General features: G+C 41.8%; 2 protein-coding genes and 1 long non-coding RNA gene across 6 annotated transcripts in view; 2 read left to right on the top strand and 1 right to left on the bottom strand.

Moving 5' to 3' along the window:
- The window catches only part of FHIP1A (FHF complex subunit HOOK interacting protein 1A), a 394,460-nt gene extending 289,811 nt beyond the window's left edge, over positions 1-104,649 (top strand). The window contains 9 exon segments of the mRNA XM_043970067.1: positions 50,387-50,554; positions 59,696-59,775; positions 72,100-72,290; positions 78,074-78,492; positions 78,494-78,685; positions 78,688-79,207; positions 84,891-85,069; positions 86,966-87,104; positions 103,556-104,649. Of these exon segments, the coding sequence (XP_043826002.1) occupies positions 50,387-50,554; positions 59,696-59,775; positions 72,100-72,290; positions 78,074-78,492; positions 78,494-78,685; positions 78,688-79,207; positions 84,891-85,069; positions 86,966-87,104; positions 103,556-103,809 (2,142 nt within the window). The 3' untranslated portion in view covers positions 103,810-104,649.
- A 10,838-nt stretch (positions 104,650-115,487) lies between these two features.
- Positions 115,488-223,425, bottom strand: GATB (glutamyl-tRNA amidotransferase subunit B). Of its 3 annotated transcripts, XM_043970068.1 has the most exons (13): positions 223,119-223,425; positions 218,939-219,089; positions 197,775-197,888; positions 192,748-192,946; positions 192,181-192,303; positions 176,682-176,795; positions 172,736-172,820; positions 171,725-171,769; positions 169,339-169,528; positions 151,406-151,539; positions 127,251-127,329; positions 117,490-117,624; positions 115,488-115,949 (listed from the first exon to the last, which is right to left on the bottom strand). In XM_043970068.1, exons 1-13 carry the CDS (start codon positions 223,265-223,267, stop codon positions 115,824-115,826), a joined length of 1,644 nt encoding a protein of 547 aa, XP_043826003.1. In that variant the 5' UTR covers positions 223,268-223,425; the 3' UTR covers positions 115,488-115,823. The 3 variants fall into 3 exon arrangements, with proteins under 3 accessions (XP_043826003.1, XP_043826005.1, XP_043826006.1); XM_043970070.1 differs by lacking the exon at positions 218,939-219,089 and having other exon boundaries at positions 197,775-197,877; XM_043970071.1 differs by lacking the exons at positions 218,939-219,089; positions 223,119-223,425 and adding an exon at positions 213,420-213,546.
- LOC122730745 lies at positions 222,930-232,948 on the top strand. 2 transcript variants are annotated; one of them, XR_006353543.1, is made up of 2 exons: positions 222,930-222,965; positions 232,709-232,948. It is a non-coding gene; the product is annotated as an uncharacterized LOC122730745 (long non-coding RNA). The 2 variants fall into 2 exon arrangements; XR_006353542.1 differs by lacking the exon at positions 222,930-222,965 and adding an exon at positions 224,234-224,348.
- Positions 232,949-283,276: the final 50,328 nt, after the last annotated feature.

A 283,276-nucleotide genomic window follows, 5' to 3' on the forward strand; every position in this document is an offset into this window, starting at 1 on the left:
AGAAAGATGCATTTCTTAATTTAAATAGTCAGATAATGTGACCAGTATAATTGGTTGAAGACTAATTCTGAGAATAATATAATTATAAAAAGTTTATCTGTAATTAGGAGCAGGCAACTTTTGTAAATGCTGTTTCACAGGGATTGGGACTGGATTTAGAATTTCATTTGCATTGGGAATTCCCAGATGAGAAAACTCTCTACAAATGCAGGTGGTCACCTTCTCTGAAACTTAGAGAGAGCTGCCTAGAGCATGGAGATGTTAAGCTGTTTGCCCAGGGCCACACAGCTAGTAAGTGTCAAGTATCTGAGGCTGTATTTGAACTCAGGTCTTCCTGAATCCAGGTCTGATGCTTTATCCACGGCGCCACCTAGCTGCCCCTGTACAGATTATTCTGGAGCACTTTTTTTTTTTTCAAAGTGAGGCAATTGGGGTTAAGTGACTTGCCCAGGGTCTCACAGCTAGTAAGTGTTAAGTGTCTGAGGCTGGATTTGAACTCAGGTCCTCCTGATTCCAGGGCCAGTGCTCTGTCCACTGCATCACCTAGCTGCCCCCTATTTGGAGCACTTTTTCTGGATCTTTCCTTTCACCTGTCATATCCTGCCTAGTGTTCAGTTGTTTCACTTGTGTCTGACTCTTTGTGACCCCATTTGGGGTTTTCTTGTCAAAGATACTGGAGCAGTTTGCCATTTCCTTTTCCAGCTCATTTTACAGAGGAGGAAACTGAGGCCAGTAGGGTTAAGTGACTTGTCCAGGGTCAACACAGCTAGTGTCTGAAGTTGGATTTGCAGGGAGGTGTCTTCCTGACTCTGAGTTTGGTGCTCTATCCACCTAGCTGTCCTTCTTACCTTGCTGTACTTACCTATAAATAGAAAAGTAAGATGGTCTTTTGCTCTGAAGGAGCTCATATCCCAAGGCTGAAGACAGGGAAGGAAGGAAATAAGCCTTTATTAAGCACCTAACTGTGCTCCAGCCACTGTTAAACACTTAAAAATATTTTCTTATTTTATCCTTGGGGGGGTAGAGATTATTTTCCCAGTTTTATATTTGAGGAAACTGAGGCAAACAGAGGTTAAGTGACTTGCTCAGGGTCACACAGCTAGTAAGTATCTGAGACTGGATTTGAACTTGGGACTTCCTGATTCTAGGCCCGGCATTCTGTCTGTTTAGCTTGGTGTTATATGGAAGACTTCAGCTACCAGTCAATTTGAAGATCTAATAGTCCTTAGGGTACAGAAGCAAAGCAAATATTAATGTCTCTTCTTTGGTATCATTTTCACTCATAAAATCATATAAACTTATGATAGTGAGCCCTGACCTGGCCAAGTAAGAATTTAGATGACAAAAAAGTATTTACAGTCCAGGAACCATATGCACATATAAATAAGGATGTAAATCATTCTAATCTAAGACAAAATTTGAAAAATGTTGTGAGGTAAAATTAAAATTCTTTGTGGATTCAGGGGAGCAGGTGGGGGGGATCTGAAGGCCACATGTGATGATTTGGGTCAAAATGAAGAGTGTTGGGGATAAAAAATATTGCATAAGCAGAGACTTAGAGATGCAGCCTCTTGGAATCTGGCTTCTATCTCAACCACTCTACTGAAACTGCATTTTTGTGGGTCACTAATGTCCTCCTCCTTGCCCCAATTCATTGGCCTTGTCTCAGGTCTCTTCCTCATTGACCCCTGAAGCATTTATTCCACTTGATTACCCCCTCCTTATGGATGGTCTCTCATCTTTACCATCTATGACTTGGAACTCATGGTTCGCGATGACATGTCATTTTTCCTGACTCTTACCAATTGGATTTTCTCCTGTAATTATTGGCAAAATTCACCAAGCCATCTCAATTTTAAGTGCTGTAAACAGTTATATTAAAAACTCCGGATTTATAAATGCCAGGGATACTCAGCTATCCTTGTATTTCTTTCTTTGATGATACAATTCAGCTTGCCTGTCAGGAGAATTTAAGAACTCCAAATTTAGAAATTTTAGCAAACCCTTTGGGACATTTTCAGGTGCATTTTTCTTTCTGTTTGAAGTTCATTCATGTATTCAACATTTATTGGACTCTTACTATGTGCAAGATATCATGCTGGCTGCTGTTGGTGTTTGGAAGTGGGTTATGACAGGATCTCTGCCATCTACCAAGCCTACCCACCATTGGTCCTGCCCCAGGTTCAAACTGCCCTGATGAGGGGAGTGAGTGAGTGACTCACACAGCCCATCATATTTACTTGTCCACAGACCAGACATGGTGTTTCACATCTCCTCCTGGCTCTCTTCTTGCCATCCACATTGCCTCCAAACTTCTGCTCCCCAATTCTCTTTTCTACCTTTGTGGAAGGGCAGTGTGAATCGTTACCCCTTGGCTCTACTCACTTATCACTTCCCAAACGAAACTGATCCTTCTATGGTGACCAGTCTCCTGTAAGTATTGCCCCTCTCTTATAGAATCTCTACTCTTCAAAGACTATTAAAATTTTCTATTTTATCCTAATGCTTAGCACAATTCTTGACACGTAATAAGTACTTTAATAAATTTATTAAGGAGTTTTTGGTATGGTTAAGAGATGAATATATATACACACAAATAATTTTTCTTGCCAAGGCTTTCTAACATGATTTAGTGGTGTGCCTAGGAAATCAGGTAAGTGACACAGATTCATAGAATTTAGCATCTGAAAGGCTATGTTAAAAGGGGCATTAGCTTCTTGGAATCACACAATTTTCTACCTTAGACCAGTTCTGGAGTGTTGTGTTCAGGTCTGGGTCCTCATTTTAGGAAGAGAATTGGTAAAGGAAAGGTTAACCAGAATGGTTGAGTCCATATCATATGAGGAATCAATCAATTGAACATATTCGGGATGTTGAGCCTGAAGAAGGAAAGACTTGGTTGGGGGTGGGGGGTAGTGGGAGAGAAATGTGCCAGCTATCCTCAAGTACTTAAACATTATTCAAATTTCTGTTTTTGACCCCATAGGGCTTATCCAGGAATAGTGGGTAGAAGATATAGGTAAAAGTAAATATTGGCTTGATGGTAGAAAAGAATTCCTAGTCATTAGGACTTTCTTAAGTTAGAAAGGGCAGCCTTGAGAGCAGGGATTGTTTGCTGGGTTCTTTTTAAGTGGAAGGAGGGTTTCTCTGTAATCCTTTACACATAGTAGGTACTTACTAAATGCTTGTGAGTTGATGGATTGTTTTGGGAGACAGTGAATTCCATCTCATATAAGGTCTTCCATCAAACTTACCATATGTATGCTTAGTAGGGATTCTTTTTTGTGTGGGTTGGGCTAAGTAACCTCTGGGGTCCCTTCCAATACTGAAAAATTATGTGATTCTGTGATTATAAGTGACTTAGTTTAGCCACTTCCTTTAAAAAAAAATCTTAATAGTATTTAATTTTTTCCAGTTACATGTAAAGATAGTTTTCAACATCTGTTTTTATAAGATTTTGAGTTCCAAATTTATCTCCCTCCTTCCCTTTCCTCCTCCTTCCCCAAAACAGAAAGCAATTTGATAAAGGTTATATATGTACAGTCACATTAAACATATTTCCACGTTAGTTGTGAAATATGAAAGAAGAATCAGAATAAAAGGGAAAAACCTCAAAAAAGAAAAAATAACAGGAAAAAAAGTAAAACAATATGGTTCAATCTGCATTCAAATTCTACACTTCTTTATTTCTGGATGTGGAGAGCATTTTCCATCATGAGTCCTTTGGAATTGTCTTGGATCATTGTATTGCTAAGAAGAGTTAAGTCTATTACAGTTGATCATCACACAATGTTGCTGTTACTGAGTACAGTGTACTGGTTCTGCCCACTTCACTCAACATCAGTGTACTTAAGACTTTCTAGGTTTTTCTGAGATCTGCCTGCTCATTATTTTTTATAGCACAATAGTATTCCATTACATTCATATAGTACAGCTTGCTTAGCCATTCTCCAATTGTTGGGTATTCCCTTGATTTCCAATTCTTTGCCACCACAGAGAGCTGCTATAAATATTTTTGTACATATGGGTCCTTTTCCCTTTTTTATGATCTCCTTTAAGCATTTCCTTTTTAAAAATTATTATTATTTTTTTAGTGATTAAACTTTCCCCCCCTCCCATCTCCCCACTCCCTACTGAGGGGGCATGGTAGGAAACCTTTTGAAACAAATATGCATTTTCAAACAAAATTAATTCCCGGATTGGTCATTTCCAAACATGTGTTTCATTCTATAGATATAGTACATTCTGCCAGGAACTATGTAGCATGCTTCATCACTGGTTCTGTGGAATCCTGGTTAATCATTCATTGGCCTGGGACTGCTAGGTGGCACAGTGGATAAAGCACTGGCCCTGGATTCAGGAGGACCTGAGTTCAAATCTGGCTTCAGACATTTGATACTGCCTAGTTGTGTGACCCTGGGCAAGTCACTTAACCCTCTTTGCCCTGCCAAATGAACAAACAGACAAATAAATAAAATATAAATCATTCATTGGCTTTATCAGAATTATTAAATCTTTCGAAATTGTTTATTTTTATATTATTATTATTATTGTATAAATTGGTCTCTTGAATCTGCTCATTTCTCTCTGCATCAGTTCATACAAGTCTTCCCAGGCTTTCTTAAAACAATCTCTTTCCTAATTTCTCATAACACAATATTATTTCATTACATTCATATACCATACTTTTTCAGTCATTATCCATTTGGTAGGTACCCCTTTAATTTTCAGTTGATTACCTCTACAAAAAGAGCTGCCATAAATATTTTTATATTTATATTGGTCCTTTTCCTCTTTCTTTAATCTCTTTGTGACATTGACCTATTAGAATCACCTTCTTTTTCAGATGATGAAGCTGAAGGCCAGAAATATCTTACCCAAGGTTACTTAACTTATAAGTGACAGACCAGAGACTGTATTCCAAATTTTCAGCTTCCCAGTCTAATATTTTTTCCATTAGAACATCATGAAACCAGAGTTATGGTTCCTTGTCATTTACATTCTGGCTTCCCAAGTCAAATTCTGGAAGTGACTCGCAGAATGTCATTGGTGGAAGCCATAGAAACCAACTAGACCAGTCTCTACCTAAGTTCTTTCTACCAAGTCTCCAGCGAGTTCATTGAGTCATTATTCAAAGAATGATAATCAGAGAAGACCCACTCTCTTTTGCGGCAATCCATTCCAATTTGGGGTAACTCTAGTTGTTAGGAAGGTTTTTTTGTTTTTCATTAGGTTGAAATCTGCTAACTCATACCTTCTAACTCTTTCCTTCCAGTTCTGTTCTCTGGGGCCCAGTTGCACACATTTAATGCCATTTGCCGAGGGCAGCCTCTCAGATACTTGATCACAGTCTCCATGGCTGTCTCCAAAACTTTCTTTCTTCAAGCTAAACCTTTCTTCTCTCATCAGTTGAACCTCCGATGCCATAATTTGGAGACCCTTTTTGCCATCCACTGGTGGCCTTCTTCAGAACTCTCTCCATCTCTTCTGCTTTTCCAGAAATGTGGCGCGTAGAATAAAAACCTTGCTCCAGAAGAGCTCTCACGGGGACGAAATACAGCAGAACTCTTACCTCCTTTGTTCTTGATCCTATTATTCCTCTTTTAATGAAATATTATAAGGAATAGCTTTTTTGGTGACTATTTTGCTCTACTGAACTCTCCCTCTCCCCTCAACAGACACACTCTCATCCTTGGCTAATTGTATTGCAAACAGATCTCTAACAGAGCAAGACCCTCTGCTCCCTGGAGCTGCCCCATAGGGGTGGCTTGGGCAGTATTTGACCTTCTTGTTCTGTTTACTTTGAGTTTCTTCTCCCTCTGTGCCTGACTGAGAAGGTGAGATTGCACCACCTAGTGGATTTTGCAAGAGGCTAAAAAATACATATTTTTGGGGTGGCCCTCCCTAAGGAAAGAATAAACAACTTTGCTTTCTTTAATATTTCTTAATTCCATTATTGGAATTCTATCATTGTGTTGTATCACAGTCAGACTTCTCAGAGAAGAGGAGTTGAAAAGAAGTAAAATTATATTTTCTATTTCTGAGAATTCCATTGTTTCTCCTTTGGTTTTTTTAAATTTAAAAATTTTTATTTTTTGCAGGGCAATGAGGGTTAAGTGACTTGCCCAGGGTCATACAGTTAGTAAGTGTCAAGTATCTGAGGCCAGATTTGAACTCAGGTCCTCCTGAATCCAGGGCTGGTGCTTTATCCACTGTGTCACCTAGTTGCCCCCTACTGTTTCTCCTTTGTACAGCTAAGCCTTCAACAATGTAGTACAATTGGTAAACTTCTTGTATCTATGTAATTTTTGAATATTCCAAAATACATATTTCAGAAGATTGTTTTTCATAGCCAAGGATTTCTTTTGGGGGGGGGGACAGGTCAATGAGGGTTAAGTGACTTGCCCAGGGTCACACAGCTAGTAAGTATCAAGTGGTTGAGGCTGGATTTGAACTCAGGTCCTCCTGAATCCAGGGCCATTGCTCTATCCACTGCACCACCTAGCTGCCCCCATAGCCAAGGATTTCTAATCAACATTTCTAGCTTCCATCTGCCCTCCACATACATCTGCGACAATCCTAGTTAAGGTTCTTATCACCTCTACCCCAGACTAAATGTCATAATCTCCTTACTGGACTCCCTGTCTCCATCCTCTGCTATGTCCAGTCCTATCCCTGACCCAGCTGCCAAAATTATCTTCCTAAAGGCACAGGTTTGAGTGTGTCACTCTATTCCTCAAAAGCCTTCTCTAGCTTCCTATTGTCAGTAGGATAAAATACAAACTTCTTGGCCAGGCTTGAAGGCCATCCACAGTCTATTTTTTAAAAATTTCCTAACTTATCTTTACATATCAAATTATTATAAATATTATATAAAATGAATTAAAATAATGTATAAGATATAATATAATTAAATATATATAAAATGTGAAATATATTAAATTATCTAGCTTTCCCCCCCCAGTTTTACTACTTTATGTTACTCTCCTATCCATACTGTACATACCAACCCAAACAGAACGTGTAGATGCTCCCTGATCTCAGTCTGCAGACTCCCATCTTCGCATTTGATAAAGGTATTCCCAATGCTTAGAATTTATTTTTTCTTTTCTTCTTTGAGGGCGGAGACCTTGCTATCCTTCACTTTTGTATCCCCAGTACCACAAACAGTGGCAAACCTCTATTAGGTACTCAACAAATGGTGGCAGTTCCTTCAGAAGGAGTCTTCCTCTTTTCCCCCCATCCTAATGATGGCTTGGTTGTATAGTGACAAGCTCTAGAAGGCCTTTTTATCGTTTATTAGGTGGCATGAGATAATTGCATTGAGGGGCTGGTTCAACGTGGTGTTGTAAAAAAAACACAAGATTAGGGATCAGAAGCCTGATGCTTGATTCCCAGATCTGTAATTTGCCAGATCAGGGGCCTTGATTAAGTCAGTTTCTCATTTGTAAAATAGGAATTAAATAATACCTAAACCACCTACCTCATCGGATTATTGTGAAGATCAAGATGGTAGTACTTGGGAGGTGAAAGGAACTGTAGGTTAACCAGCTAGTCCAAGTCCCTTTTTTTTTTTTTTTTTTTTTTTTTTTTAGGCAATGGGGGTTAAGTGACTTGCCCACGGTCACACATCTAGTAAGTGTCAAGTGTCTGAGGCCGGACCTGAACTCAGGTACTCCTGAGTCCAGGGCCAGTGCTTTAACCACTGCGAGTCCAAGTCCCTTTTTAAAAAAATATTTTTATTTTTATTTTTTTTGAGGGGCAATGAGGGATAAGTGACTTGCCCAGGGTCACACAGCTAGTAAGTGTGACGTGTCCGAGGCTGGATTTGAACTCGGGTCCTCCTGAATCCAGGACCAGTGCTTTATCCACTGCGCCACTTGACTTCTCCCCAAGTCCCTTATTTTTAAAATTAAGAGGGGTTGTAAAAGGCTTCCTGTAGAAGATGAAATTTTAATTGGGACTTAAAAGAAATGGGAGAGAGCATGGCCTCTGCCTTGAAGGAGCTTATAAAGACGTGTTGTTTAGTCATTTTTCAGTCATGCCCCAACTTCTCATGAGACCCCATTTTGGGGGTTTTCTTGGCAGAGACACTGGAGTGTTTGGCCATTTCCTTCTCCAGCTCATTTGACAGAGGAGGAAACCGAGGCAAGCAGGGTGAAATGACTTGCCCAGGGTCACACAGCTAGTAAGTGCCCGAGGCCAGATTTGAACTCACAAAGATGAATCTTCCTGACCTCTATCCACTGGGTCACCTGGCTGCCCTATAAAGAAGTAGAGAGCCGCTGTTGATAACCACAACACAAAATAGAACATTCTAAGTGCATAAAAGAAATATATCCTGCTGCATCACCAGGAAACAGAGGTGGCCCTCAGTAATGGCATATTCCCTGGGCTTTATCACTGACTTGAGGCAGTCTATTAACCTCTTTTTGCCTCAGTTTCCTCTGCAAATAACATCATTTATCATCCTCATGATCTTTCATTGCAAAGCTACCCCTCCAAGCTGTAACTATAATAAAACGACAAGACTTTTTCCCAGCCCTCTGTTGCCTAAAAATCCCTCTTCCCTGACTCCTTGGTACATCTGGAGCACAGATTTTTATAAAGGCCCTGAGGTATCACAAGAACCTGAAAAGTACCTTCTCAGACACCAAAGGAAGAATAAAATTATGTTCACTGTAGCTCTGGTGTTATATGCTTTTTTTAAAAGGTCTTCAATTTGACCACTAAATTCAAAAGATACTTTTTTTTATTTTGAGAAAAAAAATTTAAGAGCAGTAACATAGTGTGGTGAATAGAGTGTTGGACTTAGAGTTAGAAAGACCTGGTAATAAAATCTCACCTCTTCTGTTTATTCAGTTACATTAGACAAGTACCTGAAGCTCCCTGAGCCTTAGGCAGCTTTATAAGTTAAAGATGGGTTATGATGTATTTTGCTGCTAGGATTTCCCATGCCAGTGTAATCAAAGGTCCTTGATCTATGATTCTTTGTGGCATTCTAATTCTTTGACAAGTCGTCAGCCATGCAGAATAAGGAGGGTGATGCCTTTGCTGAGAATTTCTATTCCCCCATATCCACAGGTGCCAAGAGCTTACTGTACTGTGACCATAGTCAGAAGATTGTTTTTGTATTGAAATTACTCTTTCCTCATATCCTGAGCAGGTGGGAGTGGTGATCATGGGAGGAATTTTGGTAGAATGGGATGAGTTTCTATAAAATACCAATATGCTTTCAGTTATGGGCAGTAACTGTGAGAGTCAGGAGTTAATACTTTTGTAGTGTCAGCTTAATGTATGAGTCTCATCATCTTCATCTGAGAGCATTGATTCTCTATTGTTGGCAGTTGTCCCAGGGATCAGTAGGAAAACTGGTGTCTAAGTTATAGCACTTTTTCTTCCATTGGCTAGATGATGGATTTCATGGTTTCTCCCTTGCCTTTATTTGGTTTCTGAAGCATACGATGCTTAATGTGTCCCTTAGAGAAGCTGTTTTCGAGAGTAGTTGAACTTAGAGTCGCACCATCCATTTTGCACTCATTAAATGCATAACTTTTGTATTGATGATAATATGAATAACTCAGAATCTCAGAGATGGAAGAGACCCAGGGGCCACCTAGTCCAACCATTTATATGAGCAAGAATCACCTTTGTTGTTGTTTGGTCATTTTTTCAGTTGTGTCTGACTCTTCATGACCCCATTTGGGGGTTTTCTTGGCAAAGATACTAGTCGTTTGCCGTTTCTTTCTCCAGTTCATTTTACAGATGAGGAAACTGAGGCAAACAGGATGGAGTCACTTGCCCAAGGTGACAGTCTAGTAAATGTCTAAGGCTGGATTTTCATTCAGGAATACAAGTTTTCTTGACTCCAGGCCCAGCACTTTGGTATCACCTAGCTGCCCCCATCCCTTTTCTAATATCCCCAATAAGTAGTCAGTCAACAACAGCTTGAACACCTTCAAAAGGAGGGGATCCTGCTAGCTTGATGGTAACCTCTTCCATTTTTGGATAGCCCTAATTCTTACGAAAGTTTTCCTGACACGAAGCCTGAATTTTTCTCTTTTCCTATATAACCCATTATTCCTGGCTCTGCCTTCTGCCACCAAACACAAAAAAGATACTAATCCCTCTTATGTGGGACACCGTTTCAAATCCTGGAAAACCATTATCATGTTCCCCCTAAGTCTTTCTTCTTCAGGCTAAACATCACTGGTTCCTTGAAATAAATCTTAGATGTTATGATCAAAAGGCCCTTTGCAATCCTGGTTGACTTATTCCAAATCTTTTTGTGTGTGTGTGTGTGTGTGTGTGTGTGTGTGTGTGTGTGGCAATTGGGGTTAAGTAACTTGCCCAGGGTCACACAGCTAGTAAGTGTTAAGTGTCTGAGGCTGGATTTGAACTCAGGTACTCCTGACTCCAGGGCCGGTGCTCTATCCACTGCGCCACCTAGCTGCCCTGACTTATTCCAAATCTTAAGATCATAGATTTGAATCTAGATGAGATTCTTGAGGCCGACAGGTCCAACTCCTCTCATTTTACAAATGAGGAAACTGAGGTATAAGGTGATCAAATGACTTATCGTCATGCAGTTAAATCACTGTCTGAGACAGGATTTGAACTCAGGTCTTCCTGATTCCCAAGCCCCCTATTCCACTATTCTATGTTTCCTCCTCTGGATGATATTCCAATTTATCAGTATTTTTCTTAAAAATACCATGCCCAGGGGGCAGCTAGGTGGTACAGGAGATAAAGCACAGGCCCTGGATTCAGGAGGACCTGAGTTCAAATCCGGCCTCAGACTTATTAGCTGTGTGACCCTGAGCATGCCACTTAACCCTCATTGCCCTCCCCCAAAATACTATGCCCAAAACTGAACAAAGTCATGTATAGGATAAAATACAGTAAGACTATCACCCTATTCAAACCCTCCTGTCCTGGAAGCTATGCTTCTCTTAACACATTCTCTTCAAGATTGCGTCTTCTCTTTTTAGCTGCTGTATCATAGTGACATATTGAGCTTGTAGTCCACCAAAATCCTGAAATCTTGAGACAAATTACTATCTCACCAGGCCTTCCTCATCTTGTACTTAAAGACTTAAAATTTTTCACTACTAAATTTTATCTTATTAGATTCATCCCAGTGTTATCAATCCTGACTATTCCTTTGGATTAGCTGTCTCTCCCGGCTTTGTGTCATCTACATATTTAATGAGTGTGTCTTCCATCCTCATAAGAGGATAACCAAGTCTGTAATCAAATTGTTCAGTAGCGTAAGGCCTCACGAAATCCGGCATTGGGTGGGGGAGAATTCCTTCCAAGTTGACATCGAACCATTAACAGTTAATTTGGGTCTGGCCATTTCACCAGCTCTGAATAATATCGTCTAGTGAACATCTCTCCCAGAGTTTCCACAAGAATCGCATGAGAGATTTTATCAGATGCTTTCCTAAAATCTGGGTAAATTGGATTTATAGGATTCCCTTGACCTGCCAGTTTAGTAATTGTTAAAAAAAAAAAAAGAAAAGTAAATTGTTAGTCTGGCATGACTTGTTTTTGATGAAGATGTATAACAACTGCTTCCTTTCCTAGACATTCCCTAACCATCTCTTTAAGAATAGGTCCTGGGGCAGCCAGGTGGCACAGTGGATAGAGCCCTGAAGTCAGGAGCACCTGAGTTCCAATGTGACCTCAGAAACTTACTAACTGTATGATCCTGAGCAAATCACTTAACTCCGATTGTATCAAAAAAAAAAAAAAAGATCCTCTAACTTTCTGGTAATAAAAGCCAAGTTTTCTGATTTAGACTCGGCTGGTCCTCCCTTCCCCTCCCTTTCCTTCCCCTATCTGTATTTGCCAAACTCCAATCCTGTACTACTTCTCCTGTTTCCCATGGTGTTTCAGATACTCCTGACAATAGCTCAGTAATAATCTGTTATTTATTTTAGCATCTAAGAATGCAGAAGCCAGGTGACTTGAACTCATCAAAAGCATCATGGGATTTCTCTTACTCTTTCCTTACTTAGCTTGGCTATCCACTCCCTATTTGCCACTTTTGTTCTGTCCTTTCTAGCCCATTCACCTTACAAGAGAAAACAGAAGCAAAAAAGAAATTAAACAATTCTGCCTTTTCTTCAAATAAGACCTCATTTGAATCTCACAACAACTCAGGGAGATCCGTGCTCTTATTAGCCCCATTATAGTTGAAGGAGTTGAAACAGACAGATGTTAAATGACTTGTCCAGGAACACACAGCTAGCAAGTGTTGAAGGCTGGATTTGAACTCAGGTTTTCCTGATGCTAGGCCCACTGTTCTATCCACTATCATATCCACTATTATTGACCTCAATAAAAACACTAAGCAGAGTACCTGGTACATAGTAGGTGCTTAATAAATGCTTGTTCTCTCTCCCTTCCCTTATCCCCTTCCCTTTTCTCTGTCCTCTTTTATCTTTCTCTTGTCCACCCTGAACAATTGTCCTATCTTTTCTTTGGGTCTCATAGTACCTGGTACATAGTAGGTGCTTAATAAATGCTTGTTCTCTTTCCCTTCCCTTATCCCCTTCCCTTTTCTCTGTCCTCTTTTATCTTTCTCTTGTCCACCCTGAACAATTGTCCTATCTTTTCTTTGGGTCTTTTCCCTAATAAAAAAGTTTAAAAATGTCACCCTTCTTTGTTGTTCTAAGCTTTCCTCCATGGCCTCAGCTCATTCTGAACTTTAGAATTCCAGACACTATCCCTGTAGTACTTCTGTATTCATCCCATTACCTGGCTTTGCTTTCATTTTCTCTCCTTTTCTTTAAAAAAATCTAAGTTGGTGGGGCAGTTATGTGGCTCAGTGGATAAAGTGCTGGCTCTGGATTCAGAAGTGCCTGAGTTCAAATCTGGCCTCAGGCACTTGATACTTACTAGCTATGTGACCCTGGGCAAGTCACTTAACCCACATTCCCCCCACCCCGCCCAAATCTAAGTTGGTGATGAGTTCCCATTATATCCACATTGATCTCTTCAGACAGTTCCCCCTGTCCTCCTCTTGCTGTTTCCTTTCCTGTCAACAGAATTTTATTCTTCAGAGCCTCCCATTCCTTTGGGGGCTGACAACTGTTGAATTCTAATCCATGGACTCCCAGCCATCTTTTCTGTGAATCCTCTGAAATCTATTCTTTTGTACCTGGGACACATGGCAGACCATGCCCAGCTTTTGTCATCATTTCAACCCTGGCAACCAGTTCTTCCTTATTGGTGGGAATCAGGTATTAAGTAGAATTTGCCTTTGTTTCTTATTTCATGGCAGATAAAATTATTATTAAAACAAGTCAAGAAAATATAAACTGCTCTGCTCTTGATAGAGAGGGGGAACTCCAGAAGATAGCTAGTTAATTCCATTGCTACTCTGTCACGCCCCCTGTGCCAAGCTTGTAATTTGTTTCCTGAATTCCTCTTCTATTTATGGCATTTTAAGGTATATAGAATACTTTCTGCCCAGCACTCTATGAGCTAGGTAGCGCAAGAGAATATTCCCATTTTAGAGATGAGAAAACTGGGGTATAAAGGTGTGAAGCTGATTGTCCATGGTTATATAGCTAGTAAGTGTCAGGGTTGCCTTTTTTTTTTTAATTAATAAAGTATTTTATTTTTTTTTCCATTACATGTAAAGATAGTTCTCAACCTTTGTTTATACAAGCTTTACAATTTCAGATTTTTCTCCCTCCCTCCCCACTCCCCTAGACAGCAGGTAATCTGATACAGGTTTTACATATATATATATATATATATATATATATATGTGTGTGTGTGTGTGTGTGTGTGTGTGTATATATATATATACACACACACACACACACACACATAATAACATTAATCCTATTTCTGCATTAGTCATGCTATAAGAGAAAAAAAAATCAGAGCAATGATGGAAAACCTCAAAATAGAAAAAAAAAACCAACAGCATCAAAAACAAAAGAAATAGTATGGTTCATTTAGCATCTATACTCTACAGTTCTTTTTTTTTTTTTTTTTTGCCTGGATTTGGAGATCCTCTTCCATCACGAGTTCCCTGGAACTCTTCTGTACCATAGCACTGGTGAGAAGAATATAGTCCATCACAGTAGATCAACACTCAATGTTGATTGTTACTGTGTACAATGTTCTTCTAGTTTTGCTCATCTCATTCATCATCAGCCCACGCAAGACCCTCCAGGTTTCTCTGAACTCCTTCTGCTCATCATTTCTTATAGCACAATAGTATTCCATTGCATTCATATACCACAACTTGTCCAGCCATTCCCCAATTGATAGGCATCCCGTCAACTTCCAATTCTTTGCCACCACAAAAAGAGCTCCTATAAATATTTTTGTACATGGGGGTCCCTTTCCCCCTTCCATGATCTCTTTGGGAAAAAGACCCAAAAGTGGTATTGCTGGGTCAAAGGGTATGCACAGCTTTATCGCCCTTTGTGCATAATTCCAAATTGCTCTCCAGAATGGTTGGATCAGTTGACAGCTCCACCAACAATGGATTAGTGTTCCAATTTTCCCACAGCTTCTCCAACATTTATTATTTTCCTTTTTTGTCATTTTAGCCAATCTGATAGGTGTCAGGTGGTACCTCAGAGTTGTTTTAATTTGCATCTCTCTAATCATTAGAGATTTAGAGCATTTTTTCATATGGGAATAGATAGTTTTGGTTTCTTCATCAGAAAACTGCCTTTTCATATCCTTTGACCATTTCTCAATTGGGGAATGACTTGGGTTCTTATAAATTTGATTTAGTTCCCTATATATTTTAGAGATGAGGCCTTTATCAGAAGTACTGGCCTCAAAAATTGTTTCCCAGCTTTCTGCCTCCCTTCTAATTTTGGATGCATTGCTTCTGTTTGTACAAAAATTTTTTAATTTAATGTAATCAAAATCATCCACTTTGCATTTTATAATATACTCTATCTCTTGTTTGGTCATAAACTGTTTTCCTTTCCAAAGATCTGATAGGTAGACTATTCCTTTCTCTCCTAATTTACCTATGGTATCACCTCTTATGTCTAAATCATGTATCCATTTTGACCTTATTTTAGTATAAGGTGTCAGATGTTGGTCTATGCCTAATTTCTGCCATACTATCTTCCAGTTTTCCCAACAGTTTTTGTCAAATACTGAGTTCCTATCCCAGAAGCTGCAGTCTTTGGGTTTATCAAACACTACATTACTAGTGTCATTTACTACTGCATTTCCTGAGCCAAGCCTATTCCATTGATCTACCACTCTATTTTTTAGCCAGTACCAGATAGTTTTGATGACTGCTGCTTTATAGTAGAGCTCCAGGTTTGGTACCGCTAACCCACCTTCCTGTGAATTTTTTTTCATTATTTCCCTGGATATTCTTGATTTTTTGTTTTTCCAGATGAATTTTGTTATTATTCTTTCTAGCTCTATAAAATAATTTTTAGGTAGTCTGATTGGTATGGCACTGAATAAGTAAATTAATTTAGGCAGTATTGTCATTTTTACTATATTAGCTCTGCCTATCCATGAGCAATTGATATCTTTCCAATTATTTAGATCTGATTTGATTTGTGTGAAGAGTGTTTGGTAGTTGTGTTCATAGAGTTCCTGGGTTTGTCTTGGCAAGTAGACTCCCAAGTATTTTATATTATCTACTGTTACTTTAAATGGAATTTTTCTTTCTATCTCTTGCTGCTGGACTTTGTTGGTCATGTATAGAAATGCTGATGATTTATGTGGATTTATTTTATATCCTGCTACTTTGCTAAAGTTGTTAATTGTTTCAAGTAATTTTTGAGTTGATTCTTGAGGATTCCTTAAGTATACCATCATATCATCTGCAAAGAGTGATAGTTTTGTTTCCTCCTTGCCTATTCTAATTCCTTTAATTCCTTTCTCTTCTCTGATTGCTAAAGCTAACATTTCTAGTACAATATTAAATAATAGGGGTGATAATGGACATCCCTGTTTCACCCCTGATCTTATTGGGAAGGCCTCTAATTTATCTCCATTGCATATAATACTTGCTGATGGCTTTAGGTAGATACTGTTTATTATTTTAAGGAAAGCTCCCCCTATTCCTAAACTCTCCAGTGTTTTTATTAGGAATGGGTGTTGTATTTTGTCAAAAGCTTTCTCTGCATCTATTGAGATAATCATATGATTTTGGTTGGTTTTCTTATTGATGTGATTGATTATGTTAATAGTTTTCCTAATGTTGAACCAGCCCTGCATTCCTGGTATAAATCCCACCTGGTCATAGTGTATTATCCTGGTGATCACTTGCTGTAACCTCCTTGCTAATATCTTATTTAAGATTTTAGCATCAATATTCATTAGGGAGATTGGTCTATAATTTTCTTTCTCTGTTTTTGCTTTGCCTGGTTTTGGTATCACCACCATATTTGTGTCATAAAATGAATTTGGTAGAACTCCTTCTTCACCTATTTTTCCAAATAATTTGTACAATATTGGAATTAATTGTTCTTTAAATGTTTGGTAAAATTCACCCGTAAACCCATCTGGCCCTGGGGATTTTTTCTTAGGGAGTTCATTAATGGCTTGTTCAATTTCTTTTTCTAATGGGTTTATTTAAGGATTTTATTTCTTCTTCAGTTAACCTGGGCAGTTTGTATATTTGTAAATATTCATCCATTTCATTTAGATTGTCAAATTTATTGGCATACAGTTGGGCAAAATAATTCCTAATTATTGATTTAATTTCCACTTCATTGGTGGTAACATCCCCTTTTTCATTTTTGATACTGGTAATTTGGTTTTCCTCTTTCTTTTTTTTTAATCAAATTAACCAATATTTTATCTATTTTATTGGCTTTTTCATAAAACCAGCTCTTAGTTTTATTGATTAATTCTATAGTTTTTTTGCTTTCAATCTTATTAATTTCTCCTTTGATTTTCAGGATCTCTAATTTAGTGTCTAATTGGGGATTTCTAATTTGTTCTTTTTCTAGCTTTTTAATTTGTATGCCCAATTCATTAATCTCCTCTTTCTCTTTTTTATTCATGTAAGCATTTAGAGCTATAAATTTTCCCCTAAGCACTGCTTTGGCTGCATCCCATAGATTTTGGTATGTTGTCTCATTGTTGTCATTCTCTTGGATATAGTTATTGATTGTTTCTATGATTTCTTGTTTGGCCCATTCATTCTTTAGAATGAAATTATTTAGTTTCCAATTGATTTTCATTCTACTTTTCCCTGGCTCTTTCTTACATGTAATTTTTATTGCATCATGATCTGAAAAGGATGCATTTACTATTTCTGTCTTTCTACATTTAACTATGATGTTTTTGTGCCCTAATACATGGTCAATTTTGGAAAATGTGCCATGTACTGCTGAGAAAAAGGTATATTCCTTTCTATCCCCATTCAATTTTCTCCAGACATCTATCATGTCTAACTTTTCTAGTAATCTATTGACCTCTTTCGCTTCTTTCTTATTTATTTTTTGGCTAGATTTATCTAATTCTGAGAGGGGGAGATTCAGATCCCCCACTAGTATAATATTACTGTCTAATTCCTCTTGTAACTCCTTTAACTTCTCCTTTAAGAACTTGGATGCTATACCACTTGGCGCATACATATTCAATATTGATATTACTTCATTATCTATAGTACCTTTAAGTAAGATGTAATTTCCTTCCTTATCTCTTTTAATGAGATCTATTTTTGCCTGCACTTTGTCTGAGATAAGGATTGCTACCCCTGCCTTTTTTACTTTAGCCAAGGCATAATATATTCTGCTCCAGCCTTTTACCTTTACTCTGTGTGTATCTCTCTGCTTCAAATGTGTTTCTTGTAAACAGCATATTGTAGGGTTCTGGTTTTTAATCCACTCTGCAATTCGCTTCCGTTTTATAGCAGAGTTCATCCCATTCACATTTACAGTTATTATTACTGACTGTCTATTCCCCTCCATTCTATTTACCCCCTTTGTACTTTTCCCCCCTTCTTTCACCCTATTCCTCCTCACCGACGTTTTACTTCTTACCCCTGCCTCCCCCGATCAGCCCTCCCTTTTTATCACCCCCCTCTCTTTTCTTTACCCTTTTCTCCCTTGCTTTTGTCCTCCCTTCTATCAGTCCCCCCCTTTCCCTTCCCCTTTTGATTCCCTAAAGAATGAATTAAGTTTCTTTATCCCAATGAACGTATATGTTATTCCCTCTTTGAGTCAAATCTAATGAGAATAGGGTTGAAGCCATGTTCCCCCCTCCTTTCTTTCCCTCTATTGTAATAGGTTTTTTCTTCACCTCTTCATATGATATAATTCATCCCCTTCCACCTCCCCTTTCCTCTCCTCCCCATAGACTCCCTTTTTATCCCCTTAATTCTTTTGTATCATCACATCTAAGACAATTTATATTTATACCCTCTATATAAAGTCCTTCTCTCTGCCCAAATACATTTACAGTTCTTAAGAGTTATGAGTATTATCTTCCCATGTAGGGATATAAACAGTTTAACCTAATAGGATAACCTTTTTTTTTTTTTTCTCCCCCTCTGTTTACCTTTTTAAACTTCTCTTGAGTCTTGTATGTCGAGATCAAATTTTCTATTCAATTCTGGTCTTTTCACCAGGAAAGATTGAAAGTCCCCAATGTTATTAAATGTCCATCTTTTCCCCTGAAAGAAAATGCACATTTTTGCTGGGTAATAGATTCTTGGCTGCAATCCAAGCTCCTTTGCCTTCCGGAATATCATATTCCAAGCCTTGCGGTCCTTTAATGTTGAAGCTGCCAGGTCCTGAGCAATCCTGACTGTGGCTCCATGATATTTAAATTGCTTCTTTCTGGCTGCTTGGAGTATTTTCTCCTTCACCTGATAATTCTGGAATTTGGCTACAATATTCCTTGGAGTTTTCCTTTTGGGATCTCTTTCAGGAGGTGATCAGTGGATTCTTTCAATGATGATTTTATCCTCTGATTCTATGATATCAGGGCAGTTCTCCTTAATAATTTCCTGGAATATGGTATCTAGACTCTTTTTCTGATCATGGCTTTCAGGCAGTCTAGTGATTCTCAAATTGTCTCTCCTGGATCTGTTTTCCAGATCAGTTGTCTTTCCAATGAGGTATTTCACATTTTCTTCTATTTTTTCATTCTTTTGATTCTACTTGACTGATTCCTGGTGTCTCATGGATTCCTTATCTTCCAACTGTCCAATTTTAATTTTTAAAGCATTGTTTTCTTCAGTAAGATTATGCACCTTTTTTTCCATTTGGCCAACTGAATTTTTTAAGGCATTGTTTTCTTCAGTGAAATTATGCACTTTTTTTTCCATTTGGCCAGTCAATCTTTGTGCTTCCTTTTCCAAGCTGCTGATTCTTTTTTCATAGTTTTCTTGTTCTGCTTTCATTTCTCTCCCCATTTTTGTTCTACCTCTCTCAATTGATTTTTAAAATCCTTTTTGAGCTCTTCCAGGAAGGCTTTTTGTTTCTGAGACCAATTCACCTTCCCTCTTGAGGCTTCACATGTAGGCAATTTGAGGGTATTGTCCTCATCTGAGTTTGCGTTGGCTTCTTCCCTATTGATACAGAAGCTCTCAATGGAGAGGGCTCTTTTTTGCTTCTTACTCATTATTGCAGCTTATGTATTTATTTTTTAAGTTGAGGTCTGCTTTCGGGGCACCAGAGTCCCTGTTTTGGGCTTCTTGTGCAGGGGTATAGGTGCTGTGTGGTCGGCTTTTTACTCTGAGGCCTTTATGGTGTGTGGAGATCCCCCGCCTTGCACTTCCTGTCTGGGTGCGCTCGGCCAGCCAGGCGCCCGCTCCTGGCGTCCGTTCCCGCCTCTGACCCGTTCGTGGCCCTCTTGGCCAGTGCAGGTAGGTTTTTCCACTGTCCTTGGCCACCAGATTTTTGAACCAGGTTCCAGGGGCCTCAGTTGTTCGGCTGTGGCCCGCAGCTCCTGCTGACTTGCCCCGATCCCCTCAGCACTGGGTTGCTGCTGTGCGCTGGGCCTCCCTTTTGCCCAAGTCAGACCAACCTTTTCCTGAAGTCTTCTAAATTATCTCTGGTTGGAGGACTGTGTCTCTCTGTCCCTTTGCAGGTTCTGTAGTTTCAGAATCCGTCCAGAGGCTTGATTTAATGTTCTTTTTGAGGGAACAGAGGGAGAGCTCAGGAAGTTTGCTGCTTCCTCTCCGCCATCTTGGCTCCGCCCCCAGGGTTACCTTTTGAGCCCAGGTCACCTCACCCCCATATCCAATGTCTTCAGAAAATATAATCGACTTCAAGTTCCCTGTGGGGGATATATACATTCCTGAAAAAGACCATATAAATGGATCAAGTATCATCAAATGTAAGATTATTATATTCACGAAGAGTACATGTATCACTGCTGGGTATCTGTGGGCAGAGAAAAGGATAGTCTGTGAAAGTACAAGAAGAAGAATGGAGAAGGTCTAGGGTTGGGCCCGACCTTATCTCTCTTCCCCGATCTTAAAGTACCCTTCCATTCTATGGTTATTGTTTTTCCTTCATTTCCTGTTATGTCTTTTTGTTCCTGAGGTAGCTGATAACACGCTACAAGAAGCAGATTTGTTTGCTATGGGACTGAACTTAAATGATGCTGCCTGCATAATTATTGGGCAGTGCTGATGACTGATGAGAATACATTGATACTTCTCTGTGTCATCAATTATTTTCTGGAGTTCTGATAATAGAGGACAGCATGGCAGAGTAGATAGAGATCTGACCAAAGAGCCAGGATGAACCGGCTTCAAGTCCTGACTTTGGCACTTACTGGTTGTAGGACCCAGGCTAAGTCCCTTGACTTCTCAGTAATCCAAGAAACTCATCAACACTAAATTGAAGAGAAAATGCCAACCTGCCTTGGTAGAGGAAGTTTCTTCTAGTAAAATCACATGCCCCGGGGCAGCTAGGTGGCACAGTAGATAGAGCACCAGCCCTGGATTCAGGAGTACCTGAGTTCAAATCCGGCCTCAGACACTTAACACTTACTAGCTGTGTGACCCTGGGCAAGTCACTTAACCCCAATTGCCTCACCAAAAAAAAAAAAATTACATACCCATTGTCATTCTCTGTCCTTAATTCTAATAATAATATAGGGTTTCCAGGATCCATCTTTGTAGGGTGGGAGTGGAAAGACTGAGAAGTAATTTTGGCATAACCGTTGCAGAGAACTTTTTTAGGAATCTGTAAGATAGATAAAAGACTTTCTTTGATTTTTATTGATCTAAAGAAGATCAATAAAAACCACTCACCAGTGGCAAGGGTGGCTGAAGTTTTAGATATAAACTCTGATGGATTCTGCATCTCTCTCTAGCATAGGATTCTTAACCTTGTGAAGAATTTTTTAAAAAATGGCTAGCTATATGTCAGTATAATTGTTTTCCTTTGTAATCCTGTATATTTTATTTTATGCATTTAGGAATATTATTCTGAGAATGGGACCAGAGTCTTCCTCAGATTGCCCAAGGGGTCCATGCTAGAAAACAAGTTTAAGAACAACTTTTATAGGGGCAGCTAGGTGGCGCAGTGGATAAAGCACCGACCCTGGATTCAGGAGGACCTGAGTCCAAATTTGGCATCAGACATGTGACACTTACTAGCCTTGTGATCCTGGGAAAGTCACTTAATCCTCATTGCCCTGCAAAAAAAAAAAAACCCCAAACCCCCAAAAAACCCAAAACAAAACAAAACAATACATACTTGGGGAAGCTAGGTAGTGCAGTGAATAAAGCACTGTCCCTGGATTGGGGAGGACCTGAGTTCAAATCCAGCCTCAGACACTTGACACTGACTAGCTGTGTGACCCTGGGAAAGTCACTTAACCCTCATTGCCCCCCACTCCCCCCAAAAGAACAACTAATATAGCAGACCTCCGTGGTGGGGGCAGAGGGTCAGAGGCAGCAGTACATATCAGGGAGGGGAGGCAGGGATGAGTGTGAAAAAGGAGGTGGGGGGCAAGATACTAGAGAGAACTACACTTGACCAGAGGAAGGGGTAGAGTGTGACCCTTAGGCTCTGAGAATACAAACAGAAAAACTAGACCACTTCTGCTCTCAAGGGGCTTATATCCTATTGGGGAAGAGCCTTTAATCTATTTCATTGATTCCCCAATAAATTCTGTATAACGGTCATGCCAAAATTTCTTCTCACTCCTTCAATTCCCAATCCAAATTCCTTTGTTGGTGCCTCCCCCCCTTACCATCACTCTCACCACAGAGCCTTCATTTATCTTTTACTAAGAATACTTTTACATATTACTTTAAAGTTTACTTTAAACTTTAAGCAAGAACTTTCTCTTTCCTATTTAATTTTATTTTCTCAATTATAAAACAAAAAATTTCAACACTTAAAAAAATTGAGTTCTGTATTTTTTCTCCCTCCAAATCATCTTCCTTGGGAAGGCAAGCAGTTTGATCTAAATTATACATGTGCAGTCATGCAAAACATTTCCATATTAGCCACACTGCAAAAGAAAACACAGACCCAAAAAAACCCAACAAACCAAGAATAAAGAAAGTTTGAAAAAATATGCTTCAATCTGCTTTTAGACTCCATCAGTTCTTAAAAAGAACCTTCCTTAAAATAACCCTATGATCAAGTAAGTAGTCAAAGAGGCGGCCTGACTTAGTGATGAAAGAGCCAGTAAGACTGAAGTTTAAGTTTTTCTTCTGATGCATGATAACTAGTATTTGTAGAGTGCTTTAAGGTTTGTAATGTTGTTCATTCTTTGTTTTTCAAGAGGACTGATGACATCACAGGGATACCTTATATGTATTATCCATTTTTATATTCACAAAGCCCCCATTTTACAGATGAGGAAACAAAGACTAGAGAATGTCTCCAGTCTTCCTGACTCAAAATCCAGGGTTGGGCTCATTATGTCACCCAGCTATCTACACAAAGGACCATGTGACTCTGGGCAAGCCACCTCATTTCTCAATGTCCTCCACAACTCTCTACAAGAGAGTATCTTCACTTGGGGTTCATGAACTCATTTTTAAAAACTGTACCTGGGACTATCTGCTAAGGCCCTCTATTTAGTCTATTTAGTCCTCTGTTCTCATCTTTGCTTGGCTATCTTCTTGTCTTTCTTTCTTTCTTTCTTTCTTTTTTTTACTGGGCAATGGGGGTTAAGTGACTTGCCCAGGGTCACACAGCTAGTAAATGTCAAGTGTCTGAGGCCAGATTTGAACTCAGGTACTCCTGAATCCAGGCCAGTGCTTTATCCACTGTGCCACCTAGCTGCCCCCTGCTTGGCTATCTTCAAGCTCATTTCTTCTGATTATTACTTAAACTATCACTTGGTGATATTAAGTGTCACTTCAATGCTGATGCCTTTGAAACCTATATGTCTGGTTAGCCCTGACCTCTTACTAATGCTCCAGACCCATTTTTTTCAGATGCTTATAGAACACATCTGTTTGGATGTCTTACTGTTGCCACAGACTCAACATGTACAACTAAGAATTCATTGTCTTCAGATCCTTCAGACAAGCTCATGTTCCCACCAAAAAAATTCTCCTTTCTGTAGTAGTGCCACTATTCTTAACAGTCAGAATTCTGACTGTAAAAGAAGAATTGGAAGTCTTCTCCCCCTCATTCAGGTCAGGTAATCCAGAAAGCTTCTTTAAAACAAAATAATTCTCTACCTTATAGAGAAAGTTGTCAGCAAGGCTAAGAGAAAGTATGGTTCAGCTTTGATTAGTGCTGACAAGTGGTCCCACCCATTGGCGAGGATGTTGGCCAACCCACTAGCCCTTACTGAGTCACATTGTTACATGTAGTTTCATGATTCTTTTTGGGAGGGTTGTGAATTCCCAGAACAATAGGCACACACCCTTATATGTGGGTAAATGCAAAAATGCATTCTAAAGCCAAATTAAAGTTGTCGATTAATTTCTGAATTTGCATGAAGTGATCATGATCTTCTTTGTTAAGAATAGTGCTTGGCACATAGTAGGTGCTCAATAAATCTTCTTGACTTCACTAATAGAAAATTGAGTCCTTATAGATATCACTGTCCGCATTGAGTTATATACTTTCTTCAGGGAAAGTCTTCATGTTATGTTGGGGTGTGGCTTGAATTACATGACCTGTAAGGTACTGTTCAGGTCTGAGGTTCTTTAGTTCTATGAGTCAGGAGTTGATTATTCACCCTTCAAATAATCAAAGGACACCATTTGCATATGTTTTAAAGTTCCAGTAAATAGGTGTTTGATGGAATCAGTCTTTATCTTATGATTAAAAAAATATATGTGTATACATATATATATACATATACATATATATATATATATATTTTATACACACACACAGAAAGACACAAGGATAAGGAAGTAGCAGTTGCTATGAGCAAGAACATTAGCCTTAGGGACAGAGACAGAGGATACAAGTTCTAGTCCTGGTTCTTTTACTACCTGCGTGACCTTGGACAAGTCATTGAGGTAGCACTGTGGGTAGAGTTCTGGACTTTAAGTCTAGAAGACCTGAGTTTGAATCTTGCCTCAGACATTCCCTAGCTGTTTCACCCTGGGCAATTCACTTAGCCTCTCTTTGCCTCAGTTTCCTTATCTGCAAAATGTGGATAAGAATAGCGCCTGTCCTCAGGGTTACTGTGAGGATGAAATATTATGTATGTAATACACTTTGCAAATATTAAAGCTCTCTCTATATGTCAGCAGTTATTTATTCTCTCTGAGTCTGGGTTTCCTTATCAATAAAATGGAGAGATAGGTCTAGAAAGGGTACCTCTAAGGTCTCTTCCAAATTGAAACCGATTCTTCAGGGATACTGGCACATAAAAATAAGGGTGTTGGTGCTTGACTGTCACCATCACACTCCCTCTCTCCTCCAAAATGCCCAGACATGTCTTTTGGCACCCTGAGATGATACTGCTCTGGCTCCTAAAAAGAGCATGGGGAAACCTGCATGGACTACAAAACTCCAGCTGATGAGTCTTGGGAAGCTATTTACAAGGCTAAGCTTATGCAGGACCAGCATTACTTTTCACTGATTGTATAATTAGGCTGGCTTTGGGGTAATACTTCCTGCTTCAGCGACTAGTGTGTGGATGCATAAATTTATATGCTCACATGTGGTTAGTGTATTAGATAATGCAGCAAATGAATCCACTGCCCAAAATTTGAATTTGCATGAAGTGAATAATTACAGGGAACATTTCTTCTTTAAAATTAGAGAACTGGAAAATGCAAATGTTCTCGATTCAGGTGTGGGTAGGTGGGAGACTAAGTGCATTTTGGAATTAGAAACAGCCTGAAGCTTGGGAATGGCTTCTTCAGGTCTTAGCCTCCCCCTTGGTAGACCCTCCTCTCGGTAGGAAAAGGAGGCTGGGGAAATAAGACATGAAATTTACCCCCTACTTCTGATTTAAAATAGTGAAGTGTTTTGTTTCTTATTTCAACAAGTGTATGAGGGAGATAACTTTGTACCAAAAGATTTATTTTGAAAAAGGTTATGAAATGTACCTATAGTACAGACCTGAAATATCTAGGGCAGCCACGTGGTCTTGGAAACAGATATTTCCCAGAGTAGAGAACAGGGATTAGACTCATACTATGTCTCCCCCACCTCCCCTACCTCCCCCAAACCCTTTCTCAAGGCACAACTAGGAGGAACCCTGGGTGGAGGTGGCAAAGAAGCCAGCTCGGTCTAGGTATCAGGAAAATCTTCTTAACGTTTTGCGCTAACCCAAAGAGAAATGGCTTTGCCTTGGAAGAGAGTGGGCTCCCTCCCCCTCATTGGGGGACCTTCAAGCAGAGGCCAGATGATCACTTGTCAATTGTATTGTTGTGGGCATTCCTTTTTTTCCCCCCTAGGTAGAGGTTGAATAAGGTAAGTAGCAAAATCTTTTCCATTTCTAAAATTCTGTGAAATGGAGACGGTAGGAGAAAGTACCTTGTCTGTAATCTACACCCCTATTCAATCACTTCTATTGCTTTCTGATGCTAAGTTAAGAGAACAGAAGCATTTACCTGTAGCAAATACCTTTAAGATCTTCCCAAATAAAATATTTAAGAAAAAGCCTTGTAGGCAGGGAGGAAGGTACAACAAAATCCATCCTGTTTCTCTTAGCTGTTTGGTTTTTGTTTTGTTTTTTTTTAACAAAGATCTTGGATACATGCTTCTTTTTATGAATAGTATGAATATGCAAAGCCTCATAGCCTAGACATCCTGAACAGAATGATGAGAATCTATAGTCCATATGTCCAAGTTGAGGTCCTAAGTCAACACGAGACTCAAGTTCTTCTGTCCAGTAATTATTATTGTAATGATTCCTATTATTATCTTTCTATAAGCCCTCTATATGGAAACCAATCCAATGGGTGGTAGGGATATAAAAACCTTCCCTTCTTACCTCCCCAGAACTGCTGTGAGGGTCAAAGATGGTAATAATACATACTAGGCCCTGTAACCTGTAAAATGCTATATAAATACCTGTTATGAGAATGATTAGTTTACTTGGGGTCAAAGAGAGTTCAATAACCCTATCCTATGTAAGCAAAAGAGAGAGGAAGACATATGCTTAAAAGTAAATACGACAGGAAAAAATACCTCTTCCTTCACCATCCCTCAGTGGCTACTTATTTGGGTTTTAGGAAGTCCACACAGAGGCCTAAAACACTGCCTATTTCTCAATGACACACTTTATTGTGTGGAAAATATCCTTCCCCACCCTCCACACTCAGCACTTCCATATCTCATGAAATGAATTTTGCCACCTCATTCATGGCCAAATATTGAACATTGAACTGTGCAAACTGAGGGAAATTAATATTATGCTTTATTATTTAATATCCAGTATTGCACTGTAACCTGGCCTATTCTCCATTTTGTCAAACCCCATTTCTCAGCCTAGCTCAAAAGATCTCTCCCAGTACCAAGTAAAGGCATGGTTGAGGAATGTGATCACTCCTAGCCCCCATGCCATTTGCTTGCTAACCAGTTTAAAGTGGGACCCTTAATCTGTTTGCCACATAAACAGAGAAACAGCTTGGGCTGGGCCCTTCCCCAGGGGAGAATTCTCCTGTCCTCTTCTCTCCTTGTCAAAGTTAGGGGTGATTGGGTCTCAAAGTGGGGGAGGGGCTTGATTAGGGTGGTTTTAATTTTCTAGCCAAGAGAGCTGAGTCTTATAAAGCAATGAGCTTTCCTTAGTTTCTCAGAGAGGGTGTGATCAGCTACACCTGAGGGCCAGTCCACTTTCCCTAGCAGCAGCTAATCATAAGGCTTTTCTACTGAGCTGACCCTTCCTCCTTTGGGGTCTTAGTAAATATGATCTTTTCAATCCCTTTCAGATGGTGGAAGCAACGAGGGAGGAACAGTCTGACCCATTTTATTTTATTTTATTTTTTTGGTTTTTGGTTTTTTGCAGGGCAATGAGGGTTAAGTGACTTGCCCAGGGTCACACAGCTAGTAAGTGTCAAGTGTCTGAGGCCGGATTTGAACTCAGGTACTCCTGAATCCAGGGCCGGTGCTTTACCACTGCGCTATCTAACTGCCCCCCTGACCCATTTTATTAACAGTTATACTCATCACTGTTCATAAATTTTTATCCTGCTTGGAAAACTTGCCTCAGTTTACCTTTGTTGCATTTTCACTTTTCACAAAACAGAGGTAACTTTGTTAGCTTCTGGGTTTCTAGTTGCAACATCAACTTTTATTGTTCACCTTCATCAGTTCATTAGTTTGTTTGTTTTTTGGGACAATGAGGGTTAAGTGACTTGCCCAGGATCACACAGCTAGTAAATGTCAGTTGTCTAAGACTGTATTTGAACTCAGGTCCTCCTGAATCCAGGGCCTGTTCTTTATCCACTGTGTCACCTAGCTGCCACCCAGTTCATTAGTTTGAACCCTCTTTAGTTTAAGTGTTGTGAGATTCCTGGACATGTCAGAGGTGGTCCCTATCCTCAAGGAACTTGACAATCAGAGGAAGAAAAGAGAATCTATAATAATCTTCTTGTGAGCATCAGGAACCTAATTGACTCAACCTAGGAAGCTGCAGAGACAAGTTTAAGCTTGATGTCAGGAGAATTTTCCTCACAATTAAAGCCAACCGAAAGTGGAGTGGCCTCCTTCCTTGGAGGGTGAAAGAGGAGTGTTGGACCATAGACTTAGAGCATGAAGGATCCTCTGAGACTGTCCAGACCAAATTCTTCATTTTACAGAATAAGAAACTGAGGTTCTGGGAGGCTAAGATTCACCAAAGGTCTTACTGGTAGTAAGCAAAAGGTCTAGTATTTGAACACAGGTCTCCTAACCCACAAGCCAGTGATTCTTCCACTGTTCCATTGTTCCCTGAAGGGCCTATGTTTCTTTTCATTGGAGGTCTCTGTGTTTCCAAAGGCTGAATGACCACTTGTCTGGTGTGCTGTTGAAGGGATCTTTCTTCACATGCAAGCTAGTCTGGTTGGTTTAGGAGATCCCATTGAATCTGGGATTTTATGACTGTCCATGACAGAGCATCTTTGACAAATGGTTGTATAGGTTTTGATTGAATTCAGAAGAAGCTGAGAGATTCAGTAAATATTTGGGTATAGGAAGGAAAAGTGTGTTTCAGTAAACAGTTTGTATCTGTTGCCATGGTGTTGTAGTGATCATAAGACAAAAGTCAAACACTTAAAGTGAAGCAGGTGAAAATTCAGGTTTGCCCTTAGGAAGAACTTTTAAAGAATTAGGAAACACTAAGAAGTATTACTACCCAAGCCAGATGTGGAGTTCCCATTTGGAAATTACAAATGAAGAGGTAGACTTGTTGCTGGAATTGTTTGAGCTGAGTCAAATGGATGGATCAGCGGATCATGGGATTACCTTCCCACCCTTTATCTCTGAGTTATAAATAACCTTTGCTTGAAGGTAATGCTGACCTTGAGGTTATGAGACTGCCTCACAATGTGACTCTTGGTATTTCAAAAGGACTTTGGACAGCATCCACAAAAGTTGAGTTATAATTCCTTCAGTGAATCTGTGCTGTTATTATTATTATTGGGTCTTACCTGCAAGAGACCACAGTGCAGCCAAGTCTTGCACCCTGCTTGAAGAACCAGATTTAAGTCCTGCCTCAGGCTTACTAGCTTTGAGACCTCTCTCTGAGCCTTTTTCCTTATCTGTAAAGTGGGGACCATAACAACTGGGGTTGTTTTCAGGATCAAATAAAATGTTTGTAAAGTGCTTAATACACTTTAAGTCCTTTGTAAATGAATCATTGTCATTATCACCATTACCATCACGACCACCCCCACCATCATCATTTCTCGCCACCCTACCCCCAGCTCACACTCACAGTTTGGGGTCCCTCGAGGGGTGGCTCTTAAGGCTAACCCATGTCAGTGGCTATACCCCTAACATGGTCCTGTACTTAATTTCCCCCATTTCTTATACACAAGCCATTTTTGGTAATAGGATGTTACCTACTATTCATCTTCCCTGTGTCCTGGGGGCCCCAACAGTAGATTCTTTCAGGATCATAATGATCCATGACTTGAAGCCGTAGAGCATAACTGGGAAAATATTGGTGTTAAAATGAGCTTTTTTGGAGAAAATTTTCTTTTGTTTTGTTTCTGTGTTTGCATTGCTCCCATTTCCCACCTCAATAGAAATCTCTCCTGTAACAAAGAAGCAGCACACTAGCTGGTCTGACGAGTAGGCCACATCCTGAACCTATTGTCCTCCAGTTCTGCTGCCAACAGGAGAAAGGTAGACTTCATTGTTAGTTCTTTGAAGCCTTTATTGGTCCATTTTATTGACTGGAATTCTCATGTCTTTAAAATGTTGGGCTTGGGGCAGCTAGGTGGCACAGTGGATAGAGCACCAGCCCTGGATTCAGGAAGACCTGAGTTCAAATCCAGCCTCAGACACTTAAGACTTACTAGCTGTGTGACCCTGGGCAAATCACTTAACTCCAATTGCCTCACCAAAAAAAACCCCAACAACAACAAAAACCCCAAATAAATAAATAAAATTTAACAACATAACAAATGATATAATTAAACCCCAGAGTGTAAACATGCATACACATATTAGTTTATATGTGGGAGGGGTTGGTTATACTTTCTGAGTTGCCTAAGGAAAATTAGATTATCTTGATGGGCAAGAAGAAAAGAACATCTCTTCATTTGACCACCTATGTTGGAAACAAACACTCCTCCACCCCCCCCCCAAAAAAAAGAAACAGTTACACCAAAATGACGAGTTGGGGTGCATGTAGGCTTTCTGGGAAAATGTTGTTGTTAAAACTAGGGTCTTGACAGGGAGCGCCGTGGCATCTAAGGGGCTGTACATTTTTCTAAATGTTCTCCAGCCCATCATTTTGTCCAGTTTAGGGCCCAGCTCACTGCCCGTCTGCAGTGACAGCACAACTGATGGATTAACTGAGCCTCAGGGAATTGGACTAGCTGGCCTCCCTGGTCTTTTCCAACCCAGATTCCGTGATCTTATGATCCTGTGTGTGCAGAACAGCGCTGGTAAAACCTGGCACGTTGGTCTCATGGGGGCTGCGCTTTTCCCTGGAGTGTGTGATCACTCAGCTGGGCCAGGCTTCTTGGCATCAGAGGTGTTTCTCTGTTGTCCCTGCAGGGAGCGTGAAGCCTCCTGCATGTGTGCGTCTGAATCATACGGCCAAGACTCCTCCAACTGGGCAGATTGGCACCCGCCCTGCTGTCAGATAAGCAGGAGAGGAAAGTTACAGCTTTCTGACTGGGACCTTGAGAGGTCATCGATTCCATCCCACTTCTACCTCTTAGGATGACACTCAACAACCATTTCAGGCAGTTGAAAAAAGTCTGCTTTTAGAGGCTGCCTGAAGGGCTTTCACGGCCTCACTTGGTTCTCTTTTCTACTGTTTGCCAGGCTCATTGGGAGAATTCTGCCTTCAACATAACCTAAATCCCCCATGCTGTCTTTAAAGACCATTTTAGAATTGTTTAGCTCTCACTGTAAAATCAGGGGAGCCTTGAATAGACTTCAAGGGGTCTGTGAACTTGGATGGGGGAAAAGTGACATCTTTATTTTCACGAACCTCTAACTAAAATTTAGCATTTTTCTTCTATTATTTAAAAACATCATTCTGAGAACAAGATCCATAAGGCTTCACTGGACTGCCGAAAGGGGTCCATGACACACAAAAAAGGGTTAAGAACCCCTGCTGTAGATAGAGAAAGTCGTCATTTTTTCTATTTTTTTGCCTTCTCAGCACAATCCATTTTCCTCTAAGATTTTAGAATTGAAAGAGGTCTTGGAGACCATCTGACCCAACTCCCTCATTTTATAGGTAAGGAAAGTGAAGTCCAGGGATAGGATGTGGTAAAGAAGAGGCAGTGTGGGGTAGTGGATAGAGTGATGGATTTAGAGTCAGAAGATCTGAGCATGAATTCTGGCTCTGCCACTCACACTATGTGTGTGACCTTGGGTGTCACATCACTCTAGAACATCTCCTGGATGTGTCCTCCTTAGCTTGTGGTTTTCCCCTGGATGTGGTGTTTCTGTAGCACTTGAAGCTTTATAAAGCACTTTCCTCCCATTGACCCCGTGAGGTCGGTAGGCTAAGCATTATTACCCCCTGTTTTCTAGATGAGGAAGCCAAAAGAAATGAAGCTGCTTGCCCAGGGTCCCACACTTAGCAAATGTCCGGAGCTGGGACTCGCCTCTGAATTCACTGCACAGCCTCGGAAGCAAAGAGAAGAGACAGAGAAGCCAGATGGAGTCTTGAGGAGATGTACTAGGCTTTCTATTATCAGCACAAATCCAGTAGTTAAAAAAACAAACAAAACTATTAATACTTTTTTGTTTTTGTTTTTTTCTGGGGTAACGAGGGTTAAGTGACTTGTCCAAGGTCACGCAGCTAATAAGTGTCAAGTGTCAGGTTCTCCTGAATCCAAGGCCAGTGCTTTATCCACTGTGCCACCTAGCTGCCCAAAACTATTAATACTTTAAAAAAATACTCTTCCTAATGATACCCAGAGTCCCCTCTTATGCCCACAAATATATACAGCATGTCCCCAACCCTCAGTTTGTTTTATAATTAAAAAGTAGATGTAAACTTGGGCTCTGTCTGACAGTGTAGGCTTCATTCCATGCCTGTGTCCAATGATACTGGCCTCCTGGATGTTCCTCATACAAGACATGTTGTCCATCTCTCGGTTCTAGACATTTTCCTTGGCTGTCCTAGCCTGGAATGCTCTGCCTCTTCAACTCTGCTGTTAGCTTCCCTTAAAATCCCATCATGTGGGGCAGCTAGGTGGTACAGTGGATAGAGCACCGGCCCTGGAGTCAGGAGTACCTGAGTTCAAATCCGGCCTCAGACACTTAAAACTTACTAGCTGTGTGACCTTGGGCAAGTCACTTAACCCCAATTGCCTCACCAAAAAAAAAAAATCCCATCATGTACAGGAAGCATTCTCCAACCTCTCTTAATTCCATTGTCTTCCCTGTCCTATAGATAGCTTGTTTTGTACATATATTTGTTTGCTTTTTGACTCCGCCATTAGACTGTGAGTTCCTTGCAGGCAGGGACTGTCTTTTGTGTCTTTTTGTATCCCCAAAGCTTAGCACAGTGCCTCAGACAGACTAGGTGCTTGATAAGTGTTTACTGATTGATGTTTCATTACCTCTCTGTTGATAAACAAGAGATGCACTTCACTGGTCGGGGTTGATCATTTCATTGATCAAAGTTCTAATTTCTCTGGGTGTTCCCCCACCCCCACCCCATTATATTATTATCTAACTTCTTTTCTTGGTCCTGCTCACTTCACTCCACATCAGCCTGTACAAACTTTCCTTAAGTGTTTCTGAATTTTCCATTTCTTAGGGCACAATATTCCCTGATCTTCCTATACCAAGACTTGTTCACCCATTCTCTACTCTGTTCCTAATTATTGGCTACCACCCAAAGAGGACAGCTAGGTGCTAGAATGGATAGAGCACTGGGCCTGCAGTCAGGAAGACCTGAATTCAAATCTGGCCTCAGACCCGTAGTAGCTGTGTGACTCTGAGCAAGTGACTTAACCCAGTTTGTCTTAGTTTCCTCATCTGTGAAATGAGCTAGAGAAAGAAATGGCAACCCACTCTAGTATCCTTGCAAAATGGGATCAGGAAGAATTGGACATGACTGAACCACCCAAAGGGCTGCTATAACTATTTTTGTACACATGCCTTTAGCCCATCTTTTATCTGCTTTGGATATATTTCCAGTAGTGGTATCATTCGGTCAAAGTGTGTGTGTGTGTGTGTGTGCACACGCACGCGTGTGCACATGTGTGCATACATGTATGCATATATGTATGCAAACACACAGTATGATCATGATCTCTTTCTCCCTCCCTCCCTCCCCATCACCTCCTCTTCCCTATCTCCTCCTCCTCTTTATATTAAGTATCTTTAATAATTTCTCAAACCTGCCCTAAGACTTTGGGGACACCCTGTATGGTTTAGTGAGTTCAATTTCCCTCTTCCTCACCTTTTCCCAGAGGCCACTACTACTAACCTAATCTTTGTGATCTTAAGCGAGTCATTTCCTTTTCTCTAGTTATGTTTTTTCATCTAAGACATGAGCAACCTAAACTCAGTGCTTTTAGATCCAAGTCCTACAATGCTGTAATCCTGTGGCTATCTAATTAACAAACTTGACTGACTTTGAATTTCACCCTGCTTACCCTCCTTGGCTGTCCCTCAGTGGTTGTGCTTGCTAATGAGATGGGTATTGCCCTAAGGACTAGAAACAGGAAGGAGAAATGAGATGGGAACTTGAGTAATTTAATGTCAGCTATTTTCAGGCCTAGAATAATTGAAAGTTTTCCGTCCTAAATTTGGTGGCGGCACAGTAAAGGGCAGTATCCTTTGAAGATCAGAGGATTATAGGATTAGAGATTTAGAGCTGGGAGGGACCTTACAGGTCATTTTTGTCTAATTCCCATATTTTACAAACATGGAAACTGAGGCTCAGAGAGAGGCTCGTGGTCACACAGGAAGAAAGCAGCACAGTGACAATTTCAGAGCAATAGCTCAGATTCCAAACACATGCGCTGTGCACTGTACTACACTCTCCTTGCCTGGTGGATGCCCTTCTAGGCCCTTTGTACCCTTAGTGGAAAGGAGTCTCCTCGTCATTGCCCATCCAGCTGCAGTCACCGTGTTGAGCTCTTGGGTGAAGTATTTTTGTGTCCTGCCCTTTTTTTTGTGCCGTGGCAGCAGCAAATCGGGAACTTACCCGGTGTCTTGTGTCGGAAGCACCCTCTCGTTCCTCTGATTTCACATGATACAGAAATCCCATTTCTGTTCTCCACTGTTTGCTCCTCCTCCAGGGGATCTGGCCCATCAGGGCCGGCCGTCTCTCCTCTCTCCAGAGCTGGCAGCCTCTGGGGCTAAAGTGCTCTCAGGTGATGAGGATGGAGCCAGAGCTCAACAAAGGCCTTTATCATCAAAAGCAAGTGGCACGGAAGGCTAGCTTATGCCGCAGAGAGCGTGCCGGCACTCACCCGACCTCATTGCCTGCCACCTGCCTGAGTGACAGAAGGCAGGACCCATCTGTCTGTACCGGTGTGGCTGGAGCATAGAAAACAATTAGCAGGTGGGAAATTTGTTTTGAGTGGGGGGGCTCCCATAAACCTGTCATTGCAGAGATGATTCCTGTGCTAATTTAGATGCAAATGGAATTTTCCAACTAGAGCTGATTGCAAAAAGAAAAAAAAAGGTCAGACAGTCTATGTGCTCAATTTCACTTTTAGTTGCCCCCCACCCCCCCCATGCTCTGAGCTACCTCAGTGGTGATGTTGTGGGACTGGTGATTCTACTTAGTTCCAGGTGTTGCTCCCCTTCCCCCTTTTTGTCCTGTATGGGACAGGTGGATGGGGATGGTGACACCTGGGGTCACTTCTTTTTTCTTCAAAAAACCACTTGTCATCCCCTCTTCCCCTCTACCCATTTCTGAGCCTGAATGGTTTGACAGGAGTCACAAAGGCAGGGTTTAAGCTTTCAAGCTTTTTCAGGGAGGAGCTGATAGTGGGGAAGGGAAGCCTGGCTTTTCTGTTGATATCTATTCTAAGAATTTATCTCAAGTGCTGCCTACCCTCCTTCCTGGCAGGCTCTGTCATGCTGTGCAGTGGCCTAGAATATGTGGAAGGGGTGAACAGAGAGTGTGTGAAAATAAAACAAATTGAGCTTTGATTGTATCAGTAATAAATAGCTTTGGGACCGGGAGAAGGGCAGAACAACATAAGAGGGTTCAAGGGACTTGGTTTCCTTATTTTTGTAATGAGGGAATTGGAGTAGAAGGCTTTACGATTATCAATTCAGATTTGGAAGGAAGCTCAGGGGCCATTAACCCCTCTGAGGTGCAGAGGAAACTGAGGTCCAGAGAGTTTCAACAAACTACCCAAGGTCCTACAGGCCTAGATGGGGCCTGAACCCAGATCTTCTGACCCTAAATTTAATTGACTTTCCACTAGGTCACACTGTTTTAGACTTATTCACGAAAAGGTCAAGCTCATTTCAGCCTTGGCTAGAGAGCAGAACTTGGGCAGGTGGACAATTAGAGAAGTAAATTCATTAGTTGGAGTCATAGTTAGGGGTCATTTTATGGTAACCGGGTGCTCTTTTTTCGCTTATTACAGTCATTGTGCCCTAGCAGTAAGAGATAATATGCTTGAGTTCCAATGGATAGTCAACAAGTCAACATTGTAAAGCAACCCTTATCTATCATGGGCTACCTTAGTTGCTGAAGAAGAGTCTAAGGTAAATGGGACCCCCACCCTCTAGGAGTTTACAGTCCAGCAAGGGAGATAACACACATGGTTGTGTTATTTCACCTCTCTTGGGCCTTAATACCCTCATTTATAAAATGAGGGGGTTAGGCTAGATTAAAAGGAGTGTTATGTGAAAAATACTTTGCAAGCTTCAAAGTGTTTTATAAATATCAGGTCTTGTTGTTATCAGTAGCAGTAACATTTTTTCCTTAACATTTTTTTTGATGGGGTTCAGATAGAAACAGTTGGGCCAAGTCAGTATTCTGCTATTGTTTTAAACATATATTTAATGTTCTGTGGGCTATTGCAAATGTGCATAACTTAACTGCTTTTTTATTGATAAATAAAAAATATTAAGTTAGTAGGTTGAATAAGCATTTATTAAGTGCCTACTATTTGCCAGGCACTATGCTAAGTTATGGTGATACAAAGAAAGGCAAAAGACAGTCCCTGCCCTCAAGTAGCTTCTGATTTTATAGGGAAAGATGAGAGTGCCCGGCATGGGGGCATGATGAAGTTCAGAGGAATGGGTCTGGGAAGTGATGGAGATAGAATGGCTCCCCTGGGTACTCTCCTTTAATGGAGAATCTAGGAGCTCTCCATTCCCCCCCCCCAGTAATAGGGAGAGGAAGGACCCCAGGGCCAGGGAGTATAGAGGAGGTAGAAGTTTCAGGGTTTATGTGATTTTGTAGAATGATGTGATTCTGCAGAGTTTGATGAAATCCAGAAGAGTGCAGCCAGGTGGGAAATGATGAATAAAAATATTAAGCTGTAAACTCATCCTCTAGTCTCACCAAAAGCACCATCCATTACTTCAGCTCTAGAACAACAGAAATGATATGTACCTCATTTTGTTTCCACATGATTTTGATCTCCTCTGCTAAATCTCTGTATTTGGAGAGCTTTTCCTTGCATTTAGCTCAAAGATTATGAGTTTGGGGTATAGTAACATCTATTGAAACATGCTTCTTAAGTCCTTATGGGTCCGTGTTAAGTTTGGGTGATTCTGTGTAATAGTTGTTTATGTGATAATGGTCTGGTTTGAAAACAGGTTTGGTTGACTTCTCCAGGATATTTTGAGGTCTGTATTTGTAGTATGAGGATTTGTTGTCTGTCAGTTCCTGAAAGATAGTGAGCTTCTGAAATATAATTCTAGCCACCAGGTCATGCCTTATTAGACAGGTATTAAATTTGTGCAAATTCCAATGGTGTGTTGCACAGTTCTTTCTTTCTTTCTTTCTTTCTTTCTTTCTTTCTTTCTTTCTTTCTTTCTTTCTTTCTTTCTTTCTTTCTTTCTTTCTTTCTCTTTCTTTTGTTCTCTCCCCTCCTTCCTTCCTTCCTTCCTTCCTTCCTTCCTTCCTTCCTTCCTTCCTTCCTTCCTTCCTTCCTTCCTTCCTTCCTTCCTTCCTTCCTTCCTTCCTTTGTCCCTCCCTTCATTCTTTCCCTCCTTCCTCTCTCTCTCCCTCCCTCCCTTTCATTCCTCTCTCTTTCTTTCTCTCCTCCCCTTCTCCCCTCTCCCTCCTTATTGATTGCTAAGTCCAGTCTCCCTAAGGATAGCCCTCCTGTTGTTGTGGTTGTTCTTGTTATGTAGTTTCTGAGGTGTCTATCACCTCTAAGTCCTAGGCTTCACATAGCTGTCATACAAAATAGAGTGCGGTAAGTACGTAAGAGAGATACAAACAAAGCTCTTTGAAAGAGATCAGTTCTGCCTTGGGAGATCAGGGAGCATTTGCACTGAGCCTTAAAGAGCAGCCATGATTTATGAAGGTAGAGAAGGGAGCAGGCAGGCTGTTCCACACAGAGGGAAGAAATAATATGAGTAAAGGCAAGGAGATAGGACAGCATGGGAACTTGTTCATGAAATGGTGCATAGTCTAGTTGGGTTGGAACACAGGATGTGTGAAGGGGGACTGATGTCAGCTAAGCTGGGAAAAGACTCTTGGTGCCCGATCATGGAAAGCCTGGCATGGTAGACTTGGGCATTTGGGCCATGTTTACAGGGCAATGGAGAGGTATTGAAGGTTCTCAGGCAGTGGAACGACGCATTTAGAGCCATGGGGCAGGATGCTCCAGCCGGTGTCCATCTTCACATGGTATTTTCACAAGAAGAATTTGTTAAGGCACAATATTTTGATGATTATAGTTGGTACTAGCAGCCATATCACCTATGTTGGTGCTCTTTCCTTTGCACTGGTTATCCTTTATACCTACAACGTACTCCCTCCTCACTGAATCTCTCTCTTCCTTCAGGGTGAAGTTCAAGCATCACCTTCTATATGATGTCTTTCCTGATCCTTCCAACTGCTGGTGCCCTCCCTCCCAAGCTACCTTGTACTTAACTACTTAAAAAAGTCTCTCTACATATATTCTGTCAATATTCATTCATATACCTGTTGCCCCACTTCTTTGGCCATAAGCTCTTCTCAAGTAGAAGTTGTTCCATTTAATTGTCTTTATATCCTCAGCTATTGACATAGTGCCTGGCAGAGGTAGGCATTTAATGAGTCTATTGATTGATTGATTGATCGATCATTTTCTTAAGGTCCTAGTGCAGTGGTTTATCCTGGTATGGGGGTTACCCTGGATTCTTGAGCTTTATCAGCTTTGGCTAAGCCCTGATAAGACTTACCACACTAGAAAGGCTTTGAGTATGGGCCCAGTGATATTGTGTGCCCATTGATCAGGGAATCAGCCCAGCTAAGTTCAAAAAGACTCATCACTGGAAAGTTGACCTCCAGAGATTGATTTTCAACCATGCTAAGTCATGACCTCTGGAGAGATTCTGACCTGTGTTGGAAGAAGGGAGTGCTCACACAAATTAAATCAGATCTTTCCGAGCATTTTAATTATTATTTGTCCGGTCACCAGGGCTCTGATCTACAGAGGTGGCCACGTGAGGGAAAAGGAAAGGATGGGGGCAGCTAGATGGTGCAGTGGTTAAAGCACTGGCCCTGGATTCAGGAGTACCTGAGTTCATATCCGGCCTCAGACACTTGACACTTACTAGCTGTGTGACCCTGGGCAAGTCACTTACCCCCATTGCCTGCAAAAACAAACAAACAAACCGAAAGGAAAGGATGAAAGTGATTGATCCTCAAGCATGTCTGACAATGTTACCTGCCTTCTCTCATTCAATAAACTCTAATGGTTCCCTATTGCCTTTAGGAGGCGGGTGTCGATGGTGATGATGACGACAAAAAGAACAACAGTAATAACAGCCACCACTGATATAGCTCTTTATTGCAAAGTGTTTTATAAAACATTTTCTCACTTTATCCTCACAACAACCCTGGAAGGGTTGTTATTATTATGCCCATTTTTCTTTTTTAAAAATTTTTCTTTTATTATTTTCTAGTTACATATTACATATAAAGATAGTTTTCAACATTTGTTTACACTGGATTTTTAGTTCCAAATTTTTCTTTTCTTCCCCCTCCCTTCCCTCCCTCCTCCCCAAGATGGAAAGCAATCTGATATAGGTTTTATATGTACAGTCACATCAAACATATGTCTACATTAGTCATCTTGTGAAAGAAGAATCAGAGCACAAAGGAAAAACCTCAAATTAAAAAAAAAAACAGTCCCAAAGTAGACACAGTATTATTCAATCTGCATTCATAATCCACAGTTCTTTTTTTTTTTTTTTTTTGGGCTGTTGAGAATATTTTCTATCATGAGTTGTTTTGGATTGTTGCACTGCTGAGAAGAGCCAAGTCTGTCCCCATTGTTCATCACACAATGTTGCTGTTACTGTGTACAATGTTCTCCTGGTTCTGCTCCTCTCAGTCAGCATCAGTTCATATAAGTCCTTCCAGGTTTCTCTGAACTCCTGCTCATCATTTCTTACAGCACAATAGTATTCCATTACATTCATGTACCATAACTTGTTTAGCCATTCCCCTATTGATGGACATTTCCTCGATTTCCAATTCTTTGCCACCACAAAGAGAGCGGCTATAAATATTTTTGTACATGTGGGTCCTTTTCCCTTTTCTATGGTCTCTTTGGGATACAGACCTAGCAGTGGTACCACTGGGTCAAAGGGTATGAACAGTCCCATAGCCCTTTGGGCATAGTTCCAAATTGGTCTCCAGAATGGTTGGATCACTTCACAGCTCCACCAACAATGCATTAGTGTTCCAATTTTTCCACAGCTTCTCCAACATTTATTATTTTCCTTTTTTGTCATATTAGTCAATCTGATAGGTGTGAGGTGATACCTCACAGTTGTTTTAATTTGCATTTCTCTCATCAATAGTGATTTAGAGCATTTTTTCATATGTATGCCCATTTTTTCAGATGAGGAAACTGAGATAGCAGTTAAGTGACTTACTCAGGTTCATACAGTATTTCTTAAGACAGGATTTGTACTTGGGTCTTCCTGACTCCTGGTCCAGCACTCTGTCCGCTGTGCCACCTGGTTGCCCGCATAGACTGGTTGGCATTTAAAACCCTTAAGGAACTTATCCCTTTCTATCTTTTCATTCATCTCATATATAACTCCCCTCTACCAACCATAGTCGAGCCATACTGGCCTATATGCTATTCTTCATTCATTCGTCTCCTCTGTATGACTATTGCACTGGCCATCTCTCTTACCTGAAATGCCCTCCCTCACTCCTAACCTCTGCAGCCTGAGACTCCTGCTTGGCTTTAAGACTAAGCTTATCTTCAGCATGAAGCCTTTCAAGGTCCTCTGGTTCCTCGTGTCCCTTCCCCCAAAATATCTTGTATTGGGGCAGCTAGGTGGCGCAGTGGATAGAGCACAGGCCCTGGATTCAGGATGACCTAAGCTCAAATCTGACCTCAGACACTTGACACTTACTAGCTGTGTGACCCTGGGCAAGTCACTTAACCCCAATTGACTCACCAATATCTATCTATCTATCTTGTATTCATTTTGCATGCACATTCACAGACATACATAGAGACAGACAGACACACACACACACACACATACATACACACCACTTGCCCCTACACCTGTTGTCTCTTCAGTTAGAATGTAAGATTCTCCAGGGTGAGCACTGCTCCACCTTTGTCTTTGTCACCTGGACTTCTCAGTGTCTTGCATATGGCGGGTGCTTGTTGGTTGGTTGAGTGAGTGAGGGAAATGGAATAGAAAAGACTTAGTGTGTGATACACTAGAGGGGTGAGAGACAGGGAAAAGCCACAGAAGATGCTTTTACTCTGAAGTCACTGGCCTCTGAGATGAATGGGGGTGCCCTCAGCAGAAATAGGCAAATTGACAGAAATCCTGGGGTTGGAGGTTGGGGAAGATTTTTGTCTTGAGACTTGTCAGATAGGAGATGCCTGAAGGAGATCTAGGTGGAGGTGTCAGGCTCTAAGTCTGGATCTGTGTGCATTTAAGTGGCATCTTCATAGAGATGACAATTCAACCTATGAGGACTGATGAGTTCCTCAAAAGAGACAGTTTGTAGAGAAAGGAGAGGATATGGTGTCGTGGAAAGTCCTAGAATGAGAGTCAGAAGACTTGGAGGTGAAGTCTGGATTGGCCTCTTATAATTGGGCAACAAACATCGCTCCATTCTTGCAGCTTCCTTACCTGTAAAATGAAGGGGTCTGACTCTTCCAGATCTAAATATATGATTATCTTTGACTCTTGCATTTATTTATGTTGCACTTTGTAATTTGCAAAGTACTGTCCTCCCAAGAGCCCTGTTCAGGAATGGCACAAAGACTGCACTTTCTTTCTTACCTAGATAGCAGCTGAGGCTTGGGGAGATGAAGTCAGCTGCCAAGGGTACAATCAAATAAGAGGCAGAAACAGGATTTGAACCTTGGCATGTTGTATCACATGATGTCCAAGGGTTTTTCTCGGTCAATTGCAGTGCCTTCATCCACACTCACAATGGATTCTTCTTTGCAATAAACAAGACCTTGATTCACGAATTTCCTAATACATATTTCTTTCTTGTATACATTAGTCCAAGTCCCAGCTTTAATCATGGTAGAATTGAATACTCTTTCTGGTGTGAGTTTGGAGAAGCAGTTTAATAAAGGCAGGGCAAGGCAACAGACATTTATTAAGTACTTCTTATATGCCAGGCAGGCATTGTGCTAAATGCTAGAGATACAAATAGAAGCACAAATAAAGACATTGCTTGCCCACAAGAAACTTACATTTTAGTGGAAGACAACACACAATGTCAGGGGGAGATGGAGAAGGATGAAAGTTCCACCTGGAGCATGGTGTCAAAATTCAGAAAGCCAATAGCAGAGTCTGGAGGGAAATGAAGTTTGGCTGGCCTGGACCCCTCCCCAAAATGGAAGCCCCCAGGAGGAGCTCACTAGAGGGAGAAGGGGACCAGGATGGCAGAAGGAAGTCCATGGTGAGATGGTAGCTGAAGCATAGTGACGAATGGGATTCAGAAGCAATGTAAAGAACGTTGGCTGTGGAGTGAGTTGACCTGAGTTCCAGTCCCATCTCTGATGTTTACTGCTTGTGTGTTCTTGGGCAAATCATTTAACTTCCCTTGGCTTTTGGGGTTGGACTCCACAGCCTCTGAGGCCCTTTGCAGCTCCAGATGGAGGACTGGTGGATTTTATTTTTGAATGTTGGGTGTTGAGTAGGTGATGTACTGGGGGAGAAGAGACCATTAGAGTTGGATGCTGGTGCTCACTGAGTGTCTTCTGGAATAAAAGCCTTCTAAGGGTTATGAAAACATAGAGAGGAAGGATAAGGAGAGAAGAAGGAACCAGATTTCCCTGGTTTGGGTATTAGTTTAGAGGTGAGTATGACCTCAATTTATAAAGAGAGGCTGCAACATGAGGGCTGCTTGTGCAGCTAACATTGGGCTTAATGGAATTGGGGTTTTAATATTTATAGCACGTTATGTAAATGCTGCCCCTCCAAGTGCTTTCTTAAATCCTCTTAGCTTATAAATGACAGCTTTTATTTTTTTAAAGAAATAAAATCTTTTCATTTATCCAGTCTAAGAGCAGTAAACAATAGTTGGTTAATGCCCTCCTTTCATGTCAGCCCCCATAGGCTGAATCCTATATTTTAAAGAGTTTATCACTGACTGTGCTTTTGAGCTTATTAAGGTCATGTGTAACTTAAGGGGGGGAAAAAAAGGCTGACTTTGCATTATGGTGCCAAGGCAACTTCTGGAATCGTGCCTGGCTTGTCAGCTCAGCAGTGCTCAGTGGCGAAGTTAAAAATATAAGATTACAAAAGCAACATGAATGGCCCATTTAGACCCGATCAGTACCATTTTGCCCAGAGATCAAGAAGGTGAGAAAAGTAAGAGATTTTTTTTTGGTCCTAGTTCTTTGGGATCTGGGTGCTTAAGGCACCCTGAGGTTGCAGGAGTAAAAGTAGAACAAGGTAGATTGAATTCAGGTAAGAACATTGAACATTTCAGTTTGATCATTTACAACTTGGAAATTGGCGACCGCTACAAATGAGGGCTTGATTTATTGTTTTGTTGATTGTTTAGACTTTAAAAAGTGATGGAGAAAATGTTAATAATCCAGATTAAACATTTCCCTCTGTTTTTCTCAGTTATATGTAAAACAATTTTAACATTTGTTTTAAAATATTTTTGAGTTCCAAATTCTTTCACTCCCTCCATCACCTTCCCCCTCCTTGAGAAGGCAAGCAATTTGATATAGATTATACATGTGCAGTCATGCAAAACATTTCCGTATTAGCCAAAGAAAACACAGACCAAAAAAAGAAAACAAGAAAAAAAGAAAGTAAAAAAGTATGCTTTGATCTGCATTTGGACTCTTTCAGTTCTTTCCCTGGAGGTGCATGGCATTTTTCATCATGAATCCTTCAGAATTGTCTTGGGTTATTGTATTACTGAGAATAGCTAAGTTATTCACAGTTGTTGCTATTCAGTTGTATCTGACTCTTTGTGACCTTATTTGAAGTTTTCTTGGCAAAGATACTGGAGTAGTTTGTCATTTCCTTCTCCAACTCATTTTACAGATGAGGAGGAAGCTGAGGCAGACAGGTTTAAGTGACTTGTCCAGGGTCACACAACTACTAAGTGTCTGAGGCTGGATTTGAACTCAGGAAGATGAATCTTCTTGATTCCAAGCTCAGCACTCTATCCACTGTGCCACCTAGCTGTCTATTCACAGTTGCTCATCATACAATTTTGCTTTTACTGTGTACAGTGTTCTTCTAGTTCTCCTTGCTTCACCAGATTAAACTTAAAAGTGTGTTTTTAATACTTTTTTTTTGAGAGCTGGTTTTTGAACATTTACCAGCACACCTTTCGTTGAAAGCTATACAAAGCATGCCTTCCTTTCCATATTTGTGGGTGAGAGGAATCCCAACCACACTTCCCCTGTCCCACCATACCTGTATCCTGGTCCATTATGTATTTTAATGTTTCATTTTACATAAAGAAGGATATCCCCATTGCTAGTGCCTTTATCATGCAGAGCAATGAGACACCAGTCCTGACAGCAGCTTAGAAAGTAGCCACCTGTATGGGAGCTGTTTGGATGGGGGAATGGAGAGCAGATGGGGTGGGGGTAGCTCACTTTTGAAACAGGGACAGTCCTGAAGCTCGGATCTCTTAAAATGAAGTTATAATGATAAGCAGATGGATTTCAGAAAAGCCTGGAAAGACTTACATGAATTGATGCTGAGTGAAATGAGTAGAACCAAGAGAACATTATACATAGTTATCAACAATACTGTGGGATGATCATCTGTGATAGACTTAACTCTTCTCAGCAATACAATGATCCAAGACAATGCCAAAAGACTCATGGTGGAAAATGCTCTTCACATTCAGAAAAAGAACTATGGAGTCTGGATGCAGACCGAAGAATACTACTTTCACTTCTGTTGTTGCTTTTCTGTTATCGTTCTTGTTTATTCTTTCTTGAAGGTTTTTCCCTTTTGTTCTGATTAATGTGGAAATATATTTAACATAATAGTAATGTATAACCTATATCAAATTGCTTGCTGGCCTCGGGAGTGGGGAGGGAAGGAAAGGTGGGAAAAAATCTGGAACTCAAAAATATCTTTACATGTAATTGAGAAAAATTAAAAATAAAAAAATAAAAAGAAGTTATATTTTTATAATTTTGCTTTGTCACTCTTCCCAATAGGAACCTTCTCTTGTAACCAAAAAAATCTAGTTAAGCAAACAGACCAATACACTGGCCGTGTCTGATGGCTGTGTCTCAATTTCACCAATAGCCCACTAAATTCTGCCAAAAAAAGGGAGGTACGGTTCACTACTGTTCTTCTGATGCCAGCCTGTAATTAGTGTAAATGTGTTCACTCTTTATCTGACTTTTCTATTTGTTGCTTACCCTGTTTCCGTCTGGCGTGAGTCAGGTGAAGATAATGATTTGGTAAAGGCACTACATTACACTCATAGGCTGTGAGAAGGAGAACCAGATTAGAAAATTTGGGGGTCACTGACCCTGTGCTTAGTCTAAAGAGTGTCACACCATGGCCCAATAGCCTCTTTTTCTAATTAAATCCTCTGCTTGGCTTAGCAGAAAGGACACTAGATTTGTATGTTTTCAGAAGACCTGGACGGGAGCCCTGGTTCTGCCAACGATTAGTCATGTGACTGAGCAGATTACAACTCTTCCAGACTCAGTTTTTTCCTCTGTAAATAATCTGTGATAATAAAAGTACCTCCCCACCAAAAAAATAAATGGATGAATGGATGAATGAATGAATGAATGAATGAATGAATAAAAGCACCTCCCACTTCACATAATTGTGAACTGGAAAGCTCTAAGTAAATAAAACAAGACCTAGTATTCATGAGAATGGCTTTTCTAGGTGAAAATTCTCAGGGTAGCTGGGGGTGGAGTGGGGCAACTATTCTTGGAATTCAACCAGATACTTACTAGCTGCATGACCCTGGGCAATTCACTTAACCTCTCAGTACCTCAGGTTCCTCATCTACAAAATGGGGATAGTACTAACTACTACCTCACCACAAATGAGATTTTTATATATGTATATGTATATGTTTATGTGTATATGTGTATGTATGGGTATATGTGTATGTACAGGTGTATGTATATGTGTGTGTGTGTGTGTGTGTGTGTGTGTGTATATATATATATATATATATATATATATATATATATATATATATGTAAACACTTTGCAAAAACAAATTAAAAAAAAACCAACACAAACACTTTGCAGACCTTAAAGCCCAAATAAATTCTAGCTATTACTGTTATTCACTTGCTTTTGGACTGACCCCCATAAGCATCAGTTATTTGTTTTTTGCATAGATAATGAAAACCGATTTTAATATTTGCCTAAGCAAAATATAATTAGGAATGTAATTCTGCTGCTTAAGAAAAAAAAAGAAAATTGTAGAAAGCATTCCAAAGCCAAATGTCAATCATTAGCTATTCTTGAATTTCCTGCACCAATGCTTTTCTTCTCCCTACTTACAAGCTGATGGTGTTCTAAAACTTCATTAATTTGGACAGTTCTGAGAAGAGGAGAAGGGACAGTTTGAACTGATGAAAAAAAATATGAATTGTTAAGTGTTTCTTTTTTCTTTTTTTGTGAGGTAATTGGGGTTAAGTGACTTGCCCAGGGTCACACAGCTAGTAAGTATCAAGTGTCTTAGGCCGGATTTGAACTCAGGTACTCCTGACTCCAGGCCCGGTGCTCTATCCACTGTGCCACCTAGCTGCCCCATTAAGTGTTTCTTAAGAAAAGTCATTTTATTATTTTCTAGTACATAAGCCCTAAATCTCCAGCAGCTTTTGATGCTTGCTTGCTTGACCCTTGTATTCTCTTATCCTCCCCATGCCTCCTATTTTTCCTCTATCACTTCTGACCTCTACTTCTTTGGTCCTTCCCTGCCCATTCTTCTATTTCCCAGACCCGAAATATGGGCCAGCTCAGGACACTATCTTCCAGACCCTTTTTTCTCTTGTGACTCTCTCCCTTGGTCATCTTATGCATTCCTGACATTTCAGTGATCACTGCCATACTAATGGTGCGCCTACAGATCCAGCCCCAACTTCTCCCTTGATCTTCAGTCCTACATTAAATCACCTGTTGCATATTTCTCTTCAGATGCTCTTCTCAAAGCTCCAACTGAAGACTTTCCAAAATAGAACTGATCAGGGCAGCTAGGTGGCGCAGTGGATAGAGCACCGGCCCTGGAGTCAGGAGGACCTGAGTTCAAATGTGACCTCAGACACTTAACACTTACTAGCTGTGTGACCCTGGACAAGTCACTTAACCCCAATTGCCTAAAAAAAAAAATGGAAACAAAAAAATAGAACTGATCATCTCCCCAAAACCTGTACCCCTTCCTTACTGTAACCCTAGGTTTTTGGTTAGCATCAGGATCCTCCAACCTTTTCAGGATAGGAAACCCTGAGTCATCTTTGATTTTCTCCCCTTTCTTCTTTTCCCCTTTCTGATGAATTGCCAGGCTCAGTTGGTTCTGTCTCTGGGGCATCTTTCAGGTACAGCCCCCTTTTCACTCCTACTGAAACTACCGTACTTCAGCCAAGCATGACCTCCTCACTGGGATCCCTATCTCACGTTTCTCCCCATTCTAATCTGTCCTTCACTCTGTTGCTTTTCTTTTGTACACATCTATCTGATCAGTGCCTTCTCACATTCCTTGCTCAAAAAACTTGTGGCAATCTGTGACCTTCCTCCCGAGGAAAATACCAATTACTTAGCCTGGTAGTCAAGATCATGCATTATCTGGGTTCAGCTTTGTATCCCTGTGAGCTATTCTTTTTTATGTCCTTTCTCTTTTAGGAGCTAAGTGGTCCGGTGGACTTGCCTTCAGGAAGATCTGGATTCAGATCCTGCTTAAGATATATTCTAGTTTTGTGCCCCTGGATAGGTCATTTGACCTCTTAACCAGTTTTTCATCTATAAAATGGAAATGGAAGGATAGATATTAGTATCTTTCCAAACCTTAAAATGTTATCTGAATGTTAGCTATTATTGTAGCCAAACTAGACTTTCCCCAGCTCCTCTATTTCACCTTGTTCTTTCCTGCTTTCTACCTACCTGCACCTTGTATCTCCATGACATCTTTGTCTGTTGAAATGACCCCCCCGCCTCCGCTTCCTTTTGAGGCTTCAATTCTGCCAGCTATGGGACTCTGACATCTATATCTTTAAACTGTACCCTCGGTGGGGCTTCATTTATCTTTGGCAAATGCCATTTTCAAACTTGTATTATTGGTGCTTAGCTCGAGATCTTGTACCCATCTATTTAGTAAGTTCTCGCAGAAGTTATGGGGAGGGTGCATAGAAACTGTGACTTGTTTCTCCAATACACCCTACACAGCATCTTGTGCATTTTTTGTTTAAATTTGTGCTTTCATCCACAAGAAAGACTCCTTGTATACAAACTAATTCTACTAAAGCAGATAGGCAAGCCTGGGCCACTTGTCTCTACTTTACAATCTTAGAGTTCCCTCAAGCACTCAGTATTACATGATTCTCCCTTGGTCACACAGGCATTATGTGATGGGCTGAACTGGAACTCAGGGCTTCTTAATGCCAAGACTGGTCTTTTAGCCTCTATACCACACTCTGCCTTGCACATAATATATGCTTAATAAAAATGTCTCCTAATTCACAATAGTGATCCATACTTCTAAGTATAGCTAAGGTTAGTTTGTAGAAGGTCTGTTTTAAGGAAGAGCTAAGAGTGATTTGTATTGTAAATAGCAGAGGCAGACTCTGAAATCAGGCCCTCTAACTATAAATCCATCTATCTCTCCCTCTCTCCCTCTCCCTCTCTCCCTCTCCCTCTCTCCCCTTCCTCCCTCTCTCCTTCTCTCCCCCTCTCCCTCTTCTGTCTCCTCTGTTCTCTTCTCCTCTCTTTTCCCCCCTAGCCTTGTATGCAAATGATGCTTAAAGACTTTTTTTTTCTTTTGTAGTTGAGAAATTACTACCAGTTATTTGGCTTATTAATTGCTTAATAAATTACTTCCTCTTTACTTCCTTCCTATATTGAATGACAGAATCTCAGATTCTGAATTAATGGAGTCTGAATAGTTGTACAGCTGTGCCATGATCTTAAAAACCATCGTTATTATAATACCTCATCTATCTGGAACTCCCTTATACAGAGTGCAGTAGAGTCAAGTACCCAGCTTTTGAGCAAAGTATGGATCACAGAGTCTGTGTATTTTAGTCAGAAAAGCATCCCATGAGCCCTCACTGCAAGACTAATTCCATATACAGGGCAGCTTGGCTTAGTGTGGATAGAGATGGTCCATTCTATGTGACTCTGGACAAGTCTAAGACTTGTTGAGAGTCATTTCTCATTTGTTTTTGGCAGAGGGAGTTTCTTATACCAAAAATAGCATAGGTCTGGTCTCTTTTCTCCCAAATAAAATATATAATATACACATATATATGCACATGTACACGCACATATACAATGTTTATATATGCAAATGACATATACAATGTATGTATAATATATACACAATGTGTTTGCATATATATGCATGTACATATATAATATATAAATGGTTTATACCACATACGTGTAGACACACAAACTTGTCAATGCAATATACACAGAATGTATGTGTTTCTGGGCATGTATTTGTAATATATTTGTTTTACACACAACTTTTCAGAGCTACATGTGAACTCCTGGAGCACTTAGTTATTCGTATCATTCCTTCGACACTTCCCATATGCTTCCTTGAATTGTTTTCGTATTCTTTCTTTTTTCTTCATTTAGTTTGTCAATTCCTTATGGGCTGTGGGTTTTTTTAAAATAAAACCTATGCTATATAAAAAAAGCTGTCTTTACCAGGGGCTGGGTGGTACGGTGGGAAAGAACGGTGGGTGTGGAGTCAGGGCCCAGGGTTGAAATCCAGGCTTTGTCTCTTCTTTCCTGTGTGATATTGGATGAGACATCTATCTCTCATTTATAGCATGAAAGGAGGGGACTGAATGAATTCTGAAGTTTCTTCTGCTTCTAAACCTATGAATTTATGGAGAGGAGGAGTTTTTGATGATGATAGTAACAATAACAATAGTAGCTGGTAGTTACACAGTTTCTACTGTGTGCTAGCCCCTGGGCTACATACTTTAAAAACATCTCATTTGATCCTTACAGCAACCCTGGAAAATAGGGGCTGTCATTATCCCCATTTTACAGATGAGGAAACTGAGGCAAAATGATTTGCCCAAAGTCACACAGTTAGAAAACACTGTGGGGATTAATATGTGTTTATTGAATACTTTATACATCAAGGTACTTATCCTTGATATACCTTTACTTCTTGTGAACCTTTATTTTATTGCTTTTTTTTTTTTAAACAGTAAAGGGGATTAGAGGTGAATGTGTGCGAAGAACACTGCCGCTAAAAACCTTATGATGCTTTAGTAAAAGCTGAAGATGATTAAGGTTGTGGAACTACTTGAATAACTTTTTAAGGCTTTTCCCTTTCTTTTGCTGTATTAAACTGCTATAGCCAGCAGGAGGTACAGAGTGTGGCTAGGTCAAAGGCTTCAAAAGAAACCAGGCCTTGCATTCTCAGAGTGGCCCTGCTCCTGCCTTGATGGGGTCACATCGAGTACATCTGGGAGCTGTTGAGAGAGGCCCCCGATTCCCATTGTCCTGGGATTGTTGTTTGATGGAGGGATTCATACTCACTCTATCTTTGGGCACAGGTGACTGTGGAAGAGGTGATGACTACAACAGCGTACCTGGATCTCTTCCTGCGCAGTGTCTCAGAGCCGGCTCTCCTTGAGATCTTCCTTCGTTTTATTCTCCTGCACCAACATGAAAATGTCCACATCCTAGACACGCTGACAAGTCGGATCAACACCCCATTTAGGGTAAGTGAGGGTCAGAGAAGACACGGCCCTTCCTTTGGAACATTGTTCTGAGAGTCCTTTAACATCAGGAGAGAACTGAGAATGGTCCTTTTCTTCCTTCCCCTTATTCATTGAGTCATGTAGCATTCAGTAGAGCTGAGCATCTAGTCATTTTGTCCTATTCCCTGATTTTCTAGAGTTCTGGAGAAATGAAATGAAATGACTTGTTCAAAGTCATATAGATAGTAAATAGCAGAGTCAGGATATGAACCAAGGCCCTCTCTAATTATAAATCAATTTCATCTTCCCTCCTTTTCTCCCTTTCTTTCCCTTCCCCTCTTCTCTTTCCATCCCTCTCTCCCTCCCTCTCCCTCTTTACTCCTCCCCATCTCCTCCCTCTCTCTCTCCTCTTCCTTTCTCTCTCCCCTTCCCCTTCCTCTCTCTCTCCTTCCTCTTTCTCTCTCCCCCTGTACCCCCTCTCCCTCTTTCTTCCTTCCTTCCCCCTCTCTCTCCCTCCTTCCCTTCTGACCTTTTCTTTTTTTCCTTCTCTTCCTCTCCCTCCCCTTTCCTCCCCTCCCCTTCCCTTCCCGGTTTCCTTATATAACTGTGATGATACACTAGAAAGAGTACTGGAATAAAAATCAGAGGACTTGAACCTGACCCTTGGCTCCATGGGTTTCTCCCTGTGTAGCCTTGGATGAGTCCTCTTGTCCTCAGTTTCTTCATTTGTAAAATGAATAGACTGGGGGGCAGCTAGGTGGTGCAGTAGATAAAACACCAGCCCTGGATTCAGGAGGACCTGAGTTCAAATATGGCTGCAGACACTTGACACTTACTAGCTGTGTGACCCTGGGCAAGTCACTTAACCCTCATTGCCCTGCCAAAAAAAAAAAAAAAGAATAGAATGAGCTGTACCTCTGAGATGAATTCCACTTTTGAATCTAGGGACCTTCTCTTATCTATGGAGAGATGAAATTGATGATGTGCTTTTCTCCCAGGAGTCATTTGGCAGGGAAATGGTACTCGCTGCCTTTCACAAGGACTTTTTCTAAATCTGTTTGGGTTGGCACTTTCTCCTCTGAAACTAACATAATGATAATGTTCTTCTGAGGAGGTAAGATGCAGAAGAACATATGGCCTGGAGTATAAGTCTACAGCAAGGCTTCTTAACCCAGCATCCATGGTGTTTTGTTTTTTTTATTGATAACTGAATTTTATGGTAATTCGTTTCTTTTGTCATCCTAAGTATTTTATTTTATACATTTTAAAACTTTCCTGAGAAGGATCAGGACTACTAGAGGGGGAAAAACACATCGCACAAAAAGGTTAAGAACCCCTGGCCTATAGCCACGGGATTAAGGGGGTATCAGGTGTGGGGGATGGTCAGTTTAGAGATAGAAAGGACTTAGAGGTCTAGTTCATTTTTTTGAGGGGAGGGTAAGGCAATCGGGGTTAAGTGACTTGCTCAGGGTCACATAGCTAGTAAGTGTCAAGTGTCTGAGGCCAGATTTGAACTCAGGTCCTCCTGACTCCAGGGCCGGTACTCTATCCACTGTGCCACCTAGCTGCCCTGGTCTAGTTCATTTTTACCCCCATTTTACAGGTGAGGAAACAGACCTAGAGAGAAGGGGCAAGGGGCAGAGCTAGGATTTGAATCCAGGCCTTCTTACTCCAAATTCAGAACATTTTTCATTGAACCTTGCTGACTTAGTGGTAGAGGCAATACTGGGTTCAGATCCTTCCTCAGATACTTGTAACCCTGAATTGGTCACTTCATTTCTTTGTGCCTTAAGCAGTTCCCTAAGGCTCATCAACTGCATTTATAGATTGGTTGTGGTCTGAGTTGGTAGTGGGAGTTTGGTCATTCAGCAGCTGCTTGTTTGAGACCTTTTATGGACCAGGCATGATACCAAATCCTCCAGGCTACAAAGACTAAGATGAAATAGTCCCTGACCTCAAGAAGCTTACCTTCTGTTGGTGCTGGTGCTGGGGAGCAGATGAATAAATAAATCAATAAAAGGAAAGTAGGGGGCAGCTAGGTGGCGCAGTGGATAGAGCACCGGCCCTGGAGTCAGGAGTACCTGAGTTCAAATCTGGCCTCAGACACTTAACACTTATTAGCTGTGTGACCCTGGGCAAGTCACTTAACCACAATTGCCTCACTAAAAAAAAAAAAAAAAAAAGGAAAGTAGAAAGCGTCCCATATTCAGGTATTAAGTAAGGACCTTGTTAACTGTGCACAAGGCTTTTGACACGGGCACCCAGGCAGTTAGGAATTTAGGTAACCAGTACGTAGCTTAGAGTTCTGATTAATGTCTAAAATCCCCTGTGGCCTTTGTGGCTAAGACACACAGATGCTGTTTCTGCTGACTCAGTCATTGTTCCAGGGGCAAAGGAAATGGGTCCCTTAAGGAAGTCTCCAGGTTCCAGCAGCTTGGGCTCTCTGCCAGAGGCACCTCATGTCACCAGCTGCAGCTTGGCCAAGCCTGCATCTCTTTCGCTGGCTTCCCCGGTGCAGAAGTCCCTCTTGTCACTGCTGAAGAGGCTTCAGAACCATTGGCAGAATTAAATCTGCGGTGTCATTGCTGCCGATTGTTGCCAGATAAAACCTCAGTTCTCCTCAGCGTGATTCAGGGCTTTTCCCAACAATATTTAGAACATGAAAATACGTGAATGTTTCAGAGAGGGTACAACTGATTAGTGCCTTGAAAGATGGGTGCTATTTGTATGGGCAGCAGTCATGGTGAGGGGCACAGCATGGGCAAAATTGTGGAGGAAGGAATGACAGTGACACTTGTAGGGACTGTTAAGGGACTGACCCAAGCAAATGAATGAACCACAGTTGGGGGAAGGGAGAGGGCTAGCGAGAGGGCAGGATAATGATATTGTATAGAAGGGGGCAGCTAGGTGGCGCAGTGGATAAAGCACCGGTCCTGTATTCAGGAGTACCTGAGTTCAAATCCGGCCTCAGATACTTGACACTTACTAGCTGTGTGACCCTGGGCAAGTCACTTAACCCTCACTGCCCTAGAAAAACAAACAAACAACATTATATTGTATAGAAAACCAGGATTGAGAAATTGGCCATGAAAACTAAACAGGAGAAGGATATGATGGAAGGTTAATCTAGTTTTGTAATTTAACTTGCTGTGCGATTTTGGTTTGTTTCTTTCATCTCACTATGCTAAAGTATTTTATAGAGCATTTAGGGTTAGCAATGCCATCCCATAGGGGTTTTTTTTTTTCATCCCATAGGTTTTTTTTTTTTTTTTTTTTTTTTTTTTGCGGGGCAATGGGGGTTAAGTGACTTGCCCAGGGTCACACAGCTAGTAAGTGTCAAGTGTCTGAGGCCGGATTTGAACTCAGGTACTCCTGAATCCAGGGCCAGTGCTTTATCCACTGCGCCACCTAGCTGCCCCATCCCATAGGTTTTTAATGTAGTATAGGTTGCTCTGAGCTTGCAGTCAGAAAGACCTGTGTTCAAATTTGTCCTCAGACTGGCTATGTGACTCTGGGCAAGTCACTTAACCCCATTTTCCTCAATTTTCTCACGTGTAAAATGAGCTGGAGGGGAAAATGGCAAGCCACTCCAGTATCTTTGCCAAGAAAACCCCAAATAGGGTCAGGAAGAGTTGGGCATGACTGAATGACTGAAGAAGAGATTTTAACCCAATATATCAATGGCATAGTATGAAATAGTAATGTAACAGAAGAAATCAACAGAGAAATGTGTGGTCAGGCCATCTCTTAGTTAGGGGAGGTTCAATGATAGTAGGGTTGGTGGATTAATAGAGCAAAAGGCTACCTTCTGCCAACTCCACCAAAGGCCTCTAGGGTTATCTCGAGTCCTTTGCTGTCTCTCTGACTCATGTTCTCTAGTTATAGGATCAAGGTGATAGATACATTTTCTTTGCCATAAGATTTTCATATTTAAGTTTGCTTTGAATTTGATTTGCTGAAAGACGTAAGATAAGATGACTTGGATTCCCTCAGTAGAGATATGGTACTTTGATAAAATGAAACTAATAAAAACTAGCTTAGTTCACTATGTACTTATTGAGTACCCAATACGTATGGGGCCATGTGCTAAGTCTGATGAGAGGGAAAGAAGGCTTAGCCAGTCCCTGCTATTGTCTGGGAGACAGATGTACCTGTATGAAGCAATTAGAGAATAATCCATGATGATCATTGCTAACATGGATATGTCACTTTTAAGCTTGATACTTTATATATGCTTTTAGGCTAGGAGGTGGATGGAACTTTAGCACATCTAGTTCAACTCATTTTACTGACCAGGAAACTGAGGTTCCGTGACTTCCCCAGGGTGTTAGGGACTCTCTATGGATGTTTGGGCATATCTTTTTTCAGTGTGGAGGCACTTCGGTATTCTAGGGCTCAATGTGATTTACTAAAAGTAGCATCTAGAAGACCTTACCATCTCTAGGGAATCTTTCTTATTTTTAATTTGATTCCCACAACCACATGTCATATGAGGATTGAAAGAGAGAACTGGGGGTGTTTTATCCTGGAGGCAGCTAGGTGGTGTAGTGGATAGAGCACTGGTAAGGAAGATCTGAGTTCAAATCCTCAGGATGGATTTGCCTGAGTTTCCTTAACTGGAAATGGAGATAGTAACAGCTCTTACCCTCCCAAGGTGGTTATGAGGATCAAATGAGATAACATTTGCTAAGTACTTAGCACACTGTCTGTCACATAGTAGATGCTTAATCAATGTTTATCTTTTCCTCTCTTCTCTTTGGAGAATGGAAGACTCGGAGGGATTTGGTAGCTATCTTTAAGTATTTGACAGGCAATTATGTGGACAAGAGTAGGCATTCAAAGAGGCAACTTTTGGCCTAATATAAGGCAAGACTTCCTAGTGATTCGGACTAACCCCAGTCAGATGGGTAGCCCTGAGAGCTTGTAGGCTCCCCCCGTCCTGCAAGTTCTTGAGCAAAGACTCAATAACCACTTGCTGGATATATTGTCATGGGGATTTCTCTGGTTGGGTATGGCTTAGACTAAATCAGGCATCTGCAAGACAGGCCTCCTGGCTAAATCTGGCCTGCCTGCTTTTGTAGGGTCAGTGAGCTGATTGGTTTTTTTTTGTTGTTGTTGTTGTTTGTTGTTTTTTGTTTGTTTGTTTGTTTTTTAGCTGATTGGTTTTTACAGTGTAAAATAAAGTTTTACCATATTTAGAAATGAAAAACTCTTTTCAGCTCACAGGCAGTAGAGAAACAGGTGATAGGCTAGGGCCAGAGTTTGCCACTCCCTATACTAGATGGTCACTGAGGTCTCTTCCAATGGACGTTATCATTTTTATTTGATGGCTGAAGAGGCTCCGTCTTGGAGAGGTTGAATTACTTACCTGTGGTCACACAAGGCTGGAATTAAAATCCTGGCCTCTCCATATTCCAGATTCAGTGCTCTACCCACTCGGTAGTATGTGTTTCCCTAAGTAATAGGTAAGTAAGTCCTGGAATGGTATAGACAGTAAGCATAAGAGATCAGAGAACGGAGAGGTCACTGTCAGCTGGAGGAGGTATGGTTTGGCCTGTACTTTGAAGGAAGAATAAGAGTAACCGCAATATTGTTTTAAGAACAACTGTGAGTCAATAAGCTATTTTGACTATTATAAATGCCCAAATTAACTATAAAGGATATATGAAGAAAGATGCTATCTGCATCCAGAGAAAGAACTGATGAATAGAAATCTGTATAGAATAATTTTACAAATATCTGCCTATTACTATCTAATGGTAGCCAGGGCTGGGGCAGGGGAGAAAAAAGAAAATTACATGCTAATTTTGTATATTTGAAAGGAACAGCAAGTTGTGCATGGTAGATTTGCAATTTCATATGCAATCTTTTTTTATCATACTGTGTTAAGGAAATGCTTGTTTTATTCCATAAATAAAAAATAAAATAAAAAAAAGAATAGGATAGACTCTGTATGATCAGCGATAGTTCCTTTTGAGGGATTTAGTATGAACAGATTGTGAAGTCATGCATGAGCATGCCACTTTTAGGATACAGTTATGAGGTTCACCTGAGGAAATGGGAGGTCGTGAGAGAAATGTCTGCCAGTTGACGAAGAAAGCAATGGGGAGGGGGCAGCTAGGTGGCACAGTGGATAAAGCACCGGCCCTGGATTCAGGAGTACCTGAGTTCAAATCCGGCCTCAGACACTTGACACTTACTGGCTGTGTGACCCTGGGCAAGTCACTTAACCCCCCATTGCCCTGCCCCCCCAAAAAAGAAAGCAATGGGGAGCCATTGAAGGCTACAGAGACAGAGAGTAATGTGATGAAAGCGGGATCCAGGAATATTTCTCTAGTGTCATTGTATAATATGGAATGGAGGGGTCAAATACTAGAAGCAGAAGGTGAATTGGCTGTTTCTTGCAATACATTGGGCATATGCTGATGGGGCATCCTCCCTAAGTTGGTAGCCATAGGATTTGAGAGGAAAAGGTGACTGACTGTATAGACCATTTGAAAGAAGTCATGTTTCCTGATGACACTGGATATAGTGGATCAGAGACTCCCAAGAAGTCAGATGACTCCGAAGAAATGGGAATAATTAATGATGTTACTGAAAGAAGTGAGAGAGTTGGGAAAGGAGAGCCAGATAGGGGCATGAAGTGGGATTTGAGGTGAAGGCAAGATGTTCAATTGGAAATGGTGACTGGGCAGTGGACTGGAATTCAGAGGAAAGGTCAAATCGAAGGGACACCTTTGGGAGTCACTCCTTGCCATTCCCACTGCCGTTACCATAGTGAAGTACTTTATTGCCCATTGTTGCCTGGAACACTGCCATGATCCTCCTGAAGGCTTCCATGTCCCCAGCCCCCCCTCCTATAGCGCATCCCATCCAACATTGCCAGCTTCACCTTAGGAGTGTATATGCCTCTCAGTGAAAATTCAGACTTCTCCCATTGGCCTTTCAAGCCTTTCACATAATGCCCTTCGTTATAAAATACTCAACAAAGAATTGTCTCTCCTGCTTAGAGTGAACTGGCTCTGATGTCCATTTCTACACTCATTCCATATCACTCTGCTGTGAACTCGGCATTCCAGCAAAACTGTGCGGCTTGGCGTTTTAAACGGATGATGTTACATTTTCTGCCTACCCTCTCACCCCCTCCATGCCCTTGCCTTGGCTGTCCCCCAAACTTAGAATTCCCACCCGTCTCATCTCTGCCTCAGCTCAGGTGCCATCTCTGACATGAGGCCTTTCTGGCCATCTCTCCTCTTATTTGCCATCTTTCTGTGCCCCATGGGCACCCCCATTAAGCTTGTGGAATGCAGCAAGACATTAATTAGTTTGTTTCATAGCCACGCTAGGTACTGAGTAAGCAGGTTGCCAACAAGATTAAATATTCAGAGTTCTTTTTAAAGAGTGTAAAAAAAATGTCCCTTTAAAAGAGTCTGCAATTGTGGGGTTCTATAGGTCAGGACAGGGCAGTTTAGTATAGTGATTAGAGAGGTAGCCCACCTCTGACCCAGCCTGGATGTGAGACCCTGGGCAAGTCACTTAACCTTTCAATCATCTGAGCAGCTCTTGAAGACTCCAAGTTGCAGAAAAAGTGTGTGTTTGTTTTGGTGGAAGAACTTCCTTCATTTAGGAGTGATAGATAAAATCACAGACTTAGTCCTTATCTCTGCCCTCTCCCTAATTATGGAATCTACTTTCTTATATCTCTTAGCTGTATTTAGGATAGATCAAAGAAGGGAAGAGTCCAGAGGCCCATCCCTGGCTCCAGCCCAAGTTGTGGTGTTGGTCTCCTGGGCAAACATGGCTCTCAGGATTCCTCCAGCCTGCCAGGCCCTGGTCCCATGACCCACGTCTCCATTGCCAGCCCCCGTCTTCCTAAGCTCATTCATCCTTTCCCAGAGATGGACTAGTGCTTATCCTTTTCTGTCAAGAGTATTTGTTCCTCTTTTATTGCCTCATAGATACTTCAGCATTTCAGGAACCATGATTTCTTTCATTTTTGCGGGTCCTCCCTCCATTGGCTCATACCACAACCCCCCCAAAACTTGGTAGATGATCTTAGGCGGATGCTGGGGGCATCACCCTGCAGCCACCCTCTTGACGATCATCTCTGGAATTTAGCTCGATTGTTCCTCCGATGACCGGCATACGGGATGCTGCTGCATCCATCCTTGGAGTCTTTCCAACTTAGAAGGACTTGCCAATGCTTGTGCACAGCAGGCGTTGCCTTCAAGAACGTGTGGCCATGCTGTGATGACACGGCCAAGTGGGGCTTGAGTGTAGAACATAACAGACGTAGCAGATTCAGTGCCGAGGTTTATTCTGAAAAGATCTAATAAGTTATTCCTCATTTGGGTACTCTGCTTCTTTGACCTGTTCACTTTCTTCTTCCTGAATTCAGGGACTGGGATGCTTGATTCAATTAGTAAATCCTCTTTGAAAAAAGATTATGGTTATTACATAATCACAACTGATATTCATATCACTAAAGTTTGCACGTTATTTTATAGACGTCATTTCATTTGACTCTCAGAGCAGCTTCCAGAGGTAGAGACTACAAGGATCATTTCCCTGTATTATGTATGTGAAGCTCAGAGAGACTCTTGGTTAGAGACTGGGGCTCAGAGACTTGCCGGTGGTCACACCGCTAGTATGTGTTGGAAGTAGGAATCAAACCCAGGTCTTCATGACTTCAGTGCCATCCCTACATCTGCCATGCCACACAGGCTTCCTGACTTAATGTTAGCCCCATGTTATTCTGTTTCTATTGTTCACAGTAATATGACTGTATATGGAGAGAGCTCTGGAGAAAAATGTCAGAAATAAGCAGATCATCCTAAATTGAAAAGTACATCCACACACACACAAACACACACACACACACACACACAGGCGGGACCTTCATAAAATAGAGGTATCATCAATCTAAACATTTGTAAGAAGGCTCCCCTATGTAATCATTTAATTCTAGGCATCCTAATCAAATCCTACAGGGGTATTTATAGGCTGCTTGTGCTTTTTTTCTCCAGTGTTCTTGTGGCTCAATCAAAATTGCTCCTCACAGACTGTTTTATATTGTAGTTGTGAACTACCCTTGTAGACTTTGGGGAAGCAGAGCTGTCATTGAAAGATCCAGAATTAAAGGTGGGTTTTATTGCTTTCCAGCTGTGTGTGGTGTCCCTGGCGCTGTTCAGAACCCTTATTGGCTTACATTGTGAAGATGTGATGCTGCAGCTGGTTCTAAGGTAAGACCCCATTTTTGTTCTTTTTTTTCCCTCTGCCTACATTAAGCTGACTTCTTTTGTCTTGTTTCTGTAAGACATGCCAAATAGGAAAAAAAGGAAAAAAGAAAAAAAAAAGACAAGCCAAATAGGGCCCTTGCTAGGGCATGGAAGGATAAAAAAACAACAAAAACCCTCAATATACAAAAGAACCCAAGGAAAAATCCTTTAACTTTTTCCATGTTGTTTCCCAAAGTTAATTTCAGTGTTTCTCTATTAACATTTATAGAGGATCATAGAGAGGTGGCATCGAACAGTAGAAGAAATGATGGGACAGGCAGATCTCAGATCTGACATTTTATTACCTGTATGACCTTGGACAGCTAATTCACTTTATTTTACCTGGCCTCAGTTTGCATATTTGGGAAATGAGGATTAGGTGACCCTTGAAGGCCCTTCCAATTCCATTGATCTTTTGTGATACATTCAGAAGATGACCTGCTGGTCTTCTCTCTGCTTACACAGTCATCCCCAACCTGGTTCAATCCCTTATCACTGATCTTCTGTAATATCACAATAGCTTCCTAATTGGTCTCCATGCCTCAAACCTTCCTCCTCCTCAATCTGTCCATCACCTGGGTGCCTGAGTGATTTTCCGAGACTACAAGGGTGACCATACCCTTAGGGCAGAGTTTCTTTTTTTTTTTATGAGATATTTTATTTTTTCCGTTACATGTAAAGATAGTTCTCAACTTTTGTTTATACAAGCTTTACAATTTCAGATTTTTCTCCCTCCCCCCTCCCCTAGACAGCAGGTAATATGATATAGGTTATATCTATATATCTCTATACATATACATATAGATATATATATACACACACATATATATACACATAATAACATTAATCCTATTTCTGCATTAATCCTGTTACAAGAGAAAGAATCAGAGCAGTGATGCAAAACCTCAAAATAGAAAAAAAAAACCAACAGCACCCAAAACAAAAGAAATAATATGGTTCAATCAGCATCTATACTCCACAGTTCTTTCTTTCTTTTTTTTTCTTGGATTTGGAGATCCTCTTCTATCATGAGTTCCCTGGAACTCTTCTGTACCATTGCATTGGTGAGAAGAATATAGTCCATCACAGTAGGTCAACACTCAATGTTGATGATACTGTGTACAATGTTCTTCTGGTTCTGCTCAGCTCACTCATCATCAGCTCACGTAAGACCCTTCAGGTTTCTCTGAACTCTTCCTGCTCATCATTTCTTACAGCACAATAGTATTCCATTGTATTCATATACCACAACTTGTCCAGCCATTCCCCAATTGATGGGCACCCCCTCAACTTCCAATTCCTTGCTACCACGTAAAGAGCAGCTATAAATATTTTTGTACATGTGGGTCCCTTTCCCCCTTCCATGATTTCTTTGGGCAAAAGACCTAAAAGTGGGATTGCTGGGTCAAAGGGTATGCACAGCTTTATCGCCCTTTGGGCATAATTCCAAATTGCTCTCCAGAATGGCTGGATCAGCTCACAGCTCCACCAACAATGCATTAGTGTTCCAATTTTCCCACAGCCTCTCCAACATTTATTATCTTCCTTTTTTGTCATTTTAGCCAATCTGATAGGTGTCAGGTGGTACCTCAGAGTTGTTTTAATTTGCATCTCTCTAATCAGGGCAGAGTTTCTTAACTTGAAAGTCCACGAACAAATTTTTTTTTAGATAACTATTCAATTGTAATTGGTTTGTTTTAAAATCCTATGTATGTATTTTTTCATTTTACCAGACCTTTATTTTTATTTCAAATTACATGTAAAGATAGTTTTCAACATTCACTTTTGTAAGATTTTGAGTGTTAAATTTTTCTCCTACCCACCCTTTCTTTTCCCCTCCTGAGGCCAGCTAGCAACCTGATATAGGTTATACACTATAGTCATCTTAAACATATTGCCACATTTGTCACGTTGTGAGAGGAGTCAGAACAACAAAAAAAAAGACAAGAAAGAAGAAACAATTACAACAACAAAAGTGAAAATAGTATGTTTCAGTCTGCATTCAGACTCCATACTTCTTTTTCTGGATGTGGAGAGCATTTTCCATCATGAGTCTTTTGGCATTGTCTTAGATCATTGTATTGCTGGGAAGAACTAAGTTGATCATCTCACAATATTGTTGTTTCTGTGTATAATGTTCTCTTGGTTCTGCTCCTTTCACTCAGCATCAATTCATGTAAGTCTTTCCAAGTTTTTCTGAAATCTATCTGCTCATCCTTTCTTACAGCACAGTACTATTCTATTACATTCATATGCCACAACTTGTTTAGCCATTCCCCAATTGATTGCATCCCTTCAATTTCCAATTCTTTGCCACCACAAAAAAAAAAACAGCTATAAATAGTTTTGTACACGTGGGTCCTTTTCCCTTTTTTATGATCTCTTTGAGATATAGACCTAGTAGTGGTATTGCTGGGTCAAAGGGTATGCACAGGTTTTTTTTTTGTTTTGTTTTGGTTTTTTTGTCCATCTTTTGAATTTATTTTTTTTAATGTATAAGGTATTTTATTTTTTTCCGTTACATGTAAAGATAGTTCTCAACTTTTGTTTATACAAGCTTTACAATTTCAGATTTTTCTCCCTCCCTCCCCTCCCTTCCCCCCTCCCCTAGACAGCAGGTAATCTGATATAGGTTATATCTATATATCTCTATACATATAGATATAGATATATACACACACATATATATATACACATAATAACATTAATCCTATTACAAGAGAAAAAATCAGAGCTGTGATGCAAAACCTCAAAATAGAAAAAAAAACACAACAGCACCCAAAACAAAAGAAATAATATGGTTCAATCAGCATCTATACTCCACAGTTCTTTCTTTCTTTTTTTTTCTTGGATTTGGAGATCCTCTTCTATCATGAGTTCCCTGGAACTCTTCTGTACCATTGCATTGGTGAGAAGAATATAGTCCATCACAGTAGGTCAACACTCAATGTTGATGATACTGTGTACAGTGTTCTTCTGGTTCTGCTCATCTCACTCATCATCAGGTATGCACAGTTTTATAGCCTTTTGGGCATGGTTCCAAATTGCTCTCCAGAATGGTTAGATCAGTTCACAACTCCACCAACAGTGCATTAGTGTTCCAATTTTCCCACATCTCCTCCAATATTTATAATTTTCCTTTTTTGTCATATTAGCCAGTTGGGTAGGTGTGAGGTAGTACTTAAAGTAGTTCCAATTTGCATTTCTCTAATCAGTCATGATTGAGACCATTTTTTTTCATATGGATATAGATAGCTTTAATTTCTTCATCTGAGAACTGCCTGTTCATATCCTTTGACCATTTCTCAATTGGGGAATGACTTATATTCTTATATATTTGATTCAGTTCCCTATATATTTTATATATGAGGCCTTTATTAGAGACATTGGCTGTGAAAATTTTTTCTCAGCTTTCTGCTTTCCTTCTAATCTTGTTTGTATTGGTTTTGTTTGTGCAAAACCTTTTTAATTTAGTGTAGTCATAATGATCCATTTTATACTTCATAATGTTCTCTATCTCATCTTTGGTCATAAATTTTTCCCCCTCTCCGTAGATCTGACAAGTAAACTATGCTTTCCTTATCTAATTTGCCTGTGGTATCACCCTTTATGTCTGAATCATGTACCTATTTTGACTTTACTTTGGTGTGTGGTGTAAGATGTTGGTCTCTGTCTAGTTTCTGCCATACTATTTTTCAGTTTTCCCAGCACTTTTTATTAAATGATGAGATCTTATCCCAGAGGCTAGATTCTTTGGGTTTTCAAACAGGAGATTGCTATATTCATTTACTTCTGTGTTTTGTGTGTCTAACCTATTCCACCGATTCACCACTCTGTTTCTTAGCCAGTACCAAACAGTTTTGATGGTCTCTGCTTTATAATATTGTTTTAGATCTGGTACAGCTAGGCCACCTTCCTTTGCATTTTTTTTCATTAATTCCCTTGATGTTTTTGACCTTTTGTTCTTCCAGATGAATTTTGTTATTTTTTCTAGCTCTATGAAATAATTTTTGGTAGTTTGATTGGTATGGCATGGAATAAATAAGTAAAATCCTATGTATTTTTAAAAGCATTATCCTGCAAAGGGTGAAACCCATAGGTTTTCCCAGACTATGCAAGGGGTCCATGACACAGAAAGGGTTAAGAAGCTCTGCTGTCATGTCTAGCACACCCTTCTCTGATGGCATTTAAAGCCTTTCACAGTCCGACTCCAAGCTACCTTTACAACTTCATTATACATTAACCCACTTCACACACTCTATGCTCCAGTTCAATTGCTCTTCTCATTGTTGTTCACACACTGTACTCCATCTTCTGTCTCTGTCTCTTTGCCCCAGCTGTTCCCCATGCCTGGAAGTGCTCCCTTTCCACCCTCTGCTTCTTAGAAGCCTTTGCTGCCTTCAAATTTCTGCTTTATTTACATTTTTAAAAAAATAATTTTTGTTTTGAACATAAACATGAAATAAAATGCTTATAATAAATTTAACATGTAACTTTCTTTTTTTAAAAATAAAAGTACTTTATTATTTTCCAGTTACTAACATGTAACTTTCAAAATTTTACTGTTTATATGTGTTTTCTTCTGGCATGCATTCTATTCTCTTCTGTGCATTTAAAAATAATACTTTGGGGGCAGTTAGGTGGCACAGTGGATAAAGCACTGGCCCTGGATTCAGGAAGACCTGAGTTCAAATCTGGCCTCAGACACTTGACACTTACTAGCTGTGTGACCCTGGGCAAGTCACTTAACCCTCATTGCCCCCCCCCATACTTCAATGGCCCACTTGTCTTTCTTTTTTCTCTCTTTCCCCTCCCTCCTTTCCTCCCTCCCTCCCTTCCTTCCTTTCTCTCCCTTCCTTCCTCCCCCTCCTTCTTCTTCCTTCGTCTTACTCCTTGTCCATCTTCCTCTTCCATTTTCCTCCTCCATCCTCCTCCTCCTCATCCTTCATCTTCCTCCTCCTCCATCCTCCTTCTCCATCTTCCTTCTTCTCCATCATCATTCTCCATCCTCACCCTTCCCTTGCCCTCCCTTCATCTTTTCTCCTTTTCCTTCTTTCCCTCCCTCAATTGTAATTGGGGTTAAGATATAGCTCGAAGAGAAGATGAGGCTCTTTTTCTGATTTTGGGTGCCATCAGGTTTTATTTATATGTTGGATTAATGTATAATCTGCCATTTTTGAGTAAGTCTCCAAGGAGGACAGAAATTGTAGAATCATAGATTCAGAGGTAGAAGAGACCTTTAAGGTCATTTGATCTAACCTCATTTTACAGATGAAAAAACTGAGACCCTGGGAAATTTAACAGCCTCACAAGCTGGTAAATCCTAGAAGTGAGATTTGAACCCATATCTTTCTAATTCTTAAGTCCAGCACACTTTTCATTACAAATCAGTTGCTTTAAAAACATGAGAATAAAATACATCAAATTTCTCAAAGGTATGACAGGAGTTGTCAAGGAGCAATGGGAGCTTTCTGATTCTATCACAAGGTCAGATTTAGTACAGGTTGCCTGTGACTGGAAGTGTTACCTTACTGGCTCTGGAGTGAACTTGGTGACCACAGTAAATGAGGGTATCCATTTGCTTGCTAGGGGAGGAGTAACATCAGAGTTTGAAGCTGGCCTCACAGCTGGTGCTCATTGCTACTTCTGTTGGAGGTCAGAGGTAAAAGGATAAAGATGACATGATGTTGGAGTTGGAACTGGACGGTTTTTAGCCAAGTGTGGAGTAATCTTTTTGGTCTGGAAAGAAAGGAAGAAAGAAAGAGAGAGGGACAGAAAGAAAGAGAAAAAGAAGGGAAGGGAAGGGAAAGGAAGGAAGGCAGGAAGAAAAAAAGGGAATGAGGGGAGGGAAAGGAAAGAAAGAAAACAAATTGGATTTGGACTCAGAAGACCTGGGTTCAAATCATCACTCATCTCTTTGCAACTTTTTCACCATAGGCCAAATCAGTTTGGTTTGTGGTTTGATCTTGTTGAGAGTTGCCTGTAAGAGAATTTCACTTGTCCAGATATGGGTTGATACTGTCTGGTATGGGGATAAATAATGGACAATTTCTATTTACATTTCACAGATTGCAAGTGGTATTAACTTCATAATACTGTTCATATGCTGTAAAGCCATGTTTGAAAATGGTCTAGGGAGGAGAGATGATTAAAAGGGGAAATTTCTAGACAAATTAAAAAAAATTATAATGTCTCTCTTGAGAAATTTGGGTACTCCTAGGCACCAGCTCAAAATAATCTCTTTTCCCCCTTTCTGGTCATCTGACTTTCACCTTCCCCAAATATTTATATGTGTACACACATATATGTATGTACATTTGTGTGTGTATATGTGTGTGTATACACACACACAGGGAATATGTGTTTTATAGGACAGATAACTGATGCTACATCCAGATAACCCATGGGGCTAGTTGAGATCTCTTTGTTACACTTTATGAAGTGATGGCATGATCTGAAGTCAGTGAAGTTCAAAATCCCCTATATAACTTTTAAAACATGAAAAATAAAAATAAAAACCCCAAACCAGTGGTTCTATTCACCCTCATCTTCCATTAGTTCTCTGATGCCTCATTATATAGTAGAGGTGATACTTGAACTCTCAAGGAAAATACTGTTCCTTTCTTTTCTCTGACTTTAAAAAAAATCAGGGCCATTTTAACCTCAGTTTTGGAATTGAGTTCCATCATCATATTGATTTTTGCCTGCTGGGATTGGATGTCCCTGAAGGTGTTGACATCTCATCTCTGTAAAGTACTTCCTATGTCTGCTTCAGGTTTATTCTTCTTTATTTTCTTGTCTTGGCATAGATGCATGCACACGTGTGTGTGTGTGTGTGTGTTTAACATGGCCAGCATGTGATCAGCGTGCTTTCTAGCTACTGACTGATGGGTACTCAAGTTTCGGCTGAATCTGGCGTCTTATCTTAAGGAGGGAAGCCCATGAGAGTAAGGGGCAATGTGTGGGGCTGCGCAGAGAGGAGAGAGGAGGGATGTGCAGTAAGAAGAGGCTAGCAGCATGACCTTGAGATATGCTATTGCTCCTCTCCAATCAGACTCTGCTCATCATCATAACTCACATTTATATGATGCTTTAAGGTTTATTTTTAATAACAACAGCTAACATTGATACAGTGCTGTGAAAGCACTCATTTGACTCTGAAAAGAATAATAATTCCTGGCATTTATATGGTGCCCCAAGGCTTATGGAGTTCTTGAAATGCATCATCTGATTTTATCCTCCAAACAACCATATGCCGAGGTGATTATTCTCATTTTGCAAATGAAGAAACTGAGCCTTATAGAAGTTAAATAGGGGCAGCTAGGTGGTACAGTGGATAAAGCATCGGCCCTGTATTCAGGAGTACTTGAGTTCAAATCCGGCCTCAGACACTTGACACTTACTAGCTGTGTGACCCTGGGCAAGTCACTTAACCCCTCATTGCCTTGCCAAAAAAAAAAAAAGAAGTTAAATAGGTTGTGTGTGGTCTCACAGCTAGTAAAGGTCAGAACTCAGGATTAGAATTCAGGTCTCTCTCGACTCCAAATCCAGAGCTCTCTCCACTATACCACACTGCCTTTCCCAATGTACTCTCCTCACAAAAACTGCAAAGTGAGTAATGTTATTATCCCCATTTGACAGATGAAGAAACTGAGACTTAGAGAAATGAAATGACTTGCCCACAGTAACATGGCTAGTAAGTATTAGCACCAAGATTCAAATCCATCGGCCTTTTCATGCCAAGTTCAGACAGTGTTCTTTCTGTTACATTCTATTTTATTAGCAAACCAGACTAGGGGAGGGTAGAGCTTAGTACAGTTCCTGGCCCTCAGTAGGTGTTTAATCAATGTTTATTGAAAGATATAGTCTGGTCGTCCACAGATCTAAATCTGAGACCATTGACATAGGTCACTTTAACTTCTTGAGGAATAATAACAACAGTTGTTTTAATCTATTTCAAACTGCTGTTGTGAAAAAGTACTTCTGTATGTCTTAAACTAAGGCAGTTCGGTGGAGCAGTGGCTAGAGCACTGCCCCTGGAGTCAGGAAGACCTGAGTTCAAATTTGGCTGCAAGCACTTATGAGCTGGGTGACCCCATGGCAAGTCACTTACCCCTGTCCACCTCAGTTTCCTCATCTGTAAAATGAACTGGAGAAGGAAATGGCAAACCGCTGCAGTTATCTTTGCTGCAAAGACTCCAAATGGGGTCACAGAGAGTCAGACACAACTGAAACAACTGATCAGCAACAGCAAAATCTCTTCAACTGCAGTAAAAGTGTGAGAATCGTTGTGGTTCCACCCAGAGAATTTCCCCCAAAATTTAGACTGGACTCCAGCCTTCTGTTACAATGTGAATTTAATTGAATGAATGAATGATTCAGTGAGAGATTCCGGTAACAAATGCCGGAAACAACCCGAATATCCAAAACCCCACAAAAGAGCCAAATAAATCGTGGTGGGTTAGTGAAGTGGAATGTTAGTTCCCCATAAAAAGTTCAGATATGAAACATAGAAAGAAATACAGCAAGGCTCATAGGAAGTGATCCAGAATGATGAAAGCAAAATTAGGACAACCCGTATGCTGACTCCCACTCTATAAAATATGACTAACAGAATCCTTCAAATCCAGACAGAAGAGAAGTAGGGAGGAAACAGAGGGCAAATAAGATGGCACAGTAGAGTTGGGTCTATTTTTTTTTTGGCTGTTGTCAAAGTTTTTCCCCTTTTCATTTAAAATATAACTAGTTTGGAGTTTGATTTTACATGTGATTTTATTCCTTATTTGGCTCCTTTCTGTGTTTTTTTTTTTCCCCCGGTTCAGGTTGTTTTGAAATTTACATATTTTTTTAACAAAATAAAAAATTCCATCATCGAAGTCAGAGCTGATCCTTCTCCTCCATCATCTGCCAATTTTGCTGATGGCATGTTCATCTTTCCTAATATGACATAGCCTCTCAGCATCTGAGTATCTCTCCATTTACAACTCTTCCCCCAAACAGGTTTTCCTATTCCCTTCTTTCAGACATCATCTTCTCCGCCATGAGGCCTCTCCTCTCCTTCGGTCCTGCGTTCAGCACAAATTCTTGATTTCCACTAAGGCACGTTTTTGCAAGGTTGCAATTGTCACATAGCCCAGGAGTCTAAATGTAATTTCAAGCTACCCACTGGTGATATTTGATGAATAGCTTTATCATGTTTGGTCTAGTGTTTCATTTTTCCTACCTCAAACGAAGAGGGGGAAATCTATGTGTATCAACTTCAATCGTGAAAAATGTTCTATTTGCTTCTAGCCTAAATGAAACTCAGTCATCAGGTTCATTCCGTCTAACAAAACAGTGAATCATTTTATTTTTAAATCATTCATGAACAAAATAAGCATATGTTAAGACCTTGACCGTGGCAAGTGTTTAGGGAATGGGGAATAATAGAGCGTTTTGGTTAGTTTGATACCTTCAACACTTGATAGCTGTGTGACTTTGGTGCCCATTTGACCTCTCTCTATGTATGACCTTTAGATTCCTTATTTACAAAGTGGACAAAATAATACTCATACTGCTAACCTCACAGAGTTGTTCTAAGACTCAAATGAGAATATAAATGGATAAAACATTGGACCTGGAATCAAGAACACCTGAATTCAAATCTGGCCCAGACACTTAATAACTGTGTGACCCTGGGCAAATCACTTCACCCTGTCTGCCTCATTTTCCTCATCTGTAAAATGAGCTGGTGAAAGAAATGGCAAACCACTCCAGTTATCTTTGCCAAGAAAATCCCTAAATGGGGTCATGAAGAGTTGGACATGACTGAAATGGCTCAACAACAAACGTGTGTGTGTGTGTGTGTGTACGTACAAACACATAGTGCTTTGCAAACTTTAAAACACTACATAAATGTCAATTTTCAATTTATTCTTATTATATTCACAATTTAAATCAATACAATAGATTCTCTTCTCCCCTCCCATCCCCCATCTTCTTTTGAAAATGAAACATTTGACTAAACATGATAAATCTGTTTATCAGCTCTCACCAGTGGGGAGCTTGACCTTAATTTGATAGAGTTCAGACAGAAATGGTTCTCAAACTGGTTGCTATCCTGCTATTGTTCAGTTATGTTTAATGTTCTACAGACTTTTTCACGTGTAGATAAAAAATGACTGCCTTTTATAATTACCTTTTGTAGGCTCACTGAAAGCATCTTATTATCTTGTTTTTCTCTTCTATTTCAATGGCATTCAGACAGGAAACATCCTGGTCTAAAGCACTAGCCTGCTATTATTCTTTTGTGTTTAGTGTTCTGTGGTCTTTGTCATGGATGGATAAAATAAAAGATTTTTGTAATTGAATTAAAGTATTAGCATATAAACTTATCTGTGGGCTCCCAGAAAGCAGCTTCAGTACAACTCCAGTAGCCCACAAGGTGAAGGGGATGATACATATGTACTTCATCCTGTTCCCATATGAGGTTTTGATTTTTTTTGCTGGATCTTCATATATTTTGATAGCTTTAAAATGATTATTTCATTCTCATCATTTTTCAGCAAGAGTGAAGAGTTCAGATAGAAATGATTCTGAGACAAGTTGCTATCCTGCTGCTATTATCTTATATTAAATTTTCTTTGTACAGTTACACAGATGGATGCAATTTTTATTGTTCCTAGCACATTGTCTGGAACATATTAAGTGCTTAATAAATGCTTGCTTGTGAATAAAAATAATAAAAAGAGAAGTCTTTGGTTAACTGAAGTTTCATAGGCTGATAGATTTACTAGTGTAAAGAAACTTACAAGAACTTTTTTCCTTTGTTTAAAATCTTTAAAATATATTAAATTATTTTATCTGGCGGTAGAAAGCACCCCAAGGTTCATCTAGAGCCAGCTCCCCTCTTTATACAGCTGAGGAGTTGGACGTTCAGAGAGGGAAGTTCACATAGACAGTCAATAGCAGAGATAGAATTCTTCCATGTCTCCCTGCTTCAATGCAGGACTTTCTCCACAGAGTGATGTTGCCTCTTCCACTTTGCTAACTTAGTAACTGGAGCATAATGAAAGAAACTGGATCTTTTTCAAACACTGAGCTTCTTGCACTGCAGCAAAGGTTTCATTTTGAAGCTCAGGCATGGTCAGTACTGGGTATAAAAAGGTGTCACTCTGCTATCTACACCTGCCCTTCATCTGCTTATGTAGAAGGTCTACAGCTCTCCAGATGTGCCCTTGATGAAATCCTTTGTTTTCTAATGCTCAGTTCCTTTTTCCTAGAAGTAGACTTGAGAATGAAATAATTTCAGTAACTTGAGAGATTTGGTTAAATTAGACTTTCTTGAGTTACATGAAAGTTCAGATTTTTTAAAAATTTGGCCAGTTAGAATTTTGCTGAAACATGCTAAGAACACATATTTCTTCGGCACTTAAGGTTGACAAAGCATTTTCCTCATAACGATGTAAGAGTAGATTTAAGTAGTCATACCCCCATTTTAGAGATGAAGAAACTGAGATTCAGGGATGGTTGGGCACTTGCCTGTGATCACATAGCTTTGTAATTGTCAGAGCTGTCATTTTAATTAAAAGTCAGGAAGGAGAAAGAAGATCGATTTTGAAGGCAGAAGTCTAGAATTCCAGTGTTGGCTCTGCCACTTGTCTCTTGGGTCAGCATTGACAAAACGTTTCCCTTCTCTTGGCTTCTTTCTTTTTTTGTCAAATGAAGGGAAGGTGAATTAATCATTTCAAGAGGCTCTCTTAGCTCTTGAAGTGTGATCATGAGCCTACCCATTTTTTGGTCGGCCCCAACCATCTCTGAATCAGAGTCCCAAGAGGAGAGACTCAGATGCAGATTCCATGCCTCTGGATGCTTAGAACCTGTGCACTATTTACTCTATGTCCTGGCTTAGAGGGTGTGTCATTGCATTTATTATCATTTTGCTCATTAAGGAAGTCAGTCTGCTAAGCAAGTTTGACAGCAGTGGGGCTCAGTGTTCCCTAATTGCATGGACTGTGTTTTAGTAGTGACTACAGCTTGAAATGTCCAGGGTCTAGGCTGGTGAAGATTTTGGAATCATCCTCAAACTCCTTGTGTGATGTAGAAGCATCCAGCGAGGTCTTGGCCCTTGTGCTGCTGTTTTATCAGGAGGAAGCTGATATGGGACATGATGAAGCCCCACCTGCTTTCACCGTCTGCCGACCCTAGGGCTGGAGGATGTCAGCTCCCAGCATCAGTGGGGCCGCAGGCATTCCTTTGATTGAAAAGAACCATTACTTTGAATTAATGGAAATATCCTTATTTTTTCAGGTACCTGATCCCATGCAACCACATGATGATGAGTCAGAGGTGGGCTGTGAAAGAAAGAGATTGCTATTCCGTTTCTGCTGCTAAGCTGCTCGCTCTGACCCCTGTGTGCTGTTCCAGTGGGATTACTCTGACTCTTGGGAACCAGGAACGGGACTACATCCTTTGGTCCAAGTTCATGCACAGTGATTCAGGTGGGAACTTGCTTGGAGTTGTCTTGAAATAGAAAGGAACCACATTCCTTTTCTGCATCTATGGGGTATCTGTATCGGGGTAGACAGAGCATCCATCATGCCATAAATCCAAACAGGTGAAGGCCGCCTCTTCACTTCATAAATGTCTAGTCTGGGGGTGTGGTTCTTTTCCTTTATGAATTACGTACACAGTAATTAATACTGAATTTACAAAAACAACAGCAGAGGCCTTCCCTTATTTATTGCTTCCAAATCTTTCTTTTAAGGAGGATCCCTAATGGTTCCCTACAGTCAGAGATGGAAAGACATATGTCTCCAAAACCAAGTTTGCTTATTAACTAAGCATCCAAATTTGAATTAGACCATACTGAAACGCCTGGCTAGCCTGACTGCATATGGCTGGATTCCTAATATTCAGCTATAAAGGTTTAAGTATAGGAGAAGAAAGATGGCAGCCGGCTGTGTATGGTGCAGGGTGAATGGGAGCAATTAATACATACTGCATTGTCTACAAATACTTAATATAGCAGTTGTGTATTTTGACTGAACAGATTCATAATATACAGATTAAGTATGTGGCATCCTAGATCTGCTCAGGTGGATGGAACAATATATTTGTGTTTTGGTTGGTTGGTTTTAGGAACTGAAAGTGCAACTCTGTGAATTATATCTATATCCATCTCTGTATACCCATATCCATAGCAATATCATCTATATCTATCTCTATCTCTATCTTCTTTCCACCTGTCTTAATATTATCTTAACATTATTAAATTTAGGCAATGCCTCTTTTTTTGTGCATATGTAGGCAGTTGGGGTTAAGTGACTTGCCCAAGGTCACACAGCTAGTAAGTGTTAAGTGTCTGAGGCCGGATTTGAACTCAGGTCCTCCTGACTCCACTGCACCACCTAGCTGCTCCTAGGCAATGCCTCTTAAATGAATTATCTTGGGAAAAATATAGACACAGTAATGCCACTAATTATAAGCTGTACCTAGGTTTCATATGAGCCTCCTTTGAACCAGTATGGATATATTTAATTCAATAAACATTTATTATGCACCTACTGTGTGATCAATAATAAATGTTTAGGACCTGGAATTAGAAATGCACAATTGAAACAGTCCCTCCCTTCAAGAGGCTTATCTTCTTTTGTGGGTTACATAACCATACAGTAAAATAATAAAATGTGGTAAGGAATTGGAGAAAGGAGTTCCATGATCAGTCCATTCGTTGTGTAGATAGGTAAAGAGAAAATATATTCATATATCACTGAAAGGTGACCCTTTCAGTGGTCCTGACTGTGTCCTAATGACCAGGGAAGAATATATACACTGTTGGTACTTACTCTTGTTCCCAAGACCTGGCTTCCAATCCAAGCTTTGTCTTAAAACATAGATTGTGATTAATAACTTTTGGTTTTATGTCACCTAAATTTCCCCCTATAATAGTAGGTGGCAACTATTAGATACAATTGGAATCAGGAAGACCAGAGTTAAAAATCTTGCCTCAGATGCTCTAGACTGAGTCACTTACCTTCTGTCTCCCTTGGTTTCCTCAAATGTAAAATGGGAATAATAGTATCATCTACCTCCCCAGGTTATTGTGAGCATCAAATGAAATAATATTTGTAAAGCTCAGTGCTTGCTACATAGTAGGCACTTAATAAATGCTAACTTTTCTCTCTCCTTCCTTTCCCCCTTCCCCCATTTCTGCCTTTCCTCCTATCCCTCCCTCCTTTCCTTTTTCGCCCTCCTTCCCTCCCTCCCTCCCTCCCTCTTTAGTCTTTCCTTAATACAAAGAATTTCAGCCTTTGATATTTACCACTTATGAGACTTTGGGCAAGTCATTTCAGGTTCCTCATCTGGAGGGTTGGGATATATGACCCTTACAATTTAAAATCTTTGATCCCCATGCATTTTTATAATGTCATTCTGCTATTGAATTGACCTCTAAATAGAACAGGAGTTCATGGATCCCTTAATTTCAGGGGCACCTTGAACATGGGTGGGAGGAAATATATATATATATATTTATATATATATATATATAATATATATAATATATATATATTATATATTTATATATATATGTATATTTATATTTACATGTCTATATACACACATACATATATGTATATGTGTGTGTGTGTATATTCACTAACCTCTAACTGAAATTTAGCATTTCCTTCAATTATTCAAAAACACTACTCTGAGAAGGGATCCGTAGGTTTCACCAGACTGCTAAAGAGGGTCCTTGACAAACAGAGAGGTTAACAACTCCCAGATAGACTATCTTTATGAGTGGGTTCCCCTGCTTGAGAAGGGCATCAATCATGTTTGGCTTTATACATTTTTAGAAATTAATGTTTCCTCGTTAGTGTTGGTGTTTGTGCATTCCCATGGCACAGAGGGCCCCTGTCAGATTGATCGGATCATGGCACGGCGTGCTAGAAGGGTCCAGGTCTGGGAGCTTATCTGGCCCAGCCCTCTCCCTCTCTGGTGATTCTCTGTGCTGGTACAGGAAGATAACTTCCTCTCGCATCGATTTTGCTGGGCAGAGCAGAGAGGATTTCGTGTACCTTGCTGGTTGCTAATTTTTCACATTTACCTCTCAGTGCTACAAAAATGGAGCCCATCTTTTAAAAAAATTTGCTCTAGGTGTTCAGCACTGGTTCAGGACACTTTTGGTGCTTAAAAACAACAGCCTTTGAAGCTGGGAAATGGCTTTTTATTGCAGGAGTTAATTCTTTTTTCCCTCTAATACATTAATTTTATTAGTAAGCGAGCGGCAGATCAGCGAGTTTGCTGTTGTGAGGATACAGCTTAAATTTTGACATTTTACATTATGTCGAATGGGGAACCATTTTGAGTCTGAAAAAAGTTATGGGGCATGACTCCCAAATACCACCTTCCCCTTGGCCCCCAGCAGCAGAGACCCCATGGTGAATTAAATACAGCTGAAGTCATCTGAAAGATGCACCCACCACCTTCAGACATCTGACTTCAAGGGCAGAGAAGGATGTGGATAATAGAAGAAAACAGCCTGAGGAGTCTGGAATCTCTCTGGATGTATTTTTGGGGGGAGTGAGATTATTTCATCTTTGTAACACATTTTCCCCAACTGGTGATCCAACAGTCCAGTCTATGAAGCAAATGCTTCTTAGTCATTATGCTGGATGCTTGGGATCATAATTATAGTAATAGCCACCATTTATCCAGTGCTTTAAGAATTTGCAAAAGGCTTGCATCTTTTATCTCATTTCATCCTTACAGCAACCCTGTGAGGTGCTCTTATTAGCCCCATTTTAGATGAGAGAGCTTAAATGACTTGTCTCAGGTTGTGCCGCGTTATCTACCAGCTGGTGAATATCTGAGTCTAAGGCTTATGTCTAACGCAAGATTTGAACTTAGGTTTTTCGGTGTTCACGTCTACTGCTCTACCCGATTGCTTATTTGACCAGATCATGATTTTACTTAGTGTAGGGAACTCCTAGTGTGGAAACTGCCTCTCTAATTCAGTCCTTATGACCTCTTTTGCAAGGGCAGGTAGTGTTACAGGGGACAGAGCACTGGGCTTAGAGTCAGAAAGACCAGAGTTCAAATTTCACCTCAGACACTTACTAGCTGTGTGACCCTGAGTAAGTCACAATCCCAATTGCCTTAAATATCCAGGGCCATCTCCAGTCTTTCTGATGTATATCTTGCCACTGGATCCAGATGGCTCTGGAGGAGAGAGTGACTTTGCACAGCCCTCCCTTACTTAAATCCAATTCACTGCAAGTCATGACATCACCTCCTGATGCCATGGTCCTTTTCGAGAACACAGGACAAACAACAACAATATGGCCCCTTTGCAATCTTAGATGTTTCAAGGGGGAAATGGACCTTACCCAGAAGGGATCACACAGCCAGAACATGTCCCAGGTGGGATTTGAACTGGGATCCTGCTGACTCCAAGGTTGGCTGTCTTTACACTGTGCCAGGCTTCCTCTAGAAGTTGGAGATGCAAAGATGGAAATGAATAGTCTCTGCTCTCAAGAAGCTGCCATTCTGCTGAGGAAGAGAATGTGGTCATGGGAACTCATGTTTGTAGAATGCCTTAAGGTTTACAAAGCACTTTCCTCATAACAACCTCCTAAGGTAGGTTGTGTAAATGTTTACACATTTTACACAGGATATTTAGAGAATTAATGATATGCCCACAGGCACATAATGAGTAAGTCTCCATACTAGGTCAAGGGGCTGGGTCTACTTGCTCAAATGATTTTTTTGGGTTGGAACTAAGCTTTGAAAGTTAATGTGGGGGCAGCTAGGTGGCGCAGTGGATAAGCACCAGCCCTGGATTCAGGAAAATCTGAGTTCCAATATGGACTCAGACACTTGACACTTACTAGCTATGTGACCCTAGGCAAGTCACTTAACCCTCATTGCCCTGCAAAAAAAAAGAAAAGAAAAGGAAGGAAGGAAGGAAGGAAGGAAGGAAGGAAGGAAGGAAGGAAGGAAGGAAGGAAGGAAGGAAGGAAGGAAGGAAGGAAGAAAGAAAGAAAAAGAAAGAAAAAAGAAAGAAAAGAAAAGAAGGGAGGAAGAAAGAGAGAGAGAGAAAGAAAGAAGGAAGGAAGGTGATTCACATACATTTTTAGTTGGGAGGGGACAGTTTTATTGGTGAAGAACCTGGGAACGGCATATTAATGTGCCACTCTGGGAAAAATGGATAATTGTCAAGATGGAAGAAATCTCTTCTGTGTTAAGAAAAATGTGGGCAAGGAAATACTTTATCTTTGTGTTCCTCCCTTTCAGATCACACGGATTCAATCCCATATGTGTTGCTGGCAGTAGGCTGTTAGGGTGGTCTTTGGTATATTGTGAACATTACTCAGCACAGTGCTCGACACATAGTAGGCTCATTGACTGACTGTGATATTGCAGTGTTAATGAACCTTTCTGAGAACCCCACTCAGGACCACTGAGTGCCTTTGGTGGTTCTGTGGACACTGTGGTTCCCCACAATCTCAGACTGCAACACCATTGCAATCTTATGCTTCTAGGCTCTTCTCCCCTCCCCCTCCCCTTCCTCCATCAGTGTGGAGAGCTTCAGGTGTAGAAACTCCTTCCATCTGTAACTTAAGGTCTTAGCGTTGTCTGGAAGAGTAAGAGCTTCACTTGCCTAGGACCACACAGCTAGTGTCAGAGGGACAGGATTGGAACTCAGGTCTTCTTGACTCCAAGGCCAACCTTCTCTTGACTATTCCATGCTACCTCTTACTTCTTCCTCTTAAACAAACAACGCTTAGTTGTCTTAACATATTCTTATTTCACTGTACAAAATGCTTCTCTCTGCGTCATGTCCCCAAAGCATTCTCATGAGGTAGATAGTGTGAGTCCTTGTTCCCTACTTTTCAGATAAGGAAACTTATTCTTAGAAAAATGAAGCGACTTTACTGAGGTCATAGAGTAAGCAATGGATGCAGAATCTGAACCCAGGACTCCTGATTCTATATCTAGCTAGTGCTCTCACTAAAACATGCTTCCAATAAAACTTTAAAGAAATAGATATTTCCCTGCATATGTTTCTTTCTGAGAGAGCATTTCATTTTTGCAGTGTAAATATTTTTCCATCTGATAACTTATCCTGGAAATGGCTAGATCCAGGCCCTTTGATATCCCCTTCTTGGCTTACATCCTTCGGGTTAGCAAAGAGTTTCTGTTCTTGTTGGGCTTTTTTTTTTTTTAATCGATGAAAAAATCATATTCTGTTTTGAATTGTGCTTGCCTTTCATTTCAGACTCTGGAGAGCAGCCTCCTCCTGAGGAAGTGTCTCCGTCGGCCTGCATTGTGGAGTATGGCAAAGCCTTGGACATTAGCTACCTTCAGTACCTCTGGGAGGCCCATAATAACATCAGCCACTGCATGAAGGACTGCCAAGTCTGGTCTGCTCTTTATGACGGAGAATCCCCTGACCCTGAAACCTTTCTGTCCAACCTGAAGGAGGAGAACAGCACCACCGTGTCCTACCCAGTGCTGAGGACACAGCAGCAGTCAGCCAGCCGTCCTGGTGCTCAGCTCACACACAAGAAGGAGAAGAGCCAGACGGAGCTGGAATGGGATGACAGCTATGATACGGGAATGTCTGCCCAGGCTGGAGGGAGCCCCTCTCAGCCCTGTGAGGATCTGGAGAACCCAGCTCCTCCAGTCCCCATCGACCCCCCCCAAGCACATCCAGGAGATGAAGAAGAACGCCATCATGCTGTTCAAAGGCTCTTACATCGAGGAATCTGACTTTCAGGACGATGTCATGGTTTACAGGCTCTGTGCTGAGAAAGACGCCCAGGACAGCCATGGCGTCAAGGGGGAGCCCCTGAAGTCTCCGGGTTCCCCCCTGAACAACGGGCCCCTCGGCGGTGCCCCAGCACACAGAGAGATTCTGAACAAGAACAAAATAGGATCAATTCAAGCTCGAGTCATGAAGAGCCCGAGGAAGAGTCCCACCAGAGCCCTCCCAGGGTGGCCTCGCCATCCATCTCCGAGTCAGCCCAGGCCGTGCCACTGGAGGCCGACCACAATCCTGGTGTGATGGTCGCCAGCCCGGATGGTGAAGATTTCATTACCCAGTATGAGAAAATCATCAAAGAACTGGACTCTGGCTCTGAGGGGTTGATGGAAGAAAATTTCCCCACACCTGCTCCCTCACCTCCTGTGCTGAAGGAGGAAGGGGAGAAGAAGGAAGAAATGAAAGAAGGAGAGGAAACAAGCGAGGCAGAAGAAAGGAGGGAGGATGAAGAAGAGGAAGAGGAGGAGGACTTTGAGCATTTTGTAGCTGAGGCTCCTTCAGTAGAAAGCTTACCTTCCCCCTTTGGGACCAAAGATCAGAATGTCTTTCCTACTCGTCACACGAGGACACAGCGGGCCCCCTTTACAGGTGACGATTTCAGCAACTTTGCTGCTCTTTTCTGACAGTAATGATGTATATTAGAGGCAGGAAAATCAGGTAGGGGAGAGGAAGAGTGTGCTCTGTTGACTCAATGCAAGGATGAAGGTATTTTATGGTATTATTTAGTAGAATCTTTCTCTTTTTAGGATTAAAAGCTTTCTTTTAATTTCTTCAAGGAAAAACATAAAACCAAATGAAAATTTACATAGACGAAACTTCCTTTCCTATAAGAAAATTGTAAAATTAAATAGTCTTATCTTTAACAATGGCAAATAAAATGAAGCAGCAGGATGTTTGATCTTTAAATAGAAGTAATGACAATAGCCGACATTCATACAGGATCACAGAATTTATGTCTGGAAGGGACTTTAGAATAGCTGGATTATGTTCAAAAAGACATTGGTTCTGGTTTAATAGCATTTCCTGAAGGCTATTCCAGTGAAGTGCAAATTCGCAGACAGGTCCTATTGCCCTGGAAAGGTTTCCAGTACAGTCCTGTACCAGGCAGGAGAAGGATGCCCCTTGCTTCCCATCTGACAAGCTGGCCATAAAGGGATGAACCTTTCAGGCGCAGCAACTGTCCAAGACCATCTGATAAGACCAAGTACTTGGAATTTGCCTTGGTCGTGCAATACCTCCATCAATGATATCACAGCTCCTTGAAGTCTTCAGTAGGATGGAGGGGAATGATTGATCTTGCTGTCTAATTATCTTGGCAAAGTGACGCGTTTAGAGTTGTCTTCTGGGGGATATTTGGACCTGCAATTTTACCTTAGTAGGGACTCCCTGTGAGGAAAACTCCCTCCACCAGTGCAGGTTAACAACTATTCTACAGATTATAGTCTTAGAGAATGGCTTAAATTGCTGAATGGCCAACTAGACTCCAGGGTCACACAGCCAATATGTGTCAGAGGAGGGTCTTGAGCCCAGGCCTTCCTGATTCTGACAGCCTTCTGTCCATTGTACGCATGTGTGTGTGTGTGTGTGTGTGTGTGTGTGTGTGTGTGTGTGCGCGCTCGCCTGCACACTCACGCACACACACACACACACACACACACACACACACACACACACACTCTTTCTCTACAATATGCAGAGACCTATGTGTATCTATATACACCCATATAGGTAGATCTCTCTGTTTCTATCTGAAAATATATATGAAGCTTTGCTCAGTGTATATGTGCTTGTACATAACTTTATAGGTTTTTTTTTAAATCCCCTTTTAACGTCTTCCCCTGGTATTACATATGCTCATTCTCTGTTTCATCTCTCCATCTGCTGACTATGTACTAAAAGAAGGAATGGTTTCCATTAGTCTTAGTGTTTTCTAATGATATCTCCTATTTGCACATCCCTGTTTACTCTGCCAACAGGTGGTGGTGGAGATTCTATTGGGGGGGGGCAGCCTATTTGAGATAAGCCAATTTAACTAGGAATTCATTACTAAAAATAGATCTCTATTGATACCTCTGTTAAAGAGGAGGAGGATACATTCCAGTGATGACTCTGTCAGAAACTTCACAACGGGATGTAGTAATACTATAGTATTACTATACTATACTATACTATACTATACTATACTATACTATACTATACTATACTATACTATACTATACTATACTATACTATACTATACTATACTATACTATAGATGTAAGATTTGTTCCTTGATGGCACAACATGGATTTGAAGGTTAAATACTAAATATCATGAAATGTGACTTAAAACATAAAATCTAGGAGTCTTGGGACAGAGGACTGGGTTTGGACTCCTGGGTATGAACGAGTAGTATTGACCTTTACTTAACCAGGGAATGGGGTAGGGGCAAAAGTTTGGAAGGGAGAGGACCTTTAGAGGGGGAGGTAGATTTATTTTGAGGGTAAGCAGGTGATAGGTAGGTGGTAGGCCAGGCTCATCCTTCCCATGGTAGTAGATAGGGGTTAGGAGTTAGGGAAGCATAGCAGACTCTCTCTTTGAGCCCCTCCAAATTAATCTAAAACAGCTGTTCTTAACCTTTTTTAGTGTCGTGGTCCCCTCTTGGTAGTCTGGGGAAGCCTATGGACCCTCTGCTCAGATTAAGGTTTTTAAATGCATAAAATAAAATACATAGGGTTATAAAGGAAACCAATTATATTCTATTAATGATCAAAGTAATTTATAAAAAAAAGTTCCTGACTCCCCAGAAACCTTTGTTCTAAAAGAAGTAAATGAGCTTAATCTTTGGGACTAAGAAAGTAAGCTCTGAATAAATTTCAGGGGTTCTTCTACCAAGAGCCCTGCTTCTTCTTGCCTATCTCCCTAGATGCTTACTACTTAATTCCTGAGATAACTTAAATTAGGAAAGGCATCTCCCGTTACTTTTGATTCCATGATTGTATGGGCATTTTATTTTTATTTTTATCTTTTTATTTTTAGTAATGAGGGAGAGAGAGGGACTAACAACTGGGAAAACCAGAAGAGACCTGTAGGAATTGGTACTTGAACTGAGTTTTAAAGGGATCTAGATATTTCAGGAGACAGAACATTCCATGCTTGGGGTGGGGGGGACCAGCCTATGCAGAGCAGAGGTGGAAGATGGGTTGTTGTGGATGGGGAACACCAGGGAGGCCAATTTGGCTGGATTCTAGAATTTGTGGGGATTCGAGTGGAATAAGAAAAATAGTCTGGAACCATTTTGTGAAGGGCATTATATGCCAAAGGAGGGCGTTTGTTATTTAATCTTAGAGGTAAGGGAGGGCATCACTGAAACTTCTTGAGCGAGGGAACGGTGTGATAGGGTTGTTTTGAGGAAAGCATTTTGTAAGTTTTTAAGACTGATAGAAATATGAATAATTATTGGATGTCTCCCCTTTGTTTCTAAGATCCAGGTTTTTCCCCCCCTTTTATGTTTTTAGTGTCTAGGAGCAATTCCATGTATCCCTGAAAGGAACAAACATCTCTATCACTCAGTTTCATGCCTTTCTCAGCACAGGCTTTAGGCTACAGTTGTTTTTTAATTTTTTTCCCTTTAAATTTTATGGTGTTTGTTTTTAATAGACTGCTTCTGTTTCATTTGAGGGGTTTTATTAGCTTCTACAGCCCAGTGCTTGCAGACTGAAGCATCTAGTGATGAAATCTGTTTTCATTTTCTTAAACTCATATTAATGTTGGCCCACTCTTCTTAAGACTCTCCCATTCATCAAATCTTATGTGCTTTCATTACAAATAATGCTGCGGTTTAGGGGGTGTCATCAATAGCTAAGCTGAAAAACCAAACCCACAAATCCCCATTACTGTTATTTACTGTGACACTTTGATGGCAAAAATCTAAAACTTCTACAAGTAATTTTGTTGATGTTAAATCTCTTCTTTCATGATTTTCCCTGTCTTGAGTGAACTTGGGCTGCATAAAATGTACTAGTTTTATTCTGATACAAATGAGTGGAAACATCCTTTTTTTATGTCCTGGTTCTGTTTACTTTGTTTTGTTTTTGATTTTTGTTTTGCGGGGCAGTGAGGGTTAAGTGACTTGTCCAGAGTCACACAACTAGTAAGTGTCAAGTAGTATCTGAGGTTGGATTTGAACTCAGGTCCTCCTGAATCCAGGGTCAGTGTCTCATCCACTGTGCCACCTAGCTGCCCCCTATGACCTGGTTCTGTGATCCCACTGATGCCATAGTATAAGTAAGACTGTGGGACGGCTTTCTTTCTGACCTTAGAGGTCAGCAATGGTTATCAACCTGTGCCTAATGTTGAAATGAGAACAGTAGGTCTCCTCTCTTCTCCTTCCTTCACTGCGATGCATGACCTCAGGCTGATCTGGTCCTTCCTCTTTGCCCCTTTAGTAGAAGATTACTCCTGTTTTGCAGATGCATTACAAAAATCTTCATGCATCTCAAACCTCCACTAATTGCTAAAGCTATATTTTAACATATTCCATGCTTAGCAGTATCATGGAGAAGAAGTAAGCCTTGAATGTAAGAGATCAATGCAATTCCACTTAATTCACCAGGGTTTTATCAAACATTCACTGGCTTGGCAACTTGGCAGTGGCTGGAAGGTTGGTTTTAAAGTCAGGAAGAAAAGAAAAAAAAAGTCAGGAAAATCTGGGCTTGAGCCATTGCCTTGGATGGAGTTATATATGCAGGGCTGTGACCATACACAAATAACTGGACCTCTCTCATTGCTTCAAGCAACTCTCTGAGATTCCAAGTCATAGTTGGGTTTGTCAGTCTACATTGGTGAAGGGAGTTTCCACACTTGGAATTGCCCACAATGATGAAAGTCCCGATCTGAACCCCTCAGAACAAACCAAACCAAACAAAAAAGCCTTCGTAATAAAGGATAAAAAGGAAATAGTCCCTGCCCTCAAGAAACTTCCATTCTACTTAGGGGAATAAAACTTGTATATGACTATGCAAATACAAAGTAATTTTGTGGTGGGGTGGGGGGTGGATCACGAAAGGCTTTGTGGAGCACTTGGCATCTGAGCCGTGCTCAGAAGAAAGCTTAGGCGTCTGAGAAGTGGAGGTGAGGAAGGAAGGTATCCCATACATGGGGATGGCCAGGTCAAAGGGATGGAGGTGAGAATTAGAGTGTCATGTGTGAGGAACTGAAAAGACATTGTACCTTTATCAGGGAAGACAGAAAGGGAATGAATGTATAACGAGGCTGGATAGGTAAGTTGGGCCCAGGTTGGGAAGTCCTTCAAAAGCCAGAACAGTTTATTTATTTATTTTTTATCTTAGAGGCCATAGGGTGCTCCTGGGATTATTGAGCAAGGCAATGACGTGGTCAAATTTATGCTTAAGAATGACTTTGGCACCTTTGTGGAGGAGGACTTGGAGTCTGGAGAGGTTTGAGGCAAGGATACCAAGTAGATGGCTGTGGCAGTGAGCGAGGGGAGTGGTGATCCAAGGTTGTGTATATGTGAACAGAGAGAAGGGAGAGGAGGTTGTGAGAGAGAGGGTGTAGGTGAAAATGGCAAGACTGGATGAGGAGCCGAGGGTAAATACCACTGTGGTTATGAACTGGAGAGACTAGAGGAAGAGTGGTGCCTTCTCTGGAAACAAAGATGTTTGGGAAAAGGAGTTGGGTTTGGGGGAAAAGTTAATGAATTCTTCTTTTGACATGTTGAATTGGGTGAAGTTTAGGAAACAGTGACCAGGTCACTCTGCCTAGAACTTAGAGGACATAATGTGGAACGCTGGGCAGTAGAGATGGATAAGGAGCCTAGACCCATGCTGGGAAGGGCTATAAATGTCAAATAGCAGTGGCAAGAGGAAGACGCTGTTACTCCCTGAGCCTGGGGAGCGACATTGTCAGATTTGTGTTTTGGGGAGATGATTTTGGCAGCTGTTGATCTAAAGACATGCTACAATGTGTTGCCTTTTTATTTTAGATTTATCTGCCCAGCCTGATTATTTTTATAACCATCATGATTTACAATTTGCCGTGTGGAAGCTGCTACCAGTGGTCAGTCTGCCATATTTGGTGTGTGTGTGTGGGGGGGGGGGGTGGGATTAGGTGGGCTTGGCAGCCATTTTTCACTTACGTGTGTGGAGTCTGAGTAGACCTGAGAAAGACTTCAGGATTCTTTTCCCAGTGGTTACCCTAGTTGTGAGGGGGAGCAGGAGAAAAAATGCACATGTAGCTAACTAATATCCAAGTGTTTTGTTTTCCCCTGCAGGACCATTTATCAGTGTGGTGCTGTCGAAGTTGGAGAACATGCTGGAGAATTCCTTGCATGTTAATTTGCTGCTTATCGGGATCATTACTCAGCTGGCCAGCTACCCCCAACCCCTCCTCCGATCTTTCTTGCTGAACACCAACATGGTCTTTCAGCCCAGTGTTCGATCCTTGTATCAGGTATGTTTGCCTGCTTCCCATTTGTACCTGCTGCCTGCTCTGGCAGCTAATTTGTGAGAGGCCCCCTTCCTTCCCCCACTCACCCATTTTTATTTCCCTTCATCCATATGAATTTGTCTTTGTTCCTTGTTCTCCTGCCCTGATTAGGCTTGTCTCAGAGAGTATCCCCTTGCATAAACTGCAAGGCTTCATTTTGTTCCACGGTCTGGTGTTTGTGCTATCAAGAAAACCCAGACATTTTCTTTCTTTCTTTTTTTTTTTTTTTAGTGAGGCAATTGGGGTTAAGTGACTTGCCCAGGGTCACACAGCTAGTAAGTGTTAAGTGTCTGAGGCCGGATTTGAACTCAGGTACTCCTGACTTCAGTGCTCTATCCACTGTGCCACCTAGCTGCCCAAACCCAGACATTTTCAAATGAACACAAAGAGTCCTCCCCTCAGATGCCGTCCCTGTAAGATATTGAAGAGTGAGTGTGGAACTCATTGTGGAGCATGAAGAGGCCGGGATTCATTCACATGGTCATCGCCCTGCCTGGGTCCCTCCCCTCTCGAATCTGTCCTCCACACAGCTAACAAACTGCTCTTCCTAAATCACTCCCATTAGATTGTAAGCCTTTTGAGAGCAGGCTCTCTTTCCTCTTTCTTAATTGTATACCTAGTGCTTAGCAGAGGGCCCAGCACACATGTAATATGAGCTTTCTAAATGTTTACTGACTGTTCTCTGAAGCTCAGATCCCACTGTGTCACCTCCTACATCCTTCACTGATTCCCTGGTACCTCCAGCATATAGTATTATGTAGCATTTTTTTTTTTTGGTGGGGCACTGAGGGTTAAGTGACTTGCCCAGCATCACACAGCTAGTGTCAAGTGTCTGAGGTCAAATTTGAACTCAGGTTCTCCTGAATCCAGGACCAGTGCTTAATCCATTGCGCCACCCAGCTGCCTCAGCCTGGGATTTAAAGTCTTCCACAAGCTGGTGCCCACACCCCCTTTTCTAAGGCTTGGTTCTCCTTCCAGAATTCTCTGATGCAGTCATCCCGACCTGTTCTCTGTGGATGACATATCATCATGTCTAGAATGAACTATCTCCTTGCCTCCCTGTGATAAGGTCCCTAGCTTTCTTCAAGCGCAGCCTGGGGAGGGGGCTGGGCATGGGGGGGGGCTCTCTGCTGCCCCCCTCCTCCAAGTCACTTCATCTTGCCTTCTGTATACTTTGAATTTATTTGTGCATGAGCACAGCTGAATGTAAGCTGTTTGAGAATAGTCTCATTTTTGTTACTCTCTCTCTAGTGCCTTGCACATAGTAGGCACTGAATATTAATGGAATTGAATTAATACAACTAACATATTCTTTTTGAAAGTAAAAGCATTAAATGAAATGAGACAGTCAGAAAAGAAGCAATGAAACATTCGTCCTGCCCAGACTTTAGGACGTGTTCTCGGGAAGGTACCACACCTCTGTGCGAACCGTGGACAAATGGGAAACGTGTGGCGAGGCACTTCCACGGGACACACGTGTGGCTAGCTAGCATCTGTTAATCATATCCTCTGTGCATTGCTCTGGCACAGAGGAAAGGATGAATAAAGAGATGAAATAGTCCTCAAGGAGAATATAATCTAATTTATTAAGGAGTCAGGCACGTTCACGAAGATAATCCAAATCAGAATGTCCAAATGACCTTGGACAAATCATGGAGCAGCTTTTGGGCCTGAGTCACTTTGATCTTAAATGAGTAGGGTGGACAGCATGACGTTGGAGGTGGCTTCAAGCCAGAGGTGCTTTGATGGGATGTTTGTAACAGAGTTACCAAGAAGGTTTTGTGGGAGCAGTAGGGAGGTGAGGAAGGACTTTGTGAAGGAAGTGCCTTTTATCACTCTTCCTCTCTTCTTTTGGGCCAGGTTCTTGCATCTGTGAAAAACAAAATTGAGCAGTTTGCCTCCATAGAGAGAGATTTCCCAGGCCTTCTCATACAAGCTCAGCAGTATCTGCTTTTCCGAGTGGACATGTCTGCTATGACCAACGAGGAAATAACCAAAGGTAATCCATTATCATTCCCTCAAGGGCATTTGGGGGAAATGCTGCCTTTCTCCCCCTTCTCCTCTCTCAGTTCATCCATCACCTGGGTTTAGGGACCTTTGCCAGGTAACCGCTGAGCAGAAAAGAGGCACTAGCTTGGGCCCCTGATGTGAGCTTGCTCGGGTGATGGTATGTCAGTCCTCACAGAAGGAGGAGGGCCGTTCATTGTTTCATGTATCTGCTGCAGACGTGCCGTGACAGCAGCCACAGCCTGTGCCCACCCTGAGAAGGCCCCGTTGGGGCATTTATTTTGTTAACTGAGAGTGGCACACAAAGGAACCTGATGTATGACTTGCCATCAGGCCGACAGTAAATAAAGCCGAGCGTGTGGGCCGCGAGGAGGAGAGATTATGTGTGTGTGTCGATCCATTTGTTGTCGACTAGCCTGACACAAAGGAGAGCATGGGCTCTCTTTACTGTGTTTGGGGGGTAGAGCGGGGGCTTGGCGGCCAAAAATAAATGTGCTTTAAGGAGCTAAGAGGTTAAATACATGAGGCTGGACTAGCAAACTGTAATTTATGCTTGTCCTTAAACTCTTGTCGGGGCCATTTTTAAAAAACTGCAAAGGAAGTGATGAGACCTGTTCAATGCAACAAGCATTTATTAAGTGTTTACTGTTTATAGAGAGCACTGTGTTAGGCACTGGGGAAGATTTAAAATCTAGTTAAGACACAGTTTCTTCCTCCATAGAGCTTATCATCTGAGGGGAGGGAGGGGATTGGGGGAGGAGAGGAAAAGAGACACATTCAGAGAGTACTTTGGTCTGTAGCTTTCTTTTTTTTTTTTCTTTTTTAGTGAGGCAATTGGGGTTAAGTGACTTGCCCAGGGTCACACAACTAGTAAGTGTTAAGTGTCTGAGGCTGGATTTGAACTCAGGTACTCCTGACTCCAGGGCCGGTGCTCTATCCACTGCGCCACCTAGCTGCCCCTGGTCTGTAGCTTTCTATGTTATTTATCATTATATTATTATGGCCATAAGTGAGCCAAGAAGAGGAAGTTGTTGCTGACAAGGAGCATCAGGGAAGGCTTCCTGGAGGAGATGGCATTTGAGTTAGGCGTTAAAAAATGGGTAAGAAAGGGGCAGCTAGGTGGCGCAGTGGATAGAACACTGGCCCTGGAGTCAGAAGGACCTGAGTTCAAATCCAGCCACAGACACTTAACACTTACTAGCTCTGTGATCCTGGGCAAGTCACTTAACCCCAATTGCCTCACCAAACAAACAAACAAAAAATGGGTAAGAATTCAGTAGATGAAAAGTGGTGAGGTTTAGACCACTCTAGCTATAGGAAACAGTGAGACCCAAGACACAGAAGCAGGAAAGCACAGAATGTTTGGAGGAGAAGCACTTTGACTAGAGTGTAGAATACATAGAGAGGTGCTATATGGAAAGTCTAGGCAGGTGAGGAAGGGTTGGATTTTGGAGGTGTTTGAATGCCAGACAAAGATGCGTGGAATTTACTTAGTGGGTGATAGGGAGCCCTGAAAATTTTTGAGCAGAGGGAAAGACATGACTAGGTCGATACATATAAGGGAGGTGAAATCTGGCAGTGGTATGACTACAAAGGATGGATTGGAGCATGGAGAAGGTGGAGATTTAGAAACCCTTTGAGAAGGCTTTGTCCAGGTGCTACCTGGGATAGTATCAAGGACTGCAGAGATGAGAGGATGAATATGAGAAGTGTCCTAGGAGACTGGCTGTGAGAACTAAGGGAACGAGTCCTCTCCAAAGGGTAGGTTGGGGGATGAGGGGGCAACAATATGGTGGATGTGAATCCTGCTGCCTAGTCAGTCATTGGTATAAAAGCAACTGCTCTTTTCTTCCAGTCCCTATATTGGACAGTCTTGGCAATCACTCATCTTCTAAGTAAAGGAGTGATATTGTTGACTCATTTGGCTGGGGGAAGTCTCAAATCTCACTGGCCCTTAGTCTCCACAAATAAACCAGTCTGTTTTGGGGGAGGTATGAAATCAAGGATGAGGGCTAGGGTTAAAGTCTCTCTCACAGTTTTTAATACTAGGTTAAAGGAACAGGACCAGATCTCATGTGCTTCCTCTCTCCCAGCCCAGGACTTCTGACCAAGCACAGGTGTGCATTAGCGTAGCTTAGAAAGTTAACAGCTAAGACTCTGTCATCTCGAAGGTCCTGTGTAGCTCCTGTGATCCTACTGGTTAGTAAGTCTCAATCTTTTCTATTCTATATAGCAGAAAATCATGTCTCCAGAGAGATCCTTCAAAGGATCCCAAAATTTAGTCTGAGAAACTGCTCCAACAGGGATATGAGAAGAGGGTCTCACACACCAAAATGCTGCATTTTCCAATCAAGGCTTTTTTAAAAAAAAATTTATATTAGAATGTCCTCAATTTTTCTGACCCAATCCATTCCTTCCTGAGTAATTCCAGCCCTCAATCATTTGTAGTCATTATTTATGCCTTCTTTTGTCCCCACCTAGACAAACTGTGCCTATAATTTTTCCCCCATCACTCCATATAAATCAATACCTTCAACTTCTTAATTATCTTGGCTGCTTAAAAAAAAATCAGCCTCATTTTTCAACAATTTTTTGGTCAGAGGAACCTTGGCTATACTGCCAAAGCTACTTGGTATTTACAGTACCTTTCACATCTTGTTGCTACGGTTTTTAACTATTGGAAGTGTTCCCTTTCATTGCCTAAATCTCTCTTTATTATTATTTACTGAGCACATTGCAGTTCACAAAACAAGGCTAAGAAGACCTTACATGAGTGCCGGAAGGGTGGCCTGTTTCACCTGCAGGAAAATAGAAGGTATTTTGCTCACTTAGGGAGAAATCAAAGTTTCCAGATAGTAGAGCCATATCCTCTGTGATATCTCTGTACATTCAATGGTTAAGTGGGGCCACTCTCCCAAGAGGTGGTCAGAGGAGTCAAACTGCTTATCCAGGGTGACGCAGAGAACTAATTCAGGCCCAAACCAGGAATGAAGGCATCCCTGCATTCTGATCCCAGACCATGCCGGTTGGTGGTGAGGTATGTGCTGATCTCTCCCACATGACTGAAGCTCTGTGTCATAAATACATATAAGCAATGCCTTTTGGGGCTGCTTCACCTAGGGCACGATGAATGGCACAATAGTTTGGTCTGTAGAGGCCCAGAGAGATGAAGTCACTTGCTCAGCATCATCCTTCTAGTTTGGGTCAGTGCTTGAGAACAAACCCAAGTCTTCTGATGTAAAAGTCCAATCCAGTTGGACAGCTAGGTGAGGCAGAGGATAGAGTGTCAGCCCTGGAATCAGGAGTACCTGAGTTCAAATTGGGCCTCAGACACTTACTAGTTGTGAGACCCTGGACAAGTCACTTAACCCAGTTTGCCTGTTCCCTCATCTGTCAAATGAGCTGCAGAAGGAAATGGCAAATGTCTCCAGTATCTCTGCCAAGAGAACCCCAAATGGGGTCACAGAGTTGGACAGGACTGAAACAACAGAACAAAAAACCTGATCCATTGCATTAAGCATCTGTTAAGTATCCTGTATCCTGGGCACTGTGCTAAACCCTGAGAATACAAGGCCAAGAGGAAATACAAATCCTGCCCTCAAGAAACTTGCATTCTTCCAAGGAGATAAGACATGCAAACAGAGGAAGGAAGGACAAGCATCAAAGAGCCCTGAATCTATAGTCAGATGATCTGGGTTCAAAGCCATTATCACCTTAAGCAAGACATTTAACCTCCTGGGTCCTCAGTTTCTTCATCTGTCTAGTGAGGTGGTCAGACCAGTTGCTCTCTGTGGTTCCTTCTGCCTTTAGATCTACAATCCTGTATTGCTTTGAACAAAGTCATTCAGGAAAAGCTTCCCATAGGAGAGAAGCACCACACCAGCTGAGCCTTGAAGGAAGCTGGCCCAGGGTCCTCGCCACACCTTGCCCTCACCTCACCCAGGGAGCTTCATGACACAGCTGTCCTGTGGCTCATCTATCCAAAGTGGAATTCACACATAGGTGGTGTAACTGTTCACTGGGGCAGGAGGACTCCAGCCAATCTTGCCATCATTGAGGATCCTCATTTGCAAGGGAGAGAGAGAGAGGTGGTTTTCCAGAGGCTGTGCCCCCTTCTCCATGCTCCCAGCCCTTTGCTGTCCCTGTGACTTCTCTCTGGGCCTCAGTTTTCTCAACTGTTAAATGAAAGAGTCGGATTAGGTACTCCCAAAGTTCCAACCTTAAAACTCTACCACCAAAAAATCTAGTTGGCTGGGTATTCCACGGGATAATAAATAATATCTGTTTGTGGTCTCTAACTTGATTGTAGTTTTCTTTGCTGGAGAAACCAAACCAAACCAAGATGGCGGTGGGCAGGGTAAGGGATTGGCCAATAATACCTACCTGAGCTATCACAGGTTCACAGAACCCTGAGCTGAAAAAAAGACAGACCTTAGGACATCATCTAATTCAACCCTTTTATTTTACAGTTTAGAGGATCATCAATTTAGAGAGAGGAAGGACCATGGAGATAATCCAGTTCAGTTTCTCAGTTTTACAAATGGCTAAACTGAGGAGGCCAGACAAGTGAAATTATTTGCCCAAGCTCACATATATTTCCAGTAGCACAGCTGGGTCCTCATCTCTAAATCTGATGGTCTTTCCACTTACGCACTATGCTCTCTTTTCAAGGTAATTGTGAAAATAACATGAAGGTATAACCTATATCAGATTGCTTTCTGTCTTGGAGAGGGGGGAGGGAAAGAAGGGAGGGAGAAAAATTTGGAACTAAAAATGTTATAAAAAACAAATGTTGAAAACTATATTTACAGGTAACTGGAAAATAATAAAATACTTTTATGATAAAAAAAGAAAAGAAAACAGTTTTTTTAAAAAAGAAGAAAATAACATGGGTGGGGGTGGAGGGTGCAGGGGAGAACAGGCTCCCATAATAAGTAAGTGCAAGGAGTTGTCATTAAATGTTTCTGGAAGTATTTGGGCAAGGAAGTGAAGAAATTTCAGAAACCAATGGTTTTTTCTTTTTTTTCTTTTTTAATAAAGTATTTAATTTTTTTTCCGTTACATGTAAAGATAGTTCTCAACTTTTGTTTATATAAGCTTTCCAATTTCAGATTTTTCTCCCGCCCTCCCGTCCCTCCTCCCTCCCCTAGATAGCAGGTAATGTGATATAGGTTTTATATATATAAACACATAATAACATTAAACACATTTCTGCATTAGTCATGTTATAAGAGAAAAATCAGAGCAATGACGAAAAACCTCAAAATAGAAAAACAGGGGCGGCTAGGTGGCACCGTGGATAACGCACCGGTCCTGGAGTCAGGAGTACCTGAGTTCAAATGTGGCCTCAGACACTTGACACTTACTAGCTGTGTGACCCTGGGCAAGTCACTTAACCCCAATTGCCTCACAAAAAAACCCCAAAACCAAAAAACAAACAAACAAAAAAACCCAGAAAAACAACAGCACCAAAAACAAAAGAAATAGTATGGCTCATTCAGCATCTATACTCCACAGTTCTTTTTTTTTTTTTTTCCTGGATTTGGAGATCATCTTCTATCATGAATTCCCTGGAACTCTTCTGTACCATTGCATTGGTGAGAAGAATATAGTCCATCACAGTAGATCAACACACAAGTTGATGATATCATCAACAAGAAGTTGATGATACTGTGTACAATGTTCTTCTGGTTCTGCTCATCTCACTCATCATCAGCCCACGCAAGACCCTCCAGGTTTCTCTGAACTCCTCCTGCTCATCGAGAAACCAATGTTTTTTTTGTTTTGTTTTGTTTTTTTGTTTTTTTGCAGGCAATGGGGGTTAAGTGACTTGCCCAGGGTCACACAGCTAGTAAGTGTCAAGTGTCTGAGGCCGGATTTGAACTCAGGTACTCCTGAATTCAGGGCCGGTGCTTTAACCACTGCACCATCTAGCTGCCCCTGAAACCAATGGTTTTTAAAGGTATTTTGGCCTTTTAAAAATTAGAGAATGGAAAGAGATATCTGGCCTAGCGGAGCATTCTTAACCAAACAGAAAATAGAAAGATCATAACAGAAAATGGACAATTTTGACTACATAGAATTAAAAAAGCTTTTGCAAAAACAAAATCAATGCAGCTAGGTTTTAAAAGGAGAATATGAGTTGGGGGGTGGAATATCTTTGAGAAGAAGCATGGTATAGTGGGGAGAGTGCTGGATTTTGACTCAGAGGGTCAAATTCTACCTCTGTCACTGACTATGTGACTTTGAAAAAGTCACTAACTTCTCTAGGCCTCAGTTTCTTCATTGGTAAAATGAGCTGGAGAAGGAACAGGCAAGTCACTCCAGTATCTCTGCCAAGAAAACCCCAAATGGGGTCACAGAGAGTTGGACACGACTGAAACGAGTCAACAACAAAAGTCCTTTCCAGCTCTAGATCTATGATTCTTTTATCTCTGATAAAAGTCTAATGTCTAAGATATATAGGGAATAAACACAATTATATATGACCAGATGCTGTTCCCCAAGAGATAAGTGGCCAAAGGATATGAACAGTTTTCAAAAGGAGAATGATAATGTGACATCTGGCACTGGAAACCCACTTAGACTCTCCGGCTGCAGTTATGGAGACTTGAGCCTGAAAGATTCCTGAGAAGACTCTTTTTTTGTTTGTTTGTTTGTTTTAAATCAGGGCTGCCAAAGAAGGGGGCGGGGGCGATGCTTGAGCCCTGTGATGCAGCAATTCTGGCTGCAGGTTTCTGAGTTACACCCCTCATAAAGGGCTTCACAGATGCTCGGGAAAAGCCCGGCAGGCAGGAAGGTGGGGTATAAATTAAATGTCAGCAGCGTGCCGAGAGCTACTTTTCCTGAAATGTTTCACTGTGTCTAAAAATTACAAGGGAGGGCTTTCAAGCAGAATGCCAGAAAGATTTCTGAAGCTTATTTAGGGGAACATTACACAAGGGTCTTCCTCATGGGGAAAAGAAAGAGGGGGAAAAGGGGTGAGGACCCTAGCTCCTGTCAGTTGCCCTGCTCCTTCATTGTAAGGGGCTCTGAAAGACACCAACAAGAATTCCAGTCCTTTCCACAGTGAAAAGCTCCTGGGCCCAGCTTTGTAAAGGGGAACCCAGAGAGTGGTTTTATAAAAGGGAGAGAGGTGTGATAGGCTTGTTGGAAAGTCAGAACTTGTCCAGTTTCAGCATTCAGAAGGGGGAGGTCTTGTCTCCAGCATAGTGATGGGGATAGAGGGCTATTCTTGAAGTCAGGAAGACCTAGGGTCAAATCCCTGTCTTAGACACATAGCCACAGATCATGAGTGTAAAACTTGTGCCTGTCTCACTGGGTGGTTGTGAAAATCTAAAGATTTTTCCATCTTAATGATAATTTACCTTAAACGTTTATGTAGCATCTGCTACGTGCTTTACAAATATTAACTTATTTATGTCTCACAACAACCTTGGGCAGTGAGTGCTGATATTATCCCTTTTTTACAACTGGGGAAACTAAGAGGTGAAGTGACTTGCTTAGGGTCACAAGGTAGTAAGTGTCAGAGGAAGGATTTGAACTTAGGTCTTCCTAACTCCAGGCCCAGGGCTCTTCCCACTGCACCATCCAGTTGCCTAAAATGGTTTCCCTTAAAAAGCACCAGCAGACTGATTTGCCATACTTGAATAGCCAGTCTCACTCTCAAGCACACATCACACTCCCTGTGGACACAAGACTGCAAGTCAGGCCCATCCATAATGGTTTATGGATCCAGGAAAATCACGTTGTCTCTTCTAGCCTATTCTTTAAAAAAAACCCAAACTTTATCCCCCCTCCCCCCACTACATGTAAAAACTATTTTTAATATTTGGGTTTTTTTTTAAATTTTGAGCTCTGAATTCTCTCCCTCCCTCTGCTTCTCATAGTAAGAAATCTGATATAGGTTATATGAGTCTTCCAACCTATTCTTGCCCAACTCCCTTCTCCCCCTTACATTTTATTTTATTTTTTTCTGATAAAAGTATTTCATTTTTTCCAGTTACATGTAAAAATAGTTCTCAACATTTGTTTATACAAGTTTTCCAATTTCAGATTTTTCTCCCTCCCTCCTCCCTCCCCTAGACTGCAGGTAATCTGATATAGGTTATACACACACATATACATAATAACATTAAACATATTTCTGCATTAGGCATGTTATAAGAGAAGAATCAGAGCAATGAGGAAAAACCTCAAAATAGAAAAACAACAGCACCCAAAACAAAAGAAATAGTATGGTTCAATCAGCATCTCTACTCCACAGTTGTTTTTTTTTCTGGATTTGGAGATCCTCTTCCATCATGGGTCCCCTGGAGCTCTTCTGTACCATTGCATTGGTGAGAAGAATCCAGTCCATCACAGTAGATCAACACACAATGCCGGTGATACTGTGTACAATGTTCTTCTGGTTCTGCTCATCTCACTCATCATCAGTTTATGCAAGTCCTTCCAGGTTTTTCTGAACTTCTCCTTCTCATCATTTCTTACAGCACAATAGAATTCCATTACATTCATACACCACAAATTGTTCAGCCATTCCCCAGCTGATGGGCAACCCCTCAATTTCCAATTCCTTGCCACCACAAAAAGAGCAGCTATAAATATTTTTGTACATGTGGGTCCTTTTCCCTTTTCTCCCCCTTACATTTTGTTTTTTTGTTTTTTTAGTGAGGCATTTGGGGTTAAGTGACTTGCCCCGGGTCACACAGCTAGTGAGTGTTAAGTGTCGGAGGCCAGATTTGAACTCAGGTACTCCTGACTCCAGGGCTGGTGCTGTATCCACTGCGCCACCTAGCTGCCCCTCCCCCTTACATTAAAAAAAAAAAGCAGTGAAGTTAGTTATAAGGGAAAAAGAAATCCCCAAAGGTTAGTCTGATTGGTATATGTGGGAAAGAGCCCATCTAAGCTGGGAAGGGCCTTAGGGGTCATTTAATTCTGTCTCCCTTTTACAGATGAAGAAACTGTTGAAGAATTTCAAGTGAAATGCTCTATGTAATGTGCTCTGCAGACCTCAAGGTCCCATAGAAATACTAGCTATTTTAATTGCACCCAGGCCCTCTGACACCCAGTGCAGTCTCTTTCTCCCTGACTCGGGCCCCTTTGTCAAGGTAATGGGTGCAGGGGCAGATGGGAAGGTTTCTGTCTATTAGAGCTCCAGGCTTTTGCTAGCTTCCAGAGTCCCTGGGGAAACCCCAGAGACCGTAGCGGGTGCTATCTCAGCAGTGGCCCCACCCCACCCCCTTAAGCTGTGGCTTAGGCATTATCCCCTATTTGCCCTTAGCCTTGGGACAGTTCTGTGGATGGCTAATGTCACAATGTTTGCCGAGGGTTCAGAATGAGTGAGGCTGCTCGGACCAATATCCTCCTGTTTTTGTAAGTTTTCATTGTCATGACTTGGGGCTGACGGTCAGTGGCATTTATTAAGCTGTGCTAAGGGATGAGAGAGTATTCATTTTTATCATTTTACTTCACAGGTGTTGCAGTCACTCCTGCATCCGTTTGGTTTTGTTTTGTTTTGTTCTGCTTTTAAAAATGTAACTTCATCTTACTTTTTAAAAGAATTAACTGGGGGCAGCGAGGTGGCACAGTGGAGAGAACACTGGCTCTGGATTCAGGAGGACCTGAGTTCAAATCTAGCCTCAGACACTTGACACTTACTAGCTGTGTGACCCTGGGCAAGTCACTTAACCCTCACTGCCGCCCCCCCCCCAAAAGAATTAACCAGCATTTATTTTCTCTTTTTCCTCCCTCCCACTGCCTCCAAAATTGGAGGAAAAAAACCAAAGTGTCTAGTCCCGAATGTGGCCTATATCCATTTCACACAGGTGGGATCTGAGGCTCCCCGGGGAGCAGGGACTTGTCTGTGGTCCCATAGCTGGTTAGGGCCAGAGTCAGAACTTCCCTTGAGCCCCATTTCTGACTCCCAGGCCTGTGTTCTTTGCATAACACATGGAGAGCACTTTGCAAATTTAAAAATTTATTTAAAATGTCAGCTGTTTTCCTGTGCTTCCCCACATCATGACAAGTCTATGTCTGTGCACCTGGCATATGTATATTTTATAAGGTCTGCACACCTTTACGGACGGACACCCTTCCCCTTCCCCCCTGGCAGAAACCACACAGCCAGCTCCCAGTAAGTGGAAAGCCAAGAAGAAAGCCAGGAGTTGGACTGAACAGTTAGTTCTCTTCCACCCCTGCCTCGGGGAAAGGAGGGTCATGGGAAGCAGATCCCCTGGCTGCTGCTGCTTGTTGTCTGTCACCTTCCCTCCCCCAGCCAGGGAATGAGGAGACCATGGAGTTGGAAGGGATCCGAGTCCCTTCTGTGGGTGGAGCCGGCACCTCCCACCTGGGACTGAACAAAAATCGCTCCACAGCATCCCTAATGAAAGGTCCCGTTGCTTTTGCTTAAAAGCCTACAACGAGAGGAAACCTGTTACCTCCCAAAATGGCCTGTTCCTTTCATCACTGAACTAAGGCTTAGGAAACTCTTCCAAGTCTAAATTTGCCCCGGGGACAAACTGATGGGAGTCTGAGCGTTCTTCCAAGGGGGCTCCTTCGGATGCTTGAAGGCTGCTCAGCCATTGGGGTGTTCTTTTTTCTCAACTAGCCAAGCTGAGTTCTGTCAGCTAATGCTCCTGTGTCATGAACTCTAGGCCTTTTACCTCCTGTATATCTTCCCTGAGTTCTTTTTCTTACGATATCCTTTCTGAACTCTGGTGTCCAGAATCAAATACTCTCCCCCACTTAAATCCAATTCAGTGCGAGTCATGATATCACCCTGATGCCATGGTCATCTTTGGAACAAAGGACAAACAACAACAATGCTGAGGTGTGACCTACCCAGGGCAGAGAGCAGGGGTACTATCACTTCTGTGTTCCTGAATTCTTTTCCTCTCTTAATGCAGATGAAGATTGCTTTAGCTTTTCTTTTCTTTTTTTTTTTTTTTTTGCTGGGCAATGAGGGTTAAGTGACTTGTCCAGGGTCACACAGCTGGTAAGTGTCAAGTGTCTGTGGCTGTATTTGAATTCAGGTCCTCCTGAATCCAGGGCTGGTGCTTTATCTACTGTGCCACCTAGCTGCCCCCCTACTTTATCTTTTATAGCTGCCCTCTAATCCTGCTGATTTATGTTGAGCTTACAGTGCCCTAACCCCAGCAGATCCTTCTCAGACTATCCACTGACTAGCGACCATATAGCCTTCCACTGTGGCTGTACTCCAAGGCCATACAGTCCAGCAGGAGAAGGGAAGGAAGTAAGCATTTATATAACACCTACTGTATGCCAGCCACTGTGCTAAGCGCTATACAAATATCTCATGAGATTCTCACAACAGCCCAGCTAGGTAGGTGTTATTACCCCCATTTTACAGTTGAGGAAACTGAGGCAAAAGGTGAGTGTCTTGCCAAGGTCACACAGCTAGGAAGTATCTGAGGCTGCATTTGGACTCAGGGCTTCCAGACTCCAGACCTAGTGCTATGTCTCCTGGGCTAGCTGGCTGTCTCTGGATCCTTGAGGGAAGTGGAAAGTGAGACCCGAGCTTTCCAACTATCTTGCCACCATGTTCTTCCCATGCAGCATTTCAAGGGGGCTGGGAAGCAGGGGACTTGGAAGCTGTGGGGAGAGTATTGCTGGTGGCAGGGCCCGAGAAAGCTGCGGCAGAAATAGAAAGTATTAAAACTGGGAGGGACCTTAGAGATCATCTTGTCACTGCAACCTTCACAACACCCCTTCCATCTGTCCCCACCTCTCCAGTCACGTGGCCACCAGCCTCATTTAGGCCCTGGGCACCTCTTGCTTGTAATATTGCTATACCCTGGGGCAGCTAGATGGTGCAGTGGATAGAGCACCTGCCCTGGAGTCAGGAAGACCTGAGTTCAAATGTGGCCTCAGACACTTAACACTTACTAGCTGTGTGACTTCTGGGGAAGTCACTTAACCCCAATTGCCTCACCAAAAAAAAAAATGGTAAATATTGCTATACCCTCCTCACTGGGCTCCCTGTCTTGAGTCTCTATTGCAGTCCATTAAGATAGCAGTGAGATGATACAGTGGACAGCACACCGGTCTTGATGTCAGGAAGACTCCAGTTCAAATCCAGCCTCAGACACTTACTAGATAAGTGACCCTGGGCAAGTCTTAACCTTTGCCTCAGTTTCCTCAACTGCGAAATGGGGATAATAATAGCACCTCCCACCCAGAGTTTTGAGGATCAAATGAGATAATATTTGTAAAGCACTTCGCACAGTGGCTGGCATGAAGCAGGTGTTAAACAGACGCTACCTTTTATTATTATTAAGATGCCAAAATGATTTTCTAAAACACAGGTCTGACTGTATCAGTTCCCTGCTCAGTAAACTCCAGCGGCTAACTATTGCTTCTAGGATCAGATGCAAACTGCTGTTTGGCTTATTCAAAAGCTCTTTACAAACTGACTCCGATCTGCCCTTTCAGACTCATTACATTTTCTCCTTCCACACAAAGCAAACTGGCTGCCTTGCTGTTCTTCATGTATTGTATTTCATTCCTTGTCTCCATGCCTTTGTAAAGACTATTCACCACCCCTGCCATGCCATATAGGGTGTGTCTGTATATATATGTGTGTGTATGTATATGTATATGTATATATATATGCCCATATACAGTACATATATACTATCTAGGTGACATGCATTTATGAACACTATATGCAGTATATATGCATATTTACTACATATAGGTTGCAAATAATATATATGACATGTATGTACATGTATGTATATATGACATATGTATACACTACTAGATATGTATATATGCTATTTATATTATACATACTATTTAGTGTGTATATATCATTCATGGTATATATGTGATTTATAGTATACATATATGCATGCATACTACATATATGTATAGATATACAGCATATATACCACAGTACATATTACATAATTACTATAAAAATAGTCATAAAACTAGTTATAAAAGTAGTTATGAAAACTATAAATAGCACACATATATATATATCTCTGTGTGTGTGTGTGTATATAATATAAAGGTAGCATCTATACATATGTGGTGTCAGGCTTGGACAGCGTGACTTGGAGCTTTTGAACCTGGGTGATTGGGAAGGTGACGGTGCCAACAACAGATATAAGGAAGTTTAGAGAGGGGGATGTTTAGAGGGGAGTTTGATGATTCAGTTTTGGGCAGTTGCTGTGGGACTTCCAGGTGTTGCAGTCAGAGATTTGGAAGTGTGATTCAGGAGAGATTAGGACTGGATATAAAGATTTACAGGATATCTGTGTTGGAGTGATAATTAAACCCATGGGATCATATGGAACAAAAAGAGGGCTCTGTACAGAGCTGGGGATGGGGGGAGGTAAGTGCCCTGAGGGTGGGGCATATAATTGGCTTTTAGACATTGTCTCTCTAGTCTTAGAAAAGTGCTTTGTTCATAGTAGGTGCTTAATTATTGTTGTTCATCATTCTGGAAGAGGACCAATGACATCAGGAAGGTGATGTCTTGACTGGCAAGTGAATTGGATTTAAGTGAGTGCAGAGTCACAAACCTCATTCTGTCCTCTGGAGCCATTGGAGTCCAGTGGTAAGACATACATCAGGACAAATGGCGATGGCCCTAGATACAGTGGGAGACCTTGGTCTTTTTAAGGTGAGGTCTTTTCCAGGTTTAGGTTTGCTTGAGGCAATACCCATCCAAAGCTAGGTAAGAAAGGAGGCAAAAGATGGCCTAGTTTGCTACTCAAAAAAAAAAATGGGGCAGCTAGGTGGCGCAGTGGATAAGCACCGGCCCTAGAGCCAGGAGTACCTGAATTCAAATCCGGCCTCAGACACTTAACGCTTACTAGCTATGTGACCCTGGGCAAGTCACTTAACCCCAATTGCCTGACCTAAAAAAAATAAAAAATCATCCATCCGAAGGGAAGACCCTCAAGTTTCTGGCCAGAACAGAAACAATTGTTATTTACACTCACACTGAGCCATCAAATCCCAAAAAATGACCAAGTGAGGCTTGGGCTGGAACCTATTATTGGCCAGTCAGTGAGATCCAGAGTGATTTGGGTTTAAGGCATAGTCAAGTTGCTTAATATATTTTTGTTGAACGACAAGCTTGCAGAAGAGACTGACAAGGACCAGTCTGGCAGGTGGGAGGAGGAAGAGAACTAGGAGAGCACCCAACATGAGGGAGGCCAGCGGTATTGAAAGCTCAAATAAACCAAGGCAGTGAAGGCTGAGGAACACCCCTGAGTCAGACTGAGTAGCTGAGAGATCATTGGCAACCTCTGAAAGAGCTTCAGTAGAACACTGGGGTCTGAAACTGTCACAAGAGGTTGACAAATAAATGGGTGGTGAAGAGCACAATCCATAGGAGACTCACAATGAATGGTTTGTGGCATGAATTGAACTGAATGGGGAAGGTGGACGTAGTGAAGGGAGTCACTTCTTTCAAAGAGTTTAGTAGTAAAAGTAAAGAGAGATATGCTATAGCACAATGACTTGGGCTTGGCAGAGTTAGGGAAGGTTTTTTGTGGCTTGGGGAGGCAGGAAGGAAGGACAGAAAGAGTGAAGATGTGGGAGAGATTGGAAAGGATAACTGGGATAAACTCTCCATGGAGAGTTCTAGCATCTCAGGGAAATAGAGTTAAGGTCACAGGATGGAAGGGTTAGCCTTGGCAAAGAAATAATCTTCCTCATCCTCTGAGAGCAGAGAAAAGGGGAGAGACTGAGACGAGGTTTTGAGATGTGGCGCAGGGAAGATGAAGGATCTCTGACATCTCTAAGTGGTTACCCATCCTTAGCCTTCACTCGAAGCAATCCAGTGATGGGGAACTCACTACCAATCAAAGCTCCTATTCTATTTTTGAATGGTTCTGTCAGACAAGGTTTTGTTTCCCTGCGACCCATTCCACCTCTGCACTTTCTGCTCATTAATGGTTGGGAAGAAATGGTTTTGAGTCCCTTCTGACTCTTTAATTTTTCAGATCACACGATCCTGCTTCTGAACTCACTCCGTGTCAGTTCATAACAAGTCTTCTCAGCTTCCCTGAAACAGTTTATTATAGCACATCAGTGTTTAGTCACGTTCACATACCAAAACCTGTTCAGCCATTCCCCAGCTGATGGGCATCAATTTCTGATTCTTTGCCACTATAAAGAGCTGCTCTAAACATTTTTTTTATATTGATGGGTATGTTTCTTCTTTCTTTGAGGAATAGAACCAATAGTGGTATCATTGGGTCAAAGAAGCATGCACAGTTTAAAAGCTTTTGGGGCATAGTTCTAAATTGCTTGACTAGTTTATAGTTCTACTAACAGTACATTAAAATACCTGTTTTTGCAAAGCCCCTTTGGCTTCTGTCATTTTCCTCTTTGGTTAGCTTTACCAGTCTCATGGACGTGAGGTGGGACTTGAGTTATTTATCATTTCTCTAGGAGTGATTTAGACTATATTTATATGGTTATTAATAGTTTGGATTTCTTCCTCTAAGTACTGCCTGTTCATATCCTTTGACCATTTCTCAATTAGGGGATGGCTTTTTTTTTTCTTATAAATTTGAATCAGTTTCCTATATGTCTTAGAAATAAGTTGTTGTTGTTCTTCTTTTTCTTCTCCTTCTTCTCCTTCTCCTTCTCTTTCTTCTCCTTCTTCTCCTCCTCCTTCTTCAGCAAAGCAGTTGAGGTTAAGTGACTTGCTCAGGGTCTCACAACTAGTAAATGTCAAGTGCCTGAGGCTGACTCTAGAGCTGGTGCTCTATCCACTGTGCCACCTTTAAGTTCTTTATCAAGAAACTTGCTGGGAAGATTTTCTCCATGTTCCTGCTTCAAATTTTAGCTGCATTGGTTTTGTTTGTGCTGCAAGACCTTTTTAATTTCATGTAATCAAAATTGTGCATTTTACCTTCTGTGATCCTCTCTATCTCTTGTTTGGTCAGGAACTTTCCCCTATTCATAGATCTGACAGGTACTTTCTTCCTTGTTCCTCTACTTTGTTTATTTTTATCATCTTTTACGTCTTGGATTTTATCTTGGTATGAGGAAAGAGATGTTGGCATATACCTATTTAAGGCAGGGACACTTAACAATTTTTGTGCCACAGGTACCTTTGACAATATGCTGAAACCTATGGATCCCTTCTCAAAATAATGTTTTTAAATGCATAAAATAAGATATATAGGAAACCAATTATTTTGAAATACAGAGGAAATCAAAATATGCAGAAATATAGATTTATTTTTTCCCCATCTAAGACTATAGTGTCTGTAGGTTAAGAACTTTACCCCATAGGTTAAGAACCCTTGTCAAAATCTCTCTTCTTGTCCTACATCTGTGGTGATTTATCCCCATTTAATGTCAAGGCTTCATTCAAGTCAGGGGACCAAAAAGTCAAGTAGGACCCTATGACATCAGTAACAGCAATTGTTCTTGCTTTTCTGGCTTCAGATCACAATCAGGACTCCTACCCAACAGCAACAGGAAGGAACATTTTGGACAGTCCCGCAAGGTTGCTTCAGCCTTTCTTACCGAACAGAGGGAAGACACCGGGAACCCTTCCCAGCATCCCTCTGCCTGTGAGGAACACCATGCTGGCCGCTGCCCTCTTCCCAGAGTTCCTGAAAGAACTGGCGGCCTTGGCTCAGGAGCATTCGATTATGTGCTGCAAGATCCTGGGTGATTTTGAGGAATCTTATTGTTAGCCCTTCTTTAAGGGAAAAAAAAGGCAAACAAAAAACCAAATTTGTGCAGTTTTTAAAAAGGGTTTTAGTGTTTTGACCGATTTTTAAATTCAAAGCTGCTTATAAAAATTTCTACTTTGATATTTCCTGACAATACTTGATCTGGGAGGGGAATAATCTCTTTGTATATTCTCTCTCATCACTGGGCCTTATGATCTTTTGCTGTGTAGAACTCAAGTCTCATAAGGTAATTGTTTGTGAGAGGGCTTCTCGTTGCTCAGCTTCTCCCCCAATTTCTTTGTTTGTCATCCCTTTCTCTCCCCTCCTTTGGGCCTTTCAGCTGACAGTACACCTGGTCTCCACTTGGACAGACATTTGTTTGGGGCTGTCCCGGGGGTCCCAGGCATGCTCCACTCCCTTGGAATCTCTCAGCGCCAGACACACCTTGACTCACCTGGTACCTTAATGAGGAGAGACATGCCTGAGACTTAGCAGACTGCTCCTGTGGCCTTCTGTCCCAAGTCACCAGGTTCTTTAGAAGGAAGAATGGAAAGAAATGGAACCCCTGGGCCTTTCTGGCATCCATGGAAATCAAGCATCACCCCTGGATTTACTGCAAAACAAGTGTGCTAATTCAACATATCTTGCCTTAGGGTGTGGGAAGCCTCTAGCTGAAGGCTGGCCACCAGGAAAGTCAGCTGCAAGCTTGAGTTTGGCCAGGAGGAGGAATGCATGGAATTTTCCCATTGTGTTTGTGAGCAAGACTTCCTTTCATCAGCCTCCCCTTGCCCCCCCAAACTCAGAAGTGAAGCCTTATCTGGTGAGATTTGCACATAATAAAATGTTCTATGCAAGTGGCAACCTTGTTTTCTAGGAGACTGATTTATTTCTCTCTTGACCCACTAAAGGAAGCCCAGCATCATTTACTCATGTCCAAAGGACAATTAGAGTTATTTTTAAAGTGCTCCTGAAAAGGAAACCTATAGGCTGGAGACAGTTTCATTGCATTTGGGGAATGGGGCATGCAGCCTTTGTATAAAGTCAGTGCTACCTGTAAGAACACCGGCGATTTTAGACAGTTGTGTGTGTTGTCTAATTTGTCACTGCACTTTGTAGAGAGCAGCTGTGTACTGTTCCCCCCCGCCCCAGGTGAGCAGTGCTGAGCCAAGTACCTGCTGCCTCACTCCACAAGGAAATGCTGCATTGGAAGAGACTAAGGTATGATGTACTGGTGCATCACTGCTGCCCTTCCTCGTGCTCTTAGTCACCTCACCATCCTCCTAGTTTCACAGACATGCCTTAAACCATTCCTGAAAAGGAGAAACTGAAAAGAGCTGTGATCAAAACATGATTCTAGATGTAAACATTGTTTGCAGTGTCGAATTATATCCTCTCCTCTTCTCTGCATGCCCTCCTGCCCCTCTTCTACTCCCATCCCCTTGTTTTCAAGCAGGGCTCTCCAGGGTAGAAAAACAATTCATGATAAGCCAGCAGTATTATGAAGGAAGGAGATCAAAAAGTCTAGCTTCCTGCTCTGTTTGGGCAAGAAAAACAGATGGAGTTGCCTGGGCTGGGCCTGTCCTCATGAAATGAACTGCTGCCTCTCTGGAGACCAGTTAAGATGATGACTGTTAAGTGCTGGCTTAATTCTGATGGAAGATGAGAAGGTAGGAGAGGAACAAGGAGCCCAAAGTGAACAGTACATGAGGTATGGTGCCTGTCTGCTAGAAGACTTAGGAAATGAGAGGAGGGAATTTGACCTGGGCTAGAGTGAGGAGACCACGTGGTTAGAGGGCAAGACCAGCTGGATTTTGTTCCCTGTGTGGCTCCGGGGAAAGCCCTTAATACATCCTGACCTCAGTTTCCTCGGATAAAATGAAGGCGTTAGAGGGTTAGACTAGATGATTTCTAATAAATTCTCTTCTAATTCTGAGCCCTCTGATCTGATGGCCTCTTAGGGATTATATTATATTAAAGCCCCAGATCTGGAATTCTCAGGGAGAAACCAAAGTCTCATTTTTTTTTTCCTGACTTGAAAATCTTTGCCTTTAAAAAAAAAAAAAAGCTGTGCTGACCAGCTGTGGTGGGACACGCTGAGCATTGCAGAATGGTGACCACTCACTGGCTTGAATCTCTAGGCCCTTGGTTGTATTTTCAAACCTCCAAAGGTCTCTGTTAAGAAGAGAACATGGCTTGCTATGCAGAGAGCTAACTGTGGAGATGCTTAAGCCGGGGGAAATGGGGTGTGGGTGGGGGTGGGGTGGAGGCAGGACTTTTAAGCTGTCATTTCATAGGATGATTTAAATCCCCCCAAACCAGAACTTTGTCTTTAACTACATCCCACAAGTCTTCCCTTCTATTTAGACTCACTATGTAATTAAATTGCTTAATGCAGCCTGCTAAAAGCATTTGCTCCTGCTCTCTGCATCATCTTTTTTTTTCAGATCTGTTACAGAAGGACCCTGTGGTCCCTCTCTTTGGGGAAGAATAAGGATTTGCTTTTATGACTCCTATCTTTTTTAGTCAACTATCTGCCTTCTCTATCAGTGCCTGTAATGGAAGAAAGGGGTGATATGTATCACTCATCACAGGGTTGCTGAGAAGCCTTTAACCTACATGTATGGAAAACAAGTTAGCCCTTCTACTGATTTTGAATTTGAAAATAGGACATGGCCTGCCCCTTCAAAGCTATGAGCAGGGTTATCTGAAATGAAGTTTGGGGACTAAGGGTGACCCCTGAAAGCCAGGTCTAAATAAGAGTAGGGATTGGAGGTCTGCTGCTTCCCTTGAGAATGCTCTGGGGTAGGTGCTGAGGGAGTAAATGGAATGAGGTGGGCTAGGAAAATGGGTAGTGGCTTATGATGGCAAACACCACAGAAGAGCAACAAAGGTTCACTGTGGCTTAATAAGGGAGCAAAGAAGTTAATCCTGAATGACCTGTGAAGTTAAGCTGATTTGGGGACATGAAAGGAAAGGAATCTGTAGAAAACTTGAAAGATAGTTCCTGATAATATAAGGTACTGAAAATGGAAAAGGGGTGAAAATGAAGGATCCCCTGTGCAATGATCAAGATAAGTAAGAAGTTGGAATGGAAATAAAAGCTAATAAATGCCTAATTTTCTTCCTGGCCCCTAGAAACTCTCATTTAAAAAAATGGGAATAGTTTCTCCTACTATAATATAAAATAGAGAAGGAATTTGGAGGAGGCTAACCATGGGATGAGATTATTTTGAGTTTCTAAAAATAAGGCTAGAGATCAGATTGTGTAATTGACAGAGTCTGCCTAGATTTGGAGCCTGGGGGCCTGGGTTCTAGTCTTTGCTTTGCTTTTATGTGACCGTACCCAAGTGGCCTCACCTCTGTGAGCCTCAGTTTCCTCACATGTAAAACAAGAGTTGAGTTTGTTGATTTTTATGGTCCTTTCTGTTTCTAAATCTGTGATCTTTGGTTGCTAGAAAGCAAAGAGGCACTAATGGTCCTGTTGGTTTGGTCCTGAGGCAGGGCTGTGCCAACTTTGTGTTCTTGGGACAGGAATGGTGCTCACTAAGACACAGACAAGGTGAGATCCAGAACTTTCTGGGTTGCCCATTTCAGCTTTAATCTCAACTCCTGATTTATCACCTGATTTTAAAGGAGTGTATTCTGAACTGACTGCATTTTATGTTTCAAAGTACAGTACAGCATGTCTGTTTGGCAGCCTAATTTTTAAAATGGGCAAATAAATAATTTAATTTTAAAAATATTGGGGGAGGGTTCTGGAAGGGATTGGGCGGGGGAGGGCGGGGAATCAGGCAAGGTTGATCCTGAGAGTTTAACTACCTCTCAAGAGTCAAGATGAGAATACTACTGCCAAGTTCTTTTTTTTTTTTTCCATTCATCTTAGAGGAATCATGGGAAATAGGTTTTCTTTTTTTTTTTTCTTTTTTGGTGAGGCAATTGGGGTTAAGTGACTTGCCCAAGGTCACACAGCTAGTAAGCGTTAAGTGTCTGAGGTTGGATTTGAACTCAGGTCCTCCTGAATCCAGGGCCAGTACTCTATCCACTGCGCCACCTAGCTGCCCCGGAAATAGGTTTTCTTAATGGTCCCATGCTTTGCTCTGGAAAGGTGCTGGGGAGGGGTGTGTGGGTGGGTGTGTGGGTGTGTGTGTTGTATCTGATCCACCCAGCAAAACTCTTTCCACTTGGGGAAGTGGATAGGTTTTATCTGAATCAATTGTGGTCCTTCTATTTAAAAATTGATATCTTGGAGGTCGGCAAGGTGGCACGGTGGATAAAGCACTGGCCCTGGATTCAGGAGTACCTGAGTTCAAATCCAGCCTCAGACACTTGACACTTACTAGCTGTGTGACCCTGGGCAAGTCACTTAACCCCCATTGCCCCGCCAAAAAAAAAATGGTATCTTTTTCCCTGATAGAAGAGCATTTTGCTTGCTGCTTCTCGGGGGAAGCCACCAATTCTCGTGACAGAGTTCAGATATCTGTGAGACTGACCAGGAAGCTGTCTTCCTTTTTAGAGGTTCTTGGCTTGCTGCATCTTTTGGGATGGTCCACTCTGGACCAGGAAGCACACAAGCCAGCCAGGGTCAATGTTCTTTCCTACAGAAGCCCTTGTCTTGTTTTTTTTGTTTTTAAACACCCACACAACCAGCCCATGTTTGCCATAGGCCTCCAGCTCCTGCTTCAGGGCTGCTTGATTTAATCAGCCATTACTAGTGTCGTGTTTACGGAAATGGCTGTCCCCACTGGCCATTTGTATGAAAGATTTTATTGCAAGATGGCTATGATTACAAATGCTACTTGGCTGTGCGTGAACCTCAGCTAGCTTGGCAGTATTAACTGTGGCAGGGGACAGGCAGCAGGGTCAGGCTAGCAGCCATAGGTCGCTGATATGTTGTGCTCCCTGCCCTGGGCCCCCTTTGACTTCAGCCATTAATGTGCGTGTCTCTTGATGCCCAAACTCTAGGCCAAATCACTCTCAAGAACGTAGTAATGGAAAGGTTTAGATCCTCTCATCCTTAGTGAAATTATGCCACTGAGCAAACATCTCTTAGGACAAAATAGAGTTAACTTTTTGGAATGGCCTTTCTTAAACCTAATATTCATTAGCAAAAAAGCTCTCAGAAGGGGGGAAGACTTGTATCCCAGATGATTCTGTGTCCATAAATCCTTTCTTCACTCAAGCATTTAATAGCCCATTAGCAACCAACTACTCCTTGTTCTGGAGGGCAGATTATCCTGGCAGCTCATTAACTGGGTAAACTGGGCTTTGGCCAAATGGATGTGGGTGGGGGTGGGTGGGTTTTGAGTGAGGCTCTTTGAGGACTTGAAGGGGAGGAGCAGGAAAAGACGGTATTTCTTAAGGATGGTGGCAGGTTATGGGAAGATGGCCAGCACCTCTGACCCTCTGTTTCTAGGAATGAAAAGGAGCTCAGCTTCCAAGCTGCGCTGCACCAAAAGGCATATCTTTTATTAACAGTCAGCAGTCTGATGCAGTGGAGTGTTGAATTTAGAGTCAGAAGGCTTGAGTTCAAATCCTTTCTCTGCCACTTAATACCTTGGGCCAATCATTTAGCTTCTCTTACTTCAGCTTCCCATCTTAATCTACAAAATGAGCGTTGGATTAGATTGTCTACCGTTCCTTCCAGCTCCCGATCTTGTGAGACCCAAGTGAACTCCCTTGATCAAGTCCAGTGTTTAAAATGCCACCGATGAAGTTGGCGGCCCATCCATTCCTGCTGACCCATCCCAGATGTCTTTTGTGGCCTCCCAAAATTCACCATAGAGGGTCAGCAGGCTTGTTATTTTGACAGTGCATGATCAATGGTTGACTTCAGTCTGTGGTTTCCTATTATTAGCTTATTTTAATCTATTTGTATGGGTTGGTCTTTTATTCTCTCTGACTTCTCTCTACCCCTTGAGGGTTTCACCACCTGTATATCACTATTTGGCATTAAAACCCGATAACCTTTGGCCTTTTTTGGACTGACCCTTCTTGAAATGGTCATGCCGCCTTCTTCCTCTGAAGGACAAACTGAGCTTAGTGTTAACTCGTATTTTATTAATAGGGGGCTCTAGCAAATGAACAATTCTCCCCACCCCACCCCCTATCTGCCTCCTGTGTGAATCGGTGGCAGTATAATGGTATATCTTAGCTCAGACCATAAAAGCTTCCTAGAACTGAGACTGCTCTACAGTCACATTTGCTATGTGCTGATTAGGGAATGAATGAGCCTTATGTTTCCTTGAATGTCCTGAAGTTAGTGATGCTCCAGCCTGATTCATTAGGAGGAAACCTCTCCTGGGCAGTATCCCTTTTATTGAGCATTTATTTCAAAAGAGGGACTTTGGGATTTGCTGTTACCTGCCTTGATGAATGATTTCTAGGTAAATCCCCTTAATTTAAAATATTTTAAAAATAAAATTTTGAGTTCCAAATTTTCTTCCTCCGTCCCTCTGCCCTAAGATAGTAAACAGTTTGATATAGTTTGTACAGGTACAAGAATGTAAAATAAAGTGAAATAGTATGTTTCAATCTGCATTCAGATTCCACCAGTTCTTTCTCTAGATGTGGATGGTACTTTTCATCATGAGTATTTTGGACTCATCTTGGATCATTGGATTGCTGAGAAGAGATCAGTCAATCATAGTTGATCATTGTACAATGCTGCTGCTGTTGTGTACATTGTTCTGGTTCTGCTCACTTCACTCAGCATCAGTTCATTTAAGTCTTTCCAAGTTTTTCTGAAATTTGCTTGTCTTTTTTTTTTTTTTTTTTTTTTGTGAGGCAATTGGGGTTAAGTGACTTGCCCAGGGTCACACAGCTAGTAAGTTTTAAGTGTCTGAGGCCAGATTTGAACTCAGGTCCTCCTGACTCCAGGGCTGGTGCTCTATCCACTGCACCACCTAGCTGCCCCTGCTTGTCATTTCTAATAGCACAAAGGTATTCCATCACAATCATATACCACACCTTGTTCAGCCCTTCCCCAATTGATGGGCATCCCCATAATTTTTAATTCTTAGCCACCACAAAAAGAGCTTCTATAAATATTTTTGTATATGTGGGTCCTTTTCCCTTTTTTAATGATCTCTTTGCGATATAGAAGTAGTAGTGGTTGTTATTTGTCCTTCATTCTCGAAGAGGACCATGACATCAGGGTGATGTCATAACTTGCAGTGAATTGGATTTAAGTGAGGGAGGGCTGTGCAAAGTCACCAATCTCACTCTCTCCTCTGGAGCTATCTTGATCCAGTGGAGAGATATATGTCAGGATGACTGGAGATGGCCTTGGACGTTTAAGGAAATTGGGGTTAGTGACTTGCCCAGGGTCACACAGCTATTGTGTCTGAGGTGAGTTTTGAACTCAGATCCTAAGATAGATCCTCAGGGCCTGTGCTCTATCCATTGCATCACCTGGCTGCCCTTAAGTAGTAGTATTGCTGGGTCAAAGGATATGCACGGTTTGCTAACCCTTTGAGCCTAGTTCCAAATTGCACTCTATCAGTTCACAATTCTACCAATACTACATTAGTGTTCCAAATTTCCCATATCTTTTCCAATATTATCATTTTCCTTTTCTGCCACATTAGTCAATATGATAGGTGTGAGGTGGTGCCTTGGAGTTGTTTTCATTAGCATTTTTCTAATCAATAGTGATGTAGAACATTTTTTCTTGATTTATATATATATATGTTTTTTTCCATCTTAAAACTGCCTGTTTTGCCATCTATCAATTGGGGAATGACTTCCATTCTTATAAATTTGACTCAGTCTCCTATGTATTAGAGAAATGAGACCTTTATCAGAAATACTTGTAAAATTATTTCCCAGTTTTCTGCTTTCTTTCTAATCTTGGTTGCATTGGTTTTATTTGTGCAAAACCTTTTTAACTTACTGTAATCAAAATTTTCCATTTTACATCTCATAATGCTCTCTATATCTTTTGGGTCATAAATTTTTCCCTTCTCCATAGATCTGATAGATATTCTTCGACCTCCTAATTTGCCTAATTTACCATCTCTTTATTACAAAGAATAGCACATGAATACATCTGGCTAAAAGGTCATTCTTTTTTTTTTTTGATAAAGAACAAAATAATTGAGATTTTTATTTTCCTTAGTCTGCTTTTTTCTGTCGTCTTATTCAAATAAATGTGGTTAGGTTTTTTTTTTTTTTAAATGGGTAACTGGGTGTGATGGCACACACTTATAATCCCTTCCAGGCTCCCTGCCAGGAGGCTGAGGCTGGTGGATAGTTTGAGTTCAGGAGTTCTGAGCTGTAGGACCAGCAGTTGGACTAAAAACCAACTGGATGCCCATACTAAGTTTGGCACCAATATGGCGACTCTCTGGAAGCACAGGACCATTGGGTTGCTTAAGGAGGGGGCAGACCGGCCCAAGTTGTCAAAATGGAGCAGGATGTATGACTTCTATGCCAGTCAGTATTGGGTTTGGGCTCATGAGTGGCTGCTGTACTTCACCTAGGTGAGATAGAGAGACCCAGTGTCTTCCCCTCCCATCCCCTTAAAAAGAAAAGGTCATTTTGTAGACTCCTTGAGCCCCTGAAGCTGGTGATAAATTGTGTCCATGATGGGGCATAGTCACAAGCTATATACAAGTGAGGCTCTTGGAAAACAAGAATTACATTTTAAGATAGTTTCATTCCCTCCAGGTTATTCACAATAAATCAGTTTCCAAACCTGGCTTTCGGCCAAAACTCCATCCCCATCACAGCAGCGGAGTAGAGCTAGAAAGATTTTTCTTGGGCCCATCTTTGGTCAGCTGCACTGGCCAGTTGACTTCATTTCTGGGTATGTGCCCAGCCTCTTGAGTTCCAGCCACCAGGGTGATAGAATTAAGTGTTATGAGATGTGTGATCAATTCTAAAGGAGTTCCATGAAAGACCACCCACTAAGTAATTATTATTGACAGTCAATTATTAAGGATCATCAAAATGACACTAGTGGTTTCACACAAGCCCTCCAATGTAAACCTCCTGACAATGCTGTAAGCCCAAGGGGGCATAAGTATTTGTCTTACCCATTTTTACAGATGAAGAAACTGAGGCTGAGAGCTTAAAAGTATTCATTCAACAAACATTTATTAAGTACTTTCTATGGACCACGTGTGGTGCTGGGTGCTGGAGAAAGACAAAAAGGCAACAGTCCCTTGCCCTAGATGAGTTTACATCCTTTTAGTATATCCTAGATCACTGGTGTTGGATCGAAATGGAAACTACTGGTTGTATACTGACTTAGAACACCACAAATTAAGATCATCTATGTTTTATTGTATATTTATCTTGTTTAACCTCTCCCAGGTACATTTTAATCAGATTCCTAGCTTCACTCCAGAATGTTGCCTCCATCTCTGCCCTGGGGAGTGTTTCTTAGTTGTTTCTTGTCTTCCTGCTCTCTTCATTTGTGTTAAGGATACAAGTGAAGTGCTAATTTTTCTCTACATAGCCTTAAGATCATGTCACCTATTTCTACTCCCCTTACAATCTTTTTGATGTAAGATATGCTGTCATATTCTCAGAGAACCCCACTATGCCCAACATGGGCAAGTCTTTTCCCTTCTTGGACCTTATTTTTTCGTTTATAAAAATGAGGGGGGCAGAACTAAATGATCTCTGGAAATCCTTTCAACATCTGTGACTAGCTGAAGGTTACTCAGCTAGTGGTGGGCAGTGGGAGGATTTGAACCCAGGTCTTCTGACTCCAAGGCTAAGAAGTTTAAAGTGGGAGACTGTTCTCCCAGGGGGAAAACTCCACTTACTCCCAAAGCTTGGGCCTGGCCAGGATGGCCTGTTCTAAGTCAGTCTTGGGGAAAGGCCTGTTTTCCCACATCATCATGGTCAGAGTACTTAGTATCGGGCACCAAACTCTACAGGTACAGCTTCAAATGACAGATGACAGAGACTCCACCTTGGTGCTGACTCATACATTTTAATGAGGTTTTCCTTGAATAGCAAAGAAGGGCACCAAACCAAATTCACACCCATGCAAAGAATGTATTTAAAATGGAATTTTACTGAGACCCACTGCAGGACAGAACTCCTGCTTTCCTTGTGAATTTTCTGGGGCCTCCAGCAAACAAATCACTGTTTAGTTGAGGATCCAAGTAAAATGTCTGTGATCCAATACCTGAGTTTTCACAATTGCAGTTAGGTCAACACAAAGCCTGTTTGGGGAGATCTTCAAACTGGGTAATAGTCAAATTGTCTGCAGTGTAGAAGATTTGGCATTTTAAAGGCCAAGCATCTTAACTCTGACATTTTTCTTTGTGAATCTTCCATCTCTAATATGGTTTAAAAAGATGTTTTGTTTTAAAAAAAGAAAATCTTGGTAGAGCTGCCATCCTAATTAAGTAATAACTTGACTCAAGTTCTGAAAAAAGCCTGAAATGCCTTGGCCAAATTTTATTATCCTAGAAGCTGGGGCCTTTTGTGAAACATTGATGCAAACAGCAAAACTCCCTATTTGTTAGAGACAGAAGAGGTTGCTTCCCCCTCTCATTCGCGATTCATGGAGTTAGGGAATCGAGAGAGAGAAAAGAAAATCAGGCCTGAGTTTCTCGCTTTCCTAGGGAGGTTTGGAGAATGTAAAAATAGGCTTTTTGTTTTCAGGTCCATTAGTTTTCAGTGTTTAAGCAGGAAACCCTGCATGATTTTTTTTTGGGGGGTGGGTGGATGAGGTAGAATCTTAAAATTCTAAACAGCTCCTGACAAGAATAAAGAGGCCACGTGCTCATTCCTCTCTGTTTATCTGATAATGAGAGTATAGTCATCATGAACCAATTCCTCTTTTTGAGAGGTAAGGGGGGGATACTTTTTCCCCCTCCACAATGTCTCAGGGAATACCTGTCTCTGCTGGTGACCACATGGGTATTTGGAAAATCCGAAGGGACGGGGGAGAGGCAATGTATTTCTCATGGCGCCTGGCTGTTGCTGGAACAGCATGAAGTATAGGAGGAAGCATCCATATTTCTTTTGCATTTTGTTTTTATCAAGGGCTGATGATGTTTTTGTATCAAGCGAGGGCCACTTGCAAGATTTTACTCTCTTGTTTTTGTTCCTTGTGATTTCAAATAAAACCAAACCAAAACCCAAACTGGTCAGAGTCAGAGGTTACAGGACATCCAGGTACAAAGGAAGCCTACTGCGTGACATGGGTAAAATGGTGTGACTGGTTATCTAACATGAATAAAAGCAAGGAAGCCTTCATTTGGATGTCAAGTTAAGTGTGGGATGATGGCTTTTCAAGGTCAAGGTCTCTATTTGCTAATTTAGAGTATTATGCTTTCCAGACAGAACAAGTCAAGCTAACGTTACTGATCTTTTGGGGTCATCTGTACAATATATGAATTGTAAGTTAAATTTTTTATGTGAAGTATGGGTATATATTTTATTCATTAAAATATTTGAAAACATCTATTTGCCTTTTTTAATATGAACTCGGACCGTGTGTCCAAAGTTTCTCATCGGTGAGGACCAAAGTATCCTTATTAATCAGACGATGAGCAGGTGCAGGGCTGATACCATCATCTCCCTGCCCCCGCACCTCCCACCACACATACTCTTGTGTGCACATACTGCAGTTCCTTTTGCCTGTACCAACCAGGTTCTGGTGCTAAAAATATAGTGCTCGAGTTACTGGATTTACTTTTTCCTCCCCCTCTGAAGAGAAAAGCTGGTACATCATGTGAAATGGTCGAGCCTGGTCTTTTTATTTCAGAATTCTAGAATCTGAGACTTTCGGCTGCTGCTACATTTCTGACTGAAGCTTCATAAGCTCCCACTGGCACAGAAACAAACATGGGAGTAGGACCTTCTGTTCTCCTGTGGTACCAAGGGAAAGACATTTTGTAAGGTCTAGGATGGGGGCGGGCACATGGCTGAGCTCTGGCAGCCAGGGCCTGCTGTTAGTCTGTGGGGAGCAGGCTCAGGAGGGCCCCGAGGCCCCGGGGAAGGTGCCCAGACACAGTCCACACTGGTTGGCTTTCTTCTTGCTCCGGTCAAGGGAGGCGGCCCAGGGCTGCTCACTGCAGCTGCTTCTCCAGGATCTGCTTTATCCTGGCTGGGTCTGCTCGGCCTTCTGTTGCCCTTCGGACCAGCCCGATCAGTTTATTCACCACTTTCTGATTTCCCTTCTTCACTGCCAGGACCTTCCGAGAAAGGAAGAAGAAAATATGGTTAAGAGGAAAAGCAAACAGCGGTCACAGGCAATGGTTCCTAGCCCGGTCTGGGGGTGGGGAGAGAGGACTCTACCCAAGGGTGAGTGTTGCCGTCTTTGCTGGCCCTCGGCCTTTTTGTAAACAAAGATCTGAAGATCACGCCTTCTTTAGGTTCAGGCTGAAGGGAAATCTCCAAACTCTGGCTTCTGATATCAATGAATGGGAAAACAATCAAGGGAATGGTGGCCTGGACCGGGGTAGTTTGGAAACCAGAACTCTCCTCCTGCTCTTTAACTGCAGGAATGATGAGAGGAGGGCCCACTCACGGTGACTCGGCAAGTTCCTTTCGTCCTGAGAGCAACTGGAGCTTCTTGAAAGTCCTCCGAATGAGCAAGTTCCTCAAGGGGAATTAAAGAGGTCAGAGCAAGGAGACCAGGTCTCTAATTCTGCAGTGATGCCTCTCAGGAGTCACTGAAAACACAGGCTCTTTTTTTTTTTTTAAAGTAATCAGAGGGTGCGGGGGAGAGAAGGGGAGGCACTGAAGGCCCGTGGGACAGGGGGGTGGGAGGCTGCTCATGACCTTTGGCTCCAACGTCCTCCGCCGGCTCTGATGCTCGGCACTACCTGCACTCAGGGGCTTCAGGATGAATCAAACTCTAAGCGCGTCTTTATCGGTGGCTACAGATGAAGCAGGAAGATGGAGATTGCGGCAGCCCTGGTGCAAGCTCATTTTCTTTATCAAGAGCTCTTTACGGGGCTGTTAGTGTCTTCCAGCGAGCTGATGGGTAGGTGGGGACTGTTCTCTAAGGGATGATGGCAATTTCTTTCTTCCCCACGTGAAAAAATCCCTCTCGACAACATGATTAGACTGGGGGAGGGAGAGGCCCTGCTCATTTTAGCTTGCCTGTTTTGTGCTATGCTCAGAACACAAAATGACTTGGTTTTCAGCCATGCTCCTGTCAAGGATTTTCTCCATAATTTAAAAATAATTTTCCATGCTGCCTTTACAATCACTTCTTGTGGGCTTGAAGCCGGGAGTGGTTCCATCTCCATCTCTCCCCTCCCTCACTGCAGGACCCGCAGGCTGTCTTCTCCTGATGAGGTCCTCCTCCCTGCTGGCAGCTAGCTGGGGTGGACAGGGAGTTGTCTGTGGCCTCGACAAAGGTCAACATTTTGATTTGGCGATTTTGGTGACACTCCTATAAATAACTGCTTCATGCAAATTAAATGGTGCTCAGAAGGGTGAGAATTTCTAATGAAAATAGAGCTTGGACTGTCCCAAATATCAAGGAGAATAAAAATACTAAAGCTGGGCCAGCTGGGTTTGGGGACCAACCCTCCGCCCCATCTGAGGGCAGAAAGGCTCTGATGCTTCCTCCTTTAGATGAGCCCACAGCTCCTAATGGAGGTCAGTGCCTGCTGACTTTGGATGCAGATGGAAAGAAGTCTGTGGCTCGGAATAAACCTCTGGCCCCTGTGCTGATGGAAGCCCCCTCCTCCCGTGGATAACGTCACAAATAAAGAAAGTCACCTCCTGAGGATGCTTGTCCAGCACTGCTTGGCATATCTCTTCCAGCTCCTCTTGGTTCTGGAGCAGCTCAAGTTTCTTCTCTTGAACGATCTGGCCTGGAGTCTTCCCTTGGTTTTGCCATAATTCCTCAAAAACCTAAGAATCGGAGTGGGGAGAGCACAGCAAAGAATGAACTCTGGTACAAGGCAGGGCTCCCACTCCATGGTTGCCAAGTTACAGGGGTTCAGGGAAGGGAGGAGGAAGAGAAAGGACTGAAATGGATGCCGAACCCCTGCCTCGATTGAAAGAATCCATCAAGGGATCGACCACCAGCTATGGAGTCAAAACAGCTTGGTTCAAATCCCCTTTCCTTGCTTGGGTGGGCTTGAACAAATGACATCAACCTTTTGGGCCTAACTGTCCTCACCTGTAGAGCAAAGGGGCTGGGAGAGACAATGTCTAGGGTCCCTTCCGGCTCTAATGTTGACCATTAATTTTCCATCAGCGTCTACCCTGAATGAGACTCTGGGCCACTGGTAGCTCTGGACTCCCCTCCTATTGGTTCCAACAGGTCTTTAGTGGGCACTTCTTGCATCCATCCCCCTTTGGAGAGGGTGGGCTCTGAGAGAGCTAGTTCTTTCCCTCCTACTCAGCTGAATCATGGCAGACATGCTGCTCTCTGGGCCCAGCCAGTCTTCCCCCTCTCCTGTACCACCGTGGGAGTTGTGAGGGGGCAATGCCTGGTCCCAGGACTCCTGCTGACAGCTGGGAGACAGGCACACTATAAATCCGATGAACTAATTAAATGAAATGGCAACTTTCTGTAAAGGCCAGGACCCACGTGAAAGTGGTGGGAGGCAGCCAGTGGGCTGAGACCAACTCTAACTCCAGAGAACAAATCCTGCTGGGAAAGAGGACTCCAAGAGGGTAGGAAGTTATCTGACCACATAATGAGAATACCAAATAAAAACGTCAATTAAAATGCATGGAATCCCCAGGCCTACTTTTATTTATCCCCTACAGGTAGAGGTGGATCCAAGCCTGACTGGGACAATTATTCATTAATGTCTGTGTTTTTTTTCTATTTTTTTAAAAGATGATGCCCTTGAAAATGGGGAATATTTGTAAGGAAGAGAGGTCTTAGGACCTAGGGTGGTTCTTTCCCTTCTTCCTTTTGTTCTCATGCTGCATGGGGGCTGCAGCAATGCTCTTTGTTCCTCCCCGCAGGCTTTGGGTCCATGCTCGCCTGCAGTCATAATTATGTATTTATATCATCATTACTATGGCAGTGAAGGAGATGGAAAACTCCCTATTCCTAATGTGGCAGAGAGGGGGGCTGGTCCGGAGCCAGTCCTAGGAGAACAGATCTGTTCAACAACCAGTGTGAACAAGACAAGAAAGGTAAGGTCAATGGGATGCTGCTCTGAGGCTTGGCAAAGTTGTCTTGACTTCCCCAGGTCACCAATATGTCCAAGCATATATATAAATACACACACACAGACACACACACACACACAGACACAGACACACACACACACACACACACTCCTGTGGACTGTTAAACGTTTGTTAAGCACCTACCAACTTTGGCTTGGTTTGCCTAGAGCATCGGGACCAATGCTGCTGAAGCTGTGGACCCGTAACCCTTATTTTGTGTTAAAAGCACAGGTGGTGGTAGCCAAGTAGGGTGGATAGGGTGAAAGTGCTGCTACATACAATCTCTCTTCGCTATATTAAGTACTTAAAAAAACCCAAACCCATCCACACGATAGGTCAACATCAGTAATATATGATCTTTCTCTTCACTCAAGGTCTAGCTCAGGTGCCACTTCTTTTGTGAATGTTGTTCTGGCCGTGACATCAGTCATTCTTTCCTCAAACTGTCCCAGTCCCCTCTGTCAGGATCTTTCCATTATTCATATCATATTTTTCCCTTGCATCATATGTAGTATACTATACTCCAATATACTATAAACTCCTTGAGGCCCTGTGTCATTCTTCTTTTTTTTTTTAACCTAGCACAGTACTTTGCATATAGCAGGTGCTTAATAAATATTTAGAGATTTGCCACCTTGGACTCATCCCTCAGAGTCTGGCTTAACTCTTTACCTTTCAACAGCCAGTCAATGATCAAGTCTTATTGCTCTTGCCCAACATTACTTGGATCTGCTTCTTTTCTCATGCGGGCACGCTGCTAGTCCAGGCCTTCTCACCCATCATCTGCGCCAGCACAGTAGTTTTCTCATTGAGTCTGGCACAATCTGCCTCATTTGGTCTACCTTTCTGGACAGATTTCCCATGACTCTCTCTTCTGTACTCAATGCTCCAGCCAATCTAGCTTATTTGCTATTTTCTACACGTGACATTCCATCTCTGGCTTCCATGCCTTTGTATGTCCCCCATGTCTGAAATGTATTCTCTCCTAACCTCCCTCTCTAAGATGCCCTAATTTACTTAGGGCTTAGCTCAGGAGCTGAAGGCCTCCACAAGGCTTTTCCAGATCCCCTAAGTGTTCAGCGTCCACTCCTGAAATAATTTTGTGCTTACTTTGTAAATACTTACATTGGCTCTATGTACCAGAAAAAATGCTAGACTTGCAGGAAGGAGGCCCTGGGTTTGAAGCCAGTCTCTGATACTTAATAGCTGTGTGACTATGGAGAAGTTGAGAGCAGCGAGGTGGCAACAGTAGATAAAGCTCTAAGCTCGGAGTCAGGAAGAACTGAATTCAAATCCAGCCTCAGACACTTAGATAATGATAAAGCCCTTAGCACAATGCCTGGCACACAGTGTTATACACATATAACATATAAATATGAGTTATCAACATATAAATATGAGTTATCACTGTTATCATTCTCTCTTTTTTTGGTTTGTTTTGTTTTTGCGGGGCAATGGGGGCTAAGTGACTTGCCCAGGGTCACACAGCTAGTAAGTGTCAAGTGTCTGAGACCAGATTTGAATTCAGGTACTCCTGAATCCAGGGCCAGTGCTTTATCCACTGCGCCACCTAGCTGCCCCACTGTTATCATTCTTAAGTCACCCTCTCTGAACCCCCCTTTCCCCACGTGCCAGAGGATAACTACTTCACAGAGCTGTTTTGGGGTACAAATGAGATCATGTGTTTGCAAATGAGATCATGTGTTTGCAAATGAAACAAACATTGGCAAATCTTAAAGTACCATATTAATGTGAGCTATTATTATATATTATTATCATATTATTATTATAACCCATGTACATATTCCCCCTAGTATCTTTCATGTGTCACGGTCCCTTTTGGCACTCTGGGCAAGCCTATCTACCCCTTCTTCTCATAATCAAGTTTTAAAGCAGATTACAGAGAAATCAATTATATTGAAATATGATTATTATTTTTAAAAAGCAAGTTCACAGGCCTATTAGAAGCTCTTGATCAAAGGGACTGTTGCTTTCATCTTTTTACCTCTGAATCCCTGGTGCCTAGGATGGTACCTCTGTATGTGGGAGGTGCTTAATATAGATTTGCTGAATCCAGACACTGAATGAGAGTCAGTGAACTTTATAATGCACTTTCTCCTAAGAGAAGCTGGCAATAATGAAGCCTGGGTACCTTGTCTTTGTCCTTTCCCTGACATCTTTATTTTCCTTCAGCTGAGACCTTAAGGGAAGTCCCCAGCAATGCCTGGTGGGAAAGGATCCAGTTCCATCTCTTCCCAAAGACATGCCCTGAACAATTCAGGGAAATGCAAATTCACCTTTCCCAAATGACTAATGAGGACCCAAGATAGCCATGGGCACCAAACTGGACATTTGGCTTTCCTAATTGCTACTGTGAGCTACACAGGAAAAAAGTACAGAAAAAAAATGTTAAAAATAAAATACACTGATGTTTAAAAAAAAAAGTAGTGCTGAGAAAATAAAACAGCTTTTGGCAAAGTGTTTATTTCTGTTCAACTCTGTCTGCAGAGATGCCTAAAAAAAGAGACTACTTGAAAATGTACAACCCATAGGTAAGGCATCCCTCGAGGTCTAGAAGCACAGCTCAGACTACAAAGCACCCTCCCCCCCAACCCCCCTCGAATGACTAGCTAATCAAGAAGCCATAAATCTCCTCTCTGAGGCAGAGCAGCCTGGCAGAAAAGGCAGGACTTGTTTTGGGCAAAGCCTGGACTGACAGGGAGCCTGGATGGGGTGGGGAGTCCACTGTGCATGCAGCCTCATTGGGCACCTGCCCACCTTGATACCATGAGCAAACACTGCAGACCCCAAATCAGGGGAGCTGGTTCTGAGACCAGCAGAAACAACAACACGGCAATGAACTAGCACCTTGCAAAGTGCTTGGGAATTATCAGCTTGTTAACACTGGGCAGAAATACCTAGGATGAAGACGCCCGTGCACACCCGAGGAGGTGGGCCTACAGATCCCTCTAAGAGGAGGCAGGAGGCGGTGTGCAGCAAACTGCTCAAAGAAAAGGGCTCCAGGTACAACACTCGCCCCACTGAGCCATCAAGCTTGTTCTTGGCGGTGGGAGACAAATATCTGGCATCTACAAGTGCTATTGTTTTGTGTCTGGAGCAACAACTTCATCCGTGTGGAGAGCTGCTGCTGATGTGGAAACTCTCTCCACTAGTCTAGAGACGCAAGTGTCAAAAAGCTGCCCGGCCACTGATTAGGTAACTCGTCCAGGGTCAGTGCATACTGGAGGTAGGTCTTTCTGACTTTAAAGGCAGGCCCTCCTCTGTCCGCTGTGCCAAGCTGCCTTAATTTGTTGAGTTAACAAATTAGTTTCATAGTTCAGAATACCTATGGGACGATGATGATGACGACGACAATAATAGAAGCTAGCACTTATAAAGTACCCACTATGTGCCAGACACCCTGCTTAGAACTTCACAAATGTTAACTCATTCGAGCCTCACAACCACCTTGGGATGTGGGTGCTGTGATTATCCCCATTTTATAGCCAAGGCAACAGACAAACAGAGGCTAAGTGACTTAAACCTGGAGAGAGCACTGGATCTGGAATTCCTGGGTTCAAAGACAGCCTTGGTGACTCTGGGTAGGTCACTTATGTGGTCCTCAGTCTGCCCATTTGTACGATGAAGGGACTGGACTAGTTGGCGTCTGAGTTCCTTTCCAGCCCCAGATCTTAAACTTAGAAAGCCATCTCACCACTCACGTTCACCCTCAGTCCCCTGGCCAAGTAGAAGCCAGGGAGTGGCCCATGCCTCTGTTAAGTTCCCTTCCGGCGTTCTCCCAGGCCTCATTAATGCTCACTTAATGTTTCAGCAGTATAAATCTCAAGCTGCTTTGTTTAACCTCTGCCCAGGGAAGTGCCGTCGAGGCACGACTATCTGTGGTCTCAGGCACGGCATCTGCCTGCCTGGGAAGGGCTGGGCAGTTTGGAGTGTGGCACTGGTGCCTGATTAATGGTCAAGAGTGAGGGCCAAAGTGATAGTGTAATCTAGAAGTTGGAAAGGCCTTTCTCTTTCCTGCATTGCACAGACTGCAGTGCATATGCCAGGGTTGACAGATGGGGGCATAAACTCAGATTTCAGTTCCTAAGGGATGACAGTTATATATCCTCTTTTGATTGCTGCCCAACTGTTTCTCCAACAAAAGGTTTTATTTAAAAAAAAATTTTGTAAGTATATGATTTGAAGGATAGAGAGAACATAATAAGAATGAGGGCAACAGCCAATACTGTCAAGTTCACAAAGCCTTTCTCTGCACAAGCTCTGAAAATGACAGGTCTGCTCAGATTGCACTCTGTCTCAAGAACCTTCCATGGCTCCCTATTGCCTTTAGGAGAAAATACAAACTTTTCTCTTTGGCATTCAAAGGCCTTCAGAACGTGGCTCTAAACTCTCTTTCCGGACTGACTTCACACTAGTCCCCATCACAAACTAGGATCCATACTAAGCTCTCACAGCTCGGGAAAGCGTCTACCTTATCTAAGGGGCATTTCCCAAGTTTCTCACATTCCAAGTACGCTATCATTCTGCCACCTTCTCCACGTGGTCATTATTTTGTATTTACTTTAGAAAGATCTTGCACAGACATCTTTGTGTGTCTCCCCCCCCCCCCACCTCATGTAAGCGCTGAGGGCAGCTGCCTAGTTTCTGTCTTTGTAGTTAGTATATAATGGATCGCCAACACAGGGTCTGGCACACGGCAGGTTAATACATGCTTGTAGGATGAATGAAGCTCATCTGCCCATATCAGCCTGACCCTTATTAGCCGTCAGAGTCAGAGGGGACAGAGACATCTGTGCAGTTAGAATAGCTTATTGCATCCTAGACTGGGAAGGGAAGCACGTTGTCTGGAGAGAGGCACTATCTTCCCCTCTTTGAGAAGGGGCCACAGTGTAAGGTGACTAACAGATACCAGCCTGAGCCTCCAAGGAGGAGCAGGACACGAGAGCACATGTGCTCACGCACTGCGTGCTAACTCACTACTGGCCCCAAAGGATCCACACCTCTCTCTATGCAGTAAGATACATAAAATTTTACTACCCAAAAATCTTTAAAAGAAGCGTATGCCAAAAGGGATGGTGGTGGTGGGAAATAGGTTAAGTGTGGGAGTGACTGCCCAGACAAAACTGTTCGAGGTGGGCAGACCCTGGGGGCACACACAGAACAGTATGAGTGTCTACTTCTGGGTATGCACAAGGAGGGGGCGTGTGCTCACTTGCTCTCTCTCTTTCCTCCTCCTTTTAAGCATTAATTTGGCCAGAAGTCTGGCAAATGATCGTGGCCTAAGAGTTATAGGGCTCTGAAATCATCTGGCTTTTATTAGCAGGTAAATTTCTACCACTGCTGTCTTGGGAGCCTGGTATTCATAGGCTGGCACTGGGCTGGGTTCTCAAAAAAACCCACGGACTGTCACATGCCGCTGAGCAGGCCTGGTCTGGTCATTAGAGAACAAGGCTGATAATGATCATGCTTTTGCCCAAGGTCAGGCGCTCAGTAGCTGGACAGGGCACGGCTTTATCTCTGTGTCTCTATTTCCACTTGAAAAATGAGAACATTTAGCAACACCTATGGCTTCTTGCCTCCCAGAAAGGCAGCTAACACCCCTAATGTGTATGCGTACTTACGGGGCTCCTCAGGCGTGAGCTCCCTGGGAGATGGTGCTATAGAAACAATGGCCCCTATAATTAAGATCAGTAAAAGAGAAGTCTAAGAGACAGTGTCCTCGGCAGATGGGTCCAGAGAACCCAACTATCATGTTGGGAGGGGAAGGGAACAACTGAGCCTGATTAATGAGGACAAAAGAGGAGGCCAGGAGGACTCAGAAAACTCTCCCTAAGGCGTGGCCTGGTCCACACGTGCCCCTTTTCCTTAAGCTTTTAGGGCTTGTAAGCCAAGGTCCCCAGAAATGAATCCCATAATCAGCCCAGGGCCCTTGCTGCCTCCAGGCCTCACACGGACTCAGAGCTGTAAAGGTGTGTGGAGGTCATTTTTACCCCTCACCTCCCAGCAACGGAGACTGAGACCCAGAAAGGAAGAGACTCGCTCGAGTTTGGACAGCTAAACAAGTGCCCAGAGCTGGGCTTCAGACCTGGAGGTCATCAGCTACTCCATTTAACAAGCATTTGAGTGCCAATGAATGCCAGGGAGAGGCAAGATTAAGACTTGGGTTTGAGTCTCACATGGGCCCCATGATGGCTGGGTGACAGGTCCTGGGTAAGACCCCATAACCTGTGTCTGAGGAAACTTTCTTGTAGAGGAGTTGTTGGGAGAGGGAGCTTCTCATAGGGAGTTCCTTACATTGATGAAATTACAGGGATGGTGGAAAAAAAATGCCAGGCACCAGGGATGTGCGTGAGCACATGCATGTGTGCACATGTGTGCACACACACATGCTGCTGCCTTCAAACTGCTTACATGCAACTAAGGAGAGCAAACATGTATAGAGAAAGAAAAAACAAGCTCATCTGGAGGAGGCAGAAGGCTTGAAAATGGGGGTGGGGGGGATCAGAAAGGTTTTTTGCAGGCAGTGGTACCTGAATTGGGCCGTAAAGGTAGCTAGGAATAGGTGAAGGTAGAGAAATGTACTGCAGGCCCAGGGTTCAGTTTGAGCAAATGCAGAGGCAGGAGACAGCTCGGTGAGTTTGGGGAAGGGGGGGCCGGTCAGTCTGGGGCCAGGCTGGCTGAAACAGAGTGGGTGAAGGGGCAGAAGGGGAATTGCCTGGAAAGGAAAGCGGGGCCCAGGCCGAGAAGGCCCTGAATGTTGAATGAGATACTAGAAAATGCTATGGAAAAATGGGAAGTTCTTCGTGCATCCATTATTACTACATTTTTCTTTCTAGAAACAATTTGAAGCCACCAGAGATTTTTGGGTAGGAGAGTGAGCCAGGAGAACCTGCTTCTAGCCCCTTGCATCCAAGGCATCACTGCTGAATTGCTGCCATGGGCATAACCAGCGCTTTGGGTTCTGCCCCAGAATGCCATGGGCTCCCGCCCCACCCGAGCGTCACAGCAACAGGGCAGGGCAGACCTCCAGTGCAGCCCCAGATTCCCCATGCCCTCCCACTTGAGGCTTTGTATTCACCGTTGTTTTTGTGCTTTCACGGAACCTCAGAAATCGCTCACAATTTGTTTAAAGATTAGGAAGCGGATACAATCCAACAATGTCTCTATCTGCACATCTGTCGAAACTCAGGCTGTCAGTCTTCCATCACTTCTTGTTGCAACTGTCTCCCCTGCTACCGTCAGATTTTGGAGGGGGGATCTCTCCTCCTCCTCCAACGCTACAATTCATCTGCTCTTGTGTATATATAGCTTCTGCTGCCCCCAGGCCATCCAATATCTCTCCCTACTGCTGAGAATGGTTATAAACATTTGTTATTCTTCTGACATCCAGGCAACCAAAATACTTTTCTAAATGTGGCATGGTCCCTGTCGCGGGAGAGCATCACTCCACAGTGGGTAAACGGGGCCTTTCTTAGCCTGCATCTCCAGTTTCACAATGCAGGGGACAGAGCATGCTCTGTGGTAGCTAGTAATTAGCCAAAAGGAGGAAGAAGCCTTTCTAGAGCATTGCTCTGTAACCTGCTCCAATCACTGGTGCATATAAATATTAAATGCAAAAAGCTCCATTAAAATAACATTAGGCCTCTGATTGAAACATCAGAAGCAGAGGAGTGTGGAGCTGGGAACAGGGCAGCTGCCTCCTTACAGGCGGGCCTCTGAGGGCTTCATCCCATTTCCTACCCAGGGGAACTTTCAGGGGAACGCCAGGGCTCTCCACCCCACCTTAGAAGGCTACCAGCTCAGCTGCCCTGCATGCTAGCTTCCTCCCCGGTGGTTTGGGCTCCCCCAGGGAGGACTGACTTTCACAGGGCAGCCATCTGACAGAGGCAAATGCCCCTGTGGAAGGAGGCTGGGACGCAGGGAAGGCTATCAAATGGAGCATCAAAGGGGTCAGGGGAGCAGTGGAGAGTCTGTCACTGGCCTCCTAGGACACCAGTGGTGGCATCTGCACTTCCCTTTAATAGGAACCACACACCCTGCTGTGCTTTCGCCTCTTCCATAAACACACATTTGGGGTAAACATGCCTGTAATGTCAAGCAATTAAATAGTCTTCCTCAATTAACAAAGAGGGTAGCAAATTACCTGTGCATGGAAATGGCTTTTTATCCTTACTAACAAATGAAATTTTCCATCCTTCAGCATAAAAAAGACCCCTTAGAAGCACTTAATACCTCAATTACAAAACTCACTTTGTGATGGCATTTTCATAAACATTTACCCATCATTTTAGAGTAAACACCGGCCTTAGCAAGTTTAGACTCACTTGTTGAGCTGCGGGCAGAGAGATGGCTTTACTGTCCAGAAGGTTGAGAAGTGCAGCCAGTGAAGAAGGTGAGATTGGACTAGGGGGAGAAAAAAGAGAAAACAAATGAATTTCCACGCTGCCTTTGCATCTATTTATTCCTCACCTTCTCCTCTGTATCCTTCCCTCTCCCTCACCACACACACACACACATACACACACACCCATATAACAACTCTCCATTTTATTGGTTTCAGTAACTCTATACTAGGGGTGAAAATAAACAGGCCAACTGTTCTCCCTGCGCTTTTGTAGTTTCAAATGCAAGTTTTAGTGTGTGGAGTTGGCTTTTCTTTATTTCCCTGCCTAACAATGACAGCTGTTTGCCAGAAGTTAGAACATGGATTTCTCTCTCAACAACAAAGTGCTTGATTCAATTAGGCAAAAAAAAAAGGGGGGGGGGGAGAGAGGTAGGTGTAAAATTCACGAACCTCTGACAAGAAAGGAAAAAAGTCAACAATTAAGTATTTTCAACTGGAACATGGTTTTGAAAATGATTTAATAATTTAAGGGCTTGAAAATATCGTTGGTGTGGGCAGTGCCTTTACCAGTGAGGGCCAACACTCCTCCATGACTTAGCAGACCCTCTCTGTGTGGGCCTTGAGAATTCGTACCCACACCCACACCTGCCTGTGAGCCAAGCTGGTGACAAGGCCCTCTATTTTTCATCAGGCTGGTCCATGGACAACAAACAGTCATCACTGGACCCTTGCTAGCTTGGCAGGCAGGAACTTCCAGAACCCACAATCTTCTGGCATCGTCTTCAAGGACCCAGGTCCATCCTCCAGACACAGAGGAAGCACCAGGGAAGGGCTAAGATGGAGACAGCAATCTGAAGATCATGCAGATGACTTTTGGGGAAACATTTGTGGTTGGTCAGTCAATAAGCATTTGGTAAGTGTCCACTACGTGCTATAATGAGATTCTCCCTCACCTTGTCCAATCTTACCTTCTCAACAACTACACTATAAAAGAAGTGGGAAAATATTTCAGAAAAAAAAAAAAGCTAATAATGTCAATATGCTGTATGCTTTTGGGTTGTGATGGTGGATTTGTTATCATTATTTAAATTAAATGATGATAAGAGCTAGTATGTTTTACAGAGCGATTATGGACCCTACCATGCCTAGGATCAAGGGCTCAGATCTAGAGCTGAAGGAGACCTTAGAGGTCATCCAGTTTAACTCCCTTATTTTACAGATTTGGAAACTGAGGATTAGCAAGGCCAAATGACTTGCCTAAGTCCCACAGTCACAGTAGGCCTCAGGAAGTATTACCCAAAGAGCCAAAGCTATGTTTTTACTATTTCTGCTAAGGCAAATATTGTCACTATCACATTGACATACCTTCAATCAGTTTCACATTCATCTCATCAACTTTTCTAAGCTTTTTAGATAATATTTTTACTTTAGTAATGTGATTTGATGTAAGGAATATAATGAGTCATTTTCAAAATTTTGTAAATTTTTTGGGGTAAATTTTTATATAAACCCTTAATCTGGTTTTGTTATAGAGTTAATAATTTTGACATAGGAAGTCAAGAGCAACCCAATATAATAATATTAATAACTCATACATACTTCAGATGCACTCCAAAATTTACTCAAGAGCCTCCCTCGGAATAACCCCATAAAATGGGTAGAGGTTTATTTTCTATCCACATTTTAAAGATAAAAACACAAGTACAAAGTGGTGAAACTGACTTCCTCATGGTCACATAGCTGGGAAGTGTCAGGGCCAAAATACAAACTCAAGTATCTGCAGTTCCTATAACAAGCTTTGTTAATTCAGACCATCATTGAAGAAGGTCTGTTTGAATGAGTCAGGAGTATGAATTACTGAACATTTAAAAAAGAAATGTTTTCTCAGGAGCTAAGATGGTGGACAAGAGGAAGCACTACAGCCAGGTTCTCTCAACACTCCCCTCCAAACAACTTTAAAATAAAGCTTCTAATCAAATTCTGGAGCAACAGAGCCAACAAAAGGTTGGGGTGAGACGTTTTCTAGCCCAAGATGACTTAAGAGGTCAGAAGGAGAGGTCTGTGACACTGGGGTGGGGGTTGGCTTGGAGCACATGGTGGCAACACCAGCTGTAGGTCTTGGAGGCAGTGACAGCAGCAGTGGCAACAGCATCGGGAGCTCTTAGTTCAGAGATGGTAAAGGGATCTGGCAACTAGTCAGAAAGAGATTACAAGGAACCTTTGTGCTAGCACTGGATGCATGTTGGCAATTACATTGCTGTACTCACTTCAGGGCCATAATTTGAGGGTGGAAAGGAGCACTTTTGGTCCCAAGGGAACATTAGTACTTATGGTTGCAAGGGATCAGGGACCCTTCCTGGGTAAGGACCAGAGGGTAGACCAGGAGAGCAGTGACTACACCTGTTCTCACATCACACCACTTTGGGAGCACTGAAAACTTCCAAACCCCCAGAACAAGCTTTGAAAACAGCAGAATGAAAAAGCCTAAAGCTTGGGACAATATCTCCCACCCCAGGAACAGAACCCAACTTTTAACATAAATTTCAAAGTAAAGAAACAGGTTAGAAAAATGAACAAACAATGAAAGAACCTGACCATAAAGAGCTACTACGGTGATGTGACAGATCAAGACACAAACTGAGAAAATGAAAACATTGTCAAAACAGGTATGAGCAAAGCTTCAAAAAAAAAAAAAAAAAAAGGGAACCGGACATAATAAGCCCCAAAAATATTACTGGAAGAGTTAAAATGACTTTAAAAATAAAAAAAAGAGTGGTAGAGGGTAAATTGGGAAGATAAATGAGAGTGATACAAGAAGATTATGAAAAGACAATGAAAAATTGGCAGTTTAGAGGCACATAAAAACACCAAAGAAAATAACACCTTAAAAAACAGAATTGGCCAAATGGTAAGAGGTACAAAACTTCAATGATGAAAAGAACTCCTTAGAAAGTGGAATTCACTAAATGAAAAAAGAGATACAAAATACCAATACTAAATAAGATACTGAAGAAAATAATTCCTTAAAAACTAGAATTAAGCAGTGGAGGTTAATGACTCCATGAAACACCAAGAAACAACAAAACAAAGTTAAAAGAATGAAAGAATAGAAAATGTGAAATATTACACTGGGGGAAAAGAAATGATCTAGAAAATAGATCGAGGGGAGATAATCTAAGAATTATTAGACCACCTGAAAGCAATGATCAAAGAAAGAGACTAGACATCATATTTCAAGAAATTATCAAGGAAAACTGCCTTGATATCCTAGAAGCAGAGGGTAAAATAGAAACTGAAAGGATCCCCCAGTCACCTCATGAAAGAGATCCCAAAATGAAAACTCCTAGGAATATTAGAGGCAAATTCCATAGCTCCCAAGTCAAAGAGAAGAGCAGGCAGAAAGCAACCCTTCTAATACCATGAAGTCACAGTCAGGATCACACAAGATTTAGCAGTTATCACATTAAAGAAATGGAAGGCTTGGAATATGATATTGGAAGGCAAAGGAGCTAGGATTACAATCAACCACAATCTAGCCAGCAAAACAATATACTCCTTCAGGGGAAAAATGGATATTTAATGGAACAGAGGACTTTCAAGCATTCCTAATAAAAAACAGCTGAATAGAGAAATCAGCCTTTCAAATACAAGACTCAAGAGAAACATGAAAGAGAAATCTTAAGGGACTCAAAAAAGTTAAACTGTTTAAACTGTTTACATTCCCACATGGGAAGATGATACATGTCACTCCTAAAAACTGCATCATTATTAAGGCAGTTAGGAGGAGTCTACATTGACAGAGAGCACAGGAGTGAGTTGATTATGTTGGGATGACCTACAAAATGGAAGGCTGAGAAAGACAAATGCACAGGGAGAAGGGAAACAAAGGATGGGGAAAATGATCTCATTTAAAAGAGGCATGCAAGGAAGAGGGAAAAGTGTGTATGTGGGGGGAGCAATGCTTGAACCTCACTCTCAAGTGAATTGGTTTAAAGAGGGTAGAATATGTGTGTGTATGTATCTATCCATACTTATACACAGATACTCAATTGGGTATAAAAGTCTGTCTTACCCAACAGGGAAGTAGGAGGAGAAGGGGGAAAAAAGGGTATGTGTGATAAAAGAGGGGAGCAGTTTAAGAGAGGCAGTAGTCAGAAGCAAAACAAATTTTAGAGGAGGTACAGGATAAAAAGAGAGAAAAAGATAAACAGGAGAAAATGCGGAAGGGATGTGGAAAAATAGGGACACTAATGCCCTGGTGGTAGAGTTGTGAACTGGTCCAACCATTCTGGAGAACAATTTCAAACTATGCTCAAAGGGCTATATCACTGTGCACATCCTTTAATCCATCCAGCTATACTATTACTAGGACTGTATCCCACAGAGACTAAGAAAAAAGGAAAAGGACTTATTTGTACCTAAATATTTATAGCAGCTCTTTTTTTGTGATGGTAAAGAATTAGAAACTGAGGGGATGCCTATCCACTAGGGAATGGCTGAACAAGTTAAAGGAGATGATTATGGTGGCATACTATTGTGCTTTAAGAAATGATGAGCACGATGGTTTTAGAAAAACCTGGGAAGACTTATATGAACTGATGCAAAGTGAAGTGAGCAGAACCAGGAGAACATTGTATACAGTAACAGCAATATTGTAATGGTGATTAACTATCAAAGACTTAGCTACTCCGATTAGGACAATGATCCAAAGAGAATTCCAAAGGATTCATGATGAAAAATGCTATCTACATCCAGAGAGAGAATTGCACATATTTTTTTTTTACTTTCCTTATTTTTCTTGCCCTTTATTTTGGCAACATGGAAATGTTTTGTATGATTTAACATATATGATTGATATCATATTGCTTGCCTTCTCAATGGGTGGGGGAGGGGTGGGAGAAAGGGACATAATTTGGAACTTGAAATTTAAAAAGAAAAGAATGTTAACAAAAAGTTTAAAAATAAATTTTGTTTGATTACTTTTAGAAAGAGAAGCAGCATAGAATGGTAGACAGAGCTTGATTTGGAATCAGAAAGACTTAGATTGCTGACTATATGACCATGGACAGGGTCAGTTAACCTCTAACTGCTCCAGACTACTCTCCACAATGGGAACTCCCCCTACTGATGTCTCTAGAGAAGCCAAAAGTGGGCTAACCAAATGTTGCCCACTAAAAATTATATGGGATTTCCTCTAAAACCCAAATGTTTTTGTAACTAGCATATGCATGTAAATGAAGGCCTCTAAAATACCTGAAGGTACTTAAAATTTTTATATTCCTAATTTAAACATTCTCCTTGATATCATATTTATAATTAGTTCACACAGAAAGTTGTTTCTTTAGATACAACAAGAAATACATGTCGGTTTTGCCTCTCTCCCAATGGCCATAAGTTCCAAATTGATGGAGTTAGACTTAATGAAGTTTGACTTACTCCCCTCGTCAAGTACTGTAAGATCTTAGTGTGGTGGTTAATTTCAGATAGTGGAGAAGAAGCAAGCCTCTTGTGTTTAAGCAAGCGATTCCAAGTGTAAGTGTAGATGTGGATGTTCCTCGTATGGTATTTGCACATATCTATGCCATGCTGACTAGTCAGAAGAGGACGAGAAGTTTGAGCCTGAAGGTTAACAAAAGAGCCTTTTCATGACTTGGGCCACCTTCCCCCAAAATACAGAGGCTCTGTCTGAAAAAGCAGGCAATTGATGGGCTCTGTTCTTTGCAAAGGTGCGGTCATCATCTACCACCCAAAATGGTCTGCTCTCCCCGCAGTTTCCCCTTTGTGTGTTTTCAATGACACTCTTTCCTCCTTTTGCCTCAAACACAGAGAGTCAGGGATTGAGTGGAGATACACAAAAATATTAAATCAGGTCAGTCAACCTTTTGTCTGAAAGTTAGGAATTTCTAACTTTTCATCTGGTATAAACTCCACAAAATAGAGAAAGGTCATTAAATGGTGTCTAGGCTAAGACTGAACTAACTTCTGTAACAGGGTACGGCTGATTCAATATTTAGGGGGGCCAGGGCAGGGAGGAGAGGGGCAAAGCTTAACTAAGAAGGATTCAGTTCTACTCCTTTCTAGAAAGGAGAAGGGAACAAAGAGGACCGAGTACTGGCTGGCTGGTCAACTCTAACAACAGCAACACCCAATGCTGCTGAGTCAAGTCAAGTCAAACTGCACTCAAGAAACATGTATGAAGTGCCCACTATGTGAATGACTTTGTGATAAAAATTGAGGATAGACAGGCTTACAGAATATGAAAAAGATGAGGATCCTTTCCCTCAAGGAGCCTAAAATCTAAAATCTAAAGGTTTTTAAAGGGGAAGGACAAAGAAAAATACAGGCATGTCTCACTTAAAAGGAATCACAGCAAAAGTTCTTTGAGTCATCAGTTCATCCTACAGGGTGGCATGGCCTGTCGACAGAACTTGGGGGTTCTGTGCCACCATCCTGTCTTTGTAGTGTCAACTGTAATACCCGCTTAGTAATTCAACCCATGTCATGACGAAATTTAACCACAATCCCCACTTTGCACATCAAAGCAATGTTTGCTGAGTCTGGCAAACATACCCTAATGTGGACGCAGTCCATTAGTTAAATAAATGAACCATTAGGTTGAGAAAATAAAGGCCACCAGAAGCACAACTTGGTAATTTGTGGATGTCAGATACTACTGTTTTCTGGACAATTAGAGTACATATTCCATTGTCCCTGGGGTTGGGACGGCACCACCACAGCCAAGGAAGGAGCTGACTTTTCTCAATTGCCATTGCGTGATTCACTGTGCCCACCGTCCAAGCCCACTGCACTACACTGTCCAGATACAACCAGGCCAGGGTGTCTAGGAAGTAGATGGTAAATTTGATGGGTGTGTTCTCCTCTATGCTACTGAAGATTGCAACCCCTCCTTGTCTTTTTATTTTGTGTGGTTCTTGCTACACCTATTCATAAATCTTCCTTCAACAATCCTTTTTAATATTCTGTGCAAGTGAGGGATGCTCTGGGTTGCCCACCTGTTTTCCCTCCCTCCCCCCTTTCTGATCACATAGTCTTAGATCATGTTGTTTGACAACAACCGCTGCAGCTTCCTTCCGCCCATTTGTCTTTCCATTGCCCTTTGGGTGAAGTGGAACTTTCTTTTTTTTCTGAGGTTCTAGAGTTCATAGCCACGTAGCATCATGAGGAGACATCCAGCATAAAGATCTGACACGCCAGGTAACACGCAATTACTCAATGAGTTATATAATTTTTTTGAATAAAGTCTAGGCTTATTTCTCCTGTTTTATTCTGGGCCCGGTATACTGTCTTGCTGCAGCCCTTGCCTCTGTACTAGAAGCGAGAGTGGGATGGGAGCCAGAGGACCTAGGTCTGGATCACCGACTACACGGGTGTCCTCCGTGGAGCTTTCTCGATCTAAGTTCTAACAGTCGATAGCAGGACCCAATAGGCTGCCCATCTGCTGAAACCTGAGCAGTAGAATATTTTCCATATATTCCCCTTTTCCAGTGGGAAATGGAATGGAATGGGATTGGGATTAGGGTAGGATGGGAGCTATGCTTTTTCAGATAAGACGACATAGCACATTGCGAAGTGCCTTACAAATATTATCTCATCCTCATAACAACCCTACGAAGTAGGTACTATTATCACCCCCATTTTACAGATGGGGTGGTAACTGAGGCAGACAGAGGGTAAGTGACTTGCCAGTGTCACCCGGCTACTAAGTGTCTACATCAGGAACTGAACTCCTGATTCCTAGTCCGGGGCTCTAGCCACTGTACCACTTAGCCGCCTTTATCCTACTCAAAATTTGTTCTTCTCTTGTTCAGTCGGGCCTGACTCTTCGTGGCCCCGTGGACTTGTCCATGGGGGTTTTCTTGGGCAAAAATACTGGAGTGGTTTGCCATTTCCTTTGCCAGACTGTCCCTATTCTGCAGATGAAGAACTTAGGCAATTGAGGAGCTGTCTGGGTTCACAGAGCGAGGAACTGTCTGAGTCTGGATTTGAACTCAGATCTTCTGGAGTCCAGGCCTGGTACTCTAGCCACTGGGCCACCCGGCTGCCCCATTTGACTTAAAATATCATTGATTAAATGAATGTTTATAAATCAAGGAGAGTCAGTCATGACTAAGTGATTAATCAACAGCAAAGACTAAGAAGTACTCTGGGATTCAACCCTACTGCAGGAGTGGGCAGGAGCTGCATGGGACTGGGTGCCACTTTGTCTTTTTTTGCTTAATGAGTTGTTGTAACAAATAAACAAACACATTATCACCGGTTGTCCAGCCTCCTGTACATGGGACTGGCTAGGTTGCTGTGCAGAGCGATGGGCAAACTTCAATCCATCAAACCCCCTACTTTGCTTAGTTTGCTACCCTGCCCTGGACAGACACACGCCTCCCTTTCCAGTCTGGACTCCTACACCCCTTACAACTTCCACTGTGTTACTCACACCAATCCCAAAGCTAAATTGCCCACAACTCTCCACTTCCTTTACATTTATTAAAATGGGCCACAAAGCTTTGCTGGAGAAACACTGGACACTACAGATGAGACAGGCAACAAAGTTATGTGGGTTCATTCTGACTGGGTCCTGGTTCTGATAGGAATACTTCCATTTATCTATTGAATACCTATTGAATGTCCCTGTAGCAATTTAATGTTCTCTCCTACACAGGTTGGTGCTGCAGTGAGTAGAGCACTGGGCTTGGAGTCAGGAAGACCTGAGTGAAAATCTAGCCTCAGACACTTACTAGCTGTGTCACCAGGGGCAAGCCACTTAACCTCTGGCTGCCTCAGTTTCCATGAAAGGGGATACAACAGCACCTACCTTGAGGAGTTGTTGTGAGGAGCTAATGAGATAACCTTTGTAAAGCACTTAGTACAATGCCCAGCATTGTAATAGGTTCTATATAGCCGCTCAGGGCAGCTAGGTGCTGGGAGTCAGGAAGGCTCATCTTCCTGAGTTCAAATCTTGGCCCTTACTAGCTATGTGACCCTGGGTACGTCACTGAATATTGTTTGCCTCATTTTCCTCATCTGTAAAATGAGTTGGAGAAGGAAATGGCAAACGACTTCAGTATCTCTGCCAAGAAAACCCCAGAGAGGGTCATGAAGTCAGCAATGACTGAAATGACTGAACAACAAAACATATAAATGCTTATTTCCTCCCTCCTTGAACTTCCAGACTACCCTATCCTGCCTTCATTCACAATAGATGACATCAACTCCATATTACAATGACTCTGTCACTTGGCCCATGCTCAGGAGTTGATACTCACCCACAGTTTTGCTCCTGGTTTTCTTCTTGTTCTCTTTTTAGCTGCAGAAGAAAGTCTTTTCATTCCCTTCCTGATTCCTGAGAAGTGTTACTTGGATGCTTGTCCCTTCTGACAGCTTCAGTCCCTCCTTTATTACTTCTTTCCTTCATACATGAGTCTCTCCTATCCTAAACCATTCAAACATGCTTCTCATCCCACCCAGCCATCAGCTCTGCCACCACATGGAGGGAGAGCTGACTTTGGAGCCTGGGAGGGCCTGGATTCAAGTTCCTCCTTGGTCTCACACCAGCTGTGTGTCCCTGGTCAAACCAATTCATCTCTTAGTGTCCCAAAGAACTCTCTAAGGCTATGAGTTGTAGAGGATGTGCCAGTACACTGGATTGAAGAGTACACGTTGTGGAGCAGCTAGGTGGCACAGTGGATACAGCACCAGCCCTAGAGTCAGGAGTACCTGAGTTCAAATCTGGCCTCAGACACTTGACACTTACTAGCTGTGTGACCCTGGGCAAGTCACTTAACCCCAATTGCCTCACTTAAAAAAAAAAAAAAGAGTACACGTTGGGGTGTAAGAAGGTGTAAGAAAACTGGAATGGTGGGGAAGGTGGAAAAGAAGGGGAGTTTATATTATAAAAAGCTTTAAATATCACACAGAGGATTTTGTACTTGATCCTGGAGGTGACAGAGAGTCACTGGAGTATAGCAAGTAAGGAGTGATATGGCTAGACCTATACTTTATGCAATCACTTTGGTGGCTGAACAGAGAAAAGACTCGAATGGGGAGAGACTTGTGACAGGCAGACTAACCAAGAAGCTATTGCAATGGCCCAGGCATGAGGTGATGAGGGCCTGCACCAGAGTAGTGGTAGTACTGGAAGAGAGAAGGGGGTATATTTGAGAGATGTTGCAAAGATGAAATTAATGGGCCTTGGTAACAGACTGGATATGTGGGATGAGAAATTGTGAGGCATCAAGGATGACACCTAGTTGTGAGTCTTGGGAACCAAGAGGATGGTGGTGCCTTTGATAGTAATAGGGGAGTTAGGAGAGAAGGAGAGTTTAGGGTAAAAGATAATTCAGTTTTGGATATGTGGAGTTTAAGATATCTATTGGATAAGACATTCAATTCAGTATGTCTGAAAGGCAGTTGGAGATATGACCCTGTAGGTCAGCAGAGAGGTGAGAGGTAAGGGCTGGATAAGTAGATTTAAGAGTCAACAGCAGGGGGCAGCTAGGTGGCACAGTGTATAGAGCACCGGCCCTGGATTCAGGAGGACCTGAGTTCAAATCCAGTCTCAGACACTTAACACTTACTAGCTGTGTGACCCTGGGCAAGTCACTTAACCCCCATTGCCCTGCAAAAACAAAACAAAACAAAACAAAGAGTCAGCAGCATAGAGATGAGAATTAAATCCATGGGAACTGATTTTCAATTGGTGGCAATGAAGAATGGAACATTCTAGACCTTGAGATGGCATTTCCAATGGCAATGTCATAGACACATTATATTTGGGCTCCTACAAGGCAGTTTAACAATTGACAACAATAACAACATCCTTGTGGAAAAGACAGGGACAATTGGGCTAGATGACAGTACAGTTAGATTGAACCAATTCAGATTGGTCGATTGACTAGACCTAAAGTAGTGGTTAGAGAAGACTGACATAAACATGGAAGAGGTCTCTCTTACAAAGTATTGGCTTGAATCTAATAGAGGAACTAGTAGTAAAAGTAAGAGTGGATTAAAGAGAGGAAGAGGACTCTAAAGGATGAGTCAAAGATAACCTCAAAGGTCCCTGCCAGCTCTAACATCCGATGAAGCTATCATCTCTGTAGCACTTGAAGCACAGGTGATTTAGCACTGTAGCATTTTGAGCTAGAAGAGGCCTAGAATGGCAGCACCAAATCTTTCCCATCATCACTACCAGCTCAACCTTGCTTTAAAAAATAAATTGATAAATTTTGTCTTCAGCTTAAACAAACACACAAACCATCAGTATGGTATATTCCCTCAAATAAGCTAAGTAGAGTCACACAAAAGAGTAATTGCAATTGGCAGCAAATGCAAATAAATGCCTTTGTAATGTACTGCTTGTTAAAGGAAAGGAAGAGTATATGCTTTAAGTCAGTAGCAATATTGACAATTAATGCTGTCTCTAAGTTTCACTGCCATTTAATGGTGTCTCCATTTCCCCAGGTATTACACATTGTGTGTTCTTTTGACTTTGCTTGCTTTATGCAAATCTTTGATATTTCCTTGAATTCTTCAAATTCATCGCTCCTTATGCCACAATAATATTCCATGATATTTGATGCAGGCCCATTTTACTGAATCTTGTTTAATGCACAGTGCAGGTCTAAACTCATTTTCTGCCAGGTCACTATCCATTTTTCCATCCGTTTTTGCTGACTAAGGAAAGTGTGGGCTTAGGTTTACTGAACTCTAGATTGCTGCATCTATTTCCTCCCAAATTTTGCTTCTCTAATCTATTCCAATAATCTTTTTCCTATATTTTAAAAAAAACTCTGGTATGATATCTTTGATGACTACTGCTTTTTAAAAAATATAATTTGAGACCTGATTATGCTTTATTCCCCCCCATCCTTTTCCCCTATGATATTTATGCCTTTTTTGCTCCTCTAAGTGAACTTTATTATCATTTTGTCTAATGTCATCTAGTATTTTTTGGGGTGGTAGTACATTTCTTTTAGGTTATACATGTGTAGTCATGCTGTGAAAGAAAACAGACAAAACTCAAAAAACCTCAAGAAAAATAAAGAAAATAAAAAATTATGCTGCAATCCATATTCAGATACCATCAGTTCTTTGGAGATGAATAACATTTTTTCATCATAAGTCCTTTAGAATTCTCTTGAATTATTGTATTCTGAGAATAGCTGAGTCATTCTCAGCTAATCATGTTACAATATTGCTGTTACTTTCTACATAGTACATTTCACTTTGCAAAGGCTCATGTAAGTCTTTCCAGGTTTTTCTGAGAGCATCCTGCTCATCATTTCTTATAGCATAATAGTATTCCATCATAGTCACATGGTGGTGGTACATTTTTACTGGTATTACATTAACCAAGTAAATTTGGGTAGTATTACGTTGCTAAATTAACCCAGCCCAGCCATGAACAATGAATGCCTCTCCAATAATTTAGGGCTACCTTTATTCCTATTAAAGTAGCTTTGCAAGTTAGGTCCCTAGATATTTAATCCATTTGAGAGTTATTCTAAATATTTCCCTTTTAATCCCTTCTTCCTGTTTTGTTTTTTAGTAACAGATATGGCAGATATGATGATAATTTTTGTGGATTTTTTTTTTTTGTATCTTGCTACTTGGCTAAAGCTATTTTTAAACTCAATCAATTTTGGTTGATTCTTTAGAGAAAGTATAGTTAAATCCCTAGAACTGGAGCTAGGCTCAAATCCTGCCTCAAATGTCTGCCTGATTTCTGACCTTCACTTTGCTTCCCCATGCCTTAGTTTCCTTGTCTGAAAAAAGACAGGGGCTGGAGAGCTTCTAAGGTCCCTTATAGCTCTAAATCTATGACCTAAAGTTTTTAGGTAACAGATCATATAATTTACAAGCAGATAACTTTGTTCCTCTTTCCTAGTATTTATTCTTTCAATGTATTTTCTCTGGTCTTATCACTATCACTAGAATTCCTAGTGGTAAGTAAAATAATAATGGTGATAATATGCATCCTTGTTTTACTCATGATTTTAATGGTAAAGTCTACAGTGTTTCTTGTTTTAACTAATATTAATATACTAAAACCAAAATCTAGGAGGAAATAATAGAAAGAGAAGTCATTCAAAATAACTACAAAATTCAAAAAATATCTGACAATCTATTAAGGCACAATCAACACCTGTATAAGGATTCTTCAAAAACTTTTTTTTAAAGCCACAAAATTAAAGGGAAATAAAGAATTCTTTATTTTTCTTTCTTTCTTTATTTTGTGGGGCAATGAGGGTTAAGTGACTTGCCCAGCTAGTAAGTGTCAAGTGTCTGAGGCCAGATTTGAACTCAGGTCCTCTTGAATCCAGGGCCAGTGCTTTATCCACTGTGCCACCTAGCTGGCCCCAGGAAATCAAATTACTAAGGGGATAATTTATAAATAAAATAGACAAAATAATAACATTCATTTGGAGGAACAAGAGGTCTACAATATCAAGAGAAATAACAAAAAGTGGAAATGAAGGGAAAGAGGGAAAAGATAGCACTTCCAAGATCTCAATTTATACCATAAAGCAGAAAACTAGATCTTTGGAACAATCTAGATAAGGAAGAATTAAAAAACAACAACAATGCCTAGCGCTTAAGAAATATAAGAACAGGGGGCATCTAGGTAGCACAGTGGATAAAGCACCAGCCCTGGATTCAGGAGGACCTGAGTTCAAATTCGGCCTCAGACACTTGACACTTACTAGCTGTGTGACCCTGGGCAAGTCACATAACCCTCACTGCCCTGCAAAACAAACAAAGAAATATAAGAACATAAATTCCTCTTTAAAAATAAGAACTAAGAAGAAAACTGAAAAGCAGTTTGGTAAAAAATTAAGTTTAGACCAACACCTTATATAACACAATAAAATAAAAAAGAATATGACTTAAATCTTAAAGATTATACTATTAAAAAAAATAGAAGGGGGTCAGCTAGGTGGCTCAGTGGTAGAGCACTGGCCCTGGATTCAGGAGGACCTGAGTTCCAATCCGGCCTCAGACACTTAACACTTCTAGCTGTGTGACCCTGGGCAAGTCACTTAACCCCAATTGCCTCACCCCACCCCCCAAAATAGAAGGGAACCAGATCAACTACCCATTGCAGCTATATCTAGGGCTGAATTTTTAACAAATCACACACAAAAAAGAAAAAAATTAATTATGTGAAATGGAAAATCTTTGCCTGAACAAAAACAATGAAACTAGGCTAAAAAGGTGAATTGAAATTGGTAAACAAAACAAAACAAAAAAACCCAAAACAACTTTGAATTAAATATCTCTGATAGAGGCTTGGTATTCATGCTATATAGGAAATTAAAATAAATGTATTAAGACCAACAGCTATTCTCCAGTGAATGAGGTTATAGGAATTAACAAACAGTTCTTGAATCACAAATTCTCAAAAGAAAAACTGCAAATTGCTATCAAGAGAGATTGTTCCAAATTACTAAAGAGAATAATAATAATAATAATGCTTAATAAGTAGCATTTATATAATGTTTTAAGGTTTGCAAAGTGTTTTACATATGATAACCCATTTTACACATTAAAGCAATTACACATTAAAACAATTCTGAGGTTTAATCTCAAATACAGGAAACTGGTAAAGATGAGAATAGCTAATTTTGGTAGGGCTTTGGAAATAAAGACACTGCAATACACTGTTGGGGAAGCTATGAATTGGTCCAACCATTCTGGAAAACAATTTGAAATTATGCAAAAAGAGTGTCCATGTCTTCTCACTCCAAGATCCCACTGCTAGGCATGTTTCCCCAAAGACATGAAAGTTCCTTATACACTAAAATGTTTATAGCAGTACTTTCTGCAGAAGCAAAACACTGGAAACAAAATAGATGCCTATGCATTGGGGAAATGATTGAACAAACTGTAGCACATTGATTAATGTAATGGAACATTACAAAACCATAAGAAATGATGGCCATGAAGACTATAGAGAAAGCTGGGAAGCATTGGAGGAATTGATGCAAAGTGATGCTAGCAGAACCACAAAAATAATATATATAATAACTACAACATCTGAGATGGAAAGAACAACAACAAAAAAACCCCACTGAAACTGAGCACTGTGGAATTGGAATGACTAAGCTTGGACCTAAATAGTATAAAAAAATTGATATTGATAATCTTATATAAACAAATGTTGAAAACTACTACTACTACTACTAATAATAATAATAAAGAAAAAGAATAGCTAAAAAAATCCCTCCTTCCCATCTTTGCAAAAGGAGACAATGGATATGGCCAGACTCAGTTGACATACTGGTTAGTGTTGATGAATTCTTTTTCTTTTTGCTTTCTTTGTTATAAAGGATGGCTCTCTGGGTAGAGAGGGATATATTTTAAGATGAAGATGGAATAAACAACAAATTTCAATAAAAATAATGTTAGGTCTTAGTCTTAGAGAAATCCTTTTGATTATGTTAAGGACAAGGCTTTTCATTCCTATGCTTTAAAATTTTTTTTTTTTAACTGAGTCCTCTATTTTCTTAAAAGCTTTTTTCACTGGTGATATAATTATATGGATTCTTCTTAGTTTTGGCAATTAATTGATTATGTTAATTATCTTCCTGATGTTGAACCATCCTTACCTTTCTGGTATAAAACCAATTTGGCCATGATGATTAATATTTTGTTGTTGTTGAATAGACTACTGTAGTTTCTTTGCCAATATTTCACTTAGCATTTTAGCACCAATATTCATTACTGCTTGATCATTCCCTGTTTTGGGCATGACGACCATAGCTGTCTCAGAAAGTTTAGTAGGGTAGGTTCTTTCTAGTTTTGAAAAATTTATGTAGCAGAAGAATTATTTTCTTTAAACATCTCACATAAATTCTCATGTAAATATGTATGGCCTTGAAGGTTTTTCCTCTGCTGAAGTTCATTTATGATTTGATAAATTTTTTCTTCTAAGTTTGGTCTAGTTAGATTATTTATTCCTATTTATTAATTTTATGGATACTTTTCCTATAAAGCCCTCATTAGTGGCATCTTATAAATTTTGGCATATTATATTACTGTTATCATTCTATTAAACACAATTTCTTAGTTTTCTTTATTTGGTTTTTGTGATTTGGGATGTTATTTCATATTTTCTCTTTAGGTCTATATAATTTATTCATTCTTCCTGTGTTGATTACTATTTACTGAGCTACTTGTTACATACATACATACATAAACATATATAGATAAAATTCCACTGTCTATATCTTTATCCATGATGTAGTTTTCCTGATGTCTCAAAACTATTTTTTACTACTTATTTATACAAATTTATGATTACAAAATCCTGTTCTAAAAACAAATTTAGGTGAAGCAAAATAAATTTTACACTAGCTCACATTTTAAATCTGTATGTACCAGTGTTTCAGGTGTATTTTATATAGGAATCATATTGTTGGATTTTCTAATCCTTTACAAGCCTCTCTTCTTTTTTTGATGATAGGTTCAGGCTGTTTACATTCAAGGTTATAATGAATCAATAGTTTTTATTCAATCATATCCTGCTAAATTATTAAAAATAACAACAGTATGAGACACAGCACAGCTTGTTTTGCTTGTATGAATTCAATCATAGTCTTTCTATGCGCACAAGTAATACACATATGCATACACAGACAAAACCAGATTCTACTTTGACTGATATCATCTTTTAAGCATCCCTATTGAGCCCAGATAGGTGTATTATGAATTACTCTTTCCTCTGAAATCCTTAACACTGTTAATTTGTTGACCTGTGGTCTCTAAATATTCAAGAGAAAAAAACTGTCTCTTCACCTAACTTTTACTTTCTTTATCTAGGTAACTTATTTCTGTCTTTTCTCATTTGTGGGGGTTATGCCTCAATTCTTAGCCTTCATTAAATAACATTTTTATAAGGTGGGACTTCAAAGAACCAGAGACCTTTTCTTTTTATAGTATATAAACAATGAATCAATATTTAAAAGTTTTGTCTACCATTGTTAAAGTTTCTGTTCTGGGGCAGTTAGGTGGCACAGTGGATAAAGCACTGGCCCTGGATTCCCCCCCACCCCAAAAGTGTAAAGTTTCTGTTCTGTGGTTAATTTACCTATCAAAAGCCACGCCCAGTTCTGGCTTTTTATGAGAAGGGACAGAAGTCTTTGCTTGTATTTTTAAAATGCTGGTTGAAGGTCAGTTTCTCTTTGTATTTTTAGTATGATCACCTTCCAATCTCTTCTTTTACATGTTATGCTTGTTGAATAATCTTGTACAGAATTCTCCCTGATTGCTTTTAAGATTATTTCTTTGATACTAAAATTCTGGATTTTAATAATATTTTTGGGTGAGTTAAATTTGGAGTCAGAGGATTTTTGATGGCATCCTATAAATTAAATTGATAGGCATTTTGCCCTCTTGTTTTCAGTACTTCCAGGCAATTTTTGCATGTGATTTCCTAGAATATAGTTTTCAGACTTTATGTCTTCATTTTTTCCAGGGATACCAACAATTCTGGAATACTCAGTATTCTTGCACCATTGCTTTGATTTGTATCAATCAAGTCTTCTACTGATGCTGGTTCTTAATTTTGATTTGTTATTTGATCTGCCCATTTCTGCATTTTTGTTTTCTACCTGGGCAATTCTAGTCTTCTGGGCATTTACTGATTAATTAAGCACAGGATGTTCTAAATTACTAAGTTTCATATTCTGTATTCACCTTTTAATGCTCTTCTATCTATTTTTATAAATGCCAGACCTTCTTTCACATCACTCTAGTTTTATAAATACTCTGGTTCCTTTAGTATTTTCTGTATTTAAAAAAATTTTTTTTTGGATTTCCTTTCATTCTCTTTTGTCCCATGATACCTTTTCATTATATTATGCCTCTGTTTGCTTCAGTCTCTTTTCCTTTAGCTCTTCAGTGACATTTTTGCTGTTAGGACTTATTTCCCTTTCTCCTTTTTATTATTATTTTATTTGATGTGCTTCTTGGTATTTTGATGTAATGAAGGGAATGTGGTCAATTACAACCACTCACTCAGCTGTTCTTCTGGATCTTTTCAATCTTCCTTGAAAACAATTTTATCCTTACTCTTTCAATGACTTCCTAATGCCTTGTTATTTACTTCTTATTACTTCATATTTCTGCAATATTTTCTGGATTGGGGAACTCCAAGCCTACTATACTTGTTTCACCACTAGATGGTATTCATCTCTTGGTTGCCTGTAGCCTGGGGTTTTCCCTTAAGAGAAGGGTATCTAAGGATTTACAGAATCCACTTTCTTAACAAAATCAGATATTAAAAAGCAGTGTCAGAAGTCCTTTTCATAAATGTAACAGCCTTTTAATGATAACAATAACAATAATAATATATTTAGGATGACTAACATCTAAACTGTACTGCAGCTTTCCTCACTAGACAATTCTTTAAAAACTAGCTCTATGATATGCCCTCAGCAATGTATAATTACCTATGGTATCAGGTTCTATTATTCACTATGTCCCTGTGCTCAATATCTCTGCTAGCCTGCTTCCTGCATGCTATTCCTCTTTTAAGCTTTGGAATGTACCCTAAAGCTAAGCCTTTTAAGCCTTCTGGAATGAGTTCTTCATTAATCAATTGATGTTTGTTCCTAAAATTAATCTGTGCTCACCTAATCTGAAAGGAAGTAGCCAACTTTTGTCTTCTTGGCTCTCCTGCTAAGAAAAAGGTCATTCCTCTATTTCCTTTGTCTGATTGTAGGTTTTTGTTTTGTTTTAAAAGCTAAAATTGGCTATGGGGTTGGTTTGGGCAATTAATTCTTAGGTATTAGGATGAGACGATTAGCTAAAATCTTGGCCCTGTAAGTAACTGTGAGACACTGGACAAGCCACTCATCTTCCTGAGGCTTGTTTCCTCACATATAAAATGAAAAGTTTGGATAAGATGATTTATGACAGTTATTTTCACTCTAGAATTCTGATTATCTTCTGTGAACCATAACTAGTCTCACAACATAAACTGAACCACACAACATAAATTTAATATTTTAACAACACATGCCTATTGCAGCAAGTCTAAATGCTACCTAACTTTTCAGACCCTTCATAATCTGAGCCACGCCCACCCATCCCACCTTATTTCTTCCCTACTCCTCTGTCCCCTACACATATCTTCAATTAAGTCATGCATGTACTAAGCACCTATTAGGTTCATTCTCAACTCTATGCTTATGACAAATTGCTCTGCAAATCCATTGTGCCTTTTCCTCTCCCTTCTACATAGGCAAATCTGACCAATCCTATAAGATCTGGCAGCAGTACCTCCTTCATGAAGCTCTTCCTGATTATGATTCAATTTGGCTCTTAATGAGCTCCCTATTCTCTAAACTTCTACTATATTTATGTTTATAGACAAAATATATTTACTTAATCACATATTTTCTTGTATTGTACATGGTCTCATTTATGTTAATCTCATCTTTTCTATGTCATTATTTTTGTACGAAGCACAGTGAAGCTTACATATGATAGACAAATGAAAAAAACTCACTGTTTTGAAGCTGATAAAACTTTAGCTAAACAGCTTATGGAGTTCAGAGACTGCTACTTCTACCAGGGGAATGTTATTAAAAGGTAAGCATACTGTTGTATTATAGTTTCACTTTTAATACTTTTACTTAATGACTTAACATTTTGTATGTTTTTGCTAGTGCTTATTAAGAAAATTGTTTTTCATTTTACATATGTAATGTTAATAATATTATATATAATAATTAAAATATTAACAATTTTATGTATTCCTAACTATAATTTTAGCACATTACTATATACAGTATGCTTGAGGGCAGGGAGTATTTTTATTTTTGTGTTTTTATCACTGGCGCCTCATACACTGCCTATCACCAACAACAAAATATCCATTGAATGGATGGCCATATTTACACAAATCTCCCCTGCCCTTTTTTTTTTTTTGAGGCAATTGGGGTTAAATGACTTGCCTAGGGTCACACAGCTAGTAAGTGTTAAGCGTCTGAGGCCGGATTTGAATTCAGGTACTCCTGACTCCAGGGCCGGTGCTCTATCCACTGCGCCACCTAGCTGCCCCACCTTTTTTTTTTTTTTTTAAACAGTTGGACACAGTTCCAATTTGGTAATAGAAAAATGTGATTCAGTAAATAAAAAATTAGTTTTGTAATAACCTTTGCTGGTATATGTAGTCCATTCATATACCACATTGTTCAGCCATTCCCCAATTGATGGGCATTCCCTCGATTTCCAATTCTTTGCCATTACAAAGAGAGCTGCTATAAATATTTTTGTACATGTGGGTCCTTTTCCCTTTTTTATGATCTCTTTGGGAGACAGACCTAATAGTGGGATTGCTGGGTCAAAGGGTATGCACAACCCCATAGCCCTTTGGGCATAGTTCCAAATTTGGTCTGCATATTCCATTAAAAGAAAATGAACTATATGCAGTGCAATGGATAATCCTCTTGAAAGGCTATTGTGAGATTAAAATAATAACAACTGTTACTTGTATTAAATTTTAAAGTTTGGAAAATATTTTATGTGCATGATCTTAATTTACCCCTAACAACTCTGTGGTGATATTATTATCTATGGGTATTATTATCCACATTTTACAGACTGAAGTGAAGCTGAGAAAGACTATGTTATTTGGCCATGATTATCTTAGCTAGTAAGTAAGAGAAGTGGAATTCAAACCTAGGTCTAGTCTGGCTCCAAGTTAGGAACTTTATTTACTCTTCCATGTTGTAGATAAGACACAGCGATCCAGCTGTGGTTTTGCTACAGCAGTATGCAAATTACCTGGGATAAGCAATACTTTTGATATAGTTTCATTTTGTGATAGCAATGGTCATGCACGTGTGCTCCTACTGACACAGCCCCAATGACTTGGGGGCTGACTCGACCAAATGAAATCAGACTGAATAGGTTTCCCCTTCTATAGTTAGTCATCTGTCAAAGTAGTACTGGGTTTTGTGCCATATGCAGTTGTTTCATTGTTGCCCTTTGTTGTTTTTAAGAATGAATATTACTTCAAGAAAGTATTCAGGGGGCAGCTAGGTGGTGCTGTGAATAAGGCACCAGCCCTGGATTCAGGAGGACCTGAGTTCAAAACAGGCCTCAGACACTTGACGCTTACCAGCTGTGTGACCCTGGGCAAGTCACTTAACCCTCATTGCCCCATCAAAAAAAGAAAGAAAGAAAGAAAGTATTCAAATGTAGCTCTTTAAGAGCACAACTGAATGAGTGTTAGCAATATTGCAGTGGTTATTGGAGTGGTGAAGTCTAATGTTTCAAGAATCAGTTAAGCCCACAATGAACTAGAAGCAGTCTCACCAGAGCATGCAGGAAAGTATGGCCCCAAATGAGAAACAACTCCGACAGCCCAATTAATCCTCAAAAAAATAAGCAATGGCTTTCAGGAAAGACCTGGCAGCTGGATGAGCTGTTACTTTTTCCCTCTACAGTGTAGCATTAGCTTGTTGAAACTGGAAGAACAGTGAAAAGACCAGTTTAAAAGAAAGAGCTGCCAACTGTTGCAGGATGAAAAAATACTTGTCATTTGGCTCCAAAGACTGAAGCATTGATAATTGGACAAAAGTAATTTTTACTGATGAAACCCACTTTTTCATTAAAGGTTGTACCAAGATCTCTTTTAAAAGAAGTCCAAGTGAGACCATAAAGATCTGATCATCTTCATCAGGCTAGAAAACATCCATCCAAAAAATTGTTTGGAGAGATTTTTCACTTCCAGCAGGCCTGAAAATCTTGTGCACATTAAGGCAAGGATGAACTTTGATAAACACCAATATACCTAGAGCCCAAACTTCCATAATTCCCAACTGGAAATGGAACACTACAATATAGCCTTGCCCCATGTCACAAACAATTAAGAAATTGACCAAAGAGATGGAGATAAATAAGATTTCAATGTCCAGGGAACTCATTTCATTTAAACAGCATTGAAAAGTTATGGGCCGTAAATGAAAAAAATCGACTGTTCATTGAAGGTATACAATATCCAATGTGATATGTGGATTTATGATGAAAAATTAAAGAATCCAAGTCAAAATCTTATGAACTCAATGTTGTAGTTTGAAAAGTAATTGTAGGGGCAGCTAGGTGGCGCAGTGGATAGAGCACCAGCCCTGGATTCAGGAGGACCTGAGTTCAAATCTGGCCTCAGACACTTAACACTTACTAGCTGTGTGAGCCTGGGCAAGTCACTTAACCCCAATTGCCTCACTAAAAAAAAAAAAAAAGTAATTGTAGTAAAAAAAGGCTTATATGACAAAGTTTTTAAAGATGTAAAAAGTGTCAAAGTTCACTGTATAAGTCAATAAATTTGATTAATTTTTGTCCCACTTGGTTGGATGGCTATGCCACATTTTTAATTGTCCGGCTCTGACATATAAGGTATTCCTGAACTACCCTTTTCCTCTTATCAATTACTATTTTCTCAGGTAATGTAATGGAATATTATCATTAGTCTGAACTTAACGATGAACCATAAAAATATATAATGCATTTCCATGCAAAATATAAATAATTAAGTATTATCCACCACTCTATGTGGAACATGAAAAGAGAGTTGGTTTTGAGTTTTGAGTTATTAGGCAAAAAGGTTATTATGAAATGCTCAAACCCCCCCCCCCCAATTTTTTGAGACATGGTTGCATTTAAAGCAGTTGTAGGTATTTTGGAGAGATGCCAATAAATGTATCCCTGAAGATGCAGCTCAGCACCATCTTCTGCATGATGCCTTCCCTGAGCCCACCAATTGCTACTTTGTATAAATTTGTATTTGTTGTTTTTTATATTTATGATGTATATTTTTGTGTGTACTTACTGTCTCCTCTGTTAGACTGTAAGGCCATTGCCAGTAGAGATTGTTTCATTCTTTGCACTTGTATCTCAATTATTCAGCCCAGGAGCCTGGTACATACATAGTAGGCAATACATATCACAGACTGATCGACTGTCTCCAGAATGACTGGATCCCTGATTCAGAGCTGGAAGAGATCTTAGAGGCCACCTGGGCAAACATCTTCCTCTTCCAGATGGGGAAACTCAGCCCCAGGGATGTTAAATGACGTCCCCAAGGTTGCAGAGAGAGTCGATGCAGGATTTAAACTCAGGCTGCACTGACTCCAAAGCCAGGGCTCTTTGCGGTTACCATGCTATCTTGCATAAACTATTTTAGGAGAAAAGACATAGGCATGCGAAAAGATAACAAATACTACCTTGTACTATTAGTTGAGAGCCAAGTGAAAAGAAATAGTAATAAATGTTACAAAAAAGTCCAGAGGATAAAGAAATTGCTTTTGGCCTGGAGGGCGGTTGTTCGTCTCTCAAGATATCAAAGTGCTCAAAAATATACAAATACATGTATGTATGGAAAGAGGTTTCCCAGGTTTTGAAGTAGGGTGGGGGTTGTGGAAAGAACACTGGGCTTGGGGTTAAGGGTTGTTGTTGTTGCTTGGTCCCGTCTGACTCTTTATGACTCCATTTGGGATTTTCTGGCAAAAATACTGCAGTGATTTGCCATTTCCTTCTCCGGCTCATTTTACAGATGAGAAAACCGAGGCAAACAGGGTGAAGTGACTTGCCCAGGGTCACACAGCTAGTGGGTATCTGAGGCCAGATCAGGAAGAGGAGTCTTCTTGATTCCAAGCCCAGTGCTCTATCAACTGAGGCCCCCAGCTGCCAAGAGTGAGGGGACCCAAACCCCAGCTCTTCCATTTCCTGCCTACGTGACTTTGAGAAGCATTTTCACTTCCTTGCTCATCTATAAAAGGAGGGGCTGAACACAGTGATCCTATGATAGGGTAAGAGGGACAACTCGGGAGGATCCTCAGCTTTCCAGAACGAAAGCACTGCAGAGCTTGAAGGGACCTGACAGTTCATCCCATTTTGTGTTCGTTTTCCTTGCATTCTGACTTCCTGAGGTTTTACTGTCTCACAGACTCATTGGAGGGCTGGCTAATAAGGCCGATAGATGCTTTTGGATTTGGGCCTTCAAAAAGAGTATTTCTACTGATGGAGGATAGACCATAAAAGGATGTGTTACCTCTAAGCTGGCTCCTTCTGGATGCAAAAGGTAAAAAAAAATTCCAAAGCTGCTCTCACCTCTCGCTGACAGCAAGGTTCCACTGCTTTAAATAACCCAGGAAAGTGCTGAGAATCCAACCAATCACTTTTTTTGGCTCTGCCCTAGTTTCTTTCATCACATTTTGGAAGAACTCCAATAGTCCATCCTCATTCTGTTTAAAAAACACACACACACAAAAACAGAAACAGGAAAATCAGAAGGATCATTACCCAAGCACAAGGGACAGCAACATGGCACAAAGGTCAGATCTGCGAGTCCTTCCTCCGCCATGATTTTGGGCTGTGGAAGACACCTCCTGCTTCCTGGCTAAGCACTGGTGTATCACCTCTGATATGTCACCCCAAAACTCTGAGAGCTTTTGGTATTCAACAATACTGCTCCTGTGCATCAGAATTGTAATCGTGTTATGTTGTATTTATCAAGCATTTCCTCAGGAATGAAAATGTTTTAGATATACTTGACCCTGATAATCCACAGCAATGGGCAACAGACAAGGAGGACCTGCATCAATGGGATTCGCTTGGTTTGTCCCCAAAGCTTCATCTTGGCCACTGGTTTTCAACTGTTGCCCCATGCCCCGCCTCCGCCTTGATTCTCCAACCTTTTTTTAGCAGAGCTGAAAATACAGCACAAAATGTCTGCTTGCTGTGAATTTAATCTCTCTTCTCATGCCAACCCTCGGATGGAAATTCTAGCAGCCAGAAGAGTAGCAACAATGCTGTAACTGGAAGGAGGAGCCAAGAGCTGAAATGATCCACAGGCTGAATAAATCAACTATAGGGGCCAACTGTAATAGCATTCATCCTCTAGCTGTGTGACCCTGGGCAAGTCACTTAACCCTCATTGCCCCACCCCCTAAAACAAACAAACAAAAAAGGATTCAACTTCACATCATCTGGGGACACCCAGTACCCTCACCTCCCCATATCCTAGCAGAATGTAAACTCCATGAAGGCATCCTATCAGGGCTTTGGTTGTAGTACTAGTAGGTACATAATAAATGTATGACGTATTCACTTGTTGTTGAGGCATCCCCAAGAGGTACATAGGGATGAAACTGCTATTTCCACTTTTCAGAAGGCCCTCCTGCAAAAGGGGTAGCTTAGTGTGGTACAAAGGGTCCTGGGCTTGGAGTCAGGAGACCTGGATTCAAATGCTGACACTAGCTGTAAGCTTCCTCATATGTTATTGTTTTTCAGTCATTTAGGTTGTGTATGACTCTGTGACCCTATCTGGGACTTTCTTGGCAAAGACACTGGAGTGGTTTGCCATTTCCTTCTCCAGTTCATTTTTAGAGATGAGGAAATGGAGGCAGAGTTAAGTGACTTGCCCAGGGTCACACAGCTAACAAGTGTCTGAGGCCAGATTTGAACGCAGGAAGATGAGTCTTCTTGACTCTAGGCTGGCACTCTATCTAGCCTGTGCCCCCTAGCTGCCTTTCCTCATATGTAAAAAAGGAATAATCCTCCCATCCCCTATCTCACAGGCTACCTGGTCTCTCCCACAGTTTTGGAAGGTTATGTGATTGGAAAGATTGCGGGATGTGGTGTCATAGTCCTTGTTCTGATACTTCAGGCCACTTTTCTTCACTTGGGGGCTTCGATGACCGCTAGGGTCCCTTCTAGTTCTAAACTTATGATGCCACGAGAGCAGGATCTTTGTTCATTCTAAAGCACCTTAATAACAAAACTCCAACAACCACTTGAGTCCCTGGGCCTCTCCTTACTAGGCCTGCCCCCCCCCCCCCCCCCCCGTGTGCTCAGCTCTTAGGCTCTCCTACTGACCCAAGAAGAGACACCTTCTGACAAAGCCTTCCCCATCTTCCAAGACGAATGAATCCAACAAGCCTTTATGAAGTTCTCCTAGCATTCCATTGACTAAACTTTAAGGTGCCTGCTATGTGCAAGGCACCAGAGACATAAAGACGAAACAGAAACTACCTGTCCTTGTTTCCAGGGGGAAAAGGTGCTGATAATCAAGCTTAGGAGAAGCAAAGGTGGCTCCTGAACTGGGTGAGAGGGATTTCTGTTGCACCAACCATGGTGTTAGAAACTCATTTTAAAAACGGAGCCATTCTTCTAGCGCCATACACCTTTACAGTAAGTTACTGAGCAAGGGTGTCATTCCCCTCTACATGGTTCCAGTTATTTTCTGAAACGTGAAATGCTTCCAAAAAAAAATTTTTAAGGAGAAAAAAAAAAACCAGAAATATGGCCTGTTTGTAGCAAGGAAGGCTTAAATTTTCCCATTTGGAAGAGCTGAGTGATCAGAATTTGATCAGAGGCAGTATATTTTAGTCTATTTTCCCCTTCGTGCTAATGTAACTCAAATCAAGTCACAAATTACCTGGAAATTTCTTTACAGGTTCATAATCCAAGCCAGGAAGCATTCATTAGGAATCTACCATGTCTAGCCCAGTGGGGCTACAAAGACCAAAAAAAATCCTTCAACAACCACAAAAACCATACCTGTCCTCAAGGAGCATACCTCTTATTATTATCATTATTTTTGTGGTAGGGGAGAAATAAGCTATAATGCATAAGGAATAGGTGGCACAGTGGGTAAACCTAACATGGAGTCAGGAAGGTTTGGGTTCAAATGTGGCTTCAGACTCATATTAGGTTTGTGACTCTGGACAAGTTACTTAATTTCTCTCTCAGTCTCAGTTTCCTCACCTGCAAAATGGGGAAGATAATAATAGCATTACTCCCAGTGTTACTGTGAGGACAGTATCAGTAAAGTGCTTTGTGAATCTTTGGGGGTTTTGTTTGTTTGTTTTTGGGGCAATGAGGGTTAAGTGACTTGCCCAGGGTCACACAGCTAGTAAGTGTCAAGCATCTGAGGCGGGATTTGAACTCAGGTCCTCTTGAATCCAAGGCCAGTGCTTTATCTACTGTGCCACCTAGCTGCCCCCTGGCGCTTTGTGAATCTTAAAGCATTACATAAATGCTAGCTATTTCCCTTACTGTAATTGAGAGCAGGGGCTGTCTTTTGCCTTTCTCTCTGCCCCCAGCTCTCAGGACAGTGCCTGGCACATACTAGGTGCTTAAGAGATATTTACTGACTGACTAAATACATGATAATGAGAGGAGAGTGTAAGTCCCAACAATTCCAGGGATCAGATCAGGAAAGGTTTCCTTGAAAAAAGCTGATGTCTCTAAGAATGAATAAATAAAAGTCATTTATTAGTCATTTCTATGTGCCAAGCACGGTGATAAATGCTAGGTAGGCCTACTTGGATAGAGTGCCCTTGTCTCTCAGAGAAGACTTTTTTGGGAACACAGAAGAGCCTGGAAACAAGTTGGGGGAGTGGTGTTGTTTATAGCTCAGAGCTCACGCTAAGATCAGTTCTTAAATTTGGACTGCAGATGTTATAATACATACATAGGCACACATTCGCTAAGGCAGACGTGCCATGATAAAAAAAAAATCCAGATGCCCTTTGCAATGGAGCTAAATTCTCTGGTGACAAACCTCCTGAATAATCCCACAATCACCCTTCTGATCTTTTTCTTAGCCGAGGCTATTATTCTGCTCATGCTAAACCAGGGCGAAAGGTCATCTTCACAGTCAGAACTTTGCTGCAGATAAAGGCAAGCGTAAGCAATTTGAAGAAGGAGTTTTACTTTAACTGTTTGGGAGGGAGAAAGTATTCTAACTCTGATGCTGGTGCAAAGCCCACTGGGGAAGCCCGAAGCGGAGCGGCTACCTCCTCCAAAGCAGACGAGGAGAATTCCCTTTGTTCTCCCCTTGACAGGCCAGCTCACTAGTGAAAAAGGCTGTCGGGAGAACTCTTGGCTTCACCAAGGAAAGGTTTCCTAAAGCCTCCTTGAAATATTGCTCGCGTGAACTCCTGGGCTTGGCTGAGTTGGCGAGATGGTGATGAATATCTATTTCTCTATCCTTGGGTGGTTTTCTATTGGATGGATAGCGTGGCAAGTCAGATTTTTGTTTGTCTTTTCATGTCAACCCCATGATGAAGCCTCTCGGAGCTAGAACTCTGCTCCACTAGGGGATACATGGTTTCAGTCCTCAATTTAAAGCAGATGAAAAAACCCTGAGATTTGTGAGGGGGGGCTGGGGGTGGGAGGGAGAGCTACAGGGACCAGCTCTGAGGGAACGTTGGGCTGTTGGCTGCCCAGAGAATAATGAGTCAATAAAAGTTGCACGCAGGCCTCCAAGCTCAGGTGCCAGTCTATCATCAGGCCTTTTGCTTTTGGGGAAGAGAACATTCTGAGCGAGTTTTCCTCTCTCTTTGAGGGAGTCGAATGCTGATTAGTTTGGCACACGTCTCAGAAGTCTCCGGTGAATACGGCAGTGTCAGCCATCTGGTTTTGTCAGGAAAACAGTGAGCCAGTAATTCCCTTATTTAAACATCATATTAAGAGCAAGGCGGGAAAGGCCATTCTATGAAAAGGGCTTTTAGTGTCGCCATCAAAGGCTACACGTGCGTGTATGACTCGGCACTAATATGCCCCAAATGGGAGGAAGCTTCGGTGTCAGCTCCACAACAGCCTGGTCCCTCGGCTTTTAACGGTCTCTAACCCAGCCTTCTGCAGATGTGGATGTAGCAGGGAAGGCCAGCCCGGCCTCCCGTATGTGTGCTGGACAGTCTTCGCTGCCCTATGGCCACAGAACATCTTTCCCACATTTTAATAGCCTTTCCCAGGGAAAGCTGGGGTCACGTGGTCAGCCCCTATCATCCCTGCTACTCATCAGTGAACAGAAACAGTCAAAGGCTAGGTAGGAGCTCTGTCTACTTCTTGCTACTAGGGAGGGGGCCTGGGCCCTGGATTTCATCAGGATGGAAAGACTGCCAGCTTCTCTGCATCCCACGGCAGGGCGGGGTTCTTAAATCATTATTTCGTATCATGGACCCTGGGAGCAACAGGAAGATGCCTGTGGACTCCTCAGAATAATGGATTTAAATCGAGAAAATAAAATGCAATGGATTACAGAAGAAAGCAAGACTTACTGAAAAGAGTGATCCCTCCCCAACCATTTCTAGAGACCCTCTGAAAACTAGCCACAGACCGCAGGTTAAGAACCTGTCTTGGAGAGCTGCCTAACATAGTACAGGGTTGCACGCTGCAGAAGAAAGGGGGCTACACTGGTAGTCAGTCCAAGCCTGGGTCCCAAGCCAGCTTTGCCATTTACTGACTGTGTTACCTAGGACAAGTCACTACACAGAGCTCTCAGGGCCTGGCTTTTCTTTGACATCAGGTGCCCACTCAAGGACCTTCTGGCTCTAAGTCTACGATCTCATTTTCATCATACACCAGCGTGAGTCAACAAGCAAGCAATAGGCCATAAAGGAAGAGTGGCTAGATTTATAAGAAGACCAAAGATCGATTGGCACAATAGAAAAAAAAAAGAAAAAGCAATAATGACAAGTCAGGGAACAAGGGAGGTTTGGAGTCAGAAGACCCAAGTTCAAACTCTGATTCTGCCCTTGGGCTGGTCACAGCTTTAGGTTTCTCATCTATAAGGGAAGGGGAGGGACAAGGTCTAGGAGCCTTCGATCTTGGGAACTGGAAACGTGACAGGAATCAGGTCTTCGGGGGAAGAGCTAAGAGTGGGTCCAAACCGCACAACCACCAGTGATCAGCGTGGGAGGTGCGGCTGCCCAGACCGACAGTGCTTTTATCTACCCAGTGACTTATCTACTTGACGGCTGCAGTCCTTGCCAGGGATTCTGAAAGCATCAAAGGTTAGGCCCCCAAAGACCCGCACAGAAAACCTGAGAACAAGGAAGGAGGCACAAAAATATACACATAACCAGTGCAGAGATCCCCAAACAGTAAGCTGGGATGGGTGATCGATAAAATCGTTTGCATTTATGTAAGGTTCCCAAAGTGCTTTACAAGGATCTCTTTTTAGCCTCACAAGGACCCTGGGAGGTAAGTGCTGTTATCAGCCCATTTGATAGATGAGGAAACTGAGGCAGATGGGGGTTTAAGCAACTTGCCCAGTCACACAGCTAGTAAGTATCTGAGGCTGCATTTGAATCCAGGCCTTCCTCATTTCAGGTTTAGCTCTCTAGCCACTGGGCAGGACCTGAGTACTCACGTTTCTTTAGCATTTACAGATTAATAAAGCCCTTTTCTCATGGTTCAGTAGAAATGAAATGTAATTAAAAGACAGAGGACCTGAGCTTCTCTCCCACCTCCACCCCTTACAGTACAGACCTTAGGCAAGTCTCTCTGGGCCTCAGCTTTCTCATCTGAAAAATAAGGATGCTGGCTGAGATGGCCTCTGAGGTCCTAGCTCTCTAAATACCATTCTCTCATTTTACAGCTGAGGGAAACTGAGGCACAGGGTTAAAGGCACCTGCTCGTGGTCACAGAAAGTGTCTTCCCCGGGGCAGAGTTTGGACCCCAATCTCCTGATTTCCAGTCCAGTTCTTTACCTCAAAGTATCCCTCAGATCTCGAGGGCATTCCTAGCTGTGAGGACACAGGCAAGTTCCTTTATTCATCTAGAAAATGGAAGAACAATATTGCACTGTCCAGTATCTATCCCAAAGAGTGATGTGGAAAGAAGCCTTACAAACACGGCTACTATGGCTGTTCTGTTCTAGCGGGTTGCCCGTTACACCCGACGGGCCACATACTTCTCCAGTCGCTGGGCACACAGGCACCATCTCCTCTTCAGAGATCAGAGTAGTTTTTTCATCCAAGGTACTAACCTCTGAATGACTAAAAAACAAAACAACCCTCCCCCTCCCGAAAAACACATGGAAAAGAGAAAACCCCCAACACTTATGCCATTATCAAACAGGCACCTGTCCTCATAGTTCTCAGCTAGATTGCTATAGTGGGTGATAATAATGATAATGGCAGCTAGCAATTATATGGTGCTTGTTGTTCTTTTTTATTTTTGTTTTTGTTTTTTGCAGAGCAATGATCTTCTTGAGTCTAGATGCAATGCTCTATCCATTGCACCAAGTAAAGCCCTGGATCTAGAATCAGGAAGATCTGAGTTCAGGTCTCAGGCACTTACTTGTGAAGTGCCTTGCCCAATGTTACAAGGAGCAGGGTCAGGATTTGAACTCTGGTCTCCTAATAATTATAACTATTGCCCTATAATACATCCCCAGAGAAGGACAGACTGCAAAACAAGGCTAAGAGAAACATTTAGGTACACCTTTTGTAAGTTAACGTCATTTCAAGTTCAGGTTATGAAGCATAATTATGGTTGACTTCAATTAATATTAAAGTTATCCTGCTCACGCTGAGTGTGCAATTCTGACTAGGAAAAGCATCACAAGGCAGATGGAAGAAGAACTGCTCTGGTGTGATAAAGCCCAGGATGAAATCCGGGCTCAGACACTCCCTACTTGTGCCATCTAGGTCACCTGGGTCCCTGGGAGGTGGTAGTTACATGACTTGTCCAAGGTCACACAACCAATAATGGTAGGATTTGAACTCAGGTTCTATGACTAAGAGTCAGTGCTCTTGCCACTCCGTGAGAAATCATTTTTGTTTCTGAGCTCTTTCCTCATTTGTAAAATGTAGATATTTATACTACTTATAAGGCTGTAAGACAATAATTAATGATGATGATGATAATAGCTAGCATTTGTATATAATTTTAAGTTAATATTAATCCTGTTATCCTCACAACACTGGGAGGTAAGTGCTGCTGTTATCCCCATTACACAGATAGGAAACTGAGGTAGCTGGAAGTTAAGTGACTAGTCCAAGGCAGGTAAGTGTCTAAGGCCAGATTTGAACTCAGGTCTTCCTGACTCCAGGTCCAGGCTCACTTCACTGTGCCATCTAAATGCTTTCATCAAAGAATGATATAAGAAAGCTTTACAGTTATTTTGGTAAGCTGTCAGGTTTTACATAACTGTAAGCCCATCATCATTATTTATAGTTCTATACTTTGCTGATCCATGAAGGGCAGGCACCATGCCTCAGCACCCAGCATTCTTGTGAGCTTTGTTCCAGACCAAGGAGCCCCTTTTTCCCTGATTTTCACATGTAACCCTCCATTTCCAACACCTCTGGGCCTTGACCATTCTCTACACTTGGCACTAACTCCTTTCTTTCAAGAAACAGCCCAAAACTTAACCGTCATTGCCCAGCAAAACAAAACAAAACAAAAAATACAGCCCAAGCAAAACCTTCCACATGAAGCCTTTCTTGGGGGACAGCTAGGTGGCACAGTGGATAAAGCACCGGCCCTGGATTCAGAAGGACCTGAGTTCAAATCTGGCCTCATACACTTGACACTTACTCACTGTGTGACCCTGGGCAAGTCACTTAACTCTCATTGCCTCACCAGAAAGAAAAAAAAAAGAAGCCTTTCTTGATCCCCCCAACTGCTAATGCCTTCCCAGACTACCCTGTCATGGAGTTCTCTTTATATTCATCCTGATTGTATTTATACACACACTTTTTTGGTCTCCCCAACTGAAATATAAACTTTTGAGGAAGAGGAACTCCTATACTCATTGTATTTGCAGCCCCAGCACCCAGCACACTAGCAGACACCAAAGAGACTTATTTATTTATTTTTTGGGGGGTGGGGCAATGGGGGTTAAGTGACTTGCCCAAGGTCACACAGCTAGTGTCAAGTGTCTGAGGCCAGATTTGAACTCAGGTCCTCCTGAATCCAGGGCTGGTGCTTTATCCACTGTGCCACCTAGCCGCCCCCCGCAAAGAGGCTTTTGATAAACACTTGTTAATTGGCTGATGTGGAAGAGGAAGCTTCCTTTGTCTCCAAAAGGAAGAAATGACTCTTAAAATCCTGGCAATCTGCAGTGAGTATATTTTGTCAATCTAAACTAAAAGGTGTGTGATTATTTCTTTTTTTATTGTTGTTGCAGGGCAATGGGGGTTAAGTGACTTGCCTGGGGTCACACAGCTAGTAAGTGTCAAGCGTCTGAGGCCGGATTTGAACTCAGGTACTCCTGAATCCAGGGCCAGTGCTTTATCCACTACGCCACCTAGCCGCCCCGGTGTGTGATTATTTCAATCGATGTTGGAAAAGCTTTTACCAAAATACAACATCCGTTCCTGTTTTAAAATACCAGGAAGCACAGGAATAAACAGAACTCTACTTAAAAATGCTAAGCAGTATTTATGTAAGACCAAGAGAAAGCATTGTTTGTAAGGGGAACAAGGTAGAAGCCTTTCCAGTAAGACCAGGAGTGAAGAGAGGACGTCCATGATCATCATTATGATTCAACATGTTACTAGAAATGCTAGTTATACCAATAAAACAAGAAAAGGAAGTGAAAGGAATAAGCACAGGGCAAAGAGTTTCCTCTGTTTCCAAAAGGATCACATTTTACAGACCATAAGATGCTGTACTTGGAGAACCCTAAGAGAGTGGACTAATAAAATAACGATTTTAGCAAAGTCACCTAAGTCATGAGCATTTCTGCACAGTGCCAACAAAATCAAGCAGGAAAAGGGAGAGAAATCCCACTTAAAATAACTAAAGATGGTACAAAATATTTGAGAGGCTATCTGCTAACATATACATGCAACTACATGAACATAATAACAAAACACTCTACAAATAAAGGCAGACATAAATAATGAGCAAGATATTAATTCCTCATGGTAGGCCAAGCCAAATATAAGAAAAAAGACAGTACTACCTAAATTAATTTACTTATTCTGTGCCATCCTAATCAAACTAGCAAAGGACTCCTTTACAGAGGTATAAACATTTATAGCGAAATTCATCTGGAGGAACAAAAGGTCAAGAATATCAAGGGAATTATTATTATTAAATAGGAAGGGGGCCTACGAGGGGTACCTGATCTCAAATATAGTCTAAAGCCCTAACTATGAAAACAATTTGGTACTGGGTAAGAAATAGAGAGGTTGACCAGCAGAATAGATTAGGTATACAATAGACAGAAAGAAGTGAGCACAGTAATCTAGTTTGTGATAAACCCAAAGATCCCAGTTATTAGGATAAGAACTCAGTATTCCACAAAAATTTTGGGGAAAAATCAAAAAGTCTGGCAGAAACTAGCTATAGAACATCTCACACCATTTATCAAAATAAGCTCCAAATAGGTACATGATTTATATAAAGAGTGACATCATAAGCAAATCAGAGATGCATGGAAGAAATTACCTGTCTGATCTGTGGATAGGAGAAGAGTTCAGGACAAAAGGGATAGAGAGGTTTGTGGGAGGTAAAATGGACAGTTTTGATTATGTAAAATTAAAAAGAATCAAACAAAACCAATGCAGTTAAAATTAGAAAAAAAAAACAAACCAGGAAATTAGAAAAGAAATCTTTGAAGTGAGTTTCTCTGAAAAAGATTTCATTTAAGATATCTGGGAAATTAAGCCAAATTTATAGGAATAAATGCCATTCCCCAATTGATAAATGGTCAAAGAATATGAACGGGTAGTTTCAGAGAAAAATATTCAAGCTATCAATAACCATATCAAAAGATAATCTAAAAAAGTAATAATTAGAAAAATACAAATTAAAACAACTCTGAGGTAAAAGCTCATGCCCATCAGATTGGCTAAGTTGATAATAAAGGGAAATGACAAGTGCTGGAAGGGTTGTGGTATAACAAACACACTCATTCACAGCTGGCAGAGCTGTGAACTGATGAAGTGATCAGAACCTGGGAAACAATTTATACAAAAACAACAATCCTGAAAGACTTAGGAACTTCATTACACGATGACCCAGAACAATTCCAAAAGACTCATGATGAAACATGCTATCCATCTCCAGACAGCGAGTGGATGGATTCAGTGCAGACTGAAGTATATATTTTTTTCTTACTTTCTTTTTGTTTTTTGACATGATTATGGTGAGAATTTGTTTTGCATGATCATAACTATTTGTAATGGGTTTTTTTTTTTGCCTTCTCAGTGGGTGAGGAACAAGGAGAGGGAGAGTGAATTTGAAACTGAAAATAAAATTGAATTAGAAAAAGAGAAATAAAACACTAAAGGATAGCTGGGCTCTGCAGACAAAATATGTGCCTCAGTTGTGTGTTAAAGTCAAAAGAAAGATTCTGGCTCTAGTTTGATCACCACAAAACAAAAGGCAGTATTGAGTTGATACCAAAAATCTTGTTTAATCCCAGGGGGGAAAAACGTGTCTCACACTTACCCATCAGAACTCATTTTATAATTCTAAGTTTCCTGCTCTAGTTGGTAGACATATGACTGTATGAACCTGCACAGTCCATAGCTGTGCCTGGCTGGAAGTGATCCTATGCCTTTCAATACTCCTCTAATATCTAGCCAGGACCCTTCTGATAACTGGGGTAGGAGGAAGATGAAGTCCAGACCCAGTAACACTATTGCCACACTGGAATCATTAGGACTGTAGGACTTAAGAGACCCCAAAGATACTCTAGTACAGGGGTTCTTAACCTTTTCTAAGTCACGGACCCCTTTTGGTAGTATGGTGAAACCACTCCTCACAATGTCATAAGATACACAGAATTACACAGGAAGCCAATTATATTTAAATCATTATCAAAATACTAGAAAATACATATAAGTTCACAGACCCCAGATCAAGAACTTCTTATCCAGTCTGAATTTTAGCAACTCCCCACTTCTCCCCATTTTGCAGGTGAGAAAGCTGAGGTCTGGAAGAGTGAAAGGATTTTCTTAAAGTCATCTAGGTAGTAAGAACCTAAGTCCTCCCATGCCAAACCCAATGGTCAGTGTTCTAGGAGGACAATTTTCCCCAGACCCCTTTCTTCATCTGGGTCCAATAAAGAAAAATGGATGGTTTTTTAGGCACACTATAAAATGCATCTTCTTATTTAACTTTTCCAGAGCAAGTGATATTAGCGATTTTTTAAAAAAACAGACTGACTCTAAAAGCACCCAGAAGCTGGCAAGCAGAGGGCACAATTTTATAAAATGAACAATAAAATCAATTTTGGAAATTGCATAGAGCTGAAATACGGTGAGTAACAATGTCAACCAAATGGATTTTCCTAACGTGGTAGTCTGAAGGTGAATGCACTGTATCTCAATTGTGCTGGGCAGTCTAAAGTCAGCCAATATGGCTTTAGATGCCATTTCAAACTACTTAACTTTAAAATGCAATTCAAGACAGAATATATATTTATCATGGGAAATTATTTTATGGGCATTTCATCCAGGAAGCCAACCAGGGCTTCTCAGGCTTACTTAATGCCCAAAGGAAAACTCAGAAAAACAATCCATTTAGCAACAACTCCATTCATCTATTCGTGATTTCTTTTTGGCTTCTTTTTCCCAGGAGACATCCTAACCTTTTCTGTGATGTCAGAAAGAAAGGGCTGTGACTTCAGATGGGGAATAACCAGTTGGCGAGGATGCAATCATTCAAATAAGGCTTTTTCATGCAAATGTCCTTAGGACTAATAAAACACGGAGACTAGCACACATATGGCCACACTGTAGATGCTAGCTGGGAGCTCTCTGGTGCAGCATTCATCAAAGTTCAATTGGGGTTATTCTCAACTTCTGAGTCTTTCAAAACCACACCATTATCATCACCATCATCACCACAACTACCAACAACCACAACCACAACCACAACCACACTCCAAGTACCTGTGTATATATATAGTATGTGTTTTTGCACATCCCTCTTCATTAGGCAACAGTTTTTCTGAAGCCCAATGGACTGTTTCCAGTTTTTTAGGGACTCGGTGAGGGTTAAATTATTACTCGTCCCTAAGAGACAGGGAGGCAGATCAACTTATAAAACCCATAGTCACCCAGTTATTAAGCAATAAGCTAGAAACGGAGTCAAGAGCTTTCATTCTCTGCGTCAGGGGCCCATTACATCACATTGGGGTGATACTTAGGGGACACTTTAACACAACGCTGGGCACGTAAGACACATTTATAGATAGTATAACTTTGAATGCTCATAAAATACACCCACAGCTCTCAGATTCAGGACAGCCTCATGATCTAAGTGCAAAGAGCACAGAACTTGGGAATTAAGCACTCTGAATCTAGGCTGGGATCTGCCACTAATCAGCTAATGTGATGAGAGCCTCAGTGATGAGCATTTATTAAGTGTTTACACTTAAGTGTAAGGCACTGTGCCATGTGCTGAGGATACAAACCCCCAAATTAACAGTTCCTGGCTCCAAAGAGTTTACCTTCTTCATCTAGAAATCTGGGCTCAACTAGATAATCTCTAATGCAATGTGATTCTGGGGTTTCTCTTGGGCCCTACTCTCCATGAGGGAAAAGACTAAGCTTTCACTTTACTACGTCCCATCAAGCGCCTAATACAGCATACCTCATGGGCGTCCAAAACATATTTGGACTCAAATATATGGGACTCACTAAAAACATGAAAACTGGAGTTCAGGGAATCCACAAACCCAGTCCTATGTGGCACCATTTTTCAAAGAGAACCCAAGGCCTTAAGTGAGTAGAAAATGGAAAACAGAAACAAAACCTCGGAGTAGATGAATGGGGGAAGAGAACATTCAAGGCCTCTTTTGTGCCTCAATGTCTTCATCTATAAAATAAAAATAATTTCCTCATCTCAGATAACTTAGGAGCAATTATCTGCACTGCCACATTGCTATTCAGCCCAGATTTATAGTTAACTCAGGGCGCATTTAAATAAGAACAAAACCAATAATGATAACCCTCATTTATATTGTATTTTTAGGTTTGCAAAGTGTTTCCCATACGATGAATCATTCTGATAAATTTAAGATATGATTCCATTTCCATTTCCAATGATTCAAAAAACGATCCCAGAACAATTCGCATGCAATTAAAAAAAGTATCACAGAAAATAAATAAATCTGGGAGCAGCAAAAAAAGGGGGTGGGGATGACCTTTAAATATTCCAAATTATGTGGCACTATCCAGAGGCAGCAGGATGGCAGTGGGAAGCACCGAATAATGCCGAAAAAGGGCCCTGAGAATCCCTGCTCTATCATTTACTAGCAATCTATTAAGTAATTTAATCTCAGAGCCTGTTTACTTACCTATAAAATGGGGATAATCCTAACCCTGCCTATGTAGACGATAAGGATCCAATGAGATGATGAATGTGAAAGCACTCTGTGAAGTGCTATACAAATACAAATTATAAAAGGTACTAACGAAATTAGTTTCCATGACCTGAAGCACACACCAATCAGTTATAAGAGACAGTTTGGTCCATGCTGGCCAAATAAAAACCCACCCGGGCCTGAGCATTTGCCATGGATAATTCACATGCATATGTTATTATAAGCATACAGATGAACATGATAATGACCACATCTTTGTACAAGAGCCTTGAAAATTCAGAGTCTTGTTATAATATTGACACACCTGGACATCATCTGAAATGATTTCTATTGGGTGGAGAAGGTAGGAGGATGGGACGGAGAGGAGAAACTAAATCAGCCGCAGCCTCATCATGAGACAAAGGTACCTCACAGTGCACCTAGAGGAGAGCAGGATACAGGTTTTCAATTGGGTTGAGGAGTTGGGTCTAGGAAGCAGGGAAGGGCTGATTTATAGCGATGAGCCTGGCTTGAGAAATAGGAAGGAACTGTTTTCAAACAGCTTTAAGAATTCTGAGTGCCCGGAGAAGGTCTTTGCAGAGATGACCTCTGGGAAACTGAAATCCATCTCCCTGAATGTTTTATTAATATCAATAATAGTGAGTCATTACTGATTTTGGCATGTGACCATAATAAGCAGCGGCAGAAATAAAGACAAACCATTTTGCAGCTGTTAAGGGCGATGTAAATAACATAACCGTCACTGTAATAGGATAGTCTATATCACACAACCAATAACAGCACGGATGAAAGGAAAGTTTAATTCTGAACTTTAGTCCCTTGCCATTGCTACCCAACGTATAGGTGGGTGGGAAAAGGTAACGGTCCGTAAGTGTGTAGATTGCTCAGACTAATCAGAAGAGATTCTCTGCCGAAAGCACGGAGCTCTGATGCTTTGGAAAGCACCCCTCCTACCACTGCTATTTATTTAATGAATACTCTTGGGCACTCTTTAAATTGAAAGATGGTTCATTAGATTGGTGCATCTGCCCCTCTCAGCAATCTGTTGTGTTTCTGATGCAGGCAGAAAAAAACCAGGGAAATATCATTTTTCAGGTGTGCTCTGGGTAGTTCAGCTTCTGGGGGACTGCAAAGTCACAGAGACAGCCTAATTTCAGGAAAAACAATTTGCATGAATCACTCAATTTCCTTTCCCCTCTCACTTCACCATTAATATCTGCAGACATGTCAAACTGAGGAAGTTTGGTTTGTAATGTCAGTAGATGCCCATGTCACCAAGCAGAGTTTATGTATTATGTGCTAACTATATGAAAAACAAACAACCCAACCCAACCCCTCCCTCTGCCCCAAATGAGTACATGCTTCCCAACTCAGAAGACACAAATCACAAGTCTGGGATCTGATAGATATTAAAATTGAGGGGCAGCTAGGTGGCGCAGTAGATAAAGCCCTGGCCCTGGATTCAGGAGGATCTGAGTTCAAATCTGGCCTCAGACAAGTGTCTGACACTTACTAGCTGTGTGACCCTAGACAAGTCACTTAACCCTCATTGCCCCGCCAAAAAAGAAATAAAAAAAAATATCGATACTGTGTGACAATTTCATAAAGATAATTAACTGATACCAATCAACTGATATTCTAAAGAGATTGAGATACTAAAAACACCATTGATATTAAAATTGAGAAACTTATGTTTCTCAAAACCCAATTCTTAAACCATGAGAAGAAAGTCTGATTCTTGTGGTACCCAAGGAATGTGCTTTCAGGCAATGTACCTGAAGGTGAAGAGACATTTTCCACCCCCCTACCCCCACCCCTACCTCCTGTGCCTGGAATGCATTTCCTCTTCATTTCCCCCGGTTAAAGCCTTGATTTCCTCCAAAGCTTGGCTCATAGACTACTTCTCATGCCAATCTATTCTGATCCCCACTCCTCCCAAGAAATTATTCTGCATGTATTTTGTGTTAACTTTTCTGTGTTCATGTTGCATAACCCAATGGAGTGTAAGCCTCGTGAGGGAAGACTTAAAAAAAAATCTGCAACTCCAGAACCAGTAGAATGCTTGCCCCATAACAGGTACTTATCACTGAATTAACTACTGAATTAATGGTTTTTATCACTTTTTTGAGATGGCTAGTCAACCTTCAAAGCCCTTTCCCTCCTAAGGAAGAAGCTGAGGGAACAGACACACTTATATATTATTCTCAGAAATCACAATGTTGGGAACAGAAGAAAAGATGTATCAATTCCTATCTGCCCTACATTATCTTAAAAGACTTGCTTTGTCCAGCTGGGGCAGTGCCAAATGAAGGTAGATAATTGATGCTGCTGATGAAGAATATGATTTTCTCCCCTTCTCCCTCCAATCCCAGTGAGTTAGCAAGTATGTAATAAAATAGAGGACTCTTATTCAGTGGTATTTTGGCTTGGCCAGAAATTCTGGGGGCAGGATGGTGGGGGAGACTAGGTTTGGCAGAAACTCAATTTAGTTGAATCGATCTATGAAAAATATTTGAGATTTAAGCTGCTTCAGGATAAGAGGTGCTACATAAATTATGATTACAATAATTACTTGCACTAAAATTGTGTCTTTAATCTGTGAACTCCAAGTATGCAAACCAGCTCATTAATGGATGAGGAAGTGGGGACATGTGTATGTTTGCATGCATGCACACATAAATGTAGGATATCAGTGTCTAGCTAGCATATAAATGTTCATTTTAAATCCTGCGAATGCTTAATAGTAACTCATTAAAAGTATGAGCATTGGTTTTTCATTCGGTTTTGCCACAGCAGTAATAAGGAGAATGGCACCCACGCAGTCTCTCAAAAGGAGGACCACTTGTCAGGAGTGTGCTCACCCCCTTTCAGACAATCAGAAAACCACTGTGACAACTCTATACCTACACCAGGGCAGAAAACTTACCAATGCCATCTGATGCAAAAAGAAGAGGAATTACAGAAACACTGATTCTCAGGGTTGGAGAGGATCTCAGCGGCCATTCAGTTAAACCCACACTGGAAGAAACCTCGCTTCTGAAACACCCCTGACCTCTGGTGGGTCCCCCAGGGTTTGCCTGGAGACCTCTGGTGTGGGGAAGCCACGCTCTCCCCCTGCACTTTTGTAGCTTTCTCTTTACATGAAGCCTAACTCTGCCTCGTTACAACTTCCTTCCTTCATTTCTACTTGCCCTCTTAGCCACGCACAACAAATATAACCCTTCCCATACTTGGAGACAGCTGTTGTGTCCCCAGGGAGTTTTCCTTATGTGGCATGATCTCAAGGCCCTCCACCATCTTGGACGCCATCTTCTGGACATGAACCAATTTCCTAAAGCATGACACCTAGAATCTAATAGAGCATCAAAGTTGTAGCTGACTCCCCAAAGAGAGAGAAGCACAATTTTAGAGGAGCCAGGAACAGCTCCTTTAAATGGATTCCCAGTCTCCCATGGCCTATTTAATATAGTCTTAGGCCAAAATTTCCATAATGGCCATTGGAGTCAGTCTTTTCTTATACCTGCACTCAGGAAAATAAAGAGCTGGCTTCTGAGAACTGAAAACCTCACCAGACCCTGCCATGATTCGATACAGACGCAAGCATCAAGAACTGCTGGCTAGATGCTCATATTCCTTTCTGCTGCAGTCACCTGGGAAGGGCTTGTCTATGATGCAAGCTTGCCTGGTTGAATGCTGTTCGCAGCTGGCCGTTTTTACAGGGGAGAAATAATCACAAGGCTCAAATTTTCTAGTTTCCTGCCCTCACAGAGAGGAAAAAGGGTTACTCCCCAGCCTTCTCGAACATCTATAGAAAAACCTAAGAATTCTGCTGGCGTGCTCCCAGCTCCAAGGACATGAAAGCTGACAGTCGGCTAATGTGACTCTTCAGAGAGTGTTTTCTCAGCTGCTGAAACCAGATGCGGTCAGGTTTATTTTAGCAACTGATCAATAGACTTACCAATAGGGCGAAGCTGTGTTCAGGCAGAATCCCGTACTGTTCAACAAGCCTGTCTCTGGTCACGCTGGGGAGCTCGGGAAGTCTCTCTCGAATCCAATCGATATTCACCACTTGCTGGGGGTCTGCAGCCACGGGCAGGGACTCAGCATCATACAGGATCAATGGGGGAAGATTGGGCTCTGGCATAAACCTAAGCAAAAGGAAGAAACTGCTTAGGAACGGATCTGAGGATTCAGTGTTTATGAGAAATAACAATAACAATGGGGGAATGAGAACAAAGGCATGGAAGTGTGACTCAGTGGAGAGAGTGGGCCTTAGCCCTGCCTCTGATATCTCCTGCTAAGTCACTTAATCTCTCATTGCTTCTGGAAACTCTCTAAGGCAGGAGGTTGCAGAAAAGGTGCTGGCCTGCACTGATTGGTTAATGGGAGTTTTCTCTCCAAGGAGTCCCCCATCCACAGGTACAGCCCAGCTCCCTATCCCACGGTAAGGACATCACTGCGTTTGCACAATCACCGTCAAACATGCTGGATCATCGGGCCTCTTGTCTCCCAGGAACTCACCTCATCATCATCAGTGTGTTTGCTGCCACTAGCTTGGGTGCGAGGAATGATGGGGTTTGGAGTTTAAAAACTCCATGCCTGGCTCAAGAACTCCTGCAAGAAGAGTCTCCACCTCAGGCACGGAGATTGTCTGTTTCTCCCTCCCTGGTTATCTAACCATGCTTGATGCAGAACAAGGAGGGGCTCCAAGCTCATAAATTTAAGGTCGAGGAAGCCCATCCCCTCCATGCCTGACTGGTGCTGTGAGTCTGAGCCAAAGAGAAGAGATGGTAAAGAGGGCTCCACCTCAAGGCTGCCTGCAACGGTGAGTGCTGGCTGAGCCTCCTCCGCTATTCATCCGAATGGTCTTGATGAAATCCCCTACAGAGTGAAGAACAAGGCTGCCATGCTCGGGAGATACCCAAAGTAGACTAACGGGGAGCAGCACCACAGAACAAAATCATTCTGGGAAAGAAGGCAGCCCCCAGGCTGAAAGACCACTGAGACTGGAACGGCCACTCCACAGGCCTGCAAGCAGAGCCGCCCTCCCCTGAGAAGAGGGTCTCTGGCCCCATCCAGGTCTTGGCTCCTCCTCTCCAGCCTAACCCTCAAGTGCCATTCCCAGAAGTAAAAAGACGACCGGCCCCGGGGGCAGAGCACCCGGCATCGAACACACTTCCTGACAACTTACTGGGGGTGGGATGCTGGCCAGTCACTTGTAACTGCCCTGGGCCTTAGTTTTCATCTATAAAATCAGAAGGATGGTTCCTGAGATCTCTCACAGCTCTACAAGTCATGAATGGCAGCAGTACCAACCCTCTGACACACTCATAGGATCACAGACCGAGGGCCAGAAGGGACCCAACAAGACCATGCAGTCCAACTCCCCCATTTTACAGATGATGAAACTGAGGTCCAGGGAAATCAAGATACTTGCCCAAGGTCACACAGAGGAAGGGTTTAAACACAGGCCGTTGCTTGATGTGCAATAGGCAAAGACCTGGGAAAACCAACAGTTCCTACACATGCCTTATTATTTGGGTTTTTCTGGACACTGTTCTAGGCTCGTTTGCTCAGGTTTTTAGCCCAATATTTCACAAATAAGCACGTTTATATTTAAAAAGCTTGAACTGACATTCAGCTATCATGGGTGGGGGAAAAAAGGTTTTGCAGGAACTCCAGGGAACCCATTCCTCCCCTTCCTTTGGAGAGTTTTAGTGCATACATGAATATGCAGGAATCCAGAAGTGAGAATCCTAGTCACTTTTAAGTGTTCATAGGGAAGCAGGCTCTTCACTAACCTGGATTACAATAAAACAATTCTTTTTTATGCTACTGAATCATCAACTCAGTGACCTATTAGCCAGCTCTTAGTTGCTGTTGCCCGGACCTACAGCTTTTCTGGTTCAGGGAGGGAGCTCCCCGCTGAGGAGGCTCCCTCTACCAGGGCAGATTGGTAGCTCTGATGGCTGCTTGGGGCCCTGAGAGATTACACCAACTTCCCAGGGTCACTGAGCCCATGTCTGAACACAGGCAGGACTCAGAAACCATGTCTTCTGGGCTCCTTAGTACATACAAGGAGGCCTTAAAGTCTTAGGGAAGTTTTAAACTACTGAGTCTCAAAACCACACTAAAACTTTTGGGATGCCCTGTATTTACTAAGACTGGGAAGGAAGAACGTCTATACTTTCTACCATGTGACAACAAAGACACCAGTACCACCAACACCATCTCCAGAACTGATGGCAGATGAGGAAGTTGCTGCTTTTGTGTGTGTATATCCAACACAACGGAACCAAATTCCACACAAATCAGAATAGCAGGAGACGAGAGAAGCTTCCTACCGGTAGTCTTGCTTTCCTTCTTTATCCCGCATGGACACAGTACACCTGGAACAAAAATAAAGGGGTCAGTCAACATTAAAGAGATGACTTTCTTTGGTGCCGCCTGCTCCTCTCCAATCGCCAGCTCAGAACCCCAGATCTCTTCATTCCTGATTCCCTCACCAAGGGCCCATCTCTGCATGTTTCAAAATGGAAGCCAGACAAAGAATGGGGGGAATAGAAAATGAAAAAAAAAAAATGGGAAAAGCAATGTCGTCAGCCTACAAGATGAAGGCCAGAAAACCAGAGGAGTAAGTAAATAGTCTCTGAGGTCTAAGGCAGACACTAGATGGGGAAAATAAAGCAATGAAGGGAGACAAGGCAAGGATTTATAAACCAGGAATACACACCAAGAAGAGAGGATCCAGAGGCTGTGGATACATATTTTTTTCCTGATATAGGTTTTTTTTATATACATACACACACACACACACACACACACACACACACACACACACACACACACACACATATATATATAATAACATTAAACATATTTCTGCAATCAGAGCAATGACGAAAAACCTCAAAATAGAAAAACAACAGCACTAAAACCAAAAGAAATAGTATGGTTCAATCAGCATCCATATTCCACAGTTCTTTTTTTTTCCCCTGGATTTGGAGAGCCTTTTCCATGATGAGTCCTTTGGAACTTTCTTGTACCATTGTATTGGTGAGAAGAATCTAGTCTATCACAGTTGATCAACACATAATGTTGATGATACTGTGTATAATGTTCTTCTGGTTCTGCTCATCTCACTCATCACCATGGATACATTTTTAAGATCCATCTGATAATCAAGAGGCAATGGGACCTGAAGCCCCTGAGGCCAGGGAGCCTGGCCATGGTTCCCACTGGACTTGGGACTCCCAGCACAGACACTTGGGTTACTTTCATTTTGGTCAGACCCTAAAAGCTGCCTCCCCCGCCCCAATTCTCTCCCTCCCTAATGATTTTCAATTCGAACTCACCCAAGTTTCTCATCAAATGCTCGAGTTTCATTCAGGATTTTGCCTCCATTCTGAAGTTCTTCAATCTGTCTCTGAATTTCATAGTCTAAGAGAAACAAAGTGATTTACTATCATGGGATCACACTATAAATTCTCTAACACCTTCCACTGCCAGGAAGGCATTCATTAGAAAGAACCTTTAAAAAACATCCTAATGATGCCCAAGTATCACAAGGAAGAGGATTACTGAACTAATTATTTCATGAGATATGATGGACTTCCCCCCATAGCCCAAAGGCAAGTCTTGGTTAACTGAAATCTGAATATAATTTCCCAAACTTCCTTCTGCTAACAGCTTTAGTCTTCTCACCAAACCCCATTTAAAAAAAAAATCTGAGCTACACAGAAGCAATAGAATCACTTGGTGTCCTTTTCTGCTCCTCTCCCTGTCCTCCTTGATGTAGGCTGTTGGCCAAAAGGGCGGTTGTAAGAGGGGGGAAGAAGAAGGAAAAACAAGGGTCTTAGGTAGGCTCTGAAGACTAAGAACACTGCGCTAGATCCTGTGGCTTATGTCATCTGGCTCAGGTGTTTATGCCTCTCAAATGGCTGATCAACCTTACTAGAAGTCTTCCCTATCTAATGCCTCTGTGCCAAGGAATAGTTCCCTTATGGTTCCAAAATTTTGCAATGGCACGAGGGATGTTTCACAGAAAGTCACCCTCAAAAGATGAGGAAAAGGTGCAGCTAGGTGGTGCAGTGGATAGAGCACTGGCCCTGGATTCAGGAGGACCTGAGTTCAAATCCGGCCTCAGACACTTGACACTTACTAGCTGTGTGACCCTGGGCAAGTCACTTAACTCCAATTGCCTCACCAAAAAAAAAAAAGAAAAAAAAAAGATGAGGAAATGTCCCCTCATTCCTGCTAGTTTTCCTTGAAAATACATTAAAACAAAGTAACATTTGCTATCCTGAAAGTTTGCAAAATGTTTTACATCTGTTATCTCACTTGACCTCACGAGGTGGGCGCTACTGGTAGCATTCCAGGGGAATCTGACCTCTAGTATTGCTAGTAAGGAATCTGAGGCTGGGGAGATAAAGCAGCTTACTTGCCCATGGACAGCTAGAAAGCTAAGTGTTGGCAGGGGGATCTTGTTGCAAAAATTTCTAAGTCGCAGGGTTAGAGGAAGAAAAACCAAAGAAAACAGGTTTATTGAGAGAGGGAGCCTGTCTCCCAATAAAGCCGGTCTCGGGTCTAGGACACAAAGACCCTGAGCCTCAGGATCCACAGATATTTAGACACAATGACTCCTCCCACACATGAAACACAACCCAAGTGGTACATGCACAATAAGTATGAAATAGAGAGAAAGAAACCACCAGTCTTTCATCATCCAAATTCCTAACCCTTTGGATCTCATTTTTCCACATAACATGACGCCTCCTTGGTTGCTGGAAACCACTAGTTTTGCACCAGATGATTGCAAGAGGAATAGATGAATGTTGGTTAGATGGTTTCTTAGACCTGATGGCAAGCTAGCATTTGAATTTGCTCTTGTAGTATCTAATGTTCCAACTTTTCTCTGAGTGTTCCCTTTCAGCTCAGAAGTTACTATTTTGGGGGGAAGCTAGATGGCGCAGTGGATAAAGCACTGGCCCTGGATTCAGGAGGACCCGAGTTCAAGTCTGGCCTCAGACACTTGACACTTACTAGCTGTATGACCCTGGGCAAGTCACTTAACCCTCATTGCCCCACACACACAAAAAAAAAGTTACTACTTTTGGTATTTGACCTTTAGGCTGTTTGGGAGATACCTAACCACAATCGGAATTGAGTTGATGGTTTCAGTTATCCAGATGAGTTTATAATATAGCATGTATATCAGTTCTACCAATATCTGTCTTACTTACTCTATTTATATTTGTTTTAGCTACTTAAGAATACCTAAACATGTTAAATAACAGTTCTGTAGTCTACAAACTGCTTATTGCCATAGTTACATCTAAGGGGTGGAGAAAGTCTCACACACAATCTGAACCCAGGTCTCGATTTATTTCATGCTCAAAATCATTTTTTTAAATGTCAGCTTAATTTCAGGTTCAGATTTTTAAAAGTATAGCACTCGGGGGCAGCTAGATGGCACAGTGGATAGAGCACCGGCCCTGGAGTCAGGAGTACCTGAGTTCAAATCCGGCCTCAGACACTTAACACTTACTAGCTGTGTGACCCTAGGCAAGTCACTTAACCCCAATTGCCTCGCTAAAAAAAAAAAAAAAAAAAAAAAGTAGCACTCTATGATGTACTGGTGTTAGGAGGATCTGAGTTCAAATCTCACATAACTGTATGATGCCAGGCAAGTCACCTAATTTGGGCTTTCTCATCTGTCAAATAGGGATAATACCAGAGAGCTTGTCTCATAGGGTTATGGTTAGGCTCAAATGAGATAATGCATGGTGTGTGAGGCCCTGGCTTAGATCCCCAGAATCTCTACCAAAAACAAAATAAAATAAAATAAAAAGAAAGATAATTTATGGAAAGAGCTTTGCACATTTTAAAATGCTATACTGTCAGCTATTGCTCGCCTATTTCCTATTCACTATTGCTATTTCCCACTGCTGGAGGAGCCTGGGTCGAGAGTCTGCTGGTCCCCACAGCCTGCAAAAACGTAGGTGTTTAATAAATGCCTGTTCACTGATTGACTTACTAATCCATAAATTCATGAAACCCCTTTTGGAAGCACCTTCATTCTTCTGACTTTACTAAGTACTGGACTAATGAGTTCTACAAGTTTGCCATCCGCTGTGTAAAGGAGATTTGCTTCTTCGTTTATCCCAAAGTTCCTTCTTTCAAGTTTCTATTCTGTTCTGGAAACTTGACCCTATCCATATCCCTTATTATTCAGACTCTGACTATGCAGACATGAGAGTCCAATCTCTTTGTCTGTCCTCATCCCCCAATCCTACCACACCACCTTGACCACTTTTAAATGCTCTTCTCTGAACTTTTCCTCCAGGTCTGTTAAGTCTCTTTAAATGTTATAGCTCAGAACTACCCATGGAATCCCAAGTCTGGCTGAACTAGGTCTTTATAGGAGGCAGAGATGATGTTTCCTGTTTTCTTTCTGATGCTCTCCCTGATGCCACCCAGAATTCTACTGATTATTTTGGCTACGACAGCACCTTCGTGGACTAAGGTCTTTGGGGACCAGACCAAAGGATTCTGAATGCCCTTTTCTGAGCCCTAACTGCTTTGAGAATATCATCCTATAGTCCCAGTTGGGTCATTTCCCCTTGTCCTCACCCAGCCTGAAGCTCAAGTGCACCCCTTTTCTAAACACAGACATAGTGTCCCGATCACTCAAGCTCCTTCATCCCAATCTGTCTGCACTTAACAAAATCAATGAAAGAACAAGACTCCCGGTACATGGTGTCTCACTCTCTGTCCTTTCTCCCATCTCAGGAAAGACAACGATGCCCCTAGGCAGGAACACAGCATCTTGTTAAGCTAACCCAGGGCTTGGGGAAAGGCACCACCCCCAACTCAGGCTGGACTGAAACCCTTCTCCCACTTTGGAATCGACTGCTGCCCATTTGCCACTGGCAAACAGTGCGCGTATTTTACAAAATGTGCTACTCTAATTAGGATGCATTTATTACTCATCAGACCCCCACAATGGGGAGAATCTATCTTTCCAACATCTCTTTCTATATCCCTTTCTCCACCCACACAGCACAGTGTCTGAAATATACATGGAAAGTGCTTAATAAAAGCCTGTTGACTGACGGAGCATGACGATTGCCTGCTTTGTAAGGAGCCTCTGTTCTAAGGGAAAAGAAGCAAGAAAACACCTTTTAACCAAGTTAGCAAAAAAAAAAAAGAAAAAAAGAAAAAAAATCTTTCCAGCCCATGATGAACCTTCAAGGCAGGCTACTTGGAAAATCATAAATCGAGGAGTGACATGACATTTACCTATTGCTTTGGCCAAGAATCTTATGCTGTTGAGATTCTTCACTTCAGTCCTAACTCCCAAAGGCTCCCCAGGATGATGCACAGATACATTAGCGTCCACTCTCAACTGGCCCTCTGCAATGAGAAATGAGACAAGGCTTCGAATGAACATGGTCCAATGTGGCCTGTGACATAGTGGAGGGGGTCTGCAATGTGAACCACACGCAACTTCCAAGTGCGGTTATGTAAGACATCCATCTGGGGACTGAAGGAGGAGGGAGATGGTTTCTTAAAAATTCATCCGTAGCCTTGGTAACCAGAGCTCCCCTTTTCCTTGCCACCATTTATTGACAACTTTATTTTAAAATAGACATTCAGCTTTGGGTGTCTTTCAGTGAATATCCTCAGAGAGGGCATAGTCAAGAAAATTTCCTCATGGAATAAGAGCCACAGGGTGAGAGAAGCAGTGAGTGTGTATATGGACACGTGTGTGTGTGTGTGTGTGTGTGTGTGTGTGTGTGTGTGTGTGTATGAGAGAGACAGAGAAGACAAGGACGGAGGGAGAAAGAGGAAGGGAGGAAAAAAAGGGAAATGGAGGGAGAGAAAAAGAGGGAGGAGAGTGAGAGTAAGGGATGGAGAGAGAAACAGAGAGGGAAAGAGGGAGGGAGAGAGGGAGAGTCAGAAATAGAGAACAGGAGCAGAGCGCAGGAGGAGATGGGAAGAGTGGTAAAGAGAGGCGGAAGGAAAATAGAGAGATGTGTAGTGGGGAGGACCAGAAAACCTAACTTCCTTTGTACTAAAGAAGAAAAACAACACTGTTCAGATGGAGATTTACTTTGCAGTTTTATTCTGCAGTTTTTTCCCCAGTGTCTGGTGGGTGGGGGGGACCTTCAGAAATTACTATTTGATGGCCCTACACTGCTCTCCAATAGAATGTGGATTTTTCACAGTGATTCTGGGAGATTTATAAGAGAGTCCTTGAGAATTTACAGCTCAAGGGCGAGAGCCAGAAACTCTCCTCCTTTTCTCCCTCCTCTTCCCTCATGGTACCATAATAATCTCTTCCTTCAACAAGTAAGATTTTGGGCCCATCCTGCTGGCTGCACGAATGCCTTGACAACAGAAAGATGTTCCTGTCAGGCAGCAGAGCACTCAGCACTGTATGCTCAGGGCAGGGGCTGCTGCCCTTATGGGAGGGCCTTCCTAACCCTGAAGCTCCTATTCTCTTTTTGCTCTTTGCTCTTCTGGAAGCCCAACACAACCAACTGATTTGTGGGGAGGCCTGTGAGAACCTATTAGGGAGCAGAGGGATGTAAAAATTCCAAGGCAAATGAAAAGGGATGAAGATAAGAAGCAGTCCCATCTTCCCCATGCTCCACAGCACAAATTCTCCATTTTTCCCCTTCATCTGTATTTATAGCCACAACTGAAAAGAGAAGGAAAGCTGAATTTCTTGTTGTTAGCTCCCTTTTTTAATTAAAAAAAAAAGTAACTTGCTAAGTAGCATGTTGTGATGTGCTGACTAATGAAATACATTTTACCAGGTCCCTCATGAAGAACATTTTTAAAAAAAAGTACAACTGAATTCCTTACCAGGAGGAAGCTGGAGATGGTGTTGTCATGCCCTCTCCCCTTCTTCTTCCCCACAAAATCCAAACCACACAAGAAAATACTCTTACTTAATGAATACTGCATGGTCTTTTCAAAGATCCTTCACTTCAAATACAATATGTCTTACTCTGATCTCCTTTGATAGGCTCATAATATGGCTGTTTCTAAAGCAAAAAGTTGGGAAAGAAGTCAGGAGCCTATTGACTGGAAAGAGCATGGCCACCACAGGTAATGCTGGGATCTCCTGAAGTCACATTTTGGTACAGAAATGCCTTTGGATTCCCAAAGGCTATGCCACCTGCAGCTTGAGCCTGGGGCTCCCCCAAGCTGGAAAAGCCTAGAGGTGAGGGTCACTTCTGGGGGAGAGGGGACCAGGTGGGCCTTTTTTGGCCACATAGCTCATGAAGGCTATTTGATAAGGAGATCCTGATCTGTGTCGATGGAGGAAATGAACATCTGGAGTGGTGAAACCCTTTAGGCCCCGATATATTTACATTTCAGGCTATTCATCTGGCCACCTCCCTGTAAGAATCCCACAGAGCTCACTTCATGGTCCTTTGGCCTCTTCTCTCAATAAGGTTCTCTGTCAAACCGTTCGTTCCCTCCGAAGGCATCATCCATCACTTTTATACTGATTCTCCAGCCTTCCCTTCTAACCTGTCAAGTACTTCTCAATAGCCATGGAACACCATCATTTTACTGCGGCCACTTTGAAATGTCTGAGACTGAAGTCATCAACCAGACATTAAGTGTAATCCCTAACGATGATGGTTACTTGTGTGGTGAGCTAACAAGCCCTTCTAATCAGAATCCACGGAGGTCCACAGAGAAGTTCCCCACTAAGGTAGGCAGTTCTCTATCCCTGGAGGGGCTTAAATCAAGGTCAGATTGTCTAGGGAAGCACAGAAGAGATTCCTACTCAAGTATGCAATCCAAGGTTCCTTCCAACTCAAATCATCTTCCCTCTCCCTAACTAATGTTCCTACTCCGTTTTCCACTGGTCCTCAGCTAGAAAGGTCTGAGTCATGGGACCTCTCCCATTTCTTTGTCCTTCTTTTCTAATCTGTCAGTCTTGTCTATCTACCCCTTCAAATGTATTCATTTGTCCCTTGGCTATTTCAAAGACCCCCACAGTAGTCTCTGCTCTGATCACCATACACAAGGGCTGTTAGAATACTACCACAATATGCTCTGCCTCCAGTCTCCCTGCTTTCTAATTTCACCTGCACATAGCCAATAGATTCGTACTAATCACCATGGCTACAAAACATACAATAGCTCCCTACTTGTCTTTTGAATTAATCCCCTTCCTGGCATCAGTGTCCTCCATAAACTGGCCCAACTAAAACCAAGCACACCTTCTATTGGCTCCCTTCCCACGACCTGGCCATTGTCTAGAATGCACTGCATCTTTTCCCCACCTGTTCAAATACAACCCCTCTTTTAGGATCTGGCTCAAATGCGTTCTCACTGAAGCCTTTTCTTCAATACTTGAGCCCACGATGATAGCTCCTGAAGTTCCACTTCCATCCTGTCTTGTGTTGATCTTTCACTTGCAGGTGAGTCTTGTGGGTGAATTTTGTTGGGCCAACCGGACGGCAAACCCCTTGAAAGGTTTACACTTCTTGCATTAACCAGTATACTGCTGAGCACATGGCAGATACTCAATTCAACTCACTCCATCGACCGAACAGAAAACAGACAGACCTGAGATCTGAATCACTAAAGATTCATTAAGCCCATGGCAGACAGTGTGCAAAGTGTCCCAGGCTTTATCCCAACGGCATCTTGATAATGTCTGTGATGTGACTTCTGGGGTGAGGCCACCTAACTGTCTTTTAAGAAATACTGTCTTCTTCCAGCATTAAAAATCCTCCTATAGAGGAGAGAGGAAAGCATAAACCTTGGTCTATCCTGGAAAAGACTACACTGACTGAGTGTCTGAGAAGAGTCGTTTTGTGTTCATTAGCTTGGATTCAAATCTCATGTCAAACACATGTTTAGCAGTGACAAAATACCTTTTAATCAAATTAAGAAATTTTACCCTGGGTCCCGCTCAGCTCATTCTACTAACAGTGGGAATGATCTTCAGTCACGCATTACTGGGAGGGTCAGGCAAGAATGTAACTGATCCTTAAGTTCCAGATGTGCTTCCAGAACCAAGAAGACCCATATATCACAGGGTAAAAATAACAGTCATGTGTCAGAGTTATAGCTCTTCTCTTGGAAGACACATTCCACTAGAGGTTAGACTGGAAGGTTGGGGGGGGGCGGTGGATTGGCTGTATTCTCTACGCAAGCTGTGGTGATTGGATAGATTTTACTTTGGGTATTTAAAAACATTAAGAGAGAAGGACCCAGAGGCTTCACCAGAATGCCGAAGGGGGCCATGACACAAACATAGTGGAAAATCCCTGCTCTCGAATCCCCATGCATGGCCCCTATCCTTACTTGTGCAAGAGTTTATGTTTATCTGTGTTACATTTATTCAAATTGGTCCAGCATTGCAGTCTATCACAGTCTTTTGTCCAACATATTAGGGTCAGAGAACTGTAAATTTAGAAGGGCTCAGTGGTGAATACCTTCTATAGCATTCTGATAAATGGTTAGGTGCTGCTTAAAGACATCCAGTCATCCCCAACTGAGAGCAGCAGGAATTATTATGGACAGTTTCCAAAAGCTGACCCCAAACTGGCCTCCCTGTAACTTTTATCTGCTGTGTATAGTTCTGTACAACAGCACCAAGTTGAGCACGCCAGATTAACCTCATTTGCTATCATTACTGACTTCATGCTATTCACAAAAGACTCACTTGACACGTGGCCTTCATTCAAATCAATGATAAAAACACCTAAGAAACCAGACCTGAAGACAGAGCCTTTCAGCATTACACTAGAGACCTCTCTCTAGAGTGACCCTTACCCATGATCTGCTACTCTTGGGTCTAGTTATTCAATGAGCTCTAAATCCATGACTCTGTTCTATCCACAGGGAGACTTGGGGGAATCCCCGGCTACAGTTCAGACAGACCCCTACCTCGGTCATTTCCCTGTTCTATCAGTCTAGTAACTCTATCAAAAGGGAAATGGAATCAGTCTGACCTGACACACACCGGCTCAAAGTGATCGCCACTCTCCCTAAGTGCTCACACATCAGCCCTTTAATAATGCATGCTAGCATTTTTCCTGGAATTGAGGTCAAGCTCACTGTCCGATAGTCTGAAGAATCAATACACCTCTCCAACCTTTTTTGGACACTGGGATATTGTTTCCAGTTCTGCAGCAGTTCCCACGATTATCCAATTTTTCAAAGACCATTGAGAGTGGCTTCAGGAATCAGTCCTCCCAAAAGTTTTCCAGGCCTTGATACTCACTGAGAACAACTGGGTTCCTTGTCATCCCCTCAGCTGTGTTGGATTTAAACCCATTACTAACCATTTTTGTTCAGTTCTTCCCAATCTAGAGCTCATTCCAACAATGAGACCAAAAGCTATATAGGAGTTGTGCTTGTTCTCTGTCATCATTTATGATTTTCTCATTCATCCATCCCAAGCACCGATCCTATTCCTCCTTCATTCTTCCTCTTGCTCCCAAGATCAACGATTCAACAAACATTTACTGAGTAATTGTGACATGTCAGCACCATGCTAAGAGCGGTGGATACAAAAAGAATGAAATAATCATTGTGGCAGGGCGCTTCCGGGCCTATCTAGGGAGACAACATATCTATACCTAAGTATAACAGAAATAAATACAAGGTAATTTGGGAGTGGCGGGAGCACTAGTGGCTGAGGAGATCAGGACTCTCTGACTGGGATGAGCTGTGAAGTGGATTGGGATTCTAAGAGGAGGGGGTGAAGAGGGGATGCACTCCAGGAATGGGGTACAGCCTATACAAAGGCATGGTGATAAGACACACCCGACTATCATGGAGGAAGAAAAGTAAGGTTAGCTGGATCAACGTGGCCTGACATATGGTGAGGTTAGTGTGAAGATGGAGAAGGGTCTTAGGTACCAATCAAAGGAATTTGTATTTTACTACAGGGGCAGTGCAGAACCACTGGATTTTACGGAGGATCTCATCGACACAGTCAGATCTGTGCTTTAGTCGCTCCGGCAGCTGGGTGGAGCATGGTCAAGCATGGTCTGCAGAGAGTGAAGACTTAGGGCAGGGAGAGCAGTCAGGAGGTGTTTGCAACAGTTCACATGGGAGGTGATGAGGGCCTTAACTCAGGTACTGTCCATGTGAGCGGAGAGAAGGAGGAAGAGGGAACGGACGCTGTGGGGAAGAGCTGATGAGACTTGGCAAGTGATGGGCATGTGGCATGAAGGAAGGTGAGGCGTCAAAGAGGACAATGAGGCTGAAGACTCGGGTGACGGTGGGGATGGCAGTGCGCCAGACAGAGATAGGAAAGGTCACTGGGGAGAAGACAGTGAGTTCTGTGCTGGACGTAGGCCCCAGGATGTTAAGTGGCACGCTCCTTCCACTTCTCTGTGCTGCCTCTCTAGGGGTCCTTGTGGGAGTTACGCCTCAAGAGAGGAAAGGAGTTATTTTCACTGTTGCCGGGCTTGGGTATAAGTCTGTGTTTTCCATCAAGTGAAATAAATTCTGTCCTGTGGATGACGTACTATTTGCTTTAGTGTTTGCATGAGAATTGAAGATCCTTTTACCTTTCTGTGGAGATGTTCCTCGGGGAACCCTTGGCAGGAGCCCAAGTCAAAAAGAGTATGTTATGGGAATAGTTCCCCAGATTAGACTGGGCCCAGCTGAACTCAGAGATGGGACTCTGGGCAATAGGTTCCAACTACAAAGCCATACAGCTAACTTCCTTTGTGGCTCCACAGTTGACTGAGAAAGAGTAATTCTGTGAATGTCTGAACAAAGGCAAGGTGACTCACCACTGACTGGGGCATCAACACAGGAAAGTTATGGTTTTTTCCTGCACAAAGTAGGTGCTCAGAGGCAGCTGGGGAGTGCAGTGGATAGAGCACCGGGCCTGTAGTCAGGAGGACCTGAATTCAAATCCAGCCTCAGACACTTACTAGCTGTGGGATCCTGGGCAAGTCACTTAACCCTAATTGCCTCCCCCGCAAAACAAACAAAAAACCAAAGTAGGTGTTCAGTAAATGTTTGTTGAATTACGCTGAACTAGTAAAATATAGAAATTGGGCTAGAACCCTTCTGTCTCTAACATTCTATGACTGATTCTAAAGAAACACAGAAAACTGCTAACAATATATAATCTCCTGCCCCATTTTTCACCCAAAGCTTTAATCTCCTTTTCTGCCCAGAATTGCTTGCTAGCTAGGAGAATGGAATGATTTCTTCCATTGGCTAGTATAACAGAGATACCAAGGAGCAATGGCAAAAGCAGGCATATAAATTCCCATTTACTCAAATATAGAGCCTTCCTCGCCAAAAGGCCCTGTAAGTCACATTACTGCACACTTAGTCCCCCATCACTCAGCAATGTGATAATGGCTTGAAAACAGGCTCTCTTTGAATTATTAAATATTTATTCAGGAGAAAGACTCGGGCAACCACATATTGGGAAGAAAACGGCACCTGAGGACCCATAGCAGAATGACGGACCGTATAGTGTTTCCCCAAGATCTGGGTAGTGACAGTCAGATGGCCCTGTGGGGAGCCGATCAGGGAAATGTTAAACTTGATACCGTTCCCTTTTCCTGGCCAATGGATCAGGGATTTAACACTGCTTCCTTCCTCCAAATGATAATAATTAGCATCAGGATCTCGGCTTATAAACAGGTCAGATTCCTGATGTGCAGGAAATAGAAATGAGTGTGAAGTTTGCAAGACGAAAGGCCCATGGGCAGCATGAGGGCAAGCAGAGTTTGGGCCTGGGGAAGCATGAAGGTGAAACAAGGGGGTATAGCTGAACATGCTCCGGATTTAGAGAAGGGGAACTAGTAACCAGACTCCACTATACTACTGTTCTAGTCACTGGTGCTGCAACAAAAGACGTGGGCTACTAGGCTTCATGCCCCACAAAAGCCTCTAAAGGAGAGGCTCTGCCCCTGAGGCAGCTGGTGGCAGTGCACTGAGCACTGGACCCAGAGCCAGGAGGACCCGAGTTCAAATCCAGCCTCAGACACTTACTAGCTGGGTGACCTGGGGCAAACTGCTTAACTTCTGCCTGCCTCAGTCTCCTCATCGGTGAAATGGGGATGATAATAATAGCATCTACTTCCCAGGGTTATGGGGAGGATCAAATGAGATAATAATTGTAAAGTGCTTAGCACAGTGCCTGGTAGAAGGCATTTAATACATGCTTATTCCTTCTCTTAACCTTTCTTTGTGTGCCATGGACCCCTTCACAGAATAATGTTTCTAAATGTATAAAAAACATAAGATTCCAAAGGAAAACAATCATATTGAAAAACAATGATGACATTTTAAAAAAAGTTCATGAACCATAGCTCAAACTTTAAGGATTGGGGGCAGGGCCAAGATGGCGGAGAAAAGACATTAAACCCACAGGACTCTTGATACAATCACCCCCAAAATAGCAATAAAAGAACCCTTGGGGCAGAAAAACACACAAAAATATGGCCAGGGGTACCAGTGGACAGGGGGGAAGGATTCGACTGTCCCACCCCAGCGGGCAACCAGGAAGAAATCCTGAGCAGTGGGAGACCCAGGTGGGGGAGGGGAGCAGGGGAGCAGGGGAGCAGTCTCATCGGAAACTGAGAACCACACCACAGAAAGCTTTGCTGGTTGGTTGCTTAGTAAAGTAGGCCTGAGGTTATCTCCAGACCTGAGAACAGGCCAGGTGAGATTAAAGCCTGCACCCCCCCCCCAACCCAAAACACCTGGGACCCTCTGAAGCTGAGAACAGGAGTGGAGCTGAAAAGCAGTGCCCCCCCCCCCCTGGAGAGTTTAAAATCAAATGAAAGCGAGGCCAGGCAGGCTGAGAAGCCCCACCAGCCCCTGGGCCATGCTGTAGCTTGAACAGTGTGTCCTGGAAGCAGCACTACACTTTAAGAAGGAGCTAAAAGCCAAGAAACAGTAAGCCAGAATGAGTAGGCAGAGAAAGCAGAAGACCATCGAAAACTCCTTTGGGGGAAAGGTAGACCACAATACAACCTCAGAAGAAGAAGATAGGGTCAAAGCTCCAACATCCAAAGCTTCCAAGAAAAATATGAACTGGTCTTAGGCCATGGAAGCTCTCAAAAGGGACTTTGAAGAGAAAGTAGGAGAAATAGAAAGAAGATGTAGAGAAAAGGAGGAAAGAATGGAAAGGGAAATGAGAGCGATGCAGGAGAGGCATGAGAAAAAAGTCAACAGTTTGAAAAGCCAAATGGAAAAGGAGATTAGAAAACTGTCTGCTGAAAATAACTGCCTAAGAATTAGGATTGAACAAATGGAAGCTAGTGACCTTATGAGAAACTAAGACACAGTAAAGCAAATCCAATTGAAAGAAAAAATAGAGGGCAATGTGAAATATCTCCTTGGAAAAATTTTAAGGATTAGAGCTGTTAATAATCATAAAACACCTACTATAATTAGGCTGTGTGAGCACGGTCAGTCTACACTGGGCAAGTACGGTATAGGGGAAAGCAATGAGATGGAAGGGAATAAGCATTTACAATTATGACCACACACACACACACACACACACACACACACACACACACACACACACACACACACACACACACACACGTGTGTGTATATCCACTCCACCACCAGGCCTGGAACCACGGAGACTCATCTTTCTGAGTTTAAATCTGGCCTCAGACACATAACAGCTGTGTGACCCTGGGCAAGTCACTTATTCCTGTTTGCCTCAGTTTCCTCATCTGTAAAATGAGCTGGAGGAGGAAATGGCAAACTACTCCAGTATCTTTGCCCAGAAAACCCCAAAAGGGGTCATGAAGAGTTAGACATGACTGAAAACAACTGAACAAAAAATATACATGTTGCAATATAATAATGCATAGCCTTTCTCTCCCTCTTTTTATATTTATAACATATATATATGGGTGTATTATATATAATAGTAATGTAATATTATATAGCCTCTCCTCCCCCTCTCTTTAAACACACACACATATATAATATATATGATGTTATATAGCTTTTCTCTCCCTCTCTTTATATTTATAATATGCATATATGGGTATATTGTATATAATAATATATTATATAGCCTCTCTCCTCCCCCTTTCTCTTTAAACACACACATGTACATAATATATGTAATGTGATATTATATGGCCTTTCTCTCCCTCTCTTTATATATATATATATATATATATATATATATATATATATATATCGATTGCTTTCTGTTTCTCCTCCTCCCTCTCTATCTGTATCTCTCTCTATGTACACACATATACACACTCGCGTGCCATGGATTGAGGCAACATTCCTTACTTGCTGTGACCTTGGGCCACTGGCTTCTCAGAAACTCAGTTTCATCATCTCCACAACGAAGGCTTTGGATGAAATGATCTCTAAGGTTCCTCTCTGAGGTTTAAAGGTTTAAGTTCTAGGCCAAACTGTGTCCTTCCACAGAACAAACCTGCTCCAGATGGAAGGCCCCTTCACAGCTCTCAGCCACTCTCACTGAAGAAGGAACGGAAAGATGCAGAAGCCCCAATGCCTGATAAAATACATACTAGGAGCTCTTAAGAAACTGGGGGTCCCCTCCATCTCTAGACAGCTATTTCACAAAAGCCCTTCGCAATCGCCCCTTGTTGCTTGGCTACTGTGCTAACAGCAAAGACACGGATGGGAATGAGCCCCCTCCCTGCAACAACCAGCGAGGCTTAATGAACTCTCTGGCGGTCCCAGGCTGAGTTCTTACTGCTGTGGTTTTCTTCATGATGGGTTCCCAGATGGGACTATTTCTCAGCTACCAGGTGGCCCATTTATTTTTCTACAGGTTGGGCAGGAATTGCAGCTATTCTCGGGAGAATCTGACTTTATTAAAACAGTGGTAGCTTTGTTAAAGTGTCATACAACCTAACACATAGCTTATAATTGGACTGCAATCTAGTTCTGCACTTTTTGTTTATATTCCACAAGGAAAAAGCCTGTATGGAGACGAGAGCAGCAGAGCGTTCTCCGGCTCCAAAACAGAGGAGAGCTTTTCCCCGTCTGCCAGGCAAATCTGAAAGCAGCTCACACTTACACACTCCAAACATATGTGCCTGTACTTTTTTCAGCCTTTAATGGTTACCAAGAAACAGTTACTAGGGATAATCAATCCTCCCCTCAGACCCTCCTCTGGTATCTGTGAAGTGAGGAGCCTAGATCCATTCTCAAAGGCCATGAACTGCACAAGAAAAGCCCAGCTCGGTCTTAGAAAGCAGCAAAGACTTCAAGTGTGGGCCTGCCCCCAAGCACAAGGACATTCATCTTAGCATGTCCAGCCAGGGAACAGATTGGGATTTGGAGGCCACAGTCACTTTAGGGACTGTGGAGAGGCTGAGATTTGCATCCCCTGAATGCTCTCATACTAGTGAAAGCTCAGATCTTTCCAAGTGTCTGAGAAAGGATGATAAACTCGAGGATCCCATCACCTTCAGATTCAACCAAAGCTCTGGTGTTAATTGTTTCTGCTCCTGAAATGGCAGGCCTTTAGCTGTGCCATGGGCAGAACAATAACACAAAAGGGGGTGGGTGGAGTGATGACAGACAATAGTGAGAGGGCAAACCACTTGGCTTCTTATTTTACTTCATCAGTTCTAAAGAAAACAAAGAAAGAAAGTTAGGAGGGAGTTGAGACCCAAGGTGAGTGAGGACCCAAAGCAGATGCCCTCAATGGATTTAAGTCACTCAGACAAACCACATCCTCAAGAAGTAAAAACAACCGTCATGTGTGATTGTCAGTGATCTTTGAAAGATTCTGTTGTACGGAAGAGCTGCCAGGGGATTGGAGAGAGGAGAATGCAAGAAGAGGGCAGAGTCTGCAAACTACAGGCCAATAAGCCTGACTTTGATTCCTGGCAAAATTCTCAATAGCGGAATAATTTGTAAGCATTTAGAAAGGGACCCTGTGATTACTAAAAGCCATCATGCCTCAATTAAGAAATGGTTGCAACCATGTGAAAAACTGTTTCAAATCACAGGTAATTAGAGACATGCAAATCAAAACAACTCTGAGGTTCTATGTCATATCCCCTAGATTGGTGAAATCGACAAAAAAAGCAAAATGATAAAAGTTGGGGTGGCTGTGGGAAGGTAAGCACAGTGATACAGCACCAGTGGTTCAGCAATTGTGGAAAGCAATTTGGAACCACGTCCCTAGACATGCCTAACAGTGCAAACCCTTTTGTCCTAGTGAGACCACAGCTAGGTCTATGCTTCTAGAGGTAAAAGAGGAAAAGGACCCATATGTACAAAAATATTGGTAGCAGTTTTTTGTAATAGCAAAGCACTGGAAACTAAAGGGGATCCTGTCATTTGGGGAATGATCAAACAAATCAGGGTATGTGAAAGTAATGGAATGTTATTGTACTGTAAGGCAGACATGTCAAACATTCACTCTTCCTGAGCGTGGCCCCAAACAGATTAAAATGTAATTGGGAGGGGCAGCTAGGTGGTGCAGTGGATAAAGCACCGGCCCTGGATTCAGGAGTACCTGAGTTCAAATCCGGCCTCAGACACTTGACACTTACTAGCTGTGTGACCCTGGGCAAGTCACTTAACCCTCATTGCCCTGCAAAAAAAAAAAAAATGTAATTGGGAGGGCAGCTAAGTGGGGCAGTGGATAAAGAACCAGCCTTGGATTCAGGAGGATCTCAGTTCAAATCTGGCCCCAGATATTTGACACTTACTAGCTGTGTGACCCTGGGCAAGTCACTTAACCCTCATTGCCTAGCAAAACAAAAACAAAAACAAAAGTAATTGGGAAATAGTTAACAAAATAAACAAAAATGTAATAAAACACAGATAACATTCCATTTTAAAGCTAAGTCAGTTTGTGGCCTGCAGGGATCCTTTTGTTCATATTAATGGACTCTTTTTTTATGAGTTTGACATGAAACTCATGGATGATGATGATGAAGGAGAAGAAGAAGAAGAAGAAGAAGAAGAAGAAGAAGAAGAAGAAGAAGAAGAAGAAGAAAGTGGTAGGTTCAGAGAGAACTGGTAGGTCTTGTATGAACTGATGTGGAGTGAAGTGAGAAGAACCAAGAGGACAGTTTCTATCATAACACTGGAAAGACCAACAACTTGAACGACTCTAATCAATCCAGTGACTAACCATGGTTCCAGAGGGCCAATGATGAAGTATCTTACCCATCTCTTGAGAGAGCAGTGATAGATATAAGAAGTGAGACAGACATCTTTGGATATAGCTAATGAGGAAATTGGTTTTGCTTGACTATCTATATGTGCTACTAGGGTTAAAGGTTGGAATGCAGGGCCAAACCTAACAAGATGAAATTTAACTGGGATAAATGTAAAATTCTATACATGGGTTCCAATGATCAACTTTATGAGTGCTAGATGGAAGAAGCATGAATAAAACAAAACAAAACAAAACATGAGGGACTACAAACTTACCCTGAGCCAAGTCTTCGAAGGCAGACAAAAAAGCTAACAGAAACAGAGGCATCATTAAGAGAAAGCTTAGTGTCCGGAACGAAGGAGGGGATAGTCCTGCCGTCGTCTGCGCGGGCCAGACTAGGTGGAGCATCGTTTGAAGTTCTTGGTGCTACATTTTAGGAAGAAAGGATGTTAACAAAGAGGCGCATGTTGAGAGGAGGGTGACCAAGCTGGGAGACCATGGGCAAGGCTTCCATTAGAGATCATGCTTTAGAAGAATCAACTCAAAGAACTGGAGCTTAGAGAACAGAAGATTGAAAGGGGCATGGGACAAGAAGACAAAACTTTAGATGTGGACCGGGAAGAGACCCCAGAAATCATCAAGTCCAACCATCTCATTTGACAGATGAGGAAACTAGTCCAGGCAAGGTAAACTCTTGCCCAAGGTCACAAAGGTACTCAGGATCAGAGCTGGGATTTGAATCCAGGTCTTTAGATTTTCAAAAGGCTGCAATGTGGAAGGACTGAACTTTTTCTTCTTGGCCCCCGTGGGCAGAACAAGGGGTGGGGCAGGGAAGCTGCAAAGGCAAATTGAGGTTTGATTTAAGAAAGAAGATTGTTAGCCATGACAACTGTCCAAAGGGAGAATGAGCCTGATGGGAATGTTGTGGGCTCCTGCCCATCGGAGGTTTGCCAGGAAGCTGGATGGCTACTTGTGGGCAAGGTTGCAGAAGGGTTTCTTGGCCAGGGACTGGCTGGGCTAGAGGTACACCAGGTCGTTTCCAGCTCTGTGACCCAGGGCTGCAGGAAACTTCCTTGGAAGAAAGGGAGGGCACAAATCTTTCTTTCAAAAAGAAGTCACGTCGGTGGATTTTTAACACAGCACAGTGGTGGGACGTTTCATCATGACCTAAACTTGTACACTGTGGGTGGGGCTTGGGAGGCAGAGCACTGAAAACCAGACACCGCCAAATCTGCCTTTTTTCCCCCTGCTCCTTCAGAGACTGTTGTTTTGTGTTGAAGGCTGGAGGAACAAAGCAGTTGGAAATCAGCAAACCATCTGCGATGGAAAGCCACCAGGCCACCTCCAGACAGAGAGGTGGGAGTCTGAGTACAGATCAAAGCATATTTTGTTTTGGATGTGCCTAATGTGGGAATTCGTTTTGCTTGATGATACATATTTGTAATAGGTTTTGTTCTTGCTTCCTCCATAAGTGGGAGAGAAGCAGAATTTTGAAATGAAGATAAAATAAAACAATTTTTTTTTAAAAGAAGGTAGTCATGAGGGAGTCCAGTCTTTGGGATGGCAAGGAACTGTGAAACCTGTAAACACCCCTAACTTGGTACTATTGTTTTTGGTAATAACAACAACAACAAGGATAAAAGCTGACCTCATTATATATAAATGTTGTTGTTGTTGTTCATTCTTTCTTTTTGAAGAGATTCAATGACATCAAATGTCATATAATGAATACATGTTAATAATAAAGAAATAGTATATAAATAATAACATTTATGTGGTGCTTTAAGGTTTGCAAGACACTTTAAAAATATTACCTCGTTTTGTGCTTGCAGAACCCTGGGAGTCAGGTACAATCAGTACTCTCATTTGCAGGTGATAAAACTGTGGCAGGCAGAGGTTAAATGACTTGTCCGTGGGGCCACTGGGGCTTCATCTGAAGTGATCTTTGAACTCAGGTCTTCCTGACATGAGGTCAGCTCTCTCTCCACCGCCTAGCTGCCACGTGTTTAATTTTCCAGTGAATTCAAGGTTTAATCTAATCTTTAAAGCCATGAAAAAGTCTTGTCTCTTCTATATTAATGCTGCTTTCAGTTGTACGTGGATGAAAAGTACATGAAAAAAGATAAGGGTGATGAAATAAGAGATTTAGCTTACATTGGGGCATCCCCAACACCAGCCAGACCTACTCAATGCCCTTAAGATACAACCTGGCAAACCAAGAATCATCCTTGATACCGAATACTTTTGGGGAAACTCTAAGTTCTTCCAACCTACCATTTCAGCAACATTTCTGACATCATGACACAGAAGGCCATCAGCCAACATCAACTCCATTTTATGACATGCAGAAAGCGGAGTGCCTCGATTCACAAAACGGGGGTCTTCATGAAGCTGAGACAGTTCTCATGATTCTTATTCACATGCCCCTCTCACTCACTCTCTGCTGTCTCTATTCTTGTTAGAGAAAAGGCAGAGGGATTTAGAGACAATTACCAAAGACAACCAAAGACTGTCAGAGGATATAAATGGTGCCTAAGGCGGCGGCGGTGACAGATGGAAAGTAAAGCCAAAAAGCATAAGAAATTGGGGAGCAAAAAGGGGGTGGGTATGGAAGCACAGGAAAAAACTTCTGCCTTCTCCTACCTGCCATATTTGCTTGGCTTGTCCCCAGGGCCCGAAGGATCAACTGAAGCTCTCTGACGGCTGTCGCCGCCTCATCCCCACAGGACATGTCGGGCTCCATGACAACCTCCATAAGGCCGACTCCTACCAAAGAGACACGGGATGAGTCCCAACTGGAGCTTTCATCCCGACAATGTGATCAACAGATTGAAACATTGGGGCCTTACTTAAGGAAACTCTGGACTACTTAAGGGATGCCAAGTAGTACAGTGGATAGCATTTTGGGTCTGGAGTCAGGAAGACCTGAGTGCAAATCTAACTTCAGCCTATTAGCTGGATGACCCTGGGTAGGTCACTTAACCTCTGGCAACCTCACTTTCTTTAGGTATAATAAAACTAACTTCCTTCCTTCCTTCTTTCCTCCCTCCCTCCCTCCCTCCTTCTCTCAGGAAGAACTAGGGGCATGAATTCTCTCTCCTTTTCTCCTTTTTAATTCCTAAATTTGTCCTCGCCCTCTAGAATCATCAGCACTCCAGCTTATTCCTGAGGGACATGGAAGGAGAAGTCAAGAGGGAAGAATCAGCCTACCCGCCCGGTTCAGGTCAATGAGCGTCTGGGACCTCATGTCATCGTGAAGGCTCTTGCCACTGTCCTGCTCCAGCTGGATCTGCTTGATTCTCACCGTTCTGGTGACTGATGGACTCCCCCGGGCTCCCACACCAAGGCTGTAGGTCAAGCTTCCGTTGACGGCGATAGGAAGCCTTTGCTGGGTGATCTGGTATCCGGCCTGCATGTGAGCATGGGTTGTACAGTCACTGGCCCAACCCATCAAGTTGAAAAATGAAAAGTTTGGTGTTTGCTTTGAATTTCTTTTTTAAATTTTACAAAATGGTGGCACCATTTAATTTTTTTTTTTAAGTGCTTACACTGCTCCCCTCCCCATCACAAGCCATTCTACACCGCATGTGCTCCAGGCTTCACAAAGTCTGGTCTTCAACTTTCCCTTCCCCCACTTTCTCATTAGGAAGATGAAAACACAGCCACCCTCTGCCTCAAACAGCAAGCGACAATAAACAACGAGTAGCCCATTTCCCCTGCCAAAGTGCTGTTTTCAGGAATAACAATAATCCTACTGTCAGAGGACCCTAAGAGGAGGATTTATTGTTTCCATTTAGCTCATTAGCCTAAACTCTGCATCTTATTACTGGGCTCCTGACAGACCATCCTTATTAGGCAGTGCCAGCTAAGCATTCTGGTCCCCGCTTTCGATGCTGTCTACAGCAGTGGCCACAGCACTTAGACTCATTTTGTTTTTACTCTTTAAAGCTAACCGAGCATTTGAGGGGTCTTCCTGTCCCGGCTTCCCTTGCTCCCCTCGCCAGAAAACGCTGTGACACATAGTAACAAAAATGCCAACTGATGTTTCAAAGGCTCCCTAACCTCCTCTTCTTTCAAGTGAGATGGATGAGTTGTCTTTAAAGGCACAAATCAGCATAGGCTTCCAGGGAAGGGTACAAGAAGTAAAGTAACCGGGGTCCAGAAAGATCAGGGAAAATAAGAGTAAGATTCAGTAGGACTGTGGCTAAGACTAAACTGTTCATACATTGTGACCCAGTGATCACATTAATGATAATAAAAATTAATGAATTAAACCCAAGGAGGGCAAAGAAACAAAGGCCTAACTATGACAAAATTGTCATAAGCAGCAATTTTTATGGTAGCAAAAAACTAGAAACAAAGTCAGTGCCCATCAGTGTGGAAATGGTGGAAAAGATTGTGGTTTATGAATGTAGTGGAAAACTATGGGGACTTAGAAATGATGAACACGACTAGGATGTAAAAACAAAGGCACAAATAAGAGCTTAGAAAAACCCAACCTCTCAAATATGCTACCAAGAAATTTGATGACCTGAGCTGATTGAGGCCAGAGACAAAAGAAATCCATTACTTCAGCACCCCTAACTTGGGTTCTTTGGTATAAGGGAGAAGCTATCTGAGACGGGAGAAAATCAAGGTGATAGAAAAACAAAAGAGAGCAATGAAAATCTATTTTTTTTTAAAAGGGAAAAAAGTCTCCTAACTTTAGCTATTTATTCCTCCTTCTGAACCAAACACTGCTGCTGCTCATAGTTTTTAGAGAAAATTGAGGTCATTCAACTCTTCCAAACACTACGTTTTAAAAGCTCTTGATGTCATTCCCCAATACCACCTCTCCTTTACTAGAGTCTCTTATGAAAAGGAGACCGTTCTCACCAGAGACAAAGCCTTGTCATGAACCTCCTGTCTACTCCTGGGAATTGCCTCAACTATCACCCTCTCTCTCCAAGCTCCACCATCCCCTCATCTTCTGGCTCCTTCCCGGCCATCTGCAAACATGCCCAAGTCTCTCCCATCCCTAAATCCCCTCATCAGACCCCATCATCGTCACTAGCCACCATCCTTTATCAGTGAAAGGAGATAGGCCTGGGGCTGGAGCTGTGACTTCATTGGTGCCGTTGTCTCCTAGGTGAAGAAATGCCCTCTACCAACGCAGATTTGCCCCTTCTCTGAAACTCAGAGGGAGTCTTAGAGAGCTGCCGATGGTCGCAGATCCAGTTTATGTCAAAGGAGGCAGCTGGGCGGTACAACAGATAGTCAGGAAGACCCCTGTTCAAATTCCACCTCAGATGCTTACTAGCTGTGTGACCCTGAGAAAGTCATTTAACCTGTTTGCCTCAGTTTCCTCATCTGTAAAATGGGAATCATAACAGCACCTGTTTCCCAGGGTTGTTGTGAGGATCATATGAGATAATAATTATAAAGTGCTTAGCATAGAGCCTAGTCCATCATAAGCACTATATAAATGTTAGTATCATCATCATACTATTTGATATCACATTACATCACATCTGACTAGCATTTGGGGGGGGCCAGGGCAATGAGGGTTCAGTGACTTGCCCAGGGCACACAGCTAGTAAGTGTCAAGCGTCTGAGGCTGGAGTTGAACTCGGGTCCTCCTGACTCTAGGGCCAGTGCTTTATCCACTGCGCCCCCTAGCTGCCCCCACATCACATCACATCGTATCATATGATGATGATGACAGCTATTATTGTTGTCACTGCTGCTGAGGCTGTTTCATACTTATCTTCCTGACCTATCCACTGGACGGACAGTGCCTCTCTCTTAGCAGAACTCTTTGAACAAGCTATCGAAATCTCTTGCCTCCACCTCCTCTCCTGTCACTTTCTTTTAAACTCTCAGCAATCCATGACCGAGCAACGACCATTGCTCTCTCCAAAGTTACCTCTTAATGGCCAAATCCAATCACCTTGCCTCACTCCTCGCTCCTCTGGGCCTCCCGGTAGCTCAGGGCACTGCAGTCACCCTGTCCTGGACAGCCTCTCTCCTCCAGGTTTCCATGCTGTTGCTCTCCCCTGGTTTTCCCTTCGACTTGTCCAACTGTTCCTCGGTCTCCTCTGCCATGTCACACCTTCCAACTGTGGGTGTTTCTTTTCCTGGGATCTGAACTGGGCCTTCTCTCTTCTCTCTGTACCCTCTGACTGAGTGACCCCACCAGCTCCCATGTAAATCAATGACCATCTCAATGAAGATGAATCCTAGGCCTATATACCTAGTTCTAGTCTCCCTTCAAGCTATAGTTGCACATCACCAACTACTCATTCGCTATTTTGATTTCAAAATATTAAGTAGGCAGCTTAATTTCAGCATGTTCAAATAGAAGTCACTTTTTCTTCAAAGCTGTCACTCCTTGAAACTTCTTTCTTTCTGTTGAGGGCACCATCATCCTTCCGTACAACCAGGTTAGCAACGCTGGTGACCTCCTCACCCCATTTCTCACTCAGCCTACATGTTCAATCAGTCACCATGTCTTATTTTTTATACCTATACCACATTTCTCAAATAGGTTTCCTTCTCTCCATCTGACACATGATTTCTCACTTGGACTACTGCAAGAGCCTCTTAATTTGTCTCCTTTTCCCAAGTTTTTCTCTACTCCAATCAACCCATTTCTCAGCCACCCAAGTTATTTTTCCAAAGTCCAGGTCCATTTCAACTCTCTTATGAATTCCCTATTACTTCTAGAATACCTCTACAGCCTCTAGGATCCAGGCCTCTTCTGTTTGGTGTCTCATTCTCTTTATGATCTGTCCCCTTGGTACCTGTCCAGACTTCTCACAGACCAACCCCTTTGACAAACTCTACAGTTCAGCCAAACTAGCTGTTTGTCACACACAACGCTGCATCTCTCATCTTGATATCTCTCAGCATGTCCCCTGTACATGGGCAGTCCCCAGGCCTGCAATGTTCTTCCTCCTCACCTTTATCTCTTGGGATACTTGGTTTCTTAGCTCAAGGGCCTCCTTGGCAGCCACTTTTTCTGACCCAACGAACTACTAGTGACTTCCCCTTGTACCCCCCCCCCCCCCCGGCAGGTTACGTTGCATGATCTGTTCTGAATACATCTAAAGGCGAATGCCTTCTAAAGGCAGGAGCTACTCCTTCTTTTCCCACCTAATACAGTAAGCACTTAATAACTGTGCACTGATTAACTGCCAATGGGTAGCAGACTGGACTTTGTTGTCCTCTGGTTTTTGCTCATCCTTACAAGAAGTGAAAGCACAAGATATAAGACAGAAAAGGGAGAGAAGTAAATGCAAAATCTGGACCCTGAATGTCTATTTTAAGGAGGGGTGGGGGGAATGCACAATTAAAGGTCAGTTTTACCTCATGAGATGAAATCATGCTCCAGAAATAGTTTAATCTAAATCTGAAGAGAACCAAGCTTACTATTATGTGCTAAAACCAAAAAAACACAACATTTGGGAGATGTTGGTTGTGTACCTACTATGTGCAGAACTCTGTGACTGCCAGGATGTCTAGAGGAGTCACAGCCAATCTCCCCCTGCAGGGGAGACAGTCTTGCAAGTGGTCAACGAGTGAATACACTGATATCTCAGTTTTGTTTGGTTTCAGTGATATTAGAAATCCAATCCAGTTCAAACCGGCTCTGCTGTCTTATAAAACTCACATTACATTTGTTGGCTTAAATTTGGGGGTGGGGGGTGGGGGAGGGATTATATCAGGGTTTGATTTGGAGCTTAATGAGTTCAGGTTTCTGGTCCACAGTTGGGTTCAAGCTCCTGCTTCCTGTTGTACAAATGTCTACTTACTGGCCCACAGCGAGATCACAGAAACACTGCAAAGGGGAGACATCCCTATTATGGGACCTGTTCCTTAGAGGACAGAAAGAAGCTACCACCATGTTTACAAGGCTATAAGTGTGTTTTTGCAATGGGCGCATGACTTACTCCGGCCCTATCAAGCAATTAGCAGCCCACGCTGGGTCTGAAATGAATCTGAGAACATTGGTTTCTTCCTGTTCCCCGTTCAAATACAAGAAAGGCACCAGAAGCATGAGGCCAAGCAAGGAGTCAGCAATCAGGGCAATCGTGTTCAATCTAGCCAAGCCTCAGGGTGCTCTGGTCTATGCTGGGCCCAGCACAAGCCCCTGCTGGGATGGACAGCTCCCCCACAGAAACAGGAGCCCTCCTCCTGCAGGGCTCCCCCATCTCCTACCTGTTGGAGGGGGAGGCGCATCCCAAAACATGACTTACGGGGAGATCGGCGTAGAAGTAGTGCTTTCTGTCAAATAAAGACTTCTTGTTTACAGTGCAGTTCAGAGCCAGGCCTGTCATCACGGCGGCCTCCACACATCTCCTGTTGAGAACCTATAGAAAGAGGACACACGGCTCTTCTCAGATCCTCTGTCTGAACAAACGCCTCTCCCACACGCCGACATACGCACTGAACATTCAGTTCTGATGGGCATTATCTTGGGCTCTCTGAGGGGGCAGGACAGCTTCAGAAGCCAATTCTATTCAGTCAGGAAGAATTCAGAAAACTTCATTTATTTATTTATTTATTTGTGTTCAGTGGGTCTTGCTGTGTTCCAGAGCAGGGCACTGAGTCACTGGCTGATTTATTTGCCAAATACCCAGGCATCTTTGTTCACTTCTTAGCTACCTCCTACCAAACAGAGGGAAATGGGGAAAAAAAAAAAAAAAAAGGAAAATTCCCAGAAAGAGCTTGATGCAGTGGTTGCTTCAACGAGTAGCCAAGTTCAAAGATAACCTTAAGCACTACCCCCCTGACTCTCTCTCTCTCCCTTCCTCCCTCCCTCTCCCTTTTCAGCCATAATACATCAGCAGTCAAAAAAGAAGAGACTCCTTGGCATACTGATCCAAGAAAGATTTCAAATAAAACTAACAACCTGTTGACCAATTCAAATCGATGAACATTTATTAAATTCTTTTTTTGTTTGTTTGTTTGTTTTTTGCGGGGCAATGGGGGTTAAGTGACTTGCCCAGGGTCACACAGCTAGTTAAGTGTCAAGTGTCTTGGGCCGGATTTGAACTCAGGTACTCCTGAATCCAGGGCCAGTGCTTTATCCACTGCGCCACCTAGCCACCCCCCCATTTATTAAATTCTTAATATGTGCCAGGTACTAGGGAAGGTTTGAACCTTGTCCTATGGTCCATAACCCCCCCCCCATATGAAAGAATAACAACTTGTCCCAGGGTCGGTCAGAATGAGACAACAATAATAATAACCAAAATTTATATAGTGCCTACAGTTTGCAAAGAACTCCAGAGTTCTCTCGTTGGAAATAATGGAAAACTCCATTAATTCAGATGGTATACATTTTGGAATTAGTGATGACTCAACCTGGGGCTGAACCAAAGTTTACCTTTGGTCTAATCAATCCATTGAGAAAGGGTCTGATAAGCAAAAATAGTATAAACATTATGGAAGATTTATTTTAACCTACTTAAGAAAATAAACCATTCTTTAGGGATTTTAGCATATAAACTCTTGGAATGAAAATAGATGCTACTAATTACAAATAAATGTTATTAATTCATTAAAGGAAGTCCCCTAGGACCTCTACTGGGAAATATTTATAATATTTTTGAAGGCAATGAAACTGCATTTTCTTTAAAAAAAAAAATATTCCAAGGCTGAGACTTTACAGTAATTCAATCTAGCCTTCCCTCTATATGATCCAAGGAAGCATTGTACTTGGATTTTAGATTTTTGCAAACCAAGCACTGATTTTAAAATGGAGGCCTTCTCATTGAAAACCTGGCTAGCAAGTCCTCCACTGAACAGAAAATAAAAGGCTAAGGAGGTACTTTTCAAAAAAGCATAAAAGGCAATTACTCTGTGAAACTAATGTCGGATACTGACAACTCTGATGATTAGAATACAGCATGCTAAACACTTTAATTTATGGAGAGATAGTAATTAAGATTTATTAAGTAAAGATATGGCAGGAAAACAGGCCTTTGTCTTACTGCTAACCATAAATTTGTCTCAAAGCATGAACTCCCTCTGATTCACATTTGTAGTAAAATTACGATACATATAAATTTTCCTTCTGGTAAATCAAATTATTCTCCTACACCCCCCCCAACTCCCCCCCAACATCACACACCTCTCCCAACTCTCCTTGAACCCTTTGTTCTTCTCCTTAAGAGGACGCAAAGACTGCTGTTATAATAATAATTCCCCCATTTTAGCTGCCCAATTGAACTGGAAGGAACTCATTTGGAGTATGGCTTTACTGGCCCAAAGTTAATAACTTTGCTCATATACATATATATTTGAATACAGCACTGCTTAAGTACACAGGGAGAGAAAGTGACAGGTGTGTTTTCCCCCTCCTCTTGAATGATACTTTAATTTAAATTCTTATTCCAAAGAGGAAGGTGTAAGGTCTAAGTGATGGTATGCATAACCCTAGAAAAGCATGCTAAAGGTATGTGACATTACCTCCAAAGGTCTGTGAAGACTTCTACTTAGAGCACAACAGTTTGTTGGTTGTTTTTTTTTTCCAAACCAAAGAACCAAGAATAAATGGTACATATTTCTTTCTTTCTTTTGGTGGGGCAATGAGGGTTAAATGACTTGCCCTGGGTCACACAGCTAGTGTCAAGTGTCTGAGGCTGTATTTGAACTCAGGTCCTCCTGAATCCAGGGCCAGTGCTTTATCCACTGCACCACCTAGCTGCCCCCTGATACATATTTCTAAATTTCAAATTTTAAAAAGGAAGAGAGCACAACATATTGCATTGAGACACTTGATCTGGAGTCAGGACAAGCTAGGATCAACTCTCACCTTTGACATTTACCTCTTGTAGGCAAATATCTTAAAGCTCTCTCAGTCTCAGTGTCCTGTTCTGTAAATCGGGGAAAACAACGCGTGCGTAGATAGATAGAGAGAGAGATTTGTATACTCCCTATATTACAGTGTTGTTTTAAGTCTCTAATAACACAATGTATTTCAAGTGCTTTATGAACCTTATTAAAGTGCTATCATCACCATTATATTTTAAATACCTAATTTAGATGGGTCTTTAATATTCAGATGTTCTGGGGAGCAAAAGAATCTTAGGAAAGAGAAAGGCTATTAGTTCTAAATAGGAAGAGAGGCCCTGATTAATTGAAACACAGCAGATGTTGAAATTACACATGATTTCAGTGTTAGGGTATTTCCCCCTTAGATGGCAAGCACCACTTCTTGCAGTGATTACTGTACTCTCTCCCAAGGATCAGACACCATATTTCTTAATGACTCAGGAAGCTTGGATTACTTTATTTTCTGTTCCTCAGTGAGGCGAATTTTCCCTAGATAATGTTGTTGTTTGCTTTCCTTATGGCTGGAGAAATCTCCCATAATCAGGTGGAAAAAAACCTGAGCCTAACAAGCAAAATGATTCATAAACCAACTAAGTGGGCCAATTTTCACCCCCCCCCCCGGGATACCTTATTTTATCCTTGTACAACTTCTATTCTAATCTGTGCTGAAAACTACCTTCAACATAAAATGGGAAAGTTTCTGGAGTAGAGATGTGTAAAAGGCATGGGGAGGAGGAGGAAGAAAAGTGAATGAAATGGGGCAGCTAGGTGGCACAGTAGATAGAATACTGGCCCTGGAGTCAGAAGGGCTTGAGTTCAAATCCAGCTTCAGACGCTTGATACTTACTAGCTGTGTGACCCTGGGCAAGTCACTTAACCCCAATTGCCTAACAAGAAAGAAAGAAAGAAGGAAAGAAAGAAAGAGAAAGAAAAAAAGAAAAGCAAGAAAAATGAGGTTTCTCTGAGATAAAATTTGGAAAGAGGCAGCCATTAATGTAGGTACAAATGGCTTGCTTGTCTCCCTTTGCCCTGCTCCCAGGCATTATAAAGCACTGGGTCCACATGTTTGTTTTTCTTCCATGCACTGACATCTGAGAAACCAGAACACAGAAACTGACCTTATTAGAGATGGCCTCTAAATTTGGAACGGTCAAATCATAATATGACCTGGCTTCTAATGCAGTGGCCTACTCTGCACTTGGGCAGACTGGATGACCTGACAAACGGTTTCGTGCAATTAAAATACCTATAGTGCTTAGACACACATCGACTTGGTGTGTGAAAAGCTCCTCTCCATAATGACCTTGCAGAGTTGTTCCTTTTTGTTTATGGGGTAGATAGATTGTTTGTTATTAAGTTGACAGCTGTGATTACCACTGAGAAGCGGGGCTGAATAGAAAGTGGAGCATTTGTGGACTGCATCTTTAGAGCCTGTCCATCAACAGCCCAGTAGAAGAAGAACGGGGCCGTAGTTAGGTAGATTCTGGTTCATCCTCTGCCATGAAATAACTGGGGGACCTTGGACAAATTGCTTCAACTCTCTGGGGCTCAGTTTTCTCATCTGTAAAATTAGGGGGCTGGATCAGATGACCTCTAAGGTCATTTCCAGCTCAGACAACTTGTGATTTGACTCTGTTGGCTTGAAGTGACAAAACGTCAGCCAAGAACGCTAGCTGGCAAAGTGTCTGTGGCTGGCGGTGGTGATGGAATTTAGGGGAGGGGGGAAGGGATGATTGCAATTTCAGGGAAAAGGAAATCCCAAAGAGTTCTACTATTCCAGTAAAAGTCCACTCATTTGCTGGGTGCTCTCATTCCCAGGAAGGTGTAGATAAGTGAGCCCTTAGAAGTTACAGACCAAAAAAAAAGAGGAAAAAGGGGCAGCTAGGTGGCACAGTGGATAGAGCGCTGGCCCTGGATTCAGGAGGACCTGAGTTCAAATCCGGCCTCAGACACTTAACACTTACTAGCTGTGTGACCCTGGGCAAGTCACTTAACCCCAACTGCCTCACTAAAAAAAAAAAAAGAAGAAGTTACAGACCATCAGGAGAGGGCCTTTCAGAGAGGACAGCTGGCTATGATTATCTTTCCCTTTATGTATTCAATAGCATCTGAGGATTTTGCTGGAGGACCCATGAGAACCACAAAACCAATGAGACAAGGTCAAGCTTGTGCTCATTGGAAACTTCCTATTCACCCCCATTTAGGTCTTGTTTTCCTTGGAGGAGGAGGAGCTAGCTCCTCTCTAACTGGAAGGTTATCTGGGTTATTCACCCAATAGGTGAATTCAATTTTGAAAAACAAAAGCCAAAACCCAAATCTAGGGATATCAGGAATGTGATCTAATATTAGGAACATAATCTATTATCTAAGATCACTCCTGTTTAAACCCTACATACATCTGCCAACTGGTGTCATTTTGTTGCCTTTTACTTTAAAATCAACTACCTGCCATAAACCCCATTTACGAAGCACCTCCCTGGACTCATAGATAGTTTAGGTCAAATCAGGTCTCTCCTTATTCTAACCTGGAAAGTGGAACACGGGCATTCTCTAGGGTCTGACTGTATCTATATTTAAGTACATCATTAAAAAACGTGAAATCACAAGAAATGTGAGAAAGAGAATGGCTTTCCCTCCCAAAACAAATTATTTTTCTAGCTTAGAAGACCTTTGTATTACCCCAAAAAATGTTTGTTTCCATTCATTCATCCATCCCATAAGCAAATGGTATCAAACCTGCCCCCCCCCCCCGTTTCTTGAAGGACACCAATAATTCAAAACTGTAAACTAATTAACTGACAAATCTGTTTGCTTAAGAGACAATCACGTCTTCATGCCTTCTGAGTTAGGACAGGAGTGTTTACTGAAGAGTTACTGCTTCCCTCTCAACTAGTGACCACTCGGAGAGTATTTGTATTTGTCCTTTAATGGCTCAAAGTTCAGAACATGAGGATCATAATTAAGGAATTAAATCTTCCCTGCATGGAGGGTGAAATGGAGGAGACTAAGCAATGAGAGTCAAGACAGCTGACAGTGATAAGCAAACAAAGGTTATGGGTAACTACAGGCATCTTAAATGTTTACAAGCAGCCATAAAGAAAGGATTCACTGTTATGTTTTGTTTGAAATGAACAATTAACAAATGTTGCAGACGGGAACACAGTCTGGATCTTTAAGCTCTGGACTGGGAATCAAATGATCTTCCCATAGATTGTCAAATGTGCCCCTGACTTTCCTGTGGCCTTGGGCAGCTGAGTCAAGCCTCCAAGTTTCCTTTTCTGTTCATTCAAGCTTCCTCCTTAGTATTATGATTAACTGAGTTAGGAATGGCTGGAATGTTACTGATGAGTATGAGGGAAGGTGATGGGAAAGGGAAGGGGAAGGAAAAGGGAAGGGGAAAGGAAAAAGGAAGTGGAAGGGGAAGGGGAAAGGGAAGGGGAAGGAAAAGAGAAGGGAAAGGAAAAAGGAAATAGAAAGGGAAGGGGAAAGGGAAGGGGAAGGGAAAGGAAAAGGGAAGAGGAAAGGAGAAAAGGAAGGGGAAAAGGGAAAGAGGAAGGGGGAAGGGGACAGGGGAAAGGGAAAGATCGCTAGATCTGGAACCCAAGGTTCTGGATTCAACTTCCCGTTCTGATCCTTATTACCTCCCTGTGAGATCTTGACTAGATGACCTCTAAGGGCCCCTCTGGTTCTAGTTCTATGAAATTGTTGTTTTGTTATCTCTATGGGAAGCTGGATTTGATCTCAGGAAGATGAATCGTCCTGATTCCAGACTCAGTGCTCTGTGCACTGTGGCACCACATAGCCCCTTCTACACAATGATTATTATAATGTAAATAAAAAGAACATTTTGTGACCTTGATCAAGTTGCCTAGTCTCCCTTGGCCTCAGTTTCTCCACATGTAAAATGAAGGAGTTAGCATAGATGACTTCTGAGGGTCCTTCTGATTCTACATCCATGTTCCTACAATTTTTTTTCCCCCGGGGCAATGAGGGTTAAGTGACTTGCCCAGGGTCACATAGCTAGTAAGTGTCAAGTGTTTGAGGCCAAATTTGAACTCAGGTCCTCCTGAATCCAGGGCCAGTGCTTATCCACTATACCACCAGCTGTGCCCCATGTTCCTACAATTTTAAGGATTAATTTTGGCCCCAGGGGAATGGAGGAAATGCCTCTCGGGGTGGACTGTGGAAGCAGAATTTTGCACCTATCGTTGGCCATGTTTGCAACATTGGTTGGTTTTGCTTCATGCTTTTTCTTTCTTACAAAAGGGGGATGATAAACGATGGAACACGGGTAATATGTCTAGAAACCACTGTGATATAAAAGTGGAATATGTTAATAAAACTTTAAAATAAAAAATGAATTAAAAAAAGACAGCAATTTGCCAAAGTATAAAAATGTGATAAAAACAAACAAACAAAAAGTGATATGTTTAAAAAAAAAAAAACAAAAGAGAGCGCCAGAAGACAGGAAGACAGGAGACCTAAAGCTGAAAGGGGTTCAAGGCCATTAGCTCAATCTCCTCACTTTGCAGATGAAGAAACTGAGGCCCATGCAGTTTAAGTGACTTGCCCGAGGCCACACGGGTAGAGAATGTTCGAAATGGCATTTGAACCTAGACCATCTCACTCTATAGCCAGAGAGGTAGATGGCTTCCAAGTGGAGGCAGCAGGGGAGAGGACCCAGGGCATGTTCCCAGCCGGTGGCAGCACTGGAAAAGGACACAGAAGCCAGTCTGGCACTGGGGACAGGCCATGCAGGGTCAGTAAACATTCCTCATGCCTTTGAGTGCAGGATTCTACAGTCCTTCCAAATCTCTTTTCGGTAAAACGTGAAGAATGAAACAAACACACAAACTATCTAGGGGCCTCCTCCATCGAGCCTGAGAAACCCGAGGGGGAGCCCTGCCACCACCACCGTCTGGGATGGAGGAGCTACCACCATTTTTAAAAGTTCCAGCACTGTCCAAGGGAGGAAAAGGAATGGCAGCCAGCTGCATGATTTGAGGCTTGTCTTTTTATTATAGGCTCCTCCATATAAATCACCAGGACAAAGCCAAAGTCATTTAGATGAGTTCCTTGGATGCTAGAATTAAAAACAGCATCACCCTGGCCCGACAGGCACTTCCCTAGTCCATCTGCATCTTCACCCCCACAAAAGACAGCTCCCCTCACCCAGCAGCAGTCATCTTTTTGGGATGGTTACCTCCTGCTATCTGCACGCTTCCCCTCTGGCTCATCCATAGGTTTTTGGTGCAGGAGGAAACAGAATTCATTTCAAATAGTTAAGGTCTCTAGCTGTGACACCACGTCTTCTAACAGTAGCTCACCGTTAGTGCAGATGACATCTCACTCAAGTGCAAATTTGGGAGAAAGAAAACAGCACAAGGAGACAGAGAAATAATATGAGACTTTCCCAAGTATAATGCTTCACTTTCATATGCTACAATGATCCTCAAGGGAGGTGACTGATGCCTGGAGAAAACCTCCTCTGACTGTGCAGGGAATACGACAGGCCCTGAGATGATGTGTGGGAAAGAAGACATGGAGGGCAAGAGCCTCTGGTCCCACAGAACCGCAGGTCTCCTAGGGAAGGAGGTGAGAGCTGAGAAAGAAGGAATACTCAGTTTCTCTTCCTTTCCCTTGCCTACTAGATTTATCTGCTCTTTCCAGGCTTTTTCCTTTTTAAAAAATTCTTTCAAAATGCGACAAACAAATCTGTGATTTCACCAATATGCATATTCCCTCCAATGGTGCAGATTGCAATCTGTTCCTGCCTGTTCATCCTGTGTGACTCTTGTTCACATCTCTCATGCATTCACCAGAAGTAAGCCATCCAAAACGTTGGGGAGGGTCATTCTGTGCTCTTGATACTACAAAGGTACCAAGGGAGATGAACTGCAGCCCAATATAGTGCAGTATAGACTTATCTCCTTAAATATTTTACAATCCTGCATTTCTCTGATGTATGTGAGAACCAGCCTTGAAACCAGTAAGAACTGGGTTCAAATCCTACCCCTGACACACACACTGGCTATATGACCTTGGACAGATCACTATCTTCCAGGTGCTGTCGAGGTAACCCTTTAAGACAATATGCTGCAGAGAAGATGCTGAACTGTATCACCAAAGGAAGTGTGAGGGCCAAAATTTGATATAAGGAGCATTATTAGGGTGACTCGCCTTAATATTGGGGTCCCAGAAATATGAGGGACCTTTAAGGTTTACCCTCCCCTCTGAACTGCCCTTTTAAAATATTTCTCCCAGGCCATTAAGAAAGGAGCCTTTAAGCTTTAGTTCACAAAAGGATCAGATTTTATTACTTGGGAATTAATTAAACAACAAAGGTGAAACTAATAAAAATCAAAGATAAGGAAATAGGAAAATAGAAATACAGATAAATATTAACTCTAAACTTAGCCTATGCAATCCCCAAACCGTTTTCCAATTAAGCTAGTTCAAAGGAATTTAGGGTTTTCCTTTATTAACTTACCAAACACCTGAACAGCCCGCCAGACTGAGAACCAGCACGCGCCACCAGGACAGCAGTCACCACACTGAGAAAGGAACTTGTGTTCCAGAAGTGACTCAAGAGCTAGCGTTCTGGAAGTACCCTATAACCTCCCTTCAGGGAGCATTCAATCTTTTCTCCCTCCAAAAGGGAGGTCCTTCAAAAGCTGCCTATACCACAAATAATTTTTACCACATTCCCCCCCCCCTTTGTTTCTTTGGAAAACACTATGAGTTTGCTGATGAAATAGAAGTATCTTCACCTAGCAGTCTGCCCCAACGAAATCACAGAACTAGTCCCTATTCCTATTATTCTAACACTTCTGCTGTCTAATTCTTCATTTGTGAAGCATTTCAGCCTACTCATCTTTACCAGGAGCCTCTAAACTGCCCTTTGGGTGACTCTTAACATCAGCTCTTTCAAGATGGCGAAAATCCACAACTCAGCACCATTCAACAGCACTAGAAGTCTATAGGCATTAAAAACTCCAAGGTGTATATGAATGTAATGGAATACTATTGTGCTATAAGAAACGATGAGCAGGAGGAGTTCAAACAAACCAAGAAGGACTTACATGAACTGATGCTGACTAAAAGGAGCAGAACCAGGAGAACATTGTACACAGTAACAGCAACATTGTGTGATGAACAATAGTGATAGACTTGGCTCTTCTCAGCAGTGCAACGATCTAAAACAGTTTCAAAGAACTCATGATAAAAAATGTTCTCAACATTCAGAAAAAAGAACTGTGAATTATGAATGCAGATTGAACCATACTGTTTCTACTTTTGGACTGTTTTTCCCTTCTTTTTTGAGGCTTTTCCCTTGTGCTCTGATTCTTCTTTCACAGGATGACTAATTCAGAAATATATTTAATGTGATTGTACATATACAACCTATATCAGACTGCTTTCCATCTTAGAGAGGAGGGAGGGAAAGGAGGGTGGGAGAAAAAAATTTGGAACTAAAAATCCTGTGAAAACAAATGTGGAAAACTATCCTTATAGGTAACTGGAAAATAATAAAATGCTTAAAAACAAACAAACAAAAACTCCAAGGTGAAGCTTGGACTCATGAATAGAAGACTATACTTTCTTTAAGGATCTTCCTCTACTGTTTAGCTCTGGGCCCTTTCAAAGCAATAGGTGATATTATACTTAAAAGCCAAGGAGATGAGCAGCCATGCTGGGAATCCATCTAGCCTAGCATGCTAGAGGTAAAGAAAGAAGATCTAGAAAGTTACAATTTAGGAAACAGGTAAGGGAAGGAGTAACTGAAGAGAAGCAAGGTAGAGCTGAGCCCACTTGTGGATAGAAGGAAGTGGTCTAATACTGGATTGTACCTCTTTCTACATGCTGGATACCACCCTTTAATAAGCTGGAGAGCAAGCAAGGTGAAGAGCTTCTAGATCATGCTAGATGAGGATCTGGGCATGTTTCAAAGCCTGCAGTCTCAAAGAAGAATAGCACTGTCTTCAAGGATCTGAAGCGCTGTCACAGAGAAGAGTTTTGATTTGTTCTTCATGGTCCTTGAGGGCAGAATAAGGAGCAAAGAGTGGAAGGTGCCAAGAGGCAACTATAACCTTGTTATAAGGGAAAAAGTCCCTAAGAGTCAGTTACCCCAAAGTGAATGGACCCAAAGGTGAACAGACTGCTCTGGGAGGGAGGGAGGGAGGGGGGGTCCCACCTCCTTTAGAGTCTTCGGGCAAAAGCTGAATAACCACTCCCAACATGCAGGTATGAGCTGGACTCAAAGTCCGACTCTGACATGATTCCATGGCTGGGCAGACCGGGTGGAGAGATCATATCCTGATTTGGCATGAGGAATAACAGGAGTAGGGTTTATGCATTTCAAGCTGTTGAGATTTATTTAGTAACATTTCTGTTGGATGCTAAGTTTAGGATTAATCGATAACATCCTACAATTCAACAGGGTATCAAAGCATTATAACCAGAACACTTGACAGTATGTTATCCCATCTGTTATCCTAGCTGCTAAATCAAACTTAGATAAGCAGACAGCCCCCTTAAGTGCCTGCCGGAAGCTGAAAGGAAACTGAGGCAATGCCCACCACACACAAGACCCCTCCAAATATTCACTGGTATTGATAATAAGCAATGTCTCAGACAACTTCATGCAAAGGCCTTCCCAAAGCCCTTCCTTCCAAGGATTACATAGAAGAGCAGGTCCTGCCAGCTGCATTTTTCCTGTGATGTCATTTAAAGAGACAAAATAATGTCAAAAGAATTCTATTTTCCTTCATGCGCAGCTGTGGCTACACAAGCATTTGAGTGCATGTGCAGAAATAGGACCAGGACTACCCCCGCTGCGCCTGTTGTGGGCCTACGAATGAGAGGAGAAAAATCAAGTGGAGCCTCTTCTCGTGGCTCTGGCTTTTTGTTATCAGAGCTACAGGCCCTGCTTTACAGCTACAATGTGCTACTTTCTCTGCATGAAGGAGACTCTAGAGACTCCTAGAAGATGATTCTGCCGGGCTCCTGTGGTCCAGGTTAGGAGAGGAGAGGACTAAGTAAGACAGATGGGTAGAAGTCATAGAGAGGCAGATGTCTGGAGCAGCCTAAGGAATAACTTTTCTAACAATTAGCGCTACCCAATAGTAGAATGGGCTGTCCCAGAAGGTTGTAAGTAACAATGTAGTCCCATCATGCATGGGAGGTCTTCAAAAGGAAACCGGCAGGCAGCTAGGTGGTGCAGTGGGTAGAGCACCGGCCCTGGAGTCAGGAGGACCTGAGTTCAAATCCGACCTCAGACACTTAACACTTACTAGCTGTGTGACCCTGGGCAAGTCACTTAACCCCAATTGCCTCACTTTAAAAGGAAAAAAAAGGAAACTGGATGACAACTTGCTGGGGCTTCCAGTAGAAGGGATTCATGCTTCAGGGCAGGGACTGGCCTATGAAGGTACCTTCAAACTGACATTTTAAGTTCATGGAGAAATACTTTCTCTCTCCAAAGTTCCTTCTCTCCAATGTCTGGTCAATTCTTTGATCACATCAAGGAAAAACCAGCTCCACTTAGTGTCAGTCTTGACAAGGGCATCAAATCCTGCAGCTTCTGATGGTTCCCGGACGTTTCAGTCTCATTTTCTAGTCAAAACTTTCTCATTTCTAAGGAGGGGCTGATCTCCAATTTAACAAGAAAGAAGCAGCTATGTGGTGTACTGAATAGTCAGGAAGACCTGAATTCAAATCCCGCCTCAAACTAGTTGTGTGACTCTAGATCACTTTCTCTGGGCCTCAGTTTATTCATCTTTGAAATGAGTGGAGGAGGGATTGGACTCAGTGGCCTTTAGGGTCCCATTCAGCTCTAAATCTGGGGTCCTATAATCCTGAGAAAGCTCCATCTTGGACTCCCAGACAGCTACAAGCGAAGTGGGGGGAGGGGCGCTAAAGCTAGGATGTCGCTGGGGGAGAAGGCCTACAAAATGTTTTACTTACATCTTATTAAGACCCCTGGGAAGTAGATCCTACAGTAATTATGATCCCTATTTAAAAGATGCAGAATCTGGAGCTCAGAGAGGTTACATGAGTTGCCCAAAGTCACACAGCTACTAAAGGTCAGAGGTCAGAGTCAAATTCTGCTGCCTCCTGCCTCCAAGTCCTCCTGCAGTTTCTCCCTTCCCGATAACTAAACTGGAAGTGATCTGAGCAACTCGGGTTGGGGCTTCCTGCCTAGTGATGGATATTATTACTAGGGTTTGAACCCAAGTCCCACTAGCTTGAGGAACAGAGATGATCTCTGTATCAACAGGTCCTAAAGCTGAGAAGTTGGTCTGTTTCCTCTTTGCAACGCTGGGCCCTAGAGATCACAGTCAGTTCAGACTGACGGGCACTGCCCAGTGCTACCCTCTCAACAGCTCTGCCAGTACCTGGAATGAAGGTCCTAAGAGTGATGGAGGAGGCTAAAAGAATTAACAGATAACCTATCAATAGTACCTAAAAGGGTTAACAGAGAAACTAAGCTTTGTGTTCTTACAGTAACCAAGAGGGTTTGAGTCCCCATCAACCCTTACTATCAACAGAGACTGTAACTAGGGACCATTAACCATTAATAGCCATTAATATTACTAGATGACAGGACACCTAGAAACCAGATCTTAAGTAAAGAGGTAACAAAAACACAGAGACCCTCTGGTCTGACAGGTTTAAGCATGTCTTTAGGAACATGTGCAGAAAGGACCAAATGTGTCCTTAAGGTTCACCTTATGATGTGTAAACCCAAAAAAACACACCTCCAAGGAAAAAGATACTTGCTTTGGGGGTTGTCTTAGGACCCCAGGAAGTCCAAATTAGGATAAGACCTCCCATGAACCTCCCATAAGGTGGAGATTAGGATAATGAGGAGATAAACACTTTTTTCTTCCTATAAATATAACTACCTTTCTTCCCCTATCTGAGATATCTTTTTTTTTTTAATGGTGGCCTCACAGTATTCTAATAAAATTTAGGAAACTGAGTCACTGAGTCTTGTAATTCTTTTGGGATGTCTCATAATCAATTTGATCAATTAAATGCATCCCTGCATCAAGATCATCCTTAGCAGATGAGCTGAGAAGGAAGAGGTAACATGGGAGGTTTGGAGCCCAGGCTGTATGAGGACTTGGGGTAATTAAAAGCTTAGACAAGGGAAGACCAGGTTGGGGAGAAGCTGATGCCACTCCACAAAAGGAGAAACTTCCAAACAATCAGCTGTTCAGAAGCAGGGAGGGCAGCCTGGGGAGGGGAGGCCTCGGGGAGCCCATCAGAGGCCCCATGGTGAGGGGGGCTGAATTTGGGGGATCTCAACAGGTGGTCGCTGGCCCAAAGGACTCTGAGGCCGTTTCCCTCTCTGGGACCCTGTGGCTGTGCCATCAGTTGAGCTCAGGGAGGCGGCCTCCAGCTCCTGGCTGGCAGATGACTGATCCTAGGAAGCAGTACATTAAGAGAAGCCCAGTGAGCTATCTGAGAGGCCTTACTTGGGAGAAGGCGTGAGGACCACATAAGCCACTAGCACATGCCTCCTGAGAATGTTTAAGGCGGTGGGGAGGCTTCAGGCAAAGACATTTCACAGGATGTGATGAGGATGAGCACTAACAAGAAATGGTGATGATGATAACGACAATAACAATAACTAGCATTTACACAGCACATTCATGTTTGCAAAGTGTAATAATAATAATAATAATAATAATAATGCTATGATGATAATGATGATGATAAAAAAACAGTGCTAGGCACTGTGCTAAGTGCTTTACAATTATAATCTCACTAGATCCTCACAATGCCCTCAGGAGGTAGATGCTATTATCATCATTCTACAGATAAGGAAACAGAGTAAAGCAGAGGTTAAGCAACTTTTCTAGGGTCACGTAGCAAGTAAATATCTGAGTGAGGATTTGAACCCAGACCTTTCTGCTGTGAGAAAATAATTATTAATAATGAGTTTCTTGGGGGGACCTAGATTCAATCCTCTCTCCCCCTCATCCCAGAAAGTCTAATTCTTAGGAGGAAGTTCTAATCTTGTTTTGGGACCAGCCCACGAGTACAACAGAAATGAAGATTGATTCTTTTGTCTAGCTCATTGAAGGACTGGTGGGATGATACCACACCTGGACTTCATCTTCGCCCTTCAGTGATAGTCTTTTGCATACTTCCCCTCATGGGTAGAGCTCATTTTAATTTGGACCACCCTCAAGTCATGTCAACCAATGGGACTGAATGATGCTAACCAATTAGCTTTGATCAGTGTATAATGACCCACCTCTATCAAAAGAGGATAAAAAAGGGCAGCTAGGTAGCTCAGTGGATAAAACACTGGCCCTGGATTCAGGAGGACCTGATTTCAAATCTGGCCTTAGACACTTGACACTTACTAGCTGTGTGACCCTGGGCAAGTCACCTAACCCTCATTGCCCCACCAAAAACAAAAGAGGATAAAAAGTCTGGACCATGTAAGGGTGGCCATCTTGGCTCCATCTTGGCTCGGAATGCTGTTTCTTAGTGCAGTATGTAGGCCTGAAAGCCTGAGGCTATGAGGGATTTAGGTAGACACATGGTCAATACTTTCCTAATATATAAGATTAATTAATAATAAATACTACCAAAAAGGGTGCAATAGCCATTAATATATAAGAAGCAATAATTGTAGAAAACACAGTTATAGCCACAAATAATTTAAAAAACACACTGCCTCCAGGCCCAGCACGCTATCCACGGCCCCACCCAGCTTCCTCAGAAAGGGACGACTGACATTCTCTATACACAGGGACAAACACCTATCATGAAGAACCTGATGATCTACTAGGCAGAAAATGACAACAACTGGGGTGTTCTCTTATCCAGACGAAAGCAACTCTGGAGGAGACAATCAGGGTGATCATGGAGGTAAAAGGAAAACCTAGAGCAGACCACGCTTTCATGAGTTCTGTGGGACAAATCTCCAAAGCAAATCTTTGCAAGAGGAAATGTCTTAAATGGAAAACTGGCAAACAGCTAGTCCTAATCTGCGTGTGAACAAGCAGGGAGAAGGCACACGTGCACGTCTGGTTCCATACCTGCGTATGTACAGGGATGAAGGTGCAGCTGGCCATCCATCTTCTCTACAAATGTCTCCTTAAACGCCTGGTTTAGATTCTATGTTCTGGGGTTAAAGATAGCTTCTAGTAGCAGACTGAGAATTCAATAAATACATGGGAAAGCATTTTCATCTGATGATTTCTCTTGCACAATGAAGCCCAGGAAGCCACTACCCTGGGTTTATCCGTGCTAGACAGAACAGGGGAGGTGTGTCATACTGTACGTCAACGTCATGTAAGAACATCCAGGTTTGCACAAAAGATAAATCAGGGAGGAAATGGTTGTTTTACAAAAAGAGGCATGCTAAGATCTCTCTCAAGAACAAATACCACGGGAGCATTTAAACTGGGGAATCTAGATCTGGTGTCTGCGGATTTTTGTTTGAAATATTTGGATAACTCCATTTCAATATAATTGGTTTCCTTTGTAATTCTACATATTTTGCATTATGCAGTTAAAAATACAAGGAAGAAGGGGTCCAGACTGCTGAGGGGGGTCCACGACACACAAAAAGATTAAGAACCCTTGATTTAAAGGGGCCATTTGCATAAAAGTTTTCAAGAACATGTTTACTGCATAAAGCAAGGCATAAGTGGACTGCTTATAAATAAGCACAGTACTTGATACCACCTGTTTTGTGCATTTGTACCATCATGATATTGTGATTATGACAGAGACGTCTAGAATGTGTTGAGCTATTGGGGGAGATGCTATAGAAAGACCCTAAACACTAACTTTAGTATCATTCTAGCGCAACCAAAGCAAACTCCAACCTTCCCTGATAAAGACAGATCCAAAGCCCTGAAGCCCATAACGCTGCTCATAGGAGGGGAGTGCGCTATCTTCTTACATTGCAAGGGCAAAAAAAAAGAAAAAAAGAAAAATGTAGGCAGTCTCTTCCCCTGCACTGAAAGCCAGCAGAATTGATGGTTGCTGGGGATTTTTTTTTTCTTTTTCTGCACAGATAAGAGCTTCTGGAGGAGGAAGACAAAGAGCAGAGGCACTAATTTCTAATTAATTTAACTGTGGAGCAGCCTGATTATCTGGAGGAGTTATCTACTGAGCACTGCAGCCTTCCGGTGTGCTGAATCTGAGCTTTCTCAATAGGCAGCGACAGAGCTCACCCTCCCTTCCAAGGCATCAGGGACTTGCATCCAGGAGAGAGGACTCCTTTCCAACAGCAAAGCAAGCATGTGTGAGAATGGGAAACAAGCTCCCTGCCTGCCCCGAAATCTCACCTTTTCTCACAATGTTTTTGGGCCAAATCAACAAGTTGAATAGACTCCAGCGACGGGCACACCAAAGGTCTCCTTCCCTTGCCTCTCACAGACACACAGCATGTTGGGGAAGGAGGGGGCCCTTCAGTGAATATTCATAAGCAGGCCATGACTATAGGCCAATTAATCAATTAGGCTCCTGTTGGCAGGATAATCATCTGTTAAATTAAGGAAAAGGCCTTTGTGATTCCAAGACAGCTGTCACCACAGGGATGTACTGAGTGAGGCAGCCTGGCAGAGTGGAGAGGGCTGGACCCCAAGTCAGGGAAACCGAGATCCAACTTCTGTTTCTGATCCTCAGGAGCTGGGTAACCATGAGAAGACCACACAACCATTCTGAGCCTCAGTTTCCTTATCTCTAAAAGGAAGGCCTTAAGACAAGATGGCTACTAGTCTCCTTTGGCTCTTAATCGATAACCCTGCAATCCCCGCCAAGAAATGTCAAGGTGCCCATTGAAGGTTTAGATCAAGACCTTTATGGAGTAGGATGATGGGCTGAGGGTTATTTCCAGCCTTGTGATAAAAGAATGAGATTCCATAAAACTCTGAAATGCAGAGGATAAGATTTGTGTGGTTCTAAGAAAATCAAAACCTACAGAGATACACACAAAGACACATACTTAGAGATGGACAAAGATCCACCCAGCAAGAGACAGGAAAGATGGATACAGAAACAGAGATGGGTGCCCAGACACAGGTCGGGGCCCACGCTCCTCTCATGCCCATCTTGTGTGCACAGCAAGGCGCACTGCCTTATCAGCTGCTAATTGATCTTGGGGACTTTTAGGATGACATCAATTTCAATGTCACATGGTTTGCGCAGTCACAGCCAGGAAGATCACTTCTAGGGACCCGACCTGAAGACTGGAGGAAATTCAGTAGCAGACCCCAGGACAAAGATTAAGGGTGCTTAAGACTCTCAAAATGTGAAGGCGGGGCTCATGGCCGAAATCAAACCATCCATGAGTTCCCCTGGCCATGTTGAGATGATAGTTACTGAAAAGGGGCAAACTGTTCCTAAGCCAGAAGAGGAGGTTGGTCAAAAGTAAAAGATATCCCCAAAGAAACCAAAAACCAAAAAATTACAGCATGAGAGTAAATGTGACATTAGCATGCAAATACAAGTGAAATGAAAACATTTGTTTAAAAAAACAAACCAACACCATTTGTTAAAGTGAATTAAAAAAGCTTAACCAATGATCATGAAGACAATTATCAAAATATTTTTTTAAAAGTTCAAAGATCCCAGGTTAAGAACTCCAGGTGTAGTCCAACCCCTCTTACTTCACAAAAAGAGGAAAATAAGGCTCAGGTGTGAATGTCTGCTGACCTTATGGTAGCAAAAAAGAAGAAGCAAAGTGGGTGCCCATTAACTGGGGACAAATTGTGCTATACGAATGAAATGAAATCTTTTAGTGCTGGGGAGAAATGATGAAAATCAGGAATTCAGAGAAATATGGGAAGATTTGTATGAACTGATGGAGAGAGAAACAAGGAAAATCAGAACAATATACCCAGATGACCACAGTGACCAATGTGGTCACTAAACTTGATGCTTTGGTTTAAATGGTTTTCTTTAAGTAAGGGTTCAGTTTGGGTGTGTGGCGAACATAGGCAAGATTTTCAGAAATTACTGTGATATTAAAACAAAAGACATTTTTAAAAAATGAGCTTTTGTTTTTTTAAACAAATGGTTAAATGACTTACAAAGAGTCACATGGCCTAATTACTGTCAGTCTCTTGGCTCCCCATCTGGTATTATTTCTACTTTACCATGATGATCACTTTAGTTCCATGGCAATAAAATATCTTTTTATAGTTCTAGTGCTTAGCCCAGTAAATAATGTTCAAGGAATGTTCTTAGGGACTGAACAGTTCTTTGGGTATTAATGATGATTTATTGGTATAGATCTCTGTGGCCCTCTCATCCCATCACAAAGACATGCACACACTCATCCCATCTCTCTCTCTCTCTCTCTCTCTCTCTCTCTCTCTCTCACACACACACACACACACACACACACACACACACACACACACACACACACACACACACACACACACAACATGATTTACAGACTCAAAGCAGCTTCCCTCTACTCCAGATCCTCAGTAGAAACAACTGTTGACAATTTATAATCTGATTTGCTCTAAGTAGTATCTTGACTTGGTGGGGGGGGAATCATTCTTTTTTTTTTTTGTGGGGCAATGGGGGTTAAGTGACTTGCCCAGGGTCACACAGCTAGTAAGTGTCAAGTGTCTGAGGCCGGATTTGAACTCAGGTCCTCCTGAATCCAGGGCTGGTGCTTTATCCACTGTGCTATCTAGCCACCCCCCAGGGATCATTCTTTTTACAAAAAGCATTATTGCTCTATAACTGACCATAAGGTCAAATGATACATGGTATCTCACAGTTATCCAAATATCATCAGTCTTTTCCATTGAGCATGGAAAAGAAAGCCCATGATGATAAACATCACAGGACTGACATTGCTTTGTTCTGACAGAATGTTATAATGACTGTTCACAGCTCACATGCGGAAACTTGCTCACTTTCAAACAGGCACATCTATCTGCAAAGAGGCAGATCAGCATTGACTGAATAAGAAAAGCTTAGGGCTATTCCAAACCATTAAGATTCTTGGCTCTGACTTTTGAGAAAGGAGGATAAACAAATCTCTGCCCAAATTGGAGCAGTTCTGTTTAGAAAATGGGAGAAGTGAGGGGAGAATAATTCCCTCCCCTCGCCCTCCCACCCCCTTCCAAAGTATCCATCAGCAAGGCTGTGTTGAGAAATGTTTTGTGGTAATGAGCCAAGTTTTAAAGAACAGAGAGACAGACTATTAGTGTGTGTCAGGGGGTGGGGAGCAGGGGTGTGGAAGGGATGGAAATGGGTCAAGAACACAGGAATACCAATTCACATTCATCCTGAACCTCCAGAGCTGACTCCCGGGGTGTCACCTTGAGCTATTATCAGCTGGGCAATGACTGAAGCAGACAGCCAGGAGAGCGGAGGCTTGTAGCCATAAGCTTAGCCCATAGATTACACTTAATTGCACTAGCACTCTATCACCCAAAAGACAAAACCAGGTAGGATTCTCCTTGTCGCTTTCTCCATAACCCTCAGGTTACTTGCCTTGTGTCAAGGTCACTTTTGATGTTCATTTTGACCATCTTTTCTTCCTAAGTGAAGGTATTAGGTTATGTAGCAAGTGGTTTTCAGAGAGATCTGTCCTAGGTTCCATGCACTTGTAAGGGTGGCCCAGGAAACCAGTTGGGTCTGGCTGATTTGGTATTTATTTAAGCCAACCACCTGCCTTTATACTAATCATCTGACTCTAACCCTCTTTTCTTTTTCTTTTTTTTGTGGGGCAATGAGGGTTAAGTGATTTGCCCAGGGTCACACAGCTAGTAAGTGTCAAGGCCACATTTGAACTCAGGTCCTCCTGAATCCAGGACCAGTGCTTTAACCACTGTGCCACCTAACTTCCCCCTAACCTTCTTTTCTTTAAAACTTGGCTTGTAATCAGCAAAATACACATTGATACACTTCTGTGGTTGGATCCTTCAGACTAGACCCTTGGACAAATTTACATCCACCATAGTTTTCCTAGTTATTTCAAATGTTAGACTGATAATGGATGTCGAGTCATGGAGCAGCAATTCTATGAAGACAAAGAAAACAATTGCAATGGATTCTATTTTCTAATTTTATTATTATTTACTCATCCTCTGTCTGAATTTTTTTTTAACTCAGACAGATTTCTTTGAGGTCTGGGCTTGTGCCAACTTGCACAGCTGTTAAAACATACACTGGATGATGGCTGCTGAACAAAACACTGTTGTATTTCTCCTCAAATCTCTATCCTTAATTAACCACATGCCCTTGGACAGGCCACTTCAGTTCTCTACATTTCAGTTTCCTCAGCTGCAAAATAAGAGATATGGACGACATAAACTCTAGGGTCCCTCCCAGCTCTAAATCATGAGATACTGTGAGTTTTCTTCAAACTCAGAGATAGTAAATAGTTTTGAGTGATTATAAATGCAGAAGGGAACTGGCTTTCTTTTTATAACTGGCATCACCTCAAGTTTAAAAAACTAGAATCATTACTGACTTCCCATTCTACAAATACAAGAAAAGTCTCAAATGCTTAGAAGAACAGACTCGAACATTTGTAATTTTGTTCATGGGCATTAAGATAAATTAAATTACTCACCGGCAATGTTCCAGGTAAGGAAGCATCAAAAAAAGAAACCAATGAATTAGGGGGTGCTAAGAAGGTAACTTGAGATCCGGAGAAAAGTTTTGAATTGGAAGAGATCTGGGCATGAATTTCCAGGCCCACCACGGCTGCCCACTCATGTGCACTACAGAAACAAATAAAAAGAAATAAGTAGATTTTTCACTGTGCAGAAAAACACTGGAGACCACCAAAACATAAATGTCGTACTTGTATTTTAACTTAGTAAAATTTTATATCCTTGCATATAAAACTGCATTCTATTTTACTGGTGGCTAAATCAAAATTAATCTATAATGAAAATCTTGCAACGGGATTGGGGGAATAAAATTACTTTATGACTTATCATTAGGGAAAGGCCCACTGTACAAACAGAAGGGTGATAGGGTGATAGGAGAAGAGAACCATTTGGCATCCTAAAGCAATTCAGAAATGGATTCTAAGTGTCAACTGCCTAGCTGACTCTTCAACCCAGGAGGAAAGCAGCATTTTCTAAATTAACTGCACACTGTCAACTAATCACCTGTAAACTGAGGAAGGAGGACCTAGGGGACAATATTTAGAACTAACATAACCACCAGGACCCTAGTAATATAGGAACAATTAGAAATTGTGCCAGATCTCGTAAAAAAAGAAAGTTAATTCTTGATCGTTTAATAGATTTGCCTTTATAAGTCTTATAAATATAACTGCTAAGTGGAATGGAATGCATAACAATTTACTCTGAAATCAAGGTCCCCATAGAATATAGGAATAATTGGTGATTTCATCAGTGTGGAGAGCTCTTTACGGGGACTCCTCCTTTTCATTGTTTGTCCTAGTAGATAAGTCCCAGAGAGTTATCTGCAGCACACAGAGGTTAGAGATTTGTTCAGGGTCACAATTTGTAGGTGGCAGAGATGGGATGTAATCTTCTTAACTCCAAGACCAGTCTCCATTATGCCAGGCCGGCTGCTCCAACACAGAATATGATGTATCCTTTTCTACTGAAATAGTTTTCCTTGGCTGAAACCTAATTAGACGTTCTCAGGGTTATCCTTTCAAACCTGATTGGCATCAAAATTTAAACATCCTAACAAGCTCCCTTATCTGGGACACTTTTATCTCTTGTCCAATATTCATCGCCTTGGAATCAGAGGCACACTGGAGAAGTTCCAGTGTGTCATCTTACAAAATCTCTTTGTACTGTCAAGGCCTTTCCAGTCTTTCTTTAATGTATCTTTGTATACAAAAATCTAGATAATTCACTATCAATTCCTATGCACCTGTGGAATTCTGGGTAAGTCACTTCATTTCTTTGGCCCATCTGATTACCTACAAAATAAGAGTCGAACTAGAAGGTCCGTAAGGTTCCTTCCAGTTTTAAATCTCATGATCTTACAAAAAAATCACATTTTTTAAAGCTCTATTTTTAGATTGAACTGCACAGACAATAGGTATGAGAAATTACAGTTGACTGGTCAGAAATTTCCATGTTCGCTGTAACATCCTCCTTGTCTTTTGAACAATTTCATCACCCCGGAGAAAAGCAAATGTACTTTTCACTTCCAATGAGTTACCATCATTTAAGAAAAGAACAGAAACTGAAAGTCTGTGTCTAATTCTATCTTCCCTGGAACACGCTGATTCAGTTCCTCCATTTGGAAAGCTCAGGTAGAAATTTAACTTTAATAGTTCACAAAGCATCTACAATGCATGTCATTTGATCCTCAAAAAACAAAACAAAACAAAAAACCCAAAACAAAACAAACAAAACAAAAAACCCAACCTGACAAAAGAGGCAAAGAAGTCATTCTAATTTCTACTTTGCACAAGTGGAAACTGAGGTCGGGAGAGATTAAGTTATTTAATCAAGGTCACAGCTCTAGTAAAGAGCAGATGAGAGACTCAGACTCAGGTCTTGTGACCCCAAGGGGACAAAAAGGATAATGAATTCAGTTCAACAAATTCTTACTATGGCTTGTTTTAGTGAACCATAGAGATGAAACAAGAAAGAGTTCCTGTCTTCAACAAACTAGTAGTAAATGTCATCTCTTGATTCTTTAGGCAACCCTTTAAGGCTGTAAGTTACAGAGCAGGGACAAATCTGCATTGGTAAAAGGATTTTCCCCACTGGGAGTTCCCTGTATCAATGAAATTACAAGTCTGGTCACAAAAAATGTTGTCCAAGGCACGATGCTCTGGTACTAGGGATACAAAAGTCCCCGTTCACAAGAAGCTCACGCTCAAAATGTGTAGTCAAAGACTGTCTTTTCAGTGAGACTTCAAATGGTCAGAAGATATACAGCTAGAAGAGACCTCAGGGGTCATCTCATATAGTGCAATAGAATGAGTGAGGGATTTGAAGTTGAGGGACTCCATTTCTGGCTTTGTCACTTACTACCTGGATCACTTTAGGCAAGACACTTAATATGGCTGGGCCTCAGATACCCTATCTGAAAAAACGAGAGGGTTGGAACAGAAGACCCACCTCCCAGGTCACATCCAGTTATCAATCTTTGATTCTATGATCTAGTACAACAGTTCTTAATTTTTTTTTCCACATCTGAGCTCCCCTCTCCTTTTTAGTGTAAAAAAAATCCTCAGCTCTACATATGATGGTAGTTGTAGTATTGAGAAGATACATGACCAAAAAAAAAAAATAGAGCACCGGCCCTGGAGTCAAGAGGACCTGAGTTCAAATCCGGCCTCAGACACTTAACACTTACTAGCCGTGTGACCCTGGACAAGTCACTTAACCCCAATTGCCTCACTTAAAAAAAAAGAAAGAAAAATAATGATACTCGTATTTTGTGCCTTTACTCAGTTTATGTTAGGTATCTTTACTTAGCATTCACTTATCGATTCCTTGACCTCCTGCCCCTGAGGTTCACAGGTTGGGAATCTCTGGTCTAGTCTAATCTCATTTTATACATAAAGAAACTGTGGTTCACAGAGTATAAAATAACTTGCCCATGATCACAAAGGTACTAAGTACAACAATAATCCAACCACTTCCATAAAACCTTTATTAATTGTGTCTCTCTGCTCTTAACTCCTATAGAATAATTTTCAGAACAATTCATGTGGTCACTAAAAATGTATAATCTAGTGATACTTCTTGTTATTCAATTATTATTAAGGTTTAGTTTCCCCAAAGCCTGTAACCTGCTTGAAGTCAGAGACTGAGTTTTATACTATTTTTTATCTCCTAGTATAGTACCTGGCACACACTAGGTACCAAACAGTCAATGCATTGATTTTGAAAGATACATCATGATGTACTGGAAAAAACATTGGGTTTGGAATCAGGGGACCTGGTTTTAAATCCCAGCTCTGCTTGTTACCTGCACAAGTCTGGGGGTAAGGCACTTCAGCTAAGCTCCTTCACTCAGAGATGCTAGTGACCCTTGCACACTTAGAGCCTAGCACAGTGCCCGGTACATAGTAGGTGAATGCTTAGTCTGACCAACCCCCTCACTCGACAGATGAGGAAACTGAAGCACAGAGAAGGGAATGTCCAGTGCCTGACACAGCGGATGAATAACAAATGCTTGTGGACTGACTTGTTCGGTCTGAACAACTGCCTCACTTGACAAACGAGGAAACTGAGGCAGAGCCAGGATTAGAACCCAGTCCACAGACTCCGTCCGCACTCTTTCCACTGCCTCTCTCTGGTAACAACTCTGGAAATGGTTGAATTAGATTTATTTCCAAGCTTTCTTCCAGAACCAGTTCTGTATCTACAAGCTCAGGTCTCGGCTCCACTACTTACTCCTACTATGCCCCTTAACCAAAGTCCCTTGTGTTCTCAGGTCCCCAGTTTTTCCACTTATAAAAGGAGCCTGGTGAGCCTCTAAGTTCCCTTTTGGCTTTCTATTTCGGGATCCCCGGGGCTCCCAATCCAGTATTACCACCGCCTCTTCTCAGCAGGCTGCTAGAGGGTTAAGAGATGTAAAAGCGACCCCGCCTCCTCCCCATTCCCGCGCCCGCCCGACTGGGGACCAGGAGCTTCTAGAACCCGGTGGGTATTCCCGCTTCCAAAGCCGCAGTCCCACGAGGCCCTGGAGGGCTCGGGCTCAGACCCGGGTTCTTTGGGGTAGAGACCGCGGTGGCGGACCCCTGCACCCCCTTCCTACTTCCCCGCCCCAGCGTCCGGGGAGCGCGGCTTTTGTACCCCGGCCTCGCCTCCTGTGCCGCTGCGGAGCTCTGCCCTCTCACCCGGCCCGGCCCGGGCTCGGCGAAAAGCGCTCTCGTGAGGCGGGGACGGGAGCCCTGGCACCAACACCGTCCAACTCGGGCACATCGCAGCATGGGCGCCGCCATCGCTCCTCGGAGGACTGAGTCAGGTGACCGTTTTTTGAGTTTCAGAAGCAGCCGCGAGGCTTCCTGGGAAGCGTAGTTCCGGAAGTTTGGAGGCAGGCGACCTAGGCTCCCGTGGGAAAACTACCATTCCCGTCGGGCATTGCGGGGAAGACAGGGACCAGAATGTGGGCGGAGGAAGGAGGTGGGAGAGGGGCGGAGCCGAAGTGGGTCTGGAGCTGTATTTTCCTGGGGGAGACTGGCAAACTTAGATAATGAAAGCCACTGGACGAACTTTAACTCATTTCAATTCACTTCAGTTCAGTTCCATCTGTCTGAGATGCTACTTTGTACCAACCATTAACAGCCCTAAACGGCAACAGTGCACTGGAGGTGGAACGGTCTGTCCGGGCCAGCGCGGGACTGTGTCCTAATGGCCTCCTGGAAATTTCTAAGGACCACAAGGACACGCGAGACAGTTGTCCTTTGTTCTTCAAGACAACCAAAGCGACGCCACTATGTTAGGGTCAAGGCGCAGTGTAGCCCCCTGGGCTGATCAGACCAATACACGCTCACAGGGCTCTACCCCAGGTCTGGCACAAAAAGTCCCCATGAACATTTGGACTGGAGATGTCTCTAAGTCTGCACATCTCACGTTTCTTCTGACCTACGTGAGAGCGCTTCCCTTGTGGGAGTTATGTGGAAAAGAATCTTTTAGGCAGACATACATTTGGCATTTGAACTAGTGGCCAGCCCACTGGAGTTGAGTTCTCTGCAGTTCTCATTCAGTAACACTGAATGAATGGCAGTTCAGTTTGAGAAGGGACCTCTGTGTGTGGTACCTTACCTTGCCAGATGATCTTCTGAACCTTCTTAAGACAATTCAAATGGAAGCAATTCAGTTTCCTGGCATGGCCCTGGTAGACTGTCCAGGTTTCACAGGCATGGGACAGTGAGGTCAGCACAACAGCTCTGTAGACCTTCAGTTGGTAGGCAGTCTAATACCTCTTCTCTCCCACCTTTCCTTTGGAGCCTCCCCAAACACGGAGCTAGCTCTGACAGTGCATATGTCAACCTCAACATCCATGTAAAGTATACTGCCAAGGTAAGTAAACTTATCCACAGCATTCACAATTTCTCCATTTGCTATAACCAGTTGGTTCCATGTATGGATGGTGTGGTTCTGGCTGGTGGAGAACCTCCGTGTTCTTGATGTTAGTTGTTAAGCCAAATTAGCACAAGCAGCAGAGTGTAAGGGTGTCTAGGGAAGGCTAGCACCTCTGGTGTGAGGGCTGCTCATTCACCTTTGGTGTCCACCTGATTCAACCAACTCTCACCTGGGGCTTGAAGCTATAGCATGTGCATTGGCCACACTTTGGTAAACTGTCTCAGCAGACCCGCTAACCCAGGTTGAGAGTAACCCAGGGGGTCTCAAACCCTGTTAGTGATTTAGGGGGATGTCTACCCCAAGCATGTGAAGACTTCTGCCAGTGGAGTGGGCAGATGAGAACAGTTTGTTCCAAGGTATTCCAGCTCCATGAAGGTTGCTGAAACCAGTGTGGAGGAGTGCTTAGAGCTTGGTTAGACATCAAAGATGCCAAGATCATGTTCTGCATCCCGGGCCATTACCAGTTGGCCTGACGTTTGCCTTGCCACTGAATTTCAATGATTCTGGAAGAGAGAGTGAGGTCAGTGGTTTCATACAACTCTGCCTCACTTAAATCCAATTTATGCCCAGATCAAATATCACCCATACCATTTTACCATTTTTACCTACCTCAAAGTCCTATGGTGACAGGCAAGTGATGACACAGCAGGTATGGATACACTGGTCATGTAGTCACAACCCTGTACACAGGTGGCCCAGACTATAGGGTCGTCTTCTCACTGAACTGAAGCAGCAATGAGATTTGGCAGTCCATTGGGTGTCTGAGTAGCCTTTTTAAAAGCCCATTTTGGGGCAGCTAGGTGGCACAGTGGATAAAGCACTGGCCTTGGATTCAGGAGGACCTGAGTTCAAATCCAGTCTCAGACACTTGACACTTAACTAGCTGTGTGACCCTGGGCAAGTCACTTAACCCTCATTGCCCTGCAAAAACAACAAAAAAACAAAAAAAAACAAAAGCCCATTTTATTCACTTCCTGGCTTGAAGAAGGGGCTAGAAAAGGTGCCCTAAAAATGATCTATTTTACCCAACCCTGGTCTGCTTACTGCAGCAGGTAGGGATCCTACCCTGTGGTCAAAACACAAAGTAATGGACAAAACCTTTCTCAAAGATGATTTCCCTCACCATCGGTACATGGAATATGTTCATGCTTATGGATAACAAGAAATCCAGTAGACCTGAAAGATGAATAGTTCTCGTTGAGAGAGAACCCAGCAGGTATCGCATTAAAATAGCAGCCCTGAGTGAAACAAGGCTGGCAAACGAGTGGCAGCTTACTGAAGTTGGAACTGGATACACAGGTTTTCTGGAGTGGCTGCGGTCATGAGGAGCACAATGAGGTGGGCATTAGTTTTGCAGTCAAAACTAATCTAGTCAACATTTATTTAAATGGGTGATGAAGAACTAGGGCTATGTTTTAGCATGACAGGGTAAACCATAAGCCTGGGATTCTTAACTTGGGATCTGTGAACTTGGGTTTTTTTAATGTGTGTGTGTGTGTGTGTAGACATATATTTTTAAATCTATTATTCATTTTGTTAAATATTTCCCAATGACATTTACTTTTTTTAAACATTCATTTTGTTTTTGTTTTTGTTTTGTGGGGCAATGAGGGTTAAGTGACTTGCCCAGGGTCACACAGCCAGTGTCAAGTGTCTGAGGCCGGATTTAAACTCAGGTCCTCCTGAATCCAAGGCCAGTGCTTTATCCATTGCGCCACCTAGCTGCCCTAAACATTCATTTTTAAAAAATTGAATTCCAAATTCCTTCCTTCCCTTCGACCCTTCCCCCACCCTTTGAGAAGGCAAGCAATATGATCCATGTGAAGTCATGTAAAACACATTTCCATTTTAGCCATATTGCAAAAGAAACACACACACACAATAATGAAAGTGGGGAAAAACATGCTTTAATCTGCACTCAAAGTTCATCGGTTCTCTTTGGAGGGGGATACCAATTTTCATCATGGGTCCTTTGGAGTTGTCCTGGATCATTGTCTTAATCAGAATAGCTGAGTCTTTCACAGTTGATGGCAAATGTATTGTAATATAATTGGTTTCCCAGGTAATCCTATGGGTTTTATTTTATGCTCTTGGAAACATGATTCTGACCGCATGAGAAGGTGGCCAGCAGGGTCCGGGAAACTGCAAAGGTTAAGAAACCGTGATGGAGTGGTGTGAGGATCATAGATTTAGAGATGGAAGGGGCTTCAGAGGCCATCAAGGCTGACCCTTTCATTTTATAAATAGGGAAGACTTGAACCCAAGGATCCTTTATGCCTCGTATGGGGAGGAGGAGGGGAAGCAGTCCTGAGCTGCAGCCGTTAGAAGAAGTGATAGCTTCTTGGCTGCTCTCTCTTTCCTTCGGCAGCCAGGGTGTCATCACCTAACTCTCAGACTTCCAGTGAGGGGAGGGGATGGCCTTTGTCCACCCCAGCCTCCTTGTGCCTGCATCCCTGTCAGCTTTTCCTTCTTTTGTACTCGCCCTTTCCTGATCTTCAGTGAATGACTCTCTCCTGATAGTCAGTATGTGTATAGCTGTGGAGGTGATTTCCAGCATTTGAGAGGACCAGAAATCCTGGGCCCGTTGAGTGAAAGTGACCTGTGTTAAGGGGAGTTGCTTCACTGGAGAGGATGACTACAAGCAAGAAGAGGCTGGGCCTTTTTCCCCGGCAGATTCAGATCAGGAGTTGTTTAGACAACATAGAGCTGAACTGTAAAAGGCCATCAGGAGTACTGCAAATGGCTTTATGTTCGGATGGTTTCAGCTATCAGTCTCTCTGTGTGTTCTAACAATAGTCTTAGGTTAAGTTGCTGAGTGAGTCCTGTTTTGTTTATTTTTGTCAGATGTGCGCTTGTGGCTGTTCTTTGTTTAGCTTTTCTTTTGTGTAAAATAAGGAATAAATTACTCTCTCATATTTGATTCATGTTGTACAGAGTACCTTTATAACTGACCCTATTGGAGAAGCCCTAGATGTGAGCTGTAACCTAAGGAAAACGTGTGTGCTCGTGCATGCATGTATGTATGTGTGTGTATTGGGGGGGGGACCCAGAGCAGGGTGGGGCAGGGGGAGGACAAAGGGAACTGGGGTTGGAGTTTAATGGACCAAGGAATGGGAGAAAAGGGAGCCTTATCTCTCTCAACAGCCAGGCTCCCCCAGAACTAAGCCACACATGGATCCAAAGTATAGGAGCCCCATAAGGAGAAAGAAGCAGATGCAACAACCTAGCCCCCTGGGCTCAGCAGCTGCTTCCTAATGTTAGAATTGATCAAGTTAAAAACGGTCCCTGCCCCCAAGGAGTTTACATCTTCCTATCATGGAATCATGACACACTTGAGCTGTATGGGATCTTCCTACTACGGTCTAGTCTACCTATTAAACACTACATGAAGAAATTGAGACCGAGAAAAGGGAAGGGACTTGAACCAGGCCAGAGCCTGGCTGGAACCCAAATATTGTGTCTCTTCTACTCTGACTCTTGTATGACCATATCTATGTGGAACAATTTACTTAGTGGCTGCAGTCACAGCCACCTCAGCTGTAAATCTCGCATGGTGCTGTGTAAAGAACACTGTACTTGGATCAGCTTTCCTTGTCTATAAAGTTAAAGTACTATGTAAATGTGAATTATCAGTAATGCCAATGATTTCATGGATATGGGTGTCCCTTCTGCTTACTAATAGCTAAATAGCTGAAGGGGGAGTTGAAATGAACTCTCCCTGAGCAGAATGATGCTGCATGGAGTTAAAGTGCCATGCTTTAACCGAGAGTATTCACAAATAGCTGTGATCAAAATTATTCATCAGGGGATCTGGGCTGAAAAGCCAGTTTTGAGGTGGGCAGCCTTGTGGGGATTTGCCCTTTGGAGCCACTTAGGCTGGTCCTTGGATGACAGATAAGGTTGAGGCCTTTCCAGTTTGATAAAAATTGCCTGTGTTTTTACTCTGTAAACAAAATTATAAAAAAATTTTCATACAAATAAAATCAGATTTGAATAATTGGAGAAATATTCATTGTTTATGGGCCAACATAATAAAAATAACAATTCTACCAAAATTACTTTCTATATTCAATGACATCCTGATTAAATTCCCAAAACAAAATTATCTTACTGAAGTAGAAAAATAGCAAAATTCATTTGGAAGAACAAAAAGTCAAGAATATCAAAGGAAGTAATAAAAAAAATGTAAAGGAAGGAGGTTTAACAGTCCCAGATCTTAAACTGTATCATAAACGGTAATTATCAAAACTCTCTGGTACTGGCTAAGAAATAGAAATGCAGATCGATAAAAAAGAGTAGATATAAAATTTACAGCAGCAAATAAATACAGTAACCTTGTATTTGAAAAGTGTAAAGACTTAAGATTTTGGGATTAAGGATTCATTATTTGGTAAAAATTGTTGAGAAAACTGGAAAGCAGTATGGCAGTAACTGTTGTGATATACTCTTTGAGAGCACACACTAAGTAGGACCTTAATGGAAGAAGCACTGCCTAAGAAAGATTAGTCTGGCAGTGGTTAACATCAGAAGTGTCAAATGTGTAGCCCCACTAGATTAAAAATGTAATTGGGAAATAGTTAACAAAATAAATAAACATACATAGAACACAGATAATATTAATAGGTGGTTTTCTAAGTCTATTTGTAGCCAACCGGGCCCTGTTTCTATCTGAGTTTGATACCAGTGGCTTACTTGATAGATTGAAAACTGAAGTGACTAGAGGTGTCAGCATTTTACCCCTTCTTGGAGACTGTCGTAGTATTCCAGGTGTGAGATGCTTCTAAGTCTGAGGTTATAAGGGCCTGAACTGGGGTAGTAGCAATGAATGGGATGCCATTACACCACCTCTTCAATCTCTTCTTAAGATTTGTATACAGAATTTGGTGCAGGAGAATGAAAGGTTAGGGATGAATCAGAGGTAATAATAATGACACTTGTGATGTGGGGATTTCTGCCATCAATGCCCATTGCAGCCCATCTATGCTTGTGCATCCCCTTGTCCATTTCCTCTCACATATTTGCTTCAGGGAATCCACCCAGTGCGCTGGAGGACCCTCAAGAACTTTTGACATTGTGTGGATACCGTGGAGCAATGGGGGCTATCCCAATCCAACATAGTTTTTGGTTTATATTTAAATTTGTATTTTTTTAATGATCAGGTATTAATTTTCTTTCCTTTTTATCTCCCCATTGGAAAAAAAAGAAACTTTTAATCAATGGAAACAATGACAACTTCCCCACATCTGTATAGCATTATAAGGATTATGATATACTTTCCTCATAACCCTATGGGTTGGTTAGACCATGAAAATTGTCATTGTTTCTATTTTAGAGATGAATAAACTGAGACTCGGAGTAACTAAGTGATTGTCCACAGTCATCACACAGTCAGTGTCTGTGTCAAGATTAGAAGCAGGACCCCAAGTCCAGCACTCTTTATAACATTCCAGGTGGCTTTTCTTGATCTTTGGGAGCATTGAACAAGTAGATGGAGTTTCCGCTTCTCCCAGACAGAGCAGTGCCTGTCCGAGGGCTGGAAGCAGCACCTTAGGCAGGGCATGCTATCCTGAGGAATGGGCTATGGGCTAACATAATTCCACCCAGATGTTTAAGAGGACACACTGGGGAGCATTTGGAGGTTCTTGATGGACTGGGGAGTGACCATATGACCTTGGAGAATGAGAACAGTGGCAACCCTGCTCTTGGGGCAGGATTGTGTGCAGACATCTCTCCAGGAGCTCTGCCCCAGGGAGGCTGCCAGGTGCCACCACAGGGGGAAGGTAGAGCCCTGTAAGTAGGGATAACTGCAAAAGGATCCGTGGCATCAAGAGGGAGAGAACAATGCCTGGTGACACCTGGTGGGAGCAATGTGGAACTGCAGACAGAGGTCAACACCTGAAATACCTCTTGGGACAGCAGCCTCCCTACTCTACCAGTGATGGGTTGTAGAGAGCAGAGCGCTACTGAGGACTGCATCCCAGTGAGCTGTGGGGCACTACAGGGGAGAGAACTTGGGTTTGGGGTATAATGAGGACTAGAAATTTACACAGATTCCTTAAAAGCAGGTTCCTTGTTGGTAGTGAGCTATTGAGTACTTAATCTAGAGTCAGATGACCTGGTTTTGTCTCTTTCTACCTTTGTGAACTTAGACAAGTCATTGCAGTTCTCTTGTCTCTAGATTCCTTATCTTTAAAACGAGGGGGTGGGCTGCAAGGCTGAGGCTGGCAGAACGGTTGAACTTGAGAGCTTTTGAGTTGTAATAAAGCTAAGATCAATTGGGTGTCTTCACAAAGTCTGGTACTAGTATGATGAGCCCTGAGAAAGGGGGAGTTGTGGGGCAGCAGGATACCTAAGGAGGGGTGTACCAGCTGAGCTTGGAAATGGATCAGGCCAAAGCTTCTGTGCCAATCAACAATGGGAATGGGATCATGAGAGGCCGCAGCACTTCTAACCTGGACAAGATAGACTCAGTCTCAAATTAAAAAATAAGACAAAATAGGTGTAGAATTAAATTCTTATGTGTAATGAACTCCTTTGGCAGCTGGGTGAAGCCAATGGACGCCTTGGAATAATTTTTTCATGAATAGAATAAAATAACTAGGATTATGAAGTGTCACGGAGGAAATTGGTGATGGGAGGTCTTTAGGTATTCTTTAAAGAATTACACCCCTCTTGGGGGCAGCTAGGTGGCACAGTGGATAGAGCACCGGCCCTGGATTCAGGAGGACCTGAGTTCAAAGCCGGCCTTAGACACTTGACACTTAGAAGCTGTGTGACCCTGGGCAAGTCATTTAACCCTCATTGCCCCACCAAAAAAAAAAGAATTACACCCTCTCACACACAAATCCAATTAGAATAAAATAATCTTTTATTTAGGCACTGGAGAAAATGACCAAGAGAGAAGTCTTTGACTCAAGGGAAGATGGTTCAGAGGAATGATTCTCTGAGATACCTGTCTCCTTGAACAGGAGAAAGACAAAAGCTTTTCTAGATGGTAGATGGGGTGAACACCATCTGATAATGGAAAGTTCCCTTTGGGGGTGGGGGAAAGCTTGGGTGAGGTGGCTGTCCTGACTTCTGGAGTTCTCTCTGTCCCCTGGCGCTGATCAGACAGCAGCCACGCCTAATGGGTTTATCTCCCTTACTTCTCAAGGTGTGTCTGTCCTTTAGTTTAGCTGGCCAGTTTAAACTTTAATAGTCCCAAATTCCTTGATATGTCCCAACCCCATATCAAGTCAATTATATTGAAATCTAGTTCTCAAAATATTTTTAAAAACAAATTCATGGACCCTAGGTTAAGGACTCCTGGACTAAATGATTTCTTAAGGTCCCTTCCAGCTCTGAATCTTAGATCTTTAATCTTGTGAATTGTGAACTAACAAGGGGATTTGGTATTAATGTACTGGGGATGTCAAATTGTGATATTTGCAGATTTTCTCAGTGAGACCTAAGAACATAAGAAGTGAAAAAACCCCCCCAAATATACCCAAGGCCTTTTATGTTTTGAAAATCTCTACCAGAAAAGTTATGTAAGGATTCTTTTTATCACATCAATCCTTTGTGTAAAAACCTTTGATGTCTCCTGATTTCCAAACATATCGAATCTCTGCCTGGCTGGCAAAGTCCTCCAGAATCTGGTCCCAACCTGCCCAGCTAGTCTTATCTCCCACTCTGCCTCCAAATGAACTCTCCTATGCAATCCAATTAATCTCCTCAGCTTTCCCACAAACACACCTTCTTCATGCCTTTGGTCATATTGTGCACCTCTCCCATTTATCGAGGGGCTGGCTCTGGTCCCAGCTTTTCCATGAGACTTCTTCTGGAATTCTACATTATTCATTATCTGTAACGTTCAATTATAGCACTAAAATTCAGGGATGGCTTGTTGTGGTTTTGTCTTATTGGTCTTGTTTCTTCACATCATTTCCCTTTGCACACTCCTTATTCTAGTCACACTGGACTGTGAGCTGATTCCTAGTCTCAACATTCCATCTTCTGTCTCCAAGTCTTTGTACTTACAGTCCCCTATGTCCTTAAGATATTTCCTCTTCCCCCTCTGCCTCTTAGAATCACTAACTTCTTTCAAGACTCAGTTCAGACGCTACCTCGTACAAGAAGTTATCCCTCTTCTCTCACATTTCTCATGAACTCTTTCTTCTCAAATTCTCTTATATAATATATTAGTATACATGTATACTTCTGTACACTTGCACACTCAAATATTGTACCAAGTTGAAATTAAGCTCCTTGAGGGCAAGGAATAATTTTGGTTTTTGTCTTTGTCATTGTCTCCACAGTTGTCCTGATGTCTATCTTGCCATTGGACCCAGATGGCTCCAGAAGAGAGAGTGAAGCTGGTGACTTTGCACAGCCCTGGCTCAGTTAAATTCCATTTACTTGCATGTTATGGCATCACCTTACTTATGTCATGGTCCTCCTTGATAAGGAAGGACAAACAACAACAGCCTTGTATGATGTCCAGATTTTACATATGTGTGTGAATATATAAATGAATTCCAACTAAGTTATTAACTTCATGAGGGCTATGGCTTATATTGTATTTCTATCATCCTCATAGTTCCTACCAGTGCTAGGCACACAAGAGGCACCCAACATGTCTTTATTTTGAATGGTTCAGTGATTTGGGCCAAATAAAGGAGTTTGGGTTAAGATGGGAGCATATAAGTTTTGAATGATTACTAATTCTGATAGTGTTCTTTTTAATAGGTTCCTCTCCTTCTTTCTGTCTTAAGAACTCTAAAATAATGATGTTTTTGCTCAGCAAGAGGATAGTTCCTTAAGAGAAAAGTAGGTGTGGAGGAATAAAAGTAATGGAAAAAGCAGATGTATTCTCAAATGACTTAGTAACCACATAAGGGAGGACAGCAAGTGGAATGTATGATAAATGACATATAGTTCTGTTAGTGCCCCCCCCCAAACTTTCTATTTAGGTCACAAAGGACTCAATATATTTCAAAGATACTGGAGTTTTTGATATTGGGTGGTCTCTGATTCATAATCTTTGTCTTAATTATTGATGTGAAACTTTTAATCTAATCCCACAGATATTTGTTCAATACCCATTTTATGTGAGGCATTCTTTCACATAGGCCTTATTTGACCATGGTTCCATGCTTGTTTCATTGTAAAGCATGCCAAGAACTTAGTTAAGTAGCATGTCCATGTAAAGGGGCAGATTCTTGTTTAGAATTTAGTTCTCTAAATTATATACATTGGAAAAACATTTGGTTATTCTTGGACATCTCTGGAAATGGCACGGATATATCATCTTTTACATTATACTGTCAGGTCTTCAATTATTGAGCCAGAGACAGTCTCAAAGTGTAATTTGCATGAACATTTATGTAGATTTACTAAATTAAACTGTTTACAGATCCCACAGTATGCAAGGGGACAAGTCTATTTTTAGTTCATTTTCACTGTTATTATTCTTAAGGTTCAATCAAACAATCCAGCAAGCACTTATAAGGCATCTAGTGTGTGCTGAGAAGCAGCCTTGGTGTAGTGGAGAGAAAATTGCCATCAAATCCAAAAAAGACCCATGTTCCAGTCATACCTCTGACTTTGTGACTCTGGCCAACTTCTCAGTGCACTATGGATTATAAAGTGTACTGAAGGTGCCAACTTGAATTAGTAAGTGAATTTCATCACTGGGGGAGCACCAACAAAATGATGATTAGGCCCTGGAAATACAAAAACAAAAGAGAAACTGGCCCTTCCTTCAAGGAACTTATGTTGTACTGAAGGGGAAGGAGGGATAATATGTTCACACAGAAGCAAATATATAATATAGACAAAATAGATGTAAGGGATACTTTATTTTTTTTTGTGGGGGGGGGGAGGGATCAGTAAAGACATCTTGTAGCAGGTGGCCCCTATGCTGAGATTTGAATCTAGCCAGTGGTTCCAAGAGGTGTAAATGAGGATGTAGAGCAGTCAGGTCTGGGAAACCAGCTGGCAAAGACATGTAGACAAGGAGGTGGAAAGATCAGTATAGGAAATATCTTTAAGGTTATCATTTCAAAAATATTTTTCTTCCCCAAAATAGAATCACAGTGCTTTTTCACATAGCAGGCCTTTAAGAAATATTTTTTTAAATTGAGCCCCCAGATGCCTGTTAATCATTACTGTTGATCCAAATCCATTGCCTCAAATCAAGAAGGATCTGTGATTCCCTTAGTAGGGAACTCCCTCCATCTGAGGCTCAGAGAGCTGTTAAGTGACTTGCTAGGGTGGATACAGAGTTAGCAGGAGTGGAACCCAGGTGTTCATGACTAACAGTTTAGAACTCTATTCAGTCCTATGCTGCATCTCACTGAGGGTGAGCTGTATTTCAGGGGAATGGACCAGTGCTTCAGACACATGGGGAAAAAAAAAAGAAAGCCAGAACTTGGTGTAAATATAATAAGAAGGAAGGAAATAAGTCTCAATTAAGTGCCTATGATAGTCCAGGCACCATGCTAAGCAGTTTACAAATATTATTTCATTTGAGCTTCATGGCATCCCTGGGCATAGGTACTATTATTATTTGAGGAAACTGAGGCAAGCAGAAGTTAAGTTCTTAATGCCCAGAGTTGTATAGCTAGTAAGTGTCTGAAGTCAGATTTCAACTCAGGTCTTCTTGATTCCAGGCCTCATGCTCTAACCACTGTGCCACCTCGCTACCTCCATCTCTGCCTTACCCACCTATAACCTTATAGAGGCTATAAATAACCAATCAACCCAGAAAAGCAATGAGCAAATGTTCCTCTCCTCCTTTCTTGGAGAGGTGGGGGAGTATGAATGTGGAATGTTGCATATGCTGTCAGACAAGGTCACAGTGTTGCTTTTGCTTACCTATGTGGGAATTTATTTTGATTTGGGGACCCTGCCTTTCGGCTGAGATTAAAAAGCCTTAGGCCCTCAGGGTTTTTTCTCTGCGAGTAGCTGGTGCCTCTCCCCCTCCACTTCAGCTGAGCCCAAAAAAGACTTTTCAGGATACCAGGTCAGATGGCTGGGGTGGGGGGGGCAGGGAAGCCCCAGCTCCCTACGCCCTGAGGGGAGCTGCCCAGGAGATCCCAGGCTTGTCTTGCAAGACCCTAGCATAGCCCATGTGGAGGTCCCAAGCACACAGCAGGGGGCATGGGCCCCTCAAGCCCTGCTGGGCACAGCCCTAGTATGGCAGGTGGATTAGCTTGGTGTGTGTGGGGGTGCAGAGAGCCCGAGGTTTGAGGGGAGAGAAGGAACATATATACAGGGGAGCTAGCGAGACAGTGAAGGGGGGACCCTGGAGGACTAGGAGGACGCAAGGTGGCTGGAAGATTAAGAGAACAAGGAGAGCCGGTACAGGAGGAGATAGATAAGGAGGCTGCTACAAGGACGCTAAGGAGACTGAGTCTATGTAAAGGGAGGGCGGACAGAGTGGGGACCCCGGAGCACTAGGAGAACGGAAGGAGAGGTCTGTGAGAGAGAGAAGCAGGGGTTCAGTGTGGCAGTACAGAGAAGAAAGTTAGACGGTAAGGGGGGGTTGAAGAAGACAATAAGAGGGGAGACAGACAGAGGAAAGAGCAGTACGGGGTAAGGGGCTTTTCAGGGGTTCGTCTCTACGGTAATGAGAGAGCAGTAAAAGTGAAGCAGGAGGCCAGAATGAAGGAGAAAAAGAGTGAAAGTTGGAGAAAGCTGGAGCATACCCTAAGGCAAGAGGCACAATGGCCCTTATTATATTAAAAGCAGACAGGTTGTATAATTTGCGTTTCTTAACCCTTATCTTTTACGTTGATTTTTATAAATAAATTCTGCTTTGATTATTTAATTAAGAGGCTTCTTAATCTTTTGCTTATCAATTTAGGAGCAGTGTGGAGAAATTTTATAAACGGCCCATAGGAAATTAATAGCAGTCAGATAGCCAGCCAGTCAAAGTTCCCAGATTAGTTCTCCAATAAGATTAGGCCCCCCAGTCAGATTAGTCCCCCCAAATTAGGCCTAGTCAGTTAAAATATTCTTACATTTGAATGGCGACCGTGGAAGGACTTATGGCCCAATTATAATTTTTCTAAAGTTATAATTTTTCATGTAAATCCAGTTATATAATTTTTCAGGTTAGTTATAGTTAATAATTTTTTTACACCTGTTTTTTGAGAGTTTTTCTTTGCTATAAGGGAAGGGAAGGTCATTAGGAATGGGGATGAGGGAAGAATCTCTCTGGACATGAACTTTGATACCTTTTGGAAATGCTATTTGTAAAGTTTTTTTTTTTTTTTTTAAAGCTTGAGAAAGTGTGGAGACAGGAGATAGATAAAGTATTAGTGGACATGGAGATCTGGGGCAGCTAGATGGCACAGTGGATAAAGCATGGGCCCTGGATTCAGGAGGACCTGAGTTCAAATCTGGCCTTAGATACTTGACACTTACTAGCTGTGTGACCCTGGGCAAGTCACTTAACCCTCATTGCCCTGAAAAAAAAAAAAAAAAGAGCATGAGATCCAATACCAAACTCCTCTCTGTGTAGCTCCTTTTATATCATGTACAGATGATCTTAAGAGCCATTCTTTATCTGGATTTATATGTTCTTTATTGTTTTCTCCGCTCTCTCATTCCTCTGTTGTTAAACTGATCTTTTTCTCCATCTCTCTGAGGGTACAATTGATTTGGGCTTGGGCCTGGGACCCTGTGGAGAATTGGCCCTGAGAATCTCAGGGTTCAGCATCAGTTGGGACTCTAGAGAAGACATGAATACATGCATATCAGCAGTGTGCTCTGTACACCCAAAGGGCTCCAGAGATTCTGGATGTCTTGCATATTCATGTGTAATGAACATATCCAAGAAGCTGTATTGCCTCCCAAATATACCAGTCACCCAGATTGTGGGGAGGGGATTAGGTCTTGGAGGACCATCCGCTAGCACAGCCAGGCCACATAATGAGGACTGCTGGCCCACAGGATAGTTGAGAGACAGAACTCTGATGGTGAGCCAGTAGCAGCACCTTCACATGTGAAGGACAAGTGACTCAGGGATACTGAAGCCTGATAAAGACCCCTGCCACTAGAGGGTGAGAGAATTCTGTGCATAGGAGCCCATGTGCTCGATTCTACCCAGAGATGGAAACCTCCCAGGTCAGTGCCCTTCATAGCCAATCATGATTCTTGCAGAATTCCACAGCCCTCCTGATGACTGTTGGGGGTGGCATCTCTCTGGCTTTCCATGGGCTTTTCTTTCCTTCCTATAAATAATCCCTTGGCCTCCTTCTGTTGGGTCTGGCATTTGTGAGCATGTTGTTTTCCCAGTGTGGGAATGTTTCCCTATCCCTCCTGTTTGTCCTTAGTGAGTCAGGTGCTTTCACGCCTCCTTCAGTAGGAACGGTTTGCTACCTCTCTCCTGCCAGCCAAATCCATCCGTGGACTGTCAGAACTTCCACTGACAGACAGCTCTCGCTGAGACTTCTATTTTGGTCCTGCCAAAAAGGTGACTTCTCTCACTGTGGAGATGCGGAATTTTTTATTGTAGGGAACACAAACCATGTAGAAGACTTTTGTTTCAGATGAAAACAAGATTGTCTGTGAGAGGGCTTCTCAGTTCTATATTTTATACACATAATACACATGTTACAAATAATTTTAGAGCTAGTGAAAGGAGAAAAAGAGACAGCATGGCAAGGTAGAGAGTGTTTGTCTTAGAGTCGCGAAGAAATAGGTTCAAATTCCACTTCTGACATTTATTAGTTGTGTGACTAGGCAAGATGTAACCTCTCTGGCCCTCAGGCAGTGCCTTAGGGGGCTTTCATAGCCACTGATGGCTGTGTTGGGGGAGGGAGTTTGCATACCAGGGGCTTCCATTTTCCAGGGAAGAATTTTTGATGTGTCCCTTACAAGTAGTCTCAGCTGGGAAGTATGATTTATTTTGTTTTTTGTTTTGTTTTTGCAGGGCAATGAGGGTTAAGTGACTTGCCCAGGGTCACACAGCTAGGAAGTGTCAAGTGTCTGAGGTTGGATTTGAACTCAGTTCCTCCTGAATCCAGGGCCAGTGCTTTATCCACTGTACCACCTAGCTACCCCCAGAAGTATGCTTTTAATAGCACACATTGGTTAGCCACCATTCTTCATTTCATCTGTTAATTAGAATACAAATATCCAGCTGCCTATGAGAGTCAAAATTAATAGCATCTTTAGATAGATAAGCCTGATTGGTAATAAGTGATTGCTTTCTCTTTTCATTCCCCATGCTGGAGTGTGGGTACATAAGGAGAAAAACCTGTGATTTGGGAGGGGGGGCATTTTATGATTTTTCTAAATAGCTAGGTGGCACAGTGGATAGAGTGCAGGGCCTGGAGTCAGGAAGACCTGAGTTCAAATCTGGCCTCAGACACTTACTAGCTGTGTGACTCTGGGCAAGTCACTTTAACCCTGTTTGCCTCAGTTTCTTATCTGTAAATTGAGCTGGAGATGGAAATGGCAAAACACTGCAGTATCTTTGCCAAGAAAACTTGCACATGACTGAAAATGACTAAACAACAACAACTGCATATATATATGTATATATATATATATATATTAACTCCTTACTAGACTGACTGTAAGCTCTAGAAGGACAGAAACTTTATCTTATCTAAACTTTGCAGTTCCCCCCAACATCTGGCACAGTGCTGTTTATGAAACACATCAAGCCTAGCACATGTTTATCAAGTTGAATCAAACTGACACAGTTTTGTTGGAACTACATAAGCACTCATGAGCTTCTTTAAAAACAGAAACAAATTAAAACTGAAAGTTTAAAACAGCACATCTGGCCTTCTCTAAACTGGTCATTCCCATTCATTCATTTGTTCAATGATCATGTATTAAGCACCTCGTAACAGGACTCCCCCCTTTCCCTCTTGGGCGGTGGTGCTAGAAGCACATTGACCCCTGGCTCCCTGACTTAGCTTCTTTCTCCTCCCCACTACAACCTGGGGTGGGTGCAGGCTCCTCTTCCTTCGTCTTTGCAACAGGGATTAGCTTTTCCTGATAGGAGACAAGGTTGTTCCTCAGGATCCGATTGGCCCTGTTCTCCCCTAACACACTTTGCTTGTCACATAAGAGGATGGTTAGTCCCAGTCGTATCGAGTCTGTGCCTGTCCAATTCAGTGATTTTCTGACTCTTACTAAAGTCACTGTGTCCATACCTTGCCCTAATAACCAGAGTCATTTCTATGTGGAGGTGATGGAGACAGAGTCCAGAGAATCTCAGTGCCTTTATGTCCTCATTACATATCCTTGCTGTGTAAACCTTCTTTTATTAACTGGCTTGTAAGCTCTTCATTTCATTCTCACATCTCACTTGGGGAAGAACTAAGGGAGTGCTGGCACTGGATCTGCCTCCAACACATCTGCTGTGTACAAAGCACTGTAAGGAATACGTGAAAGCATCTAAGGTTTGTTTCCTGTTCTCAAGGTTCATGCAGCCAAACAGGTTATATGCCAATACATAGAATACAATTTGGGCCATTAATAAGCACATAACGAGTATAAAATACTCTGAGATCAAATTAGAACTCCGTTTCTAGCTGGGGAGAGAGACTTCATGAAGGAGGTGTCATAGCTTTGATGAGGCTGTCAAAAGAGCCATCCTATCAACGTGACCTAAAAGCTATCTGATATATCTTTGAGGCCTCAAATTGTATTAAAGACAATTCTAGCCTTTGATCAACTTATTATTGCCTCTATGTGGAAGTTAGAAAGGGTTATTTAAAGGCAGCAGAATGGAGGAGTGGATCACCCGTTTAGAACTGAAGAGATTTGGAGTCTAGGCCTAGCTTTGTTGTTTTTATTCAGTCATGTCTGACTCTCTGTGACCCCATTTGGGGTCTTTTTTTTTTTTTTAGTGAAGCAATTAGGGTTAAGTGACTTGCCCAGGGTCACACAGCTAGTAAGTATTAAGTGTCTGAGGCCAGATTTGAACTCAGGTACTCCTGACTCCAGGGCTGGTGCTCTATCCACTGTGCCACCTAGCTACCCCTCCATTTGGGGTCTTTTTGGCAAAGATACTGGAGTGGTTTGCCATTTCCTTCTCTTGCTCATTTCAGAGATGAGGAAACTGAGGCAAACAGGGTGAAGTGATTTGCCCAGAGTCACACAGCTAGTAAGTGTCTGAGGCCAGATTTGAACTCGGGCCTTCCTGACTCCAGACCCGGCACCTTATCCACTTGTACCACCTAGCAGCCGAGACCTTCCATAAGTCATTTTGTATCTCTGTCCTAATTTCCTCATCCATATAATGAGAGGGTTGGAACAGAGTAACTCTAAGATCCCTTTTAGCTTTATTGTTTAATATTCTCTGAATCTACTTAATAGTTTACACCTTAAAAAATGCTTTTGAACATATCAACAAGCATTTATTAAGTACTTACTAGGTGCAGGTCACTGTGCTAATCACTGGGGAATACAAATTAAAAACCAAAACCAGTCCCTGTCCTGAGGAGCGATCATTCTGGGAGGGAGAGTACCAGCTTGCTAGGACGATCAGGAAAGGCTTCAGTAGAAGATGGGATTTGAGCTGAGACTTGAAAGAAACTGAAAGTTTTAGACAGCAGAGGTGAAGGGAGGCTGCGTTTCAGCCCTGAGGGATAGCCTGTGCATAGGCACAGAGAGAGGAGATGGAGTGTTGTGTGAGGGACCGAAGATAGCAGAGTGAATGGTGGGGAGGAATGTGTAAGAAGGGGTCAAGTTGTGAAGAAATGCCATCCAGAGGAGTTTTCATTTGATCCCAGAGGCAGTAGGGAACCACTGGAGTTTATTGAGCAGGGGTGACATTACATGATTAGACTTTGGTGGCTGTGAGGAGGATAAATCAGAGTGGGGAGAGACTAGAGGACAAATTGGAGGCTGTTGCAGCAATCCAGGCAGAAGACGGTGAGAGCATAGTGCAGATGAGAGCACGGTTGTGGTCTGTCCTGGTATGTATCAGCATTCAGCAACTACAGACAACAGATCTAACCCCAATCATCTGTCTCATTAGTCACTAAGAGGACAAGGCAAGAGAATGCAGCTCTCGCTCTCTCTCTGTATGTGCGTGTATACATACATAATATACATACATATATACATTCATACATACATACATATGTGAATTGATCACCATGCTAGGAGAATAGACTCCAAAGGGCATGTGCTTTTTTTTTGGGGGGGGGGTGAGGCAATTGGGGTTAAGTGACTTGCCCAGGGTTATACAGCTAGTAAGTGTTAAGTGTTTGAGGCCGGATTTGAACTCGGGTTCTCCTGACTCCAGGGCTGGTGCTCTATCCACTGTGCCACCTAGCTGACCCAGGCATGTGCTTTTAATAGAGGGTCTCCATGCGTGAAGACTATAGTATTTAGTTTAGAACAAGAAGGCACCCTGTAGTTGATATTGCAGTCTACAAATCCAGGATCCTTTCTGGAAAAAGGCCAAAAAACCATTTTTAGGGCCAGTTGGTAGTATTAGAAAGACTTCTTACACTGGTACTCCTAAGAACCCATGGTTTCAATGGTTCAGACACTCCCCCTGCTGACATAGGTCTCTACCTTTCTACAACTTGCATATGGTCTTTGAGAGTTACTATGACCAACAAAATTGGTGACTGATCTTACGATAAGCCTCTCCAAATTGAGCTGGGCTGACTCTTGGAAAGTAGACATATGGTCCTTCATCAGGCCCATTGGAAATAGTGTTAGGAAATGTGCCTGTGACAGGCTCTTAGGAGAATGAGTCTCGCTTCCTTTTATTTCCCCATGAAAGTTCTGACTTGGATAAACACTAACAGAAAGGGAATGATTGCTCTCTTCAGAAGATTGCTTTAAGGTAAAGGAATCCATAACTTTTTCTCTTTGCATTGGAAGGCAATAGAATACCTTGTACCATGTGTTTGCAGAGATGAACGACTGCCTAGGGAGCAGCCAGATATGGCCCTGATGCTATAAGTCTTACATGGCCCACGAATTGTAATATCTATTCAGGCTACAAAGGGCCTCAAGGGACAGCTTGTTATTTGTCTAGGCTTCTTCTTACTTAGGAATCTCACTGATCCCTAAGAGGACACAGGAATTCTGTGTAGGGCAAAAGTCCCTCTGAAAGCATATCAGCTAAATTGTGAACGCCCTCTACGTCTTACCACTTAGTTGAAAGAAGATCCTTCTGAATTTCAAGTTAGGGGGTAGAGCTCTCTATAGTCTGCTTCCCTGTAAGCTATGTTTAGCATGTTCTTTGATCCTTCTTCACACTGGGGAATTTCTTCCCCCCCCCTCCCTTTCCTCTTTGCTTCTCCCCCATCATGTATTTTGGAGTAAGTGTATTTGAATTTCAAGGTTTGTTCTACAATCTGGGCACACACACACACACACACACACACACACGCACACACAATTTGTGAGCAGTATCCTATTTCAGTTTTAGGCATGAGAAGCAATTAGGACCTTTAAGGTTTAAAGAAAAGGCTGTGATTGTTGTGTTGATATGATTCCCTGGTTTTGAAATCTAAAAATATTTATTTCCTTCTGAAACTGTGAAGTTAGAAAACCATTCTTCCTCATGACATGTGAATTTTGTGTACAAGACCAGAGATTTCTAAGATTCCCACAAATTTACTTTGTTTTTTGAAATTAAATTTAATATTTTCAATTGAAAATGTTTTTCTCTCCCTTCCATTTTTCCTTCCCCATTGAAAAAAAGGAAAAAAAACACCCCAAATCCTCATAACCAATATGATGACCAAGTGAATAAGATTCCTGCATTGTCCATGTTCAAAAATATGTTTTATTCTGAACAACCTTCAGCCCATCATCTCTTATTCAGGAAGTAGGCAGCCTGCTTCATCAATGAATTGGTGCTCTAGAACTGTGATTGGTCATTGTGTTGATCAGAGTTCTTAAATCTCTCAAAGTTATTTGTCTTTACAATGTTGTTATTGTACAAATTGTACTCCTGCTTCTGCTCACTTCATTCTCTAACTTCATTCTCCATCAGTTCATCAAGACTTTTCAGACTTTTCTGAAGACATTTCCTTTGTTATTTCTTACTGCACAGTAGAATTCCATTACTTTTATATACTCTAACTTGTTTAAGTCCTTCTCTAGTTGATGAGCACCTCAAATTACCTTGTATTTTCTTTGTATGTATATTGTATTGCCTTATGCATACACACATTTGTGTGTGCTCATAGGTGCAAACCTATTTACACTGGAATATAAACTCGTTTGTTTTCGACTGTTTATTTTTGATTTTGCATTCTCAAGCACATGCTAGCACAGTAGCTGCCACAAGGTAGATAGTTAATAAAGTCTTGTGGGATTGAATGGGTGTTTTGCTTTTTGAGACTCTGAGTGCACCCCTCCCTCCTCAGTGCTTCTAAGGAAGGAGTAAAGTGTAGACTTTTTTGGTATAAAAGAAAACCAGAAGGCTTATCTTACCAGTCCTGCCAGGTCGTCGATGTCACTCTCTTTACTTATCTGAATCTTATTATCTGAGAATCTGGGATGCCCTGTAACCAAGAACAGATGGGGTACACAAATCAATAAAAGCTGAGTTCCTTTTGGTAGTACACCCTCCATGACTCACCCGATTCAGGGTATAGTTATTGAGAGAGAATTTAATGCCCATGAAGAGGTGGGGGACTGAATTAAAACAGAGCTGCTTAATTCAGATGCATTGGCAATCAAATGATACAACTACAAAGATAAATGCAAGGGAGAGTAAGAGGGGAAAAAAGCCCAACTGTCCTTGAATACTAATAAGGAAGGAATAGACTAGCTCAGACATAATTCATGTCTCCTAGGAGTCTGACTCCAGATCCTAATTCACCAATAAGAGTTGATGACTTGGCCCACAGGTGATTTCTGAGCTGATATTGTTTAGATCAGCTTTGTTGGGGACAAACACATTTGCTTCTCCCTGATACAGTAGAAATTATGTCAGTGGGACTGAATGACATGTTATTAATAAGACACAAGAAGACAAAAATATAAACGATACTATACTGGTTCACAATAGGGGTCTATCCAATTTAGGATTCTGGCTCAGGCTATTTTAGTTGCATTTCTGGATAGTCTCCAACTCTGTTATCTATTTTTTTTAAAACAAGAACTGCCTACAGTATTCCAGGTGTAGACACACCATAGGTTTTTTTTTTTTTCTTTCTGAGGTTGAATCAAGTTTCCTACTTCATTTACAGTAATCTTTCTAGGGCTGCCTACTATTTTGATGGTTTTTATGGCCACTGTTATATGGGGCCAGATTTTCATTTTTCAACAACATATTTAACTTAGAGCAAACATTTATTAAATACCTTGGGAACAGAACACTGGGCTAAATGTTGGAGGAGATATAAAGTTTGAATTAAGTAAGACTCAGCCTCTGCCCTTATAGAGCTTATAGTCAAAGAAGAGGCAGTGAAATATACACAGATAACTATAACCCAGAATAAAATATGTGCTTGAGAAAAAGTGTTATGTGAAGTTCTAGTGGGGAGGAGGGAAGGTAATTATCAACTTATTGCGGGGGTGGGGGGGAATCAAGGAAGTCTTCATGGAGGAGATGATGTTTGACTCAGGGTTTCAAATATAGATTCAGACTTTTGGGCAGTAAGAATTGATGAGCAGGCAGAGTTCAGAAAAAACCTGGAAAGACTTAAGTGGACTGATGCTGAGATAAGTGAGCAGAACCAGGAGAACAGCAACATTGTGCAATGATCAACTGTGATAGACTTGGCTCTTCTCAGCCGTGCAATGATCCAAGACAATTCCAAAGAACTCATGATGGAAAATATTCTCCACATCCAGAAAAAAGAACTGTGGATCCTGAATGCAGACTGAACCATACTGGTTCTACTTTTTGTTTTTGTTTTTGCTTTTTTGAGGTTTTTTCCTTTTGTTCTGATTCTTCTTTCACAGCATGACTAATGTAGAAATATGTTTAATGTGATTATACATAACCTATATCAGATTACTTTCTGTCTTGGGGAGGGTGGAGGGAAGGGAGGGAGGGAGAAAAATTTGGAACTAGAAATCTCATGAAAACAAATGTTGAAAACTATCTTTACATGTAACTGGAAAATAACAAAATACTTTTACAATAAAAAACCCCAAAACAGCCACATATGTATTCAGTAGATTGAGGGGGGGAAGACATTCCATAGCAGATACTACAGACAAAGCCACCGAGGTGGGCAAGCAGGGGACATTTATTAAGGCAGTACTCAGTGGTTCTGTGTCCTCTTTCCTAGGTTGTAATCAGGAGTTCAGAGCACATTTTTTCCTAGGTATAGTTCATAGAAGCAGAGTACCATAGATTTAGAGCTGGGAGGCACCTGAGAGATTCAGAAAAATGCCCCCTCCCCTCATTTTATAAGTAAGGAGACTAAAGCCCAGAGAAATGGATATGCCTGCCTAAGGTCATATAGGTAGTGTGTGGCAGAGACAGGGTTTGAACCCAGGTCCTCTGACTCCAAATTCTACATTCTTTTCTCCCCAAGAGATGTATGATCAAAGAAGGCCATACAGCAAGGTAGGGCTAATAGCCCAAGTAACGCACTGGTACCTATTGAAGACCTCTGGTACAACAGATGAGCTCCTGTGATTTATAAGTGGGCATAAACAAGAGTCACAATGTGTGAGAAGGCATGAGTGAGTTGCTATGTGAACAGATGAATTGGAAGAAATGTCTATCTCCATGAAATCATAGATGTGTCCAAGTACAGTGGTAAACTACAGCTCATGGCTCCCCTGAAATCCATCCATGGGTTAAAATCCCTGGTCCAGAAGGTTTAAGAATATAGAATACCCCAAGAACAATGTGTCTTCATGGAAAATTTTGAAGAAAAATAGAAGACAACTTATTTTTAAATGGAAAATTGCCACACATGGCAGATGTGTTTAATTCATGGTTTAATATTTCGTATTTTGGATTTGTCAGCATCAAGATGTGCTTCTGGGTCCTTTATTCCATCATAAGTAACTCCAGAATTATGAGGAATGCAGTTTAATGTTACTTTAAATGCATCATTTTATACTTCTAGGTAGGAACACATATAAAATAAATGCAAAATCTGAGGTCACCAAAATGTCCCTATTGGTACAAATATATTTTATTTTCTAGCAATGTAAACTTCACAAGCAATGTGTGACTGGAGGATGATGAGGATGGTAAAGGACTTCAGGATGATGCAATATAAAGATAGTTGGAAGGAATAAGAATGTTTAGCCTGGAGAAGGGAACATTTCGGGGGAGGACAGGACATGACAGCTATCTTCATTATTTGAAGGACTATATTGGGAACAAAAGAAAAATCAAAGAAGGTATAAAACCTTTGCTTGAGATGGTATGGATAGGACAGTGATTACTGAGGAGTGAGAAAAGGCAAAGCTACTTAAATTTTATTTTCTTTCTGTTTTCTCTGCAAAGGAGAATACACTGGAAATAGAATAAAAATGACTGACAGGGAATTGATGCCCAAGATAAGTAAGGAAACAGTGGGAGAATACTGAGCTGTTTTAGAAGAATTCAAGGTTCCCAGCCCAAATGAATTGTATCCTTGAGTCTTAGAAAACCTGGAAGGTATGTTTGCTGATCTACTAGGTGATACACATTTGAAGGATCATGGAAAAAAGGAGGGGTATCACATGATTGAAAAAGGGCAAATGTCCCAATTCTCAAAAAAGAGAAGAGAACAGAGTCTACAAAGTATAGGCCAGTGAGCTTGACTTCAATTCCTGGAGAAATTCTAGAACAGATCATTAAAGAGCTAATTGGCAAACATCTAAACACGAAGTGGTGATTACAAAGAGCCAGAATGGCTTTATCAAGAACATGTCATGCCAGACTAGTCTCATTGCCTTTTTTTTTTTTTTTGGATAGGATTGCTAAACCAATAGAAGAGGGTAAATGCTACAGCTATAACGTGCCTAGATTTTAACAAAGCTTTTGATAAAGTTTCTCAAACTATTCTTGTGAAGAAGATGCAGAGATAAGGACTAGATGATAATATAGTTAGATGGATTCATAACTGGTTGTATGACTGGACTCAGAGTAGTTGTTATTGGTCACTAGTGGTTCAATGTCAAAATGGGAGGATTCTTGTGGAGTACTCTGAGGATCTGTGCTTGACATTATGCTGCTCAAAATTTAAAATAATGACTTAGATAAAGGAAGTCATGGCATTATAATCAAATTTTCAGATGACAGAAAGCTGAGAGATATAAAAAATACACTACATCACAAAATCAAGATCCAAAATTATCTTAACAAGTTTGAGCACTGGGTTAACCCTAATAAGATGAAATTTAATAAGGATAAATGTAAACTCTTGCAACTTAATAAATATTTCCAAGGGCTGTGGTTGGACAACAGTTTTGAAAAAGATCTGTTAGATTTTAGTGGACTGCAAGCTCAATGTAAGTTGACAGTGTGATGTGGTAGCCAAACAAAGCTAAATTGATCTTAGGACAGGTTAAAAGAGCCAAAGCTTCCAAGGAAAGGGAAGTGATAGTCCAGCAGTCCTCATTTTGAGCATTATGTTTAGTTCAGGGCACCACCACTTAAAAAAGGACATTGACAAACTAGAAAGCATCCAGAGGGGAGCAATCAGTATTGTGAAGGGTTTTGAGTCCATGACTTTTGAAGATTGGTTGAAAGAACTGGTAATATTTATGCTAGAGAAAAGACAATTGGTTTGTAGGAGGGATGATAGCTGCCCTCAAGTTTTGTCATCATTTGAAGGGCTGTCATTTAGAGGAAGTATTGGCTCCAGAGGGCAGAATCAAGGACAAGAGGGAGAAGTCATAAAAGAGACTAATTGAGGCTTGATGTCAGGAAAAACTTCTGAACAACTGGAGCTGTTGGAGAAAATGTTTTGTTATTCTTTGCCCAGAAGCCCATTTCATGGTACCTGGGCACCTGGAATGACCTTATAAGTCATCAGGTTCAGTCCTCTCATTTTACAAGTGAGGAAACCAAGACTCAGAGATCAAGTGACTTAGGATTGTACTGAAGGGAAGGAGCAGCCCTGGGATTTGAACCCAGGTCCTGACTCCAAATACACAGCTCATTCCATTGCACCACAATGTTTTATCTTGTGGTACACAACAAAAAAAGCCTTTTAGTGCTCTGTCCCAGCATTCCTTGTAGAAACTCTTTTGCATAGAAGGACTTTCTCTTCCATAAAATGCTGGAGACATTTCCCTGTTGACCCAACACGGTTTATCTAGTCCTTTAACTTGTCCTCATGCCCTTGTGTCCTCCTGACCCAACAGAGATGTACGGTGTCACTTTCAAGGTAATGATATCTCTTTGGCATTCCTTCCATAGTGTGAAGGGCCAACTTGAATGGTCACCTTCATTGTGCAACTGAAAAGAACCTGTTTACAGAGGGAGGTTTTGGAAAACAAGCTTGGGTGTTTATTTCTTTCTTGGATTTCTCTAGCAGTGTTGTGTTCAGTGTTCCTCCTTCTTCCATTATGTTGAAAGTTGTGTTGTTTTCTCATTTGCCAAGATGCTGCCTCCCTCCCCTTTCTCAGTTTCATGGAGTGGTGAGGATGGTTCTTGGCCTGGCTGAAATAGCATATGTTTAAGTAAAATTAGGGGAAAACTGATTCATTTACACTTACAAGACTCATATAAGACCCCATTTGTCTTTGGTTAGTATGGATAATGTGCGTTCCTCTCCTATATGATTCAGAAAAGAAAACCATCCCTAAGGTTTCTTCAGGGCAAAAACCTGACATAACCTAGATATGCCACCCCTGTCAGTCAAGGTAGTGCCAAAAAAGCTTTCTCCTTGGGCAGTTTCCCTTTTTTTCTGTTTAAAAACCCTATGCTCTTAAAAGTGTAGTGAGCATGTGTCAATTTCTGAGGCCAAATGCTTCTTAAGTTAAGGCCAACCATCTTTTTTTAAATATAATTTCTGACTTTTTATGTAAGGTTAAGGCTATAAGGTTTCCCTAGCATGTAGTTTCACATAACTCAGTCCCAGATCAAGAATGTTTTTCCATGACCCTTTAAAAGAAAGTCAACTAGTCAAGTGCAGTCGTGCAAGGCACATCTGTATCCAAACTTTGCAACATTTCCAGTATTAACATAGAGCTGAGTATGATCTTCTGGCCAGCTCAAAATTGCCTTAAAAAGGATTTCCCTCCCACTTCAATATGTATTTAAATTGGTTTGGGCTTTCATTTCAGGGATTCATTTCAAGGTTTAAGATATCGCCTGACAATCCAGCCTAGAGAAACAAAGGAAATAGCCACATGAAGGACAAGTACTAAGTTTGTCCAGGACAAACATCAAGCCTCAAATGATTCCAGAAATATACATCAAAGCATTTTTTTTTTGCTGCACAACAGGACAATCACAATCAAGAGAATCTTCAATTAACAACAACTTGCACATGGGGCAAAATACAGATGTGCAGGGATGGTTTCACTGAGTTGGGAAGCAACAAATAGCTGGGATCCAGGCAAGCTCAAATCTTGGTGCTATTTTGGGGCCTGGAGTTAATTAATTAATTAATTTTTTAAAATGAAAACTTCTCAAAAGTGTCTCCAGTGTTAAATTCCTGCACGGTGCCTCTTTTTGTCGAGAGATTTCTGTAAAATACCAGATTATTTATGGGTTGCTAGTGACTTAAAGAGGTTACAGTATAAAAGAAAACAGCACTCCAGGGCCTCTGTGCTGGGCTGCTTGGGGCTCCTGTTAGTGTGCTCCACTTTCGAGGATTGCTTTTAATCCTCTGAAGCAATAAGGAATGTTGTGAATTAGAATCATTTGCCAGATGGAATTTCCTGATTATTATTATTATTATTTTTTGCATTTGGAGTTTAACACAGTAACAAGAGGGGGAATTCTGAATGTGAACTGAAAAGCATTTAGCAAAACTGACTATTTCAGACATAGTCCACCCCCCCCCTTGGCCTCTCCTACCCAGTGTTATGTTGTGCAACATCATTATGATTTCTAAATATGGACCAGGGCCATTTGCTGCCAGATATGTAGGGTATGCTATGAAGTAGAAAGATGAATGCCGGACCAGGAGATGCTTGGGGAAAGAGTACTGGACTGAGCATTTAGAGTATCTGGGCTCAAATACTTGCTCCCTGTGTGACTCTGGACAATACATTTTCTCTCTTTTGGACTTAGTTTCCTTATCTGTTGAGTGACTAGATAATCTCAGGTTCTGTGCCTCTCCAGCCTGAAATCCATGATCCTTTGATCCCAAGAGATGGATTTGAGTCCCCAATTTGCCACTTACTAGTACTTGTATTCTAGTATTCAAGAAACAAAAGTGTTTACTACGTGCTAAACATTCCCTGTGTTAAATATCAGGGTACCAATAAATAAAATAAAGGCAGTCCCTGCCCTCAGGAGTGTACATCCTAATAAGGGAGGACAACATACAAAAGGAAATTGAGGGGAAGCTAGGTGGCGCAGTGGATAGAGCACCGGCCCTGGAGTCAGTAGGACCTGAGTTCAAATCCGACCTCAGACACTTAACACTTACTAGCTGTGTGACCCTGGGCAAGTCGCTTAACCCCAATTGCCTCACTAAAAAAAAAAAAGAAAAGAAATTGAAAATGGCATTTACATTGAAGGCAGGAAGGGGAGGATGGTGAAGACAGCTTACATGGTGAGAAGGCTATTGGGCTATGGTGGAGAAAGAAGGCCAGAGAGTCAGGAGCAGGGCTCAGAGAATAATGAAGGAGTAAACATAACTGGCCTGTAGGTTGTTCATTAAAATGGAGGTCTCAGGAAAAAACCAATCAGAGGAAGAGGCCACAGGGTTTATATCATCTCCAAGGTCTCCTTTTTAGCTTTAACAGTCAATTTTTTTTTTTTTTAGGGAGGCAATTGGGGTTAAGTGACTTGCCCAGGGTCACACAGCTAGTAAGTGTTAAGTGTCTGAGGCTGGATTTGAACTTAGGTACTCCTGAATCCAGGGCCAGTGCTCTATCCACTGCGCCACCTAGCTGCCCCAACAGTCAAATTTTAAGGAAACCTTTCCCTGACCCATTTCCCTTTGTTCTTGGAATATCTCATGATCCCCAACCTCAGCATTTATGGGTGCTATTAAAATCTTTCAAGCTTCAGATTGTTGTGGGAACTTCTGGAATACTCATGTCAGGCCCATGATAATATGGTATTTCCCCCCAGGGGGCCATAGGCTCTATTCTCTTTTATCTTTGAACTCCCAGGGCCTAGCCAAGTGCCCAGAACACAGTAGGCACTTAATAAGAATTTGTTGAATTGTGTTGAATATAATGAAATATCATTCTCTGCTTAAAAGAAGATGGATTGATGTGAGCTTGCTTTGGCAGAAGCTTTCCTGTTGTGTGGGAACCTTTGGAATAAGTGACTCTTACACAACATCTAAAGCATCTAAATGATTTATTCTAGAAGGGTTCCATCTTTGTTGTGAAAAGGTTCAGCGGTTTCATGTGTCGTTGTGGGTTCCTAGTCTTTGTTTGTTACCTTGAAGGTGGACATGGATGTCCTCTCCCTCCTTCTGCTCCCCCCAACAATTTCCTTACAGCTGGGGTTCCCAACCTTTTAAAAATTCCACAGCATACTACACACACTCTCGCATTTGATGTGGCACATGTGGGAGGAAAAGAGGGGAGGTTTAACCTCTGCCTAAAATAAAATGTTGGTTACTGAGGGGAAGGAGAGTGCTGTATCTTTGAAAAGCAACTGTTTCACCTCTGATCCCCCAATTATTAGTGCTCTCTATCACTTCAAAATATCATGTATATATTTAGCAATGTACCTGTTATATTTCTCTCACCCCATCCCCAACCCCCACACAATAGAATGTAAGTTCTTCAAGGGTCTCACACATAGCAGACACTGAATTTTGTATAGAATTGGCCTGGATTGAAGTGAAGACAATAATGAAAAGGGAGAAAGATCAGAGCTGTTAATGTCATACAGGACTCAACCACAGTGCCAGCTCTGTTGCCTTTCTGGGCTTCAGGGGAAGAAGAAATTTGTCATGTGCTACATAATTTGCTTGACTTGGGCCACGTGTAATTTTGAAATGTCTCAAAGAATAAATAAAAACAAAATAACAACAAAGTTAATTTGTGGTTTTCTCAGTTAACATGCAGGCTGTAGGGATCCATTTCTATTTGAGTTTGACACCATTGCCTTTGGTGATTATTTTGATATATGAGGGGAGACATGGATTAATGGGAAGCAGTGGGATAGGAGCCTGAGTCAAGATGTGGGCTTGGGTAATCTGGAGGAGAAACCAGAGTAACACCTCCAAAGGAAGCAGAATCTATCCCAGCACAATGGTGAAGACGCTGGTATGAGTCAGACACCGGTATATCCCAACACACTAAGTAGGAAGTGATGGTTCACAAAGCATACGTTTTTTTGACATGTGGGATCCATAGGGTTTATGCATCAGTTAGAAGCAAAGCTATAACCATCATAGGCAGGATGAAATGTTGGCCCAGAGTACTGATGCTTCTTTGAGGACATGGGGACATGCTTCTTCCCTACTAAAACTATCATCCTTGTAGCTCATTTAGATGCTTGATGTCTCTGGGCTGCCATGTCTTTCTCCCAACCAGACTGTCCCCTGTCCCAACAATATGGTTATCTACTACAGCATGGTTTATCCCTTTTCCAAACAGATTTTGCCCCAAGTGAAAAAGCTCCTAGTTATGTCTTTGATCCAGAAATTGTTTCTAGGTTCATGACTGCTAGCCCACTTCTTGGGTTTTTTTTGGTGAGGCAATTGGGGTTAAGTGACTTGCCCAGGGTCACACAGCTAGTAAGTGTTAAGTGTCTGAGGCTGGATTTGAACTCAGGTACTCCTGACTCCAGGGCCAGTGCTCTATCCACTGTGCCACCTAGCTGCTCCCTGCTAACCCACTTCTAATGCTTCTAATGAAGGTTCAAGATCAGATGATCCCTCAAGGTGCCTTCCATTTTAAAATTCTGATAGTCTGTGGCCATATTAAAATGGTAACTTGGCTTCATTTTCACAGCCATATACAAGCTTATATATTTGTGGATTCAGAGGGTATTTTAAAACATTATTTCTTTTAACTTAACAAAAATCATTTTCTCTTTCTTATACTTCCACTCCCATTGGGGAAAAAAGGAAAAATAAAGACCTTATAATAAATATGCATAGTGAAACAAAAATAATTCCTACATTGGGTATGTCCAAAAAATGAATCAATCTTCACTCTGACTCCATTATCTGTGAGTGATATGGATAACATGCAGGGATGTACTGGTAAGTATTTAACAACTGGCTTTCCAATTTCTACATCACTCTTTTCAATTTAACCTGCGGTATTAAAATCTTCCCCATCACATTCCTAAATCTAAGCAGTCAACAAAACAATGAATCAAACTCTGATTTGTAGCATTTGCCAGTTACTGAAATGTAAATTGCTCATACTGATAATTTAACAATCATCTCTTGAGAACCTGTACAAATTGGCTCTAGCAAACTCCTTGTAGCATTTTTCATGATGGGTCTAATTCAGAAGAAAATTGATGCTCCATCTTCTGCTGAAATGCAGGTGACAGTAACTTATGTGTCAGTCGGTAACTGTTGTTTAAGTGTTTGGTAAGTGTCAGGCATTGTGCTAAATGCTGTAAATACAAAAAAGGCACTTGATCTAAAGAAGTTTACAATCTAATAATGTCTTTGGGGGGAAAAACCAAGCACAGCAAACAGCTCTTGGCCTGGGACATGATGTAGAGACCTCATCCTGCAGCAAGGGCCTCTGTCTCTATAGTCTGTCAATCCAATCAAGTCCCAAGTGCTTTTGCAATGAGTCTGCACAAAGCCATCTTACAGGTAGACTTAAATCACATCCTGGCAGTCTTCTGTCCATCTGACGTTTCTGCCACAAACGGGCTTTAAAGGAGTAGTGCAGAGGACCTGGGGCTTTGGGATTTCTTGATTGGATTCCACAATTCTGCTCAGATTTTACCTAGATACTTCAAGGAAAGACTAGGGTTAGGGATTTGCCTTAGGCCTTAAACTAATATAAAATGAGTAACTGGTTGTTCCCCAGTCCCCATATTCAATCTAATAGACCCTTTAAGTGGAATTAATCTGCTGTTCTAACCTTTATTAAAATGAAAATTTATATAGACATGTTCCAACCAGTAATTAGTTCTTCAAAACACATTTGTAATTTAGGTCATGGTTTCAGGGCAGATCATTGCAAAATCTATTTCTATTTAAGTAGACTTATTAGTCTATAGGTAGATTAAAGAAAAAAAAGTTGAATTTTCTAAAATGTTACCTAGGTATTACATTATGGACTTACAAAATGTGACCACAATCCTATCCCTCAATGTTTACCTAGATACATATAAGCCTATTCACACTTGGTTAAGGATAGGATAAGATCCTTAAGGCAGTCTCTCTGAAACACGACTCTGAAGTGAGAAATGGATATATGTCACAGTGATGACTTGTTTTTACATTAATATTTTCAGCTCTTTCAGTTGAATAAAATTTCATTTTTTTTAATCTCCTAAGAAAGATCAGAATGAAGTGAAGGCAGGAGCCATGGTTGAGGGTGATCGAGAATCTGAAAAGGGCATCCCTATAGGAAGACTCATCTGCAAGTGTCTCAAAGATTACGTCTGTATAGCTTTCTGGAATTTGTACCAAGATACTCGCAGGGTGAAAATGCCTCTTCAGGGCTATTACGCAGTGGCACATCTTATGTAGCTGAAGGAATAAATCTCAGACATGCAGAATACACATCCCTTCAACTGCTTTTAGACATACTGTCAAATCCATGGGGTTTGTGCAACAATCAAAAAGGGCAGTCAGGGCCGGGAGCAAGTTATTGCCAGCCTGAAGCTTACTGTCTATCTTCCTAATGTGGTGGAGTGAAAAATCTACAAGTTTGCCCTTGTCCTCTCTGTTGTCTTCTCCGATGCAATTGCTTCTAAAATTAAAAAAAAACACCACCAACCCAAAACAAAAAAATGAAGTGCTGACAAGGGGGGAGCAATGGATGAAGGTGGGGAAGAGATTATATCTAGGCAAGGAAGGGGTCATGTTCTCAGTGACTAGCTCAAATTGTGCTCTGGCTGCCTTAGAAAAGCCTACTTCGAAATGCAGGCTTTGTCACCTCATCATTCCTCCTAATGTGGCTCTCCTTGAACCCCTGTGATCCTGTCTGTGCCTGTTGTCCTTGTTCTCTGTGTGGGAAAGGACAAGAATATCTTCCCTCCAGAAATATTCTGGTTCTAGTCAGACCTAGCTCAAACCTTTCAGACAGACCTGCGAGTTTCCGTTTATATAAGATCCACTATATAGATGAGAGCCTTGTGTTTATGAAGTCAAGGATCAGGGTACTTAGTTCAGGCCCTTCAGTAGTTGGCTGGAAGCCAGGTGAGGGTGCCCTGCTGATCTCTTGTGTGCTGTGCCCGTTCTTGAGCTGCGGCTGGGTATGTTTGTTTAGGACATCTGCAGAGGCTCTTTGTGGGTGACAAGTTAGCTGACACAGATGGAAAGCAATAGGGAAGGATGATCAGTTAGGGGGCATTTTCAATACTAAAATACCATAATTCATAAAAGGATTGGATACTGTTAGGACTGAGCTGGAAGATGACCTCAGCAGTCATCTGGCTCTCTAAGGATTATCGACCTGGGGTCTGTAAATTTGTTTTAAAATTATGTCCGTAATTTAAAAACAAGTTAAAATATAGGTATATAATTTACATTATACATAATAAATATTATGTATTAATAATGTATGATATATTAAATAATATATACTTTGTATGTGTGTATATATTTCAGTAGTATAATTGGTTTCCTTTGTAATCCTATGTATTTTATTCATTGAAAAACATTATTAAAAAACTCACATTATTCTGGTCAGGCACGGCATTGAATGCCTGTAATCCTCATGACTAGGGAAGCCTAAGGCTGGTGGATTGCTTGAGTTCAGGAGTTCTGAGCTACAGTAGGGCTAAAGTTGATTGGTATTTATGCCAAGTTTGGCACCAATGTGGTGAGCCCTTGGGAGTGGAGAGGAGGGACCGGGCTGCTTAAGGAGGGACAAACTAACAAAGCCAACCCAAGTCAGAAAGGGAATGGGTTAAATTTCCGAGCTGATCAGCAGTAGGATTGTGTTCACGAGTGGCTGCTGTACTTTGAACCTGGGAGAGATGGGGAGATCCAATCTCAACAATGACAACAATGACGACAACAAACCACATTATTCTGACAGGCTTCACCATATTGCCCAAGGGGTCCATGACCCAAAAAAGGTTAACTCTGCTCTGCTCTAGATAGACACAGCCTGGCAGAGTGAATAAAGTGAATAAAATATGAGTCAGGAAGGCCTAGATTTAATTCTCACCTCTGCTACTTCCTAGCTATGTATCTGCGAGCAAGATACTTCCCCTTTCTGAGCCTCAGCTATCCTATCCATTAAGGACTCATAATAACTTCAGTGCCTATGTTGTAGGAATACTGTGAGGGTTACATGAGGAAATGCATATTAAATGATTTGCAAACTATCAAGTATTTTATAAATGTCAGCTAATTCCACCCCTATATATTTTTTCATTTGTTTGGATTTCAATCCTGTCTCTTTTACTTACTTACTGCAAAGCTCTTGACAAGTCACAGAACCACAAAATTTCAATCTGGGAAGACATTTCCAAGGACATTTAGTCCAACCCTCTAACATCCCCAGAAGAAATCATCTATTATTCGGCTGAAGACTTTGAGTGAGAAAGACCTACTTCCTCTTGGGCAGCCAACCCCTCTCCTTTTCCCTTTTATTTATTTTTCTTTATTCTGAACTGAGCAAATAACAAATTAAAAAACATTTCATACACATTATAGAGCAGAAGGAAAGGCATATATGAAACTGAATCTCTATTGTGTGGAACTTGCCTTTCTTTGTAAGTATATGATAAATTAAATGTGTAGCCTTTAAAGTTGTCCTTGATTATGATTCATTCTGGCATTTCTTCTGTTCTTGTCTAATTTTTTGAGGGAAGAAATTTATCCTTGGCTCTCTTTTCCTTTCCACCTCTCTATATTTACTCTATTTTTTTAAACAAATGAGGAACGTGAAGCCCCCAAAATGGCTTATCCAAGATCATAACAGAGCTGGGATTTAGTCCAGGTCTGCCTCAAAACCGAGTGCTCTTTCTACTATACCAATGCCAGGTCTTCCTGGGTATGCCAAATGGCTGGGGAGAATCTCGCATCCCTGGATGATGTGGCTATCCCAAGGCTGCTTCAGTTCTCTAATGCCCACCTAAGCCCAGGTGAGTGGTGGCCTCTCAGAGCAAACTAGAGAACACTTATCATGGTAGGTGTGCTATCCTAGAAGTTGCCAAAATGTCAGGGCACGTGTTTGAGGTGACAAAGCTCTTCTCAACTATTGACAAATTTAATGGAGCACTTATTTCTAGGAAGTGACACTGTTAAAGCACCAGCCCCAACCAAGGTTTCCATGTCAACACAAGTACATATATACCTCACTTTATGCAACAAATTCATTTCTGAATGCACTATATGGAGGCTGAGCTTTTATACTGAATTTAATTTTCTCCTTGATTTACATTAAGCTTTCAGAAGCAGATTTCCACAGAAGCAAATTAGAGAAGGAGCTCTGATTTTGAGGCAAATTCCCTTCACTAATGCAGACCAACAGCTACTCAGGAAGTTGTTTGGGGTTAAGTTACTCATGGAGCTTAAGTGATTTGCTTGGGGTCACAGAGAAAGTATCCATCAGAGACAGGACTTCCAATCTCCAGGGTCAATGCCCTATTCATTACACAAGTGTTGAGCAACCAGGCCTTAAAAAACCCCAATGAAAATGTGATTGGTAAATGTTTAACAAAATAGATAAAAATACAATAGAACATAGGCAATGTTAAAATGTGATTTTTTCTAAGTCAATATTCAGCCTGTAGGGACCTTTATATATATTTTAGTGGCCCCTGTTTCTTTTTTGAATTTGACACCACTGTAGCATACCTTACTGCAGCAGATTACTGGTGTATATTATGTCATATGCATATGGTTGCATTTTCTGGGTCATTTTATTGTACTTACTTAATTTTTTTATTATGGGAAGAGATTCAGTGGGTGGAGAGAAAAGTACCATTGGGAAATGACAGGTATAAAAACCAAAAGCTCCATTAAAAGATTTTTTAAAATATATAATAAAACCAAGTCAAGTGTTTATTATAATAAAAAATACTATGGAATGCTAAGATTTATACTGATGAATCAAACAGCACCCCCCACCCAAAACAAAACAAAACAGAAAAACAACCAACCAACCCAACAACAACCCCGAATCAATGTTTAGATCCAGGCCTTAACTTATGAGATGTACAGAGAAAGAAGCTTTGCTGCGACTCAGTTTTGTCATCTTTAAAATGGACAAAATAATGCTGATCTTATCTATCTCATAAGATTTTTGTGAGGTTCAAATGGGAGAATACACGTGAAACTGATTTAAAGTTTTGAAGTGAAGAAAAAGTCAGAATAGGTCTGGGTTTGAGACAGGCAGTTAGTGGCTCAAGGAGCTATCCAAGGTACTGAACCATTTCTGCTTAAAACTTTCCATGATCCAGGGGACAATAACAGCTAAAAGCTAACATTTATATAGTGCTTACTATATGCCAGGCACAGTGCCAAGCACTTTACAATTATTATCTCATTTGATCCTCACAACAAACCTGGGGGGGGGTAAGTGCTACTATTACCCCCATTTTACTGCTGAGGAAACTGAGGCAAACTGGTTAAGTGATTTGCCTAATGTCACATAGTATCTGAGGCCAGATTTAAACTCAAGTCTTCCCGATTCCAGGCCCAACACTTTATCCACTGTGCCATCTACCTACCCCAAGAGTCTTTGTCTTTGTGTGTGAACAACTGCCTGTGCCTGCCTTGAAACTTACCTTACCCAGACTATGTTATTGCCTACCCTGGCTACAATCCAGACTGCCAGGCTGGTGATGCAGCCTGGTTCCTGACATTGAGAAGGCAGCTGTTCCCTTGGCATTGTGACTCAGGGAGGGGTAGAAGTATGGGCATGTATATGTATGTGGCTGTTTGGAATGTGTGTATGAGGATTTTGTCTATACTCATTTATGCTACCCAGTTTTCCAGATGTCTTTGCAAACATTCTGTAGATACTTCCTATGAAATGCTGGTTCTTTGACATCTTTTCATAAAGAAAATATATTAGGAGGCAGCTAGGTGGCACAGTGGATAAAGCACTGGCCCTGGATTCAGGAGGACCTGAGTTCAAATCTGGCCTCAGACACTTGACACTTACTAGCTGTGTGACCTTGGGCAAGTCACTTAACCCTCATTGCCCTGCAAAAAAACAAAAAAAGAAAAGAAAATATATTACATATAATGACTGATCCCAAGTGTTTTCATCATAAAAGGAGGAAAAGTAGTAATATTAGCCCTACCTGCTGTGTAAAACTTCTAAGTTCTATATAAATGTGTGCTATCATGACAGAGAAAGGGAGAGCTATAAATTTCAAAGATTTATCCCATTTGTTAATATGCAGTGATCTAGTCCTCCAATAAGAGATGAAGAAGAAGTATCCTTTAAACATTTGGATTTAGTCTGCAATTTGCTAATTAGAGACTAGCACTGAACTACTGTAGGTTCATATCAGCTATTGACTGATAGGTCTATAAAAGGCTCCATACAGAGAAGTCATGACCTGTAATTGTAGGTTTAAAGGCATAAATATCAGGTCATTTTTTAAAAAAGAAAAAAAGCTCAGCACTCCTCCCCCCTTTTCCCTCTCCCTTAAAACGGGAGGAAAATGTCTCTGTAATAGATACTTTGATGCTGGTCTATAACTCTCAGTAAGTAAAAATTGATAGCTGACGACAACAAAACACTTGCCCTCTATGGTACCAAAATACTTTTAGCATGTAAGAGTGTAGAAAGAAAATGCTTTAAAAATTGATAATACATTTAGAAATACCAATACACAGTAAGAATGATAAGGAGAAATCTGACTTAATTGGCCAAGACCAAATTTCACCCTTGACACACATAGAAAGTTCCCACTGAGATCATTATGCTAATCCAAAAAGTATATTTGGATCTCAGAGGTGTGTGTGTGTGTGTGTGTGTGTGTGTGTGTGTGTGTGTGTGTGTGCCTTCATGGTTGGGTAGAATTTGGTCTTCTGTACATGATCATTTATTCATTCCAACACATACTTATTACATACTTGCCATGTGCAAGGTACTGAGTCAGGTACCAATGATACAAAGGAAATTAAATAGTCTCTGCCCTCCAGGAAGTTAAGTTCTACTAATGGGATCCAATATTTTCACAGATAAATAAATATATACAAAGTAATTTGGGAAGTGAGGGCACTAATGGCTAGGGGAATCAGCAAAGGCCTTATGTAGGAGATGGCACCAGATCTGAGCCTTGAAGACAACCATGGATTATTAAAGGTGGAGTTGAAGAGAGAGTATCTTAAGTATAGGGAAGAACTTGTATGAAGACATGGTGAGAGAAAATGAAATTCTATGTATGGGAAACAGCAAGAGGCCAATTTAGCTGTAACAGACTGTGTGAGGGAAATTAATGTTAAATTATCCTGGAAAGATAGGTTGGCTCCACATCATGAAGAGCTTTAAATGTTAAACCTGGGTAATAGGGAGTCATTGAAGCTTCTTGAGCAAGGGAATAACCTAGTCAAAACTGTTCCTTTGGAATATCAATTTGGCAGCTGAGTGGAGGATGGACTGGAAAGGAGAGAGAGTTAAAGTAGAGAGACTAATTAGTAAGCTATTCAAGTATGATAGAAGAGAGATAATGAGAGAGAATGAGTAAAGACAGAGCCACATGAATGGAGAGAAGGGGAGAGAGTCAAGAGATATCATGTAAGTAGAACTAACACAATGTAGCAATGGAATAGATTCATGGGGATGAGGTTGGACAAAGAGTGGAGTGTGATTCTGAGGTTGCCAGCCTGGGTGAGTGAAGACAGAAATAGGAAGGTAAGCAGTTGTTGGGAAAGATGAGCTCTATTTTGGACAATATGCTATATGTATATGGACAGAGGGAATGGTTAAAGAATTGTTATCATCATTTAGGTGCTGAAATTAATCTAAATATAAATCATCTTTAGTTAGTTGTTAGTACTTGCTATTGTTTTCAATGAAATATTGTATTTAAAAAAAAAGAATGATATATCATATATAGTTCATGGCCAAGAAGATGAAAATTCCATGCCTTTCATCAAAACTTGGATGCTGGTCATCAGTAAAAAGAGCTCCTGATGACTCAGCTGGCAGATGAAAGATTCTCGTTCATTTACCCATTTATTCCTTTAGTCAGTCAGTCAGTCAGTCAATATGAAAATATTGTGATTGGTGGTGAGGGAGAAACAAAAATGAATAAGATAGAATTTCTGCCTCTGTGGGACATGCAGTCTAGTTGGGTAGATAGTATATGTCACAAAAACTACAGTGCAAAATAAAATATAGTAAGTGCATAAGGAAAGTCTTAACAAAGTACTATGTTAGGTTACTTGGTACATAGGATGGAGGGATTATTTTCCTTAGGGCAGAGGGGGAGCAGAGAAGGCTTCATGGAGAAGGTAGCATTGGCATATGAGCTAATAGATGAGCAAAATTTCAGTGGAATGAGACTGGGGTTGGAAAGAGGAGAGGAAGTTACACTCCAGGCTTTGGTAATGTCATGAATAAAGGTGCCAGCATGGGAAAGCATGAGACATGTTCAGGGAGCAACGAAAACATGGTCTCTAAGGTTTGATTGTAGATTATAGATTACATGATGGGAAATAGTGTAGGATGAGATTGGAAAGGCAGTTTGGAGCCATATTATGTGGTCAAAGAGCAATGTGACAGGTAATGGGGAGGCACTTCAGGCTTTTGAGTAATGGAGTGACATATTCAGAATTCTGTATCAAGTATATTAATCTGAAATGCTATATGGATAGGTAGGAGAGAGCAGAAGCAAAGAGACCAGTGAGGATGCTGTTGCCTAGAAAAGAAATGCTGAAGACCTAAATTAAATTGGTGTCAGTATGAATGAAAAGAAGAGGATGAATATTATAGATGTTGCAAAAATGGAATCAGCAGGATTTGACAAGTGATTGTATGTGTTGGAGGGGAAGAGAGAGGAGTCAAATATAATTCGGAGGTGATAAGCATGAATGACTGAATGAAGGCAGCAATATTTAAAAGGAATAGAAAAGCCTAGAAGAATGGATTTTGTAGGAAAGATTTCCCAAATGCCATGCCATGGAGATGGAGAGTCAGGAGGGCAAAGTTGGTATCAGTCAGAATGCAGTCAACTCCTTCTTACTGAGAGGCAGGTCATGGATAGAGTATTGGACTAGGATTCAGGAAGATCTGCTTTCTAGTGTTGCCTCTCTCAGCCTTGGTTACCTCATCTTTAAATTGGGGAACATAATGGCACTGTGGGCTGTTGTGAGGATCAAATGAGATACTATACACAAAACACTTTGCAAGCCTTAATGTGCCACATAATTGTTAGATAGTAAATTATTTCCAGCAAACATTTCATATTCTTTCAGATCCTATAAAGGAACTTGCAAAAGAAAATATTTCTTTTGAAGAGGAGGAATACATGTGGCTTTTTCTCTTTTTTCCTAAACATGTTTGGTGGAATTGATGTTTAGGATCCTAGACTGAGAAATAAAAGTTCTCTTTATTTCTGCAAACCTTTATCTTTGCATTTGGTCAACAATCATCAAGTGGCCGAAGTTTGTTTTTTTTAAACATAAAAATTTAAATCCTTTACAATGGAGTTTATTCTAGTTCTTCATAAAAATGTTCAGTGAGAATGGATCCTTTCAAAGATATTACTTCTTGGAAAGTAATCATCATATATTTGATTTGGGGTCCTAAAATTGGAGCTGGAAGATAACTTAGAGGCCATTTCGTCCAACCTCTTCATTTTTAAGATGAGAAAGCTGAATCCCAGAGAGAAGAAGTCAATGGTCATTGGTCACATAGATAGTAAAGTGGTGAGGGGAGATACGAACTTAGGGATCCAGCATTGTTTCCTCTATATCACTCTGCTTCCCTTCTACAAGTAAATATTTGTAGAATTGCAAAACCTCACTTAAAGATATAGTTAACCTATATCTATGTTTACATATATGTATCTATATAGAGTATGTATTTATGCATAATATATTTACATTTAGGTACACATGTATATTTACATATATTTGTGTCTATACATATGCATATGTTTATGTATGAATAGATTTACATGTATATTATATATTTACATATAAATATATTTACATATCAGCATATTTACCCTATACCTCACTTAAATGGATAATATCCCACAAGTAACATCTACTTTTCAGAATGCATTGATCTAAAATCTTGGCAAAGGACATGATCGTCTATTGTTTTCTCTCCTTCTGTATTAGATATGTAATATTTACATATTCTGAAAGCTGAAAGCCCTAAATGGGTGCAGAAACACACACATATACACACAAAAGAAGCTTGATTCTTACAGTACAATTACTTTTGACAAGTTAATTTGTAGTAGGTGCCCAATCAAGCTATTGGTTTCACAGCTTAGCTATTCATTGTCAGACAATGCGTCTGTGTTTTCACCCGGACTTCCAGTCCAGAGGATGGTGCCAGACTGGCATCTTGTCCTGTGACTTGATAACAGATTCCTTTGAGACAGTCACACTAGTGGGACTAACATCCAGTTTCTCTCAGCTGGAAGGAAACTGGTAATTAGTGCCGGACTGAAGAACTTAAGAGCTGCAAGCTTTGGGGCAGCTTGGTGCCAGGCTATGGGGAAAGCCTGTCTGTGGATTGGAATACTGAATGCACCCAAGGCTGGGAATAATGAATTGAAGGGGGAAGGGAGGGAGGGTATAGTCTAAAAGATAGGAATTCAAGAACTAGAAGTGAAAGGAGGAAACTGGACAATGTGGAAAGGAGGATTGGATATTCTCCTTAGGTACTTTCCATCGAGATTCAATGATGGAGTACAAAAGCTGGTCAGATTTGGATACCACCCACAATAAGGGGTTAACAGTACTGCCACTGTGCCATTGAATTAGGGCCAGGCTTTCCTCTATATTCTATTCAGTGTTTAGCACATTGCTAGTTCTCGATGAGTATCATTATCATTATTAATGATGGTAATAATTGACACTATGGTAAATAATTTTAAAAGAGCTGGTTTTCCAGAGAAAAAAAGAAATTCACAATAATAATGGCTCTTTTACATAGTAACAAATAGCACATTTGTGTCTTAGTATTTTAAATTATGTCTTTGTTTGCTGAGGCTGGAGGGCAGAGGGTGCAATTTTAAAATCCAATAAATGAATTAGCATTAAGAAAATGGTACATGTTAATCAAAACCAGCCATTTGTATTAAGGGTCTTTAATCACTCAGAAATGTTCTTTTTTGCTTCCTGTCTTTCTAACATCATGTTTCTAGTTTTTCTTTGCTTTATGACATTTGATGATTGAGTAAGAGAGAAGTGTTGGCCATATGCATATCAGTTATCATTATTATTATATTTGGTAGAAAAGGCAGCTTCATGTATGATGTGAATTCTGGGACTCCAACAAGGGAGTATTGCCCCCAAATATCCCTTTTTTCTCCTTAAAATTCCTTTAACAAAATAAGAGAAAGAGCAGATTTTTTTAGGCAAGGGTACTAGGATCTGAAATAGGAAAAGGAATGGTGGAAAATAGTGTGTGTGTGTGTGTGTGTGTGTGGGAAGTTATCTTGTAAAGATGAGTTCTACAATTTTGCCTAGGTCATGGCCTGAGAGAGGAAGGAGAATAAATGAAAAATTTAAGAAGACATTTTTCAGGGAGGGTGAGGCTGGGCAGTGAGAAGAATTTCAGCAGCTTTCCAGGTTCCACAGATGGGCTTATTTGCCTTAAATATCTGTAGCCAACTCCAGTTGTCCTGATACATATCTTGCCACTGGACCCATATGGCTCTGGAGGTTGGTGGCCTTGCACAGCCCTGCCTCACTTAAATCCAATTCACTGCAAGTCATGACATCACCTCCTGATGTCATGGTCCTCTTTGAGAATGGACAAGCAACAACAACCTTTTTCCTTTTCCCTTTTCAGAATGGACAGGCTATGGACAACAGAACTCAGGGTTGACTGGGGTTCTGATGGAGAGTTGGAAGACACCCACAAGTTCCTAGCCCTAGACTTAGAAAGGCAGTAGAATAACCCTTCAACCCAAGAAATAACTAGTGGTGAGGGAAATCACACAGTCAAATGATAGAAATTCTTGAATCTTATCCTTTTGGATAGAAGAGGTGGGATTTCCCAGGATGTGTGTGTGTGTGTGTGTGTGTGTGTGTGTCTTTTGGGGGGGGGCAATGAGGGTTAAGTGACTTGCCCAGGGTCACACAGCTAGTAAGTATCTACTTTTTGGTGCTCCTCTTAAGAATCATGGATAGATACTACCTCAGGATAGCCAGTTTGAGGCAGATCTTAAACAGAATGGGAGCTCCCTAAGGTTGTTTATCTGTGCTCAATTTTGTTTTTCAAACAAGTTCTTTCCATGGTAGGTTTGGGTGAATGCATTGTATGGGTGAGTGAGGTGGTGGGGTAGGGGAGCAGCAGAATTGGGAGAGGGGGCTCTAATGCTCACTTTCTTGTGGGGTGTGTGAGTAGCTATTATGATTCATCTTGATTTGGGAGCCCAGACACTGCTATCATCAGATACTTAGTCCTGAAAAAAGCTTTGTGGGTTTCTGGTTGGTTGATCAGTGAGAGGAGCCAATCTTTGTGATTTTTGTCCCTGGCCTTGCATTTTTTTGCAGCAATTATGCAGACACATTTAAATGACTCATCCCTTCAAACAGGGTGCTTTCTCAGCTCAACACCCGCTAGCCACTGCCTCCCCCATCACATCAGAGATTTCACTCAAGTCAGCTGCCCTGAGCTCATGCTGCACCAATCTGGAGGCTGGGAAGAAGCTGGGGTAATGCAGAACCTGCTGTGATATGTAGTATGCTGAGGCTGATGCATGAGAGAGGGGGGGGGAACTTCCTCTAGCATCCTCTATGGATGATGAGGAAATGATAGGGAGTCTAGGAGGGAAAGCCTCAGGTTAGGGTTAGGGCTATTTGAACAGGATTTGAGCCAGAGAAGGCAGATGTTTGCTGCCTTTGCCAGATCTGGCAGCTGTGTGTGTTTTCCTTTATCTCCTTTTGCCCACAAAAACAGAAATTAAGAACAAGACAGTGATCGAACTTTCTGGAATTCCCCTTCTCCTTCACCTCCTTGGGCCCCATATTCCAGGAAAGAAATTGTCTGGTCCCACTGTGGCTTAGAGTGGCTTGAGTGGCCTGTGAAGGTAGGAGCTGTGGTCACCAAGATTCTAAAGACCCAGGCATCTTCCTAAGGGCCTCAGAAGTCATCTGGTCCCAATTGAATATGCCATGAGTTTCGTGTGCAATCTTCTCAACAAGTTGTCACATAGTCTTTGAAGATCTTATGGGTCCAAAGGGCTACAAAATTTGTGCCTTCCCTTTGACCCAATAATACCACTACTAGGGCTGTATCCCAAAGAGATTAAAGGAAAAGGAAAAGGACCTCTATATATACAAATATTTATAGCAACTCTTTTTGTGATGTTAAAGAATTGGAAATTGAAGGGATGACCATCAACTGGGAAATAGTTAAACAACTTGTGACATATGATTGTGATGGAATACTATTATGCTGTAAGAAATTATAAAGGGGAGGCAGCTAGGTGGTGCAGTGGATAAAGCACCAACTCTGGATTCAGTAGGACCTGAGTTCAAATCTGACCTCAGCCACTTGACACTTACTACTTGTGTGACCCTGGCCAAGTCACTTAACCCTCATTGCCCCACAAAAAAAATTATAAAGGGAACGGTTTCAGAAAAACTTATATGAACTGATGCAAAGTGAAGTGAACATAATGAGGAAAATGTACATAGTAATAGCACTATTGTAATGATGATCAGCTGTGTGAAAGACTTAGTTACTCTGATCAATACAATGATCTGAGACAATTCCAAAAGATACACAATAAAACATACTATCCACTTCCAGAGAGAGAGAAAGAGAGAGAGAGAGATCTGATAAACCGAGTATAAATTGAAGTATACTTTTTAACTTTCTTTTTCTTGCATATTTTTGTCATATTTTTGCCACATGCCATATGAAAATATGTTTTGCATCACTTCATGTATATGACTGATATCATATTGTTTTCCTTCTCAAGGGATGGGAGAGGAGCTGGAGGGAGAGAATTTGGAACTCAAAATTACAAAATAGAATGTCAAAAATAAATAAATAATACAATTAAAAAATTTACAGAGGAAACTCATCAGGTCCCAAGGCAATTCCCATTCCACTTTGGCAAAGCTCTATTTGTTTAAAAGTTCTTCCTCACATTCTCCCTAAATAGAATTCTCTACAACTTCCACCCTTTGTTCCTAGGTCAACTCACTGCTGAAGGATGTCACAGAGAAGAGATGGAGATTAGCTAGTCTTGGTATTTCATTTTACAAATTAGGAAACTAAAGTTTAAAAGGGGAAGATGACTTAAGTCATTCACTCACAGATCTTCACAGGTACTAGGCAACATAGCTGAGATATTGACCCAGGTCCTCTTCCTTCAAAATTCAGTGATCTTTCTGTTATACTGTAGATAATATTAGGAAGTAACCATACAGCAAAGGGACATGCAGCATGTTAAGTGCTACAGAAACATAATCTAACTTCCTTAGCATAACTTTCTAGTTATAGCAAACACTAATTAAATACCCACTGTATGCGCTGTATTTGTCGCTCCAGAAGGATACCATATGAATCCCTGACATGGAAAATTCTGCAGGCAATCATTAAAAAATTGTATACACTAATGATGTAGACCAGAATATTTCCCAAACAGATTCCCAAACTCTTTACTGCTTAAAATATTTTGCTGCCACTAGCCAAGAGAATAAAGGTTTCTGTCCCCCTTTTTTCTGGGACTGTAATAGCCTATCTGCATTCTCTGATCTATACATCCAATATTTCCAGCAGAGCTCATTGAACTACCATTTGTAATTTCAACCACAACCCAGATCCTAGGCTAAAAATAGCTAACACCTATATAGCATTTTACATACATTATTTCATTTAATCCTTACAATAACCTTGTGAGGTAGGTGCTATTATTATCCATGTTTTGTGGATGAGGAAACCGAAACAGAGACATTAAATGACTTGCCCAGGGATACCCCTGTTAGTGTCTCAGGCAGGATTTAACTTATCTTTCTGACTCTAATACCAGCACTTTATCCACTATGCTACCTAGCTGCCTCCATCACATTTCTAGACAGAAGGACTGTAAAGAATGCTAGGTCAGTATATTGGTGACCCGGCTGCTGGTCTTCCCGTAACCTTGTCATTGTAATTTTCTGCTTTTTCATGGATTTCTGCCATGAATGCCAGCTCCAATAACTGGGTCCCTAAACTTACCAGCCCACTCCCTTCCTTCTGCATCCTCTGTGACTGAATTTCTGGATCACAGATCATACCATCACGGAACTTAGGAATTGGGAGACCTTAAAGATCATCTGGCCCAACTCTCTCATTTTACAGATATGAAAACTTAGATCAAGTGATTTACTCAGGTTTACACATCTAATAAACAGCAGAGTCATGACTTGGAACCCTGGTCTTGCGACACCAAGTCCAGTGTTCTTTCTATTAGACCACACTGTCATTCCTTAGTAACATGGGAAAGAGCTTGTATAGCTCTCTCCCATGAACACTGACTTTAGAGTCCCAGAATCTGAACTCAGATCCAGGCTCCAACACAATTTAGGCAAGTCCCTTAATCTCTCTAAGTCTCAGTTTCTTTATCTATAAAATGAGACAATCTCTAGGTCCCTTGTGGTTCTAAATATATGACCTATGAAATACATTCTTTATTCTCTTCCTTGATGACTGAGTTCTTGCCTTTCCCTTAGTTTCCCTATGACTAGGTTTTATGCCTTCTCTACCAGTAATAATGGATTCCCTAATTCCACACTCTTCTGATGCCAACTATCCACTTGGAACTTTGCTGATTGAATTTTTGTCAATCACAGGCCCTGCCCCTATTTGTATAGATAACCTGGATCTTTCACTTGGTTTGGCCCTTTAGCTAACAGAAGTCCTGTCTTACCTATGTCTAGATAGATCTTCAGGTTTAGACTTTCCTATTTCCAACTTTGCCCTTGGACCTCTGGCTTTCACTGGACTTCGTGAAAATCTCTCTGGATTCTTGGTTTGGGGCTTCTCCAGGCTTGTCATCTCTCAGCTGAGACCAGTCCTGAGAATTGTAAATCCTCTATAAACCAACACTGAAGTCGTCTGTTTAGATTACAAAATTAATTTACTCTAGTATGATGACACTTCAGGCCCTCTGTTGTATTGGGCAGGGAAATTAGGCATAAAGACTATTGTTGATTGAATTCTATTGGAATCATCTAATCCCTCTGATCAGATTTTCTGGGGGTTAATCTTTATTTGACATACTAGTTCCACTCTTGCTTCTATCCCTCAAATTCAAGTTAAGCGCCCCCCACCTCCACCCACCTAGGACAAAGGAAGTGAATCTGGTTTCTCCAGGTCTTATCTATATGCTCAGATTGGACTGTTCTCTAGGAAGTTCCCTCGGAAATGTCAGATCCTGAGGAATAATTTATTATGTTTTAATCTCCCGCCCATTGAAATTCCTCAGCTCTCTTTCATGGTTATAGGGTGCCCTCCCATTAGTTTGACTGTGCTGATTTTCTCTCTAGAGCCTTTCTTGGATGGCTGCTCTTTGCAGTCCTCCAACTTGGATCCAGTCATCTTGCTTGCTGATCCCCAGTTTTTCTCAGAAGTTTCCTCTTCTTTTTAACCCTGTCTGGTGTGAGCATCCTTTCCATTTCACTTGCATTCCCTAGATTTGTCTGTCAAACATTGAAATGGTCTTTCTAAAGCTCCTATTTCTGTTTCATAGCTTTATCTAAGGGGCGACGAAGGGCAACAAGGCAGAGGTTATGATGTGAAGCATCACAAAAATGGAGGACTGGGGATAAAGAGGAATTTCTTCATGTGGACTTTTTGCTCTCCTCTTCCTCTGTTTTATGCTCAGGTTTCTCCTCCCTACACTGTAGCTCCCCCCAGCCCCTCCATTGTCTTTGTCTTTTTCCTCCTCAGGGCAAGAGCAAGACTGAATTGTGAATAAATGGTAAAAGAAAAAAGCTACACACAGGAACATAGAAAAAGGGACTGGAACTGTGCTTTAGTTAGGATAGGGAACTACAGATCAGGGCACTTCTACCAATGCAAGTTGGTACCTTTTCTGCAACCTGTACTCCTAGAGATTTGCCTAGAGGTGTTCACTAGTGTCCAGAGTGATGATGTGACTCATAGATGAAGTGACTCTCCTAGGGTCACCCAGCCAATAGATTTCAAAAATGGAACTATTGGGGGGCAGCTAGGTGGCACAGTGGATAAAGCACCGGCTCTGGGTTCAGAAGGATCTGAGTTCAAATCCGGACTCAGACACTTGACACTTACTAGCTGTGTGACCCTGGGCAAATCATTTAACCCCCATTGCCCTGAAAAAAAAAAGTAAAGAAAGAAAGAAATGGAACTATCAATCCAGGCCTTCCTGCCCTCAATAGCAACTTTCTGAACACTATATCTGGCCCACCATTCACCACAGTAGACACTTCTTAAATACTTGCTAAATTGTTAAATTGAACCTATATCTGTATCATTTATCTGCATTTATAGCTGTCTCTAATCTCTCTCTCTATAAAATTTAGATTAGGATATTCTAATTATCTTTCCATTTTAACTGATCTTTATGTTTATTATATATTTTGTTCTATAGTATAGTATAGCAATTACAGTCAATTCTCAATTATTCAGGGCTGTTTCCTGGCTTAGGGATTATTCAAATATGGCTCTAATTTTTTTTTCCTCTTGCCTTTTGGTTACTCAGTTGCTCTTTTGGAGTGTTGAGAGCAGAAAGAAACCATAGGGTTATGTATTCATATCAATTGAGTATAATCTGATTGAGGGTAAAGACTACAATGGAAATAGAGTTTTAGGATTCTTTATAGATTTAATTTCACATGCTTCCTTCTTTCTACTTAATATTTCTCCCATATTCAAATGGATCTGTGATCTCATCAATGTAGATGTTTCCTCCAACCATGCAGATCTCAGCCTATCCATACCTGTCTATTCTGAGTGATTCTTATTTCTGTGCTTCCATATGTTAACCACAATGAGACCACTAAACATGATGGGAATCTTTCTAATTTTTTTATATCATAGGAATACTAGAGGATTACAAGGGCCATTCCACGTTATTTCTTGCTCTTGATGTCTTTTTCTTAATCATACACTTCTTTGATAGGATCCTGTACTGAGGTTCTTGTTATGTGCTACAGACTGCTCATATTCTCAACACCCTCACAATTCTATGACCACCAGCAGGCTCCTCCATGTATGCATGCATGCACTTATATGTATATACATGTATATGTACATACATACATATATACACATATATATTTATAGGGTCTAATCCAACTGCTTTTTTATCTTTATTTCCTTTCATGTGATTTCTACTTCCTCTATAAACACATCCGGGACTCTGATATTATAGTTCAAGTGTAATAGCTTTAATATTCTTGATCGTGTAAACAGTTTGTTATAAAAATCTTTGCAGGGGCAGCTAGGTGGCACAGTGGATAGAGCACTGGCCCTGGCGTCAGGAGTACCTGAGTTCAAGTCCGGCCTCAGACACTTAACACTTACTAGCTGTGTGACCCTGGGCAAGTCACTTAACCCCAATTGCCTCACTAAAACAAACTAAACCAAACCAAACCAAACCAAACCAAAACAAAACAAAACAAAAATCTTTGCAGATCTGTTCCATTTTTCTCCAGTTTGTTTACTTTCTTCAATTTTCTTAAATGCCCTTGAGATAATTTAGCTTAGTTAGATTTCTTGACAAGTTTACTTTAATTTGGTTTTGCCTTCCACTGTTTCTGATTTATGAGGAAATAATATTTATATTTTTCCATTATCCTTCTTCATAAGATTTTCCAATTGAGTTTACATTGTAAACCAGTGCTATCTTAGGCTTCCTTCTCTTTCTTCTTAGCAAGTAAATGAAGTGTTTGTTGCCTTAGATACTTTTAATAGGCACTTAATAACTTAAGGTTCTTTTGATTTCCTTGTTTTGGCAGCCTCAATTAGATTTCTAAATAATGTGGTTGTGTCTGATATTGACCTTTCTTTCTTCAACCTGTATCCCATTTTCATCAGATAATTTGTTTAAGTAGGTCAGATTTGTATTCTTCTAATTTTGTACTAATTTTGATCTTTACTCTAACAAGTTTATAGTCCTGCTATCCAGAGACAACTGATTGAGGAATTATATAGTTGTTTCTTGTCTGTTGAAATTTAGTTCTTTTTGGTTACGTTATTTGGTGATTTTCATGTCCCAGTACCTTCCGATTATTTTCTTCAAAGAAGTATTAATGATGTATAGGTATGAGGCTTCTATGTAATCTACAAGTCTTTGTCCTCTCTCATTCCTTATTCATGGCCCATATTTCCAACAATTTCTTTGTCCTTCTCAACTATTCCCACCTTTACATGGAAGTCACCAAGTGTGAAAGTGTATGCTGATTTAATTTTGGAGGGTCTTATAAAATTCTTGGTAGAATTGTTCAACTTCTTTATCTTCTGCAACCAATGTTGATGCAATTATTTTCTTGGTGGTCTTTTTGCAAATATAATGACCTCTTTAACACAAGATGACTAAATGTCCTATGAAACAAAATATGTCATTACATTTGGGGTCAGAGTAAAACTAATTCTTCTAATTCCCTTATTTGCCTCTCTAACAAGAGCCTCTGAGCCACACTTCTACAGGGTGCACCAAAAGTCATGATGTTTTAATAACTTTTTGAAAATTATTTTTTCTTTATTTTGGCCACTTATGAGACTTGATTTTCCCCATGTAATATAAATTTATGCTATGGTATTGTAAATTAGAAACAAAAAATAAAGGATTTATTAAATATTGAACCCCCTTTGTGACTTTTGACCTACCCTGCATTTAGTTGAAACTTCTACTTGATTTTATAAATAGCAAGAATGTTGCTTGATAGTATGTTTATTCATTTGGTCATTAGATAATGGCCTCACATTTAGAGTGCTAATAGCTATGGTAAAGTTTATGGATCATCTAAATGGTGTGATTCTTAGCATCCTCTGCCCACTTGTTGGATACTTGGCCACCATCACTACAAAACAGAAGGGAGGCCACACAGGATTGAGGGCCAATTTTCATTTTTCCTTATTTCATGGGTTCCCATGGCCAAAATATTTATCACCAAGTGCCCAGCCTATTGGTGATGAGCCTTTCTATAAAAATGGTTAAAACTTCAAGCCTTTCTAACATGGGAAAGACAGTCAATGAATCCAGCATGGTAAAATGAATGAATCAATCAGTAGGCATTTATTAAGCACCTCCTATATGCCAAGGAGGGCAGCTAGGTGGTGCAGTGGATAGAGTGCCTGCCCTGGAGTCATGAAAACTCATTTTTCTTAGTTCAAATCTGGCCTCAGACACTTACCAGCTATGTGACCCTGGGCAAGTCACTGAACCTTGTTTACCTCAATTTCTTGATCTATAAAATAACCTGGAGAAGGAAGTGGCAAACCACTCCACTATCTTGGTGAAAAAAACAAACCCAAATGGGGTCATGAAGAGTCTGGCATGATTGAGATGACTGAACAACAACAACAACAACAACAGACAACAATGACAACAACAACAACATATACCAGGCCCTGTGTCAAGGACTAGGGATACAGAAACAAGAAAGGAACTCTAAATATGTGTGTGACCTTGGGCAAATCATTTAAGCCTCCTCAGATCTCAGTTTCCTCATCTATAGAATAAGGGGCTCAGGTTAGATGTCCTCTGAAGTCTATTCCAGTTCTAGATCAATGATCCTATGATCTGTTTGACCCTCGGTGTCCTTGTCGACAAAAAGAAGGGGTCAGGCCAGGTTATTTCTAAGGCCTCTTTTATCAGTATAATTCTGTGGTCATGTTGAATTAACTTATTAGTAAGATCATAACTTTACAGTTGGAAATGACCTCAGTGGTCATTTAACCCAATTCCCTTCATTTTACATAAGAGGAAACAGATTCAATTAAGTCTTTGTAAATCACTGTGATTTTTATAGTACTATACCAGAATTCCTCGTGGATAAAAAAAATATTTCATCCTTCTAAACCTGTTAGAAAATTAGCCAAGTGTGTTATAGCAAATTCTTCATTTATTTGAATAGAAACTCTAGTTTAATGAAATGAAAGGGTCTGTGGCAACCTGTAGTTAGTTACCAGTCTGCCTGACACCCAGGTGAGGGCCACAGCTGTGTCTCTGTCACTTCTCCCCCTCCCTGCCTAGTGAAAATGTGTTTTGAACATGAATTTCCTAGTTGAGTTTCCAGTGAAACAATCTCATCAATTTACTATGAGTTTCCTGTCCCTCTTCCAAGTGACAGGTGTCTATGAACCTCTTGGGATTTTCTTCCCTGGCTGGTCTCCCACCAACCTTCTTAGCCTTCATCTGGCAAGCAGTTAGGAAGCTACTCAGAGTTTCCATCTCAGAGTGCCTGTGGGGAGGGTGTTTCTTTTTTTCTACCACCAGATTTCCTCTCTTCTTGTCCTGTATTGAGTGTGTATTTCTTTTTTCCTAGAGCAGTCAGGATGGATTCCACATCGACCCTACAAGCACCTACATGTTTCCTACCAGCTTTTGCAATATTTTCTCCCAGTTTCCAAATTGATGTAAAAGCTCTTTTCTATGGATCACTCTTGAGCCTGGCCCTTTTAGTTAAAAAATTAGATTAAATGGGGCTTTGTTGTATCGAATCTCACTTTCTTCTGTACCTGGTAGCCATGGCTGGAGGATTTGAGAAGTCCCTTGGAAGCCACGATTTATTTCTGGCCCTCATCAATGACTCTTTCTTGGCTCTGCTGTTCATTTATCTAGCAAAAAGCAACCAGCACCTCAAGATCTCTTCGAGGAACTGCTAAAAATCCACGAGCATTGAGTGCCAATTTAACTCTGGTATTGATTAGCTTACTTCAATTTATGTGTGTTCAATTTAGTTACATCGGCTCTTATTAGCGCAATGCTGGGAGCCAGTCTGTTGGATGACAATAATTGCAGATAAATAAATAGCACAGTACAATGGCGGGGATGGCAGGTGAGCAGTGATGGAGGTGCTGAAATCAATGCACACTTGAGATTGCCCATAACAGAGAAAAGTACTCCCCATTACCCTTCTCATGAGCGTGACTCTTTCTATTAGCAAGCATTAAGGCATCTACCCCTCACTGTTTGGCCTCAGCTTACTCAGTAGGACTCTTTTCTAAGGAGCCCAATTAAGTTCAGAGCCTACTTCCCTTTATTTCCCTCTCATATTTTCCCTCAAACAGACCAGAGAATAAAGAAAGCAAGGAAGAAACCCGAGGCAATTTTGCAAGGACATTTTCCTCACTTAACCTGATGAATCTGGGTCTGTTTTGCACAAGGTTGGGGGGGGGGTGTTGTAGGCCTTCAAGACACCCCCTCCCCAATTCATTTTCTCAGCCTCCTTTTCTGGCTCTTCATCCAGGTCCTGTTGGCTAATGGTGGGCATCACCACCAGGATAGAGCAAGTGGGGCTCTATCCTGAACCCTTTTCTTTAATCTTTCTAACGTATTTCACTTGATAATCTCTTCAGCCTCTATGGATTCAATGATCATTTCTCTGCTGATGATTCTCAAATCTATGCATTCAACCCTAACCCCTCTGGCTGACCTCCAGTCTTGAATCTCCAACTGCCTATGGAACACCATGAACTAGAAGGCTCATAGTCAAGTCAAGTCAAAACCCATTTAGGGGCGGCTAGGTGGTGCAGTAGATAGAGCACCGGCCCTGGATTCAGGAGGACCTGAGTTCAAATCTGGCCTCAGGCATTTGACAATTACTAGCTGTGTGACCCTAGGCAAGTCACTTAACCCCAATTGCCTCACCAAATACCCCCCAAAAAAACCCCATTTAAAATCACATATTATGTTCCAGGCCCCATGCTAAGCACTGGGAGTAAACTCCAAAGCTGACCTTATTATCTTTCTCCCCAAACCCTTCCCTGTTAGTGTTGAGGGCACAACCATTCTCTCAACCACCCAGGCTCAAAGTCTCGGTATCATTCTTGACTTCTCACTCCCCCTCACCCTCCATATCCAATGTGTTGCCCAGACCTGATGATTTTACCTTTAGTATTAGTCCTTGTATGTGCCCCTTTCCCTTCTCTGACAAAGCCAGACCCCTTGTACAGGCCCTCATCACCTCGTGCCTGGACAACTGTGACAGGCTTTTGGGTGATCTCCCTTCCCCAAGTTTCTCCCCCTCCCATCCATCTTCCACTTAGCTGTCAAACTGATCTTCCTTATATGGAGGCCTGACCATTTTAGCTCTCTCTTCAACAGACTTTAGAGGCTACTTATCACCTCCAGGAACAAATATATAATCCTCTGTTTGGTGGACAAAGTCTTTCAACACTTGGCCCCCTCCTACTTTTCTAGTCTTCTTATTCCTTACTCTTGCCCCCCCCCCACATACGCTTTGATCCAGTGCTATTCCTCCCCAAAACACTCCATCTCCAGACTGCAAGCACATTCTCCAGGGGCTCCCCATACTTGAATTCCTTTCCTACTTATCTCTGCCATCTCACTTCCTGCAAATCCCAGTTAAAATCTCACCTTCTACAAGAAGCCTTTCCTGATTTCCCTTAGTGGTAATGCCTTCTCTTTGTTGATGGCATATATCTTGCTACAATTCAATTCATTACCCATTCACCAAGTACCACACACTGTACTAAGTGCTGGGGAAACAAAAAAGCAAAACAAGGGCAGCCCCTGCCCTCAAGGAGTTTACAGTCTAACTGGGAAGATAACACACAACAGTTAACTGGAAAGTGGAGGGGAAGGACAGCAGGGAGTCCCTGGATTGGGGGTATCTTGTTCCATGGAACAGGAACCAAGCAGGGCTGTGGATGCAAAGTGGAGAGAGAACTTGAAAATCCAGGTCCTATTGAGTGCCCCACCCCCAGCCCTCGAGGGTGGGAGGGGGGCAGAGGAGGCTGACAGAGGTGGGATGATGCTGGGTAAATAGCAGGATGAGGAGATTCTGGGTGATCTGTTAATCTTTCTAGCAGCATCTTAGGCCATGGAGTTCAGAGCAAGCAGAGCCACAGGTGGTGGAGAATGAGCTGGAAAGGTCAGGTCCTGGCTTTTAGAAAGGAAGCTTTACTATTGCTTGCATGTTGTTATCCCCATTAGCCTGGGAGTTCCTGGAGAATAGGGATTGTCTTTTACCTTTCTTTTCTCCCCAGCACTTAACTCAGTGCCAGGCAGGTACTTGTTAAGTACTTCTTGACCTTCTGAATGTAGAACGATGTATTTATTTTATCTCTAACAATACTCCCCCTTTTCACTAAGGGGTCCCTCTCCTCCGGACCCAGTGTCATAGTTACACTGCGACAAGTCCTTGGAGAGCCTGGGTTCTAATAAGAGAGGTTTTTTGCTGCTCTCTTTGACTCATTAAATTCCTACCCTCCTGCCCAGGGGGAAAAGTATTTAAGTTGAAGCTTAGGTTGATGTCCTAGGTTTCTCCAAAAGGGCAGGGAATAGAAAGGTACTCAATGTACAATATGAATTAGGTATGGAACATGTATTTCATTTCTATCCACAAAAGAAATGGTAATTAGAATAGTCCCATAGCTCACATTAGTAAAAGATTTTAAAACAGGATTCAGAACTTAACTTGTAACTACTGTTAAGTCTGCTGGGAATATAGTACTTAAATTTCATCAGGCCATGGAGCATTTTGTGGGATCGCTGATTAGAGATTTTGATATTTTGCCTTGACTTTGTACTGTCCAAACAACTGCTACAGGACATCTTATAAATAGCTAGGGTGGAGGTAGCACCCTTGTTGGTGGCCATATTCTCAGATATAAATGCTTCCTTTGCTTCTGTGTTCACTCTGCTCCAAAGACAAATGTCCTCTGAACTTTGTGCTCAGGCCTTTGGCTCCTGCCCTTCCTGCTGCTGCCACCACAGTCAGTAGCTCCTCTCATTGGACCCAGGACCCCAGGACTGCTTGAACTGAAAAGGATGCCTCCATGCCTGGGCGTGTCCATCTTGGGATGGATACTTGTTCATCTGAGTTCCAGAAAGAACAAATGTAGAAGTGAAAAAAGAAGTCAAGAGAGGAGGCAAATGTGTGACTAATTGAGTGCCTCTGTAGTACCTGCCATGTGGGAGAAGTCACCCTCATGACGGGGTGGAGAAGGGCTGTCCCTCACTGGGAATCTCAGGGTGACATGATGCCACCTGCAGGGTTGAATAAAGAGAATGCCATCCAGGAACTCTCCTGTCCCCCTGCCGCCATCTTGGAGGAAGACAAAGAGACAACCCCTTTTAGTGCTAAGTCACCGCAAGGCTAGGGACAGTCCCCAAGTCCTCCCAGGAAGGGTGAACCTGAGCATGCTTCACAGGGTGGCCCTGGACATACTTTTATATACATGTAATTAGGTACATTTTTGTCTCCCCTGGCTGTACTATAAGCTCCTCAATAGGAGGGATGGTCTTACTTTTGTCTTTTTATACCCAGCATCTAGCACAATATGTGGCACATAGTAGACGATTAACCCATATTTGTTGATCAATTAATTGAAAAAGCTAATTTTTTCTTGGGTAATGTAATATGTCAGCAGATAAATCTGTACATAATTATTTGAGGAGGGAGGGAGTCATTCAAAGAATTTTGGGAAAGTCTTCCTATCATGACGTTAGCCTTGTAGGAAGAGTTGCTGCTGATGGAGTGGAGGACCCATGTACAGGGCATAGTCTATGCAAATACATAGAATAAAGAAAACTAACACTGGGTCTTGGGAACATTGAGTAGATCATTTTGGCTGGAATGTAGAATGTGAAAGGGGGCATACTGTGACAAGGCTGCAAGGGGAGGCTGGAGTCAGATTGTGAAGGGTTTTAAATGCCAACCTGAGGAATCTATATCATCCATAGGGAGCTACTGAAGTGCCTTGAGCCATGGGGAGTATCAGAGCCCTACTGATGCTTTCATAAGATTATTTGGTAGTTGTGTGGATGGTGAATTGGAAAGTAGAGAGACTGGAAGCCAGTTCAACTAGGAGGCTATTGCAATTGTCCTGGCAAGATGTGATGAGGGCCTAGATTAGGGTAGTGACTGTGAGCAGAGAACAGGTCATGGATATGAGACATGTTTTAGATGTAGAATGAGAAATCTTAGCAACTGATTGTATATGGGGCTGAGGGAAAAGGACCCAGAGGAGGAAGAGAATGTGTGCTATTTTGATCATGATTGTAATGACTATTATTTATGTAGCCCTTTAAGGTTTGTAAAGTGCTATATATGGATATATGTATGTATATACAGCATATATCCATATATAGTACACACATATACACACATGTGTTTATATATACATATATACATGCATACACATGCACACATGTTGTATACACACACACACACACACACACACACACATATATATATATATATTTCAGTTGATCCTCACAACAATCTTGGAGGTAAAAACCCTCATTTTTACAGATGAGAAAATTGAGAGAAACAGAAGTTAAGTGACATACCTAAGGCCACACAGCTGCTAAGTATCTGAGGCTGAATTTAAAGTCAGATCTTTCTAACTTCCAAGTGTACCCCATAGAGACTGATACATGTATGATCATCCAGCAAAGGAGATGGAGAAGTAGACAGACAGGAGAATCCACAGACAGCATGAAAACCCAGGGAGAAGAGAATTTCTAAAATGAGGGGTAATCAAAAGTGTCAAATACTACAGAAGGATAAGTGTTGAGAAGAAGCTGTTGGATTTGGCAATTAAGAAATAATTGTTTTTGTAGATTCTTGATTAAACCTCTTTTTCCCAACACTAGATTTTTCAGTCTAGGCACCAAGTTCTTTAGAAATTTTCCAGTATAGATAAGTAGATTGGGAAGATGACACAGAGACAAAGCTAAACCTAAAGGGATAGAGTCTTTGGTTCTTCAATCGGAATAGCCTTATTCTTGTCCTTTCATACGTAGATTTGGCCATCCAGATCCTGGAAGCTCTTATAATAGAAAAGAAGGGGAGAAAAGGAAGAGGAAAAAGGAAGAAGAATAAGGAGAGAGACAGAGAGAGACAGAGAGAGATGCAGACACAGACAGACAGACAGAGAGACAGACAGAGACACAGAGAGACAGAAAGACACAGAGAGAAATAAGAGAGAGGACAAGAAAAGGATGATAATTCACTCAACAAGGATTTATTAGGTTCTCATTATGTTTCAGACACTGGGCTAGGTATTAGGGATACAAATACAGAGAATGAAACAAATTCCTGTTTGCATTCTAATGGAGGGAAATGAAAAGTAAATATAAAAATATATGGAGAATAAATAAAAATAAGAAAGAGAAAAGAGAAGTGAGAGGAATACAAAAGGTGAAAGTGAAGAGAGTGAGTTGCTTTTAGCCCTGAGATACAGTGCAAATGGCTTTAATGGCTAAGTCATATCTCTTTTGTAAAGTTACAAAGACTGGAGAATTCTATTTTGAAGAAATCTCATAGATGCCCTGACTAAGTGCACTTGGTACCAAGCAAGATGAATCTTGTTCCTGCCATATAGCTCACACTGACAGCATCGCTAGAGAGGTCACTGACACTGGGCTTGGATTCCTCTTTTTCTTTTGAGCATTTTCCCATTTTCCTTCATGTCCTGTGTGAAGTCAGAGAACCATAACATCTGAGAGCCGGAAGGACCTTAGACATCACCTAGTCCAGCCCCTCCATTTCATAGATGAGTAAATGGAAGCTCATATACCCAGCACAGGCTCATTACTGTTACTTAACATTCATTATGCACTCTGACTTTGGATATATTCCTTTAGTGCAGGGATAAGAATGCCCTAGCCCCTTGCAGAATTCAGGCTGGATGGCTCTGGGAGCATTAGCAAGTATCCTGTCTAACTAAACACACCATGGTCTCACCTGCCATATGGCACAGCATATGGTTAAAAGACATGGTCTACAAACTAAGTGGGCAGTAAAAATTCTAGTGGTGCCCACCATAGAACTCCTGCCCCACAACAGTGTAGCTCTGTTTTATATATAATATACATATATATGTATATATATATATATATACACATACACATATATGTGTATCTATCTATATATCTATCTATCTACCTATCTATAATTTTTTTTTGTGTGGGAGCAGGGCAATGAGGGTTAAGTGACTTGCCCAGGGTCACATAACTAGTAACTGTCAAGTGTCTGAGGCCAGATTTTAATTCAGGTCCTCCTGAATACAGAGCCAATGTTTTATCTACTGCGCCACCTAGCTGCCCCCTTGATTTGTTAGATATTCACAGGCACCATCCTGAATGACTTTGGTCAGCATAAAAATGGTTCATTTCTGAAAAGGAAATCTGGAAGATTTAGCAGATCTGCCCTTGAAAGTAATTTTCACACTTCTCCCCAGTAGGAACGGCCCCAAGGTGCTCAGAGCATCCGAGGTACTGTGTACAAGAATGAGAACGTTCATGTTTATTTCCACACTGGCCTTGACAGGGTAGGTGAGACCCTGTTTGCATTTGACTCTAATGGAGCTTGACCTGTGGACTAACTGTAGGCAAAGAGGAGGATCTAGCCAAAACTAGCTTCTCTGACTTCTTCCCTTTGAGGCAGTGCTAACCATACAGGTGATGTGCAGCAAAAGAGAGTATGGAGAACCAAAGGGACTTCATTATGTCTCCCCTGAACTATTCCAATAACTTCATTTAATCTTTCCCTATCTCAGTTTCCTCAGATATAAAAAACGAGGGTGTTGAACTCAGTGGACTCTAAGGTCTCTGTTAGCTCTATAAATCTATTTTCCTAATTGGTCTCCTGTCGTTCAGACTGTCCTCCAAGCCTTCCCTCCCAATCCCCAATCTACTCTGCTCATAGCTGGCCAAATTATCTTCTTAAAGTCCAAGTTGGACCAAGTCATTCTCCCTGGGCCAGACCCTATTGCCTTTAGGATAAAATGCAGATTCCTTAGTTTTATATTTAAAGCCCTTCTCAGTCTAGCACCAATTTTTAACTTTTTTTCTAGTTTATTTTGGATTATTTTTCTGACACATTCTTCCTTACAAACTGGTCTACTTGTTGTCCAGACTTGGCATTCTCATCTCTGTTCCTTTGCCTAGGCTGCTCCCCCTGCCTAGAACGCCCTCTTTCTCTCTCCTCAGAATTCCTGGCTTCCTTTAGGTCTTGCTCAGCTACCATGATAGCTCATTGGGGAAGCCTTTCTGATCTAGTTGTTTTTCTCTCATTCTGCAAATAACCATGTATGTATCTGTTTTTTATATTTCCTGGTGCCCCCCCCCCAAATAATAAGCTCTCTGAAGGCAGAGACTGCTTTCTGTTTTGTCTTTGTATCCCCCAACTCCTAGCACAGTGTCTTAAGCTTAGTAGGAGTTTAACAAACACTTGTTGGATTATAGTTCTATAGCATACAGATATATGTATTTTTTCTCTTTTTTTGTTTTTGTTTTGGTGAGGCAATTGGGGTTAAGTGACTTGCCCAGGATCACACAGCTACTAAGTGTCAAGTGTCTGAGGCTGGATTTGAATTCAGGTCCTCCTGAATCCAGGGCCAGTGCTCTA

Source organism: Dromiciops gliroides, chromosome 6 (assembly GCF_019393635.1).
Source record: "Dromiciops gliroides isolate mDroGli1 chromosome 6, mDroGli1.pri, whole genome shotgun sequence".
NCBI lineage: Eukaryota > Metazoa > Chordata > Mammalia > Microbiotheria > Microbiotheriidae > Dromiciops > Dromiciops gliroides.

What these genes read in the sequence shown, in the direction of transcription:
- GATB (XM_043970068.1), bottom strand. Translation starts at nt 223,267, where the DNA reads ATGGCGGCGCCCATGCTGCGATGTGCCCGAGTTGGACGGTGTTGGTGC. An exon ending in CCTTACCTGGAACATTGCCG is followed by an intron (nt 197,889 to 218,938) that starts GTGAGTAATTTA and finishes CTCTTTCTATAG; the next exon opens with GTTCTCAACAGGAGATGTGT. An exon ending in AACCTTGCTGTCAGCGAGAG is followed by an intron (nt 127,330 to 151,405) that starts GTGAGAGCAGCT and finishes TTCTCCCCCTAG; the next exon opens with TCCAATCTCACCTTCTTCAC.